Here is a 262,227-nt window from a genome sequence, read left to right on the forward strand (position 1 = left end):
TGTCTTAATTTCCAAACAGGAACGTGTGTGTGTGTGTGTGTGTGTGTTGGATTGCAGTTTCCCCCTATGTACTTTGAGGCCTATTCTGAGATTAGAGCACCTGTTAGTGCCAAAAGTTTTTCACACACATAGGGGGTATGTTGGCTTCTCAACCAAGCTTTGGCTCACTGCAACCTCATGGGAGGAGGGAAGGGAATGCTAGGAGTAGAGAAGATAGCAAGCCATGGGGCTTCCACACTTTCAGGATGGAGAGAGAGGCTACCCTTGGCTCACCTTTAGTGACACTGCTCCAGTTGGGCAGTGGTTTGGGACTTTGGGGAAAGCGAATGTGTTGTAGGTGCTCAGGAGCAAAAAGAAAGGCTTATGCAGCTGAATGTGAAGTGGGGGGGAAGGGGAGAAGCATCTTCATGTCGCCTTCTTTGCTCTGGTGCTGCAGCCACAAGGTTGTGAGTTCGATCCCAAGGGGCTCCAAGGTTGACTCAGCCTTCCATAGGCTGGTAAAATGAGTACCCAACTTGTTGGAGGCAATTGGTTTACAGATTGTAAACCGCTTGGAGAGTGCTGAGTTCACTATTAAGCAGTACAGAAATCTGTACTGTAAATGTATTACAGTACAGAAATGTAAATGCACTTAGAAGGGGCTGGATTTCCCCTGATCGTTACCATTTGCTCACCTAGTCCATGCACACTAGCCTTCCAAAATCATCACAAAAACAGTATTGAACTTTCGCACTGGTAATCATACATGGTAGAAGCAGTAAATGAGGTCATCAATTGTTGTTGTTTTTTTAAAATAAAAAGAGTTACTTTTAACACAGTCTTGTATGTGACAAAAGAAGAGTGACAACGTCATGTGGGAAACTTGAACTGAAGCTGCTATTATCCAGTGCTAGCATGCTTTACTGGCCCCATGCAATACGTTTCTCTGATAACAAAAGAAAAATGGAGGTTCCCCCACTCATAAGAGTGGAAGAGATGGTCACTTGGTTCAGGTTTTCTCGTCGTTCTCTGAATAGACATATCTGCCACAATTCTTCCTTTGGTATAAATATGAAAGGTGTTCTCATCTGGATATCCTGAGGAAGCACCATTGGGTCACTGCATGATTTAGCTGACATTAAACTTAATGTCAGGAACAGATCCATGTTCTGACCTTGCTGGAGAATTGGGGCATCATTCCAAAGACTGAAGTTGCCAGATGGATGGAATTTTTTTTGTGATTTCTGCCTGTGGGAATGTGGCACTCCATCATTCTGGAACGGAGTCATTTCATGGCCGCTCCTGTGAGTCAGGCCAATCCTGCTGACATTTCTCTTCCAAAACCATTTTTTAAAAATAATAATAATAATAATAATCAAAAGTATAACTCTGGGATGCAAAAAGCTCTTTCGATAGTCAGCAAGAAAAAAGGAAGTAACCTTTGCTACAATCACTCATGATTAGAGAAAGTTCATCTGTGTTCAAAGCTGTTTTGTTTATGCGACAGGCTATGCAAACATCTGGCTAAACATCTGACTGACATAGTTCCAATTCTGGCAGAACTGAATCAAAGCATCTGTTAAGAAGACAGGAGGGAATGTTCCAATTCTTCACTAATCATTAAATATTAATAGTTTTATAATCAGTTTTGTAATCCTCATAATTTATTTATTATTTTATTAGAAGTAATTTCAAATCACTTTCCTGCCCTCTAGAGCCTCCAAAGTGATGTACAATAAAATTGTAAGAGTCTAAATCAAATTGCTATCCCAACTAGAGGAGACCCATCAGATCAGTGGTATTTCCATAAGTATTGACTTGCCACTCAGCAACTCAGCACTTAATTCAATGGGATTTAGTCGGGAATGTAAAACGTTTTTTATATTTGTTATGCATCACATTAAACAATGACAACAAATGGATACAACCAAGAGAGAAAAAGAAAGGAAAGACAAACACACACACACACAGAACAACACAGTCACCCAGGCAACACAAACACATACTCACCAGTTGTCCCAATTTGGTAGGGAGTCAAGGACAAATGGGATTGACCCCAACATTAAAGGAATAAATACTCTAGTTAGAGTTAGCAATCAAATCTATTCCAATATAGAAGACAGCAGAAACAAACAAATTACTTTAAACACAGTAAGATATTTTTTTTAAAAAAAAAAAGATGTGTGAGTATCATTTTAGCATCATCTAGCAACAGCAATAGCATTTACATCTCTATACCGCTTATCAGTGAACTCAGCACTCTCTAAGGCAGTGATGGCAAACCTATGGCACGTGTGCCAGAGGTGGCACTCATAGCCCTCTCTGTGGGCACATGTGCCATCGCCCCAGCACAGAGTTTGCCATAGTTTGTTACTAGAAAGCCAGAGGGACATGGCACTTTGCAATAAATAAGTGGGTTTGGGGTTGCAGTTTGGGCACTCGGCACCTAAAAGCTTCACCATCACTGCTCTATGGGGTTTACAGTGTGTAAGCCAATTGCCCCCAACAAGCAGGATACTCATTTTATTGACTTACAAAAGGATGGAAGGCTGAGTCAACCTTGGAGCCCTGGGATTGAACTCACAACCTTGTGGCTGAAGTACTAACATTTAACCACTGCACCACCACCAGGGCTCCTTAACATTTCCCCACAGAGGCCAAAACAATGGCAGTTGTTTCTTGATTTGTCTGCTGCCTTTGACACTGTTGATCACTGTCTTCTAGTTGATATACTTTCTGACCTTGGGTTTTCAGACTCTGTTCTTGACTGGTTTAGATCTTACTTGTCTGGCAGATCTTTTGCAGTAGTTGCAGGGGGCCAGACTTCATCTCCTGTTCCCTTATCTGTTGGAGTTCCCCAGGGCTCTGTTCTGGGTCCCCTTCTGTTTTCTCTCTACACACTGTCCTTAGGAAAACTCATTAGCGCTCTCGGCTTTTCCTACCATCTATATGCCGATGACACCCAGCTGTATCTTTCCACCCCCTGCCCTTTCTCCAAGGCTTGAACAGCAAGTTTCGTCTTGCCTCACAGCTGTCTCGCAGTGGATGTGCCATCGGCGTTTGAAGCTCAACATGTCCAAGACAGAGCTTCTTGTCTTTCCTCCTAAGCCCACCCTTCAACGCTCCTTTTCTGTCTCTGTGGACAACATTTCTATTCAACCAGTCCAGCAAGCCCGCAGTCTTGGTTTTATCTTTGACTCTTCTCTGTTGTGTATCCCTCAGATCCAGACTACAGCCAAGGCTTGTAGATTCTTTTTGTACAATATTGCCAAAATCCGACCATATCTCTCCGCCTCTACTGCCAAGATCCTGGTCCATGCCCTAGTGATCTCACGACTTGATTACTGTAACGTCCTCCTGGCTGGGCTTCCCCTTTCTCACCTCCATCCTTTAATCTCTGTTCAGCGTTCAGCTGCACACATTATCACTTCCACCCACTGCTCTGACCACATCTCTCCTGTGTTGACATCCCTTCACTGGCTCCCCCTCCCTTTCCGCATTCAGTATAAGCTCCTGCTGTCGACATTTAAAGCCCTCCATGGACTGGCTCCTCCTTACTTATCAGACCTTCTTTCTCCTCACCTTCCCACTTGGGCCCTCCGTTCTGGTAGTCAAGGTCTGCTGTCTCAGCCCAGGATTTCCTCTGCCCCATCCCGGATTTGCCCCTTTTCACTTGCTGCCCCCCCTCCTGGAACCTTCTTCCCCCACAAGCAAGAGCCATCACTTCTTTAACAAGCTTCAAAACGGAGTTGAAAACCATCCAGAGAAGCCTTCCCAGGCATTGCATAATTGTCGCTTACTATTTGATGTTCTTTTGGTGCCTGTTTATCCAACGATTTCCTGTATTGCTATGTATTGTATATGTATTATCCTACTTGAGAGTATGTATTTTCCCTGGAAAATGATTAACCATCCATTATGAAGCCAAGCCCTCCCTCCAGTCCATCTGCCTTGGTCCAGGCCTTGGAGGTAGAAAGGAACTGCTGGACCTCTTACCCTTTCCCTCCACCACTCCCTTCTCCTTCTGTCTCATGTCTTTTTAGATTGTAAGCCCGAGGGCAGGGAACCATCTAACTAAAAAGATTGCATGTACAGCGCTGTGTAATTTTACAGCACTTCATAAATAAAGGTTAATAATAATAATAATAATAATAATAATAATAATAATAATAACAGTTGGAACATGGAAAGAGGGCCTCTCACCAGCCACTAGGCCAGGATACAACTATCCAAACTACAGATGTTTCTGCATCTGTGCAAGCCCAGGAATTTAAAAAACATCTAAATAAGAAGGTCTTAGAGCAACAGGAATCTGCTAAGCAATCAGTTGGATTTTGGCAAGACGTAACAGCATCATTTACCCAATTAAGTAGACAATGGAGACATCGAAGTAGTTAAATACTCTCTATGGTGTGGTACAGACTGCCCCAAAGGGGCGGCCTGCAGCCATTCCTGTTCACAGCAGATTGGGGCCAGGGCAACCTCACTGGCAGCACCTGCGGCCCCAATCCGGCATTTTTCCAGGCCAAAGAGAATCGACAAAATTGTCAACATAAAGGCTAAATATATTTATTTGGAATAGTCAACTTATACAAAATGAACATATAACTGTAATATAGAAAAAGGGCACGCCCCCACCTCATTGTCCCAGGGCATAGGATTGTAATATAGAAAGATGTATATATGTCAATTAATATACTGTATTTTTCTTTTTAAACTAATAACATTTAATTTTTAAAAAAATCAGCGCCAGCACAGCGCAAAAGGGCAGTTTATACTGTGCCTTAATCTGTAGCTGAGTCATAAATCAAAATGAAGACAATGGCATGTCAGCCCAGACAGTTGCATCCCTGAGGAGGTGCGGGGATATGGACCACACCAAGTGACACCCTAAAGGGGTGACACCATTCCTTCTCAAACACCTACATTTTGGCAGAAACAGGCTGTGGTATTCATCTGCTTTCTTTCAAAATGCTTTAAGAAATGGTGAGAGCTCAGTAGGAGGAGAAAGGAGTGGCCCAAGAATTTTTTAAACTTAAAATATTACATTTCAAATTTTTATTTTTTAAAAAAAAAACCTGAAACTTTTTGAAATTTTTGAAATTTTTATTCTTTTTAAATGTTCTTTAACAACATCATATTTTAACCAAATCTTCACTGTGTATATGTAAATACATTTGGATTGTGAATATTATATTGTAATTTGAAGGTATAATTTTAATTTTGCTAGTTGTTAATGTCAGAACTATTAGTATTACATTCAGTGGTATATGGGAATTATAATTTACGAGTAACATTAGTACAAAAAAGCATTATTAAGGATTCTATATGGTGTGAAATGGGAGGAGGTCAGTAGGGAGTGACACCATGAGTTACCACACTGGGTGACACCAACTCTAGTGATGCCACTGCACCCGGGGTGTCACCTGGTGCAGGGAGGCAGTTCTGGAGGTGGGGCCAAAAGGGCACTCCCCCACCTCATTGCTGCAATGCATAGGATTATGCCATGTCAGTGAGGTGGGGAGTGCACTCAGCCCTTGAAGCAGCCCTCCTGGCCTTCTGGTTCGTGTGGAAGGCAGCTGCCCACCCCCTGGCCTTCCAAGTCCTGTGTGGCCATGGCGATGTGGGACCCAATAGGTAGCCACCCACTCCCCCAGGGGTGTACTACCCCACCAGTCCACACCACCATATACCCCCTAGAGATGCTACTGTAAGTCAAGAAATAAGAAAATGGTTAAGCCATGGAAAGACAGCTGTGACAGAACTAGAGAACATCCTCAAGTGCAAAGTTATATCACTGAATATCAAATCAGGATCATCCATGCCATAATATTTCTGATTTCTCTGTTTTCAAGGACTTTTGGAGGCTTCTCATTCAGTGGGTATCCATAAGTCAAGGTCAGTGGTAGCAAAGCACTGGAAGGGATCTCAGATAATCTAATTCCACCCCCTGTAAATGAAAGAAATCTGCTACTGTAGAATCCCCTGATACACAACCCCAGCCAGCTTCTGGCTAAAAAAACCTAATGAATCTACCAGCTTCTGAAGTAGTTGGTTCCACTCTTGAACAACTCATATCAAGTTCTTCCTAACATTTAGTAAAAATCCCCTTTCGTAAAAATTCATCCCTTTGGTTTGGCCCTGTACTCTGTAGTTACAAGCAAGCTAATTTTCACTTTCATCTACATGACCTCCTTTCAAATATTTTCAGATGGTTATCACATCACCTCTTCATTATTCCTTCTCCAGAGAAAACATAAGCGACTCCACCACTTTCGTCACCTACCTCTGGAAATCTCCCATTTTGTTGATGTCCTTCTTAAACTGCAGTGTCTAGATCTGAAAATGGTACTCCAAGTGAGGTTTGATTGGAGCTGAATAGAACACAACCATAACTTCTCTGGAATTCTAAGCTCAGTTACCAGCCCCACTGGAGAGTTGTTCCTTCTTGAATACACCGCAAAATCTGATGCATTTTTATTCCACTCCTGTTGGAGGAAGAGGGAGAGTTCCTTCCAAATGAAGGTTTCCTAAGAAATGCTATTTGGAAGCATTCTTTCACTAGGCTAAATGCTCTCCTTCCTATCATTGGCATCCACTGTCCAAATCTGTGCTAAATAATCTCCCAACAATCCAGAGCAATTTTGAAGATGCCAAACAAACTGGAGGGTAAATAAAGAGTATAACCACACTGCACAACAATAGCATTTTGTTACTTCTTCAGCTCTCATGGCAACATTCTGGGGATGTCTGGGGTTTGTAGTTTAATGCTGCCCAAGAGCTCGCTGGCTGAGAATTGCTACTACATAAATTCAACCTAAATAATGCGGGAAATCAAAATAGTTAAAGAGTTCCCATACCTAGGAGCAAACATTCATCAGAATGGTAACTGCAGTCAAGAAATAAGAAGATTAGGAATGGGAAGGGCAGCTGTGAAAGAACTAAACAAAATCTTAAAGAATAAAGATATACTACTAAAATCAGAATCATCCAATCCATTGTATTCCCCATTACTATGTACGGATATGGGAGCTAAACAGTGAAGAAAATGGATAAGAGGAAAATCAATTTGTCTGAGATGAGGTGCTGGGGAAGAGTGCTGAGAATACTGTGGATATCCAAATGGATCCTTGAACAAATCAAACCTGAAATCTCCTTGGAAGCCAAGATGATAAAATTGAGATTATCATATTTTGGTTGCATCATGAGAAGGCATGAATCACTGGAAAAGTCAATAATGCTCGAAAAGGTAGAGGGTGGTAGAAAGAGAGGAATACTGCATTGTAGATGGATGGACTCAACCAGGGAGGTCATGGGACTGAATTTGCAGGACCTAAACAGAGCAGTGGAGGACAGAGGATCTTTGAAATGTCTCATCTATGGAGTCGCCATGAGTCAGGGGTCTATTCAAGAGCAGTTAACAACAACAACAGCAAAAACCTTGCAAATCCCAGATTCTTGGCATGACAGCTAAAGTGAAATATACCACTATAACAGTGTAGTGTGATAGGGAGAGTGGTTTTCCCCCCTCTAATTTAATTAGTTCCCAAAAGGTAATTTCTCCCCATGACTTTTAGTAGCTCTTTGGACTGGTTTGCTTCATTTCGCTATTACCAGGCAGGTAGGGTCTTTCAGGGACTTTACAGCTTTATGAGATTTGACTCTCTCAGCACTTGGAAGAACAGGAACAGAATGCTGATCAGTTTTTAAATACAAACATGTGGGGGGAAGGTGGGAGGGAATTATAAGAATCTTATAATTCAGGAGGACAAACACAGTGTTACTCAGCGTAATGAATCAGTGACTGATGGAAGAGATGCATTTGGACTTTTCTGTAAGAAATCCAGGATAGATGTTGGAGTACAAATTGGGGGTTGTTCATTTCCCCCTTCTTTACATTAAAATTAGTGTTCTGTCACTATTAGAGGCCCATTGTGACAGGCCCATTTGCACAATTGCTGGCTCTCCTGAAGACAAATTTATAATGTTTTAGCCAAAGCAGTGACTCAGCAATGATCCAGGATCTTTGTCCTAACTGCGCACACATCCCCTCCCCTGGCCTGGCTCTGCAGTTTGATGATAGCAGCTGGATTCCCAGAATTGCGCATTTATTATTTTCAAGGGGAATGGATGGGTTGTGCGGTCTGTATGTAGGGGAGAGTGATGGAGTGGAAGATGAGTCAGGGGGGAATTAGAACAACCTTGTATTACTTTGCTAGTGCTTGGGTTTTGATCAAAGGCAGCAGCACAGCGTTCGTTCTTGGCGGAGAGGAAAAAATCCTGCAAGACTGTCGCAGTCTGCTCTTGGCTACAGGCCGCTGCGGCAGGGATCCATGCTATACACTGGGCAGTTTGAAAGCTACTTTTACAAAGCAGTTTGTTGTTGTTATTATAGTTGGAAGGTTCCCTCAAAGGAGTTGCCATTGTAAGGTTCCCTGGCTCAAAAGCTAACTACAGCGAGTCTTTGGTATCCGCTGGGGTTTGATTCCAGGACCCCCTGTGGATAACAAAATCCATAGATGCTCAAGTTCCATTATATATAATGGGGTAGCAAAATGATGTCCCTTATGTAAAATGGCAAAACCAAGGTTTGCTATTTGGAATTTATACATTTTAAAAAATATTTTCAAACCGTGTGTGCTCGAATCCATGGGAAAAAAGTGCGTAGATATGGAGGGCTGATTTCCCAGTTATCAAAAGAATCAGAAATAAAACAGAACCTTCAGCAGTTGACAGGTGAAACTGGGGGTGCATCTACAATGTAGAAATAATGCTGTTTGACACCACTGTAAGTGCTGTCACCCCATCCTAGGGAATCCCAGAATCTGTAGTTTTACAAGGTCTTTAGCCTCTCTGCCAAAGAGTGCTGGTGCCTCTCGCAAAATGACAAAACCTAGGATTCTGTTGGATAGAGCCATGGCAGTTAAAGTGCTGTCAAACTGCATTATTTCTACAAGGTAGATGCACACTGGGTAACATTTAGAAAAGTGATTTGTTCCAGGTAAAAACAAATGGGAAAGGTGACACAGTAAGACATATTGGGCAGGACTCAGTTCCTCCCAGTCAGAAGTTAGAAAAGTTACTTTTTCCACCACAGTGTCCAGAATACACCATTCAGCATGGCCAAAAAATGTAAATTTTCAACCTTTGGCCCATCACATTTTTTGGTGTCTGGGATTGTTCCTAGGATTATCTCAGTGGTCTGAAAAGGTATTTGTGGGAGCTATAATTAAAACCCAAGCTCTGGGGTGTCTACATGCAAAACCACTGACATACTGTATATACTCAACTACAAGTCGACCTCATGTATAAATCGAGGGCAGTTTTTGGGGCCAAAATTATGTATTTTGCCATGACCTGTGGCTAGGTCAAGGGTAAAACTTTGAGGCTCCTTCAGTTTATGTATGTGTGCATGCAGCAAGAGAGACTCTCATTGAAGCTTTTTGCTTCAGTGTTCTGCTTTCGTTTTAGCCTTTGCTCAAGCAGGAAAGGGACCCTTAAACAAACAGCAGTATCAATCAATCACCCTTGGATCAAGAGAGAAATAAATTGCATGGGGAAATCTGAAAGAGCTGCTATTATATTATATAGTGACCCATAAATACATTGACCTAGGATTTTGGGGTCAATTTTTGGGCATAAATTTTTAGACTTATAGACGAGTATATATGGTATATTCCATCTGTTCTATGTGTAGTCCACTGGTCTTCCACACTGCAGAAATAAAGCACTTTGACACCAATTTAATTGCCATGGCTCCATTCTGGGGAAATCGTGGAATTTGTAGTTTGGTGAGGTATTCAGTGTGGTTTGCCAGAGAACTCTGGTGCCTCACCAAACTACAAATCCCAGGATTCTGTAAAATAGAGTCACTCCAGTTAAAGTGGTGACAAACTGCTTTATTTCTACAGTGTGGATTTGCCACAGTTTATAGACAAGTGGTGGGGTGAAAATGGGAGCTATTATAATAAAATAATTGATCTTTTGGCTGAGAACTTCTTTTATTTTTGCTAGTGTGGGCGGGGCTGGTTGCATGATGGGCAGGTCACATGGAACAAACACTAACCCGGTCCACGTGGGCAACAAACTTACACCACCAGTTGCAATCGAAACAGAAACTTTAATGGGAACTTCCCTTAAACAAACAGCAACAGTCCAACGCTAACACAAATTCAGCTTCCTAGCCTTTAGCTTGATATTCCTTCAAGCTTCTTCAGGGTTCACGTTTTTAACCCGCAACTCTTCCTGGTCCCCTTGGCTGCTCCATTGGCCACCCGAATGCTTCTCCAAGGGCTCTATCTCAGCTTTTTCCCTTCTTCCTGGAACAGGGCCGGCTTCCCACCTGTCTCCCTTAAAGTCCCACCACTGTCCTTCCAAGTTTTCTTTGTCTGACTGTTTCCACAGCTCCGCGTCAGGATAATCCAAACTCCCCTCCACTTGGGGGTCTCTTAATCGTACCTCTTCGTGGGGCCCTCGTCCTCGTCCCCCTGACCTCATTTGGAGAGCTGCCGGACCCCCGTCTCTCTGTGGGCTCCTTGTCACTGCCGCTATCCCTGTCCCGACCGCTGCTTCTCGACCCCCTCTTCCGCGTCTCCTCACTCTCCCTGCGCAATTCTGCCCCTCCCTTCTTAAACTTCCTGAGGCTCCTCCTGGTTCCTCCCTTGGCTCCACCCCTTGCTCCAGCTCCACCCTCTCCTCCACCTGGTCCCCATTAGCCCCTCTAGCTCTCTCTCTCTCTGCCTCACTACAGCTAGTTAATAAACAAACTCCAGCCCCTACATAAAGGAATATTATGCAGCAAGCAACTCCTTTTGGTTTCTTTCACCAGACAATGGTGCCTACTTTCAAGCATATCTTTGCCACCTTAAAGCCTGGAAGTTTGATTTTAAAAAAAAGAGATACTCTCTTTTTATTTATTTGAAATATTTATACCCAGCATTTCCACCTTACCAGGTCTTTAAAGTGGCAACCCTTCTGCATGCAAAACACATCCTCTACCACTGAACTACAGTCTTTCACATGAGGAAAGGGGGAAATTTCAGGACGTATACAGAGCATCATACAGAGGTGAGAAAAAACTGCAGTATCTGAGCTTTTCTTTTCCATGATATGAGGCTGCCCTCCTCCTCGGTACCTGCTTGCCTGATAGGCCAGTATTTCTTTATATAACAAGAAACAACTGGCGCTACGGGATTACTAATGTTTCATAAAGTGAAATATATGGAATTGGAAGAGGGAAGTAAGGAAATCTAGGGGCTTCCCTGAACATTCAGGTTGATCGGTTTTAACATCTCTGCCAAGTATTATATTACAGGATTTTTTGGTTTTTTAAATTCTCTAGTGATTTAAGAGAGCCAGTGTGGCGTAGAGGTTTGAGTGTTGGACTGCTTAATGTATCCTGCTTAAAACATCAGCAGAGGGTGACTCTTATAACATCACCCTCCCTGAGATTATTATATCCTGCCTCCTGTGACCATGGGTTATTAGTCAATAAGGCCATTGGCTTTGGCCCTAAAATATCAGGACCTGGGATAGTGCCAATCTGGCAATCCTATCAGGTATGCCAGCAATTAAAAAAAACAACAACATTGCTTGTTAGTCTGTTTTACTTAAAATTGTACATCTCCTCCACATCAGTATCCATTGTGCATCAGGCCAGTGGCATCTCCACTCTGTGCTGGTGGAGGTCTTGTTCTGAGGAGGAGAGGTGCATTCAAGCCTTTCCTTTGCCACCACTGCAGGGAAACCAGGAGGGGCACAGTGGAAGGAGGCCCTGACCAGGTGTCATTCCTCTTCTGGGGTGTCACCTGGTGCTGTCTGCACTCCCTGCACTCACCTAGTGATGCCGCTGCATCGGGCCATGGTGCTTTCCCACTGTGCAACAGATGCCTGAGTTTTATAATCTCACAGCCAAATCTCACAATTTGGCACACATGTAAGGCCATTTACACAGAATACCCGCCTTTGCCCTTTTTTTGTTGGACTACATCTCCCATCTGCAGGATGGAGGATTCTGGGAACTGTAGTCCAAAAAGACACACACACACACACACACACACACAATATCTACCTTTCCTATATAGGACATGCTTGATTTTCTTCACTGTCAGACCCAACGGTTGCTGTATGTCGCTTTCAGGATCAAAGCCAGGATTCCTGGCAATACCATTTTCTGGGTACAGTATATGGCTGGTCCTATAGAAAATAGGATACTGGGCTAGATAAGCCTTTTGTCCCAATTTGGACCTTGATTTGGTGATTCGGAAAACTGTTCAATTCAGAGGGTGCCCAATTCAATTCAGGAATCTAACTGAAATTTTGATTTGGAAATCTCTAAGCTTTCTGCCTGTCTTTGGAAATGGACAAACAACTGTTATTGTCCTGCAGTTTGACAGAGCTGGATTAAGTTTGTAGACAGGGTGTGCCCTTGTATGAACCTTGCCATATAATTTCAGGAGGGAGGTTGATTAGATGCCTTTTGATTTTGTATGTTTTTTAAAAATTACCTTTTAAAAAAAACTTGCCAGAAGTGGATGAAATTTTCAGAGACATTTGCCTTTTCTGCAGAAATCAAGTGTGTCAAGCTTCAGTTGAATAGGTGCAGGTGCTTTGTGTAGGGCTTGCATTAACAGTGTTGGAGTTTCCAGAAAAAAATGCACTTACTCCTCTGCATTATTTGAGAACAACTCTTCTGAAAATAACATATAGAATAGAAATGACCCCAAGACCCCTAACCTGCAAAATTTCAGAAGGATGAACACTGCAGTTTTTGTGACAAGACAGTTGTCATTTTGGAGGGGAAGATGTGATTTGTCTCCCTTTCCACATTTTTGGGGTGTGTGTGTGTATGATTTGTATGAAAATGACAGATGCCATAGGAGGGTTTGTAAGCAGGCATCCTGAAAAACATCAGAATGATACACACAGAGGTTAAAGGAGCTAAAAACGTAAAACAGTTGAAATCTTTTTTTGTTTTCTGCTCAGTGGACACCACAGAAAGGAGAAGAGGGCAGGGCAAATAATAAGTGGATGTGGAACAAAAGGAGAACTTAGAAAGTTATTTTTTCAAAATAATTTGTTCTATTACAGTACTTGTCATAGTGCTTGAAAAGTAAGCCATTTCAGTGCTAGAAAGGAACTAACCATGTTGCTCATTGTGCTGCTTGTTGTGTAAAAAGTAACTTTTTATGGTACATACAAAGTGCAAGCAATGGTGGCAGGGGATTCCCATGCCATTAGCGTGGTGAGACTGCTCTGGGGTTTAGTCCTTAAAGAAGCTATCCAATGTTCCACTGACATGGAAGCTTGTAGGGTCAAAATTAGTTATAGGTAATAGCAAATTGTTAATTTCTTGCTCTGACGTACAGTGACAGAGGCAGAACATTGAGCATTTTTCAAGCAAGTACCCAGTGCAACACTTTCCCAGGTCCAACTTAGGCCAGCAAAGTAGTTTCAATATTCCTGCTTTGGGAAGAAATAACTTTTTAAAAAGTACTGAATATGGAGTGAGTTCCATAATATATTACTTCAGCATCCCTCTCCGAAATTGCAAGGAGTAGAGCGCCCTGGTGAAACATGCTTTGTGATTACAAGCTAGGTTTCTCAGCCACAGAACTACATTCCTTCTCCCCTCCCCTAGTATTTTCCTTTTATTTTGGAAACACATTTGCCAGAATCCTATTGATGTCTTACAAATAGATTGTTCCCCTATGCAGGCCAGCATGGTATAGTAGCTTGAGTGAAAGGAATCTAGTAGTCTTAGTGGACCACAGGTTGAAAATGATACAGCAATGTGTCGTGGCAGCTAAGAAAGACAATGCAATTTTAAGCTGCAACCATTGGAGTATAGTGTCTAGAGATCAAGGGAAGTAATAGTATCACTCTATTCTGCTTTGGTTAGACCTCACCTGGAATATTGTGTCCAGTTCTGGGCACCATAATTCAAGATGGATGATGACAAGCTATGCTGGCTATTTGCTGTAATAAATGATTGATTGATTGATTGATTGATTGATTGATGACAAGCTGGAGTATGTCCAGAGAAGGGCAACCAAAATGGTGAAAGGTCTGGAAACCATGCCCTATGAGGAGAAACGTAGGGAACTGAGTATGTTTAGCCTGGAGAGGAGATGCTGAGGATGTGATATAATAGCCTTGTTTAAATATTTGGAGGAATGTCATATTGAGGATGAAGGAAGCTTGTTTTCTGCTGCTCCAGAGCCTAGAACACGGAGCAATAGATTCATGCTACAGGAAAATGGACTCCACCTAAATATTAGGAAGAGTTTCCTGGTGGTAAGAACTGTTCAACAGTGGGACACACTCCTTCGCAGAGTGGTGGAGGCTCCATCTTTGAAGGTTTTTAAATAGAGACTGGATGGCCATCTGTCAGGAATGCGTTGATTGTGTTTTCCTGCATGACAGAAAGGGGTTGGACTGGATGGCTCTTGATGTCTCTTCCAACTCTGTGATTTTATGCGTGTTGGATTACGACTCTGGGAGACCAAGGTTCAAATCCCTGCTTGGCTATGGAACTCTGCTTGATGACTTTGATAAAGTCATACTCTCTCAGCCTCAGAAGAAATCTTGCCAAGAAAACCCTAGGGTAGTCACTATAAGGCAGACCTGACTTGGAAGTACATAAGGATAATAACAAAATCCCCCTACGGAATTGGACATTTTTTGTCCAATGTAGAATGCCTACATTCAATTCAAGGTTATGGAAGTGGGATTGTGGATGTGATGCCACTGTACATGAATGTGAATGTGCACTTGGTTGTGCATTCGGTTGCACATTTCTTGTCTTGCTTCAGTTGCATAACACTGTTGTCCACAGATGCTGGCAAAATGTCAGAAAGAAACTCTGCTAGAACATGGCCACATAGCCCGAAAAACCCACAAAAAACTATGGATGCCGGCCATGAAAGCCTTCGACTTTACATTATAGTGTAACTTCTCATGCATGCACAGCATTGATGAAGATTCTCAGTGTCTGGATCCCTCCATATCTAGATTGCTAATGGGACATTCGTGGTGGTTCAGATTTAGATCTGGTTTGACCTTGAGTAGCTCTGCTTAGACCAAGGTGAAATGCTGTGGCCCTCCAGCTGTTGTTGAACTGTAGCTTCCAATAGCCCTAGTCAGCATAGCCAATGATGAGGAATGATGGGTATTGCAGTTCAGCAAAATCTGAAGGACAAAATTATTTTCATCCCTTACTTAGATGGTGATACCTCCCCAATCAGTCTGAATTACTCTGTGATTTGAACAGGTCTGTATGACACTCCTGTCCCGTTTTTGACCCCATGAAAGATTATGACTATCATTCATCTTTATGAGGAAAATAAAATAATCTACTGCATTTCAGAAAAGTGTATGATTTGCAAAGGGTGACCTATCCACTGTAACAGAAGATTATTTAAATGCGACAAATGCAGAAGAAAGTAGCAAGGCCATCACTTAGCCCTTGTTTGTTGTGTGCCTTCATGTCATTTCCAGCTTATAGCTGGAGTGAAGCTATCAAGGACAAGATTTCTTCAGCGCAGTCAACTGAAAAACAAAAAACAAAAGCTGATTTTTTTGGGGGGGAAATCACCTGAAAAATCACCTTACTTGGGAGGGAGGTGCTAAGGGCTGCAAATTGGGATCGTTTTATTCGGACAGATATTTGAAATCTAAATTATATAGCAGGCGTATGTCTGAAATGTGTTGTATATATTTATATATTTTACCTTTTATTAATAATTATGTTTTAAACGTGTTTTTAAATTTTTTAACCATCGTTTTAAAAATAATCCTGCTATTTAATTGTATGTTTTTTCATTCTTGTAGAATAAGATTTTCAACTTAATCTTGTTTTAATTACTGTAAAGCACCTTGGATCCCATCATGGGAGAAAAGCAGGGTGTAAACTCACTCAATCAATTAATCATGCTTCAGTCTCCAGTCCCTTGTTTTGCTTCCTCTGTTGAACTGAAAGGGTAAGCCTTTTTTTAGCAAGGAAATACCCTGCACCAGGGATTGGACTCATGTGGGCTTCTAGGTGATGTTGGACTGCAAGGAAATTATAGCACAAGGCACTAGAGATGGAATTGAAATGGAATTACAATCGATGATTCTCATGATGTTGTCACTCATTTGTTGCTGATCCGCTGCTGATCTGTCATACCATTATTACTGCACAATTTCAAATTAACAAGAGATTCTTGTCAATGTGAAATTGCTCAATAATAACAGTATACTAACGGATCAGCAATGGATGAGTGACGACGTTGAGCGAAAAGGAGAGGAATCATAAATTGTAATTCTGCTTTAATTCCATCATTAGTGCCTCATGCGGTACTCTCCTATGCCCCAGTAGCCCTAGCCAGCACAGTCAATGGCAAGGAATGTTTGGAGGTACAGTCCCACAAAATCTGGAAGACGAATGATTCTCAGCCCTGTCCTACATCTCAAAAGACAGTAATATTTCCTTCTTTGTTGCTTACATTTTTAGCTGGCAGGATGAGTTAAACTGTGAAGCAGGAACACCATGCTGCAAGGCTGACTCTGGTTCTCCTGTGGTCCTGATATGGCCTTTTGGGGATCGCCAGAGGCCTAGCCTCCATCTTTTCACAGAAGAAAAATGGGATGCATGTGGCGAAGCAACATCAGAGTGTGGTCAAGAGAGCAAAAGCTATTAAGGACTAAGAAGACACAAGCTGGGAGGAGCTGCAGTGGTTTGCTTTTGCCTGAATCTGCTGGGAAGTGAATGATTCTTCCTCTTCCTCTCTTCTCTTCTCCTTCTTGCCGTGTTGAGCGCAAACTACTTTGGTATTTTGAACTCATTTTGCAGCAACTGAAGTAAGCTGGTAACACAGGAGGAAAATAGGAAGAAAAGAAAGAAACTGGGGGCATTTTACAAGCAACTGAAAAATAAGTGGGAGGCAGAATATTAATTGGGACTGTCTATTCCAAATCAACACAGTTGGCAGGTATACAGATTACTATGCCTGCTTCTCCAGGGAGCCTTAATGGAAAGAAGCAGGGAAAAAATGGTCAGCCATGATTATTAACTGATTTATAGCTTTATAGCGGATTTCCATGTACAGCCCAACAAAAAATGATAGGATTTTGAATTTTGAAATTCAGATTCTAGAACAGATGAAGATCCTCTACAAGGAATCTGGATCAGAATGTGGGCAGACTATCTGCATTAAAACAAAGCCGCACCTTTCTCAGGCGTGGTACATAACACCCCGAAAGGGCGGACTGGAGGTGTCCGTTTTAACTCCAGAGGGATGCCGCAGCAGCCAAAAGGCGTGGTGTCCCTCCGCAGTAAAAAGAACCTGGAAAAACCAGATTCTTTTTTAGGGGCCCAAGCACGTCACATTGGCGCACCGGTGACATAAGTGATGCACAGCAACTTCTGTATGCTGCACTTCACTTACATCATCATGCCGGCGCCCGTGTGGACAGGCTGTGGCCATGATGCCACTGCCGTTACATGCTAAGGTTCGGGAGCGTGCAGTTACTGCACGCTCCTGAACCCTAGTATTGGCGGTGACATGCCGCTTTTAATAATAATAATAATAATAATAATAATAATAATAATATTTATTTGTATTCCGCTTTTCCATAAGAGAATCAAAGCGGATTCCAACAGTATAATTAAAACATCAAGCAACTAAAAATTACAATTTAAAAACCCCAAAACCCCAACCCTCCCTCCAATCATAAAAACAGTGATCAATCCCATAAAAAGCGATTAAACATCCAAATTTAAAACTGTCCAGTAGGAATACACTAAATTTTTGGGCAGATTAGTGCAAGAAATGAGGGGTGGATGGGGGGATGGTATCAATCAATTTTGATATCAGAACAATAGAGGTATTGTTCCGATATCAAAATAGAGGGGGGGGGGAAGCAAGTCTAATCGATCTAAACTTTTGGTCCCTCTGTACTGGGCCTAAGTTGCCTTTTTACTGCATATTGGTTTGAAATCTTTTAACCTTAAAACTCTTTGTAGGTAGGTAACAACTGGGTAGCTACTAAATCCTGGAATAAAGTTAATGTCAACATTCCAATTTATATCAGTAACTTTATTTTAAAAATAAAATTGGAAAATTTTCAACTTAACTGATAACGTAACTAATTTTTACAAGTTATTTCCTATCTCTTCTAGCACTATTGGCTCGATGATGCCTGTAATGGAAATTTTTAAAGTGAGCTTTGAAAATAAACTCTTTCATAGGTTTTTAAAAACAACCTTGGAAGCACAGGGTTATGAAGTCTTGACTCTTGAACATGACTTGATGCTTATTTCTTTTATATTTCAGTGAACGTACAGGTCACTGTTTCCGCTCTTGGAAAAAATATTCACCAAGACTTACAAACTGTACCAAACTAGACAACTGAGCCCAGAAAGCTCAGCTCATCAATCTTTTCTATTGAGAAGTGGTGTTGAGAGGATGCAGTTTGAAGTAAAGAATCAGCGTGCTGGAAGAGTATGCTTAACCTTTCCACTTATCACTTATTTTCAATTGTAGACCCTTACTATTCAAGGCTCTTTTATCCCTTCCAGGTATCTCAGGTTCCAAAGCAAGATGTTTTGCAACCTGCCTGGTGATAGAAATCTCAATGTGGCAGTGAATGAAGATTTCTTTTCTTTTGTTCATCATATTGCAGTTCTAGAGTAGGAAAAAAAAACTTGAACTCTTCTGTCATTCAATGTTAACATTAACACCATGGAAACACCTTCTCTGTGTTGAGCAGTCAGAAGGAAAGCAAAGAGTATTAAATAGGGCTCTTCCCTATTGTTTAAGTACATCAGTAGTTTTTACCAACATTTGACAGAAAGCTGTGATATGCCTGAGCAAAATGTGGAATTTTTTTTAAAAAAAAGGTAAAATGTGTTCCTTTTAACTTGTTGCATCTCTGACAGTTTTAATCAGATCTCTTTGACATTTGGCACACTTGCAGAACTATTAAATTGGATAATGGAAGCCACGTTTCAACTTATTAGAACAATAGGTATCGTTTTTATAAGCAATAAAATAACGTATAATGGCGAAATCTTTTGTTTGCAACCCACCTTAATTAAAGGGGCACCACTCTTTTTTATTTATGTAATTCTTAGAGAAAAAACAGCTAAAGATTTTAAACCTAGGGGGGTACTTTAGATTTTAGAAAGAGATTGGGAGATAAGAACAGACAGAAGTATTCAACAAGATCACATTATGTGTCTTGTTTTTCTGTAGCAAAAGCATTAACCTTCAATTTCCATGCACATAAACCTATTTACATTCTCATCCTAGGAACAGAGAGAAGACCTGGTGGGGTCAGACCAAAAAATTGTCTAGTCCAGACTGTCTTAAGCTATCTGATATAATGGACCAGGCTTTTTTCCCCTCCAATGTGCCAGGGACCAATATCATATTTGTGTCCTATTATCATCATATTTTATAATTTCCTGGAAACTCACTATAGAATGGCAGCCAGTAGACTATGGACTGTCTAAGGTCCACAGACTAAACCAGTGTCATCAGTAATGGATTGGAAGAGGGCAAACAAATTGAAACTTAATCCAGACAAGACAGGGGTGCTCCTGTCAGTCAGAAGGCAGATCAAGGAATAGGGATCCAGCCCCTGTTAGATGGGGTTACATTCCCTGAAGACACAGATTTGCGATGTCACAAACTCAGCTTTGAACCTGGACGCCCAGGTCTCTGCAGTGACCAGGAGTGCTTTTGCACATTTAAAACTTGTGTGCCAGCTGTGCCCGTTCCTTGAAATGCCAGATCTAGCTTCAGTGGTCACATCCCGTTTGGACTATTGTAACATGCTCTACTTGAGGCTGCCTTTGAAAAGTGTTCAGAAACTTCAGCTGGTCCAAAGAGCTGTTAACTGGAGCAGGTTACAGAGAGCATACAACTCACCTGTTGCAGTAGCATCACTGCATAGGTGTGAAGGGTGCAGACCTTATGGGATGACACCCCAGAAAGGGGGGGTGACACTAGGCTGGTTCTCCGACACTGCCCAAGGCCTTTTCAAACCACCCAGACCCCACGCAGGACCTTTTCGGGCTGCCCAGACCCCATGCGGAACATTTTGGGCCACCCAAACCACGCGTGGGGCCTTTATGGGCCACCCACACCCCTCACGGGGCCCTTTCAGGCCACCTAGACCCTGCACAGAGGCACCCCAGGTGCTGTGACTGCACCTTGGGAGCGTGCAGCATTTTTCTGGCTGTGTGCGCATGTTCCCACGCGTCCTAGACATTGCACAGTGGAGGTCCAACCCCTATAGGTCCTGCCCCCCATGAATGACCGCACCAGGTGACACCAACCCTAAGGATGCCTCTGTCCTGTTGAAATAGCTTCACTGGTTGCCAGTTTGTTTCCGGGCACAATTCAAAGTGCTGGTTATGTCCTATAGAGCCCCATATGGCTCAGGTCCAGTCTATCTGGCAGACCATATCTTCCTGCATCCTCTCACCCTATCTGTTCAATTTGTAAGCAGAACATATTATATGAAAAAGAGCATTAGACACAGAAGACGGAGGAGTGAAAATAAGAGGAAGGAATATCAACAATCTAAGATACGCAGACAACACCATACAATCTGCCTGCGTGCCACCATAGTAATCCATAGGATTCCAGCATAGGCAGTTTTTCCTATATGTGTGTGTGGGGGGGCGCATAATGGATGCCCCACATATAGGAAGGGCCCACTGTACTACTAGCTACAGACTTGGAACAACTACTAAGGAAGATCAAGGAGGAAAGTGTAAAGGCAGGCTTATTGCTGAACATAAAGAAAACAAAAATAATGACTACAGAGAATTTACATAAATTCAACCTAGACAATGAGGAAATAAAAATAGTAAAATAATTCTCATATCTGGGAACAAACATTGATCAGCGCGGGGACTTCAGTCAAGAAATCATAAGAAGACTAAGAAAGGGGAGAGCAGCTATGAAAGAGCTAGAAAAGATCCTAAAATGTAAAGATATACAACTGAGCATGAAAGTTAGAATCATACAAGCTGGTGGAGTATATCACATGGAGGTTTATGCAGCTCAGATCCGGGGTGACTCCAGCTATGCGAATTCATGTTGTAACGTGAATGTTTTATCACACCTGGTTGCCCTTCCGTTGCCCTTCCGAATTGAGGGGGATTCAAATCCAAGGCAAGTCACGTGATGCGGATTCATGCAAAGTGGAGTGAGTGCAAACTGTATTACCACACCGGTGCATACCATGCAGATTCAATGATTCGAAATGGGACTCTTGCACATGCTCAGTGGGGCTGTGGACGCTATCCTCCTTCCCTGCCCCCTCCTTAGCTGTCATCCTTCATTGGGCTGAAGGAGCAGTCAGGGGATGATGGGATAGGTCACAGGGGGTCACTGGCTGTCTTCCTTCATTGGGTTGAAGGAGCAGTCAGGGGATGATGGGATAGGTCACAGGGGGTCACTGGAGCCAGGAATGGGCTGAAGGAGCAATTAGGGGGTGATGGGATAGGTCGCAGGGGATCACTGGAGCCAGGATTGGGCTCAAGGAGCAGTCAGGGGATGATGGGAGAGGTCGCAGGGGGTCACTGGAGCCAGGATCAGACTGAAGGAGCAGGCAGGGGATGATGGGATAGGTGGCAGGGTGGCAGAGAGGACAAGATGGCATGAAGGAGGAGGAGGGGGATGAAGAAACAGGACACAGGGGGCCAAGGGGGGCGACATCAGAGTGATCTTCCACACCAGACCAATTCGGAGTGAAATCGAAGTGAGCTTGAATGCAAATTCTGTGAATTCACTTTTTTTCCGATTTCACCAAAATGAGGGGTCACTTTGGAATCACTGCGGAAGCACCATGGAAGGAGCGCCCATAGAAAGGAATCGCATCTGATAACACATTCACGTTATGACGTGAATCCACATCGTTGGACCTGCAGTCACCCCAGATCTGAGCTGCAAAATCTCCCAAAAACCTCCGTGTGATATACTCCATTGTATTCTCTGTCACCATGTATGGATGTGAGAGTTGGACAGTTAAAAAACCGGATAGAAAGAAAATTAATCCATTTGAGATGTGGTGCTGGAGAAGAGTACTGAGGATACCATGGACAGCCAAGAAGTCAAACAAATGGGTCCTACAACAAATCAAACCAGAAATCTCTCTGGAAGCCAAGATGACTAGACTGAGGCTTTCATACTTTGGCCACATCATGAGAAGGCACGACTCACTGGGAAAAAAAATAATGCTAGGAAATGTGGAGGGAAGCAGAAGGAGAGGAAGGCCGCATGCTAGATGGATGGACTCTATAAAAGAGATCATGGATATAAATTTGCAGGAGCTAAGCTGAGCAGACCAGAGCAGTGGAGGATAGGGAGTCTTGGAGATATCTCATCTATAGGGTTGCCATGGGTCAAGATCGACTCGAGGGTGGATAACAGCAACAAATTATCCCTGTATGAACCAGCCCAGGCTCTCCAATCCTCTAGAGAGGCCTTTCTTTCCATCCCACCACCATCACAAGCACGGTTGGTAGGGACACAAGGGGGGGGGGGGGCTTTGTCGTGGCTGCCCCTAGACTGTGGAACTCCCTTCCCAGGGAGGCCAGAACAACCCTTTTTCTGTCGGCCTTTTGCCAGCAGGATAAAACCTACCTGTTTAGACATGCATTTAAAACAGAAAGGTTTTAAAGCATGGGATAGGGTGGTGTTGTATTATTTTTAAGTATTTTTAACATTTTAATGCTTTTAATTGTATTTTATTCTTTTAACATTGTTTTAATACTGTAATAATTTAATTCTGTTTTGATATACAGTCACCCCACCTTTTTGCGGGGGATCCATTCCAGACCCCCTAACGAAAATGGCGTGGGGGCACACACCCCATTCATTCCTCCTCCGTTCATCCCTCACGCATAAGCAAGGGACGTGAGTCTGAAGACCACGAGAATGGAGGGAGGACTGTACTATTTTTGTATTCTTTTAATTGTAATGTTTTTTTTAATGTTGTGAGCCGCACTGAGTCCCAGTTTTGGGGAAAGGTTGAGAAATAAATAAATAAATAAAGGCCATGTGTTTGTCGAATTCCTGAGCTAATATCCATCACAATGTTGTGATAGTGAATTAATTCCATTAAAAAATTAATTGTGCACTGAATGATCAGAAATCAAAGGTGTCACTATCTCAGCCACCCATGTGGAAAGTTTTGGATTTGGGAGTATTTCAGATTTTGGAATCCCAGATAAGGGAGATTCTACTTGTAATATAAAAAGAAACATGCTGGAAAATGGAGAACAAGGTGAAAAATTTCTTTTGGGAACTCTTGGAAAGCCCGGTGTCTTCCCAAACCAACCACCAAAAGTAATCTGGGCTTTCCTTGCTGAGATCTCCAGGGAATCCCCAAGGGAGGAGAAATAAAACCACATCCATTCTGTGCTTACTATTCTTGCAATATCACAATGAAGCATAATGAAACATTTGCACCCAAAATTTTTGCTATACCATAGTGAAATGTTGAACCATTCACAGATTATTTCAAGTGATAAAATAATTTTTCCATATGACCCAATAACAGTACCAGAGCAGGAGAGCCAGGATTTGACATGATAACCTCCAGGCAAAGATGGGACTGATGCACTGCAATTGCAGTATAACAATGTTGCGTGATAGGTTCCTGGGTATATCATGGCATTATAAGGACTCGCTCCGTGAGATCATCAAATGATGTGGTGAGCTTTCATGTTATAGCTCTGAGATCTCAGAGCTTCGAATACATCTAACCTGGCAACCCTCAGACAACTTACTATTGCTGCCTACAAACCATACTTGCTAACTGGGATGTGCTTATCAGGAAGAGGAAGGGATTGAGGATATTGTCCCCATAAGAATTTGGTGATACTAATAGCTGCAACATACACACATTGAAAGAGGCAGGCTGGTGTAGGGTTAGGGTTTGAGCGTTGGACTATGACCTTCAAGATCAGGGTTCAGTTCCCGCCTGGGCCATGGAAACCCAATGAGTGCACTTGGATGAGTCACACACTCTCAGCCTCAGAAAAACTTGTGACATGGTTTCCATAAATTGGAAACAACTTGAAGGCACACAAGACACATATATGCACACACATTGCAAGGAAGTTTAATACTACTACTACTACTACTAATAACAATAATACACTTCTGAAGGTGTGACTAGCAGGGAGCGGCTGTTGTCTGTTAATAATAATAATAACAATAACAATAATAATGTGGGAATGAATGAATGATTGGAAACGTATGGATGATATTTCCAATTACGATATACCCACATTGCTAGAAAGTTTATTATTATTATCACCGTATATACTCAACTATAAATTGACCTCATATATAAGTCGAGGGCAGGTTTTGGGACCAAAATTGTGTATTTTGATATGACCCATGGATAAGTCGAGGGTAAAACTTAGGGGCATGTAACAAAGGATGTAAAGGATGATGCAAAGGAAAATGATGCCAAAGAACTTAAAAAATTCTGGCAGGTATGTTTGTGCCCATCCTAAAGGCTGGATGGATGAGAAAGTAGAGGGGATCCATGCTTCTTTTTGGTGCTCCCAGGATGGACTAAGCTTTACCACTCCATAAAAAAGGGTGACTCCATATATATATATATATATATATATGAGTTAAAGAACAGTACTTACATTGACCCATGGATAAGTCGACCCAGTTTTTTTGAGTCAATGTTTTTACTACAATTTCTAGACTTATACATGGGTATACAGTAATAATAATGATGCTGATGCAATAATATAATAGTAACAACAGCCGGTGTGGTTTAGTGGTTTGAGCAGAGGACTAGGACTCTGGAGACCAGGGTTCAATTCCCCTCTCAGCCAAGGAAGCCCATTGGATGATCTTGGGCAAGGCACACACTCTCAGGCCCCAAATCCCCCATTATAGGTTTGCCTTAGGGTTGTCCTAAGTCAAAAAAACAACTTGAGGTCACACAACAGCTCTATACAGCTTGGGTCCAGGTTATTTGAAGGACTGTATGCGAATAGCCAGTGTGGTGTAGTGGTTTGAATGCTGGACTACAACTCTGTAGACTGCAGTTCGATGTACATGAGTGTTTTAAAGCTTTTATTGGGTCGGGGCCACAACAACAGCAACAGCAAACATACACACATACATAACATTGCTGTCAATAAACACCATGAAGGAAAATTTACATGTGCAAGAGAGTTTTTAAAGCTTTTATTGGGTCAAGGCCTCCATTTCTTCTCTGGAATGTCCTCCATTTTGTGGTGAGGACATCTGGTCGCCCTATTGAAGGCACACAACAACAGCAACAACAACAACATACATACATATATAACACAGCTGTCAATAAAAACATGAAAGGAAATCTATACTTGAGTGTTTTAAAGCCTTTGTTGGGTCAGGGCCTTCATTTCTTCTTGAATATCCTCCTTATTGTGGTGCCTGGTCCTCTTTTGTGGTGAGGACATGTGTGAAGGCACACAGCAACAACAACACCACAAGAGAGAGGGAAATGATACTAATAATAAAAGATGAATGGGAAGGCATGGGAAGGGAGCCGTCCAGGCAGTAGGACCCTGCGGGAGGGGAAAGAGGGAAACACACACCCACAACACCACACACACACCACACACTCACACCAGCCAGGGAGGAGGAGGAGGACTAGGGCCAGTTGTGAGTCAAACGGAGGGAAGCGGGAGGAACCGGGGCTCGCCTCCAGTGGAGCAGCAGCGGCGGCGGCAAAACCCGCAGCGCCCTCCCGGCCTGGGCGCCTCCTTCCCGGCCGCTGGAGGAAGGCGAGGCCCCGGGTGCCAGGAGGGAGGCATTATTGGCGGGGCCCTCCCTCCTTCTCTGCCCCATTCATCGCTTCCAGGCTCCTTCCAGGCTCCATGGGCTGAGCCTTTGCAGCAGCAGCACCACAGTTGGAGACGGCGCTGTTGTTGTCGTGGCTGTTGTTGTTGTTGTTGTTGTTGCAACCTCCTAGGCCTCCTTCCCTGCCAGGCATGTAAGTGGAGGACCCTTCCTTCTCCCTTCCCAGGCCCCAGGTGGGGTGGGCCCATTTTCCTCCTCCTCCTCCTCCTCCTTTTTCTTCTCCTTCTCCCTCTCCTTATTATTATCATTATTGTTTGTTTTTATGTTGTGTTGCGTTGTCTTTTGGTGCATTGCCCCTTTCTTTCCCTGGGTCTCCCTTTTTGGGGAGTGGGTTTGTGAGGGGGGTATTTGGGGGCTTGGAGGAAAGGGACCCTCTCTATTTACTTGTTTGTTTATTTTTTGCAGGGCCTGACACACACAGAAAAACACACAGACACAAACGCATACACAGGGAAACACACACACATTCAAAAACACACACACAGAGATAAACTCATAGAAACACACACACACACACACACAAACAGAGAGAGATACAGAAACACAAACACAGAAAGAGAAAAATACAGAAACACACAGAGAAATACACACAAACACACAAACAGAGAGAGAAACACAGAAAAACACGCACACACACATATAAACATACACACAGAGACACATACACACACAGAGACGTACAGAAACACAAACAGAAAAACACCCAAAGAGAGAAATACATACAGAAATACACAAACACACAGGGAAACACACACAGAGAGAAATACACACACACACACAGGGAGAAACAGAAAGAGAAATACATACAGAAACAAAGAGAGAAAGAAACATAGAAACACAGAGAACACACACACACAGAGAGAAATACAGAAACACAAACACAGAAAGAGAGTGAAATACATACAGAAACACACACACAGAAACACACAAAATGAGAAATACATACAAAAACACAGAGAAACACAAACAGAAATACATTAGAAACACATACAGAAGCACACACAAACACACATACAGAGAGAAACATACAGAAACACACACAGAGAAATACAGAAACAAATGCATACAGGAACACACACAGAAAAACACAGACAGACACAGACAGACATACAGACAAACAGAGAAATACACACAGAAACACACACACAGACACAGACAGACATACAGACAAACAGAGAAATACACACAGAAACACACACAGTAGGACTTTCCAGGAAAATGGAGGGCCTGACCAAAGCTAAAAGCTCAAAAAACAAAACAAAACACACTCCTAGAAATGAAAATCGACAATTAGTCCTGGTCAGAATGGAGGACATTTTTGTGAAATTCCTCCTGGACTTGAAATGTAGGACATGTCCTGGAAAAGGAGGATATCTGGTCACTGTCCACACAGACACACACACACTTGTATTTGTGTGTTTATGTGCCTTCAAGTCACCTCTCAACTTATGGCTACCCTGTGAATCTATTTCGGTTTTTAGGCAGAGATGTTGTTTGACCAGTTCTTTCCTCTGAAATACAACCTACAGCACCTGGGATTGGTGGTCTTCCATCCAGGTACTAACCAGGGTTGAACCTGCATAGCTTCCAAGATCAGACAGGATCTGGGGCCTTTATGGTATTTAGGCCTCTCTCTCTATATATCTATATATCACTCCTCATGCTTTTCTTTTTTCTTCTTATTTTTAGTGCATTGCAGTGCTTGCTCCTTCCACTCCTTGCAGATGCAGATAGAGTGCCAGGTTGAATGGGAGGCAGAATGAGGGAAAAAAAGGTGTTGGTAGTGCCCTTTTTGCTACTATTTGTAGGTGCTTAGAGATGAAAGTAACTCTCCACACCCTCCTGGATGTTGTTGTTGGGTTTTATTTTTTTTGGGGGGGGGGGAGACCAGCTCTCTTGGGCAGAGAGAAGGTGCAAAACCTTGCAAAAACTACCAATCCACCAAAACCTGCCTCCCACTTTTTCTGTTTCTCCAGTGCACCAGTAATGTAGTTTAATGTCACTTTTCAATGCCGCAGCTCTATCCTACTTGGATTGGTAATTTTTTGCAAGGTCTTCTGCCTTCTCTTTGTCCGAGAGGGCTGGTTCCTCACTGAACTACAAATCCCAGGCTTCTGTAGGATGGAGCCAGGACAGTTAAAGTGATGTCAAACTGCATGGTTTCAGTGGTCCCCAAACTGTGCCCGAGATTTTGGACTTCAGCTCCCAGAAGCCTCAGCTATGTTGCTCAATAGTCTGGGATTCTGGGAGCTGAAGTCCAGACTCCCTTAAAAAGCACAGTTTGGGGACCACTGGTGTAGATGCATCCTATACTGTAGAAACCATGCAGTTTAACACCGTTTTAACTGTCCTAGCTCCATCCTACAGAAGCCTGGGAATTGTAGTGTGGTGTGTTGCCCTTTCTCTTTGCCACTGTGGCACCAGCAGCGTTGCAGTGTGGGTTGAACAACAGAGGGTTCCAGTTTAAAAAAAAACACACATACACACACACACAAAGCTTGCCTGGTGAAGCTTTGTAGGGGCCCAGCTTTGAAACCTTTGGGGGACGAAGCATTGTAGGGCTGCTTCCTGCCTTCTTCTTCCTCCTCTCTCTTTCCTCTCAGCCGCCACTGTGTTTTGTTTACTTCAGGCTTCCCCATTTGCGTGGCCACAGCTGTTGGAGAAGGAAGAAGGAGAAGGCTGGAGCCCAGTATGCCTGCCTTGTTCACTTCCTAGGTAGCTAGATTCCTTGCCCAATAAATTAGGGAGGGGTGTTTTAAAGCAACATCCATCCTTCCCTTCCCTGCCCAAATCTGTTTGTTACCCACTCATGGTGACCCCATAGATGAGACATTTCCAAGACCCCGTGTCCTCCAATGGTTTTGCAAACTCAGGCCCATGACCTCTCTAATTGAGTCCATCCATCTAGTGTGCAGTGTTCCTCTCTTTCTACCATCCTCTACCTTTCCAAGCATTATTGTCTTTTCTAATGAGTTTTGCTTTCTCCTGATGAGGCCAAAGTATGACAGCCTCACTTTGATCATCTTGGCTTCCAAGGAAATTTCAGGCTTGATCAGTTCAAGGTCCCATTTGTTTGTCTTTTTAGTTGTTCATGGTCGTCTCAAAATTCCAGTCTAGCACCACATTTCAAATTAGTTGATTTTCTTCTTATCTGTTTTTTTCACTGTCCAGCTTTCACATCCGTACATGGTGCTGGGCAATACAATGGCTTGGACGATTCTAACTTTAGTGTTCAGTTGTATATCTTTACTTTTTAGGATCTTGTCTAATTCTTTCATAACTACCTTTCCTATTCCGTTATTGTTGTTGTTGTTGAATGCCTTCAAGTAGTTTCTGACTTATGGCAACCCTAAGGTCATAGGGTTTTAGTAATAATAATAATAATAAGTTTTATTTATAGACCGCTATTCCACAATGATCATAGCGGTGTACAGTAAAAATTGCAATACAAAATTTTTCATGGCAAGACTTGTTCTCAGTCTGAGGCCAAGAGTGTGTGACTTCCTCAAATTACCCAGTGGGTTCCATCACCTAAATGAGATTCGAACCCAGGTCTTCAGAGTCATAGTCCAGCACTCAAACCACTATGCTAGGCTGGCTGTTATTGCCTTTCCTAGTTATCTTCTGATTTCTTGACTGCAGTCTTCATTCTGATCATTATGGAGAGGTGTTTTAAAGCAACATCCCAACATCCTTCCCTTTACTTCCTCTACTCCCAGTCTCCCAAAATGCACCACAATAAACCCCAGAACTCTCCATCTTCATCCAGTGTCCTCTTTCCCTTTCTGTTTGTTGGAAGGTAGAGAATTGGTTTTATTTTTTTTCCTGGTAACAGTTTTCAGACTATTGTACTTGTGTGCCTTCAAGTGTTTTCAACTTAAGGCAATCCTAAGGCAGATGCAGGTATGAGGGAACACTAAGCTAATGCAGTCGTACCACTAACTGAACAGTAAAAGTGGTGCAGTGAGAGAGATCTTAACTCATTTTGTGTATGTGTGTGTGTTGTGTGCTTTCAGGTCATTTGGACTTATGGTGATCCTAAGGTGAATCTATCATGGGGTTTTCTTGGTGAGATTTGTTCAGAGGGGGTTTGCCATTGCCTTCCCCTGAGGCTGAGAGAGTATGACTCACCCAAGGTCACCCAGAGGGTTTCATGATTGAGCGGGGATTCGAATCTCCAGAGTCTAGTCCAACACTCAAACCATGCTGGCTGTCTATACACCCCATCCTACAATGGGTGAATGAGGCAGAGCTGTGTGTCATGGGTCATGTCAGAACTGTTGTTGTTGTTGTATGCCTTCAAGTAATTTTGGATTTATGGTGATCCTAAGAGATATTCTGGGACTGAGAGCGTGTCACTCGGCCAAGGTCGCCCAGTGCATTTCTATGGCTGAGCGGGAAATCAAACTCCAGTCCAGTGCTCCAACCACTACACCACACTGGCTGTCAGAACTGAGTACAGCACCTGATAAGATGTGCTCTCAATTGCAAACCCAGACTTGTGGTTGTGTGCGTTGGTGCATTGTTTCTTTAAATTAGTCTCTGGAGAGAATAACATTGTTCCAAAACACACTGCAGAAATAATCCTGTTTGAGACCGCTTTAACTGCCTTGGCTCAATGCTAAAGAGTTCTGGAAACTAGTTTTGTGAGACATTTAGCCTTTATGTCAGAGAGCTCTGGTGCCGCAATAAACTACAATTCCCAGAATTCTGTAGCACTAAACCAGAGCAGTTAAAGCGGTCCCAAAGTGGATGACTTCTGCAGTGTATTTTGGACCATGATTTTTCACCACTTATTTTAAAAGTTCTGTAGGACATTAGAGTGTTAGGTTATATTTCCATGCTTTTAAGCAGCAATGATTACAGTTATAATTTCATGTTTTTAACAAGTTGTTGTGTGCCTTCGAGTATGTTTTTGAACCTGGGGACTTTATGGGAACTTCTTGGGCTGAGAGTCTGTGACTTGTCCAAGGTCACCGAGTGGGTTTCATGGCTGAGCGGGAATTCAAACCTTGGTCTCCTGAGTCATAGTCCCAACGCTGAAACCACTATGCTCCACTATCTTTCTTTAAAGAAGTAGAGGGTTGTTGTTTATTTACCCACACAGCATAGTGATATTCTTGAGAAATGCAGCATGTGCTTCATGAAAGATCTCAGTGCCAAGTCTCTAGAGCAGTGATTCCCAAACTTTGGTCCTCCAGGTGTTTTGGACTTCAACTCCCGGATGTCCCTGCCATCTTGGCCAACAGTCAGGAATTCCGGGAGCTGAAGTCTAAAACATCTGGAGGACCAATGTTTGGGAATCACTGCTCTAGGGAATATGCACGTGAAATACATGTTATGGTAGTAAAAAAAAAAACCTCCATTGATTTTTGTGTCAGTTACTTAGGTATAAACCTCTATGATGTTGGCTTCAGAGCTTGTTATATAGTCAGCCCTCCATATCCACACAGGGATTCAATCATCCACAGCTTGAAAGTGTGTGTGTGTGTGTGTGTGTGTGTGTGTGTGTGTGTGTACTTAAATGCAACCTCTGGAACTCCCTTCCACAGGAGGCTAGGCTAGCCCTTTTCTCACTAGCCTTTCGTCAGTAAGCAAAAACATTTTTATTTAAGAAGGCTTTTTAACATAATAACCATGACAAGGTGGTTTTATATGGGGTGTGTGTTTTTAGTTATGTTTTAATTTTTTGTACGCTTTTAATGTTAATTTTATATTGCTTTAATTAAATGATTCAACTGTTTTTAAATTTTTACCCTAAAGTGTTTTTATCTTGTGAACCGCCTTGAGTCCCTTTCAGGGAGAAAAGTGGTATTAAAACGAAATGAAAAAATAAATAAATAGATTTTAACACTTTGTACAAGGGACACCATTTTAATAAGTGTTTAATTGGGACTTAAGCATCCACAGATTTTGTTATCTGTGGTGTGTGTGTGTGTGTGTGTGTTCTACAACCAAACTCCAGCAGACACCAAGGGCCCACTGTATATTTTTTCTCTACCCAGGTAACTCTGAATTCATCTAGAGGTGCATTTCTGGGAACCAGCGTCATATTTGACGTTACTGCTTTCAACAGGGTAGGCAAAAGTTTTGGTAGCCACTGGCAAAAGAGCCACAATGGGGAAGGATATGACTGCCCATTGCTATGTGCTAGTGATGGGATAGAGAGGTACATCTGGATGAGGAAGTCTCAAAACTTTTCTCCGATGTGGGTGCATCTACACTTTAGACATACACTCGTCCCTCCATGTTCCCTGGGGTTAGGGGCACATGACTCCTGTGAATGTGGAAAAGCAACAAATAACAAAACCACTATGTTTTTACCTGAGAGAACACCTCTCTAGGAAGCTCTAGGTTGTCCAGGGCAACTCTGGTCAACATCTGCCAGACATTGACCATAGAATTGCACTGGAGGGGTTAGAAATGCCAAGTCGAGTGTTCTCTTTAGGAATCTCTAGGTCCTTCAGTGCGACTTTTGGTTACAGTTCACCATAGAGTTGCGCTAGAAGACCTAGATCAGGGGTAGGCAACCTTTTTGAGCCGGGGGCCGGGTTGCTGTCCCTCAGACAACTGGGGGGCCGAAGTCAAAAAATAAATAATTAAATAATTTTTAAAAATTAAATATATAAATAAACCAGGACAAATGTAGGATAAAATTTTCAAATGGAAGACACTTTTTTTAAAAAAATGGAGGACACGCGAAAAAATTTGCTAATTTTTTTAAAAAATGTTAATATAAATGCATGTTTCTGAGGCTTCTATAGACAATTGCCCCCCAAAGGCCCCAGCGGCAATCGGCGGCAGGACCAGGCTGGGGCCGGTCCCAAGGCCTCGCCGGGCCGCATCCGGCCCGCGGGCCGCAGGTTGCCTACCCCTGACCTAGATGTTCCTGGAGAGAACATATTAATAAAATCTGTGAAAAATCAAATACGCAAAAGTCAAAGCTGCAAAAGTGGAGGGGCGAATGTAATGCAGTTTGACACCACTTTAGCTGCCATGGTTGCATCGTACAGAATCCTGGGATTTGTCGTTTGGGGAAGCACCAGCACTCTTTGGCAGAGAAGGCTCAGGACATTGTAAAACTACAGATCCCATGATTTCATTGGATGGAGCTAAGTTGCAAAACACACTGCAGAAAAAAATCCAGTTTCAGACTGCTTTAACTGCCCTGGCTCAATCTAGGGAATTCTGGGAACTAGTTTTGTGAGACATCTAGCCTGCTCTCTGTCAGACAGCTCTGGTGCCACAATAAACTACGATTCTCAGGATTCCCAAGCACTGAGCCAGGGTAGCTAAAGCAGTTTAAAACTGGATTATTTCTGCAGTGTGGATTGGACCTTAGTCTACCTGCTTCACAAGGTTGTTATAAGGATAAATGGAGGGATGGAGAAGAGAAGAAGCTATATATGTGTTGTCCTTTGTGCCATGTGGAGGCAAAACAGCTAAATATGTACACAATAAAGTTGGATTTCTCTGTATGAATGCAGAGGTCTGATCTCCTTATGTGGAGAAAAACCTCACTCTGCAAACTGGATACATTTGCTGTTAAGATTCTTCTTAACATTCTTGTTTAAGTAAGGTTTATTTGTTATTTGGCTTGAGAATTTAAAAGATAAACTTCTATTACAGACATGGGTCCTTTCACACTACAGCCTAAAATTGCGGTGGTGCCATCCTTTATAATTGTGGGATTTGCAGTTTAGAGCCAGAAAGTTCTAGTGCCTCATCAAACTACAAACTCTCCAATACTATAGGATGCAGCCATGACAGTTTTAGTGAAATCATAGTGCTATAACTGTGTACTGTAAAAGGGTCCATGGTGTATCTGTATATCTCTTAATGCTGTACTATTTAATATCCGCTATCTTTTTCTTTCTGTTTTCTTATAAAATATTGAGCAGGTTAATTATTACTGTTGTTTTTGTTTCTAGGTAAATGTGTTTGACTGCTAACTTCTTATTCTGAGAACACAGTTGCTAAATTTGGTTACCCTGAGTGGAGTGTATTTTGAATGTGCCAATTTTTGTAGCACATTAATTGTGGTTGGTTGTTGTGTACCTTCAAGTCATTTCCGAATTATGGCTAATCATGTCATATATCATGAGGTTTTCTTGGTATGCTTTGTTCAGAGGAGGTTTTACATTGCCATCCCCTGAGGCTGAGAGCTTGCCCAAGGACACACAGAGGTGGGAATCTAACCCTGATCTCCAGAGTCATAGTCAAATCACTATGCCGTGCTGGCTTCGGAAATAATATAAGCAGGTAGGATGAGGTGAGGGTAAGCATTTACGTTAAGGGCAAGCAGCTCATGACCCTCCAGATCAGGGGTAGGCAACCTTTTTGAGCCGGGGGCCGGGTTTCTGTCCCTCAGACAACTGGGGGGCCGAAGCCGGGGGGTGGAGCTTCCACCCTCCGGGGGCGGTGCCACACACTGGGGGTGGAGCTTCCACCCTCCAGGGGCGGGGCCAGTGCTGGAGGCCTCGTCCTCTTTCCGGCCCCCTAACGGGCCCCAGGCCCTGTCAGGGGCCCGCAAAAAAGCCAAACGGCGGGCACCAGCACTAGAGGCCTGGCCCTCTTTGCCAGACCTGCCACCCCCCATCTCACATTCATTCTCTTTTCTTCCTCCCTTTTCCTTCTTCCATCCCTTCTTCCTTCCCATCTCCCCTTCTCTTTCTCCTTCCTTCCTGCCCTATGTCTCCCTTCACATCCCCCATTCCCTCATGTCTGTCTTCCTCCCTCCCTTCCCCATCTCTCCCTCCACACATATTTCAATCCGTCTTGCCTTCATTTCCCTCTTCCTTTCTTCTTTCTTCCTGGCTCTCTTCTCTTCATCTCTGCCTCCACACAGCTCTTTCTTTCTTTCCATCCCTTCCACTCTCTCTCCTTCCTTTCATCTCTTTCCTTCTTTCCACCCATCTTTCTCTTCCTTTTCCTTCCCCCTCCCTTTCTCATTCTCCCCTTTCCCTTTCTCTCCCTCCACCTCTGTTCCTTCCTTTCTTTCCTTCCATCTGTCTCTCTCTTCCTCCCTTTTCCTTATTCTTCCCTTTCTATTTCCCTTTCACCTTCTTACTACCCTTCCATGCCTTTCTTTCTCCATTTCCTTTATTCCCCCTCTCTCACTCTCCCTTTTACTCTTTCTTTCTTTCCTTCCATTCATCTCTTTCTTCCTCCCTTTCCTTTATTTCCCCTTTCTTCCTTCCCTCCATTCCACCTCTTCCTTTATTTCCCTCTCCCTTTCTCTTCCCCTTTCCTTCTTCCTTCCCTCCCTCCTGTCTTCCTAGCTCCCTTCCCTTCTTCCCCTCTCTCCCTCCACACCTCTTTCCTTCCTTCCTTCCTTCTTTCCCTTCCTGCTGGAGGCAGAGGTCCATCCCTTCTTCCTTCCCATCTCCCCTTCTCTTTCTCCTTCCTTCCTGCCCTATGTCTCCCTTCACATCCCCCTTTCCCTCATGTCTGTCTTCCTCCCTCCCTTCCCCATCTCTCCCTCCACACATCTTTCAATCCTTCTCGCCTTCATTTCCCCCTTCCTTTCTTCTTTCTTCCTGACTCTCTTCTCTTCATCTCTACCTCCACACAGCTCTTTCTTTCTTTCTTTCTTTCTTTCTTTCTTTCTTTCCATCCCTTCCACTCTGTCTCCTTCTTTTCATCTCTTTCCTTCTTTCCACCCATCTCTCTCTTCCTTTTCCTTCCCCCTCCCTTTCTCATTCTCCCCTTTCCCTTTCTCTCCCTCCCTCCACCTCTCTTCTTTCCTTTCTTTCCTTCCATCCGTTTCTCTCTTCCTTTTCCTCCCACCTTTCCTTTCTCATTCTCATTCTCCCTTCTCCCCATCTCTCCCTCCACACCTCTTTCTTTCCTTCCCTCCTTTCCACTCTCCTTCCTTCCATCTCTTCTTCTTTCCCTATCTTTCTCCCTTTCTTTCTCTCCCTTCCACTCTCTCTCCTTCCTTCCTTCCTTCCTATCCTCACTTCCCTCACCTGCTGGAGGCAGAGGTCCAGGAAGGAGGAGGCCAGCGGCTCCCCAAAGGCCCCGCCCGCTCGTGTGAGAGACCTTTGGCCTCTCGCGCGAACGGCCGCTTGCGCGACAGGGAGGACGCCGGCGCCCCCCCCAAAGGTCCTGCCCACTCGCGAGACCTTTGGCCTCTCGCGCGAGCGAGCGGCGCCTTTGGCCTCTCGCGCGAGCAGGAAGAGGCCAGCGCCCCCCCCCAAAGGCCCCACCCGCTCGCACGAGAGACCTTTGGCCTCTCGCGCGAGAGCGCGGCGCCTTTGGCTTCTCGCACGAGCAGCGGCTCGCGCGAGAGGGAGGAGGCTGGCGCCCCCCCAAGGGCCTGGTGCTGCTGCCGATTGCCGCCGCGGCAGCAGCAGCGGCCACGGGCTGGTCCCCTGGCCTTGGCGGGCCGCATGTGGCCTGCGGGCCGGGGGTTGCCGACCCCTGCTCTAGATATTGTTGGATTGGGATTCTCATGGTATTTCATCATTGGTTATCTGGCTAGGGCTGATGGGAATTGCAGTGTGCCAGCTCTTGGCAAGCTACACGTTTCTTGCCTTGGTTTAAATCAAAGGGGGGAAGGAAGGCAGTCCGACTAGTACTGAATGTTTTATCTTGCCAGCTTTCGAAGGCACTAGTTATGGTATACCTAGAATTCATCTCCATTTTATCTTCACAGCAACTCTTTAAGTTGAGCCAGCCAGAGAAGGGAAAAAAATATTTGATCCAGGGTTACAAATGCACTTTATACTCAAGTAGGCATTATTTCTGCAGTGAATAGCCTCAGTCAAACAAATCTGGAAACCACAGCTTGCTTATACCTGCTCTGCTCCCTGGGAGAGGCAGGAAAATATCAATAAAATTATTATTATTATTATTATTATTAAAACATTAAAAAGCATACTATATGACATTGTTGCAAACAAGCTTGTAAAATGTGGACTAGACAAGGTAACTGTTACATGGATTTGCAACTGGTTGACCAGCCGAAGTCAAAGGGTGCTCAACATTGGCACTTTTTCATCCTGGAGAGAAGTGACCAGTGGGGTCCCACAGGGCTCTGTCCTGGGCCTAGTACTGTTCAACATCTTTATCAGTGACTTGGAGGACAAAATTGGGAGCATACTTACCAAATTTGCAGATGACACCAAATTAGGAGGAATAGGTAATACTCCAGAGGACAGGATCAAAATTCAAAATGACCTGAATAGACTTGAAAGCTGGGCCAAAGCTAACAAAATGAAATTCAATACAGAGAAATGTACGGTACTGCACTTAGGGAAGAGAAATGAAATGCACAGATATAGGATGGGGGACACCTGGCTGAATGAAACTATGTGTGAAAGGGATCTTGGAGTCCAAATAGACCACAAGTTGAACATGAGTCAACAATGTGATGCGGCAGCTAAAAAGGCCAATGCAATTTTAGGCTGAATCAATAAAAGTATAGTGTCTAGATCAAGAGAAGTAATAGTGCCACTGTATTCTGCTCTGGTCAGGCCCCACCTGGAATATTGTGTCCAGTTCTGGGCACCACAATTCAAAAAGGACATTGAGAAACTGGAGCGTGTCCAAAGGAGGGCGACTAAAATGGTGAAGGGTCAAGGAAACAATGTCCTATGAGGAATGACTTAGGGAGCTGGGGATGTTTAGCCTGGAGAAAAGATTAAGAGGTGATATGATAGCCCTGTTTAAATATTTGAAGGGGTGTCACATCGAGGAGGGAACAGGCTTGTTTTCTGCTGCTCCAGAGAACAGGACCAGGAACAATGGATGCAAGCTGCAGGAAAAAGAGATTCCACCTCAACATTAGGAGGAACTTCCTGACAGTAAGGGCTGTTCAACAGTGGAATGCACTCCCTCGGAGGGTGATAGAGTCTCCTTCCTTGGAGGTCTTTAAACAGAGGCTGGATGGCCATCTGTCAGGGATGCTTTGATATGGATTTCCTGCATGGCAGGGGGTTGGACTGGATGGCCCTTGTGGTCTCTTCCAACTCTGATTCTATGATTCTATATATGTAAGATGGTTACATTTTTACTTGGAGTAATTGTATTTATAGTTACCGTAAGTAACTTCATGTTGTCCAACAAAAAATAAAGGGTATTATCTTAACTAACTAGTTCTTGGTTTTGTCAGGATAATTTAAAACCTCATGCATATGGGAGTGGGTGGGTATCTCTTCTGTAGAAGGATTAATCAGTTAACACACATTGACTTCATATTACTGTATATACTCATGTATAGGTCTAGAAATTTTAGTCAAAAAATTGACCCAAAAAACCTGGGTTGACTTATTTATGGGTCAGTGTAAGTACTGTACTGTACTTTTATCAAAAAGGGAACCATGCCCTGATGAAAAGTTATAATATCTTCTCGGAGCACCTAAAAGAAGCATTAACTCCTACTATCTCATCCATCCAGCCTTTAGGGTGAGCACAAACAGTTATGCCTGTCAACATTTTTAAAGATCTTTAGTATCATTTTCCTTTGCTTCATCCTTTACATCCTTTGTTACATGCTGCTAAGTTTTACCCTCGACTTATCCAAGGGTTATATCAAAATCCATAATTCTGGCCCCCAAACCTGTCCTCGACTTATACATGAGGTCGACTTATAGTCAAGTATATACCACATGTAAATACTGAAATGTTGTCATGGAAGAGAATAGTGAAAGTCCATTATTTCAGGATACTTCCTGGCATCTGAAATGCTCAGTCGCATATTGCATGCTTCCTGGGCACCAGGCTATAGCTTTGTGGTAGAATACATGCTTTAGATGGAGCTGGACCCAGGTTGATTTGTTCATTATTTATTACTTACATTAATATTCCATCTTTCTTCTAGTGAGCTCAAGGTAGTGTTTGCAGTTTCCTCCCTGGCTTGGCTTGTATCCTCACAATGACCCTGTAATATGCCAGTAGTTTAGGCTGAGAGAGTGAGTGACTGGCCCATGACCACATCATGACTTTCATGATTTTCTCAAATCTTGGTCTAAAAGTATAACCATTGCTCTGTGTTGTTTCCCAGGTTCAGTCTCTGGCATTTCCAGGTAAAGTACTGTCTGGTAGCCCAGTGTGAGACCTGAACTGATATTTTTAGTAGTAGACATGATTAAGGCTGTTTCATATGTTTCTTATCATTGTGAGGAAAAACCCTGTATGAGAAGTTTGCAAAGATTGGAAAGTTCTTCAAAATCGCTGTGTTCTGCCCACAATGTTCAGTAAGGGAATGAATCAGAACTACCAGTTTGCTATTTATGCTTCACCTTGGTTTTCTGCAGCTTGGAAGCCTAGAATAGAATAATAGAATCCTGAGTTGGAAGAGACCTCAAGGGCCACCCAGTACAACCCCCTGCCATGCAGGAATACACAAAGATCTAGCCTGTTTAAAATCCTCCAAAGGAGACTCCACCACACTCCTGAGGGACAGCTCTTACTGTCAGGAAGTTCTTCCCAATGTTGTGGTGGAAATTCTTTTCCTGTAGTTTGAATCCTTTGCTCTGGATCATAATCTCTGGAGCTGCAGAAAGCAAGCTTGCTCCATCCTCAATATGACATCTCTTCAGATATTTTTAAAAAAGCTATCATTGGCCCCATATAGACAGGCCAAAATAAAGCTGCTTCGGGTCACTTTGGAGGTATGTTGTTTAAATGTTGCATGCGTCCTAAGAGTCTGGAAGCTGCACCAAAGTCATGATCTAGTCCTAAGAACTGGAACATAGCTTTGGTGCAGCTTCCAAACTGTAAGGACACATGCATCATTTAAACAGCATACCTCCAAAGTGACCTGAAGCAGCTTTATTTGGCAATCTGTGGCAGGTTATAGACCACCATTTCAGACATCCTCAGGATGTCCCATTTTTAAAAAGGGGCGTCTCTTCTAGACGCCCCTTTCTCTATCACAGACTCAGTCCGTGACAAATGGCGGCGGCCGTTCCACACGGCCACCACCATTTTTACATCTTGGATGCATAGCGTCCAGACGGGTCGCGGCGGTTATGATGTTGCGAGTGCGCCATGGGCGCCTCGCGATGTCATAACGGCGCCGCAGGAAGAAGCTCCATTTTGGAGCTTTTTTTTTTGCTCCGCGAGGGAGTCGCACGGTTTTTATGCTGCGACTCCCTCGCGGAGCAAAGAGCAGCGCCGGCAGACCGCCGCAAAGCGGAGGTCTGTAAATCGCCTGTATGGGGCCCTTATCGCCTCTTAATCTTCTCTTCTCCAGGCTAAACATACCCAGCTCCTTAAGTCTCTTCTCATAAGGCATGGTTTTCAGATCTTTCACTATTTTGGTCATCCTCCTCTGGATACACTCCATCTTGTCAATGTCCTTTTCGAACTGTGATGCCCAAAATTGAACACAGTACTCCAGGTGAGGGCTGACCAAAGCAGAACAGAATTATACTATAACCTCCTTTGATCTAGACACTGTACTTCTGTTGATGAAGTCTAGAATCATATTGGCCTTTTTAGCTGCTGCATCACACTTTTCACTCATGTTCAACTTGTGGTCTACTAGGATTCCTAGATCCTTTTCACATGTACTTTTGTCAAGCCAAGTGTCCCTCAGCCTATATCCTGTGCATTTCATTCCCACCAACCCTAAGTGTAGTACCTGATATTTCTCTCTGTTGAAATTATTTTATGAGTTTTGGCCCAGATTTCTAATCTATTAAGATCATTTTGAATTTTGATCCTGTCCTCTGAGGTATTATCTCTCTTCCTAATTTGGTGTCATCTTAGGCTCATAACATGAACTCATAAGGGTCATAATATTTGATATTCATGTATTATGAGAGGTAATGGTTATCTGTTGAACTGGAAGACATTTGAAATGATAATGTAAATTTTTGGATTGACCATAGTGAGTTGGTTGAGCACTTGCTTTCCAGGTTCAGTTCTCAGTATCTCCAGTTTAGGACAGGGAAAGAATCCTTATCTGAAACCCCGAAGATGGATCAATGTTCCAGGTCTGTATACAGGACCTTCATAGGAGGCTGCTGTTTTTCCAGCTGGTTTTGAAGCTTTGAGATTGCAGACTGGCACAATGTGATTTCTGAAAATCTGCCCTGGCGTATCTGCAACACCTCCAGAGGGCCACTGCAGTGCTGGCATAGTGCCGTGATCTGTGATGTGCTAGAGCAACATTCGCTATGCTCCATCCTTTGCGTGCATAGACTGGGGATGCAAGTTAATCGTGATTGTACTTAATTGCATGGTGGTATGTATAGCGAAATGGACAGAATATTCTCACACATAGATGTATTTTGAATAGTTGCAGTCTCTTTAGCTTTTAATTTCTTTTTTCGTGCTGCTTCTTACTATCAAGCCAGTTTGCATTCTTTAAGTCCTCCCACCCTCAGTCTTCACTCATGTCTCCGTCCTTAACTACTCATTGTTTATCTTTGTTCTTTTCTTCTTGTCACTGAATAAAGCGATGTTCCAGAAGACCTTACCTGCCCCCACACAACAAAATAAGGTGGGAATAAAGTGACAGACCATCATGTCAAATTATGTGTGTGTTTGTGAGTACCATACCCGAAAATGCATCTTCATATAAAAAAGCACCATGCATGTAACAAAACAACATAAAGGTGAGAGGTAAAGTAAAACTTTTTCCCTTGTCTACTGTTTTTCTGCATGCAAGGAGGCCTTTTCTGATAGGCTACCTTTCTGTATGTAGGGAGATTTTTATTCCTCTGAGGCAGACCACCACCACCCCAAACAATCATGCCCAGAAAAACCCCTGTTAGGTTTGCCTTAGAGTTGCCATTTGTTGGAACCAACTTAAGGCCCACAACAACAAATGGGGAAAGAGGGTTGCTTCTATCAAACTTGTATTTTAGTTTGCATTGGGGATGTCAGGGACATTTTTGTGACTTTACATTACATTAATGCAATGTTCAATTAATGAGATTTTGATAGTTAAAAGAAGCAGAGCAGAAGGCAAGTCTAGTCATTCCCATTACATTTAGTTTCCTTGAAAGCAGGCTCCATGAAGCTCATATTATAATAGGCTCCTGTTGGTTAATACTCTGGTGGCTAATATTCAGCTATGGAAGTTTGTAAAAATTATAGTGTCAAGAGGTAAGTGTACAATGCTTCTTTTCTTCCAGAATATTTTCCTCTGGAAGACAGGGGACCCCTTATTTTTATGAGTAGCAAGTCAAGCTTCTTTCATATGACACCCCCCCCCCCCACCAAGTTATTTGAAAGTCCCTGTCAGATCTAATAGGATGCAAGGGGAAGAGTTGGGAAGAGTTACCATATTTAGAGCAGCTATAGACCAGCATGAAAAGCCAGCTTCCATCCAGCTTGGGGGCATGGTGTACGCACAATGCATGCCCACAAGGCACCCAGAAGCCGGCTTCACGCCACCTGGCTACCTGCACGGCAGCTGGCTTCAGGTGGCGCAGCATTTACCTCTTAACCTTCTCTTCTCCAGGATAAACATACCCAACTTCCTGAGTAGTTCCTCATAGCACATGGTTTCCAGACCCTTCACCCTTTTAGTCGCCCTCTTTTGCAGGGCGTAGGAGTAGGAGTAAAGGAGTAAGAGGTTTTTACAGGAGTTGGAGTAGGAATAAGGAGTAACAAAATATATTTGTTACTCTTTATTCCTGTTATTGTACAGTGGACCCTTGTTATACGCTGGGGTTTGGTTCCAAGATCCCCTGTGTATAACAAAATCGGTGTATGCTCAAGTCCCATTAAATATAATGACATAGCAAAATGGTGTCCCTTATAAAAAATGGAAAATCAAGGTTTGATATTTGAAATTTATACTTCTTTTTTAACATTTTCAAACCATGGATGCTTGAATCCATGTATAAAATATCCGTGTATAAGAAGGGCCAACTGTAAATGCAAACAACATTTTTATTTGTTTATTTTTATTTTTATTCAGGAGTATAATAGGAATAGGAGTACTATTAAGAAAAAAAATCTTACTCTAGAGTAGGACAGGGAGTAACCCCAAAATCCCCACTACTCCCCAGTCCTGCTCCTTTGGACACGCTCGAGCTTGTCAACATCCTTTTTGAATTGTGGTGCCCAGAACTGGACACAGTGTTCCAGGTGAGTCCTGACCAAGGCAGAATAGAATGGCACTATTACTTCCCTTGATCTAGACACTATATTTCTGTTGATGCAGCCTAGAATCGCATTGGCCCTTTTAGCTGCCGCAACACGTTGCTGATTCATGTTCAACTTGTGATCTAGTAGGATTCCTAGATCCCTTTCACATGTAGTCTCGTTCAGTCAGGTGTCCCCCATCCTATATCTGTGCATTTCATTTCTCCGCCCTAAGTGCATTTCTTACATTTCTCCGTATTAACATTCATTTTGTTAGCTTTGGCCTAACTTTCTAATATATTAAGGTCAGTTTGAATTGTGATCCCATCCTTTTGGGGTATTAGCTATTCTTCCTAATTTGGTGTCATCTGCAAATTTGATAAGTAAGCCACTTACACTTTCATCCAAGTCATTGATAAAGATGTTGAATTGCACTGGGCCCAGGACAGAACCCTGTGGGACCCCACTGGTCACTTCTCTCCACGATGAAAAGGAACCATTGTTGAGCACCCTTTGGGTTTGCCTGGTCAACCAATTACAAATCCATTTAACAGTTGCATTGTCTAAGCCACATTTAACTAGCTTGTTTCCAAGAATGTCACTGGGGACCTTGATAAAAGCCTTACTGAAATCAAGATATGCTATGTCTACAGCAGTTGTCCCCAAACTATGCCCTTTAAGAGATTTTGCACTTCAGCTCCCAGAAGCCTCAGCCATATTGGCCAAATAGTCTGGGATTCTGGGAGGTGAGTTTGGGGACCACTGGTCTACAGCATTCCCTTCATCTGCCAAGCTGGTAATTTTATCAAATAAAGACATCAGATTAGTCTGTCATGACTTGGTTCTCAGAAACCCATGTTGACCTTTTGTGATAATGGCATTGCTTTCTAAACGTTCACAGACTCTCTCTTTAATGATCTGCTCTAGAATCTTTCCTAGTATTGATGTCAGACTAACTGGGCGATAATTGTTGGGATCCTCTCCCACCCACCCCTTTTTGAAGATAGGGACAATGTTTTCCCTCCTCCAGTCTGCTGGGACTTTTCCTGTTCTTCCAGAGTTCTCAAAGGTTATTGCCAGTGGCTTTGAGATTACATTTGCCAGTTCTTTTATGAGAGTAGAGGGGCTCAGTGTTTCCAGAACAGGTTACACCTTGCCTTTAACTAGAGAATGGTTTCCTCTTTTTCTTTTTCTTTTCTTTCATAGTTCATGTACAGTACTTACATTGACCCATTGATAAGTTGACTCAGGTTTTTTTAATTATTAATTTTGAGTAAAATTTCTAGACTTATACATAGATATATACTGTACTTTTTGGACTACCAGTATTCCTCCAGCCAGCATGGCCAGTTATAGTCCAATAAATTGAGCCTCCTAAGTTTTGGACCGTTGGAGAGCATGTCTTGCAAAGCTGTGGAGTCAGAATCAGAAGAAACGTTGAGTGGTGTTGGAATCTGAGTTGGTAGAAATGTAGCAATTCTGTCTTCAAAATAAAAACTTACAATAATATAACAAAAGAAAAGAAATTTAGCATAAGCTTTTGTAGATTTGTTCTGCTTCCTCAGCTGCAAGTCTATGGAAGCTTATGATACAACTTCTTTCTCTTGGTTACTGTAGTCTCTGTCCAAATATAGCGCTATGATTTCACTTTTAATCATCATGGTTCTAGTCTATGGAATCCTGGGATTTATATTTTTGTGAGGTGTTTGACAGTTCTCAGTCAGAGAGATCTAGTGCCTCATCAAACTACAAATCCTGAATTCCATAGGATGCTCTCATAGGCAGTAAAATGGAATTACAGCATTATTATAGTGCATTGTGCATCAGCCCCTAATTCTTTGGGCAAACATGACAGAATAATCCCAAATCTCTTCCCTATATGTGGCAGTAAAATAGCTATTAACCCATCAAATAACTACCCATAATTTGCTGCTTGAGGCTTCATCTCCACAGCCTTCCTAATGGTAACATTGGTTCTTGGGAAGACTTCACTGGGCCAGGTGGATGAATATTTTGACCTGATGTAAAACAGACACCACCCAAATACTCTGATCTTGGAAGCTGAGCCTGGTTAGTACTTGGATGGGAGATTTCCAGTGAATACCAGGTGCTGTAGATTGTATTTCAGAGGAAGGAACTGGCACAACCACTTCTGAGTATTCCTTGTCTAAGAAAGCCCTATGAATTTCATGGGGCCAAAAGTCCACAGGTGACTTGAAGTGTCATACACACAAAACAGCTCCTATGTAAACTTGCTGGCACATGGGGAGAGCAGGTCTCAGTGGCTGCCCTTTCCCCACATTTTGGGGTTCCTTTCTTATATAACATCCAGTACTACTCAGACAATATTGGATAGTGGAACATAAGACCTAGGGGAGGGCTGGACTTTTCCTCTGGGAAGGTATTCAAGCAGATACTGAATAGTTCTTTGTTGGCTGTTTTATAAGTTCTGGACTTCCTGTTGGATTGGATGGCTGACAAGGCCCCTCTTAATTTGGTGCGTCTGTAAAGATAACTTGTCTGAGCTACGTTGAGCTCCAAGAAAAAGATCAAGCCAGAGTACTGGGTGGGAAGGTGCTTTGCCCTGGATCTTGTTGGGAATCCATGCAATGCTCATATAGCCCCCATTTGTGCAAGGAGTTGAACATTGTCCATGCTCACACAAACAGGAATTCCCTTCTTGTGTGAATGAGAAGTGGCTCCTAACAAGTGGTTCCCAGCCACTCTGAAGAGGCCGGAGGCACAGTGAGGCCAGTTGAGTGCCCAAGCACAGATCTGAACCACCACTACTTTGGCCGCCATCACTATTTCCTGTATCTTTCTATCGGTTCCACCACTTTCTTGAGTATGTTTAGTGGAAATAAGCCCTTCCTTCTTGGGGGCTGGTTCCAGGCTTTGGAAGTCTCTCCCCAGTGAGGCTAGGATGGTGACCTTCTTGCTGGCCTTCTCCCCCAGACAGTGAAAACTTTTCTGTTCCATCAGTCTGTCAAGAATTGACTCCAATGGGCATCTAATTGTGCATTGTCTTCATTTTTTCTTATGTTTTTCCCAAATTTGCATACGGTTTTAATTTCATAAATTGTTTAAGTACCTTTTGCAATAATGCTTATCCATTTTAATTACTTTAATTATTCTTGAATCCCATCTTGGGGTGAAAGATGGGGTATACATTCAATCAGTTAATTGATCAATCAATCAAGGACTTTGATCTGCTTTGGTTAATGTTTAGTTAGCTGTCTTGAGTCCCCATCATCATCATCATCATCATCATCATCATCATCATCATCATCATCATCTTAACATTATTATTATTATTATTATTATTCATCTTTTATTTATATCTTGCCTTTCTCTCGATATAGGAAATCTTAGAGCAAAAGGTAGAATACAAATGAAATAACAATAATAATATTTTATTGGTTTTATATCCTGCCTTTCTCCCAAAATGGGATGATGATGTCATCATAAGTTATATAGCTCCTAAGAAGGCTTGAGCTCCAGAACCTTTGTTTTGATAAAATCTAGGAAGCACATTAAAATACAAAGAAGAGGGGACAGAGAGAGACCTACACTGGCTTGGCTCATTCTGCACACTGGCCTGCCTTCCCCACTCGGTACTGTCTGCCTTCAGCACTGCACCACTGTGGTCTTCTGGCCTCCTTTCCTTCAGATGTTAGGGTTTGCTAATCCCTCTTTTAGCATGTTGCTGGCTAGACATCTTTCTCTCTCTCTGATCCATCTCATGCAACTGTGCCAGCCACTTATGGTCACTCCTCTGATACTGAATAGGATTTTGGCCTGTATGTGTAAATTGGGGTGTGCAATTTTAAAAAGTCAGGGGAGCAGTTTTCTGCCCTAGAATCTTTTTTTTTTTGGGGGGGGGAGTTGCACAGACTGCCAAAATACTCCCCCCTCAAAAACAAAATGGAAAAGAAAGAACAACATATAGATAGAAATGGCCAGAAATCCCCTATTGAAAAGGTGAATTGCTATTCCAAGAGAGAGAGGGAATTCATCCTTTGAGGTCCTGTCATTTCCAAGAAAGGCAATTCTTTTTGTAGAGGGGGCATGGAAACACTCTTAGAGGATTAGATGTAGACCTTGTGTGCTCATTTCTGATGTGATAGGTTCTAACCAAGTGCCTCTCTGAAGGCATCACAGGTTGCAAGGGTAGTTTGACTCTTTCCATGAAATCTTGGAGAGCTGCTGCCTCTCAGGATAGAAATGACAGGGCAGGATAGATCTGTAGTCTGCCTTGATATACAGCTGCTCTTTTTTTGCACAGTTATTCATTCTGCCTGGAAGGAGCAGGAGGTTTTTTAAATATATAAAATCAGAAATCCAGCCATGAAAGACCTTTAAAATACCTTTATAGCCTTTTAAAAGCAGCCTTGCATAAATGTTATATAGCATTGTGGGCACAGTACAAGGAATGTCTTCTTACCTTTTGGGATTAGAATGAGAAGGCATGGGTTTGTACTACACAAAGGCTAAATTAGGGTTAAAAAAAAACTCATCATGCTGTAATGACATGGAAAAGAATAATTTAATTAATTGACATTAGGTCCCTGGATGTTGGAGAATGGATTCTGGAGCCTTTAGCTGTTGGAAATTATGGAAGTTGTAGTCCAACAGTAGCTGGAGGACCTAAGACTGGCCTCTCATTGGTCTAAGTACTGTAGTAGAAAGCCCCTACAGTAATTCCAAGCAATGCCAATTAACACAGAAAAACTCATGTCAAGGTGCCACTTAATAAGATCCGACTGGTTGCAGGTAATATAATTGCTTACCTTCCTTTGTAACCTCCTCCCTTTTTCCAGTGCCTCTCTGGATCATGTTGTTTTAAAGCCAGCATGAATTGTGGCTTTTAATTTGATGATGCTACACTTTATAGACAGTCCAATAAAAACCTTAGAAATTACTGGATTTTAATAGGTTTCCTATGGGAAACCTTTTGACTGTTAATATAGTTTAGAATTGAACCTGGTGATTCTGGTGGAATAGAAATTTCCCCTGAAATATTGTTGAAATATTTCTCCTTAGATAGGAGTGAGAGTGGGAGGAATCATTGCTGTTTCACCTGGTACCTATTGTTTTTGTCCTACATTCTCTTCCAAGTTGCTGTTACATCCTAAATCTTACACACATCCTTGTGCTTCTTTGCCGAGAATTAAGCCATGCTGATTACAATTGAACTTCTTCTTGTGTGTGTATATAAGATGGCAGCTTTATGGAGCAACTCTATTGGGGCTGGGCAGGCAGAATCTAATGCTATAGAATCACCAAATCCAAAACCCTGCTGGTCTCCTTGATGAACTTTTGTTTCCCCATTTCTTAAAATATTCGATGTGAGGGAAATTTGTTAGGTAGGTTCTACAGCTCTTGTACTTTCTCCAATTCTAAAGGCATGCTCAGGGAAGCAAGGGACTTGGGATCTATTTATTTAATTAATTTATATCCTGCCTTTCTCATGATACGGGAATCCATGTGGCTTACAAAATAAGACTAGAACAAAACACAATTACACTCATCCCTCCACATTTGCTGGAGTTAGGGGCACAGGACCCCTGTGACTATGGAAAAACCACAAATAACAAAAACACTATGTTTTTACTTGAGAGAACACCTCTCTAGGACTCTCTAGGTCCTCCAGGGCAACTCTGTTGTTAACATTTGCCAGACATTGACCATAGAATTGTCCTGTAGGAGCTAAAATGCCTAGTGGAGTGTTCTCTCTAGGAATCTCTAGGTTTTTCAGTGCAACTTTTGGTTAAAGTTGACCATACAGTTGTGCTGGAGGACGTAGATATTTCTAGAGAGAACATATCATTACAATCTGTGAATAATCAAATCCACAAAAATCAAAGTCACAAATGTGCAGGGACGAGTGTAAAACTTTATAGGGTACAAAAGTTCTAAAAAATTAAATAGGCAAGCGTGCTAAAATACTTGAAACAAAATGTGTATAAACATAAGATCAAGGCACATCAGACCCCTTCATGGGTGATAAAATGCTGGGTGATTTGGTGGCAAATGAAGAATATGTATGTATTAATCAAAATGGAGTTTCCTGAAAGAGGATATGACTGGCTGGAATGTTTGTACATGATGAATCTCTATTATCCAGAATTCTGAAACACCAAAAACCAGAACTTCTTTATGGGTGGCTGAGATAATGACCCCTTTTCTTTCTGATGGTTCAGTGTACACAAACTTTGTGTCATGCACAAAATTATTTAAAATAGTTTAATTTGTTGTCTACTTATTTTTATCTAATTCTATCTTGTATTATTATCTATTGTTCTATATGTATTTTGTAGAATGTATGCCATTGGGAGGTTTCATTTTATTGTTTGTATGTACAGCACATAAATCTACAGCGCTATATAAATAAAGTATTAATAATAATAATAATAATAATAATAATAATGGATAGAACTACCTTCCAAGCTATGTGAATATAGTAGAATCATAGAATCATAGAGTTGGAAGAGACCGCAAGGGCCATCCAGTCCAACCCCCTTGCCATGCAGGAATTCCCAATCAAAGCATTCTCGACAGATGACCATCCAGCCTCTGTTTAAAGACCTCAAGGAAGGAGACTCCACTACACTCCAAGGGAGTGTGTTCCAGTGTTGGACAGCCCTTACTGTCAGGAAGTTCCTCCATGTATAAAATATCAGCGTATAATAAAGGCCGATTGTACAAGATTTACCAACTGCTCTGCCTGGTATTTCTCTTGTAGTGGAGTCTCCTTCCTTGGAGGTCTTACAAACGGAGGCTGGATGGCCATCTGTCGGGGATGCTTTGATTTGAATTTCCTGCATGGCAGGGGGGTTGGACTGGATGGCCCTTGAGGTCTCTTCCAACTCTATGGTTCTTGTTGCTCCCTGTAACTTCCAATGCTTTTCCATGTCTGAAAACCACATTGTTGAACATACGTGTATCTTGGGGGAGGGAAGGAGTGCAAAGAAACTTAAAAACTGAATGTGCTACTGCTTTTTTCTTGTAACATTTGCACCTCTCTTCCTCATGACGATTCAGTAGCTTTGCAGAGATTCTGCTTTACTGGGTTGTCTCTTCAAAACAGCTCTTTGATATATCTGCAGTTTGAAGACTTTGGTCAACTCATGAATATATTAACACAGTGTAAACCAGAATGAGGCAGAAGCAGCACCTTGTTGACAATTCCACTTTATGGAGTTACAAGGCTGGTGAGTGAGAGAGAGAGAGAGAGAGGGAGTGCTTTCCTTTTTTTTTTTTTTTTGGTACTGCGCAACCTCTAATAGAAGTTTCTTTTACATCTTTGCACTTTGATTTACTTTTATATCTTTAGCACAGCTGCGTCACGTGATTGCTGGCTAGACAAACAGGCCACGATTACCCCGGGTGCCCCCTATTCACTGTAACTCTAGGAATGGTTCCCAGATGAGGTCATTTGCCCATCCAGTTTTATTTATTCATTTATTTTTATAATTTGCACTGCCCCGCTCCCCCCTCCCCTGGTGAAAGTATTTTCTTTTATGCTAGATAAATGACTTGCAGAGATGAGAATGTTTTGTAGCGGTGGGTCTTGCGTGGGAAACACATCGTGCACTTCTAAGGCCCAAGGGTTTTAATTTTGCACGGTTGCATATTAACTAACATACTCTTTTATAGCCTATTCGGGATAAAAGATTGCTGTTGGCCAGTGTGTTGCATTGATTCTGCAGCATTGTTGCTCTGAAGCTGTTCCTTCTCCAGTGTGAACTCCATTGACCCTTGTAAACTATTTAATTTAGAGAAAGGGATCTCAAAATTTGTTCCTCTCCATTCTAGAGCAAAGGTTGCTAATGCAAATAGAAGGTTAGCAATGCAGTTGTGTGCCTTGTCTTCTCAGAGGTAAGCTTCACTTCGCTCCCGTGTACTTTTCTTTTGCAGCCTTAAACTGGGAAGCTTCACACCTTTTTCTTTGGCAGGGGTCATACAGCTTTTCAGATGGTGATGGACTTCAAGTCCTAGTATAACCAATAATGTGAGAGGCTGGGACTTGTAGTGTAACAGCATCTGGAGGACCACATGATTACCATCCCTGGTTTAGAGTTAGGCTTTTAAAAGTGAATAGCACAGAACCTAAAGATGCATTAAACCCTCCATGCCCACGCCCCCACCCCTGCATACTCCGGCCTGTGAGGGAGTGAACAGGCAGGCCCAGCTGCATCAGGGCTAGCCTGAAGGAAGAGACTCCTCCCTCCATAACTGTCATCTTCCGGCCTGAGAGGGAGAGAATTAAGGTGGCCCAGCTCCATCAGGGCTAGGCTGAAGAAAGAGGCTCCTCCCTCCATAACTGTCATCTTTCGGCCTGTGAGGGAGAGAATTAGGCTGGCCCAGTTCCATCAGGGCTAGGCTGAAGAAAGAGGCTCCTCCCTCCATAACTGTCATCTTTCAGCCTGTGAGGGAGAGAATTAGGCTGGCCCAGCTCCATCAGGGCTAGCCTGAAGAAGAAGAGCCCTCCCTCCAGTCCATCTGCCTTGGTCCAGGCCTGAGAGGGAGAGAAGAATGCTGGACCTGATCCCCTCCCCACTCCCCATTCCCTTCTCCTTTTGTGTCGTGTCTTTTAGATTGTAAGCCTGAGGGCAGGGAACCGTCTGTTATCCCCTCTGTTGTAAGCCGCCCGAATTCCTATGGGCGGCATATAAATAAATCCTATCATTATTATTATTATTATTATTATTATTATTATTATACTATAGATGAGCAGGATGCAGTGATACCAGGAACTAAAGAGTTGGCATTACTCCTGTTTCTCAGTTTTTAGACATGGAGTGGGATGGGAATCAAGCAATCCTGCAAAGAAAATTGTAGAGAAGACTTGAAGACAGAAATGTTAACGTAAAATATATTGTGACAGGGAAAAGGCAAAGCAACCAGAAGAATATATATATATATATTTGTGTGTGTCTACACACACACACACATTTCTTCTACTGCTTTGCCTTATATATGCCTTGTATATATACATTTACATACAGACATACATTTTATTCCTCTTTCACAAAGTTGCTAAAGCCCACCTGTGGATTCCCTTAGGTGTTCATAGACACCTGGTAGAGGACCGAAACAGATGGATCAAATAAAGTGGCTTCCAGCCACTATGGGGCATAGCGTTCAAATGATGCATGCCTCTAAAGCGGCCGGAAGCCGATTCGAGGCTGCGCCAAGCAGGCAAGAGCCATCCGTTTTAGGATTGGATTTAATCCAATCTATAGACAGTCCAATTTCTAGTCCTAACTAGAGTGGATTGATTGAATTAATTGTTTAATGCTTAAGTCAGAACCTATATAAGTTGCAAGAATTTAGTGGTTTTATTCTAGTTGGGTTTAGCAGTTAATGTCAGGCCACAGTTTCTGATGAAACAAACAGCATGATTCTTTTTTAATGGTAAATTGATGTAGCAATGACAATGGGACCTTGCTATTTGTTGGGATTTAATTCCAGAACCCCCTCCCCCCATGGATAACAAAATCTGTGGATGCCCAAGTCTCTTAAATACAATGACATATTAAAATGGTATCCCTTATTTAAAATGGCAAAATCAAGGTTTGCTTTTAAGAATACACACACACACACTATACATACATACACACATACATACAGTATATATTTCAAGCTGTGGATGGTTGAATCTGTAGGTAATGAATCTGTGGATACAGAAGGCCAACTGTATATATAATATACAGCCTGAAAAACCCATAAAAACTGGTGTGTGTGTGTGTATAGTATTTTTTCAAGAAAAAGAATTGATCACCATGAGATGAATTAGTTACTTTAGTATTTGCATTATGTCAGAATATCTACCATTTGTGTAAGGTATGACTGAATATAACTAAATTTATCAAGTTGTATTTATGTTTTGTGATATCTAAAGAAAAGGAAAGAAGAAGAAAAAGTGTTTTAAAAGGAGGATGAAGGAAACATTTCACATTACTAATGTTTGGAAAATCCCTCTATTTGAGTGTTTGTGCTTTGTTTGGGGTGTGTACATTTCTTGATAACAGACTTCTTGGTTCTGTTCCTTAGTGCATCTGCATTCATTTATGTTCACTTGTGCTAACAAGCACTGATTGGGAAGTTTCCTTTTATGGAAAGAAGTTATGGCCAAGAATTATAGTTGCTAAGGTGTTGATATGTTTTCTGTTTTGTGTTGTATGGGGGGTTTTCCCCCTAGAGTAGTAACTATGCAGAGGATCCGCTGTCTATCAAATATTGTTTATTAAATTAATCCGTCTTATTACAAAATGATTAAGCCTTTGGCGCTGGCTGCACTCAGTTTTTTATTGTCTCTTTCAGAAGAGAGAAGCCCTTTCCCCTCTTCGATTTTTCAACTCAGGCAAAACAAAAATTGTGAGGAGGTCTTGTTCAAATAGGGGTGTGTTTTTCATGTTTTTAAAAGTTGTTTTAATTAATTGGTTTTGTGATTTCAGCTTGTATATTGGCTTTAGTTGATTTTTATTATTAGCTGATTTGAGTCCATTTTTGAGGAGAAAGTCAGATTACAAATCTGATGATGGTTGTGGACCAAGATCAAGTGTGGGCATGGTCTTATAGCCCATTTTTGGCTCCTGTGGAGGACTGCACAGACTTTTCAGAGCCACCATTTTGCATGTAACAATGTCACTTGCTGTCATCTATTAGGCTCTCTGGGGTGGGTTGCTGCTTTTGGAATGGGGAGCCCTGCAAAGTGTTTTTAATAAAACATTTAAAGGGGTTTTCTTTGTCTGACGGTGGATGATGATTCAAAAGGCACACTGAAATCCACCTTCTGGACCTTATGTGGTCTGCAATCCACATGATTTTCAAACCCATCCTCTTAGCACACATGTGCTTTTTTTTTTTTTTTTTTTTGCACAAGCAGTAACATAAGAGAGAGTGTACATTTTCACATTATTAGTTGCACAGCAGAAGATGCTGCTGTGTCCTGCCCTTGCATTAACTGTAAGCATGCCTCTGCTAGTACAATGGTATTCTCTTGTTTTGGAAAATCCCTGTCTTTTCCCTTTGTTCTCACTTCATCTGCAAGCCCAGAGCCACCATTTAGTAGATTTAGCAACTTTTGGCAAAGCTGAAGACGGTTCAACCTATGATTGCTGTCACCAACAAGATCTCACTAGTAGCTCTCCTGGGTCCTATCTGCACTGGCCAGGTTACTTTGGGGGAGACCTGGAATATCCTGGCCCAGGAGATGCACTGTTCTCCCCCGTCCCCATTACCGTAGCCCTATATTTGTATTGTATTTAATGGAACTTGAATGTCCAGGGAATTTGGTATCCACAGAGGGTACTGAAACTTAACCCCAGCAAATACCAGGGGCACACTGTAACACTATTGAAAAACCCACCGGTTGCTTCAGATCTTCATGGAAGATCCAAAACCCTCTGTTCTGACAAAGGGTGGCTCTTTGCACTGTGCCGCCTGCTCACTTTAAGATCAGATTTAGGTGCCCAGGTAGGTGGCACATTGGGACGCCTGTGCAAAGAGCTACCTGATGTCAGAGCAGAGGGCTCTGGATCTGATGGGAAGAGCTGAAGCAACTGGTGAGTTTTCAATTCCAAGTTCATGTAGTTACAGTGGGCCCTTGGTATCTGCTGGGGTTTGGTTCCAGGACCTCCCATGGATACCAAAATCTATGGATTTTGCATCAATGGATGCAAATTCATCTGAGAAAGTAGACTTAAGTCTACGAAAGCTTACGCTGCCAACTTCTTTCTTTCAGTTAGTCTCAAAGGTGCTACAAGATCTCTCTACATACAAAATCCATGGATACTCCAGTCCCATTAAATACAGTGGATAGTAAAATGATGTCCTTTATATAAAATAGCAAAATCAAGATTTGCTTTTTGAAACTGATATATTTTTAAAAATATTTTAAAGCCACAGTTGCTTGAATCTGTGGATAACAAATCTGTGGATATGGAGGGCTGACTGTACAACCCTGGGTTTGGCACTGAACAGTCTGGATGTCGCCTGCTCTGTTCATGCCAGATTTGGGGATCCAGCCCTGTATCATCCGGTCTCCCTGCCAAGGGGACAAAGGGAGGCCAGTTTATTTGGGCCCTGGTAGTAAATGAGCCCAAACCTTTCACAGCTTCAGTTTAAAGGTCCTCAGGCCACCTCAATTTATATGGATAACTTTTCGATCAAAGACTGTGGTGAAAATATGGATACCAACAAAGTCTAAGGGTTTTTTTTAAAAAAAGAAATGTTTTTTTTCCAACAGTATCTTCAGGATATGACTTTTTTTACCCTCAGAAGGGCTTTCACTGCTCTTTGTTTTCATACCATGCCCTCATCATATTTGGAAGGCGATCCACTTTATACAGCAGATGTTTCCTTGTTGCAGTTGGGTGGCAGGAGTACATTATATTTCAGAAGGCTCTCTGTGAAAGAGAACTTAGAACTCTCTTTCTGGGTGATCATTTCAACACAACAGTTGGCTGGCTGCTGGTTGATATTATTTGTGACTAGTTGGCAGCTTATAGCAAACATATCACAAATTAGGTCACTACTTTTGAATTGGCTGCCCAGAAAATTGGTCATAATTGCTTGAAAATGTCTGCAGTAGATTGTGAAGGGGAACATTCATTATAGAGCTCTTTTTTGGAAAACATATTATTGACTGAATTGTTAAAATTGAGATGTTTTACAGTTATATCTTTTGTAGCCTTATACTTTGTGATAGCCTTTGGGCTGTAGAGAGGTCATTCCTTCATTTGGTCAAAGGACGTCTGTCAGTCAGGAGTCTATGGAAGAGGAAAAGGAAAGCTATAATTCTAGAGAACAGTTGAGTCTTGCAAAACAAAGAATTGTAAAGTAGCTCATCCTGGCTTAACACTTCACAATTAGGGTAATTCCTACTAGAAATTTGGAGGCTGAAAAAGCTAGGAAATAGAAGAATTATTTACATACTCATATCCATGTATAGCCATGTTGGTTAGGTTATTATTTTTATTAATATTCTATTTTCTTATATCCCGCTTTTCTCCAATATAGGGTCTATATAGCAAAGCACAGTATCTTCCAAAATCTACAAAACAATGATACTTTTATTGGGCCAACCAAAATGTACATTACACACATTGTAAGCTTTCGATGATGCTGTACTTTGTTATGTACTTACTTATGTCTAGAAATTTTAGTTAAAAAAGCAACCCCAAAAAACCTGGGTCGACTTATCCATGGGTCAGCATACATACTCTACCTTAACTGTTACCAAAAAAGAAAGAAAGAAAAAGGCAAAAAAGTAACCATCCCTTCTCTGAGTAGAGTGGGAAAAGTCGAGAGCTTAGTTTGTCCCTGGAAAATCTAAAAGAAGCACTGACCCCTCTGTACTCTCTACATCATGGCACTGCTTCTGGCGTTTTTGGATTCCTGGGTATCTCTTTGGTGCTTCCCTCAAAGGAATATCAAGATGTAAAGGGGGTTGATACTTCTTTAAGGTCAGCCTGGGATGAATTAAGTTCTCACCTTTTGCCTCTATACTCAAAGAAGGGGATGGTTCTTTTTTTAAAATATAAGAGTTAATACTGTACTTTAACTCTTGCCTTTACATTCTTTTTGACATGTATACATTTTCTTAGTTCCACCTGAGCTTAGTCATTTTCCCCACACATCACATAGCCACCATTTACCATAGTTCCCTCATCTAGCCTTTAGGGTGACTTTTTATGTCTGGTAGAATTTTGTAAGTTCTTTGGCATGTTTTCTTTTGCTTCATCCTTTACATCTGTTGTTACAAGCCCCTCACTTTTACCCTTGATTTATCCACGGGTCATATCAAAATCCATAATTTTGGCTCCCAAACCTGCCCTCAGCTTATACATTCAGTCAACTTATACCTGAGTATATATACAGTATGCAAAGTAAGTAAGTAAGCAAAGGTGTAAAAATTTGTACAGTATACAGATTTCAGAATATAATTCATGACACAGAATACAAATTACAATGTCCTAGAATTTTCAGGTCTGCCCCTTCCCCCCCCCAAAAAAATCAGTAATACAAATCTGAATATTCTCCAGACCTGCTTTTGTCTTCTAGTTCTACTTTTAGTGATTGCCCCTCTTTTCCTTCTCATGAATTCTATCCTTCAAACCTGTGCCTGAAAAATGACAAATTTTTGAATATGTGGCTCTTGGAAACTGGGGTGGGTGGAATGTGCTGAAAGTAAACATAAGGCTTTCTAATCCCCATAATGCTGGACTGCTTTGGAGCTGAGTCCAGGCAGCTCTGTGCTTAAGTACTTTTGTGCTTGTTTACCAAGTGACTCACAACTTGGTATTTATCTAGCTTGAAATGGCAGGTGAGTTAGCCCAAAACTCATTTTGCATGTGAAGTCAACTACAGTAGCTTTATAATATCTAGTCTTCTTGTGGACAAGATCCCAAACTGGCAACAGCCAGAGAAATTCCTGCAGAATTGTTCATCAGACACGTCCGGACTAGTCATTTGAATGTTAAAACAGTGGGCCCTTTCACACTATGCACTTACATCGCTATGATCCCACTTTAACTGCCATGGCTACATCCTGTTGAATCCTGGTATTTGTACTTTGATGAAATACTAGAGATCTCTGGCAAGAAATAATATCTTTCCCTAAACATCAGATCTTAAGATTCCATAGAATGTTGCCACGATAGTTAAAATGGAATCAGAGCAGTATTATTGTACAGTGTGAAGTGACCCTTGTCTGCATGTACAGCAGTGGTGGACAACTGTAATTGACAATTTTTTGTCTTTGAGTGGCCCCACCTACAGTTATAACGTGCCCCCCAAAACAAATAGGGGAAGTGGCCAGAAGCCCACTTCCGATTTTGGTATCATTTGGTATTTGAACATTGCAGGAAGGGTTGCAACCTCTTTAAAAGAAGAATTACTTCTTCTCTATTTGCATCTCTGAGGATTTCCAGGAAAGGAAATTTGTTCCTTTTTTGGGAGCACAAAAAACCGATACTTTGGAGAGTCACAAAAAGGGCCTTTATAGGCTGCACGCAGTCTTTAGAGCTGAACTTTGCCCACCCCAGAAAGAGAGGAAATAAGGCATGTTCTCTGAAATATTCAGTCACCATTTCTTCAGGCTCATGTAGTTGCCATCATGTAGAATTCTTGCTGTGTGAAATAGCCCTCAAATGGTTTGTCAGTGTTCAAATGCTCATCTTGATTTAAAATCTTCTACTGGAAAACCTTACCTAGGGCCGGATCTCACTGAAGAGGTCCCTCTGAGCAACACAGCTTGTGCCATTAATGTCATTTCAACATTTTAGAATTCCTAAATAATTATAGTTACGTTTTAGAATCTTCTTCTCTGTGTTTGTGTGTGGTTGTGGTGGTCTTTTAAAAGAACAAAAGAGCTCCTGTTATAACTCCATTGCTACCAGTTAATGTGTTAATTTGTAGTGCTTCTCTCTCCATTTCTTTTTTATTAGGAGGAGCTGAAAAAGGAAGGGGAGAAGAACTATTTTCCGTGAGGGCCAGCGGGTGGTCTTTGGACATTGAACACTAGCAGAAGAGACATTCTGCCATTATGAATGAAGTAGCAATAGTGAAGGAAGGCTGGCTCCACAAAAGAGGTAAGTGTCGTCTTCTTCCATACCTGGAGAAATATCAAATATCTAAAAGCAGGGGTGGACAACTGTGGGAAACTAGAGGGCTGAATTAGTCTCCCTGGAGACATGGGGAGCACATCTCCTCCTGAAAAAAAAATCAAATGCTCTCTAAGGGGCATGGGGAGCATTCTCATGTTTTAAGCCCTTTCCCTGGGCCATTTTAGTCTTGGAAAAGGACTTATTTAACAACAGGAAGAGAGCAGATGTCATTTCCTGATTTGTACAGAAAGGCCTCTCCTGGGCTAAAATCACAGTGGAGGCTCCTAAATGTAGAGAAAATATCCCCATGTCTCGTAGAGGGCATTTAGTTATAAAAATGTTTTTTAAAAGAAAAAATTATTTGCATAAAACCCTCAATATTATATATTTGACCAGGGCGGGAGGTTGGGACGGGGGTGTGGAGCCACAAAAACAGACCTGAAGCATGGGTAGCACTTTACCCTCCTGGTCTGAAAGATTAGCAAATTTATTATGATATAAACTTTCATGGACATGGTCAGTTCCACGAAAGCTTATGCCATAATAAATGTGCTAGACCTTAGGGTGCCATAAGGCTTTTGATTGTTTTTGTTGTAGGCAAATGCATCTGCTCCTCTGAATGCATCTGCTCCTCTGAAAAGCTGCGGAACATTAATTGAAAAAGGTCATCCAAGTTGAAAACTTTCATGCACTTGTATGAATTCAGATATAGCTGGATTTGGATCTTATACGTTTTGTGTTTGTAGCTGATGGCATGATACATTTTTTGTTGACTCATTCACAGTTAACAGCTTCCTTATTCTGATGCAGATACATTTTAAAATATGTAAGGATTGGAGGTGGGGGGAGTTAAATTCTATAGAATAAAGAATGTTGGTGGGCACTAAACCAAATTTAAGAAAAATTAGTTGAAATTTATTCTTTCTAGTTCCAAATGCATCAGCTGATTCACTTCATTTCACATTCAGAAATCAAATTCATAATATCCAGACCTCTAAGCAGATTTGAAGAAATTGTGAAACAAGCTTCTGGTGAAATTGTAAGTCTTACCTTCAGAATCTATACATTGATGGTGGAAGCATTCTTTACAAAGCCAGATGGGGTAAGACAATTGTGGGTGAAAGATCTGAGTTTGGAAATAGTGGAATCCATCTGGAATTCCATACGGAAATACCTCCCAGTTAAGTTTGTTTCCACAGGGATAAGATAATATTTCTTTAAAGTTGTTTACTATTGGTATTTAACACCTCAACGTTTGAGATATATTAATAAGCAAACGGATGGAAATATTGGAGGAATTATGATAGTTTGGGTACTTACCTGTATGTGGGGGGACTGTCCATGTGGCTCAAGAGTTCTGAATAACATTATGGATGAAATAAGTAAAATTGCTAATGGAAATGTAACTGCCTCTCCAATTACACGTTTACTTACTTTATTTATGAACAGTGATAAACAACTAGAACAGAAAGCCTTGATTGATTCATTCCAATGGAAACTCTTTCATACAAGGGGTGCATCTATACTGTAGAAATAATGCAGTTTCACACCACTTTAAGTGCTGTAACACCATCCTATGAAATCTGGGATTTGTAGTTTTACTAAGTGTTGGTACTTCACAAAACTATAAATTCCAGGATTCTGTAGGATAGAGCCATGGAAGTTAAAGTGGTGTCAAACTGCATTATTCCTATAGAATAGATGCATCCGAGATCAATGAGCGAAGAAATACACAAGCAGAAGCAAGATTCTGATTCTACAGTATTTGGTTCCCATTCATAGATTGTACTAATGTCAGCACAATACTAATTTGTGAAGCAAATTTCACTTTAGGGAGGGATGTTATTATTGACTAATATGTGTTGTTCCCCCTTTTTATCATACCATTTTTACATTGTAAAGGATATACTGAATGAGTCCGTCCTTAGATCTATATTACGTTCCATTTAAAAATTGTCAACAAATTCGGGTCCATTGGATGCTTTATATTCTTTCTTTAATTACCTTTATTTTAGTGTGGCCCTTCCATGCCTGTGCATGAAAGGAAAACAAGTCCTACTATAGGAATAGGCAAAAGAGGCACAGCTGAAGAGGATTGTGTAGTTACCGAGGAGCTAAATAGACCACCCCTTTGGAACTGCCTCCTGCTGCCCTTTTCCTCACTGGATTGGGGCCACGGCAACTACACTACACTTTTTCAGGCCCTAAAAATGCCGTTCCTTTTGAACCTGGACAAAGAGTGCCTTTGCTGTCACGGTGGCACTTTCTGGCACTCCTTTTGGTGTGCGTCATCTGAACACCACACCAAAGGAGCGCCGTAATGCCATCCGCTGTGTGGTCGGTTGGTCAGCATGACAATGGCTTAGAGGTGGAGTCAGGGCGTACGTCATGCATCCATCATACCCCCACTTTGCCCTGAGGCTGGCAAATGTCTGTTCAGCCTCTTAGTCTACCCACTCTTAGCCTGTTACTTATTTCTAAATTGATTGTTTTAGTTCTTTTTGCTGCTCTGTTTGCATTTCGGAATGCACATTGGGCATCATGCAGTGGAGAGGCAGGTTCAGAATTACAAAGAATAAAATAATCATTGACAGAATTATTATGTCAATCCCACAGAAATGAAAAACTATTGAACCTCACTCCAGTAACCCAGTGAAACAGCAGAGTACTAATATTCAATAGTGTTAATGGTTTATTGGTAAAGTGGTTCCTATAAACCAGGGCTGGGATTCACCTGGCCCACCAGATGTTATTGGATTGCAATTCCCAACATTCCTCATTGTAGCCCGTCTTGCCTAGGTCCACTGGGAATTGCCGTACCATTGCATCTGGACAGTTGCATGATGGATGCTCTTGCTGCAAATTCACTTCTGCGTAATAAAAGAGACAGTTACCTCTTTTTTCTTTACACTAGTGGGGAACTCTGATCTTACTGCTACTTCAATAAGTTGGTTACATTTCTAAGAATTGGCAACCACAAATAAACAACAGAGGTTTCCTAGCTCATAGCAAGATTCCTCTGAAAAGCAAAACAAAAAACCCCCTGAAAGTGTAATGTGTAAAGTCTGGCCTTATTTGGGAGAACAAACTCTAGACTTAAAAGTGCTGTTATTTCATGTTAATTAATCTGCAGTAAAATCAGTTATGAGTCAGAAAGTTCAGAAGGGAGTAGTGTTTATTATGTTATTGGTCCTGGGTAAGCTGTGGTCAGGGACTTAAAAGAATGAGTAGTGGAGGATGGGCTACCTGTAGAAGCAATCAAGAAATAAGTTAATTAGGGTCTAAAAACACACTGCAGAAACAATCAAGTTTGAGACTACTTTAATTGCCCTGACTTAGTGCTAGGGAATCCTGGGAACTGTAGTTTATTGTGGCACCAAAGCTCTCTGGCAGAGAAGGCTAAATGTCTCAGAAAACTAGAGTTCCCAGAATTCTCTAGCATTTAAAGTGATCTCAAATGGGATTATTTCTGCAGTGTGTTTTGGACCTTTGGAAACCTTTTTCAGCCTGATAGCTGAATTCAGTTCTAAATAAGCTTTTGAGGGGAGCTGCAATTTCGATGGGGCTAAAGGCAAAAAAGGGCAGGACCAAAAGTTCTCACACAGAGGTCCCCAAAACCATAGGATTTTGCAAGAGTTCCTTGGGGGTTTTGCAAGACATTGTGATCAAAACCCCTCATTTTTATTTTGAAGTGTAGATATAAGAATTTTATGGAGAGATTAACTGAAAACTTAAAATTACAGTCGGCCCTTCTTATACATGGATTTTTTATACATGGATTCAAGCATCCACGGTTTGAAAATGTTGTGAAACTTACATTATTATTACTGTATTATTACTACTACTACTATTATTTAGACTGCAACGCCTAGAATCCTCCAGCCACCATGGAAAATATACTCCAAGGCTTAAATTCACATGCTAGTTTCTGTTGTAGTAGACCCATTGTATCACTGGGATTTATGTTAAGTGTATACTTACCATTCAGCCATTGAGTCTACTCTTTTTGGAGCTAGGAACTGGAATTATGACCCAAAAGGTCTCTTTTGTGAGCTCTGGGCTTCAGCATATGAGGACAACACAGGGGAGATGTTGCCATTATGGTGCCTCTTTCTTAGTGCTTCTCTGACATGAGATGCTAAAGCCTACTTGTATTGTCTTTCTCTTTTCGGGCGAAAATATTTGGATTCTGTTTTGTATGGATGCTTTCATTCACATGGTGGAGAACAGCAGAGCCGTTGACTTATGTGTTGCAAGGACTCCCAATAGAGGAAGAAGGGTTGTGTTTTCAGATTTCCCCTCTTCACATTACACTGTGCATTTGGGAGGATATGTACATGTGTGGGTAACAAAACTCAGAGATGCAAAGGGATCTGAGTAGACTCAGTCTGCAAAAGCATATGCTGTAGTGTCCATTCTCTGAGTCTCTGCTACAAGATCTGTTTTCATACAGATCCAGGCTAATACTGCTATCTCTTTGAATATTGCAGTCCAGGACTAGTCTATGTTTAAGTGTATTATGTGAACTGGTGTGCATTTTTGTACATTCACATTGGTGGTTAGCTTTCCTATGCAAATTCACATCTATTCACCCTCTCTCTGCATCAATTCATGCGAAGCAAATGAACAGATAGATTAATGCAATACGTAATGCACATTTCTGTGGATTTCACCTGATAGCCCACTAAAAACTGCTGACTTTTTCTGTGGAGTTTAATGAGGGTTTTTTTTTTTTTTTTTTTGGCAGGGTGGCTGCAAAAATCCTGAACTTCTGTGAATTGCATGTGGCCAGATTACATTCTACTTGACTGGAATTTTTTTATTTATTATTATTTACTTTATTTATATGCCACCCTTCTCCCAGTATTTTCAATGTGTGGACCAGCTCCCAGTCAGAGGAAGGAATTGGCAAAACCACATCTGAGTATTCTTTGGCTAAGAGAACCCCTGTATTCAAAGGGTCACTGTTAAGTCGACAGGCAACTTGAGGGCATACACACACATACACTGCAACCCAGATATGTTATTTCTAGAACAAGACTCCATTGCATTACATTCTCCAACTCCTGCCCAGATGTCACCTCTTTAGAAATTCCTCAGCCTTTGTTTCCCTAATATTATGTAAAATGTTCCTCTTCTGGGATGTGTTTCTCTAAAGCAGTGGTTCTCAACTTTTGGTTTTCCAGATGTTTTGGGTCTCAACTCTCAGAAGACCCAGCCTAGCATGGCAGATATTCATGAATTCTGGAAGTTGAACTCCAAAATGAGTGAGAAATCTGTGATGCTCCAGATGATGTTCATCTACAATTTATGGTTGGATGGATATGACACATCTGGAAAGCCAGACCCTACCAATTTATGCTGTATGTAGAGGTGGGATGGCATACATGGGTCTGTCCCATTTTGCCTTTTACAGCTAAATTCCCATGAGGCAAGTTAGGTTGAGTTTTATGAACTTCATAATTGAGTAGGTATTTGAACTCAGGCTTTCCTGGTCCCAATCTAAAGGACTTTGTATTATACAATATTAGTTCTTCTGAGCTTTCTGCCTGGGAGACCATACCAGTGTTTTTGATCTCAGCAATGACTTGCCCTGTAATGTGATTTTAATTTTTGTGCTAACAGTGTCCTGGGTTGTGGCCTGTTTTTTTTTTCTCTCTCTCCTTTATTTTTGTGTGAGTGTGCCTTTTTTTAAAGTGTCTTTCCGTTCATAACAATGGCTGTTTAAAAATATACTCAGAAAGAATGAAAGAAAAGGGGGGAAAAGAGTAGCTTTGAAAAAGCATCGAGGTTTTAAGTACATCAACCACAGGATGTTTCTAAAACCAGTGTCTGATATTCTGAGCTTGTGAACATGTTTAGGCTATAATTACAACCAGGGAGTCTTACAGAAAGAAAAGACAGATTAAATTTTTTTTAAAAGAATCTCTTGTGCTTTTAAAAAAGTGGGTGGGGGGAAACAGTAGTTTTTAGGATATTCATTCTGGCTTTGAGTTTTTTTAAAAAATGTACAGGAACATAAGGAAAAATAGGCTGGATTCAAATGTGTGACTAAGTGCTGTACCTGAACTTTAGGCCTTCCCCATCCATTTTACATTTCAGTATATGAAGGTTGCACCCACACTACAGAAATAATGCAGTTCAACACTGCTTAAGCTGCCATGGCTCAATGCTATGGAATAATGGGATTTGTAGTTTTGTGAGACATTTAGCCTCCTCTATCAGAGTGCTCTTGTGCCACCACTAGGGTTGCCATAAATCAGGGCCTCCAAACCGGGACAAATGTAGGACAACATTTTCAAATGTAGGACACATAATTTTTTTTTTTTAAATGGAGGACACGCGAAAAAAATTGATGATTTTTAAAAAAATGTAAATATAAATGCCTGTTTATTAGGCATGAACAAAATGGAGGACATTTTGGCATTATTCCTAGACAGATGGCAGAAATGTACTTCCCTTTCTGCCCGAACCACCCCCCTCCATTCCGTCATCATCACTATCATTTTTAAAACAAGGCAGACCTGTTAGCATTAAAAGCACCAAAAATACACAAAAAAGACACTTTGGGGGAAATAAACATTTGGAAATGGGCACCCACCTCCTCCTCTTCTTCCTCTTACTTCTTCCTCCTCCTCCTCCTCCTCATCATCATCATCACTTGAATTTTGCGCCAGGAAATGGCGCTTTTCCCTCCCCCTGGCCAGAGGCCTTGGTCCTCCTCCTCCTTTGCCTCCTCCTCCTCCTTCTCCTCCAAAGCTCACTGGCCAATGGCAGACTGGGGTTGGAAACAGCCAGCGCCCTGCTCTTCTGCCATTGGCCAGATAGCTTCGGGGACGCGTGCTCCTGTTTAAGCCCCGTGCACAGGTGCGCAAGACGGGTGAGCGTGCGCTGCTGCCGGCCGCTGCCCGGGCAAGTGCCACAGGCGGCGCAGCAGCTGCGCAGAAGAAGGAGGAGGAGGAGCAGAGGAGGAGGAGGAGGGCGGTGCGGCCGAGGAGGAGGAGGAGGTGGGTGGCCGGCCAGCGCCAGCCGCATTAGCAGCCGCGGCAATGGCCACATGAACGGGCCCGGCCCAAACCTGAGATTTAGGGGGAACCAGGCCAGGGCGGACCCGGTTCCTCCAAAAGCGGGATCGTCATGGGGGCCGCCGGGTTATGGCATCCCTAGCCACCATACACTACAAATCCCAGGACTCCATAGCATTAGTCATAGCAGTTAAAGTGGTGTCAAACTGGATTATTATTATTATTATTATTATTATTATTATTATTAAGCTTTATTTATATAGCGCTGTAAATTTACACACAGCTGTACATACAATCTTTTTAAATAGACAGATTATTTCTGCAATGCAGATGCAGCCTAAGAGATCCTTCAATACCTCTTCTCAGCATAGTACCCCAGTGGGAGTTTAGTGCCAGTCCTGCATCCTGGTATATTAAGATAGCTGCTGAGGATTGTGTGCAGTTCTGTTTATAAAACGCTTTGGAACCTTTGAGAGTTGCAAAGTATTGGCTTAAGTATTTTTGTGTTATGTGTTGGTCCTAACAGAAACAAATTTGCAGTTCAGCATAGTTGTGCTGTTTTCTCTTTTACTTTGGACTTTTGTGGTGCCATCAGTTGGTAAATCTTGCTGCATAAAAGCTAAAGTAAGGGCTGGTACAGCCCAACCACATGCCATGGCCCCAATCCGGTGTTTTTCCAGCCCAAAAAGAAGTAGCAAAATGCTACTCCTTTTGGGGGCAGAAAAAGGGCTGATTTTCCACCGTGGTGCCGGCTTTTCTGCACTCCATTGGCATGTGGCATATAAACACTGTGTCGCCGGAGTGCCGAAATGTTGTTTGCTGTCTCGGTGGGCAGGCAGTGTGATGCTGGCTTGGGGATGGCATCAGAGCATAGGTCATCTAAACATCATGCCCCTGCGCCGCCCCCAAGCCACCGTATTATGCTGGTCTCTTTTACCCCTAAGTTAGATTTGCCTTCAGGTCTCCATATGTAGGAAACAAATTGAAAGCACACAACTGTACATGTGAAGATGATAGCACTGAGAGAAGGGCCTTTCCTGTGGATTTCAGGGTCCAGGGAAGATAATATGTCAGTTCACTTGGTCTTAAGCTGTATAGGGCTTTATAAGTCATATCCAGTATTTCAAATTGGAAGTAGGCCAGTGGAACTGTAGGAGCAAGGGAGTTGTGTGATTCCTGTAACTAGCCTCAGCCAACACTCTAGCTGCTGCTATTTATCTAAACACCTGAATATTTTGCAGGACTTTATTTTCAAGTGTGGCAGCCTAAGAAGTTTCCATTGTGGCCTTCTGTGTGCTTTCCCCCTGCACTAAATGGAGAAATGAAATGAGACTCCTTCCTCTGTGTTTGTCTTGGTAGTTCCTGGCAAGGCTGTGAGTCAGTCGCTTAAAGGAAGTGCTACTTCCAGGACAGCAGATGTTTTGTTTGTGGAAAGACCAGTCATCTCCCTGACCTCAAGCCTGCAGCTTGCGGATCTTGTGAATGAATGCTTCAGCTCTCAATGGGCTCTGAGTAGCCTTGTGACCCTGCTTGCAGTGGCCTAGGGTTTCGTCATTGAAAGATACAGCAGCACTAGTTACAAATCACTTCCTCCTCCTCTGTTTCCAAATCCATAGCACATGAAAGCATGCATACAGTAGAAACTGGATCAGACTGAAGGAAAAGGAGAGTGAGCAGGACATTACATAATTGTCGCTCACTATTTGATGTTCTTGTGGTGCCTGTTTATTGAACCCTTTCCTGTATTGCTATGTACTGTATATGTATTATCCTACTTGTGAGTATGTATTTTCCCTGGAAAATGATTAACCATCCATTATGAAGCCTCCCCCTCCCTCCAGTCCATCTGCCTTGGTCCAGGCCTTGGAGGTAGAGAGGAACTGCTGGACCTCTTACCCTTTCCCTCCACCACTCCCTCCTCCTTCTGTATCATGTCTTTTTAGATTGTAAGCCCGAGGGCAGGGAATCGTCTAACTAAAAGATTGTATGTACAGCGCTGTGTAAATTTACAGCGCTTCATAAATAAAGGTTAATAATAATAAATAATAATACAGGGACTGTTAAGTGTGGGAAATGTTGGAGCATGAAGAAAGTTTTCGACCTCCTGTCCCTCTATCCTTATCAACAAATAATCTCATGGCTGAATGTATGATTAAGGGTAGTGCATTTGATTTTGTGTTGCAGGAAACCAGCCTGGGTCATCATACTGTCTTTGCCCTTGTATTAATACCAAACTCATTCTATGACAGTAGGCCCTTAGGTGGCCAAAATGACACCATCTGTAGACATGAGGAAGGTAACAGAATTCTAGGAATTCCAATGCTTGTAGAATTTAAATAAAAGAAGTAAAACTAAAGGCAGTGGATTACTGGCTGACATGGGGAGTGTCTGGAACTGTTAGCTTGGTGCACACTGCAACTTTTTGTAATTATAATTGCAGTACACATGGATTGTTTTCCTGATGCTTGACATTCTTTAGAGATGTCTTGCTGTTTTGTGGTGTGACTGTGATATTACAGCCTCTAACCTTTAACATATGAGGTGATGCCATTTGTGAGACTAGCTACGTTCCTTGTTTTCCCTGACGAGTGAACAGAGTTACTTAATAGGGAAGCTCTTTTAAGTCAAAAAGTGTTAGATCAGTTAGTAGTAGTTGATCGCCACACATATTTGATCTTATACTTAGCATTTTGTGTGACACTTGTGGTTATTCAGATGCTTTACAAGAGTTATCTTTTAAGTGCTGCAGTTTGTTGTTGTTGTCAGCTGCCTTTGAGTTGATCTCGACTTGTGATGACTGTGAATAAGATGTCTCCAAGCCCCCCTATTCTCTGCTCAGGTCCTATAGGCTCAGTCCTGTGGGCTCCCTGATTGAGTTTATCTGGCATGCGGTCTTCTTCTCTTTCTACTGCCCTCTACTTTCCCCAGTATCTCTGTATTTTCTAACGAGTCCCTCCTTCTCCTGATGTGGCCAAAGTACAACACTCTCAGTTTCGTCATCTTGGCTTCCAGGGAGAGTTCAAGTTTGATTTGTTCTAGGACCCAATCATTTGCCTTTTTGGCTCTCCACGGTATCCTCAGCACTCTTCCCCAGCACATCTTAAATAAGTTACACCCAACTCTCACACCTGTACATGGTAATGGGGAATCCAGTGGATTGGACAATTCTAATTTTAGTGTTCAGTGGTATATCTTTGCACTTTAGAATTTTGTCTAGTTCTTTCATAGCTGTCCTTCCCATTCTTAATCTTCTGAATTCTTGACTGCAGTCTCAGTTCTAAGCGTTGCAGTAGTCTCATAAAAATAAGTTATTATTATTATGCCTATGTTATAGATGAGTGGGAAGGGAGAGCTGAGGCTGGAAGTGTCTTACCTAATATCATTTAGCAAGTTCTTAAAGGTAGGGGAACCAGTAAAAATTATATGGACTACAGCAGAAACCCCTGTAGACCTTTTTTGGCAAGATTTTTGTAATTATTATTTATTCACATCATCATCACACATGGGATTGATAATAAACTTTGGTTAGGCTAAGAAGCTTTGGCATGAGCCCTGAGAGGTAGTTCAGGATAAAAGATTGTGGTTTGCCCGTGGGTGCCCAGCAAGCATCATAACTGAGTAAGGATTTGAAACTGTGGCTGCTTCGTCTTCAATCCTAAGTACAGTCCGCCCTTGGCTTATGCGGGGGATCCATTCCGGACCCCCCGCGTAAGCCAAATACCATGCATGCTCAAGCCCCATTCAAGTGAATGGGGCTCGTGCATGTGGGGGTGCGGTGGTGCATGTGCGCCAAGGGTGTGCGCCCCATTCATCTGAATGAAACATGCTGCCCCTTGTGCCCTGCGTGCTCCCACACGGCTTTCAGCATATGGCGTGGGCGCACTGTATATTGCTTGTGAATTTGCTTGATTTGGAAATAGACATTCAGCTTGTATTGGACAAGGTTTCTCTCCTTTTAAAGATCGTAAATGGCCTGGGACCCAGGTATCTGAAGGACTGATTTTCCCCCATATGAACCTACATGGCAGTTTTCCTCAGATGCCCTTCTCCATTTGATCTCCGCATTTAGAGGCCAAAATGGAGCTACCAGTAATAGGGTCCTAAACTTTGGATTATCTTCCCTATAGATATTTGGTTTCTTCTGTACCCATTAGGAACCAGGCAAAATCAATCTATAGTCTCTGGGGGTGCTTTATGATATTTAAATAAATAAATAAATAATACAAACTTTAATTTATATCCTGCTTTTTGTTACCACAATCAAAGCAGCATGCAACCTTTAAAAAATACAATAATATATACAATTCCGCCCCCCCTTAAAAAAGGATTGCACAATTCTATCCATTAAAATTACAGACAATAAAATCTAAAAACAATAATACAATAATGGAATAATGGTGGGCAGAGTCTTCACTTATATATGTCTGTGGGGGGATGTTTACGTGGCCGGGTTCTATTCCGGGAAGGCCTGCCGGACAGCTTTCTTGAAGCTCTCTAGGTTGGTAATTTGACGGATCTCGTCCGGCAGGCCATTCCATAAAGTGGGAGCGATCGCGGAAAAGGTTCTCTGGGAGGTCGCCGTCAACCTGGTCTTTGTGGACTGCAACAAATTCCTCCCAGAGGATCTGAGTGCACAGGGCGAATTATACGGAAAGAGGCGATCCCTTTAATAGGTTGAGCCCAAGCCATGGAGGGATTTAAAGGTAATGACCAACACCTTGTACTGTGCCCAGAAACTAAAAGGCAGCCAGTGGAGTGATTTCAATATTGGTGTAATATGGTCACTCGTAGTTGTTCCTGTTATCAATCTGGCTGCCATATTCTGTACCAGTTGAAGTTTCCGGACTAGGCACAATCATAGAATCATAGAGTTGGAAGAGACCACAAGGGCCATCCAGTCCAACCCCCTGCCATGCAGGAAATTTCAATCAAAACATCCCTGACAGATGGCCATCCAGCCTCTGTTTAAAGACCTCTAAGGAAGGAGACTCCACTCCATTCTGAGGGAGAATGTTCCACTGTCAAACAGCCCTGTGTAGAGCGCATTACAAAAATCAAGTCTTGAGGTTACCAGTGTGTGTATTACAATTTTGAGGTCACCCGGCTCCAGGAAAGGGCACAGCTGACGTATCAGCTGGAGCTTATAACAGGCACTTTTGACTGTTGCATTCACCTGATTTCTCATCTGAAGCGACAAGTCAAGAAGCACCCTTAAGCTGCGAACACAGTCCTTTGATGGGAGCGTGAACCCCTCTAGGACTGGAGGTTGCGACCCGATACCTGGTTTGGGGGCCCCTACCGTAAGTACTTCCGTTTTGTCTGGATTCAGCTTGAGCTTGTTTTCCCTCATCCAGTCCATTACTGCTGCAAGACATTGATTGAGGGGAGCAATGCCATCTGTCATTGTTGCTGATGACAGAGACATGGAGAAGTATATTTGGATATCATCAGCATACTGATAACACCCTGCTCCATGTCTACGGATGATTTCTCCCAGCGGCTTCATATAGATGTTGAATAACATCGGGAACAGGATGGTTCCCTGAGGGATGCCACAATTAAGCTCTGTTTTTGAAGAGCAACTGTCCCCGAGCATCACCCTCTGGAATCTACCTGAGAGGAAAGAACGGAACCACTGCAAAGCAGTGCCTCCAATTTAACCCTTGCCCCAACTTATAGATATGTTGTTCCATTTGAATTCTTCAAAGCCATTAAAAAAAAATCTGCTGCCAGATTGTCTTTGGTGTGCTTTGTATTTTGATGCTTCATCTTGTGAGTCACAGTGTAGATACTCCAAAGGGCTATGCAGAGATAACACTGGGTGGGGTACCTGGCATTGATGCAGCATTTTGGATGGCCAGATGGTATGGCAGGAGCCAGGTGTGAATTCTAGTTCAGGCTGATTTCACTACCTGCTATCTTTCCTGGAAGAGAATGACTTAGCTACCGTCATATATACAGTTGGCCCTCTGTATCCTTGGATTCTTTTTCCATGGATTCAACTAACAATAGCTTGAAAATATTCAAAAATATATAAATTCCCAAAAGCAAACCTTGATGTTGCCATTTTACATAAGGGATGCTATTGTACTGTGCCATTGTATTTAATGGAACTTGAGCATCCATGGATTTTGTTACCCACGGGGGGTCCTGGAACCAAATCCTGGCGGATACCATGGACCCATATATATATATATATATATATATATATATATATATATATATGGACAAGCGTACCTTTCCACAAGCTCTCTGCAAGCAAAATAGTTGGGTCAGAGTACAGTCTGAGATCAGGGAAGCAGCTAAGCTGAAAAGCATGTCTGGAAAGTGCCTGAGAAAAACTAACATGGTGGGCAACAGGGATGGAGGTCAAATTAACTGCAAAAGAATGTGCCCTTTTTATAACAAAAGGATCTAATTTAAGGAAATTGAGCATTTACTCAGGCTGTGGCAACTGCAATAGAACCTCAGATAAACTGACTAACCACCCAAAGGTCTCCTTGTAGCCTCAGTGACTCAGCCAAGAAATGCTGGAGTGGCTCTCTGATGCTTGGTAGGCTGTTCTTCCACTTGTCTGTGAGGCAGGATATTTTGTGTGCAAGTTGGTGATAGAGGAGAGAGTGAGAATGTGGTTTACAGCAGTTTCAGTGGAAGAGTAACAAGCTTGTGGTTTCCCTGGTCATGGTATTTAAAGGAGTAAAACAGGCCTGTGGTGATTGGGGCAGGGTTCTGGAAATATTAAGTGAGGATGAGGTCACAAAAACTCCTACACAGATGACCTGATAATGGCTGGACTTGAGAAATAATTGACGCTCCTGTTGTAAAGGTCAAATCTTGTCTTAGATTTTTAGTTTAACGGACTCATTTGTTCAGAAGCATAGTTAGGCTGGATTGAGTGGGTGCCCCTGGTCACCATCCAGTGTGGGTTCCTTGGAGCTGGCACTGTTGTCTCTCTTGTGCACTTCTGGCATTTCCACACCTGTTCCTCAACTTCACTTTCTCTCCTCTTTGCCCCTCAGTGGCATCCCTCCTCTGTCTCCAATTCCTTGGGGGTCTCCAAGAGGCCACCTGCCTCTTTCCTTCAGTCCCTAGGGAGTATCCATGGGGCAAAGAGAGATTGCCATTGCCAGTTGCTACTGGAGCCCTTGGTAAGTGGTCCCCAAGGCCCCAGGCCTACTTATACTTTATACTTCTGCCCTAGGTGAAAACCTGGACCAAGTATGTGAACTCCTTCCATTTCTAGGACACAGGTGGGGAATTTGAGGCCTTGAGGCCAAATCTAGCCCCAGGGGCTTCACTGGATGGCCACATCCCCATCCTAATGGCACCAGTGGTCATTTAGTACAGTGGTTCTCAGTGGATCCCAGAAACCCCAGCCAACTTGGCCAACAGTCAGGAATTATGGAAGCTGAAGTCTAAAACCTTTGGAAGACCAAAGGTTGGGAACTACTGATTTAGTGGATTTCCAGTTCTAGTAAGGCTTCCTCTCCACCAATTCAGAAAGGTAGGAATGCCCATCTTAAAGCACAGCTACTGCCAGTAGAAGCTTTAAGCTAAAATATATTGGCATTTTTTGTCTCCTATCTCACTCCATGTGTCTTCGACTATTCCCACAACTGGAATGTGGCCTCTGATCAATTTTGAATTCCAGTTTTGAGAGAAAGCAGGATATAAATAAATATAACAATAATAGTAATATGGGAACTTCTTAGAATTTGTCATTTGAGTTGAAAGAGATTCCTAATTCTTGTTGTTTTAACTTAACATGTTAATGTGGTTTTATGTGTTAAGCTATGTTGTGTACTTCCTCAAGCCTTGGGGGGAGGCAGGTAAGAAATAAATAATAATAATAATAATTATTATTATTATTATTATTATTATTATGTCACAAGGTGGAGAATAAATTCTGATGTGAAGAGATTATTCTGCTTCTTCAGAGTCCTTGCATGATACAGAATCCTGATTTTCCAGAGTTCTGCATTGTACAGGAACCCATTATTTCTGTTCAATGAAATTATATCAGTTTCACTTTAGTTCTTAGGTTACCATTCTAGGGATTCCTGGGATTTCTTATTTGGTACAGTACAATTACTTAGACTTCATTGAGTAGGAGGTATAATCTGCTCCCCTGAACTACAGTTCCTGTTCTCTGGCATTTATTATTTCTTTCTGAAGTACCAGGGACTGATGCCATATTTATACCCACTGGCTACATCTGTTTCTCTCTTTCCTGGAACCCTGCCACAGACTTGGGAGCTTGTGGATTGGTACTGATCCGTAGACTTCCACTTGCATTATATTTGCTTTTTTTAAAGCCATACTGTATGTATGTCTTTAATTCTACTTTTCAGTAATAATTTTATTTAATTACAAAGGAAGACTAAGATGACAAATTAAGGCTGATGAACAAGCTGACTCACAAAAGGCTCTTGAAGGATATGTTTATTAATGTACTTTACTGTCACCTAAGTTGCATGATAGTGTGGGTTTGCACAGTTACTGGTTTCCTTCAGATTTTTCTAAGAAGTATGGGATAGACAGGAAAATGTAGTAGTATGCAATCCTAGGTTCCAGCCACCCATGCCTGCTTTTTATCACTGTGTACTATCCTATTCCCCACTCCCTCTGTAACAAATATCCATCATTTTGCAGCCACTGAGCATGCCCAGTCTTGTTTAAAATATTTGGCTGGCATCATACTCCTAGCCAAATGACCTCTGAATATTCCTTGCCTAAGAAAACCCTATGAAAAATTCATTGGGTCAGCATAAATCAACAGGCATCTTGAAGGTACACAGACAAACACACACCACACACACACACATTCATCTTGCCTAAGGCTTTTTTCCCCTTAAATATTTTCGTATTCCTGCAAATTTGGTATTCCCTTTTTATATGAGGGTTCCATTTACATGCATTAGAATTCACATTCAGAGAATGACTTTGTTGGTACAGTTGGCCCTCCATATCTATGGATTCTTTATCCACAGATTCATCCACAGCTTGGAAATATTTTTTAAAAATATAAATTCCAAAAAAACCCCAACAATCTTGATTTTTCCATTTAGATTCTTGAAAACGAAGTTCAGAGGTGATGATATAATTGCCCTGTATTGTTTCTATATGATGTAAGGCTAAAATAAAAAAAAATACTTTCAATCTGCAAAGGATGCTAATCTCTCTCTTTTGGTTAATGTTTTTCCCCCTATGATTTCAAAATCTCCCCAAATTATACAACTCTAGATATACATGAATGAAGGAATGAATCTTTGTAGAGTGATTTCCATATCTATAAATGCCTATTTCCTCTTTGATATAATAGCTGTGAGGTGTGTGTGTATGAGAGAGATTTAATAACAGATATTTGTTTGCTAACAGTTGCTGAGGGATTGAAAACTGGTGTCTTGTTGTGGAAACAAAATACAAGTTTAGCTGTACACATTTGGCTTGTGTTAGAGCACCATCATCAACAACAACACTCCTGGAGTTTAAAACCCTGGTCAAGGGTCACTTGTCATTCCCAAGTCAGAGGGGTGGTGAATCTACTCTGGGTTTAGTCCAAACTTTAAATGAACTAAATCCAGTGTGTTGAACCTTTTGGGACAGTAATTTTAGCACTTTGGATAGCTCATTTAAGTAACATTAAAACCCAGAGTGCATTCACCGCTCCATTGATAGAAGCCACCAGCTGCCAGTGTCAAAAGGACTTGGAAATGATATTAAGGCCCTGAATCTTGCAGAAGTTAAAAAGTGGCTGGGATCTCATTACTTTGGGCTCCATTATTGAGTAATCGGGTGTAAATACTGGGGTGGGGGCCCCCTCATTTGTATGCTGCATTCTTAGGTAGATGCACAATATGTAAGTGGGTAACAAAGTGTAAGTTATGTTGGAAAAATATTTTAATTTCTCAGGTTTTATTTTTATTACCATAGTTTGAATGTAACGTAATGCATACATAGCCCTACCTCTTAAGACAAAATTGATCAGTAACAGTGCATCTGCTGAACTATATTCCAGTCCATGAAAAAGATTATACCAGAATAATTATTTTGTGGTTTTTGTGCCTTCAAGTTTTTTTCTGACCCTAAGGTGAACCTATTATGGAGTTTTCTTGGCATGATTTGTTCAGAGATGTTTGCCATTGCCTCCCTCTAAGACTGAGAGAGTGTGACTTGCCCAAGGTCACCCAGTGGGTTTCCATGGTGGAGTTGAACCCTGGTCTCCCTAAATCCTATCCCAACAAATTATTATTATTATTATCTGATGTCACTTATAGGAGTAGCAGTGTGTGAGTGAGTGGTGGTCTGTGCCCCTTCCATAGTTGCCTTGCCTTGTTCAATTAAGATGGCATCAAGATATTCCTTGCTGGTTTCTCATTAAAACAGTTCTATATGCAATAGGGCTCATGTTCAAAGAATTGCCATCTTCCTTATCAACATCTCACCTGTTGCCTCACTCAATGTCACAGAGTAAAATGGTTTTCGGTTGAGTTCTGACTCAAAGAAATTTCTGAGACTGAAGTATCCAAACTGTGGACTCTTGTTGCACTTGAAGAAATTGAACAGTGTTTGAATGATACAGGCTAAGATAGTCCTGGTTTTTTCTCTGTCCATGGTGCAATGGTCTTATAAGCTTAAGAGGGGGAAATTAGAATTATTACTTAAATTCAGTTGCTAGACACATTGAATTAAATTAAATAATCAAATAAAACTCACTGATTTGGTGAGTCTATTCTAGTTTTGACCAGCAGTTGGATTTAGGCCCATGTGTAGTTGCTGAAGCAGGTGAATCAGGGTGGCATGTAATAAAACCAATCTGACAAATTTAAAACATTGCAGCAGCAATAACAACAACAGCAACAACTATTACTATTATTTCTGCTATTACTACTACCACCACCACTACTGTTTTATTATATTATTCCTCTTTAGATGTATAGCGATCAGCCCACCCATTGAGCCTCTTAGCTATAAAGCAGAGAGTGGGTTGCACATGTGTAATAAACTTTTATTTAATATTAAAAAAAAAACCTAAACTTTGGAATGACGGGGGAAGTAGGGTATTGAAAGAAAAATGTTCATTTTATAAGGGGAAAACATTAGTTACGCTTACAGCATAATGGGCTTTTGTGACACTAGAAAAGTGTACTGTGCCAAAGTTATGGTAAGAATTTTGTAGGTTTTCTGGCTGCTGGGAACAGTTCCTTCCTCTGTTACAAGTTTTTCCAGTGTTAAAACACACCAGAGTAGAATAGCTTATTTTTCTTTTGAGTAAGAAAGAAAACAGCCAACAATGCAAACATTCATTTCTAAAATGAAACTGGCCATTCACATGACAAGGTTGGCTTGAACATAATCATGCCTCTTGCAGGATGATTCTTTAGATTCCCAGCACCATTCAGAAAGGAATCCTGTTACTGTTCTTAGAAGAGTAGAATGAATGAAGGTTGGGTGAAAACATAGCCTTTTAAAGCAAAACTCCTCGAGTATCTTTTCTGGCTAATGGTGTGGTAAGCGGAGAACTGTCTTTCTATGATGCACATTTGTGGCAAAGAGCAGAATGTTCTCAAACTGCTCACCATGGTTCTAGCTGTTGTTTTAACATAAGCAAAATATTGGCATTTCTGTTTCTTTGGCTGCCATTTTTCTGGTCCAGTAGTGGGGATATTGTTTCTCCTTGAAGCTTCCATGAGCAGTAGTTCACTTCTAAAATAGGTTGGAGGACCTGTCCTACATTGTTAACATTTTGATTTCTTGACAGTTTTGGTAGTTCATAGAGCCCACTGAGGATCCTGGGGTAAAAATTCAGCCCACGGATCTTTTGCAGTCCCCACACTTTGTGATGACATCAGTAAGCCAAATTGGCTTGATCTGTATTAAAGCCAAATCTTAGGAAATAAAAAAGACAGCTAGAAGGTTGTCAGTAGAAAACATTGGGTTAAATGAAGCCAGTCCAAGTTTTGACTAAATGAATGCTTCCAGCTGGATAAGTAAATTAGATGCCTGATTTATGTACATGGTGGAAGGGGAAGGTTGGTATGGAGCTACCACACAGAAGGCCCTGTCTCAAGTTGTTGTTCATACAGAGCATAGCGCAAGGATTCCCAAACTTTGGCCGCCCAAGTGTTTTGGACTTTAGCTCCCAGAAGCCCTACATAGCTTGGTCAACAGTCAGGAATTCTGAGAACTGAAGGCCAAAACTTCTGGAGGACCAAAGGTTGAGAATCACTGACACAGAGCAAATGTTGCTGCCTTGTTCACTCTGGCCTCACTGTACATGCTTTGTCTGTGTGATAGTTGTGCAAACAATGTTTTTAATGTATTTACATTTGTCACTATTGTTATTATTATATGCTGTCAATTTGGTTTACAGTGACCATATGAATGAGACACCTCCACGATGGTGGGTGACATCTGGCTTGACAACAGTAGATATGAAAAGGATCTGGGGTCTTAGTAGACCCCAAGTTTAACACGAGTCAGCAGTGTGATACAGCTGTCAAAAAGGCCAATACAGTACTTGGCTACATCAACAGGACATCAACAGGAGTATAGTGTCCTGATCAAGGGATATAATAGTACCACTCTACTCAGCTTAGGTCAGACCTCACCAAGCAATTCAGAAAGAATATTGACAAACTGGAACATGTTCAGGGGAGGGCAATCAAGATGGCAAAGCATCTGGAAAGCAAGTCCTATGAGGAACTACTTTGGGAACTGGAGTGCACCTCCCACACTTTTGGAATTAGTGAAGTTTAAATGTATATATTAGTGTGGTGTAGTTATTTGAGCATTGGACTATGACTCTGAAATCAGGGTTCAAATCCCCTCTCAGCCATGGAAGCCTACTGGACAAATCCTTGGACAAGTCATATTCTCTTAGCCTCAGAGGAGATCAAAGACAAACCTCTTCTGAACAAATCTGGCCAGAAAAACTCTGTGATAGATTCGCCTTAAGATCGCCATAAGTTGGAAATTACTTGAAGGCACACAATAATAACAAATGCATATGAATAGAAAGCTGTTGGATGGTCACTTTCTCAATGAGAACTTGATGGTGGCATGCAGTTTGTTGCATCTAAGTTACTGTAAAGACACCAGGCAGCTTTTCTGCACCAGTGCCAAACTAGACCTGCATGCTGACAACGTCCCACTCAGTTGCCCACATGTACATCAGAAATTTGATTCACAGCTTAGCTAGAATGGGTGTGAGCATGGAAGGATTTTTTTGTGGTCCTCCACTTTTTTTCCATGCTCCATTGTAGAAGTGAAAAGGCCTATTACAGGAGGTAGTGGTTTGGAAATACACATTTGCACTTGGACGGCTGTGTGTGTCTTTCATAGCGCCTTACTCTCTGCTCCTATTTCCTGTCTGATTTCTATGGTTGGAATAAAAATGGGAGCATTCGGTGGTCTTCATAGCAACAGCGGCTTGCAGCACACCATTCACAGCTGCTTCATATTAATATCTAGGCAGGTCTTTTTCAAGCATTCATTCCTACAATGGGTTTCTATATCCCCAAACAGAGATCAATGTTAGGAGTCAAATCTGACTGTAGCTAATCAGTCTTAGGCTAAACCACATTCAGATTCAGTTCAAGGGCTTTGCAGAACTGGAAAATAATTGGCTGGGTGAGTTGGTTCCCCACCCTTCTCTGGTTATGGGAAAGTGACTTTTAGGCAAAAGTTTAGATGTTTAATGGGAACAGACTGGGATTTCTGCCTAAGTATTTTTAAACTCCTTTTGTAAGCCAAGTAATGTTTTGGGGAGCCAGCAGATTTCTGCCAGGTATGGTAGACAACAAGTACATTTTAGTACTGAGCTGAACTGAGCTTTCTTGCTTCAGATTTAGGTTCAAATCTCCATGGCAAAAGTCTCTTAGTGATCTCATTCTCCCAGCCTGACCCGGTTCACAAATTTGTTGTAAAGATAACATAGGGAGGAGGAGATCCTTGTATGTCACCTTGAGCTTGTTGGAGGAAAGGCAAAATTATACACCAAACTAACCAATAAATAAATCTCATTTTGTACCTGCTGCCAGACAAGGGTAGAAATATTTATATTTCAGTTAATGATATAGATGTGTTTCTAGTACACTTGGTAAGATAGCAGGAAGCAGGAATGGAAGGAGAAGCAAGATTTGGAGAAAGATATGTCTGGGAGAATTTAGATTCACATGCAGGGCCAAACCATGGTGTTCCTGCTTTTGTGACAAACTATAAGTTGCTGTTTCATTAGATGTGGCAAACTTCATCTTGGGTCTGTCTTGAAGACTGGGATTGGAATTGGGATAATAGCATGGTTTGTAGTGTGAACTACAGTTTGGTCGTTCACATGTAGTTTTCTGAAGAACAAGAAATACAGTATTGAACTGTAACATTTTAGATGTGTAAAAGTGATGAGGAAATCTGGGGAGAGACAAAGAAATAGATTCTAGTTATGGAAAAAGAATGTAGACTGTCAGAGGAAACCTCTAACTTTTTCATGCTTGATTTGATGGGAAGAGACTTGACCTTGTCCTGGCCTCAGAAGAGAATTTTAAAAGGAAAGGAAGTTTCATAGCCCCCTCCCCCCATTTCATAATTGGACTTTATTTGGTGGACATTCTCAGTGGTTTAACTTGTTGACAGAGATGAGAAGCCAGTATAATACAAATTATTCCTTATCCAAAACGCTTATGACCAGTGTCACAAGTGTTTTGGATTTGAGATTTTTTAAAATGTTGGAATATTTGCATATACATAATGAGATATCTTGGAGATGGGACACAGGTCTAAACATGAAATTCATTTATGTTTTGTATACATTATACCTTATACATATCACCTAAAAATAATTTTATACATAATATTTTAAATAATTTTGAGCATGAAATGTGTACACAGCCACAGTCATCTCTGTCAGCTGTCTTCCAACTCCACAGGCTCTGTGGTCAACTTCTGGTGGATGTTGACCATAGAGTTTAACTGGAGGACCTAGAGATTCCTAGAGAGGTGTTCTCTCAGGTAAAAAAAATAGTGGTTTCTCATTTGCGTTTTTTCCACTTTCATGGGGGCTGGAAGACAGCTGACAGAGGGGGTCCTGCATCCCTAACCCCAACAAATGTGAAGGGCCACAGTAGTTGCATTAAAGTCAAGGATGCTCAGGAGTTGGTACTTATACACAAAGCTTTAAGATGCCCAGAGTACATGCAGAACGTCGTAGTTCTCTCTTTCCTTTTATGTATGTAGTGGTCTTTAAACAAAGAAGCCCTTGAAGGACATTAATTCCTTTTTGTGCAAATGAAAATGAGGGCTTTGAATTGTTTGGAAGAAGGAGCGGGCATTAAAATGATATTTTCTATTTTCCCTCCCTCCACACCCTCCATTGCTGTCTAAATGCTCCAAGGCATCATGTAATCTTTTTCATACTTTGGAACTGCAGAGAGAATGCAGCAGCAGCAGCAACCCAGGATGCCTCATCAACATCTGCTTTTTCTGCCGATTGCATCAACCCTGCTCTCTTCCAAACTGTAATGTTCACTGTAATGATGGATTATGTTTGTCATCTTTTACAGAAATCTGGCCTGCATGTTCAGTTTCCCTCTTTCCCTTGCTCCAGCCCTAACTACCTCACTCCCAACTAGGCCACAATTCCCTGGTGCTTTTTCTTTCTTTCTTTCTTTCTTTCTTTCTTTCTTTCTTTCTTTTTAAAGTAACACAGTGGGATTCTCTTACTTACGACTTCAGAAAGTCAAATAAATCTGAAACTAAAGCTCAACTTGTGCAAGAAAAACTGCTCTTTAATTTTGTGATTGTCTGATGGGTCCCTGCGTCTTAGCGATTTATTTGTTGTTCCTTCCCTTTTAACGATGCTGCAGTCAAGAGGCGCGCTGTTTTGCTAAATGTTGTGTAAAAAGTAAATCGTGGCATAGCAGATGTTGGTATTTGGATGGATGTCTGTACAACAGGGGGACAGCCACAGTCATCTCTGTCAGCTGTCTTCCAACTCCACAGGCCTGCTGCGTGGTTACTTTGGTGTGTAAAAACAGCTCATTTTCGCAACTGGGGAAGTTTGGCATTACGTTTGGCACCGAGCCATCCTGCCTTGGTTTAACACGAGCTTTTATCCAGCAATTTTCTTAACACTGGTAGCTCCATGATAATGTGTATTAAACTTCAATAAGGAAGAGAAGAGAATTAGAGTAAAAGGCTGTTCAGTTTTGTTTGTTTGTTTCTTGCTTGCTTGCTTGCTTGCTTATTTGCGTATCTCTCTCCTTCTTCAAATGAGGCCATCAAGAGCACTTGTCGCAATACAACATGCTTTCTCTCTTTGGTTGTTCTTTTATGGCCAAACTTCCATACGGATAAATGACATCCCTCTCTCCCTTTGTCTTCGCTGCTTCCTCCCCCATTTAAAAAAAATGTAAATATTTCTCTTTGGAAAAGACTATAATGTTTAGTAAAGTGAAAGGCGATAAGAAAAGCAGAAGACTGCATTTCAGATGGATTGATTCAATAAAGGAAACCGCAGCATGAAACTTGCAAGAGTTAAGCTCTCTTTCATAGGGTCTCCATAAATCAAAACCAACATGATGGCAGCTGACAATAACATGTAAATATTTTGGGATAGGGGATGCTGTTGAACATTGGATCACGTTTACCAAGTTTTGTGGACAAACTGCAATGCAGGGTTTCCAGCTTGCAATTTGAGATCTGCAGTGGAAGTCTTGTTCTGTGTCCCACCTCCCCAAGAGGCTAGGGGTGCATCTATACTGTAGAAATAATGCAGTTTGACACCACTTTAACTGCCATAGCTCCGTGGTACAGAATACTGGGATATGTAGTTTTGTGAGGTACCTGCTCTCCTTGGCAGAGAAGGCTGAAGGCCTTGTAAAACTACAAATCACAGGATTCCATAGGATGGAGCTACAGCGCTTAAAGTGGTGTTAATCATTTCTACAGTGTAGGGGCACCTTGGGTTGGAGAGTATAGTAGACAGGGCTTACCTTGTAGTACTGTAACACCTTGATTATGGCACACTCTCATGAGGCAATTCAGGTGGACTCCATCCCTGTTAAATTTCTGGGAGGCAACCAGAACTATATTCTATCATATGAAACTTACTTTTCAAACTGTTTTAAATATATTATTTATGCCTTTATTTAATTAAATATTTATCTGTTAGTGGTGTTTAGATTCTGTGTTCCTGCATGGCAGGGGGTTCAACTGTATGGCCCTTGAGGTCTCTTCCAACTCCATAGTTCTGTGAGTCTATTTATCTTCAGATCTCAAGGCAATATACAAGAAAATTAACTTGGCCAATTTAAAACCATGTGAAACAACTTGTGTGCCAGAATGACAGCAGTGTTGGCACCGGACAGGTCTCTTAGGGGATGTATTCCGCAATTGTGGGTGCCACAATAGAGAAGGCCCTCTTCTATGTCCTTCCATATAGTATTGCGATGTCTGATGAGACACAGAAGAAGGCCCCTCAAGGGGCCATGAACCCTCAGGCTGAGTATTTGTTGCTGCTGTTAACTGCCCTTGAGTAGACCCCAACTCATGGCAGCCCTGTACATGAGACATCTCCAAGATCCTCTGTCCTCCACTGTTCTGCTTAGGTCCTACAAATTCACGCCCATGACCTCCCTAATCGAGTCTCTCCATCTGGCATGCAGCCTTCCTATCTTTCTACTACCCTTTACCTTTCCTATCATTCCTGTCTTTTTCAGTGGTTCATGCCTTATCGTGATGTGGCCAAAGTATGACGGCCTCAATTTGATCATCTTGGCTTCTGAGAAGATTTCTTACACAGGAAGAGGATCCTCCCTATTCAGGAACTGAGGTCCTGAGCCATTTAGTGTTTTGAATGCCATGGCCATCACCTTGAACCCAAACCAGAATCATATTGTTTTTAAAGAATTATTGGTTTTTAAAATGGGGCTTTAAGTTTTTGGGTTTTTTTTAAAATCTATTTTAAACAATACTTTTATCATTGTTGTTTTATATCATTTTAAATTCCTGATAGACAGAATAGTGATAGAAGAATAGTTTTAAGAAAGAAATAATAAAATAAATGCATCCTGAAGATGTCTATATTGTTCAGAGGGGTTTTGTTTTGGGTTTTTTTTGGGGGGGGAGGGGGTTGCATTTGCCTCCCTTTGAGGCCGAGAGAGTGCCTGAGGTCACCCAGTGAGTTTTCTTGATGGAGTGGGTATTCAAATGCTGGTTTACAGAGTTGTAGTCCAGTGCTCAAACCACGCTGGCTGTCTGCCATAGTATACAAAGACCTAAATTGCTCAGGATCCTTACAGAAGACTGACAAGGTCAGTCCTTGTCAGGACTGACCTACCCTGAATGTAAGGATGGCTGAGGAAGCTCTTCATGTGGTACCCTAGAGTAGCATCACTTATGATGGGGTCTTCTCAGTTGTGGCCCTCTGGCCCTTGAACTCCCTTCTGACATGAATATTCTTGTTGTTCAGGCATCACCTAAAAGTATATTCATTTTTAGATGTTTTCAAGGTTTATAAACAGACATTCTGGTTTTGTTTTCACTAGTATTGATTTTTTTAAACTTTATTTTATTAGATACAGGCATTTTTAATTTTGCATAGCAGGAATACTGTTGCATAGCAGGAGTAACCAAAGCACAGTCTTCAATTAACCATAGTTTACTGTTTTAAAAGCGAGAGTAGAAGCCAATATAATGGTTAGTATGCTGGACTGGGAGTGAAAATATCCCAATTCATGTCCCTACTGAGCTGTGAAGCTCGCCTTGGCTAAACTACTTAAAACAGATTGTTGTGTAGATAAAAGTATGGAGAGGAAATATGCTACCAGAAGGTCATTGAGGGGAGATTGAACATAAATAGAATTTGAGAAATCAATAAAATAAGGCTTTTTTTTTGGGGGGGGGGGTCTAGTAGCTTGTATGGTAATCACTCAAAAATGGAAAGGCCTACAGTTTATCTTTGGACTGTGCTGTGAAAAGCTGCAGTCTCTTGCTGTCATGGAAGAACTAACATATCAGGTTCACAACTCAAGAAATGAACTCTGTAATGCCTTTTTAAATTATGGATTAGTTTTCATTTATTTCTTTTATTAAATGGAAGGTTTTTTTTTAAAGAAATGGAAGTATTTAATCTGGTTCTGTTGTCATTCTTTCGAATGACATAATTTGGAGGCTAATAAAATAAGTGTTAAAGGAAAGCTGTCAAGTTGTAAATTATGTTTTTTTCTCTTAGAATTTTGTCAAGTTACATTACTTGCAATAAAAAAATTTAAAAAAAAGACAAAAGAAAGGTGAAGAAGAAAATAAAATAAAGGGAAAAGGTAAGCATGTCACTAAAAACAATCCAGATTTATACAGTCCATTTTTTTTTTACTAAATTGTATTTGGTACATTGTGAGTTATGAGAGCCAGTGTGGCATAGTGGTTTGAGTGTTGAATGATGACTCTGGAAACCAAGACTCGATTACCCACTTCACTTTCAGCCTCCTGGAAATACAATGACAAACCTCCTTTGGACAGATCTTGCCAAGAAAACCCTGTGATAGAGTCACCTTAGGGTCGCTATAAATCAGAAATGACTTGAAGGCACCCAACAGCAATAGCAAGAACAAACATTGTGAGTTATAGTTGGCTTTGTTCTCTAATCTATGACCAAAATCCAGTTCCTTTTGAAAATTTTCATTAATTTGAATTTTCTAATGAATGAACTTATTCAGCCACAATATTGTCCTACCTTTTACACAACAAAGTTTCTAAAGATACTGGTTTTGCTGCTGCCTTCAGTGCTTCTGCTAGCAAAATCCATGCGGTGGTCAGCAAGCAAGTTGGTGTTAACCTTCTGGTTTTACCGCACTTTTCTCTTAAAGCATCACAGAAGTACAGTTGACAGATTCAAAGAGCTAGCATTCTGAGGACAGTAGATTAAATATATGTTGCTTCTGTCTCCACAAGGACAGCAGCTGCAGTCAAAAGGACATCTTTTGTGGAGGGAGGGCAGGAATAGCACTTTATCAGAGAAGTTGGCAGTCTTTCTGTCTCTCTCTTTACACTTGTTCCTTGTTATCTTTTGCTTGGTTGCAAAATCAATAGCTGTGGTGCAGCCAATCCCAGCTGAAGAAGCCACAGCAGTAGTTGGAATATCTTGGTCTTTGTGTGGCTTATTGTCCCCACCTTCTGCCTTCTTGAAATTGCTAGCACTGGGAAGATCCTTCAGGGTGGCCTCTATCAGCTTGACCCTTGCAGCAGTGGCAACAGCAAAATCTGTGAGCAGCTGCAGATGGGGAATGCCGCAAACAGATGGGGGGAGGATGTTGATAAGAAGAGAAGATTAAGTGTCCAAAAATTCAGGCTACATGGCAACTATTCATTCCTCTTTTCTTCTTGCTTTCCCCATCACTACTTCCTTACCAGTGCAGAATTCCTAGCATCAGGTGTATAGCTCCACATTTCCCTTGTTCGTTTCATTTGTAGCCTGCATATTTAGTATATGGTATACATTTTTAGTATATTTTTGGAAAAACTTAACAACTCGGCTATAAACAATGGTACCAGAGAGCAGGATGATCCTGATGATTTGGGTAACAGCTGGAGTCAAAGAAAGCAATACATTAGCATTAATTCAAGGTGTATATTTATTTATGATTTATTAGATTTAAGCCATTTCTTATTTCCACTGTATCACTCAAGGTGGTGTATCTGGGCAGGAGGAGAGGGCGATGGATATGCTTTATCTAAATTGTGGGTAAGCAAATTGTGGCCACAAGACTGTTTTTGGTAGCCAGACAAAAGATAACAAGAACACTCCTTAGACTACACTCTTTTTCCAGCAAAAAAAGGTGTGAATCACCTTGGTTGGAATCCTATTGGAGGTCTGGTTTGGCTTTTAAGTAGGTTGTTGGGCCTCCTTGAACTGTTTAACATCAAAACATACCAATTTTGCACAACAAGAAGCAGAATTCTGGTTTTCAGTTTTCATTTTTTTTAGTGTTTTTGGCAGTCTGTATGGGCACTGGAAGGTTCCAGCAGCAGAATTGGCTGCCAAACTTACTGGAGTTGTCCACCCTTGATTGATCAATCTGTTGATGAGTCCATATTTATTCAGGGCTTTCTCTGGCTTTTTAATTTCACTCACCACTGTGCTGGCTTACTACATCATTAAGACCAGGTGAAAAGAAGAAAAGTAATTTCAATTTTTTATTCCCATAGCTCTGTGACATTCTCATCTTGAGGTATTTTTTAACCATAAGACACTTTAATAGTTTAATATTTTTGCCTTTACTTTTCTGTAAAAAGAAAGTGTGGTGGTGCAGCACCTGAGAAATCTTTCATTGTAATTGTAGGCATGTTCTTGAATAATTCAAGCAAGTTTTTTCTCTCCTCAGCTCTAGCCCGTGGTGTGAATGTGCATGCGTTCTTCTAACATCGCCTGCAAGAGTGCACTGGAGCCCACTGGAGAGGAATATTTAGTTGTTTGTTTCTTTGTTTTACATAGAGGAGTGAGTTTGCAAGAGAATAATAGAATCATAGAGTTGGAAGATATCACAAGGGCCATCCAGTCCAAACCCCTGGCATGCAGGAACTCTCAGTCAAAGCATCCCCGACAGATGGCCATCCAGCCTCTGTTTAAAGACCTCTAAGGAAGGAGACTCCACCACTCTCCGAGGAAGTGTGTTCCACTGTCGAACATCCCTTACTGTCAGGAATGTTGAGGTGGAATCTCTTTTCCTGTAGCTTGCATCCATTGCTCCGGGTCCTAATCTCTTGAGCAGCAGAAAACAAGCTTCCTCCCTCCTCAATGTGACATCCCTTCAAATATTTAAACAGGGCTATCATATCACCTCTGAAACTTCTCCAGGCTAAAGATACCCAGCTCCCTAAGGCATTCCTCATATGGCATGGTTTCAAGACCCTTCACCATTTTAGTCGCCCTCCTTTGGACACGCTCCAATTTCTCAATGTCCTTTTTGAATTGTGGTGCCCAGAATTGGACACAGTATTCCAGGTGAGGCCTGACCAAAGCAGAATATAATGGCACTGTTACTTCCCTTGATCTAGACACTATATTTCTATTGATGCAGCCTAAAATCGTATTGGCCTTTTTAGTTTCCGCATCGCACTGTTGACTCATGTTCAACTTGCAGTCTACTTGGACTCCTAGTTCCCTTTCACATGTAGTCTTGTTCAGCCAGGTGTCCCCCATCCTATATCTATGCATTTTGTTTTTCCGCCCTAAGTGCATTACCTTACATTTCTCCGTATTGAATTTCATTTTGTTAGCTTTGGCTCAGCTTTCTAGTCTATTCAGTGTAATGGCAGATAGAACTGCTGGAATTTGCAGGAAGAGGGAGCTTTGGCAGTGCACAGGAGGTAGATAAGAGTGACAGATACCCCTACAGAGAACACAAAACCCTTCATAAGTGTTGTCTGTCTTTTCTGAAGTTGGATAAGGTGACTTCAAGCTTCCAGGTTCTGCTTTGTTTTTTATTCAGACCTTCAAAGTCCACCAACAAATGCAGTGCAGTGGTTCAGAGGACTGGGCAATGCAGCTTGTAAAATGAAGGGAAAAGCTCAGACCAAGAATTTATTTCAGTGTCAGAACTGAGCTCATAATCTTTTCACACAAAAACTTATATCCAATTTCTCCCCAAGTTTTCCTTGTTTCAGCAGCCTAATTTAGGGGTGGGGAGAAGCTTTCATTGTTGTTGTAGTTGCTTTTACAGTTGACCTTCCACATTTGTGTCTTTGATTTTTTGCAACTTTGATTATTTGCGGATTTGATAAATATGTTCTCTCTAGGAATTTCTAGGTCCTCCAGCACAACTCTGTGGCCATCTTTCACAAGAGGTTGTACTGGAGAGCCTAGCGATTCCTAGAGAGAATACTTCTGTAGGCATTTATAGGTCCTCCAGCACAATTCTGTGGTAAGCCTCCAGCAGATGTTGACCATAGAGTTACACTGGAAGACCTAGAGATTCCTAGAGTGATATTCTCTCAGGTAAAAAATAAAACATTTAATTGCATTTTTTCCACTTTCATGAGGGTCCTGTGTCCCTAACCCCAGCGAGTGTGGCGGGCCCACTGTAATACCGTTTGGAAAGACAGCTCTTTACTTCTCTGTAGCAAGACACTCAATATCTCCCAGTGAATCCCAGTTTAACTTCTACTCCCCTGTGCTCTAAAACAGTACTTTTCAAAGTAGTACTCCATGGACTGCTCCCAGTCCCTGGAACGAAGTAAATAACTGTAGTGAATATGCTCAAATATGGTACCATTTGTGGCAGATTGAAGAAAAAGATGCTCAATCCTCCATATGAGATGGCTTAGAATCATAGAGTTGGAAGGGGTTCAGTAGTCTACCAAGTCCAACTTTCTGCCCAATGCAGGAACTCCAGCTAGAGCATCCCAGCAGGTAACTGTCCAGCCTCTTTCTGAATGCATCCAGAGAAGGAGACCCAATCACTTCTCTAGCTAGTTGGTTTTATTGCTGGACCAGCCTTGCTGTCAAGAAGTTCCTTCTAATAATAATAATAATAATAATAATAATAATAATAATAATAATAATAATAATGAATTTTATTTGTATTTTCCCACTTCTCCCAATGGATTGAAGCGGGATTACAGTTCAATCGAAATGTACTCGCTTGTAACTTTAAAACCATTAGTCCTGGTTCTACTATCTGGGGCAGCAGAGAACAAATTTTCATCCTCCTCTCTGCAGTAGCCCTTTACATATTTAAATAATGTAATTTCTCATCCCTTAGACTTCTCTTCATCAGGCTGAACATGCCCAGCTCCCTCAGTTTAAGAAGCACTGCTCTAAAACACAGGTCCAAAATTTTGCAAGACACTGTCTCCTCCACCTCTTAAAAATAGTGGGGGACCTGTTTCTTTATAGCAGCTACATTTATTAGATGTTACTCCAGAAAATGTTGAAAGCAATTTGACATACCTAGCATTAGTTCAAAAACCTGTCCCAAATAATTCTTTAAACAGGTATTGTCATGCAAAAACAGCAGTAAAAGAAGAGCAAAAACAAATTAGCAGACACCCATATTTTAGAAATTTAAACGTGGGAATGATGAGGGTTTCTTAGGAAATCATGCTGTGGGTATAAAACTATAGGCTTTACTCACTGGGTTACATGGTATTGTTCCTGTGTTCTCCTTTCATTGCGGCTTTGTAATCTTTTATTATCTCTCACCTCAGCATACCAGAGGCAAATCTAACACCCACGTGCATGTCTTAAAAGAACAAAACACAGCTCCAGATATCCTTCAGAAGGAAAGGGCAGAAAAAAATCTCCTCACTTTAGTGGCTAACAAGACTTCATTTGCATCTTTTCCCTGTTGGAGGCAGCTGTGGGTTAAGGACTAATCTGAGTAAGCTGTGTTGAAGGTAAGCGTCAGGAGTTTTGTATGCTGATTCATTCTCTTTTGCTCCTTTGGGGATATCCCATGTTGGTGAAAATTGATTGCTGTAAGCAATATGGCACAAGTTGGTGGCTTTTTTTGTTTTGTTTTGTTTTTGTTCTGGACCTTCTAAACCAAAACACTGCAGAAAAACAACACACACTCAGACCTAAATGTAGCTCATATCCATTGGCTGGAAAACAGAATGATTTACCTTGAAGACCAGATGACTCCTGACTGCTTGTTACAGTTGACATAATATTGGATTGTCATTTATTCCCTCCATTCCCCAGATATATAAACTCAAAGGGAAGGAATGCATCTATAACTGAGTTCTTTTTTATTCCAGTAACGTTTGCTTAGCAGTGCAGAGGTGGCTCTGGAGTCTAGATGTGCCACCAACATCTATTTTTCATAGTCCCTGAACATTCCTGCTGCAGTTTTGCTGTAATGAATGTCCATGTGTTTATCTGTTTTTGTTTTTTAAACTCTTCCCTTTTCGTGGTTCTCCTATCCCTGATGAAAAGTGAACTTACAGTCATTTTGGATGTTTAAGAGGGGAAATGGAGGTGCAATCCATAGAGTAGGGATTCCCAGCCTGGGCTGCCCACACTCCCAGGGCGTGGGAGATGTCATTTCAGAGGTGCATCAAAGAGTGGCTTGTGTCCTTGAGTGACCCGTCATCACTCATTTTTTTTCTTGAATAAATTAATAATAATAATAATAATATGTTTTATTTATAGACCGCTATTCCGCAATAATCATAGCGGTGTACAATAAAAATTGCAGTACAAAATTAGCCCCTACCCACCCCCTCACTCCCTCCTGGCTGGACGATGACAGTTGGCCGTGGAGGGAGGGCTCTGTCCCTTCAGGGCGGTCCTGATGGTGTTGGACCCGCCCTCTCACTCCCTCCTGGCTGGACGATGACAGTTGGCCGTGGAGGGAGGGCTCTGTCCCTTCAGGGCGGTCCCGATGGTGTTGGACCCGCCCTCTCACTCCCTCCTGGCTGGACGATGACAGTTGGCCGTGGAGGGAGGGCTCTGTCCCTTCAGGGTGGTCCCGATGGTGTTGGACCCGCCCTCTCACTCCCTCCTGGCTGGATGATGACAGTTGGCCGTGGAGGGAGGGCTCTGTCCCTTCAGGGCGGTCCCGATGGTGTTGGACCCGCCCTCTCACTCCCTCCTGGCTGGACGATGACAGTTGGCTGCCATTATAATCTAATTGCTTAATTTAGATTTGTATTTTATGCCCTGAGTTAAATGCTTATTTTTTAAAGTTCAGTTTGTTTAACCACAGTATTATACGTGGTTCAGTTTGTGATTCAGAAATTAGAAATTAGCCTTCTTCATCTTCAAATGTGATATTACTTTGTAGGGGTGTGGACATTAATCAAATATTTCCTAGGGGTGTAGGCCATAGAAAAGGTTGGGAATCATTGCCATAGAGGTCTCTGTGTTTGTATGTGTACAGTATGTGTGCACACAGGCATTGACCCAAAGGCCCATTGAAGTTGCCCACCCTTTAGACTAAGAGAATAGTCCTGCTTGTCATCTTCCAAAGAGGTCTCATAAAGGATGGATGTTTATATCTTCCTTTCTCCTTGCCACTTTCAATTTATGGATATTATTCTTATGTATATTTATATATAATTTCACACAATCAGTATCTCATAGGTGTTATTGTTAGAGGATTTCATATGTGTAGGGTGGGGATGAATTCATTGGTGGGGGGGGGGAATGGAACTGAATTTTCATAGAGTCATAGAGTTGAAAGGGGCACAAGGGCCATTCAGTCCAACCCCCTCCCATGCAGGAAGACACAGTCAAAACATTCGTGACACATGGTCATCCAGCCTCTGTTGAAATACCTCCCAAGTTGGAAACTCCACCACACTCCCAGGCACCATATTTCACTGTTGAAGAGTTCTTACCATCCTTCTTAAGTTCTTCTTAATGTTTAGGTGGAATTTCTTTTCATGGATTTTGTTGTTTGCAGAGAAAGGTGATCTACCAAAGATTACAGTGTATTAACTAAGTGGAAAGGATGGGTCCATCTGGACCTCATGTTATGCAGGAGAGTTCTGCAAGCGTGGGTGTGGTGGCGATGAGGAGGGTTCAGTTGGGGCACAGATTTCTGGTCAGTAATGAGCCAAATTTCAGATGCTTTCTTTACATACAGTATATCGTTTTCCCTTTTTGTGCATAAACACATAGACTACATCATGTCAGATATTAGCACAGTGCAATTTCATAATCAACACTTTGACTAAAAACATGCAACAGACAGCAGGGGAAGACTTCTAAGGACATATGAAGCCAGGATAATTCCTGCAGCTCTTTTCACAACAGTTTGCAGACGGCTGGTGATTCTTGGTGAAGTTGCAGACGAATTGAGAATTTTTTTCTTGTACTTGATTGTATTGTATTAGGATGAGCGAGAAATTAATTGCATTCACATTTCTATCTGGAAACACTCTCTTTTGCACTTCTTGTGACTGCCAGTGGAACTTTATGTATCTTCTCTTGGAAATCAATAACATTTGCAAGATTTGTTGTGAGTTTTGGAGAAAATAAAGGGTGACCTTAGGCAAGTCGCACTCTCTCAGCCTCAGATGGCAATGGCAAAACCCCTTTGAAGAAACTTAGAATTAGAATTCGATATGAAGAAGATGGAAACTAAAGTGGAGACATTGTACAAAGACCAACAAGAGGGACAAGAATCGATCCTAAAACTACAATTGAAGCAGAGAGAAAATTGCTTGAAGCTGAGAGGCTTGCCGGAGAATGTAAATGAAAATCTATACACACTTCTCTCACCAATCCTAGCTAAATATATTGGAGAATCTGAAACTCTCTTCCCCTGGGAAATCGACCGAATCTACAGGATCAACTCTCGTATTGCAAAGACCAGGAGGCTCCCGAGGGATATCGTGATCTACTTTGTCCGCAAACAAACTAAAGAAATAATCCTGAGACAAAGCTTTAATACTAAACTATTAGTTGAGGGCAAGGAGATCACAATCCTAAGAGACATTCCTGGAAAAATTCTGAAGAGAAGAAAAGAGTACAATTTTCTGATTGAACAACTGAAGGCTAGAAAGATTTTGTATAAGTGGGATGATCTAGATGGGGTTATAGTAACATGGAAGCAAAGAAGAGTGAGACTGAACTCTGTGGAACAGGCTAGATCTTTTTTGGACGAGCTAGGCAAGGAACCAGAAGAAGGAAACAAGAAAGACAAAGGGAAAGGTGGTGAAGAAGAGAGGGAAGAGGAAGGGGAGGAGATAACTGGAGAGTGAGTTAAGAGGCAAGAGAATATAATAAGAAAAGAAATAAGCAAAGAACGACTCTGAATAATTAAACCTTTACGTAGACTCTCTTTTTTTTCTTTCTTCTTAGACTTAAACTTAAACTTAAATAACTCATTCACATACAAATAGATTTTATTGTCCTTTTTATTCTCTCTTCCTTCTTCCCCCCTCTCTTTCTTTTTAACTTATTCTCGATTTAAATTTAATCTAGACACAGTTTAATCAACGTGCTGTTATTATTAATAAAGTCGCAACTTTTAGAAAAAAGAAAGAGAGTGTGTGCTTATTTCCAGTGTGAGGTTCAACTAAAATCATGAAGCTTTTATCTTGGAATGTAAAAGGTCTAAACTCCCCCCAGAAGCGGAAGAGAGTATTCCAATACCTAAAAAGAATTAATGCTGAGGTCATCTGTCTGCAGGAAACCCGTATTAGAACGAAAGACATAAGATTAATCAGAAATAATATCTTAGGTAAAGACTACACTAGTACAACAGACAAATCTAAAAGAGGGGTAATTATTTATGTTAAGAATCATCTAGAATCTAAAGAAGTATTCTCTGATAAACATGGACAGTTTGTTGGAATAGAAATTCATTGGAATGGGAAAAAAATCCTAATAGTTGGAATATATGGCCCTCAAGAAAGTAAAAATAGTTTTTATGGTAAATTAAACAAGATGATAACAGAACTGGATTATGAACAAGTAATTCTATTAGGAGATTTTAACGGGGTAATAGACCCCAAACTAGATCGATCGTCGGGGAAAAAGATCAGTGATAATCAAGGCAAATTACCCAAAAATTTTTTCCAAATGGTTAAAAATTTCTCTCTTATTGAAACTTGGAGACACTTATATAACGAAGAAAAAAGCTTTACGTTCTATTCAGAGAGACATGAATCTCTTTCAAGAATTGACCTCTTTCTGGTTTCCAAATTATTGATTAATGAAGTTGAAAAAATGACAGTATTAAACAGAGAGATATCGGATCATAATCCAATTCTATTACAGTTAAAAGCGTCACCTAAGAAATATTTTTGGAAATTAAATGAAGAATTATTAAAGAATGAGGATGTAATTAGAAAAGGGAAAGATATGATAAAGACTTTTTTTGAAGTAAATTTGGATAATGAAGTAGATATAGCAACTGTGTGGGATGCGGCGAAAGCTACTATTAGGGGTTTTTTTACCCAACAAAATATAATCTGTCAGGGGAAAAAGAAACAAAACTTAAATTTATTAAATAGGCTATTGAAAGATAAAGAGGAGGACTTGAAGAGTGAACCAAATAATAAAACGGTCCAAAAGGAAATAAAAGTTCTGAGGAGACAATTAGAAATTGAAGTAAATAAAGATTTAGAGAATAAGTTGAGGATTGCAAAGCAAAACAACTTCGAACATGCCAATAAAACAGGAAAATGGCTCGCTCATAAATTAAGAAAAGAGAGAGAGAAAAACCTGATTAACAAAATCAGAAAGGGGGATCAAATTTTAACACAACAAAAAGATATTGAGGAGGTTTTCTTGGATTACTATGGGAAATTATATTCGAGACAAAAAGAAGAGAGTGGGGACATTAAGCAATTTTTGAAGGATAGCACAATCCAAAAACTCTCAAAAGAACAACAGGAAAGACTTAATCAACCAATTGCTAAAGAGGAAATTTGGGAAGCAATCAAACAAAGCAAATTAGGCAAGGCCCCAGGTAACGACGGACTCACAGCTACTTTCTATAAAACCTTTATTGAGGAAATTTGGCAACCTTTACAGAGAGTAATGAATGAGGCACTCGAGGGTAAGTTACCTGACTCATGGAAGCAAGCAGAGATTATATTTATCAAAAAAGAAGGGAAAGATCTATTAAACCCAGCTAACTATAGACCCATTTCACTTCTAAATAATGATTATAAAATTTTTGTATCAATTCTGTCGTGTCGATTAAAAGGTTACTTAAGGAATACAATAGATGAAGATCAAAGAGGTTTTTTACCTAATAGATATATAAGAGAAAACTTAAGGACTGTAATAGATATATTGGAATTTTATGAAAAACATAATGAGAAAAAATTAGGATTGTTTTTTCTTGATTTCGAAAAAGCTTTTGATTCGGTTAATTGGGATTCAATGATAGCAATATTAAAAAGGATTGAAATAGGGGAGAATTTCACTAATTGGATAGGGAAAATATACGAGGGACAAAAAGCACAATTAAGAATCAATGGAGAGAGGACTAGAACTATAAATATTTCAAGAGGAACACGGCAAGGTTGTCCTCTCTCTCCTTTATTATTCTTGTTGGTCATAGAATTTCTAATTAAGGAGATAAAATGCAAGACCAATTTGAGGGGAGCCAAAATTAAAAACCATGAGTACAAAATCCGAGCATTTGCGGACGATGTAGTCATAATATTAGAAGACCCCATGGAAAATGTAGAGGAACTTTTAATTATACTAAACTTATTTGGCGAAATTATGGGATGTAAAATTAATAAAGATAAATCAACTATTTTAACCAAAAATATAAAAGCCCTGGAAGAGAAAGAATTAGAGAGAAGAGCAGGTATAAAGGTAGGGAAAAGAATTAAATATCTGGGTATTCAACTTTCGCAAAGATCCACTGAACTATTTGAAAACAACTATAAAAAATTATGGTCAAAAATAAGGGAAGATTTGATCAATTGGAATAAACTCAGCTTATCTATATTAGGAAGAATCTCAGTTATAAAGATGAACGTATTGCCAAGAATGTTATATTTATTCCAAACTATTCCAATCATAACTTCTGATAAAGTATTTAAGAATTGGCATAAAGATATAACTCAGTTTATTTGGAGAGGAAGGAAGCCAAGAATTAAACTTAAATGTATGCAAGATTCTAGAGACAGAGGCGGCTTAGATCTCCCCAACTTAAAAATTTACTTTGAGGCATGTGCTCTATTATGGGTTAAAGAATGGATTATCTTGGAAGATGAGAAATTATTAGATTTGGAAGGAGATGGACTAAATTTCGGCTGGCATGCATATTTGGCATATGGCAAAAAACAAAACAAAGACTTTACTAATCATTGTATCAGAAAACCCCTTATAAAAGTATGGAATCGCTATAAAGACAGAATACTACCAAAGATGAGTCGGTGGGTTTCACCCCATGAAGCTTTTTTCAGGAAGGAGATGCTAAAGGATGGGAAATGGTATAAATATGAAGATTATATAGAATTCCGAAATGGAAGTTGGGAAATCAAGACGAAAGAGAAATTGGTGGAAGAGGGTTGGGTTGGAACCTGGTTCACACACAGACAGATCTCAGAAAGATTTAAGATTGATCAAAAATTATTTGGATTTGATAGAAAGGGAGAAGAAACTCAATTAGGGAAAATATTGGTTTGTGAAAAAAATAAATTAATTGGTAAGATTTATAGAATACTACTCCAATTTGATACAGAAGAAGAAATAGTAAAGAACCAAATGATTAAGTGGGCTAGATGTATTGGACATCCCATACTATTATCCCAATGGGAGAAAGTATGGAAAAATATATATAAGTACACAGCCTCCCAAAACCTAAGGGAAAATTTCTACAAAATGTTTTACCAATGGTACTTCACACCAGACAAATTAGCAAAACTATATAAAATTGGGAATACTTGTTGGAAATGTAAGAAAGAAATCGGTACTTTTTACCACTGCTGGTGGACCTGTAAAAAAGCTAAGCAATTCTGGACTATGGTTAATAACTGTATCAATCAAATGTTAAATATTAACTTGAAATTGAAACCAGAACTTTACCTTTTGGGTATATTTGGTGAGGAAATTACTACCAAACAAGAGAAAATTTTGTTTTATATGATAACCCTTGCTAGAGTATGTTTTGCGCAAAAATGGAAGGACAAAGATATCCCTTTAAAGGAAGACTGGTTATTCAAATTATATGATGGAATGGAAATGGATGACTTAACGCAGGCACTTAGAAATGGGAAAAAAGGAAGTAGGACCGACGACTGGAAAGAAGTTATTAACTTCTTGAAAGATAATTTAGGGAAATTGGCATTTATTGCTTTAAATTGAATAAGAGCGTCAAATTTGACTAATTTGTGTAAGTTTAAGAAAGTCAACCTTACAAAATTATCCTATATGGCAAGAAGGAAGTCACTGTATGAATGTAGAAATAACGAAGAATGATTGGAAGTTAAATGAAGAGAAGAAGAAGAGAAGGTAGGGACCTTTTTAGTTAGCCTAAGGGTAGTCTAGAAGAAGAGTAGCAAATAGGGAGATTAGAACCTTAAGCAGAAGGATAGTTAGATATAAGATAGTTATAAGACTGGATGGAGTTAGATTAAGTATGAATGTTTATTAATAACGTTTTGATTGTATCCCTGCAAGGTATAAAGGTCTATATTTGTATGTTGTATTTTTATATGGTGCAAGGAAATTGTGTGTATTTTACTTGTTTTTGTGTTTTTTTTTAATTAATAAATAAAATTTAATTTAAGAAGAAACTTAGCAAGAAAACCCCATGATTGCTTCACCTTAGTGTCTCCATGAGTCAGAAATGACTTGAAGGCACACAACAACAACAACAACAACAACAAGAAGAAAATTGAGAAGGCTGAGGGCACTTTGTGCTGCAGTTTGCCCACCTCTGGTTTAAATGTTAATTCTTTTGAAGGCCTGATTAAGGGGTAGGCAACTTGAAACCCTCCAGATGTGTGAGACTCTTCTCACCCTCATGCAGCATACCCATAATTGTAGTCAGGAATTGGGGAACTGCAGTGCAAAATATGCCTGCCCCGATCTAATCCAACAGGCACTTAGTACGGTTTTTAAATGTAGATGTCGGCTAATGCCAGATGGGTTGTGTCCTCTGTTTTTTAATGAGCTTCTTTCTGAATATGGTGCAAAGTTGCCCCCCATCTGCCCTTTTTTTATAAATGCAGCTCTGAACTTGAGACCATTTAATCATCCCCTCGTCCTAACACCACTACCCCTCCTCTTCTCCTCACCCCCTGCCCTCAGATTCCCGGATGGTATGATAATGAAGCAGGTGCCAAGTATATTGTTAGCTTTCCACAGTCTGGGCCGTGAGAAATAGCAGTCAGCCGCCCGTGAGGTTGTGGTTGTCCTTCTTAACCTGTTGCCATTCCCGTCAATCACTGCCATGCAGGGCTGGAATTCCAGCTGTATTACTACTACCACTGCTCTATTTTTTATTGTGAAAAAAATCATAATGAAAAGAAAGAAAATGAGGGGCAGGAGCAATACTGAATAAAAAAAAACACCTTGAAATAAATATATTTTGCAATATAAAAGTTTCCACATCAGCTTCAGTAAAAGGCAACCAGATGAAAGGATATTCATACGACACTGGTATCTGTATGCCGCATGTTCAAAATGTTGAAAGGGCTGTAGAGGCTTCAGGTTTTTTGGATAAGAGGATGTGGGCATCTCTCTTTCCAGTGTGGCAATTTAAGCTTTATCCAGTAGTACAATTTTTTTATCCACGAATTCAACCATCAATTGTTTGAAAATATTTTTTTAAAATATAAATTCCAAAAAGTAAATCTTGATTTTGCCATTTTATGTAAGGGACATCATTTTACTATGCCAGTGTACTTAAAGGACATGATCATCCATGAATTTCAGTATCCATGGGCGGGTCTTGGAACCAAATTCCAACCGATACCAAGGGCCCACTGTATGTAGAAAGAGTGAATAAAATTGTGTGTGTGTGTGTGTGTGTGTGTGTGTATTTGGCCTTGCTTTGAGTTAGCTTGTGGGAACAAGTCTCCCATGCGTGGTCACTGAAAGGCAAAGAGACTTACTAAGCTTGCTGGGGTAGGAGGTGGGGAGAGGAGGGCCAGATTTGGGTGCAGACAGTCTGCTGACTTGGGCTTGACCTCCCCTGTTGGGGATCACCCTCAAGGGCCGTCTGGATGGGCTCATTGAAATGCAGAGCACAGCAGCTCAGGCGTTTGCAGCTGTCTGCTGGAAGCTTATTCTGAACCTTTATCCAAAAGGATGCCAGGCCACAACAGCAACAACAACTATGATAATAATAGGAATTAGAAACAAAAATGGAGTAATAAGATTGCCATCATCTTCCTGCTGTCACTGTTGTTTGTCTTTTTTTTTTAAAAAAAGATAACCCACTTTGTCTCTTCAAAACATATGTGGATCAACATTAGCATATTTTGGTCTTTTCCCTGCTCCCCCCTTCCTCTCCCCAATTCCAGCTGCCTAAACAAAACAAGTCTGAATGGTTGCTCCAACTGGGATCCCCTCCCCATGATGTCAGTAAGGATGGGGTGGGATGGGGGAATAAGTGAACACCCCTATTTTGAAAGCAAAACACGGTAGTAAACACAAAGCCAAATAAGACATTTTGAAAGGGAAATGGTTTTGCAACACTGAGTGAAGATAATCTGATCTGGGAACCAGAGAATCCCCAGTTTAAGACTTGGTTCTGTGTGGGCAAAGGGAAAATCTGTAGGTGGTAGTGGCAGCCATGTTGATTCATGGGTTAAATTTTGGTGAGAAATCAAATTCTTACAGTTTTACAAGAATGAGATGCCTGATAGAAGGTGAGCCTTCCCTTTTACGCTTCTCGTACTTCCCCACAATCTATTGCTGAGAATACTTTTCTTCCAGTCTACCCTCATCACCAGAACTAGGGCACTTGTTAAAATGAACTCCATGCTTCCCATCATATGTGGAAAGGAGATTCTGATTAAATACAAGGAGGAACTTCCTGATCATAAAAGCTGTTCAACAATAGAATAGATTATGGTAGACTCTACTTCATTGGACATGTTTAAATAGAGGTTGGATGGACACTTGTCAGGGATGCTTTAAGCTGTTGATTCCTGCATTGACGGGGTTAGACTTCATGACCTCTGGAGTCCCTGCCAGCTCTGTGATGCTATGACCAGGCAGCTGGAGCAACTTTCTGGAGTGAGCTCCTGTCAATAGTCACAGCTTCTGCCAGCCTAGCAGTTCGAAAGCATGCAAATGCAAATAGATGGAGGAAGGAGACATACAAATTGGAGAAAAGAACATCAAAAGGTAAGCAGATGATACCATACTGTTAGCAGTAAACAGCAAAGACCTGGAACAATTATTGAAGTCAAGGAGGGGAAAGTGCAAAGGCAGAGATACAGCTGAACATTAACAAAGCAAAAATAATGATCACAGATTATTTACATAAATTTAAAGTAGGTGATGGAGACATTGAAATAGCCTTCATCATCAGAGTTAAAGATTTCCATACCTTGGCTCAGTCAAAAATCAGAAGACTGGGAAGGGTAGCTGTGAAGGAACTAGATACAGTCCTCTAGTGCAAGATAGATCATTGCTATATCAAGATTGTCCATGCCATCATATTTCTGATTTTTGTATATGGTTGTGAAAGCTGGACAGTGAAGAAACCTGATAGGAAAAGAATCAACTTATCTGAAACATGGTACTGGGGAGATTTCTGTGTAAACTATGGACTCCTAAAAGACAAATAAATAGTCCAAAAGTTTTTCTTCATCCTTCAGAATGTTAGAAGCAGTGAAGCTGAAGAATGAGAGCTTTGGGAGTGATAAAAGGAAGTGTTTTTTCTCACTGTCTGTAGTTAAAATTATGGAATCCATTACCATAAGATGTGAGAATGGCCATCAACTTGCAAACCTTTGAAAAAAAGAAAAGACATTCATATAGGATAATACTATCAATAGATGTCTGTAGGGGCAGGGGCCTTGGGCATACTTCTGTGCCTTCAAGTCACCTGTCAACTTATGGTAACCCCATTTATTCAATACGTTTTTCTTAGGCATAGAATCATAGAATCATAGAATCGTAGAGTTGGAAGAGACCACTAGGGCCATCCAGTCCAACCCCCTGCCATGCAGGAAATCCTAATCAAAGCATCCCTGACAGATGGCCATCCAGCCTGTTTAAAGACCTCCAAGGAAGGAGACTCTATCACCTTCCGAGGAAGTGCATTCCACTGTCGAACAGCCCTTACTGTCAGGAAGTTCCTCCTAATGTTCAGGTGGAATCTCTTTTCCTGTAGCTTGCATCCATTGTTCCGGGTCCTGTTCTCTGGAGCAGCAGAAAACAAGCTTGCTCCCTCCTCAATATGACATCCTTTCAAATGTTTAAACAGGGCTATCATATCACCTCTTAACCTTCTTTTCTCCAGGCTAAACATCCCCAGCTCCCTAAGTCGTTCCTCATAGGGCATGGTTTCCAGACCCTTCACCATTTTTGTCGCCCTCCTTTGGACACGCTCCAGTTTCTCAATGTCCTTTCTGAATTGTGGCGCCCAGAACTGGACACAATATTCTAGGTGGGGCCTGACCAAAGCAGAATATAGTGGCACTATTACTTCGCTTGATCTAGACACTATACTTCTATTGGTGCAGCCTAAAATAGCATTGGCCTTTTTAGCTGCCGCATCACACTGTTCACTCATGTTCAACTTGTGGTCTACTTGGACTCCTAGATCCCTTTCACACGTAGTTTCATTCAGCCAGGTGTCACCCATCCTATATCTGTGCATTTTATTTTTCCGCCCTAAGTGCAATACCTTACATTTCTTCTTCGTGGTCTCTGCGAATCATACAAATGGGTTTTACTGCGCCTGCGCAGTGCTGTTCGGAAACTTCTAGAATCACTGGGCAAAGTACACTTTGCAACACTTAGAAACTTTTTGGCGGTAACCCCGCCCCCCTCCTATAAAGCCCCGGTTCCCGCTCTTTTCCCCAGTTCCATTTTTCCGCCGCGCTTGGCTGTTGTTTGGAACTTCGCTCTCGTAGTTTTTTCGGAATCACTGCTTGGCTTTTGACTCGGACTGTCTTGGACTCCGTCTTTTCGCTTCCCCCCCCCCCTTCTTGACCACTTGGACTGTTGACTACGCCTTTGGACTCTGTTTTTCGGACTCGTCGTCTTCCGATATGTCGCCACCCTTCAAGAAGTGTGACGTCTGTGGGGGTAAAGTCCCTGTCCAAGACCCTCATTCGTCCTGTCTTCTTTGCTTAGGGAGAGATCATGATGCCAAGGCTTGCCAGTTATGTAAGTCCATGTCCTCCCAGGCCAGGAAAAATTGAGAGTCTCGCCTGACCTCCGCTATTGCCCAAGGGAAGATCCGGGAGGGGGACCCCCGTCCTTCGTCCGCTCCCTCTGCATCCACCGCGGCTCCTCCACCTCCTGCCCAGGCCAGTCCGGCTAGCGCTCCATCAGCCCTGCCCGCCCAGGAGAACGGGAGGTCCGATCATGCCCCCTCGAGGGCCCGGAGCGCCTCTAAGTCTAGGGCTCCCTCCAAGTCTGCCCATCACCCGGAGAGGTCTGCACAAGAGGAGGCGACGTCTTCTAAGCGGGCGACCACTGGTCATAAGCCCCGCGGGGCGGCCGCTGCTATGGATGCGAGCCCCGACAAGTTCAAAGGCGGTGACAAACCCGCCAAGGAGGGCAAATTGCCTAAGGAGCGCTCTTCGACCACCAAGGCGAGCGGCTCGGGCCCGTCCACTGCGACTCCCGATACCAGCCTCCAGGCCAAGACGGGTGCGAGGGTCACCGATAGCCCGATCCCGTTTTTCCCTCCTGACGCGCCACGGGGCTCGGTTTCCTCCAAGAAGAGGCCTTCGTCCACGATCAGTTCTACTCCGGAGGTCTCAGCTCCGAAGAAGACTAAGTCTCGGGACCATCCCAAATCCCGCCCCGAGGTCGGGACCGGCAAGGAAGATTCCAGGAGCCACCCTAAGCCCCGCTCCGAGGCCGGGACCGACAAAGAGGACGCCCGGGGCTGCCCACGCTCTCGATCCCGATCTCCACGATCTAAGGACCGCCGGCCGGCGTCCTCTGACCGACGAAGCAACAGGGGACGCTCCCCACACAAGAAGTCCGTCGCTGGGGATATCTCCACTGCTGTGGTGCGCCATCCCCCAGTCGCTGAACCATCGACGTCAGCCACCGCTTTCGATGTTCATTTTGATGAGGAGGAGGCCCGTCCCCGCGGAAGAAGATCCCCGACTCCCTCGCCAGGGAGGGACCTCGATCCCGACGAATACTTCTACGACTCGGAGTCTGACAGATTTTACATGGCTGTCCCCAGAGACGTGGCTATGCTGAAGTTCCCGTCTAGAGACCTTCGGGGTCGTGAAGGCAAGACATCTTGCGCCTCAGTGCGCCCTCGCTCTCCTCCCCGCCATGCTTCTACTCATCCCAGATCAGAGTCGGTGGTGCACACCATCCCTTCCGATTCGGAGCCGGATTTCCTTCCTGAACCCGAAGTTCCTTCGGATGAGGACGACGGGGCTGATGACATCTCCCTGAGCCTCCATCAACCTGATCCCGCTTCACCGACCGATGACGTGCGCTCCTTTGCCGAACACGTTATTAAGATGTCTCGCGCCCTAGACATCGAGCTGGCCTATCCCGAGGAAGCGGCCAGGGATCCAATCGAGCGTCGGGTGAAAGGCCGTGTACAAACCCCGCCGTCGATACCGTTTTTGCCCTCCTTGGAGTCTCTTGTTAAACGCTCTTGGGATGCTCCTGCTTCTCTCCTGGGACCGCCTCGCAAGATAGAGTCCCTCTATAGGGTGTCATCCCCCAATGCCCCCTGGCTGGCTTCCCACCCTCGCCTCAACTCCGCTATTGTTGAAGGAGCCCAACGTGCCTCTTCCCAGCGTCAGTCTTCACTCCCGTTGGACAAGGAGGCCAAGAAGGTGGATGCCCTCGCGAGGAAGGCATACGCGGCTTCGGCGTTGACTGTTAAGGCGGTGAATTATACCGCCTGTATGGGGGCTTATGTACAGACCCTCATGGAGGGAATATCCCCTGTCATCCCAGATGTCCCTGATGAGGCTCAACGCACCTTGGCGGAGATCAGAGACGAGGCACACTCGATTGGAAGCTGGCTAATTACAGCTTCCAGGAACATGGCAGAGTGCACCGGCAGAGCCATGGCAGCCTCCATCGCCCTGCGACGTCATGCCTGGCTCCGCGGATCGGACCTGAATCAGGGCGTTCGGTCCGCGATCGAAGACATGCCCATCGACGACTCGGGGCTCTTTCATACCGACACGGACGACAAGCTAAACAGGAAGTTTAGAATGAAGGCGGCAGCTAGGAAGCACGGCATGTCGGCTCCAGACTCTGCTCCGTTCCGTAAGCGGCTCCGCCCCTGGCACCACCAGCAAGGTCAGTCCCAGAGACCATTCTATCAAGACCGCCAGTTCAATCAGCAGGGCTCCCAGCGGCAGAGGTACCCGTCCCAGTCCTCTTCCTCCTCTGGTCGTCAGCCTTACCCTCCCAAATATCGCAAGGCCCGAAGGCAGGATGCTGACCAGCCTAAAAAGAGGGCGTGAAGTCCCCTTGCGCACTTCGTCTTGCCTTGCCCTTATTTTTTGAACATACTCAGGCCCTATGTCACCGTGTGGGCCTCCATCACTTCCGACTCTTGGGTCCTAACCATCGTCCGAAGGGGCTATACCCTTGAGTTCGAAGACCTCCCTCCCACCGGAGCGTTTCTTACCACTTCCCCCTCGGACACCCTTCTCGACGAAGTGCGCTCTCTCCTTCAAAAAGGGGCCGTATCTCCTTTGCCACCAGAACTGCTGTCTAAGGCCTTTTTTTCCAGGTACTTCACGGTACCTAAATCAGATGGTGGAACTAGACCCATTCTGGACTTAAGGGGACTCAATTCCTTTTTACGGTACCGACGCTTCCGTATGGTCACTCTAGCTTCTATTATGCCCTTGCTTCACCAGGACCTTTGGTTCGCAACGGTGGACTTGAAAGACGCTTACTTCCATGTGGGAATCCGGGAGTCCCACCGAAGATTTCTCGCCTTCGCCATCGGCTCCGCCGCGTACCAATACAACGTCCTTCCGTTCGGACTGGCCACGGCTCCGAGGGTCTTCACGAAGTGCATGGCCCCGGTAGTCGCCTACCTTCACCAAAGAGGCTACAGAGTCTTTCCGTACCTGGACGACTGGCTGTTGGCAGCCCCCTCGCAGGAAGAGCTTCAGGACGCCATCGGCTTCACACTGGATCTCCTGGCGCACTTGGAACTGGTCGTCAACCTGGAAAAGTCCCACCTGGTCCCAACCAAGCAGGTCCGGTTTATAGGCTCCATCCTCGACTCCGTCACTTGCACCGCATATCTTCCTCGGGACCGCTTTCAAGCTTTGACGGTCGCGGTGCAAGCCGTTCGGGCCCACAGGAGAGTGCGGGCCAGGGACGTCCAGGTAGCCCTAGGACACATGGCTTCTACTACGTTTGTCACTCCATGGGCAAGGTTGCGTCTGAGGCCCCTACAGTCGTGGTTCCTGTCGGTCTTCGACCCCATGTCGGACCCTCCCCACACATGGCTCACCGTACCGAGGCCCGTAGCCGCTTCCCTACTGTGGTGGTTGGACTCCCACAACGTCTGCGGCGGCGTACCCTTCGCCCAACCTCAGCCACAGTTGACTTTAACGACGGATGCGTCGATGGAGGGCTGGGGCGCTCACCTCTTGGACCTTTGTGTAAGAGAGAGGTGGTCCCCTCTGGAGTCTACCTTCCACATCAATGCATTGGAAATGCTGGCCGTGGAAAAAGCACTCAGAGCCTTCGAATCCAGCATCGCAGGCAAGGTGGTCCTTATCAGGACAGACAACACAACTGTGATGTACTATCTCAACAAGCAGGGGGGCACCAAGTCAACGACCCTCCTGGACATCACGCTGAGAATCTGGAATTGGTGTATCCCAAGGGGCGTCCTTCTCCAAGCGATTCACCTGCCGGGAGACGAAAACACCTTGGCGGACCGCCTCAGCAGGACCGTCTCGACCTGCCATGAGTGGAGACTCCATCCGGAGACTGTCTGCGATCTGTTTCGTCGGTGGGGCAACCCCCTGATCGACCTCTTTGCAACGGCCTCCAACAGTCATTGTCCCCAGTTCTGTTCCCGAATGCGGCACGAGAGATCCCTCGGAGACGCGTTCGCTTTCGATTGGTCCGGGGAAATGATCTACGCCTTTCCCCCGTTCCCACTGATCACCAGAGTGGTTTCCAAGATGTTGCGGGACCACGTCGACGCGATCCTGATCTCGCCGTGGTGGCCGAGGCAGCCGTGGTTCCCGTTGTTGCTCCATCTCTCCAACGACGAGTTTCTCCGACTAGAACCGCGACCGGACCTTCTCACTGTTCAGGGCGGGAGAGTCCGGCACCCGGACATCGATTTGCTCCCGATGGTGGCATGGAGACTCCATTGACTTCGCTCCCGCAGTCGGTACGGACGGTGATCCAGGCTGCACAGAAACCTGCGACGCAGAAATCCTACGCCTCCAAGTGGAGACGGTTCCTGCGTTTCCTTGATGACAAGCACCTTTCCCCGAACCAGGTTACGGTACCGGTGGTGCTGGAGTTCCTGATGACGTTGGTGGACGCGGGCTTGTGTCTCACGTCTGTGAAATGTTATTTGTCTGCCATTTGTTCCTTTTTTCAATATGATGGCTTACCTTCTTTTTTCAGGGAACCCCTTGTTAAGAACTTTCTGAAAGGGTGTAACAACCTCCTCCCACAGGTTTCTCCCCCGACACCTGCATGGAGCCTGGACGTTGTACTGCCCGCTCTCCAGTCTGGACCCTTTGAACCCTTGGCCACAACAGACTTAAGGCTACTCACTTGGAAAACAGCCTTCCTTGTGGCCATAACTTCTGCCCGCCGGGCAGGTGAACTGTGTGCTTTGCGGAGGGATGAACCCTTCCTTCGGTTCCATAAGGACAAGGTGGTTCTTCGGACCGACATTACCTTCCTCCCTAAGGTGGTGTCATTTTTTCATATGTGTCAGGACATTGTTTTGCCTTCCCTAGCCCCGAACCCATCCACCCCTGAGGAACGTAGCTTACATATGTTAGACGTCCGCAGGGCGTTGGCGTTCTATCTTGACAGAACTTCGGTTTCAAGCCGTTCCGAAAGACTCTTTCAATGTTACTCAGGACCGAAGAAGGGGCTACCGGTGTCATCCCAGAGACTGTCCAAATGGGTGGCAAACACCATCCATCTCTGTTATGAACTATCAGGCAGACCGGCACCTACCAGAATACGCTCGCATGCGACTAGGGCGGTTGCGGCGTCTTCTGCCTTCCTTGCGGGCATCCCCTTGGGGGAAATTTGCAAGGCTGCTGTCTGGTCCCAACCATTGACGTTTATAAAGCATTATAGGTTGGACACCAGGGCCAAAAGGGATGCAGCCTTTGGGAGGGCTGTGCTGGTCTCAGGGTTGCATTGATCGTTTTTTCTGAGGTGGTTTGTATAGTGTGATATAACTAATACATTTTTTCCATCCTGTGGGATGGGTTGGGTTTGGTCTCGCATTACCTTGCGCTTTCTGTCAGGATCTGTACTATCTTACCTGTGTGTACGTGATGATGTGATTAGGTCATACATGACCTTATGTCTTCTCCTCAGGTCTTGCAATATTATTGCCTATTGAGGTTTTTACACTGATAAAGACTGACTCCTGTTATTGGTTTAAAGTGCTTTATTGTTGTAATAAAAGTACCTTTGGTTTACCTTATGCTCTGGTCTCAGGACACTCCCTCCTCCTTGTACCTAAGCTTGTCAGTCTAAACCCATTTGTATGATTCGCAGAGACCACGAAGAAGAAGGACAGGTTACTCACCTGTAACGGTATTTCTTCGAGTGGTCATCTGCGAATTCATACAAATCCCGCCCATCCTCCCCTCGGTGTCCTGCTCACATTGGCTCTGTATTACATCGCCGACTTGGCGGAAAAATTTGGAACTGGGGAAAAGAGCGGGAACCGGGGCTTTATAGGAGGGGGGCGGGGTTACCGCCAAAAAGTTTCTAAGTGTTGCAAAGTGTACTTTGCCCAGTGATTCTAGAAGTTTCCGAACAGCACTGCGCAGGCGCAGTAAAACCCATTTGTATGAATTCGCAGATGACCACTCGAAGAAATACCGTTACAGGTGAGTAACCTGTCCTTCTCTGTGTTGAATTTCATTTTGTTAGCTTTGGCCCAGCTTTCTAGTCTATTCAGGTCATTTTGAATCTTGATCCTGTCCTCTGGGGTATTAGCTATTCCCCCTAATTTGGTGTCATCTGCAAATTTGATAAGTATGCTCCCAATTCTGTCATCCAGGTCATTGATAAAGATGTTGAATAGCACTGGGCCCAGGACAGAGCCCTGTGGGACCCCACTGGTCACTTCTCTCCAGGATGAAAAGGAGCCATTGTTGAGCACCCTTTGGGTTCGGCCGGTCAACCAATTACAGATCCATTTAACAGTTCCTTTGTCTAGCCCACATTTTACAAGCTTGTTTGCAAGAATGTCATGGGAAACCTTGTCAAAGGCCTTACTGAAATCAAGATATACTATATCCACAGCATTCCCTTCATCTACCAAGCTGGTAATTTTATCAAAGAAAGAGATTAGATTTGTCTGGCATGACTTGTTTCTCTGAAACCCATGTTGACTTTTTCTGATTATGGCATTGCCTTCTAGATGTTCACAGACTCTCTGTTTAATGATCTGCTCCAGAATCTTTCCTAGAACTGATGTCAGACTAACTGGTCAGACTAACTGGACTTCTCTTAATAAGGTTATACCCCTCTATTTCCACATTCCAATCATGAGACTCATCCCACCAGGTTTCAGTGATGCCTATTATATCATATTTGCTTTGTTGTACTAGGAGTTCGAGTTCATCTTGCTTATTTCCCATGCTCTGTGCATTAGTGTAGAGACATCGCAGACCATGGTTCCCTTTTACTTGCTGCCTGTGCAAGTTTTTTTTGCCTCCCACTGTTGGGTCCTTGCACTGTTTGCCTTGTTTCCTCTATGTCAGTTTGACTATTTTTGCCATCCCTTTCACCTTCCTTAATATTGTCTCCCTTCCCCTCGGAACTCAGTTTAAAGCTCTCCTGATCAAGTTCTTGAGACTGTTGGCAAAAACATTTCTTCCAACTGGCGTGAGATGCAACCCGTCTGTTGCAAGAAGTCCCTCCTCATGGAACCGCAGCCCATGATCGAAGAATCCAAATCCTTCTCGGCGGCACCATCTGCGAAGCCAGTTGTTCACATCTGCTATTTTCCTCTCCCTTCCTGGACCATGCCCTTCAACTGGCAGAAGAGACGAGATGACAACCTGTACATCCATTCCTTTCAGCTTCCTACCAATCAGCATGGGATTCTCGGGTGTGGTTTTACAAATTTCTTCCTCTGAAATATAGCCTGTAGCACCTAGTATTCATTGGCAAAGGCTGACTATGTTTATCTTCCAAGATCAGACATGATCTGGTGCCTATAGGGTATTAGGCCACTATCAATGCATACTAGTGATATATCACCCAGAGTTTGGAAGTGATTTGCCAACAAGTGATGTATTTACCAATAACTCCTCTCTTTTTTGGTGATAAGGACATAATCAAGTTCACATTTCAAAAATAATGTGACAAGTAGGAAGAAGGTTATTGTATTGGCATGGACTCTTTTCTAGTTACTTCAGAAGTTACTTTTAAAAGGCATTTTAAAACCCTTTTAGAAGAATTCTGATAGGAATTTTTCAAGGTTTTATATGCCATTCTCTTATGTGCCCTGAGCTTTTGTGTTATTGTCGTTTTAAGTAAGGAAAATGTAATAAGAAAGTAACAGCAAAAACATTTAGTATATTTGTTATCTTAAACCTTTGTAACAGGTAGTAACAACAGCTTGCAGATAAACAAGTCTTGCAGCCTCAATGGGATTTGTGCATGGGTATGTGTAAAGTTGTAGATGGGTATACCAGCAAAAAAGACTCAAATTCAAAATAATATATTAGCTTGATGCCAGCCTGCAAAGATGCTTGAAATCTCAGCTGTGAGATCTGTAAATTAATTTCTTTGAAATGAACTAACCTTAAGTATAGAAAGTTTACAAACATTCCAATTGCTCTGAAATTTAAATAACTGCCTGCACATGTAGCCTAGGGAGACTGGATTAGGAAGGGAATTCAGCTCTTAAACTAAATAGCATAAATGGATTTCTGTTTGTGAGAAGGAGTTGTGAGTGGAGATCAGACAGCAAAAAATATTGGAAGCAGCAAACACATTTTTAAATTTCATCATGTCTTTTCTTGTGATTAGTATTTATATAGCAGTTTGCATAAGTCTTAATGTGCTTTTAAGATGTTTTGCAAATAATCCTTAACATCAGCTCTGTAAGGTAGCTAAATCATTGGTGTTATACACATGTTAGACCAGAGGGGAGTCTTGCCTAAAGTCAATCACAGTGGAACTGAGATTTGAATCAGGGACTTTTTGGATAACAACTTATTTGCTGAACTGTTAACATTTCATCATTTGTAGTGCTGCATAGTAAGTTAAGCCAGTACATTTGCAAATAACAGAATAAGTGGTGGTTTTGATGCCATACACTGTACTTTTCTGTCGAGTTTCCTAGTTTAAGATAATGGTGGTAGTATTATGGTTATGTGGCTATTTTTAAATGCTCTCTGCTTTGAATTGGAGGGTGCGGTTTTTTGGTTTTGAAGTAGGCTTGATGCTACAACAAGCTTGCAGCAGTTGGTAAATAAAGATGGATTTCCTTTTGTTCGGCTGGTGCTTTGCTGTTCATTATTCTCTACTTACTTCCCAGGGAGTGGCAGCTGTTTCTGATGTTCAGCACTCGATCAGTTGTAGACAGCTCCCAATTTGGTTAATATACTTGTGGTGGAAAGTTGGGTGCGAGAGACCGTAATACAGCCCTTCATTATTATTCAATTCTCTCTAGAATTAACTTTTCAGGAGAAAAAAAGAATTTCTTATTCTGAAATATTTAAATAGTGTGTACTTTTTGTGTGCATATGTAGCACATCTTATTAGGATTTTTTTCTCCCTTTTAGCCTATTAAGACTGGCAGAAAACATACATTTAAAAATTTAATGTGCTGTGCATAAAGGATAGATGCAAGAGTGGAAACAAAATTGTTGTTGAGTATGTATGTGTATTCATGGAAATGCCTATTTTCAAAATGTTTAGTAGCTCAAAAATGGCCTCAGGCGAACTGCTGCAGTGGATGAGAAATTTTAAGTCTTCTCTTTAAAAGCATGCAAGTTGGGAGAGTACATTTCAAACAAGCCTTTTATAATCTAAAAATTATAATCCATCCTCTCTGTTGGTTTCTTTGCATGGTTAGCATTTTGCTTGTGAAAACAAGCCAAGACATTACAAAACCATGAATCATAGAGGGGAAATACATTTTTACTTAGTAAACTGTTTAGCTATATGTGGTAGCTTGTTAATAGTATGGTTGTCTTTGCTTTACATCTGCTTTCTAGAAGTGCTACTTGATTACTTTTTCCTTTCTTCAGATTCATCCTCAAAAAGCCAAACACTCTGTTAGCCTACATTCGTTGTGTCCTACATTTGTCACTATCTGTCTTTTCTTCAGCCTCTCTTAAACGGCATCTAGTTTTGGGAAACAGCAAAACCCATGAGGATCCAAATACACTGGGCACTGTTTACATTTTCATATGCCCATCTCTGTTTGCTGTAATGTATAAATTACCTTTTCAGTATTGTTTTTCACTATACAGACTGAAGATGATGTGAGTTGTAGCCTCTAAACACCTGGAGGGGATCAGGGTCAGGAAAGACTGGCATAACTAATCTGCTAACCACATGCAAAGAATATCTTCCTTTCTTTATAATGTAGATGCCTTAGATCAAAGTAAGAGCTCTGGTGCATCAGAGATGCTGTTTCTAAATGTGGAGGGGATCATTCTGCCAGTGTTAAGCATTTTTTAAAATTGCAGAGTCCCATTGTGTTTAACTGAGATAAGTGCATGATTAAATTCTGTTGAAATCAAGGGGTCATGAAATTGCTTAACATTGGTTGGTTTGTGACTATAGAATGTATTGTTGCACAGTTTCATGGGGGGGGGGGCAGCTTGATGCAATGGATCGAACATTGGACTAGGACACTGGGAGATAAGGGTTCGAATCCCAGCTCAGCTATGGAAACCCACCAGATGGCTTTGGACAAGTCAATTTTCTCAGCCTTGGGGTGGCAGTGGCAAGCCCTCTCTGAAAAAACTTGCCAAGAAAAACCCAGGTCTTACGATCTCCATCAGTTGGAAACTGCCTGAATGCAGCAAATTCAGAATCTCAGTGCATCAAAGAGTCCAATGTGTTGAAACAGCAAACAACTTTATTGAGAACAGATAATCAGAAATTTACCATTCAGTGTTTAAGACAGAATTGGCCACATAAACCAAACCAAACAATACAGTTGTCCCTCCATATTCGCTAGGGTTAGGGGAACAAGACCCCCGTGAATATGGAAAAACCGCAAATAACAAAAACACTGTTTTTACCTGAGAGGACACCTCTCTAGAAATCTCTAGGTCCTCCAGTGCAACTCTGTGGTCAATGTCCAACATACACTGACCATAGAATGGCACTGGAGTAGCTACAAATGGTCTTTCAGTGCAACTTTTCGTTAAAGTTGACCACAGAGTTGCACTGGAGGACCTAGACAGTCCTAGAGAGAACATATTAATGAAATCCGTGAATAATCAAATCTGCAAATATCAAAGCTGCAAATATGGAGGGATGACTGTACATTAAAACCCCCAAACCTTAAACTTCACCCTCCACTGCTTGGTACCAAAACTAGTACCCACCTCCAATTCCCACAGTCTGTCCCCCAATGTTCACCAACCCCCCTTCCCATCTTTCTCACCAGCAATATCTCTCCCTGTCTCTAACTTTCTCACCCCCCCCCCTTTCTGTTACTACCAGACACCAACTCTACCAAACCTACATCCCACACATTCCAACAAGACCTATCATTCCCATAACTATTTCAGCCAGCTGCAACTGATCCGCCCTTACTAACTAACCTACCCATAAGTCCCAGCAAAAAAAAAACAACCAACCCAAAGCAGTTACCCACATTTACAAGCAAACAAAACATAAACTTAGCAAAATTCATTATTATTACAGAAAGGAAAACCTACACCACCTTCTTAACACAGAAACATGCCTAGCTTCTAAGATCAGATGGGATCTGGTGCCTTTAGGGTATTTAGGTGGCTCTGCTTTTATTACACTTACCGATTCCTAGAATTTTTCAGTCACATTTAGATCCAAATGAGCACAAGAGGAAATGTTAAGAGAGCCATTATCGAGAGGGCTTGTAGCTCAGTAGCAGTGCTTTGTAAGCTTTGCAAGGCTATCGGAAACCCTGAGGAGCTGAAGTTACTCAGAACTAGATTAGACATGGGGAACCGTGAACCCATAGATCAGATTTAGCCACTGTATTTTGAGGTTCCAAAACAGCTTCTTTTTTAACAAAAAGATGGCTGAACTTGACAAAACTTCCCTTCTAGTCTGCCAAAGTGGCTCTTGCGAAGGAACACTGTGGCCCACCAGAGCTTCAAAAATTGTGGCATGTGGACCTTCAGGCTCTGATTCATACACACCCTGATATGCATGAAAGGCTATTCCTAGATATGCCAACTTTTATTCATTTTAATAGTGTCATTTAGCGGTGAAAACTGAGGGGTTTTTGTTGCTCCTGCTGTTATGCTCTGGTTATGTTTTTTAAAAAACAACAACAACCAAAACATGCGTTGATCTGCTCCATTGCCCAGGGCTGTGGAGTCGATATCCCAAATCTTCAACTGCAGCTCCTTCATTTTTCCACTGTGCAACTCCAACTCCTTCATAAATGGCAAAAGTATATTAAATGATACTAAGAAATTTAGTGTAGTGAAATGATAGCACAAAAAATTTCATCGCCATAACATGAATCATCAGGCGTCTTAAATTGATAGAACATAAAATTTATGTGATTAAATTTTCTGAACAAGAAAACTTCTCTAAATTTCCGTGAAAGTAAATATGCAACAAATTAGGCAGTTAATATTATAAGCTTTTGTTTTAAAGCATGAGTCAGAGTCCGTTCATTTCTACCGACTCCACCCAAAATTACTTCCGACTGCGAACAACCCTGCTGATGATATTTCTTAACCTGGGATAAATATATAAGCTACCCAGAAATGACTACTGTATTAGATTTTTGTTTGTTTGTCTGTAAACAGGCCTTGAAAGTGGAAGTTCCTCGCTGCTTTGCTGGAAGAAACTGCATGAATGAATTGAACTGCAATGCACTGCAACATGCTTTAATACGGATGTGTAAATTTATCTTTCTAATAAAGAAAAACAAGTTCTGGAGTGAGGCAGTGCAGAGACTCCTGTACTGACTGTTCTGATTGGGCAGGTTTTGTTGACTCCTACTGGGGTTGTGTGTGTGTGTGTGTGATAGAGAGACTGTGTGTCAGTGATACAACCAGTATACTCCATTGCCTCAAAGTTAATTATCCTGCAGTGCAGATGTGGCCAAAACGTAACACAGTTCTGGTTTCTGAGTGTCTCATCTGGTAGTATGTCTCGATGCTCTATTCCCCACTGTTAAGGCTGATGCCTAGTTTTTCAAAAAAGACAGATGTGTTGGTACTTCCATTAAAAATTCAAAAAGGAGGAAAATTTAAAAAGTGAAAATTAGCTGGAGTGGGAAGGAAGGGAGGAGCACTAAGGAAAAGCTGCAGCGCTGAGTCTGCAGAAATGAATTCTGCTGGGTTGTCTGTCTCAGATCTGTGAACTAAAATTATATGAAGCAAAAATATTCTGTAGCTAGATAGCAAAGAGAAGGTGCATATTTTGTAAGTTTTCAGATAAGTAGTTGAGTTAGTCTCCTGCAGCTGTCAGTATACCCTTAATGTGTGCTAAATTGCCTTTTCTTCTGAGACCAGGAGAAATGTGAACTTGTAATATAAAATGCACCTGACTTTATGTTCCCGGCTGCTATTAGATACACACACACACCTCTTATTCTTAAATCAGTTTCAAAAGCCACCTTGAGTCCCTTCCTGAGAGAAAGGCAGCATAGAAGTGAAATGAAATGAAATAATTAAATAAATGAATAAAATGTGTATGAAGGGGAAACTACTATGGGCTGTCATACATGTATCAGTGATTTATTCTGTGCTAGAGGGCTAGCTGGCAATGAACAAATACGTTGTGTTCAATTTCTGATCTTTACATTTGTTTCATACTTTTTCTGCTTCACTTTATGGATTGTTTTCAAAAATCTGCACAGATTCATACATTTTATGTGCATTTTCCTTATATTTTAGTGTGTGTGCACACAGGCATATGCACATTCTATGGTTCTTTGATTCTATGATTTTTTTCAAGCACTTTTCTCTGATGTATTTTTTATATTCTTTTTACTATTTCTACACCTATTTCATTGGGAGAACTGCATTGCAAATATTGGAGATATGTGAATATTGAAGTGTAGTTGCATTTTGATACGTACAGACATACCTCGCTTAACGTCTCTGATAAAGAAGCTTCATTTTACAAGGTCTTGTTAAATGCTGCTTCTTTTCTCTCCTAATCCTTTTTCTAGCTACAGCTCTTTTAGCAGCATCTGCATTGGAAGGAAGGTAAAGGAATGTTGGAAAAACACAGGCTGCATCCACTTCAAAATTAATACAATTTGACTGTCAGGCTCCTGCTTGCAGGCCCCCTCTTCCAACAAAAGACTGTGCTTTAAAAGTAACCGCTTTATTGAAAAAAGTGATACATACAACAGAAGTGACTTTTTTGTCAGGAATGAAGATGTATAGTAACATATGGTTTATATATACTTTATATAGTCCCCCAAAGCAAACCCACCCCATCAAGCACAAAAGCAAATTAATTGGATGACTCTTTCCCGCGCAGTGAGGAACCTCCTCCTCAATGATGTAATGTCCTCCAGTCCGGGATCTTTGACAAGTTCTCAAAACAATTAAGTTCCCACAGGGCATTATCTCCTCATAGCACCTGTGACCTTGAAGCATAAACATTCCCCACAACTAGACTAAGTAATAATGAACCTTAACAGCCTATGAGTATAATCAAGCATAGTTATATATCCCATCATCCCACAACCCAACATATATAGCAGCATCTAAAATATAATAGCAGCAGCATATTAAAGTATACTGAACACATTAACATAACATCCTGTAAGCAATAGGCACTTTATAGTTCAGTTCCCCCTCCCATCACAGGGTAACTAACAAGCAAGCACAGCGTCTAACAATTAGTCTACCACATTCTAGTATATTCCATTAACCCATTATAACACTGAACCCACTACTGTCTTAACCTAATAATATTTAAACAAAACCCTAAACTTATAACCCTCATGACAGAAACCCCAAATGAATAAATGAATGCAGGTGATTTCTGAAAGGGACACCACTCTAACTGCCATGGCTCAATGCTGTGGAATTCTTAGATTTGTAGTTTTGTGAGATATTTAACCTTATCTGTCAGAGAGCTCTGGTACCACAGAAACTACAAATACCAGGATTACATAGGAAGAAGCCATGCCAGTTGAAGCCATGTCAAACTGCATTAATTCTGTAGTGTGGCAGCTGCCACAGATCTTCTTTGTCAGGTTAAGCAGCATATCTGCAGTAAACAATGAAATAAAAGCTTAAGATGGAAAGCATGAGATTATGTACTAAGCAGTTCCACTGTGCCTCTGTGTACCTTCCTAGAACAGGTAAGGTGAACAGCAGCTGTCTCCAGAATCCCTTATTGAGCGTGTGTGGATAGCAATACACAGAAAAGGGAAAGGAGTTAAGTCTTCCTCACCAGCTAATCTCCTTCACCACAGCATATTAAAAATGCATTGATCTATAACTTTGGCCACCAAAATGGAAATCATAAGAAAAGTGGATGCTGGTGAAAGGAAAAAGTCATCCATGAATGTTTTTTTGAGAGAGGCTTTCCGGTGGTTGTTGGAAGGTTCCAAATGTTTGTCTTTGCCTATGCAAAGAACAGATTGTTTCATTTCACATGTGCTGGGTTTTTGTTGTTGTTGTTGTTGAGTGCCTTCGTTTCCAGCTCTGTATGAGGTTTTCTTGGCAAGTTGCATTGAAGGGGATTTGCCACTGCCATCCTCTGAGGATGAGAGAGTGTGACTTGACCAAGGTCACCCAGTGGGTTTACATGGCCAAGCCAGAGTTCAGATTCAGATCTCCAGAGTCCAGTGCTCAAACCACTACACAACGCTGGCTCTCTTCAGCCAATTCATTCGATTCAGTTCAGTTAAGCAAACTGTTAGCTTACTGAAAATTGTTGGAAGTGCTCTTTCTTTTGTAAAGAAACCTATCCCTCTATTTTTCTGTATTATTTCTGCCTCTGATACCAAATTTTTGTTAAGGAAGTAACACATCTACTTTGTTAACTGATATATACCTGTAAATTGGTTTCAGAGCTGCAAAACTTATTTAAATGAAAATAAAACTATTCCCCATCCCTGATGCCATAGCCACTTTTATGTTTTACACTTTATATTGTAGGATTGGCCTCAGGTTTTATAGTAATCTTTTGCATTGTTGTCAGGGGTACAGTCACTTTCTACTACTTTGTGTGTGCTCATCTGTACCATAGAATCCTAGAATCATAGAGTTGGAAGAGACCGCAAGGGCCATCCAGTTCAACCCCCTGCCATGCAGGAAATCTCAATCAAAGCATCCCTGACAGATGGCCATCCAGCCTCTAAAGAAGGAGACTCCACTACACTCCAAGGGAGTTTGTTCCACTGTCAAACAGCCCTTACTGTCAGGAAGTTCTTCCTAATGTTGAGGTGGAATCTCTTTTCATGTAGCTTGCATCCATTGCTCTGGATCCTAGCCTCTGGAGTAGCAGAAAACAAGCTAGCTCCCTCCTGCAATGGCAGGGGGTTGGACTGGATGGCCCTTGTGGTCTCTTCCAACTCTATGATTCTATGATTCCTCAATGTGACATCCCTTCAAGTATTTAAACAGGGCTTATCATATCACCTCTAAACCTTCTCTTCAGGCTAAACATCCCCAGCTCCCTAAGTCATTCCTCATAGGACATGGTTTCCAGATCCTTCACCATTTTGGTCGCCGTCCTTTGGATACGCTCCCATTTGTACACTTCCTTAATTTCTTCAATTACAAATGATCTTCATAGTCTTCGTCTATGATAGCATATGTAAAAGAAGGGGAAACCACTGCTGAAATAGTGTTTTGCTTTCATTATTTATTTTCCATTTCTGTTGGTTGCTTCTTTTTCAGGTTGCAACATAATACACAAGGGGACTGCTTTCATATTTAAAATTAAAACGTTGGTTTTCTTGTTAAAGTGATGGCTGTTAGGAAGGCTTCCCACTTCCCTTTTCCCCTGAGAATACTTCTCTATAGAAGAGGAACTTTTGGATGTGCTTTTATTTTATCTTTGCTCAGTGGTACAAACCTATCCAGCCCTTGTGTTTCCCACATTGCTAAAAACTGAGAATGCTTTTTCTCCACACTGCTGGAACTTGAGAACAAACAGTGAAAAGACGGCACACTTTTCTCTATAAAAATGCTTCCTCTTCTTGTATACTGGATGATCAACTAAAAAATATTTCCCGTAGTCCATGCACAGTCTTCACTGTGGTTTATGTATTCCTGGAATTCTTCCTTTTTGTTGCATGCATTCAAGTCGTTTCCAGCTTTAACCTCATATCATGGTTCTTTCACATGTTTTACCGTAACAACACCTAAAACTTTTCCTGAAGCAAAGCATAGAGGCTTCCTGAGAGGTTCAGTGTTCCCTTTCTAAGAAAGGGTTTGTGACCTTTCTAAGCATTTGAGACAAACTGCATCTCAAAGGTAGTAGCTTTTTGTCTTGCAAATGGAATTTAAAGTTTATTTGCTGGACCGAATCTCCCAGTATCCTCATCGCCAGAAGGAGGAGAGGCACACCTGCATGAATACTCTTCCATACTATCTACAACTACATCATCTTGAACAAATGCAGGGCTATGACTTACATTGTCAATTTTTCTTTCTTTCTGTTGTATCATTTTTAACAGCTTAGTCTGATGAAGAAGTCAGTGGAGCTTCAAAAGCTTGCAACATGTGTAATGTGCATTTTGTTTGGCCCAATAAAGGTGTCACTGTTTTGTAGATTTTGGATGATACTGTACTTTTCCATATCATGGGGTTTCTTGGCAAAATTTCTTCAGCAGAGGTAAACCATTGCTTTCCTCTGAGGCTGAAAAAGTAACTTACCCAAGGTCACCCAGTCAGTTTCTATGTCCGAGCAAGGATTTGATCCTTGGTCAACTGTAGTAACTGCAGTACTGAATGCCAACATTTATTATTTTTATTAGAATACTAAAAATGTTTACAACATGTACTTCCTCTACATTGTGTAAATTTAAGCATGGAAGGCACTAAAAACTGTTGATGCATTTAATTTAGAAACAAAGTGTTCGTGATGTGCTGTGGTCATCCACTCATCTATCTCCAACAGAGTTTAATCTTTTCCCACTGAGGTCATGGCGGGTACTACTTAATTTAATTTCAGACTGAAATAAATCTGATTCAAAACTGCTTCATATTCTCTTTCATGAAAAAGTTCTGTTTCTGTGGATCCAGGAAATTTCAGTTCCTTCACTAATTGTTGTTGTTATCTGCTGTCAAGTTGACTTTGCTTATGGCGACCCTATAAATGTGAGTCCTGCAAGTCACCTTGTTATCAGCAACCTTGCTCAGGTCTTGCAAATTCAGGACTTTGGCTTCCGTGATTGAGTCTATCCATCTATACAGTGGTCTTCTTCTTTTCTCGCTGCCACCACGTTGCCAAACATTGTTGTCTTTTCTAGTGAGTTTTTTCTCTTCATGATATGTCCAAAGTACAACAGTCTCAGTTTAGTCATCCTGGCTTCTAGGGAGAGTTCAGGCTTGATTTGATCTAGGGACCCATTTATTTGTCTTTTTAGCAGTCCAAAGTATCTGTAGAACTCTTTTCTAGCACCACATTTTAAATTAATTGATTTACTTCATTGTCTAGGGTTCACAATCATGCATAGAAATAGGAAGTATGATGGCACGAATAATCCTAAGTTTAGTATTTAATACCTTGGCACTTCAGGATCTTGGCTAGTTACTTCACAGCTGCCTAGTTGTATTGGATCAGATTTTTCTCAACTTGAAATGGAATTGATAAGAAGTGCAATGTGTGAGTGAACCTAAAGGTACTACAGCTTCAGGAAATTAAAGTTAAACTGTTGATATAAAACATATCATGTACAGCTCTCTTTAGGCCTTCAAATCACCTGTCAACTTATGGCAACGCTATGAATGACATAGGGTTATCTTAGACAAGGAAGGTACAATTGACCTTCTGTTGTCTCGGGGGAGCCATTCCGGACTCCCCCATGAAAATGGTGATTCGCCTATATTCAAGCCCATAGGCTTAAATGGGACGCATGCCCGCGAATGCGCACAGGGTGCACACCACGGGGGCGCTCCCCAGTGATAATAACGGAGGTGGCCCCTCCGTAAATATTCAAGATCGCAGACTTCAAGTCTGCGAGAAAGGAGGGGTGACTGTATATGTGTTCTTTTAGATGTAGCCATTTGCTTCCTTAAATTTTTTTTTAAAAATACACATAAATGCTTAGAATGCTTTTGAATATAACATTGAAACCAAATATGCTAACTCTGATAACATTATTGAAAAGGGGGGATTGGAAAATTTTCCAGTTCTGTTTTTTGGGGAAAACCCACATCATAGTTTTGAGCCTACAGGAGATAAGAAGCTCTCTTTGTACTACATTAGACTATTTCTCCAGCTCTTATTGCCAGGCAGTGACCTTCTGGATTCTTGGCAAAGCAAGCTCTTGCCCATCACACAACCCTCTTAACAAAATGTATTCCTTGATGATACAGGAGAGAGCATGTCTTTTTCTTTGTAACTGTTCTTGTTGTTGTTGTTAACTGCCTTCAGGTTGATCCCAACTCATGGTGACCCTTTGGATGAAACATCTCCACAGCCTCTGACTTCCACTATTTTGCTCAGGTCTGGCAGGCTCAGCCCATGACCTCCCAGATCATGTATTTTCATCTGACTTGTGATCTTTCTCTATTTCTATTTCTACTACTAATACTTTTGCTAGCATTATTGTTGTTTTCATTGAGGCATGCCTTCTCATGACATGAACAAAGTACAACAGCCTCACTTTAATCATCTTGGCTTCCAGGAAGATTTCAGGCTTGATCTGTTCTAGGACCCTTGTCTTTCTGGCTATCCACATCATCCTCAGCACTCTTCTCCTGTACCACAACTCAAATGAATTGATTCTCCTCCTATCAGCCCTGTTAACTGTCCAGCTCTTGCATCCATACATGATGATGGGGAATGCAGTGGCTTGTACGATACTACCTTAGCTGTTCTGTTGTATAGCTTTGCTCTTTAGGGTCTTTTCTAGTTCCTTCATAGCTGCCCTCCCCATGCTTAGTCTTCTTCTGATTTTTAACTGTAGCTTGAGACAAAGCATATAACCAAAAACTGATGTCCTACCTGAGTGAACACAACAAAGCCAGCTGGATCTGTGTGTTGAAGGGAGCAAAGAGGGTCAGCACTGAGGATGAGGTAATGAACTTGCAGCAGGTGGAAATATGGGTGGCAGACTGAACCACAGAGGGAGAGGAGGTCTTTGGAAAGGGGGAGAGGAAGGAAACCCATCTGTATGGGTGTGTCTAGGGCAGAGTTCATGTTCCCCAGGGAGACATTTCTTGGAAGATGATAGAACAGCTGGAGTGGGGAGTGGGAGGAGGAGAGATAGGTGTGGAAATGTGATACAAGTTCTAGCTATTAAGTTGGGAGGTTATTTTTCATGCATATTCTATTCACATGATATTTATTAGGGGTGAAGGGTGCGTAAGTAAACTTTTTGTTTCTCCTTTTGGAAAGCAAAATAGACATTTACACTTGGAATGCAGGCATGGCTGGGAAAATATTGCACAGCGTATGTGTTCCAGTAGTTAATTTCCACTCCAGAAACTGAATGGGATTGGTATGTTTTCTGCTAAAACTGCGTGCTGCTTTTTATATTGTATATTTATATTTTGGTGTTGTTGTGTGCCTTCAAGTCATTTCTGATTTATGGTGGCTCTTAAGCTAGCCTATCATGGGTTTTTCTTGCCAAGTATCTTCGAGGGGGAGTGTGTGCCATTGCCATCTTCTGAGATCAAAAAAGTGTGACTTGCCCATGGTCACCCAGTGGGTTTCCATGGTTGAGCTGGGATTTGAACCCTGGTCTCCCAGTGTCCTAGTTCTCGTGGTGCAGTGATTAAATATCGATACTGCAGCCACAACATTGTGAGTTCACAGATTGTGCTGAGTTCACTATTAAGCGGTATAGAAATGTAAATGCTATTACTATTGCTATTGCTAGTCCAATAGTTAAACCACTACACCAGGCTAGTGTGTGTGTGTGTGTGTGTGTGTGTGTTTGTTTGTTTGTTTGTTTGTTTATTATTTCAAGGGTTTATATCCTGTCTTCTTCCCACAATGGGATTCAAGGCAGCTATATATATATTTATATATGCTTATTCCTCTTTGTTCTTCCTTTCTGGCATGTAAGGAATGGACTCTATCTCTTCAGTTCAAAAAGTACCTAAACTATCTTATTTTGCTAGTGAATATAAAAAGATAGAAATTGTTTCTTGCTCAGTTTCTCAGAGAGGGATTGAAAGGTTTGGGGCAGGAAGTAACTTTGGGTACTTTCCAGTGGCTCACAAGAGTCTCTGATAAACATTGCCCCAGGGAAATGTGAAGTTAGTGACAATTGTTTTATTCCATGTGTGAATTATTTGCCCCCTGGTGAATTCACAGCTGCTGCTCCATTGTTCTTGTGCAGACATACATGGAATGAGATACCCACAGAAATACATGGAATGGGATACAAATGATGGCTGAGTTGGCAGCACTTTTCTCTAATGGAGCTCACAGGTTGTTAGTAAATCTCCAGATTGAGCAAGAAGAAAGCTATATATTGACTGTATGAAAGCTATCTCAAGTAACACCTGCTCTTCATCTGTATGTTCAAAAAGCTCCAGATTTTATACATGGGAAAAGAGTCCCAATTTCTGTTTTCAAAGGAGTAATCCAGAAGGATCCCCCACCCTAATTTTTTTGCACCTTTATTCATAATATTAATATTAGTATTCAGGAGTTACAGTCAAAGTGCTAACATACTTTATCCATAGTACACTATATAATTACTAGGATTGTTTTGTTTTGGTGCAGTCATTCATCTTTCCCTCACTTGATCTCTGTTGAGATAGATTTCATTTTGGGAAATACTATGGGAGGCTAGTGGACTGCATTAGCTTCTCCCAGGAGCCCTGGGGGCATATCTGTTCCTGCAAAAAATAAGCTTTTGTCCCCAAATGCCCCTAAATACCCTCTAGGTGACATGAGAACATTCTCACCATGTTTTGAGGCCTTCCTGGGTTTCTAGAAGGCATTTTGGGTCATTTTAGGAGCTTTGGTGGCACAGCAGTTAAAAGCTGATACTGCACCCACAACTGTTGTAAGTTCGTAGAGTTCCTAGAGGATGGCTCCAAGGTCCACTCAGCCTTCCATCCTTTCAATAAAATGAGTACCCAGCTTGTTGGGAGCAATTGGCTTACACATTGTAAACCACTTAGGAAGTACTAATTCACTGATAAGCAGTATAGAAATATACATACTATTGCTATTACTATTGCTATTTTGAGGCAAAATAATTGTTTTTGAAACATTTTGTAAAAATTTGGTTTGACCCTTGGAGAGTCCAGAAGGGTCCAGATATGGTGGAAATGCTGTCCACGCCTCATAGAGATCGTTTTGGGGCATTTTGAAGCAAAAACAGTTTTGACTCCTTAAGGAATCTGGGAACCACAAAACCAGCACTGGGCCACATGCAGCCCACACAGTGCCCACCCCAATTTCAACTGACCTGGGATGAATGAAAAATCCTTGGAAATGCTGGGATTTCCCAAGAATTACTTTGAGATGAAGATAATGTTATGTGGATCTTCAAAATAGAATCAGTTTGTAGAGGAACAAAACCTGGGACTTTTCAGAGTACATGGGACTTCTCATCTGAAGGGGCTCATGGTAATTCTTCAAATTAACAGATTGTCTTTGATTTCACTTACTACTGGTGAAGTTTTACCATTTTAAATTCTTTATTCTTTTGCTGGTATTTTGAATCTTGTAGAATTTTGACTTTTCTCAATTCTCTTGTTTTTTATTTTGTTTTGGCAGTGAGATGACCATTGAGTGCCCAGTGGAGAAATAAGAATAGGTCAGGGGAAATGGTAAAGGAACTGTGACAAGCCAGGCAATCTTTACATTCTAGGACATGTTCTACACTTACATGCTTCCAAAGCCATCTCCATATTAAAGTGGACTGGAAGGGACATAGGGCTGAATCCAGCATTTCAGGATTGAAATTGCTTACTGTTAATATGGATTGAAGGCTGAACCTAGCCTTATGTGAGAATACATGTGTTCATGCTCATTCCCTTCACCACTGCCACCACCGCCCCACCACCCACACCTGCCAGATCTATTATGGAGGGGCTCCCAATCCCCTGGAGCAGATTATTATGGGGTGAAAGGAGGGGAGAAGCAGCCTTGTCTTTTCCCACTTGTGGAAGGACACATTTGGATTTAAAACTGAAGCTACATATTAGAAAAATTCTGTCTGCACAGGCCAAATAAAACATCTTCCCCTGTCCTGTCTGCAGAAATTTTGGACAATGCATGGCCCAAGCCCCGGTTCTGATACGAACAATCTAGACAACTGTTCAGCACCAAACCTGGGTATACCCCCCTTAAGTCAGTTAAATAAACTCACAGTCTGCCTCAGATCTTCTGGAGCCCTCTGTTGTGACACATGGTGGCTGTTTAAAATGCATTCCACTGTACTGATGCCACCACCATCATTAGTAAGAGTTGCTCACTGTGAGGTCAGAACAAGGCAGCCAGCCATGTGATTGACACTGGATGCCTCGATCTGATGTGACCCTTGCCAGTGGAAGCAGGGGCAGGTGGTACAATGGGACATGCACGCAGACAGCTGCCCAGTGTCACAGCGGAGAGCCTCAGATAACGGGAAGCAACTCTGGAGCCAGAATAATCCTGGCTGCAAAACCCCCACCCCAGTGTTGTAGCCTGTACAGACAGGGAAGAAGAATATTCACATGTGCTTGGAATCTTAGAGGACTTTTGTTATCCAGCGGGTCAACTATAAATATGCTGCTTCTCCAATAGGTACACTTACAGCTGTTCTGAACATGGTATTGTTAGATAAAAAGAAGAACCCAGCTACACACATTTTTTGGGCTCCATTAATTTCTGAGAGTAGTGAAAGCCCTGGGGATCCATGCAAAGGTCCTCTGCCTTCAGGTACTTTTGTTGTTGTTAGCTGTCCTTGAGTTGACTCCGACACATGGAGACCCTGTGGATGAGACACCTCCAAGATTCCCTATCCTCCACTGCTCTGCTCAGGCCTTGCAAACCCATGCCAGTGGCCAACCTGAATGAGTTCATCCATCTGGCATATGGTCTTCCCCTCTTTCTTCTACCTTTTCCTAGCATCTTTATTTTCTCTAGTAATCCATGCCTTCTCATTAAGTGGCCAAAGTACGACAGTCTTAGGTATATCATCGTGACTTCCTCATTCACAAATAGAAGAAGCAGGTCTTTGTGAGCCTTTGTGCCAAGGATGTGTGCTGCTTCCATTTCATTTTGGTTTGGGGTATAGTCTGCAACCAGTACTTGAATTTCATTGCCTTCAGATCTTGTGGATTGCTTCTGTTACATAGGAGAAATCAATGGCAGGATGCACTGTTCAGACCAGGAGCATAGGACATAGAGAGAAGGAATTTTATCCTTTTCCCTCAGACAATTTGAGTGGCAAACTTCTAGGGGATAGAAGGATTGTGGTATGAGGACAAAGTTCCTCCCCTCTGGATCTGAACCATGGTGTAACTGCTGTTGCTGGGGGGAAAATAAATAAACGAAGCAGCATTAAGCATACTTTTTAAAAAGTATGCTTAAGATAGCGAACAGTGTTGCTCTGCAGAGGTCAGGTTTGCATGTCTCTTACTTGCTTAAATTTAACTGTTAGCAGGCTAATTAATGAAACGAACCATTGTTTTAAAACACTTGCACTGCAAAATGTTAATGTTAAAAAAAACCTCTACTTGTCAGTATGAAAAATGACAATAGCAGAAAAATAATATGTAGGACATCTGCTGTGACTTCTTTTTGTTTTCTTTTTCTTTTTGTTGTTTATTGTGGGAGAGATTATACAGGATTTTAAAATATATTCTGGGCAAATAATGCCGGATTCAAAACCTAAATCACAAGCAGAATAAGAAATAAAAACAGAGTTACGTTAACATTTTATAAGAGCTGTTTGTTAATTAACACGGTTATGAATGGCTAAGCCTTAAGTGACAAAAAATCATTTTTTAGAAATGTTTTCTTGCTACAATATGAAAATTATGCATAAAATCACAGGTTAAAGGAAATGCTAAAGTAATCTCTCCTTTTGGAATTTTTGATCAATATCAGGTTGGTGTTAATCATAGCGTTGGAAGAGACTCCAAGGACCATCCAGTCCAATCCCCTGCCATGCAGGAAGACACAGTCAGAGCACTCCCAACAAATGACAATCCAGACTCTGCTTAGAGATCGCCAAAGAAAGAGACTCCACCAATTCTGAGGCAGTGCATTCCAATGTCAAACAACTCTCACTGTCAAGATGTTTTTCCTGATGTTTAGATGGAATCTCTTTTCCTATAATCCAGTGGGTTTTTTTTTAATCTTTTGTTGTTGTCAACTGCCACTGAGTCATCCCCAACTCATGGCAACACTGTGGATGAGACATTTCCAAGACTCCCTGTCCTCCACTTTTTGCTTAGGTCCTATAAAATTCATACCCATGACCTCCCTAATAGAATCTATCTAGTGCGGTCTTCCTTTCTTTCTCCTTCCCTCCACCTTTCCTAACATTATTGTTTTCTAATCCAATCTGATGATTAATAGAAAGGTTTTAGTTACAGGAAGGTAGGTTTCAGTTGAACATCAGAAGGAACTTCTTGACAGTAAGAGAGGTTCAGCAATAGAACCAATTACTTAGAGAGGTGGAATGAACATTTTCAAAAAGAGGCTGAACAGGTACCTGCCAAGGATACTCTAGCTGGATTTCCATCACTAAGTGTGGTTTTGGACTTAATGACCTATAGGGTCCCTTCCAACTCTTGGCTTCTATGAGTTTACAAGGGCTGTAACTCCATGACTGAGAACATTTGTGTCCATAAGGTCCCAGGTTCAGTCCCTTTCATCCCTGAGTAGTACTAGGAGATGCATCTTCTTTTCCAAATGCTGCAGAAACGGTGAATCCAGTCAGTGTAAAAAAGACTGAGTTAGGTGGACTAAGGCTCTGACTCGGCTTCCTGTGTACATTGTGCTAACCTGATTATATGCACATGCCAGACAAGCCCAGATGACTTATTTGGGTGGAGAGGAAGGGAGTGAGGAGAAGTTGATTTCACTCATGGCAGCTACCGCCACCCAGAAAACAGACTGGTACAGTTATTAGGCTAAACCTAACATTAATCCTACCTAGGCGACACCCATTAGGAGCAGCAGAAGCTGCCTTATGGTGAATCAACTGTTTGCCTGTTTAAACTCATTGTTATCAACTCTTACTGGCTGCAGCTCTCCTGGATTATTTTCTACCCTTACCTGGAAATCCCTGCTGTCCCCCAGTGGTCTCCCATCCAAGTGCTAACCAAGCCTGAGCCTGCTTAGCTTCTGAAATCAGATGTGCTCCGAGTGGTTCATTGAAATCACTGGGACTTAAGTTAGTTGTGTCTAACAAGTTGCATTCATATTGTTGGGTCTTTTGTAAATGAACGGTTTTACAGAATGTTTTCCAGGGCTCAAGGGGAGCCCTGGTGGCGCAGTGGTTAAGTGCCTGTTCTGTTGCGAGTTCAACCCCAGTTAAGGGGGCTCAAGCTTGACTCAGGCCTGCATCCTTCCAAGGTCGCTAAAATGAGTACCCAGCATGTTGGGGGCAATTAGCTTACAGTTGTAAACCACTTAGACACTGAAGCAGTTTTTGTTTGTTTGTTCCCTCCCCCCCCCCTGAAAATTTTTCTTTTCTTAAACAGGAAGTTTCATAAAGTTTAGTAAGTACTGTTAGTGAAGGGGTTTACAGTTAAACAGTAAGAAAACAGATGATTTATATAACTTTAAAGCTGTGGCAGTTAAAGTCATGTCAAACTGGTTTATTTCTGCTGTGTGGATGCAGCCCAAATGCTGTTCTTTACTTTCCCCCCACAGAAGAGAATGGTATTAACAAGGAATCCTTATTTAAATGCCACACTCACAATTAACCATTCAGATTGAAGAATAAACCTGTTTGCTACATCTTTTGATTCAGTTCCTGAGTTTTCAACCTTAATCAGTTTATCATAACACCATTCTGAAGAGAGATCGCTGGTCACAATAGAGCAAAGCTTGGAAGATGTGGCCCTCCGCATTGTTTCTTCCCCCATTTTTTGGCCTATAATTACCATATCCAACATAGCAGATGGTGAGAGATTATGGGAGTTATAGTTTAAAAACATCTACTAGGCTATAGTTGTCAGTCTGTGTGCTACTGTGTAATGGAGGCCTGGATACTGTCTTTTGTATAAATAGTTTGCTGTTAGATTCCCGGTAACTAATAAATGGAGGCTTGGAGTTGCTGGATGTTAAAGCCAACTTCATGGCACATAACAACAACAAATACTCTTCCTTTGTCCCCAAAATTATGTGATGTGTATTTCCTGAATCCAAGTAGCTTGCTGTCCCATTGTTCCAAATTTACCCTGTCACCCCTTTGAGGTAGATTAGTTGAGGGAGAACAACTGTTCCAAAGATCACTCAGCTTCATAAATCGACAGGTATTTGAACCTTAGCTGAACATGTTATACTGTCTTCACTTGAGGTTTTTGTGATGGATAGTCACTCTAGTATAGGAGCTAATGCTTTTTATTTGCAGAGAGTATTTCTTTAGAACATTCCACATTTAGTCATAGTTTAAAGAAATGTTTCTTTTCCTACCTTCAGGAGAATATATTAAAACATGGAGGCCAAGGTATTTTCTGTTGAAGAATGATGGAACATTCATTGGTTACAAGGAGCGACCGCAAGATGTGGACCAGCGAGAATCCCCCTTAAATAACTTCTCAGTGGCACGTAAGTATTGTCTGCCAGTAATCTTTCAGGTCTCCCATTTACTAAAATGTGTTCCAGTCTCAATAATTAGATACTTGAATGGGAATCTTGGGATTTTCTTGGAAAGATTTGCTCAGAGGGAGGTTGCCATTGCCTTACTCTAGGACTGAAAATATGTGACTTGCCCAAGGCCACTCAGTTGATTTCCATGGCTGAGGGGATTCGAACCCTGGTCTCCAGAATGATTGTCGAACGTTCAAACCACTACACCATGCTGGCTCTTACAATATATACCTACAGTCATATCTTATTGTATATTGGGCACAGAATGTTTTACACCATTGAGCTTTTTTATTTACTTAATAGCATTTTTCTCCCACTTCATGGGCACATACTGTCTACCAAATCAGCTCACATAAATAAGGAATATTGGGTATGGATAGAGGAGAGTGTCCAGTTTGACAGTGCTACAACAAAGTAGTGATTTGTAAACAGACATTTATATCCACTTAGATTTCATTCTCTTTCTTTTGGTGATGACCTTACTTACATACATGTGCTGTAAATAAATTCACCAGATAGCTTGGTGTGTCCCTTAATGTTTATTTATTCACTTGTCCTCTTCCTAGTATATTCTTATTAAAAAATACAACAAGAACCCTCTTAGGGGCAGAAATATAAAAGTGCTGGTTTCTGTGATGATACTGTTCCTTGACAAATGAGTTGTTGTAACAGCTTGTCTATTCTTAAATCTCACTTGGGACTTCAATGCATTAAGTGTAGAGCAAGGCCTGAATCATATTGTTAGTCCCAAGTAGAATAGACTCACTGAATCAGTGGAGGTTACATAAATATTGACTTACTGATTTATCGTTGATTCAGTGGGTCTGGCATAGACAAAATCATTTAGGCTAAAATGCTGGCTGACTATGATCTGTATACATGCAAATACAAAGAAAACAAGGGGTAGATGGAAACAGAACTGAGGATCCTGTAAAAGAGAATGGTTGGCTGTCTGGGACTCTGAACAAGACCACTCCACACTTAAACTTTTTATTATTATTATTATGCATTTATTTATTTTATTTATATCCTACCAGGTAACTTTTTTGTTACAGGTCCTTCTTGTCTAACTATATTACAGTTGGCACACCATATCAATGAATTCTGTATCCACCTATTCAACAGTTCATGTCTTGAAAATATTTAAAAAACAAAAACAAAACAAATTTCCTCCAAAAAGCAAACCTTGATGTGACGAAGTTTCTTCCTATTGTGGCAGGCGCCTGGGACTTTTATTATCCCACCACTGCCACCAATTTATATAACGAACAACACTCCTTCTCCTTAGGGCAGTCCTATGGGGTTTTCTTGTCTCACCCCGCTGCCACCAAATTTATGTAACGAACCCCCTTTCTTATGTGTCAGGTTTCCAGTATGATATAATATAGTAGCGTGGATAAAATATATATGGCAGACCAGCCTTTGGATAAAACAAAATAGGAGTTTTATTTAACAAAAGGTTTGAACAGATATTTCTTGAACTAAATGATACTAAACAACTGTTAGTTCAGGCACATGTTACTTCTTACTGGTTACTATATTACCACAGTTCAACTTGCTACAGAGTATTTCTATGACCAGCTGTTAAGGACACTGACACTGTCCTTATTGCCTACTTTCCTAAGTTTAAACACCACAGTATTGCCTCTCAGGCTTACTATAATCCTTCTTTCAATTAGAGTCTCTAACTGGTTAAAAGTCCTTCTCTCTAGACTATAACCAAGTTCCCCTCTGGAACAGACTCTTCCCCTAACTCTCTCCTCAACTCAACTACCCCTTTAACCCTCAGGATTTTAAAAATCCAACCTCATCTCTCAACATCCTAACCCCAACTGACTCAGCCCAACTGCCAAATGGAATCTTTATTATTATTATTATTATTATTATTATTATTATTAACCTTTATTTATAAAGCACTGTAAATTTACATATCTTTATTCCTAAGCCAGCACCTGATTGGCTTTGGGACTCTGGCTTCTGATTGGCTGGTTTGTAGTCAGCTTGCTACACTTGATTTTTGCCATTTTGTGTATGGGACGATTATACTGTCTCATTGTATTTAATGAGACATGAGCATTGACGAATTCTGGTATGCATGGGGAGTCCTGGAACCAAACCCCAGTAGATAACAAGGTATTTACACCAGGAATGGACAAAAATTGAGGAACTGTGGGTCCCACCTTTGCCTCATTTGATTTATACACTCCATGTGGGGGGTGGAACAGTTTTTAAAAGTTCGCAAGGATGGGTAGAACCAGGAATCATGCGATTAGCAATCTAATTTCTGTGGTCGCATCACTTGAAAAGAAAAATGCTTCTAGTGGCAAACCACTAATTTGTGTATGCATTTGACATTTCTTTTTAGGGGTTCCTTCCTATCTTTTATCAAACATGTTGGTACTGTTTTGAGGTTTAGCCACCTTCATCATCTTTGCAGATCCTTGCTCTGTAATTGTCTTCCATCTTACATCAACATGTTCTGGACTACTGTTTTCCATATGGTTGCATGCATGTTGCTTTTAAAAGCAGTCCCCTACTGTGACAAATAGATTCCACCATTTGTTTGCCATTTTCTAAGTAGCCCATAGCGGCATTCTGTAGCTGCCTTCCCTAACCTCCATCAATCTCCTTAAAAATCCTCTAGTGACAAATGAAGACTGACTTTCCTTTCTTAGCATTATTGATTCATGTTGTGGTGTCATCAAAGGGGCGAGCAGTGTTTGACACCTCCATCACATGAAATCTGACTCTCTTGCTTTAAGTGCTTGGAGGGGAGAGTAAATATTTTGACATTCTGCTAGGATAATACTGGATGTCTCTCAACTACACAACAGTAATTTGCATCTGAATACTTTCACATCAGAAACACTTGTACTGTCCTGCTTAGTTTTGGAAGACCCAAGCCACCAAGGGCTAGAGAGCTCAAAAGGCGTTTTTAGAGTAGTTTAAAATTTCATGTCTTTGAAATGTATACTTCCATGATGAGATAAATATGAAGCATAGTAGTGATAAATAGGAATTGTAATAGTTTATAACAGGCACATTAAGTGTGGTGCTGCTTGCTCTTTTAAGAACCTCAATATAAGGGGTTAGAAGAAACAGTATCTTTTTTTTTTTTTTGTAGTGACTATACAAGTAAGTTAACTTTTAGAACCAGTGCAATGAGTATGAACCAACTTACTCCACTGGTGTAACAGGTTAATTTTTCCAGTTACTTTCAAAAGGTGGTTTTGGGCATTGTTACATGCATTTTGACAGGAATCCTTGTTCTGTGTCAGTCTGTTTATCAGTCCTAAGGTATTTTCTTTTAAAAACCAAAAGGAAGGAAGAAGAAATGAGTGGGCAGTAAGTAACAACAACAGATTCCTTTGGGAAAATGTAAATAATGGGAATGATCTGCTTTTTAAAAGTTAATTTTGCTAGCTCTTATTAGCTGCAAATGCTCCCCCACTCAGAAATGAAATTACTGTATAGACTCATGTATAGGTCTAGAAGTTTTAGTCAAAAAATTGACCCAAAAAACCTGAGTCAGCTTATCCATGGGTCAGTGTATGCACTGTACTTTAACGCTTACAAAAAAAAAAGGAACCATCCCTGGTGACAGACAAGAGCGTAATCTGCCCTAAAAGCACTGGTCGTGCTCTCTTCTCTCATCCAGCCTTGATTCTCTCATCGAACCTTTATTATAAGTGCATACAGTTATGCCTGATGGAATTCTGTAAGTTCTTAGGCATTGTGTTCCTTTGCTTCATCCTTTAGATCTTTTGTTACATGCCCCCAAGCTTTATTTTATAAATAAAATCATCATCATCATCATCATCATCATCATCATCATCATCATCATCATCATCGATTTATCCATGAGCCATATCAAAATCCATAATTTTGTTTCTAAAACCTGCCTTTGATTTATGCATGAGGTTGACGTATAGTTGAGTATATACAGTACTTGTAATGTTTGCATTCTGCAAACTCATAAGCTTTTATTTCTGTCCAAGCCTGGAGTCAGTATCTGATATTCCCAGACCACCAGTGAACCATCAGGTTTTACTGATGGCACTGCTTGGTTCACTGCTCCACAGTGATGCTGATAAGATTTATTTAGGCCACAGACTAAAGAGTATTTATAGAGAGGCAGGGAAAGCTGCAGAGAGGAAAAAACAAACAAGGAACTATGTAGACGTATGTAGTCATAATATAACCATATCTAGTCATAACAGAAATAAGGATCAAATTTATGGAATTACTGATATATTTGCATAACTACCTTTAAATGCATTGCAGCCCTGTGGGCAATGTTAATATTTCATCCTTCCTTACACATTGAAAACAATGACTCATACGAATAGCCTAGAAGAGATATAAATATAAGGTGGATCACCTTCTTTATCAGCTAGCCAGTTGATAAAATTTCCAATAAAGCAGCATAGGCATCAGTGTTTGCAATTCCCAGAAACATGGGGTAGGCTCTTAGAACAACAGGATTCCCTTTGTATCATCCATCCAGAAACCTAGGCCACTTGTTTCTCTTCAGATTGAATAAATCACCAATAGCATTTTTTTTTTTAAATGCCATTAGCACTGTGTCAAGTCGACTTGGGTACATATGAATGTCCCCACCAAATGATTAAAGATGATCAGATAACTGTTTGTTAGGTGAACCATTGGCCTTTCCCCATTGACCGCATCCTTCATGTTCAGATACTCCTTGGTGGAAGCTATCGGTGGAAGCTATTCCTTTGTTTCTCTTAAGAATATCTTGTTCCTCCCCCAGTTCTTCAGTTAACAGCCATCAATTTGGGTGGGATCTGATTCAGGAAGTGGCTTCAGTAAAGCATGGCAAGAGTTTTCCCGCTCTTTGAAGTACTGTACAAGTTTTTTTTCCTCCCTCTCTCAAATGAAGCTTTCTTTCCTTCTTGATGTGTTCTGCAATGATTGAGCAGGGTAATTAGACAGCATATTGTTCACTAAACAAAACATTTCTATGTGACATACTTGAATTATAGTGGTTATTAACTGACAAATCTCTTATTATTCATCTTGCTGTGTGCTTTTAAAGACTGCTGGATCAGCAAGCTTAGCAAATATCAACGGGGCAGTGCTGATTTAGAGGAAACATGTCGATTTTAATTGGCCTCGTTCCTTTCTCTGTATCGGAAAACAATAATAGAATGTCACACTTGAGGTCAGAGTAATTTCAGCTGTTTGCTCAGTCTCCTCTTGTGTCATTCCCTCTTTTTCTCTCTTCAGACTAGGATTGGGGATATTCTGGATGTTTTGAACTACAGCCCTCCCAGTCCCTTACTGTTGGCTAGGCTGAGTAAGGATGACGATAGTGATAGTCCAGAATATTCCAAGGACCAGTGGTTCTCCACTTATGCTTTAGGCTATATGGGTATGGAAAAGAGGACAGCATGTGGCATGGCGTAGGAAAAATGGGAGAACATGTGTGAAAGGGATTTAGAAGTTCTAGTACACCACACGTTGAACATGAATCAACAGTGTGATGTGGGAGCTAAAAAAGCCACTGCCATCCTAGGCTGCATCAATAGAAGTATTGTGTAAAGATAGTGTGACTTGCCCAAGGTCACCTAGTTGGGTTTCCATGGCTGAGATAGGATTCGAATGCTGGTCTCCAGAGTCTTAGTCCAACACCCAAACCACTACACCACTCTGGCTGTCATGCTGATGGCACCTGACTTTATCTCTCCTTTCCATCTGACTCTAGGGAAGCTGTTTGTGTACTAAATAGTGTCTGTAATGGACTAAAAGAGGACAAACAAATTGAAACTTAATCCAGACATGACAGAGGTTCCCCCGGTCAGTTCGAAAGGCCGATCAGGGAATAGGGTTGAATGGGGTTACACTCCCCCTGAAATCTCAGATTCACAGCTTGGGGGTGCTCCTGGATTGAGATCTGAGCCTGGATACTCAGCTTTTGGCAGTGGCCAGGAGTGCATTTGTACAGTTAAAACTAGCGTTACAGCTGCACCCATTCCTTGAGAAGTCGGATCTGGCTACAGTGATAAACATCTTGATTACAACCTGTTTGAACTATTATAATGCGCTCGCTGTGGGGCTGACTTTGAAACTGTCCGGAAATTTCAGTGGGTCCAAAATGCTATGGCCAGACTGTTGACTTGGAATCATATGGTTCTCCTGCTGAAACAGCTGCACTGGTGACTGGTCCATTTCTGGGAAGAATTCAGGGTGCTGGTTTTGACCTTTGAAGCCCTAAATGGCTTGGGTCCAGACTATGAAGGCCCATATCTCCCTATGGAAGCCAGCCCAAGTGTTAAGATCTACATGGGAGGACCTTCTCTCAGCCCCACCACTTTTGCAGGCATGGTTGGTGAGAACTCTGTGGCTGCTCCCAGACTGTGGTACCACCTTCCATGGGAAGTCAGGTCAGCCCCCTCTCGCCTCTCTTTTTGCCAGCAGCTGAAGACATTTTTATTTAGGCAGTCTTTTAGTGGGTGAATTTTACTTATGTAGTGTGATGTGGTGTTTTAATGTTTTAATAGTTCTTTTTTACTTTTGAATATTTTGAACTATGCTTTTTTAAAACTTTTTTTTATTATAAAAGCAGTTCTGTACAAAAAGAAGGCTAAATGAAAAACAAAATTCCTTTTTCATTTTACATTTATTACTACATTTACATGAATTATGCTGTTTTTAACTTACATTTTAATATTAGTATCATTGTTTTTTAACTTTTATAATTACAGTAATGTTTTAATTTTATCTCTTTAAGTTATTGTAAACCACCTTGAATCCCATTTTGGGAGAGAGGGGAATATAAATCCATTAAGTAAGAAAGAAGGAAGGAAGGAAGGAAGGAAGGACTGTGTTAAGCACACACTGACAAGAATTATAACAAGAAGTGGTGAAGGGAGAAATGCTTATGAACATTTACTACTGTTGTTGTTGTTTGCCTTCAAGTCATTTCTGATGTATGGTGACTTTAAAGCAAATCTTTTATTTATATTTTAATGCTTTTGAATTGTTTTTAATTTGTCTTGTTTTAAACATGCTGTTAGCCGCCTCAAGTCCCTTTATCAGGAGAAACACTGAATAGAAATGAATAAAATCATCATCATCATCATGCTGTGATATCAACACTTTCTTTACTATGTTTTTTTCCTGCATTCTGTGTGGTTTGAACTAAGCAAGGGAAATGAGTTGCTTATCTCACTGCAACTTCTCCTTTTCATTACTTCTTTAATTTGCTCTTTAAATCTAATTGTATTCTTTTAGTAGGATGTGGTGTAACCTTGGTGTGTCATGAATGAAAAACTGGATCTTCCGATGATGAAAAAAATTTAAGAAAAGTAGTAATTGAGAACTTCATAATTTCAACAGCAAATGAGGCATAAAATAGATGGCCTGAAAAGCAGTAACTAAGAGGAGATGTGGGGTAGGAAAGGGATATAGAGAAGAAATTCAGCCAATGGCAATAAATATTTAATCTTGTTGTAAGTATGCAGATTAAAAGCTTTTAGTTTTAAAAGCAGGCATGCTCTTTAAGTTGCCACACTAATAACGTTACCCTTGACAATGCCAGAGTATACGGTGGCAAGCATCCAAAAAAAGTGTGTGGCTGCAAGTCCAAGTGAATTAGATTCTCTTGATAGTGGATCATGTTTATGTCTTCATTAATACTCTGAAATCTCAAACATATTGTGTAAGCAGGACTGCTTCCCTGAAGGCCAGGTTAATTTAACACTTGGTGGTAGGTTTTTTTAAAAAAAGAATTGTATTGGCTGATAGTGATGTAGGGCTATGTGGCATGCACAACAGTTCTGTTGCTACTCACTGTAGGAGAGGGGATGGGGAACATGGCATGGAATAGCACAATTGTTATGTCTGCTTTTCAGCATTTGATCACCACTGTGCTAATATTGGATCATAATTGAGATGCTGGGATTTGTGTACTTGTTCTTTGCTCTTCTCCAGTAGCTGGCTGAACGTTTTCTGACCTGGGCATCTCACCTTCTGGCACTATTGCTGGAAGATTTTTGCATTCTCTTTCCCCCTCCTTAGATAGATAGGGATTTCCTGCCTGTAAACTCCCCCCCCCCCTTCAAACCAACCATGTGATTTAGGTCACTCCTCCTTTAGGAAAGTACTAACTCACACTCTCACTAAGATTTTCTCTTGAACTATTGGGTTTTCCATCTTCTTCCTCTCTCAACTTTCTTTGGAAAGATGGTGAGATAAAGATTTCTTTTTACCTGAACTATTCACTAGCTAGATTAGAATATAGCCTTTATGTATACACGCATCTCTCCACATTTGCAGTTTTGACTTTTGCCGATTTGATTATTCATAGATTTTATTAATATGTTCTCTCTAGGAATATCTAGGTCCTTCACTGCAATTCTGTGGTCAACTTTAATCAAAAGTCACACTAAAGGACCTAGAGATTCCTGGAGAGAACTCTCCACTAGGTATTTGTAGCTCCTCGAATGCAATTCTGTGATCAATATCTGGCATATGTTGACCACAGAGTTGCATTGGAGGACCTAGAGATTCCTAGAGAGGTGTTGTCTCAGGTAAAAACATAGTGTTTTTGTTATTTGCGGTTTTCCCACATTCATGGGGGTCCTGTGCCCCTAACCCTAGCGAATGTGGAGTAAAGAGTGTATGTAGATTAATCCCATTAGAAAACTCTGTTTCAACTACAAGCTACTTGTCTTCTTTTGGAGTCAGTCTCCGTTCTTAGGGAAGCCTAGTTAGACAAAGATAAATTTCTGCTAGACCCTAACAGGCTTGGCCTTGACATTTTTGACATTTAAATCTTTTTGGTTTTCTTAGAAAAGGCTGAAACCTTAGAAAATTTAAATTACTCTACAACTATCCCTTGCTTTGTTTTGGATTGTGTCATCATAGGATTTTCAAGATATGTAGAGCATTCAGAATCAGTTTACCAGTGCCTCCTTCTGAGCATTGCTAGCAAGAGTTAGCTAAATTGCCATTACCATTGTCTCTGAGAGATCCTCTGCCAGTATCAATTTTAATATTGCTACTGCATAGTAGCTTCCTTTCTGGAATTTCTCCTCCACTGTTGTCATTCAAACTCAGTTCTTTTTGCTGAGAAATCCACCCTTCCCCTCCTCTTCTCCTTCTTTTTCTTCTTTGTCCTTACCCACCTTTCCAACCCACTGCTCCCTGTGGATTGAGGTGGAGATGCATAAACGCAGTTAAAAGAGCATATAGAGCCAAAACAGGTTGAGTCTCCCATATCCAAAATGCATGGGACCAGAAGTGTTTTGGATTTCGGATATTTCCCTAAAATGTTTTACTTCTTCTCTGCCTTCTGATTAGCCGCCCCGATTGTTCTCAGAGGGGCAGGATACAAATAAATATTATTATTATTATTATTAAGATGAATTATGTAAAACAATAAAAAGCTGCAGAATGAATTTCAGTGGGCCCTTGTTATCTGCTGGGATTTGGATCCAGGACATCCCATGGGTACCAAAATCCACGAATGCTTACATCCCATTAAATACAGTGGCATAGTAAATTGGTGTATAGGCCAGCATGGTATAATGGTTTGAGCGTTGGACTAGTTTCCATCCTGACTCTGCATGAAAACCTACTGGGTGACCTCAGCCTCAGTGGGCTTTGTTGACCTCAGAGGATGGCAATGGCAAACCATCTCTGAAGAAACCTGCCAAGAAAACTCTATGATAGTTCACCATAGGGTCGCTGTAAATCAGAAATAAGCTGAAGACACACAGTAACAACAAACAAATATAAAATGGCAAAATCAAGGTTTGCTTTTTGGAGTTTATACAGTGCGCCATTCCCTTATGTGAGGGATCCATTCCGGACCCCCCGCGTGTAAGGGAAATACCGCATATGGTGGAGCCCCATTGAAAACAATGGGGTTCGGGCCTGTGGTGCAGTGTAGTGCATGTGACATGGCCATGCGCACCATGGCCGCTTCCGGTGCACTGTATTTTAAAAGTATATATTTTTAAGCCATGAATGCTTGACTCCATGAATACAGGGGGCTGGCTGTACTTTGGTATACATAAATTTCTGGAATACATTGGCAGCTTGTCAAGGCTGCAGGATCCAGGTTTTTGTTGTTGTTGTTGTTGTTGTTTTGGTACATAGTTTACAGTCTAGCACGCAAGATTTGCCTTTACTGGGGCAGAAGAACAGGTTAACTAGGGGTACCTTTAGATCTCTCTCTCTCTTTTATTTCACATAAGACATCTTGTAGACACCAGATCAACACAGGAATTTGGTGCAATTTCTTGTACTGTTTATCTTCCTTACACTTCTGTCCTAGTGAACTGTATGGAATACACATGGTGCCTTTTGCTGATCCTGTGTTGTTCTGATCTCTGGAGGGACTGATGGTCTTCCATAACATCAAAGCATAGTATTTTAATACAAGAGATTCTAGCCACTAAGCTGTTCTGTTCATCTGCAGCCCGGTATACCATATCTCTCCTGAAGAGCTACTTATGGAGATTTCCATGCCTGATTAATCGCAACAGTTTGCTCGATAAGAATAAAGACAAATGATTATTTAAATCTGCTTACTTACCATGACTTTCCTCTCTCGATCTGTGCTAGAATGCCAGTTGATGAAGACAGAGAGACCTAAACCAAACACATTCATCATCAGATGCCTCCAGTGGACCACAGTAATTGAAAGGACGTTTCATGTGGAGACTCCAGAGGAGCGGTATGTTTCATTCAGACTTGAATACAAGAGCAACTTGCAAAAGCAGATGTACACGTTCAGCATTGTTATCATGCAGCTCTTCTCAAAGCTTTTTTTTTTTAATTGCTTTGGGACTGTGGATTGTAGAGTCTCATTTTCTTTGAAATTCACTTTTGTCTCCCAATGAGTGGAGGGAGGAATAGGGGTCTTGCACAAGGAATTGATTGTTCTGTGTGTGTGAGTACATTTGCACATCTATCTGGATCTACATGTATATCAGCCTTCCCCCTACATAAGTGCCCCATAGATATGTCTCACTAATTGTGGGACTTAGATCCATTTATCTAGTGGGCATCATGTGTACCAAAGTTGAGAGATAACATTATTTAATTTCCAGATGTGTTGAACTAAAGCTTCCATCATTTTCAGTTATCATATATTACTTATGCAAGTTTGTCATATATAATACCCATAGCAATACAGAGCAACAATAGCATATATTTCAGTGAGTCCTGATGAAATGCTGGCTACTACCTTTTAAAGTTTTTAAAATATTATCTCATACCACCTTAGGGAGAATTCTTCCCATATATACCTCCTCCTTTTTCTTCTTTGTCACCAATTCAAAGTGAAATGTCTTGTCTATGGTTTTCATTTCTCTGAGATTGGTCAATGCACAGAACAGGATGGTTGTTTTGTTTTGTTTTCTAGTGGCTCATAGTCTCTCAAATTCCTCATTTAGGGAGATTCTCTTGATTTCTCTTTCCCATCAGATAAAAAGCTTATCTAAAGAGTTTCCTTATTCCAGGTCAGACTGTTACTGTCAGTCTATCCCAGTATTGTCTACTGTGACTGACACACATTCTCAAGGGCCTCTGGCAGAGAAGTGTGTCACATCACTTCCTAATTGTGCAATTCTTTTTTTAAACTGGTGGTGATGTTTGTTTTTCTCAGGGAAGAATGGACAAAAGCCATCCAAACAGTAGCAGACAGCCTTAAAAAGCAAGAGGAAGAAATAATGGACTTTCGATCTGGTTCCCCCAGTGATAATTCGGGTGCTGAAGAAATGGAAATTTCTATGACAAAACCAAAACACAAAGTAGTAAGTATTGGCTTACAATGGATCCCACCCACCCACTCACTCCCCCAAAAACCTATTGATTCCTCAGGGCAGCCTTGCCCAACTTCAGAAAGTCTTGAGATTCTTTGGAAGTTTAACCGGTGTGATACACCTCAGTGATACCAGCCTCCCTCTCATATTCCCTGGAAACTGGTATACAGAGGCCTCTGATGCTGAAAGTTATATATAGCCCCCCTTATGATTAGTAAATATTGAGGAGAAATTTAGCCTCTGTATGGGAGTCTCCCCAAACCTTGGAGCTGGCACAGACAGTGTTCTTGTTTTCATCTTCATTTTTTCTTACAGATGTATTTCACCCCCTGTTTTTTCATCTGTTGCCAGCATTGTGTTACTGTCAGCTTCCATAACTCATCTAGATGGCCTCTATGAGGAAAAGGAGCGTGGACTAACTAGATCTTTGGTCTCATCCAGCAGGGCTCTATTTCACATCTCATAAACATTTAGACAAGTTTGATTAATATCTCTAGATTTTGTGATAAGGTCTGTTATGGTGATACTGCTCTTCAGTGAAAGGACAGATCATGGTATTGGCTTGTTCTGGAAAACAGTTGTCAATAGCTGATTTCCCTGTAGCATAAGATCTTCTGGGATATTAGTCTTTTTGTTTAGTTCATATGTTTTTGGAAAGTTTCAGTGATAACCTTTTAAATTGTGTTTCCAACAGACTATGAATGAATTTGAATATCTTAAGTTACTGGGGAAAGGTACTTTTGGAAAAGTCATCCTGGTGAAAGAAAAAGCTACTGGACGGTATTACGCAATGAAAATTCTGAAGAAGGAAGTAATTGTTGCAAAGGTAGGAGCTGTAGTACCATCTGTGCCAGCCCTGGTTTCTGTTCAGTTGAGAAGGGATTTGCAGAGGTGAAGGCAAAGCCTGGGAAGAACAAGATGGAAGATACCTGTAACAAGTACAGAGCTGTGAGATCAGTGTCTCCTTGGGTCAGATGGGTCAATCAGCCATTGGTGTTATTTGAATGAGTTTTGCACAAATAAGCTGCTTCCTTTTTCTTTCTGGATTCCTGTCATGGCAGCAGACATACTATAGTTTGATCAATAAGCACAGGACAAACTATAATTTATTTGGCTAACACCACATAAAACATAGTTTGTTCAACTGTGGCTGGCAGCAAGAGGAAGATGAGGGTTTGGAGAGGGAAATCTGTTTTCTAGGAATAAATTGGAAAATAGATCAGGAGAGAATACTCTTCCAGCCTGCAGAGGGGTTAAAACTAGCTTGTGGAATTAGTTTGCGGAGAGGAAATCCTCATTACTTTCAACCTCTGATCCTGTCTCCTATTCTCAGTGCTTTTGCAAGCCACCTGAATACTAGTCTAACGGATACAGACGGTTCTAAGATGTCCCAGTTCAGAGCAGTGCTTCCCACTTTCCCTTTGGAGAGAAGCTACTCTATACTCGTGTATGTCTGAGAGAGCCCAGCAACACTCATCATACACTTTTCTTATATTGAATATGCTAACAAGGGGAAATGAGGATCAGTAGGCTGGAACTCCAGCCCCACAGCCCAAAACAGTTCTTCCCCCCAAGTTGAAAATCAGCACAACTTGATTTACTGTTTGAAGCTTCTTGTTTGTTCACATAGTTGCTTTCCCTGTAGTTTTAGCTACATCAGGCTAGGGATGCTTGGCCCATATCCATCACCACCCCAACCTTCCTTATTTTGGCAGTTCAAGACCATTGCAGGCTCACATCCTGACATACTCTCTATCTTGTTCTTTAAACTTGTTGTCCTTGAAAGGGAGTTTTACTATGAGCTTTACTTTGACTTTAAATAATTTAATTTGGTCTTCCAGGAGTGCTGCTAATAATGTGATCTGTGAATTTTATTTGTGCTTCTGTCAAAATCACATTACTCCAGTTGCTACTAACCCATCACTTCTTGGATTGTATTGCAGGATGAAGTGGCACATACCTTGACAGAAAACCGGGTTTTGCAGAATTCTAGGCATCCTTTCTTAACGGTAATTACATTTATTTCTCACCCTTCCTCCAAGTCCTCACAACTCAGTGAAGTAGGTCAGACTTAAAAGTCTGGCTCAAGATAACCCAGTCAGTTTCATGCTTCAGCTGGGACAGAAACCTGGATCTCCCAATTCCCAGCTCAGCACTTTAACCACTATACCACACCAGTTTTCAAACACCACTGCATTCACAGCAACCACTATTCCTCCCCGAAGTGGCTCTAAATACCACTAGAACAATGGGGGAGATCAGCACACCATCAAATACTTCAATCCACCATGCTCCTATCTGGAAAAAACAGAAGCCTCTGCGCCCCCCTCTGTTAATGAAAGCAACCAAGGTGAACCACCTTCTTAGAATTAAATGTAAGAATGATTGTTAAAAAAATACTAGGATGTTCTTCTTCCAACAGCATTGATCACTACAGAATCTAGTGATGGCCACCAATTTGTGTGGCATTCAAAGGGATTAGATAGATGGATAGAGGACGGGGCTATATGTTCCATTGATTAGTATAGGAAACAGTATATCTGGGATTGCCAGTTGCTGGGGAACACAAACAAGGGAGTTTTATTTATTTATTGAATATATCCCATTTTCCTCTCAAGATAGGATTTAGAGTGGCTTGTTATTATGCTATTGCTTTCATATCCTACTTGTGGGTTACCTGGAGGCTTCATCATCATCATCATCATTATTATTATTATTCTGGATGGCCACCACAATAACATAATGCTTTGGTATAATCTAGTATGGCTCATCTTAGAACAATGGTGAGTGAAGTGCACAGTTGGACCCTGTATTATCTGAAGTGTTTGTTCCACAGCCCTGTGCATAACATGAAAATCTGTGTATAATCTAGAAAAATAATCTTATTTTTCTTACTTGAAATGAATGATGAAGTGTTCTATCTAGGCATTTTCTAGTTCCTTCAGCATGATTTTATGGTCTGCTTCCACTGGAAGTTGACCATAGAGTCATGCTGGCAGACCTAGAGGTTCTTAGTCAGAACACTTCCCTAGGCATTTCTAGGTCCGTCTGCATGACTGTATGTTCGTCTTCTGGTGGAAGCATACCATAGAATCACACTGGAGGACTTAGAAAATGCCTAAAGATACCCCCCACACGGGCTCATTTATAACTGAAACCATGTAATATGAGCTTGTGTAATATGGGGTCTGAATAAGGTATATGATAGTGCCATATAGAAGTAAACATGATGCGGATAAAATAAAATCGTGTATCTTGTGTTAACTCAGACTTTGCACCACCTTGGGTCCCTTTTTGGAAGAAAGGTGGGATATTAAATAAATAAATAAATAGGAAGCAGTTTTTCTCCCCCTCATAATATTAGAACCCAGGGTCATCCAGTGAAGTTGAATGGTGAGAGTTTCAGGATAGTACTATGTCACACAATGCCCAGTTAAAACTGGCATTTAGTGCTGTGAGATTTAGTGATGGATGCCCGTGGACAGCTTTAGAAGAATGTTGGTCAAATTCCTGATGAATAGAGCTATCAATGTCTATTAATCAGAACTGATCTTTATCATGGTCTGTATTGGAAGCAGTACGGTCAGGCTCTGTAAGTTGCTGAAGATGACAAGACAATGAGTACAGATGCACTCATGTCCTGCATCTGGGAATCCATAGCATGGGGATCAGATAAGGCTGTATATTATCATCCTACTTCTTCAACTTGCAGAAAATACCATATGAAGAGCAGGTTTATACTCAGAAGAAGGGAAAAATAGGAGGAAGGAATATCAACAATCTAAGACATGTGGATGACACTACACTATCAGCAAAAAATATCATGCACTTGGAACAATTACCAAAGAAGGTGAAGTAAGCAAGAGTAAAGGCAAACTTATTGCAGAACATTAAAAAAACATCAAAAATAGTGAACACAGAAGATGTACACAGATTCAACACCGACAGTGAGGAAATAGAAATAGTTAAAGATTTCCTGTTCCTTAAGTCAAGAAATAAGATGACTAGGAATGGGAAGGGGAGCAGTTAAAGAACTAGACAAGATCTTAAAGTGTAAGTATATAAAACTGAATGCTAAGAACAGAATCAACCAATCCATTGTATTCCCCATCACCATGTATGGATGCAAGAGCTGGACAGTGGAGAAAGTGGATAAGAAAATCAACTCATTTGAGATGTGGTGCTGGAAAAAAGTGCTGAGGATACTGTGGGCAGCCTAAAAGACAAACAGATAAGTCCTTGAACAAATCAAGCCTGAAATCTCCCTGGAAGCTAAGATGATTAAATTGAGGCTGTCTTGCTTCGGCCACATCAGGAAAAAGGACGACTCATCAGCAAAGAGAATAATGCACATCTCTAGGTAGTTACTTTCATTTCCAAACCGTTCTTACTGTCAAGAAGTTCCTTTTAATGTTCAATTGAAATCTACTTTCCTGTAACTAAAACCCTTATGTTAATAATTAGATTGAATTATACTATTCATTAAAAAAGACAATAATGCTACGAAAAGTGGAAGGAAGTAGAGAGGAAGACCACATGCCAGATGAATAGACTCAATTAGGGAGATCACGGGCCTGAATCTGCAAAACCCAACCAGAACAGTAGAGGACAGAAAGACTTGGAGATGTCTCATCCACAAGGTTGCCACTGTATGAACAGATCACGGACTAGCACGCTTTGTGTTAATCCAGCACAGATCTTATTTTTGCTATAGTAAATATCCTGAGTATAACAGAAAAAATCTCATTCTACATACAGTGGTTCCAGACAGCCATAGCCAAATGCAGTATACTCATAGTGTTTATTTTGAGTGTAGCCTTATAAAGAGTTGTTAGCTACCAACCAACCACCACCTCTCAAAAATGATAAACTCCTAGAGCAGAATTCTATCCCTCTTCTGCCAGTGCCATTGATTTCTGTCCTGGAGGAATTGAACATGCTCTCTTCCCACCATCCTGCCTTAGTTTGCTTCAATCAGTTCCTCAGCATGTACAGGCTGGATCTCCCTTATCCAATATGCTTGGGACCAGAGGTTTTTGGATTGTGAATTTCTTCTGATTTTGGAATGTTTTCATATACATAATGAAATATCTTGGAGATGGACCCAAAGTCTAAGCAGGAAATTGGTTTATGTTTTGTATACACATAACCTGAAGGTACTTTTATACAGATTGTTTTTAATAATTTTGTGCACAAAACAAAGTTTGTGTACATTGACCCATCAGAAAACAAAAGGGCCACTATCTCAGCCACCCGTGTGAACAATTTGGGACTTTGGAGTATTGGATTTTTGAATTCTACAGGGAGACTATTGCTGTCAGGCCAGTGTTTAAATGCAGGACTGTTTTAAGAGATGTGTCCACCTGTTGCACTTTACATGTGTGCTGTAGAAGTACCACTGTGCCTGCAGCAAATAAAATTGCTATGTGAACAGGTTTTCATGAATCCTTCCAACCCCTTTTATGACAGTATACTCCAAAAATCACTACCATCTGTCCATTATATTATTATTTTCAGTGTCATACCTGAATTTCAGTCAATTGGCCTTGGTTTTTTAAGTGTCTCCTTCTGCCTATTGTTCACTTTTGGAACCCCCTGATTTGTGAAACATGATTCCATATTCTTCCTGACCTAATCTGGAATTGCCTGTAGCCTTGTTCACTCAGCAGGCAGACAGCAAACAGCTAACAACTTTACTGTTTCCTTCTGAGTTTGGAGTCCTCTGTTTTGAAGCTTGGCTCCAGCTTTAAAGCCTATGGTTTGAAAATGCCAATTCTAATTATCCTCAGCATGCACTATATACATTACTGGTATCATTGGGCCAATATAGACACTATGCATATTAGAAAGTTTCACTCAATCTAGAGGAATGAGTGGTGGCATTACACTTGCTGCAAAAGAGGCAGAGCTTGGAAAAATTATTTATGGACTTCAACTGTAGTCCAAAGTAGTAACTGTTTCAAGCTTTGGGGAAGGTTTCATCTTCCTGGAGGCAATCTTTTGGCCAGGCACTTCGGCTGAGCAGGCTTTGTCATGCCTTTGGGGCAGCAGAGCATAACCTTTTCAGAGAGAACAATAGAGATTCACAGGACATTCCATTAGAAGGAGTCAAACCATTAATCTGTATAATTCAGTATAGTTTATAGTAGCTTTTTCCAACCTGTCCCCCTCCCAGGGTTTTGGACCACAGCTACCATCGCTCCTGACCATGTGCTATGCTGGCTGGGACTTAAGGGAGCTCTACTCCAGAACACTGGAGGATGTCAGGTTGAGGATAGCAGGTCAACACATCCACATGGACGTAGTTTTCCTGGGATCCATGGACTGAACATGGAATCTTCTCTCTGTGCCATGAGTTATGATATTCTCACTGCCTCTGAATATGCTGAGTGACCAAAACTGTCAGATATATTGACTCCTAGGCTGCATGGATAGGAGTGTAGTGCTTAGATTGAGGGAAATAATCATACTACTTTATTCTGCTTTGGTCAGACCTCACCTGGAATATTGTGTCCAATTCGGGTCACCACAATTCAAGAAGGATATTGACAAGCTGGAACATGTCCAGAGGAGAGTGAACAAAATGTTGACAGATCTGGAAACCATGCCCTGTTAGGAACGTCTTAGGGAGCTAGGTATGCTTAGCCTGGAGAAGAGAAGGTTAAGAGGTGACATGATAGCCATGTTTAAATATTTGAAGGGCTGTCATATTGAAGATGGGACAAGCTTATTTTCTTCTGCTCCAGAGTCTAGGACACAGAGCAATGGATTCAAGTTAGAGGGGGAAAAGATACCCCTAAACATTTGGAAGCACTTCCTGACTGTAGGAACTGTTCAGCAGTGGAATACGCTGCCTCGGAGAGTGATGAAGTGTCCTTTTGAGGTTTTTAAACACAGGCTGGATGACCATCTGTTGGGGGTGCTTTGATTGTGTATTTCTGCATGGCAGAATGGAGTTGGACTGTTTGGGCCTTGAGATCTCTTCCGGTTTTATGATTCTATGATTCTCTGTCATAGGTCTTATTTGCTTACTGACTTCCTGGTCACAGTCAAACAAGTATGCTAAAAGGGGCTTTGTGGGGTGTCCCCTACATTAAGGCGGCAAGTAATGGGCTGTTGTCTGGATTTGTGCCCTTTAGTAGCATGGCTTGGGTCTTTCTTATCCATTGGAATAGAGACAGAATAGTTCTCCTCTGTGCTAGAGCATTAAATGTGGGCCTATGAACCCTTGGATCAAAACCCAGTTCACTGATCTTGAGTAAGCCTCCACTTTTCAATCTCACTTTTCAATCTTTCTGTCTGCAAAATGAGAATCACAGAGGCTTATGAAAATAGTATTGCAGAAGCAGAAGGCATCAGAATTGTGGATACTTTTTAACTTATAAAAAATAATAAAGATCTAATTAAAAGAATCCAGAAGATTCATGATCAGTAGTGGATTCGCAATAAGATTTAACGAGGGTTGGAAAGGTAAAATAAATCCTTGTGTTGAATCCTGAAAATGACGTCTTCTAAAATCGCTTATTATCTGATGTTCTTTTGTTGCCTGTTTATCGAACCATTTCCTGTATTGCTATGTATTGTATATGTATTATCCTACTTGAGAGTATGTATTTTCCCTGGATGAAGATTAACCGTCCATTTTGAAGCCAAGCCCTCCCTCCAGTCCATCTGCCTTGGTCCAGGCCTCGGAGGTAGAGAGGAACTGCTGGACCTCTTACCCTTTCCCGCTACCACTCCCTTCTCCTTCTGTGTCATGTCTTTTTAGATTGTAAGCCCGAGGGCAGGGAACCGTCTAACTAAAAAGATTGCATGTACAGCGCTGTGTAAATTTACAGTGCTTCATAAATAAAGGTTAATAATAATAAAATCCATTAATACTTTGGGGAATGTGTTTTTTGCTTTATTTTTTCATCTGAATCCAAAGCTACGATTCCTTCCCTTAGTCTGAATCCCCAGCGATTCTCGTGATGTCAGAATATGTGTGACGTTGGAAACCACCACTTTCCGGGGCTGCAAGGGAGGGATGAAAAAGCAAGGGAGAGCGAAACATCCCCTCCCCAAGTTTCTTTGCACGTTCTGTGCTTGCAATACGAGTGCAGATTTGTTTTGATGAAGTGCTTTGGCAGGCTGCCATCCACAGAACTGCAGCAAAGAGCTGGAGAGAAGGGGGGGATCGTGATGACTGGGTTTTGCTCGGTGTCACTGCATCACGTAGGACTGGAAATATCCATTCTAGGCCTTGCTGGCTGTGATTGGGATTTGTCCAGAAAAAGTTATTTTTCCAAGCTCTGCAGTTTTCTCAGACTGGCTGAGGCACTGAACCTATCCTCTGGATCTCACAGATGTTGCTTTCTGTCCTCGTCTTTTGGTACATCTTCATGCATTCTGTTCACTTCATCCTGCTCCCAACCTCTCTTCCTCCTTGGCACCTATGTAACAAATCCTCATCTCTGTCCATTTTCCATCACTAATAACTGGGTGTGTCTGTACCCATGTGTAAACTGGTAGGAGTGAAATACAAAACTAAATCGATACCAGAATCAGAATAATCTGTGCCACAGTATTTCTGATTTCTGTATATGGTTTGAAAGCTAACAAGGAGAGTATCAATCCATTTGAAATGTGACACCGGAGGAGGGTTCTGCAAGCACCCATGGACTGTCAGACCAGTCAAATGAGTAATTTGCTGGAGACCAGGGTTTGAATCCCTGCTCAGCCTTACAAGTCCACTGGGTGACCTTGGATGAGTCACACTCTCTCAACCTCAGATGAAGGCAAAGGCATCTTAAGGCACCCTCCTCTGGACAAATCTTTCCAAGAAAATCCTGTGATAGGTTCACTTTGGGGTCGCCATAAATTGAAAATGACTTAAAAGCACCCAACAACAACTACAACAACACATAGCAAATCAAGCTGAAATCTTTACTAGAAGCTAAAATGACTAAACTGAGGCCATCATACTTTAGACACATGAAAGGACATCACCATTGGAAAAGAAAATAATGCTTGGTAGAATGGATGGCAGTAGGAAAAGAGAAAGGACTTAGTCACATTCAGTTTTTAAACTGCCATAAAAATTGGACAATAGTGTCTCTGCTGATACCTATCACAGGACACCATCTCCATCTCATCACTACCTTGTCCGCAAAGTGTGGTTACTTCTGCAGTTTTTCAGTATACTAAAAACTACTGAAGAATATATGTCATGAAGATTTATTGAAACTTGACACTTGAGAAGGTGAAGTAGTGTTTACTTCATGGAAATATATTGACAAATAATAGATATAAGTGTACTTAGGAGATACAACATCTTTTAAATCTTAGACAGCTTATTCATGTGAGTGTACTTTAGTGGTTTTATAGTTCTGTATTTTAACTGTTGGTTTTATGTGCCTTCTTTTTAATTGTGTTTTGTTTTTTAATATGCTTAAAACCTTGAAGAGAGGTGGGAAAGAAATAAAATTATCATCATCATTATCATTATTCTCTTGGGCCCCACACAACATAGCTTGTGTCTTGCCTCTTGAGCCCATAGAAGCTTTCAAAATCTGAAAGGCACATGGATAAATTTCTCCTGTCCCTGTGTTAAAGAAGCCTCCTTGAGAGGGCAGACCACATGTGGGATGTCACCAGTGAAAAGCCTCTCCTTGGTTCTGTTGTCTTCGGTTTTCCTGGAAATGTTTGCCTGACTATTTTTGAAAATAAGCTGGTAGACTAGATAGGCCATTCATCTCATACAGCAGGACTGTTCATCTGTCTTTATGACTTTTCTTGGTGTACAAGTTTATATAATCTTGGGTGGTGGTGGTTTTTCCTGGTTAAATACCACAATGTCTTTGTCACATGCTTGTGTCTTATCTCCCTCCTCCAGTTTGTGAATATACTTAGCTAATCCAGAGTTTTCTCTCAACAGAAATGCCCAAGATAGAATTAGGTCCACTTCACTCTGCTTTTTCCTTTATTATAAATGTTGTTGTTGTTACTACTGTTGTTACTATTGCTTTTCCAGAAAGTAATACTCATATAGTAGGAGTATCTGAGGCAAAAGTTACACGTTCGGTAGAAAACTGCATGTGGTTGAATATTATTACAAAATGTGTCAATCAGATATAAGGAAAATATTGACTACCTTTCAAATTGTTGTGTTGTGTTACTATGCTGGAGTGGAAATTGTCTGCATGCAGCCCTTGGGGAGGTCCAGTGCAGCCCTTGGAATCCTCACAGACACACTGGTACAGTGACATCTTCTGATGCTTCAGAGGCCCCCAAAATCAGTGTCAACATCCCAGTCTCCAGATCATTCTCACTATGAGATTGACATCTAAATGTCATAATTGTGGTTGTCTCCCAGATGTGATTGCAAATGCAAGTCACCCCCAGTATGGGATGCTGGCTTGGGATGGATTATAATCCTGCATATCTGAAGGGATGCACTGTAACATGCAGAGGTTCTGTGACAGGTACCAAGGGGTTCCTTCATGCACTGATGTGAAAAGGATCCTCCAAAATCTTTGAAAATGAGTGGGCCAGAATATAATTTTATTTTAGGCTGTATCTGCTCTGGAGAAATAATCCAGGTTGACAACACTTTAACTGGCATGGCTCAATCCTATGGAATTCTGAGAAATGTAGTTTGTTGAGGCACAAGAGCTCTCTGACAGAGAAGGCTAAATAGCTCACAAAACTACAAATCCCAGAATTTCATAGCATTGAGCCATGGCAGTTAAAGTGCTGTCAGCCTGGATTATTTCTCCAGAATAGATGCAGCCTTAGTTTTCCAGCTCTGACATGGAAATGATGGCACAAAATTGAAAACCAGAAGGTAGAAATGGGTTGTTGTTGTTGTTTTGGATTCATGGCTCCCAGTGGCCTGGGGCAGGGGGGATTCTCGGAGTTGTAATCCAAAAATGTAATTTTTCTGAACTGTGCTAATAATGTGCTTTGAACAATTTATAAACACATGTTGTTTTTTAATTCTTCTGTTTTTTTGTAGGCTTTGAAATATTCTTTTCAGACACATGACCGTTTGTGTTTTGTTATGGAGTATGCTAATGGAGGCGAGGTAAGGATTGCATTCATTCTAGTTAGAATGTGGTCTGTATTTTTTACCGTCGTATGTTGTTTTAGTGGGTTGTGAGGAGCTTTCAAAATTTATCATAGCAAGCCTCTTTAAGGGGCCCCTAACACTGCTCAGTACATGCATAATGGCCCATGTTCGATCTGTGGCATTTCCAATGTTGTTATTTTTAATAGGATCAATAGGACTGGAAAATACCTGGGACTGGAGAGAGCTACTGTCAAAATAGACAGTAGGAGTAGATGGACCAGTGGTTCCATAACAAGTCAGATGGGTACAGTCTACGTACCCATCTTCAACTGAAGCTGAAGTTCCCACCTTCCTACAATATTAGCCATGTTAGCTAGGGCTGTTGGGAATTACAATCCAAACTTTACAGCGGAGGGTATCAGGTTGGGAATGGCTGCTTTAAAGCTTTAAAAAAAGTTTTAACAAGTGTCAACGCCAGAATGAACCATGCAAGCTTTACCAAATAATGAGCCAATTGACACCAGTTATCTTCACATGCAAAAATTGACTTTTTGCAAGTGTGTAATTTGAACTGAGAGCCACTGTGGTGTAGTGGTTTGAGTGTTGGACTACAACTCTGGAGACCAGGGTTCAATTCCCAGCTCGGCCATGAAATCCACCAGGTGAGCTTGGGCAAGTCACATGCTCTCAGCATTAAGGGAAGGCAATGGCAAACTTCCTCTGAACAAATTGTGCCAAGAAAACCCCATGATGAGTTTTCCTTAGGATTGCCATAAGTCAGAAACGACTTGAACGCACACAACAATCACAACAATTTGAATTACCTTAGTGTATTTCTTTAGTGGAAAAAGGATGCAGTCCTGCTTATATGTACTTCCATACATACAAGCCTATGTATGTTGAAGTAAGCCTATCCAAAATTGATGTGAAGGGATAAGAACCAGATTGGTGAGTTCCGTGTGTTTGGCAAACTATAGTTCAGGATCTCTGACTGAGGCACACATTTTTTATTGTTTGTTTGTGTGAATTGAAGGTGTTTGAAAGAGTTTACAAGAAGATGTTTTGTGCATCAAATTATTTGTCTCTCTACCCCAGTGATGTCTGTCCTGATTGGCAGCACCAGGGTTCCAGGAGAGAAGAGGCCTTTCCTGTTGCTTGCTACCTGGTCAAACAGGAATGAAATTGGGGTCTTCCTGCATGCAAATCCTGCATTCTACCCTTCTTGTAGTACAGGTTTATGAAAAAAAGCCGTTGTGTGCAAACTGAATTCTAACAAGTGTTTGCCCTTTCAGCTGTTCTTCCATCTGTCACGAGAACGTGTCTTTTCCGAAGACCGTGCCCGGTTTTATGGAGCTGAGATTGTATCAGCATTGGACTACCTACATTCAGAAAAGAATGTGGTTTATAGAGATTTAAAGGTATGTAGAGAGAAGGTGAAGTTGAGTTCTGAAGGATAATTAACAAATAATGGTGGCGAATTTACAAATAATTCCACAATTATTTCAAAAGTGACTTTTTTGGAATATTTTTTCATGTATTGCTTGCCCAAGGGAACTGCTACAAGTGGGAGTCTGCCAGGGATTAGATTCATAGAATCATAGAGGTGGAAGAGACTGCAAGGGCCATCCAGTCCAACCCCCCTGCCATGCAGGAAATCTAAATCAAAGCATCCCCGACAGATGGCCATCCAGCCTCTGTTTAAAAACCTCTAAGGAAGGAGACTCCACTGCACTCCAAGGGAGTTTGTTCCACTGTCGAACAGCCCTTGCTGTCAGGAAGTTCCTCCTAATGTTAAAGTGGAATCTCTTTTCCTGTCGCTTGCATCCATTGTTCTGAGTCCAATCTCTGGAGCAGCAGAAAACAAGCTTGCTCCCTCCTCAATATGACATCCCTTCAAGTATTTAAACAGGGCTATCATATCACCTCTTAACCTTCTCTTCTCCAGGCTAAACAGCTCCCTAAGTCGTTCCTCATAGGGCATTTTTTCCAGACCCTTCATCATTTTGGTTGCCCTCCTTTGAACATGCTTCAGTTTCTCAACATCCTTTTTAAATTGTGGTGTCCAGAACTGGATGCAATATTCCAGGTGGGGCCTGACCAGAGCAGAATAGAATGTGACTGTTACTTCCCTTGATCTTGACACTATACTTCTATTGATGCAGCCTAAAACCGCATTGGCCTTGTTAGGTTCCACATCTCACTGTTGACTCATGTTCAATTTGTGGTCTACTTGGACTCCCAGATCCCTTTCATATGTAGTCTCATTCATCCTATGTATGTGCATTTCATTTTTCTGCCCTAAGTGCAGTAACTTACATTTCTCTATGTTGAAATTCATTTTGTTAGCTTTGGTCCAGCTTTCTAATCTATTAAGGTCATTCTGAAGTTTGATTATCTCGCAGATTCCTCAGCTTCGTCTGTCCAATGTGTCAGGCTACAGTCCCCTACCTTGGTGTGGGGAAATCGTTGTTCAGGATGAAGCTTAGCTGGTTTTGATACCAATTAAGCGGAGACAGTTTATTTGTATAATCAAAATTCTTAGGTTGTCAGCAAGTTTATTTGCATAATCATTTGTCTTTTAACAAAAAAAAAAAAACCCCAATAACAATATTTTAAATTTGTTAAGGTATATATAGGCACCTCTTTGAAAAAAGACTATTTCATAAATGAATGATACAGAATTATATAGGGGAATGGCTCCAAACATTTTCTTCTTCATTTCATTTTGCAGTCTGATGTGGTTTAATTTTAAGGCCTATAGATTTAAAAATATTATCTTTCAATTATTCACAGCATACTGAGCAAGCAATTTTTCCAGTTAAAACATACCAACCACAGTGAAGTTGAAGGCTTCCATGGCCGGCATCCATGGTTTTTTGTGGGTTTTTCAGGCTATGTGGCCATGTTCTAGATAATTTTCTTCCTGACGTTTCGCCAGCATCTGTGGCTGGCATCTTCAGAGAATGCTTGCCTGGAAAAAGTTGGGTGTATATATACTGTGTGAGCCTGGGAATGCAGGAGTGATTTGCCAGCCATCAGCACAGAACAATAGACATGCAAATCACTCCTGCATTCCCAGGCTCACATTTTCTAGAACATGGCACATAACCCGAAAAACCCACAAAAAACCATACCAGCCACATTTTTTACAAAGAGCTATGCGATGTCTTAAAATTAGCCCACAACATAGATATAGGATCCATAGTTCACACAGTGTATTCTTAAGAACAAATGTAACAGAGTCTGTTCTTAAGAACAAATGAAGAGCCCTGCTGGGTCGGAGCAGAAATCTATCTTGTCCACATTTTGTTAATGGAGTGACCTCATGCCTATGGGAAGCCTGACAGCAGAACAGGAATGCAACCAGGGCTGTGGACTCAGTACATTGAACCTTCCATTCTGATTGCATCTGCACTGCAGAAATAATAGTTTGACACTGCTTTAACTGCCATGGCTCAGTGCTGTGGATTTCTGGGATTTGTAGTTTTGGGAGGTATTTGGCCTTCTCTGCCAGAGCATTCTAGTGCCACCACAAACTTCAAATAGTAGAATTCCATAGCATTGAGCCATGGTAGTTAATGCAGTATCAAACTGCATTATTTCTGCAGTGCAGCTGTAGCCATTAACATCTTTATTTTTCCACTTTCTAACTCTTGACTCCGTTATACATGGCAAATATAGATTAATTAGTACAGTAAATGCTCAGTATCTGCTGAGGATTGGTTCCGGGACCCCCATGGATACCACAATCTGGATGTTCAAGTCCCATTTTTTACAGCGGCATAGTAAAATGGTGTCCCTTACATAAAACAGCAAAATCAAGGTTTTCCTTTTGGATTATTTGTGTGTGTGTGTGTGTGTGTGTGTGTGTGTGTGTGTGTGTGTGTGATTATTTCCAAACAGTGGTTGGACAAATCCATAGAAGCAGGATATAGAGGGCCAACTGTAGTGCCAAATTTACTGTACTAAAATTAGGTGTTTCATCACCACCATGTGACTCATCAGGCTGCTTAGATTGATAGAACACACACACACACACACACACACAAAACACACACATATATATATAGTCCTAAATTCCTTTGAAAGTACATATGCAGGAAACTAGGTGTTCAATGTTAAGTTTTTTATTTTGGAGCCAGTTCATTTGTGTTGACTCCCACTCCACTCAAAATTGCTTCCGACTCCAACTCCACAGTCCTGAACACAACTCCATCTTGCATTCCTCAGTGACTCACATACTGAGGCATTGGTACTGGAGGTAATGTATAGCCATCCTGACTAGTAGCCCCATTCTTCATGAATTAATCCATTTTTTAAAGCTATCCAAGTAGGCAGATGTAACTACATCTTGTAACCATGAATTCCACAGTTTAACCACCCTGTTGAAAATTTATTCACATGCAGAAGGTCTCAGCTTCAGTCTCTTGCATTTCAACTATGGAGAGCATGGAAGGGATCTCTCCTGGAACTCAAGGGAGTTGCTTCCAGCCTGAGTGGACAGTATTAGCTTAGATGGACAGATCATCTCTCCTGATAGAAAATAACTCCATAATCCTTATTAAGATTGGCTAATCATACATCAGCTCTGTCAGTCATTCTACCTACATTTTTCAGTGCCTGGCAAAATGAGCTGAAGGGCAAGAGAACAAATTTTACAATGTCCCATCAGATGAATTAGAGATCAAGTCATTACATCCCACTTTGAGAGTCATGCTAAATCACCCCACTGCAAGCTTTACTTAAGGAGACTGTGAGCCATATGGAACCACCAGTACGAACTGCAAATTGGTGTACCAGATGTTGCTGAACTCCAGCTTCCAGTATTCCTCACTATTAGATTGAGCTTTTAGGAGTTGGAGTCCAGTAGCATACTGCCCAAGGTGTTAAAGTTTCCAAGGAGGGATAGCTTGTGTCAGTCTGGTGAAGTGATAAAGATGTCTGGCGGCATCTTGCTTGGTTTTATTTGGTATACATTTTCAAGGTTGCTAACCCATTTTATCAAATGTGTGTTCTTCACCCCCCCACCCCACTTCTTTGCCCTTTTATTACTTTGTATTTTGCTCCATACCTGACAAAACCAAGCTGTGCATTTTGCTCAGGGAAGACAGACAGCTGCATTCAACACCTGCGTATGTTGGCATTGTCATTGGTGGCTGCCATGGATACACCTCCTCAGCCTTGGAAATAAGTAGTGAAGAGGCGGTTCACCCCACTTACACAAACACATGCAAACTCACACATGAACTCCTTGTTCTCTTTGCCCACACAATTGTTTTCCCTGTTTCCTCTTTCTCCTTCAACTGAGGCTGCTGTTGTCACTGCCAATTAATCACTTACCCATGTCAAGTCCCTGACTAGGGAACTGACAGTGAAAACCAAGGCAATTGCATGTCTGTCATAGTGCCTTTCTACTTCGTAAGACACAATATTATCTTTTTCTTAACTATGAAGGAGAGCCCCACTATGGCATGTCAGTAGTGGTAGGATTGCTGAGTCATAAATCAAAATGGAGACTATAATCAAGAAATCAGAAGATGAGGACTTGGAAAAGTGGTTGTCAATGAACTAGATAAGATCCTTCAGTTCAGTGGTTCCCAAACTTTGGTCTTCCATTTGTTTTTGACATCAGATCCTAAAAGAAGCCCCGGCCAACTTAGAAAACAGTCAGGAATTATGGGAGCTGAAGTCCAAAGCATCTGAAGGACCAAAGGTTGGAGACCACTGCTCTAGTTTAAAGATACATCTCTGAGTACCAAAATCACAATAGTCCACACCATAGTATTTCCAGTTTCTATATATGGTTGTGAAAGCTGGAGAGTGAAGAAAGCTGAAAGGAAGAACATAGCTCTTGGGATATTATGCTGGAATAGAGTTCTACAGATACCACGGACCACTAAAATGACAAATGGGTGGATCTTACTGCAAATCAAGCCTAAACTATCCTTAGATGCCAAAATAACTAAACTGAGTCTATTGTACTTTGGAGATATTTTGAGATGAGTTGACTCATTGGAAAATGCAATAATGCTCAGCAAAAAGAAAGCAGTAGGAAAAGAGAAAAAACTCCTCAGTGAGTTTATCACACAGGAGGAATTTCCCTTAATTTTGAATGAAAAGAAAGTGGGGCCAGAACGTATTCGCGTGAATTTGCTAGTTCAGCGAATTTACGTGAATTCAAATTGCGTTCGAACTGACATCTCATTGTCCGAAAATAGCTTGCCATTGCCCGAAATTGCGTGTGATCACCTCTCACGCAATAACGTGAAACCCCATGATTGCGTTCGGATTGACTTCCCATTGCCCGAAATTGCGTGTGGTAGTCTATCACCCAATAACGTTAAACTCCATGATTGCGTTCGGATTGCCATTGGATTATACTTCCAATTTCCCTTGTCTGATAACGTCCTCTGTCTTAAGCCAAAAGTGACTTGAAGGCACACAACAACAATAGCAACAAGGAAAAAGTTCCCTTTAGGGCTTCCAGCTCCCAGATTCCCCTACCCAGCCAGCCTAGCTATGCTGGCTGTCTGTGGGGTTTGCAAGATTATATTGGTAAGAATTTTGACAGGATTTTAACCGTTATGGGGGTGTAGGGCAGACTAAGATGTTCTTGAATAAGTTCTAAAGTGTTCTTTTATACATCTCTGATTCTCCTTGTAAGTGCTGAGCAAGCAGGCTTAAGTCTACAAAAGCTCATGCTGCCAACTTCTTTCTTTCAGTTAGTCTCAAAGGTGCTACAAGATCTCTCTACATACTGATTTTATAGACTAACATGGCTGTATCTTAGAATTCTTCTGTAAAATTAGTTCAGATTTAACCAACAGTTAAGATAAGCTGTTGATATATTGAGGCTGCAGTGTGTAACTGACATGTTCTTCTTAGCCGGTAAGATGCTCTCTTTAATTAAGCTCTCCCCCAGTTAATTGAAAAACTTTTTAAAGTCTTTAGTTATCTTTTATTGTAAGTTCGTGAAAAATCTCCAAGTAGCAGGTGTAGTCTTCTAAGAGGCATTCCTGTGTTTGAGAAAGCTGTGTGCCTCTTCTCATTAGATTGTGAGGGTTTTAACTCCTATGTGCCATCTGTAAAATAGCTTTCTTTCTTCAAGAGAAATGTTTTATTGATACAGTTTATTCATGTTAAGGCTGCAATGCTGTGCGTACTTGTATAGACGTTTGTATAGAAATTTTAATATATTTTAAATTTTAATGTGTAATGTTTTTAAATGTTTAAAATTGTTTGTTTTTAATTAAATTTACATTTATAATGCTTTGTATTGCTTTTAATTTGTACTCTTTTATATTTTGTTAGCCGCCGTGAATATTGGGAGAAAGGCAGGAAATAAATAAACAAACAAACAAACCTTTCTTTTAAGTAAGACCTACTGAACTCAGTAGGGTTAAGTAAATGAGTGCAGGATTGCACTACATATTAAATATATCTAGCTTTCACTGATGTGAGTGGAGATCTTTATGATTTTTTTTAAAGTTGAAATCTCTAAACAAGGTGGCAATTGTGGAATCCAGTGCTGAAGACCTTGCAAATGAAATAGTGGGTGATTTTTTACTTGATGCACTGTTTTTTCATGTAAAAAGCGGAGGCAGAGGGGCATGATTTGATTCATGACCTGTGCGCAGAGGCATTAACCCTGTTATGCCATTTTCCTAATTATAAGTCTTAAGTCCCCCCCCCCCCCAAAAAAAAACCCCGTGTATTTGCTCTGGCGGGGAAAATGTATAAAGACCTATATATTTTCCTCTATAGTGGGGCAAATAGCAGCTTCAGGAGTTGATTTATAATGGGAGAAATGATGCAGGGGCAAAGGGTTAGCCCCCACCGTCATCCATGATCTTGAATGAAATCAGGAAACTGAAATGTTGCAGGAACATAGAAAAGGAGATCTACTAATGGGTTTTCTTTGCTTGTCTCTTTTGGCTCTGAAAGAGTGAGCTATTGAATCCAGCCTGATTTATAAATCTGATTTACAGATTTATTGAGTGGCCTCAGCCATGCCCTTTGGGGCTGTTCACTCAGCCTCAGAATGTCCTCTGGCTAGAATACTGGAAAATACTTCTGGACTTGCTGACAAGACTGTTGCAAGGCTTCCCATGAATGCAGCAGTTTGTCATTCTTTTATTATTATTATTTGTTTGTTTTTTTAAGCTACCTATTAGTGATATTTTGTCTGTGAAAAAGTAACATAAAGGGGAAGAAGGTCAGAGGAAAAGGGTTTTATAGGAATATATTTTGCAGACAGCTTGAAGATTATGTGTGGTAACCTAACCATCTTTTTCTTTTTCTTTAAGTTGGAAAACTTAATGCTGGATAAAGATGGGCACATAAAAATAACAGACTTTGGGTTGTGCAAAGAAGGGATCAAGGATGGAGCGACGATGAAGACTTTCTGTGGCACACCAGAGTACCTTGCACCAGAGGTACTGTTGCATTCTCTTTATTGTGTAGTCCCTAAATCTTATATACTTTATAATACATTGTTTGGGGTCTTTATTGTGTACAGGTTGAGTCTCCCTTACTTGAAGTGCTTGGAACCAGAGGTGTTGAGGATTTTGGTTTTTTGTTTGTTTGCTTGTTTGTTTTTTATGGTTTAGATTTCAAAATACCTATATTTGCATATATGTACATAATGAGATATCTTAGAGATGGGACCCAAGTCTAAACACAAAATTCATTTGTGTTTATATGCACCTGATACACATAGCTTGAAGGTCATTTTATACAATATTTTAAATAATTTTGTGCATGAAACAACATTTGTGTACACTGAACCATCAGAAAGCAAAGATGTCATTATCTCAGCCCATGAAAAGAAGTTTTTTAAAAATATTCTGCATTTCAATATTCCGAGTAAGGGAGACTTTACTTGAACTAGCAAAATGTTTATGTGCGTGCATGAAGGTCTGCGTATATTGCCAGCAACCCAAAATCCCTGCTGACAAAGCCTAGTTTGCACAGTGGCAAAAAGAACAGGTTTTAGTTTGACTACAAGCAAGTTACTGTGTGTTATGCTTTATTTTTCCCTTTAGTACTTCATGGCAGTCACTCACTTACAGGAGAGAAAATAAAGGGTGAAGGAGAGCAAGGAGCCTGCATCCTTTCTCTGACCTAGGTTTGGGCTAATGACCAGATTTCTCAACTCTGTTCTGGACTTTCAACGTTCCTAATTTGGCCCATAGAACTTAATGGGTGCCACTGAGAATCAAGCGTGTTTTTGTTAATAGTCTGAAACCCCTATTTGCATAGCTTGGACTCAGGAATTAGCAGATTGATAAAGGAACAACTCTTTGACAGCAAAAACTTTCCAAATGTGGACTTTTGCTACTAAAAAATAAGCCAGAGGATTGGAAGATAACTCAGTGGACATCAGTGCATATTGTGGCAGTTTATATTTTTGTCCCATTTATATTTTTATTCTTCTAAAGAGCTAAAGATTCTTCTCTATGCTCGTTTTAGCATCACAACACCCCTGGAAGTTAGGCCGAGAGAGGTTAGATTGTGGCCATCAAATGAGCTCCATGGCTGAGTTGTAATCTGAACCTTTCTGAATCTGCAAAAGTGGGGTAATACCACAAACCTATGCTTCTACTGTGCAGTCACGTAGCTCTTTCAAATAATTTGACAGGCCTAAAGGTAGGGGGAGACATCTTCCATTAGTCCATTTTTCCCCACCTATCCTTCCAAATTATTTTATTGCCACGGAAAAGACATTAAGGAAGGAAAAACAAAATAGCTACATAACACATTTTGATTAGGAGCTACAGTCAGGTTGTTAATTGGTGCTAGCTATAGGGAGCACACAACTCCCTAGTTTCAGGAGCTCCATTGGCTGCCAGTCTGTTTCTGGCCACAGTTCAAAGTGCTGGTTTTGACCTATAAAGCCCTATACAGCTAGGATCCAGGTTATTTGAGGGACTGTATCTCCCTGTATGAGCCTTTCTATGTCTTGAGATCTTCTGGGGAGGCCCTTCCCTCTGTCCCACCACTGTTTCAGGTTCATTTAGTGGGAGCAAGGGAGAAGGTCTTCTCAGTAGCTGTTCCCATGCTCTGGAACCCCCTCCCTAGAGAGGCCAGGATGGCCCCATCCCTGTTGTCCTTTCAGTGGCAGGTAAAAACATTTTTATACTGTCACACTTTTTCAAACTGACAAGGGTTGGGCTTTTAAATGCTGTGCAATTCAGATGTCAAAGTTTATATAGCGTTTTTAATACGTTTTAATATTTTTAATGTGTAATATTTTCAACTTTTTACATTGTTTTAAATTTTATATCTACATTTTAATGCTTTTGTAGTGTTTTTAACTTGTAGTGTTTTAAATTTGATGTTAGCTGAGTTGAGTCCCTATAGCGAGAGAAAGGAGAGATATACATTAATGTATAATATAGAATCATAGAATTGGAAGAGACTGCAAGGTCCATCCAGTCCAACCCCTTGCCATGCAGGAAATCTAAATCAAAGCATACCCATGGTCATCCAGCCTCTGCTAAAGACCTCTAAGGAAGAAGACTCCACTACATTCTGAGGGAGTTTGTTCCACTGTCGAACAGCCCTTGCTGTCAGGAAGTTCCTCCTAATCTTGAAGTGGAATCTCTTTTCCTGGAGCTTGCATCCATTGTTCCGGGTCCTAGTCTCTGGAGCAGCAGAAAACAAGCTAGCTCCTTCCTCAATATGACATCCCTTCAAGTATTTAAACAGGGCTATCATATCACCTCTTAACCTTCTCTTCTCCAGGCTAAACATCCCCAGCTCCCTAAGTCGTTCCTCATAGGGCATGGTTTCCAGACACTTCCCCATTTTGATTGCCCTCCTTTGGACACGCTCCAGTTTCTCAACATCCTTTTTAAATTATGGTGCCCAGAACTGGACACAATATTCCAGGTAGGGCCTGACCAGAGCAGAATAGAATGGGACTATTAGTTCCCTTGATCTAGACACTATACTTCTGTTGATGCAGCCTAAAATCGTATTGGCCTTGTTAGATGCCGCATTGCACTGTTGACTCATGTTCAATTTGTGGTCTACTTGGACTCCCAGATCCCTTTCACACGTAGTTTCATTCAGCCAGGTGTCACCCACCCTATATCTGTTCATTTCATTTTTCCACCCTAAGTGCAGTACCTTACATTTCTCTGTGTTGAAATTCATTTTGTTAGCTTTGGCCCAGCTTTCTAGTCTATTCAGGTTATTCTGAAGTTTGATCCTGTCCTCAGGGATATTAGCTATTCCTCCTAATTTGGTGTCATCTGCAAATTTGATAAGTATACCCCCAATTCTGTCATCCAAATCATTGATAAAGATGTTGAACAGCACTGCCCCAAAACAGACCCCTGTGGGACCCCACTGGTCACTTCTCTCCAGGATGAAAAGGAGCCATTGTTGAGCACCCTTTGGGTTCGTCCGGTCAACCAATTACAAATCCATGTAACAGTTACATTGTCTAGCCCACATTTCACTAGCTTGTTTGCAAGAATGTGGGCTAGACAACGTAACTGTTACATTAATATAATATACAGTTGTCCCTCCATATTCGCTAGGGTTAGGGGAACAAAACCCCCATGAATATGGAAAAACTGCAAATAACAAAAACGCTGTTTTTACCTGAGAGGACACCTCTCTAGGAATCTCCAGTCCAACTCTGTGGTCAATGTCCAACAAACACTGACCATAGAATGGCACTGGAGTAGCTACAAATGGTCTTTCAGTGCAACTTTTCGTTAAAGTTGACCACAGAGTTGCACTGGAGGACCTAGACAGTCCTAGAGAGAACATATTAATGAAATCCGTGAATAATCAAATCTGCAAATATCAAAGCCACAAATATGGAGGGATGACTGTAATATAATATAATATAATATAATATAATATAATATGTGTGTTTGGAGCCCTCTGAATGCACCCAGTGAATGTATGGGAATACATTTTCACTGCCCAAAAGCTGTTGTGTGGTTCCTTTCTTGCACAGACACCATCTTGTTTTGGGCATTCAGTGATACGTGTAAAGTTCTAATGGCCTTTGTCACCTGGTTAGTGGGTTAGTGTTCATTCTATCCAGAGATCATGCACGAGCAAACATCCTCTGTCCCATGAAGTCACTCAGCCTTTTTAAAAAAGAGAAACAGGGAGGAAAGGCCAGGGTTGAGTTCCTGGCATCTGTTTGTAATCGGAACCCAGCTTCTGAGCCTGTTTGTACAGTTGCTGCATAGTTGTTTTAGGGTCATGTTGGAATTTGGTACAGGGGTGGCAGGGACTGCACCATGTCAGCTTTGATGTGTCAGATGTATCAGTCACCGTGGTGTTTACAGCTGTTGTGCCCTTCTCTTCTAAATTCTTCTCACACAGCTGTTGGCGTTGTTGGCTCCCAACCTGACAAGCCACTTATTTTAAGCAAAATGACCTTCTCTCCCCGCCCCACTTAACTCTGCTCACTGCGGTAAATCACGCCTGGAGAACAGTCCATAATACCGATAATAACTACTATGTTTTTCTCATTCCTTGCTGCTCTGTTCTAAACTTAGAACAGTTCTCCTGATATGGAATGTTCTCTTGATATAGTTCCATGACTGTGATCAGTATCATTCCTTATTCTGGATATATCATATGTTCTTTCCCCACATTGGTAGGGTATGTAGGCCAGTAACTCTCTTCCATATAGGGTGCTCTTTGGATGCACGTAGTCATGACATCATCAGTAAAATGTGGACCCAAGTAACAATGATGACATCAGAGAAACAATAGAAGCTAAAAAGTGAAACTAGTGTCTGCTTCCCGACTAGCTCATGCTCTTCAGAGTCATATGACTGATGTGCACTGTTGGAAACATTACGCTGGGTAGGAGGGCACACATGATCTAAATCAGCTGGGCTGTTCTTACCATTGTATGAAGCCATTTGAGGGTATGAAGCCAGGAAGAGTTCAACAATGTCTGTTGGAGTGTGGAGGTGCTGCTCTGTTGCCCCCAGTTACCTGGCAGTTGCTATTGCTCATGGAAGTTCTTACCTTTTGTACCACCATAGCTAGAAGTAAAATGGGTGGTTACTGTATTGATGAGCCAATTCTGGATGTTGCCCCATTTGGTTTCTGCCCACTTAGTGGGGTTGTCAGCGATCTTGAATCACATAATTCATAACTCTTGCCTGTCATGTACCGGCTAACCTCAGTTCAAAAACCACATAGTTCAGCAGGTTCAGAAAACTTTATTCAGAAAACTAAATTTGTTCACATTATAACAATGTTGTCAGGACTGAAGCGGTTTTTGATTGCACAGTATATTAGAAGGACAAGTGTTTCCCATGCTCAGCCCTCATTCATCTTCAAAGCAAAGGATTCTTCTTTCCAGGACTACTTCCTCTCTTTTTCCTCTCTGTACCAAGTGTCCCCATTGAACTGATCTTGATAGCTCACAGCGCATATTTTCTCCCCTCACATTGGTTCATTAGCCTAGCTCAAAGAAGATAATCTTTCCACCCACCAATTGTGTAGCATATCCCATTATCCAGTATTAAAAAAGCATATACAGTATATATGGCTAGCAAGCAAGGCAGATTCTATGATCCTGACAATGCTACATTGTCTTGCAGCTGTAGTCGTGAACAGTGTGACCCTAATTCACAGCTGTGTTGTGAAGATGAAGCTGGGAGGAAGGGGGCCACATCCATGGACAGAGAAGGGTAAACCACAGCCATGTGTGCCACTTCGAGCTTATCAAAGGAAAGGTGGACTGTAATTGTAACCAGTCAGTGACCACAGAACATCTACAAAAAATCATCCTGTGGCCCTCTTCCTTAGTCAAAGATTTCCCATACCCTGGTTCAATTATTGATCAGAATGGAGACTGCAATCAAGAAATCAGAAGAAGACTAGGGTTGGGAAGGGCTGCTATGAAATAGTCAGCATAGCTGACTTTGAGTGTTGGACTACAGGTTTGGAGACAGAGTTCAATCCTCAGGTCGTCTATGAAACCCATTGGGTGACCTTGGGCAAGTCACACTCTCTCAGCTTTGGGAAGGCAATGGCAAACCTTCTCTGAACAGATCTTGTCAAGAAACCCCATGATAAGGTTGCCCTAGGGTCGCCATAAGTCGGAAATGCCTTGAAAGCATACAACAACAAGAAGCTATGAAAGAATTGGACAAGATCATTAAACTTAAAGACATAACTCTGAACACTAAAGTGAGGATCATCCAAGCCATTGTATTCTCTATCACCATCTATGGATGCAAGAGCTGGACAGTAAAAATAGGAAGTAGATCAACTCATTTAAGATATGGTGCTGGAGAAGAGTACTGAAAATACCATGGATAGCCAAGAAGATAAACAAATGGGTTCTAGAACAGATCAAGCCTGAACTCTCTCTGGAGACCAAGATGACTAAATTGAGGCTGTCATACTTTGGCCACATCATGAGAAAAGACAATGATGCCAGGAAAGGTAGAAGGCAGCAGAAAGAGAGGAATACTGCATGCTAGATGACTAGACTCAATCGGGGAGGTCATGGACCTGAACCTTCAGGACTTGAGCAGAGAGATTGAGGAGAGGTTTTGGAGATGTCTCATCCACAGGGTTGCCATGAGTCGAGGTCAACTCAAGGTCTGCAAACAACAACAAGTAACTGTTTATAACATCAACAAATGCCATGTGCTGTATGCAATATTTCAGAGGAAGGAAGTGTCAAAACCACCTCTTAGTATTTCTTGCCTAGGAAAGCCCTATGAAATTCATGACAGGCAACTTGAAGGCACATATACATACACACATAGTAACTACTGCTTGTTAGTTGAATTGCACAGCTGTTAGTATGATGCTTAGGGTAATCTTCCATGATGTCTGCCCTGCCCCTTTTAGCTTGCTGCCAAATACTTTCACAAATAAAATTGAGAAAACCATCTCTTGGCTGCAAATCTTTCTCCCGTCCCAGGCGAGTCTGTGTGGGTCATCCCAAGAGCACTGTACAAATTTGGGAGTAATACAGCCTTGTAAAAAAAAGCTTGTAATACTGCCTTGTAAAAAGTTTTTGGATCCTGTTGAAAGGATCCTGTTTAAAGGAAGTTTTCCTGTTGTTCATTTAGCACTACATCTGTTATGATGGGGGCAGCGGGGAGGCCAGCTATTATGGAGCCAGCTGAAAGGGACCTGGGCCTGGGCAACAAGCGCTTTCCGGGAAAGGGCACGACTGGTTGATAGCAGCAGGCAAATCTTGGGCATATGAAGTACCAACCCTCCCCTGCCTTCTTCCCCGATTGCTCATAAAGGATGATGAGGCTGGCTCCTGGAATCCTGGCAGACCCAGCAGCTGTGTTGGTCTTCTACATATATGGGGCAGCTGTAGAGCCAGCTGTCGCTCGGTGTTCGAATCATACGGCAGAAGATGCTGTAAATAGACCTGCGTGGGGTAATCCAATACCTGGCAGCCTCTGCCTTTTCACTGCAGGCTGTCTTCCAGGTTTCAGCAGAATTTTTTTCTTCTTTTTCTTGCCTCTCTCCCTTTACAAAGCAGAGTACTGAGCAGTTAGCGACACAGTGGAATGGATTGACAACAGAGAAGAGCAAAATCATAACAGTTTGATGTCTTGACTTTTAGTGTGTTCAGTGCCCTGCACTTGTGATGTGATCATGCTGCCTGTGGAGGGTATACCAGTCTCCCCTTGGGCTTGTAGCGCTTGCATTTCCAAGCTAAAAGGGACTTGCAGTGGAGCTTCATAGACTGCTTGATATGCTGGGCTGCCTTGACCCATAGAAGCACCCTATTCATTAACCACCATGAGATTTCTCATCTGGACAGGGCATGGTGATTGGAGTCATTGGAGATGAGTCAAGAAATCAGAAGAATGATTGGAAAGGACTGCTGTGAGAGAGCCAGCGTGGTGTTGTGGTTTGAGTGTGTTGGACTACGACTCTGGAGTCCAGGGTTCAATTCCTAGCTCAGCCCTTGGGTGACCTTGAGCAAGTCGCATGCTCTCAGCCTCAGGAAGGCAATGAGAAACCTCCTCTGAACAAATCTTGCCAAGAAAACCCCACAATAGGGTCCCAGTAATTCAAATTGAAGTCACATAAGGGTCTCCAGAACTTGGAAATGACTTGACGGCACATAACAACAAAGTACAAAAATAGGTTGAATGTTTTGGGGGGTTTGCATAAAAATATCTGCACATCACTAGTGTCTTTTCCCTTTGTGAAGCAAAGCATGTGCACAGCTAGCAAAGAATAACTGGCTGATAAATCGGAAAGACACAAATGCCTTGTCCGAAGCTTCATATTATCATATTTATCATATTTCAGCTACGATTTCTGCAATTTGTACAAAAACCTTTCTTGCATATGTGGAAAATCATGAGACCACAAAAAATTATCTTGCAGGTGGAGGCGAAAAAACAAGGAAGAATTTGTTTTGAAGAATAAGGATGTAAGGAAGTGGGGAGAACAATGTGACACAGCCATGGTTGCAACAATAAGCTGTTTAGCAGGATTGTAGTTTTACTGCAGCCATTTGCAGGACTGTTGCACCCATCACCCTCAGCCATTTGGCCATTGATTGTGCAGAGCTGTAGCCCAACACACCTAAAAGGCTGTGGGGGAAGAAGAGGAGACAACAGAGGAGACCTCACTACCCCTAAGGTAGAGGGGCAGGGCTGATGGAGACAGTTTTAAGAGGAGCTAACATTAGCATGATGTTGAAAGTGTTTTCAGATCTTTGGCCAGTTTGGTTAAGAAACTTTCAGTGTGGGGCAGCCAAACTGAATTTCTGATCAGGTTTGGAGAGCAATTGTAGTACAAGAGGAGAGCCAGTGTGGCATAAGGTCTTGATTGTTGGACTAAGATTCTGGAGACCAGGGTTTGATTCCCAGCTTGTCTGTGAAACCCACTGGGTGACCTTGGGCAAGTTGCATACTCTCAGCCTCATGGGAAGGCAATAACAAACCTCCTCTGAACAGATCTTGCCAAGATAACCCCACAATAGAGTTGCCGTATGTTGGAAACAACTCGAAGGCACACAACAACAACAGTAGCACAAGAACAGGCATGGTTAGGAGAGTTGGATGCATGTTGTGAGTTTAGTCCCTGCCCCTAGCTAAAGGGCCCCCATTTTTTAAGCCATTCTTCGTAACATCGGATATTCCTCTTAGCCAAGGGAAGCTAAGTTGGCTTCCCCCTTTGCTAACTTTTTGTAGCAAAGTGTCCTCTTTATTTCAGTAGGCATTTGGAAAGTGATTATTTTATATAATAGGTTTTCAGTTTTAGCGCTACACTGCTTTTAATCTAGCTTTCTTTTTTTTTATATATATAATCTTTATTGCAATATATAATTTAAAAACAGAGTATACAGATTTATGTTCTAACAGACCAATTATTATATACTTGTACTCTGTGCTCCCCCTCCCCCCCATTTCGCCTCTTAATCTGTCATTACTTGCTCAGCTAAGTTACATTATTCCTCAACAGTGTTAATCACATTTCTCCTATGTCTCTCGAATACCCCCACCTCTCTAGCTTATCTATTGAGATTATACCTTTATCTTTCTTCTTCGTGCACCAACTACAAGACAGTATAATTTATCATCCATTTCTATTTGTTTTCCTTGTGTCTATTATCCCTTTATGTATATCTCATTCAGTTTTAGCCATGCTGGATCTTCCTCTGTCCCCTCCTCACTTTTAAGCTTCATTGTTAATAAATCCATTTCAATCACCTCTAAACATTTCTCTAACCAAAGATCTATTCCCGGTGGTTCTTCCCTTCTCCAAAATTTTGCAATTGTCATTCTCGCTGATATGACTAAATATAATAATGGCTTGATTTTTTTCCTCAGTTCCTTATCTTCTACTATATTTAATAAGTACACTTCTGGTAACATAGAAAATTCTATTTGTATTATTTTAGTTATTTTTTTATGTACTTCTGTCCAAAATTTATGAATTTTTGAACACATCCACCACATATGGTACAAGCTTCCTATACTTTTTCCACACCTCCAACACATATTTTTCCCGTTTTTATACATTCTTAATAGTCTGTTAATCTAGCTTTCAAATGAATTATTTATATGATTTTCTTTCTATAGGCAAATATTATTTTAGTCTTAACTTTTAGTAGATTTTAACCATATGTGGTTTTACTTACATTTCTTTTTATTCCTTAAGGTACCTTGAATCCCACTCTTGGGAGAAAAGGCAGAGTGTGAAGGATTAATTGATTGAATCCAATGACTACACATGTCTGTAACATGAATGGGACTCAGACTCATTTAAAAATCAGTGGGAGACCTTTGACCTGAAGCTCTGACATTCTGGCTTTTGCAGGTGCTGGAAGATAATGATTACGGCCGTGCAGTGGACTGGTGGGGCTTAGGAGTTGTCATGTATGAAATGATGTGCGGGCGGCTCCCTTTCTACAATTCAGACCATGAGAAGCTTTTTGAACTCATTCTCATGGAAGAGATTAGGTTTCCACGGACATTGTCGCCTGAAGCGAAATCTCTTCTATCGGGTTTGCTGAAGAAGGATCCTAAGCAAAGGTGAGACTATAGCATTCCAGCTTTTTGACACAAGAGCATGCTAGGCTTTTTAATTGTTTTTCTGGAGGAACAGAGCTTGTTCCAGTGACACTCTGTTGTCCATAAGCACAGATAAAAACACAACATGGTTTTCTTGTGCTGGGAATCTTTTCATCTGAGAGGGTTGTCTTCTTTGGTACCACACAAGAGCTTGGAAATATTACCATGCTAAACTGTAACTCCCAGAACTGGGAGGTTATGGGAGCCGTAGTACAAAAGAAACCAAACTGTCCCAAACTCTGGAATAAGTATTGATATGAACAGGTGGTACAGAAAGTACCACCAGGATAGCCACCAGAGTTGAAGCAGACAGTTGGGATGTTGAGAGCCAGTTTGGCATGGCTGGAGAATTGGATATTGAGAAACTTGGACCAATGTTCATGGTGATTGGTAAAATTACTTTTTTATATTACAGCTCTCAAATACCTTCATGTGCCCATGCTGGCTAGGAGATTATGGGTATTGTAATCTAAAAAGTGGCTATTCAGAGATCTGTCCTTTCAGCTGATTATAATTTGTAGATAGCAATACCATAACATTGTTACCCCAGTGCTTCAGGAGAGTGAACAGTACACTGGGTGTTATTAACAGCCTGAAGAAGGCATTAGTCCAGTCCCTATTACTTGAATGCTGAATCTATACACTACAACTTAGTGGAATATCATTTTTAAAGGAGCAGAATGTAATCAGCGCAAACCATAAGAACATAAAATACCATAACCATCCTGTACTAACTGTTGTTGACATTTCTTCTAACAGGTTAGGTGGTGGACCTGATGATGCCAAGGAGATCATGCAACACAAATTTTTTGCTGGCATTGTGTGGCAAGATGTATATGAAAAAAAGGTATTTATTATCTTCAGATGTGGCATTTAGATGGTTTGTTTATTAAAATAGTCTGCCCTCTGACATGCACATGCCATATATATTCTGTATGTCTATACACAAACACACCACAGATTTAAGCTGGTTTCATAGTTGTTGCATAGTAGTTCTCAGTGGGGGCATGGCTTTGGAGCTGGCAAAATTCTCAAGCTGTAACCAGACTTTAGACCACAGGATTCATTTGAAGGAGCTACAACAGCTGAACTGATAGATATTTCACTAGAGCTTCAACAGAACAGTTTTCCAGTAGCTTTCATCCAATTCGTATTACAGTTCCATATGCCCTTTAACAGTATATTTAAAACTCACATTGGAAATCCATAGTACTTATCATGTAGACTTTGTATTGGTTGCATAATGATATCCAGTGGAGTTACTGATATGCAGTGGTCCAGTGCATAATGGGAATAAATGTGCATTGGGGCAGTCCCCAATGTGTATCCAGAAACTGGCTATGAAGAGCCAGAGCACAACAGGAGTACCCAGTGCACATTGGAGTACTTTTTGAATTGCCCAGATATACATCTTTGCAACCCAGTAACAGGGTTTTGTTTTGTTGTGTTTCTGCAACATAGCTACAGATTTGTAATGTTACAAAATATAGACTGTAATGTACAAATATCTCAACCCCTGTTATTAACAGCTCTAATCAAGTCTTGCAGTCTTGGGGACATGGCTTCCTTGCTTTGAATCCATCCGCCTGTAATGCAGTCATCCTCTGCTGAGCTTTATTCTATTTTCCAGCAAACCATGTCATTTCATTCAGAGAGTCTGGAATATCAACATGCAAAGCGATCTTGTAGCACTTCATGTTCCTTGCAGCTGATATTGTGTGGTAAATTGCATTGCTTATTATTTATTTCTGTCTGGGCATGACAATGGAAGCCTTCTATGTAAAAGTCTATTCCATCCACCAACCATCAGGAGGTGTCCATGTGGAGTTCTTTTACAACTCTAAGAGATATTGTGATTTATGTTAATGTGACATCCATTAAAGTGTTGTGCAGAAAGGGATATCTTTGTGGGTTGTTGTCGTCCTTGTATTCCTTGAAATATAGGCAGTGGAAGAAGGCCTTTAGATCACCACAAAAACATACAGTGGATCCTCCCTCTACGCGGGTTTGCCATACGCGTATTTGAGCATACGCGCATGGCAAACCCGGAAGTTGTTCCTAATGGCGGCGCGCGTGCACGCACGCCGCCATTAGGAACAAAGTCCCTCTCCTCCCCTGCTCTTTCCCCTCCGTCCCTCCCTCCCTCCCTACCTACCTAAACTAACCTACCTTCCCTCCCTCCCTCCCTCCCTCCCTCCTTACCTGTGTCGCTGCTGTTGCCGCCGCCGCTGAAAGTGGCCCAGATGCAGCCTGGAGGTCTCTTGGCCTCCAGAAGCAGCACCCAGCCGTTTTGTGGCGGCGGAGGCCGAGGCCGCGAGGGAGAAGAGGCTTGGCCTTGTCCTCCTCGCGGCCTCGGTCTCCGCCGCCGCAAAATGGCCGGCTGCTGCTTCTGGAGGCCAAGGGGCCTACAAGCTGCAGGCGGCTCTTTAAGAGAGGCGGCGACCAGGGAGGAGGAGGCCAGGCCCCGTTCTCCCTGGTCGCCACCGCTGAGGAAGAGCCGGCTGCAGCCTGGAGGACAAGGGGCCCTTGTCCTCCAAGCTGCAGCCGGCTCTTCCTCAGCGGTGGCGACCAGGAGGACAAGGCCAGGCCCCTTTCTCCTGGTCTCCGCCGCCGAAGGAGAGCCGGCTGCGGCCTGGAGGCCCCTTGTCCTCGAGGCTGCAGCCGGCTCTTCCTCAGCGGCGGCGACCAGGGAGAACGGGGCCTGGCCTCCTCCTCCCTGGTCGCCGCCTCTCTTAAAGAGCCGGCTGCAGTTTGGAGGACAAGGGCCACTTGTCCTCCAGGCTGCAGCCGGCTCTTCCTCAGCAGTGGCGACCAGGAGGACAAGGCCAGGCCCCTTTCTCCTGGTCGCCGCCGCCGAAGGAGAGCCGGCTGCGGCCTGGAGGCCCCTTGTCTTCCAGGCTGCAGCCGGCTCTTCCTCAGCAGCGGCGACCAGGGAGAACGGGGCCTGGCCTCCTCCTCCTTGGTCGCCGCCTCTCTTAAAGAGCCGGCTGCAGCTTGTAGGCCCCTTGGCCTCCAGAAGCAGCAGCCGGCCATTTTGCGGTGGCGGAGACCGAGGCCGCGAGGAGGACGAGGCCAAGCCTCTTCTCCCTCGCGGCCTCAGCCTCCGCCGCCACAAAACGGCTGGGTGCTGCTTCTGGAGGCCAAGAGACCTCCAGGCTGCATACGGGCCACTTTCAGCGGCGGCGGCGACAGCAGCGGCGCGGCGACACAGGTAAGGAGGGAGGGAGGGAGGGAGGGAAGGTAGGTTAGTTTAGGTAGGTAGGTAGGTAGGTGGGAGGGAGGGAGGGAGGTTAGGAAGGAGGGGAAAGAGGAAGGAGACTTTTCTGTCCAATGGCGGCGCACGTGCACGCGCGCCGCCATTGGACAGAATACTGCTTTGAGCATACGCGGATTTTGGTATACGCGGGGGGGGTCCGTAACGGATCCCCCACGTATACCGAGGATCCACTGTATGTGTGGATTTAGAGGGGCAGAAGGATAACCCCTGTGACACAACACACTTGTCTGCCTGACTCAGGGTGTGGTTTGATAGATTTACAATATTGTCCATATTCACAGTGCTCCTGTTGTGTGCTACAAGACTATGTTGTGTGCTACAAGATCCCTTTGCATACATGTCATTTCATGATAAGTTGAAAGTATGATAGCCAGCATGGTATAGTGGTTTGAGTATTGGGCTGTGACTCTGGAGGCGAAGGCTTGATTCTCCACTTGGCCATGAAACCCAGTGGGTGACCTTGGGCAAGTCATGCTCTCTCAGCCTCAGGGGAAGGCAATGGCAAACCTGTGAACAAATCTTACAAAGAAAACCCCATGATAGGTTCACCTTAGGGTCATCATAAGTCAGAAATGACTTGAAGGCACAAAACAACTTCAGGTAAGTTATCCGGGCTTCTAGTGAAAGTTCTGATTTCATTTGCTCTCAGGTCTATTGATTTGCCTTTTTGGCAGCCCACGGTATCCATAAATTCTTCTATAGCACCCCATTTCAACTAATTGTAGTTCCTCATCCCCCACTATCCTACTTTCCCATCAGTCCAATCATTAATACCATGCCATGAATTATCCTAACGTTGGTTTTCACTTCTGTGTCTTTATACTTGAGGATCTTAACTAATTCCTTCATTATTTATGTTTGCTTAATATTCACCTTTAGAATTTAAATTTAATTCAAGCAGATTTAATCCTGCTTTTGTACTTCTTCCATAAATTTCATCAGGAGTTGTTCCAAATCTTTGCTGTTTTCTGCTAGCAGCTTAAAGGGATTTGTGCCCCAAAATTTTCAAATGCCACTTCCTCCATCACATTTTTGCCACTCTTCTTCTAGGATTCTTCTAGCTTTTGAGACTTTTCTTTTCTTTTTTCTTTTCTTTTCTTGCACTGCCTTTTAATACTTTAACATCAGTCCATTGACAGTAATTATTTTGGTAAAGTTAATAATACGGAGTCATCATTTTACTCAGTAATGATGAGTTAGTAACATTTTTTTAAAAAGGTAAATATGACAGATTAAATTATTAGACACAGGAGGAAGGCCAAACCTCACCACTTGAAAAGTATTGAATTGAGCTCATGTGGTATAATGATAATTACTCAAGCCATTAACATCATTGCCATTTAATAATTTTAAAAATGACTCTTGAAATCTTTTTTTAAAAGTACGAATTAAGAGTAACAGATTGTTTTTTTACAAATTACAGTTGACCCTCCATATCCACAGATTCTTTATCCACAGATCCAACCATCCACAGCTTGAAAATATTATAAATATATAATAAATATATAAATATTTTTGATATAAATTCCAAAAAGCAAACCTTGTTTTTGATATTTTATATAATGAACTTCATTTTACTATACCATTGTATTTAATGGGACTTGAGCATCCACAGATTTTGGTATCCACAGGAACCAAACCCCTGCGAATATCAAAGACCCACTCAATTTCCAGTTTTTCTCATAGTTATAAAAACTTTAAGCAGCTAAAATGTCCCAGGAATAGGATGAAAACTTACTGGTGCTGCTACATCAATTTTGCCTTGAATATATGGGTTGTATTGCAGGTGTTCACTGTCTCAGCCCTTGCTCTTACATTCCCTCAGTCCACACAACCATGTCTTTCCTAGTGTGATTTTCTATTGCCCTCTAGTGTCCAGAAATGTTTACAACTGGTGTAGTGCATGTGTAGTATGCAGTTGTACTCAAACCTCTTACCCTTGGGACTCCCCTTTACATCTACATGAGGATCTCTCTCTCTCTCTCTCTCTCTCTCTCACACACACACACACTTGATATAGTATATGAATAAAAATATTTAGTATGTAGGGTGCATATTTTCATTCAGACATTCACTTCCTTGAGTCCCTGTATTAGGAGAAAGGTGGGATATAAGTAAATTGTTGTTGTTGTTGTATATTCATATTTTAACATTTTATAAGGAAATATCATAGTTCAAATTAGAATAGTTTTTTAAAGAAGTAAATTCAATATTTAACTCAACATATTTACCAATTTTACACATAAAAAAGTTTGGGGAGAGGAGGAGGGATCAGGACTTCCAAGACACCCCCCTCTTACCCTGAGCCATTCTCACATGCTCCCTGAGGGTCTCAACCCACTGTTTCAGAACCACTTCCCTAAAGGCACCAGAACCTGTCTGATCTTGGAAGTTACCTGGATCAACCATGGATAGTACTTGAATGGGAGACCACTAAGAAATAGGTGCTGTAGGCTATATTTCAAAGGATGTAGCTGTTAGAACTACTGTACTTGCTTGCATAAGAAAACTCTGTGAAATTCATGGGGTCTCTAAAAGTCAACAGGTGACTTCAAGGTACATATACAGATAGTGTCTGTGCATTGATGGAAAATAAAATGTTTTGACTCTGGTAGCAAAGATTGTTTCATCTAGAAGGCCTGAGGATAGCTTCTTCATTAACATTTCATTGAGTTTTGAGGTCAGCATAGACCCTTCCAAGTGTACCTGCAATTCAGGTAAATTAAAAAACCATGTTATCAGATGAGAAAGATTCACCATTAGCTCACCATTTTACCATGTCACCATGTTTCTCTTCTTCCTCCTTTAAATCCATAAACCTCTCCTTCCTGTCTTCTTTTCTTCTTGCATCTGAGTTAAAGGGGCAAGGAGAAAGAGGTGGGAGTTGTCGTCTAAAATTTAAGCACTGCCCAATGCCTATGTTCTTTCTAATTTGGATGTATTTTCCCCCTATGTCTGCTTAGTTAAGCAAATCTGGTATTCCTCCCAACCATATATTGAGGGGAGGCAGGCATTGGATATCATTTGCCTTCACCACCATTGCAGAAGTACAATGTGGTTCTGTGTAGATTTATATGGCAGAAAGCCCCACTGAATTCCATGGAATTTATTCGGTGGTGGTGGTGGTGATGTAAGCATTTCTAGGATGGCATCATTGATCTCATGGTTTTATCCTAAATTCGATTATGAATTCCAACTAAAGCAGGCCTGTTGGAACTCCGGAATGGTAAGACAACATCTATTAAAATATAATTGATTCAACAGAATTTACTCTAGTTAAGACTGACCATTGGGTTTTAGGCTTAGGGTTCCTCTAACAGGCCACTCTCCACCCATAGAGTGGTAAAACTCTTGGCGCAATGTAGTAACATCATCTAAGAAGGAAGTTGTATTCATTGCTTGTCTTCTGGAGGGACCCTTGTTCATCTTAAGTTCCCTTCAGTTGAAATAGATGATTTCCCTCTGGGCAACTCATGCCACATATTGGAGTTGAGATTTTTGCTCCCTTATCTTCATCATGCCATTGCCTTGTCATGAATACAGATTTAGCACCTCTGGCTCTCAGACTGGATTGGGAAGTTGCCAATTGTACTTTTATGAGTACAGAAAGCATGCTTAGTCCATACAGATATGTTCAACCATAATGGCAGGTTAAGGTATTTGTGTCCCCTCTTCTTCCCCCCTCCCTTTAAAAATACTGATGGTTGTTCATTTTGGACCTTCATCTTCATCTTCTACTATTTCTTTTTGTAATTTCATTGCACAGATTGTCTGTCATAGAGCAAGAATGTCAAACAGTTTGGCCTGCTAGATGTTTTCTGACTGTAACTTCCAGTTGACCCTGGCATCACCACCAGTGGTAAAGGATTGTGGGAGTTGTAGTCCATAACCGATGGATAGCAAAAGGTTTTCCACTGCTGCTCTAGCATGACAAAGGACTCAATGTTGTTCTGTTGATCAATCTCAGTTGTGTGTAATTTTCATGATCTTCAATTTATTTCATCCCATTTCTGCATCAGTTTGCAATTTTTTAAAAGTCCATACAGAAAATTGTATGCATTAGCATGTGTACTTCTCATAACATGTTCATTTCTGTAGCATTTTCCCCTAATATACTCTAGTACATTGGTGTTGTTCTCACTAATGCACAACATTTTTGAGTGCACTTCTCCTAAGGTATGAAACCTTTTTTAAAAAAAATAGGAAGCTGAATAGAAAAATTCAAAGATGTGTGAATGGTGAAGGATCAAAGTGTTTCAGGGCATATTTAAAGAGCAAAATATCCAGTTTCCCCATGCGCTTGCATCTCCCTATCGGCATAAACGCAGGACCAAAGGCCCGATTTGACTGCAGATTATCTTCATGTGGGAAGGGCAATTCCACAACCGATCAGGGCCACCCTTACTTTAAATTGAATTTTAAAATCTCATCACTCGCTCCAGATCTTCCCCAGAAAATCTGGAGCACTTTGGAGTGACACCAGGTAGCTGTCTACATAGTGTCCTGCTGTACTGTCTACTGCTTCTGGCACAGGCCACTCCTGGTAAGATCACAACAGAGTGCCCAGCCATATGATTGACACTGGGCACTTTTTTTCTGACTTCAGAGGGAGTGACCAAAGCTGGCAGCAGTGGGCGGCACAATGAGATGCACAGTGGCATCACTCCAGAATGCGCAGGTAATGGGGGGATTTGTGGGGAGCTTCAGGGATTGAATACTCCAGGAACAGATTGGAGAATTCTGACTGGTGTAGACCCACCCTCAGTTGTGATACAGGTTTGGAATGTGTAGAGTAGATAGGCATTGAAATGAAAGCTGGACAAATTTCTCCCCCACTCCACAGCATGCATTTCCAGTTTGAAAGGAAGCTAGATAGCATTGTTTGCCAAGACCTTGGACAGCTGCTATTGAAGTGGGTAGACCAGAGGTTTCACCCAATGAAAAGTGGCTTCAGATGCATCTGCTGCAAATCTATTTAACCGGATGTGTCCTCCACCCTGCCAACCTCATTTTCAGCAGGAGGCAGAGTCAGGAATAGCAGTAATGAAGGAGAAGGCAAGTGAACAGGAAAGGCAATAACCCAGTTGAATGCCTCAGAAGAAGAAGGATTCCTCCCATCTCCAGTGACCAGCTGTGGAGGTGATTCATTCTACAGCAGGAGGAATCAGAAACAACAGTTGAATGGCCAGCAAGATGATACCTTAGTATTCCCTTTGCTGCTGTACTGCAGTCATGTGTACATACTTTTTTTAAAAAAAAATGCTCAGAGATGCTGCAGTAAAGTGATGAAAACCAAAATCAAGTAGACTCACAGTTTTGGTTCTCGGCTGTGATTATTGCAAATCATTGCATAACACAACATCTGAATTTAGCCCATTAACTTGGCCCATTTGGGATATAGTGCTGAAATGTAGTTTAGTGCGACATAAATGAAACTCAAATTCATGCAGTCCCTCTCCCATGTGGTGTGAACACAAGGAGGAACTAGAACCACCTACTGTATGAGTCTAGAAATTTTAGTCAAAAAATTGTCCCCAAAATCCTGAGTCGATTTATCTACGGATCAATATATGTACTATACTTTAACTCTTATTTAAAAAGGAGTCATCCCGTGATGAAAGTCAAGCATGTAGTCCGTCCTGGAAGCACTGATCCTTCTCTGTTTTCTCATCCATCCAGCCTTTAGGGTGCACGCAAGCAGTTATACCTGCTGGATTTTTGTAAGCTCTTTAGGATTGTTTTCCTCTGCTTCATCCTTAAGATTTTTTGTTACATGCCCCTAAGTTTTACCTTTGACCTATCCATGAGTCATATAAAAATCTATAATTTTGGCCCCAAAATCTGCCCTGATTTATAGTCGACTATATATGGTACTTGATTTTATTCATTAAGTAAAAACTAGACTGCTTGTCATCCAAAGAGACATCTCCATTCAAGTTAATATGAACTCCGCATTATGCTGAATTGGAAAAACCTAAATGGTTTAAAACCAGCCTCAGCCCATCCAGCCCCCCCCCCCCCGAACCCACATTTGTTTTTGTTTTTTAAATGCTGACTTTGGGGTGATTTTTCACCCAAAACCTGGCATAAGCCCACCCACCTCCTCCCCGAATTGCCCACAAATGTGGTGGGTTAGTACTCCCAACCTTTCAGAGCTCCCCTGCCCAAAAATACAGGGAAAAACGCCCCCCAAAACAGCCAAAATGGTGGCTGTAAGTGACATTGTATCACTTCCAGTGATGCATTGTGTGAGCAACCAGCCATGCTCCCACCTCCTCCATAGTTGCCAACCCTTGGTTTAAACAGTGTTTAGTGCACAAATGAGGTGCATTAAACATAGTTTGTTAATGGCTTGTCTGTACTAATTGTAGCGTAAATTAACTGGAGTTCCCCAGAGTTCAGGTGTAAGGAAGAACTCTCTTTAGTTTAAAAGATGAAAGGAATGCATCCAGTCTCCTATTTGAAACCAGCAGCACTATAGAAATAGGTACACACACCAGTGTGGTGTAGTGGTTTGAGTGTTGGACTTCTGCAGACCAGGGTTCAATTCCCAGCTTTGCCATTAAACCTACTGGGTAACCTTGGGCAAGTCACAGTCTCTCAGTTTCAGGGGAAGACAAGGACAAACCTCTGAACAAATCTTTCCAAGAAAACCACCACGATAGGGTCGCCATAAGTCAGAAACAACTTAAAGGCACAGAACAACAACAGAATACGTGCAAATCCATTGCTCATTCATGTAACACTAAATCATAGGGGTAGTATTATGTCCCAAAAGGGACAGTGCATTGTGCTGCAAATGCCAGCTACTGTAGACTTAATGGTAGAGCAGTTGGGTAGGGAAGACAACTTTTTTGTGAAGCTAATGGTGTCATTATTTTACCTGTCCTCATTTTTTCCATCTGTGCTACTTCCCCTAAATCCCTTCTTGTTTCTCATTGTCTGTGATCTCACTTAAAAAGAGCATTTTTAAAAAAGTAAGCAAGATATTCTTGTATTTGTCAGCAGACTGCTGCCAAACAGTATCAAGCATAAGGTTAATGTGTCTGCTCTTTGGGCCTTGAATCACCCATCATTCTCTTGACTTCATTCCATCAGGCAGTCATTTACAAAGTCAACAGAGATCAGACCAAATGCCAAAACTACCATTACGTTAAGTGGAAGCCACAGAACAAGCTAGAAATATTTTTTAAAGGAGAAAACCCAAGCTCCATGTTGTAGGATGGTGAGTTTTAATTGGAATGGAAGGCAAATTGCTTACTGCAGCTTTTAAGAACCTTGGTAGTCATATAATTAAAATAAGCACCATTAACTATTGAGTTAATCATAGTTGAGATGCACAATCATCATCTGAAGTTTATATAATAAAGCAATATTTTATTAAGTTATAGCAAACTGTATTTTAGTAAATATATTAGCATAGTTTTCATATTTCTAAGGGGACAGAAAATCAGATTTTTTTCTTTAAAGGGCAGAAGAATATTCCATGTGTCTTTTACAATCTTGATAATACAGTGGTCTCTTCACATTCACTGGGGTTAGGGGTGAAGGACCTCCGTGAATGTGGAAAACTTGCAAATAATAAAAACACTATTCTTTTTACCTAAAAGAGCATCTCTCTAGGAATATCCAAGTCTTCCAGTACAACTCCATGGTCAACATCTGCCATATGCTGATTATAGAATCGTGCTGGAGGACCTACAAATGCCTGGAGAAGTCTTTTAATTAGGAACTTCTAGGTTCACCAACATACCTTTATGGTCAACTTCCAGTAGAATTGCACTGGAGGACTTAAGTGATTCCTAGAGAGAACATATGAATCAAAACCGCAAATAATAAAATAATAAAATCCACAAAAATCAAAGCCGCAACCATGGAGGGCCAACTGTATTAGGTTGGAGGTGTTTTGGCTACTGGTAAGTTTAAAGATTATTTAGAAACTGGTCTTTTTACAAAGATTTTTTATCTCACTTCTCATTTAAAAATAGTATGTGTGTGTGTATAGATTTTTATAAAATGGCAACTGAGATAACAACAAGATGCAGTTTGGCAAAAAAGGTTTTCTCATTTTTCTTCCATCAAGTTTAAAGATATATAAATAAATACAAAAGTCATAGTCATCCATTTCATAATATTTCCAGTTTCTATGTATGGTTGTGAAAGCGGGACAGTGAAGAAAGATGACAGGAAGAAGATCAGTTCATTTGAAATATAGTGTTGGAGGAGGGTTTTATGAATACTGTGACCTGCTAAAAAGACAAATAAATGGGTCCAAGAGCAAACCAAGCCTGAAACCTCCCTAGAACCCAGATGACTAAACTGAGACTGTTGTACTTTGGCCATATCATGAGAAGCAAGAAATCACTAAAAAAGACAATAATGCTTGGCAAGGTAAAGACAGCAAGAAGAGAGGATAGATCAGTGATGGCGAACCTATGGCACATGTGCCAGAGGTGGCACTCAGAGCCCTCTCTGTGGGCACCAGTGCCATTGCCCCAGCACAGAGTTTGCCAGAGTTTGTTACTAGAAAGCCAGAGGGACATGGCACTTCACAATAAATAAGTGGGTCTTGGGTTGCAGTTTGGGCACTCGACCTCTAAAAGGTTCACCATCACTGGGATAGATCACATTACAGACAGACAGACTCAATCAAGGAAGCCATGGCCTTGAGTCCACAAGACCTGAGCAGGGTTGTTAATAACAGGAACTCTTAGAAGGCTCTCACTAATAGAGTGACCATAAGTTGAAACTAGTTTGGCAGCAGTTAACAACAACTTTTTCCTACCAACAAAATTCATGCTTGGAGACTATCTCTCCTAGTACTCTACCACCAATTGTCAACATCGATCCCTGATAATGTGAGATTTCCTTGTGCAACAAATTGAGATAGCATGTAACCAAGATTTTTCCAGACAGGATTCTTCTGTTTTCTTTTCTGTTGGCTACTTGAAAATGTCCTAGGTCCACATTCCTGCTGAGCCATGAGGCTCTTTCAACCTAGCATACCTCATGAGGATCTTAGGGTGTAAAATTGAGAGGGGGAGGCCCATACCGAGGAATATGTGTAGGCATTTTATTTATTTTTTATTGTCTATGATGTTGTATGTAATGTTCTTATAGCAATCCTCTTTAATCTTGTCAGAAGCAGCCTGCAAACTCACTCCAGGGGTTTCTTCCTTTTCTTTTCTCAGCTGGTACCTCCATTTAAACCACAAGTGACATCTGAAACAGATACACGCTATTTTGATGAAGAATTCACAGCACAGATGATCACAATCACCCCACCAGACCAAGGTATAACTGTTGTGGCTTTTCTTTCATAATTTGCCTTGAATGTTGTAAAAAAAATGTTTATTACATACACAGTATACTGCTTGAAATGCCTGAGCCTAAATCGCTTGGGAAACTAAAACTGTTCCTGTGGAATTGTTACCAAAAGCAAATTGGAACCCTTCACCATTCTGTGCTCATGCCAGGTGTTTTTAATTAGGCCTAAAAATGGCCAGTCCCCTCACTCCGAAGCCTATCAGGAGTACATTTGTCCATAGTCTTTTTGAGGAAGAGGGGAAGAATTTGCCAGCGTAGTACAGTGGTTTGGGTGTTGGACTACAACTATCAGGGTTCAGTTCCCCATTTAAGTATGAAATCCCACTCAAATCACATGCTCTCAGCCTCAAGAGGATGGCAGTGGTAAAGCTCCTATGAAGAAATGTGCCAAGAAAACCCTATGATAGACTCACCTTAGGATTGCTGTAAGTTAAAAAAAATGCACACAGCAACAACTCTCAGCCTTCCCAAACTGGAAGTGATATCAGCATCTCCCTACCTCTACTGTAGATGAATGAGTTTTCACCTTACTTCTATCCGATGCCATCAACATCACCACTCTTGTTTAGAACCAACAGATTTTGCCTCGTTAGAGCCCAAGGGCCTGTTTACTGTGACAGTAATTTGACTTGTACGGCAGCCATTCCCTTACCTCAGTGAGCCATGGGAATTGTTGTTCCGCATTGGGGAAAATAGAGTCAGTATCTTTTAACAGGTAATTCTCAGCATCCTACCAAAACGATAACTCCCAGAGGACCCGTGTTAGTTATAGTAGTACTGTAGAGATGATCACAGTGATTTGCATGCTGCCAATCTAACATCTTCTGTATCTGAGAGGGAACATGCTTTCAGGAAGGAACCAGTGTGGTGCAAATGGTTTGAATGTTGGACTAAGACTCTGACAGACCAGGGTTCAAATCCCTGCATGGCCATGAAACCCATTAGGTGATCTTAGATAGTCCACACTCTCTCAGTCTCTGTGGGCAGTGGCAAACTCTCTCTCTACAAAGCATGCCAAGGGAACCCTGAGATAGGCATGCAACCACATACAGGCCCTTGGGTGGCAATTCAGTGAGACAAGTTTCCCAAGTGAATGTTCAAAGACAGAGTCTGCAGTTTTTCCTACTCTGAATCCATAGACATTTTGGCTTAACCCCTTCGTCTTTACCTGCATTAAAAATGGAGAGTGAAGCCTAACTCCTACATCAGAGTTGCATCGTGTAACTCTCCACATGTGGAGTTACATGTGGCTCGTGCTTATGTGATTCATGTTGAATGGAAATGTGCAACCAGATTTGCAGCTGAATGGACAACTGAAGGTATACTACCACCAGTTTTTAAAGAAATGACTGTGTTAGCCTGTCACAGCATTAAATGGCAAATAGGTAAGGAGGGAAAGAGGAATGCACCAGCAACTTTAAGACTGATTTATTTTAGCATGAGCTTTCATGCATATCACTCCACTTCTTCAAATGGGGATATTAAAGTTGACCCTGAAGTGAGTGCAAATATTGTGCTTCAGACAGAAATGCCCAACTTCTTGTGTAAGTGAACTTGCACATGTATAAGACACTGGTAGGATTCCTCACATCCAGCTTTTCACCCTACCCTCCTCTCCATGTGTTGACTTGACAGACATATAAGCTACTTGGGGCAAGGAACTTTTGTGTTATTGTTTGGGTGTGTTAATCTCTAAAGTACATGCACTGACAACACAGTAAATATTCCTTAATTCTCTTTTTCTGCTTCCAGATGACAGTATGGATTGTGTTGATAATGAACGACGACCGCACTTCCCTCAGTTCTCTTATTCCGCCAGTGGAACGGCTTAATGTTTCGCTTGTCCATTCACAGCAACCAATCAGACTGCATATTTGGGGACCTTTAATTTCGACGGACACTAGAGAACTCTCTACGATACATGAATTACAAACTATGTTTGTACTACGGTTTAGATGAATTTGTAGGAAGCCTCACAGGCTGTGTATTTAAAACGATCCTGATGCATTTTTTGAGTCAGAATCTCTGATAAAAATTTTGACAAGGAAGAAAAGAATTCATTCTTAAAACATTAAAAATAAAAAAAAGCTTTTTTCTTCTGGAAAAAAAATGGCATTTTAGGTTTTTAAGAATATGCACCAAAACTGTTTTCTTTCTAGATGTTTTAAGGTTTGCGACATAGCGGCAACATTGACCATTAAAAAAAAAGAAATTCATCATTTTTTATTTATTCCATACAGTTCCTTATGTAAGTAGAATACTTGCACTATGAACAATTAGATTTACTTAGGATGAGAAGCAGATTTATAGGTAGTGCAATAACATGAGCGACAGCAACAAAAAATGAACAAACTCTGCAGATGTAACGGTTCAGTTCCATTTGGGCAGCAGTTACAATGTTGGCATCTCTAGGAATCACATGATAGGAATGGCATTAATGGCCTCAGTGAGGTAAAATCAAATGCAAGAACTAATATTAGTACACTTGCTGCAAGAAAGTGACATATCAGACAGAGGTGAATGGTATCTGGGCCGTTTCTAAATTACACAAGTGTTGCATGGAAGACAGTCCATTTTAGTATTTCATTTGAGCATATTTGACTAGGTTTCACTTTGCCAAATTTGGGCAGGCGCCCACTGGTAATTTCTCTTGCATTGGCACATGTGAAACTAGAAGGAATTATGCAGGAGTGCATCTCAGCTCTGCATTCCCCACATATTCCAGTCCCAGAATGTCTCCTGATAGTTGTGCCTTGGAGAATATAAACCAGTTTTATCCATTTCAACTGAAAAAAGCTTTGCAATTGCAAAAATTGACCAAGGGTGGCTGGCATAAATAAGCGCACAACACTCTCATTAGATGGCATATCTTACCAAACAAGTTGTTTGACGGTCAGATTTTTGGCACTGAAGTGATTGGCCTTGTTCATATATTTATAGAGACAACATGTCGTGCACGTTGAGAATGCATCTGTGTGTGTTTTTCACTTTTCAGTGTACATTTTCACCATTATTGGAGCAAGGAGAAGCTCTATGGTGCTGCCTTAAGATTAGAGGAAACTCCCATCTGTGGTTGCAGCAGCTGTATGTAAAAAAAATATTGAAGAAGAAAATTAGGATGAAACTTCATGTGATCACAAAAAGATGGTGTTAAGTAGTTGATTCCCCCCTCCCCCCACATCACACCTCCCCATCACTTTGTTTTGTATTTTCATAGCCACCTCATTCTGGATCCACCAAACCTTGTGACAAAAATGGTCTCTTCGCCTTTTGAAGCAGGCTACAATTTTAAGCTCTCTCTTGTGCTGCAAATGAGTTTATTCAGTTGTGGCTTTATGTTCTTTTAGATATGCTTTTGTTTCTGTTCTCTTATCTGTATAAAATTGAACTGTACCACAGTTCCTTAACATTTTTTTTTTAATTTGAAAGGGAATGTATTTAAAATATTCGCCACTTTCCCTCTACTCTACATGAAATTCCATTGTTGTGTGTGTTGTGTTGTTGGCTTTTTTTTTTTTTTACAACATTCAACTCTAGTATTTTTACTTATGATATGAAAGCTTCCCTCAAAAATTACTTCAATAAAATGTGCTTTAACAAGTAGTTTGGTCTTTGTTTTGGTAAACTCTACAGTTTAATGATAGCTAGTACCGCCATCTTCTCACCCCCTCGGCCTTCTTTCTCTAATAGTGGATCAGAACTGACTATGTTTGAGCTGATGGACATGAGCCACTGACATGGAAAAAGGAATGGCAAGAGGCAGACAGAGAAGGTTTCAAGTGAAAAGTAGGAAGGCAGAGCAGCATTATTCATCTCCAGGCTGAGAAAAGAAGAGTTTACCTGAAGTGGTGGAATGACAGATGCTTCAACTTAGATTCATACCTTGCACTGTATTTTATTAGTAATTTATTTAAAATTGTTGAGCAGAAACTAGATCGGTGAATTTAATTTGACTAGGTAGAATCCTGTATCACGGTTACAGATGTGTAACCTGGAGTTACTTGTGAGTGTTAAGTATTCACAGTCCCTACATAGCCCCAAGTTTTAGGACTGTGAAAGTCTCTCCATCTCTACTGAACAGAAAGCAACCATTGTGAGGTCTGTTCTCTTGTCACTTAGAAAGCAGCTGACTGCCATTCCTACCCACCTCTCTTGTGAGTGATCTCCATCACCAGGGATTGTGACAAGGGGAAACTGTTTCTGCCTGTCCCAGTGGGGATCACAGTGGTGTTGTAGTAGAAATGGCATCCAACTATTTCCCATGTGATTGGAGCAAACCTTTGTTGACTGGTAAGTGAGGATGGGGGTTGAATTGGGATTCATTGTGTAGCACCATAACTACAATACTTATAAAACATATCCGGGGTAGCTGTGTTTGACCATACAGCAAAGTACAATAACATCCAAAATGCACAGCAATATCTTCATTGGGAAAACTAACATGCCCCAAATACATGATGCAAGCCTTCAAAGTTCCACTGTTCTTCAAGTGGTGGTGTTAAAAATCAAACAGGAAAAACCAAAGGGGGGGGGGGGGGAATGACATTAGAGACATAGTCTTATAGTTTGTCAAGATTTGTTATTGTTCTCAGTTAAGCTGGTACAGATAGATATCCATGTAGGCAGAGGCCATTCCTCTATTGTCCACAGGGGTTCTGGGAGAAAAAGAGTTGTAAAGTCTAGGAAATGAAACTTAAAAACCCCATCAACAAGACAAAAAAACCACATCTTTGAGATCCAGGTTGCCTCTGTCTTGTGAGGCTACCCACCGCTCTCTTTAACAGAGAGCATACAGGATTCTGGCCACTTTCAACAATAGGGAGTAAAACTGCTGGTTTTAAAAACAACAGTACAAGCTTGAGCCAAGCTGAAATTTAGCAGAGGTCTAGGAGGGAGAAAGCTACCAGCCAAGCAATCATGTGAGAGCTATCTTGGTGCACCCCTTGACTACCAATTTGGCTGTTTGGGTAAGGGACAGACTTGCACACAGCAACATCCAACAACTTGAGAAAATCTGTTCCAAGAGGTACCTGATACACCAAAAAAGTAGAATTCAAAGATATAGCCATATTAGTCTGTAGAATCAGTAAGTAGAGAGATCTTGTAGCACCTTTGAGACTCAGTGAAACAAAGAAGTTGACAGCATGATCTTTCATAGATTTCATTCTACTTCCTCAGATGCTTTTCTACTAAGTCTACGAAAGCTCATGCTGCCAACGTTTATCTTTCAGTTACTCTCAAAGCTGCTACAAGATCTCCAGAAAATGTAGCTGGACTAACATAACCTCACAGTTACCCTAGCATAGGTTGCGCAGAGGATTGTTCTTTAATTTTACACCAGAATTGGATGTTTTACCTTCAGTTCAGAAGGCTGCAGCAGTGGGACTCTTCACTTTGTGTGAAGGAGAAGACAGACACAAGAAAAAAAAGTGTTTAAGAAAATAGAGAATGTTTTTTGTGCCATGAGTGTCTTTATGATCTCTGAGATTAGATGTGTGTGCTACATCTGTAAAACATGCACTGATCACTTCTGAATGGTCTTTGAGACTCATGCAGCTGGGTTGCCTGTGCCTGGGATAGAGCCACTGCACGCAGTGATAATTGTATGCAAACCAAATGCACAGATCTAGAGAGAAACACCCTAAACAGCAGATCAAAAGCCTGTGGATAACAAGAGGCCTGCCTGTAAGATTTCCATGCAAAGCTCTCGATGCAGACAACGTAAAACAGTGATCACTCGCAACAGCAAAGGTTGGTGATCTTTTAACAGTTCTTTCCTTGCTCCGGTTTGCTAATTAAACCTGGGGTCTTAATTCAGTCCTAAATCAATATACTCAAACTTGCCAGTAACTTCAAGTAACTTCACAGTTTAGTTTCTTTTCTTTTGTTAATGCTGATTTCCAGATCAGCATCAGACTGTGGCAAGCATCCTGTGAGTGACATACACAAGTGTACATCCACCCTACACATGTGAGCACCTTTTTTTAAAATCAGTGCAGATGTCCTGCTCTCACATTGCAACAGAAAGCATAGTGCCAACAACGAAGTAGCTCAAGGAACAAGTGTGTCTGACAACAAACAGTCTGGGTTCAGGAGCTATAAATCAAAGCAGAGTCCATGGGGTAACAAAACACCCAAGTCAAGAAGCAGTCCAGAGTTGTAGCTCCTCGTAGTAGACACAGGCTGAGTGAGAAACCAAGTTTGTTTCCAGCAAACCAAATGGAGAGAGGCCCCTGACTTACACAGCCAGCTGACGCAACCCCACCCAACTTGTAGACCATATTTCAAGAGGGTGTTTCCCAATTGTGTATGGACAGACAGCCTTTCACTTTGCTTCTGCAGGAAGGACTGGGTTTGTGTCAAACGTCAAAGCCTTCCTCTTTCCCAAGGATTTGGAACTTTCACTCCTACCTTCTCCTCCTCTGAAAAACTACACTACACTCGGCAAACTAGGATCTCAGTCTGCATTTTAGGCATCCCCCAATATCTCTGATGAGCAAAATATTGAAAATCTCACAGATGCCAGAGTGAAGCTGTTTTTAAAAACCTGGGATTGCGTACAAATAGATTGTAATTTCAAGTAATTTTGTAGAAAACTCAAAGGAGCACTTTGAAAGTAAAATAACTGCAGCTCAGTAGCAGTTGAGAGTATCTTTTTCGCAGGTACAAGATAATGGATTCAACGTCTCCAGGTAATTCAGGACTTTTTGCTGAATGCGTAAAGGTGAGAAATCACACAGACGCACAAAAACAAGTTGAGTCCATACAAGGTCTCCATACGTGGCGCTTGTATCCATTTAAGTCATTCTGTGTTTTGCAGAGCAGGCAGCTATGAATCCACACAGGGAAGATTTCGTTCTCACGTTTTTTGGTTCTCACTGAGTTTCTTACTTTGTTTTCATAAAAAGTTCATAAGGTGTAACAATAGCTATGATTCCTGTAAGTAAATTTTGGTAATGGAATTAGTACAGTTGTGAGACTTCAACTCCTACTATAGATTAAGAGAGGGAGGAACTACAAGTTTTTCTACAGACCTCAGCTGGAATCCTGTTGAAGGCTTTCATCTTCATAAGTGGACTTACATCTGTGAGGATTAGACTTGGGCAGTTAACATTTATATCCAGTAAGAGGCTGCTGTTACGTTGCGATGTAGGAAACCTGGCAAAGTGACCAATGCACAATGGTCCTGTTGTGCATCAGTCCCATTGCATTGGAACATTGGCTAGGTTATGGTGCTGCTCACTGGCAGAGCCCAATGTACATTGGTACACTCAGTAACAAGGTTTCTTAGAGTCTTTACTACTTAGCTAAGTATACTTAAAGTTCAAAGACCTAGCTGTGTTAGTCTGGAAAACCAGTATGCAAAGAGATTTTTCAGGACCTTTGAGACTAAGGAGTTTATCACACAAAGGAGATTGGGAGTTTATCCCATGAATATCACGAAAAAATCGCGTAATTATGTGTAACGATTTCACATGACATCCCACAAAACCCACCATTAAAGTGGCCACAAAGAAGCATTAATGTGCATTTTTTTACTTTCAGAATTTCTGCAACAATGCATTTCCGATATCACTTTATTTGCGCAATTGTGTGTGATAATCATTCACATAATTATTGGCCATTTCCACTTCATTTGCAGGATGCTTTAAATTCACTTTAGTCTCTCTTTAATGCTGAACTCAGCCCCAGTGTGATAAACTCCTTTGTGAAAGAGAGAAGTTGGTAGCATGAGCTTTTGTAGACTTGAGTCTACTTCCTCAGAAGTGTATCTGTGGAAGTAGACTCAAGCGTAGGAAAGTTCATGGTACCAACTTCTTTCTTTCAGCTAGTCTCAAAGGTGCTACAAGAGCCCTTTGTAAACTTAAATTTACATAACAGAGGCCATGATTGAGGATTTCTAGCCCAACTAGAGAGAAGAGATGGGAGAGCAGAGTTAGTGGGATGAGGAGGATTGTACTGTATTTATGCTTGTAAAGGTCCTAAGTTATCTGCTTGAATGGATGCACCAAGAGGAAACTACACTGGGTACAAGTTGGCATTGAGTTCTATCTGCACTTCCTTTAAATCCTTTTCAAAAACTCCAAACATTTTGCCCAAAATATGAGTTTTGACAATATTGTAAAAAGATAATTTCAATGCTTTGTGCAGAGTAACAAATATATGCCTATGCTTTCTTAAAGTGTAAACCAGAGTGCAGGCAAGAAAAGTGCACCTTCAGCAAGAATTACTGTACTTGCCAAGCAGATATTAGGGGGTCGGGAAAGATGCATTCAGGGCGCCTCGGTTGTGACAAAGATCTCTTGATGGGAGGCTTGTCAGACTTGGTACAAAAGCCCAAGCAGGTCAGGCTGCGGAGGTTAAGCGAGCGAAAGTAAAAGAGAAAAAGCTGTTGAAGGGAAACAGCACTGGAGCATGAGAAAAAGTGTCTCTCAAAAGAGAGAGCTGGCACAAAAGGTTCACTTATGCAATAAAATCTGGTTTAGAGGAGCGCATCAAAAGAGAGAGAAATTTCATCCACAAGGCCGGATATCAAATCCAGAACTTGCTTTTTCAACACTGAATTGTTTCCACTGGCACATAAATGTAGTTGCTGATGTTCTGAAAGGACTGTTTTAATATTTGCATCTCAATGTAAACATCCAATTGTTTCCCCCAATATTTTCTGCTCTGACTTTTCTGAGGTCCTCTGAAGCAACACTGATTTTTATACATTAATGTTATGTATTATTCTTGCTGCTATTATCATATAGAATAACAGCTTTCCATGCTTTGTTTCCATCTCTTCAACCCTTATGCTTTGGATAATTTTTCTTTATACTGTTATAAGCATTGGATGCTCTCTGAATAAAATCCTTCTTCTAACTTTAATAAGATGGGTCATTTATCCTAGCTTACAGAAGAGAGTCCTTTGTTCAAATAAGTCTTCTATTCAGAGAGATGTCCAATACTTACAATAGTATTTAAAAAATCCTAAAAGGGAAGAGTAAGGGTTGAAGAGAGAGAACGAAAGCATGGAATGATAATAGCAGCAGGAATAATATAGGCACACACACACAAAAAGGAAAACAGCAAAAGTATCAGACATAACAGAATTGTTATTTAAATTATATGACTTTATTGAAGTAGATAAACTGACATGTCTGATTAGAAATGAACCAATGAATAAGTATAAGAAAGCTTGGTCAAAGTTACATGTATACCTTAAACAAATATGGTGAGAGAAAAGTATATATGGAATAGATGATTAAGAAACCAATAGTTTTATAGAAAAGAAGTACATAATATATACTTATATAGATATATATGTGTGTGTGTGTGTGTGTGTGTGTATATATATATATATATAGAGAGAGAGAGAGAGAGAGAGAGGAGGAGGATATTAATCAATTGAAATACTGGTAATAGAGGGAAATAATAATAATAATAATAATAATAATAATAATAATAATATAAGAACAGAATAAGAAAAGTATGACAAAGAATTTAAGAAAAGTATGATAAAGCGTCAAAGATATTAATGAGTTAGAGAGCAGGAAGTCATTTTCGTTTGCGTGTTTGGTGTTTGTAATGTTAGTATGAGTGTAACTTAAGTATTTTGTTTTTGTTGTGGCATTTTATTCATTTTAAAGAACTATAAAAAAGAAAAGAAAGGAAGAATAAGGCCAAATGCGGCCATTGCTGCGGCTGTCAAACTTTGGACATATCACAAGACAATGTGATTCACTGGAAAATATATAATGCTTGGTAAAGTGGGCTGTTATTTGTTGCTGTGTGTCTTCAAGTCATTTCTGACTTATGCTGACCCTAAGGCAAACTTCAGTTCACCAAATAGATGCGCTCCTGGGCAATACTTCTTTAACAGAAAGTCTGGTACCCGTGGCAGAAATAATATGGAGGAATGGGGATAGGTTCATACACCACAAAAATAGAAGAGTAGTTCAACATATTTTGACAAACCTTTATCCAAAACTAACAACACAAACAGGTGAAATGAAGCAACCAGGTTTGGTGAGCCTTACAAGTAACCAAAACCATTTTGGACCGTCCCAGGACCATTTGAAGGCTTCTTCCAAAATACATCTATGGCATTTTGTTTTCCTATCCTTCTATTTTCCTATGATTTCCATTCAGGTGGCCAAATTTTCAGGTCTATACACTGGGTCTTTGCTATCCACTGGTGTTTGATTCCAGGCCCCCCATCCATGCATACTAAAATCAGTGGATGCTCAAGTCCCATTAAATACAATGGCATAGTAAAATGGCATCCCTTATATAAAATGACAAAATCAAGGTCTGATTTTTGGAAGATATCCGTGGCTGGTGGAATCCATGCTTAAAGAATCTGCTGGCTGTAAACATAGATTTATCTATTTAGACATAGATTTCTCTGCTCTTCACTTTGTTTTGCTCAGCAATGGATTCTGGAAGCAATTGCTGTTTGTGTTGCCTGTTGTAGGCAAACTCAGTAGGGTCAGCTAGAGTGGAATCTAACTCTTTCCCAACTCAAGTTTTATTGCACTGTTTATTGCAGACACACTGTTGCAACACAATACCTGCCTTCCTGCACCTTCTTCCCAGTGCTGATGCTGCTAAAAAAAATTCAGTTACACACAGGATGAGGAAGAAAAGAGGCTGGGCAGGCATAAAAAGACTTTGTAAAAGGGATCCTTTTTCTCAGAGGCTTTGTTAACCAAAGCATATGTGTATATACATATAAGGTGTTACCGACATTGAGATATTCTGAAATTTTGGTGTGTATAATTTTCCACATGACCCCGATGGACCCTGCAATGCAGTCCACCATAATCCCCAAAGCAAGGGGACATTTAATTATTAGTATTATAATTATTATAAGAATTCTGCCTCTATACAATTCCTTGGATACTTCTTTCTCTTGGTATACAAATAGGGAAAGGATCTCGTGGGTCCTTGTAGTCGGCCCCAGTAAATATTTGAGCTAAATAACATTCCCCTAGAAAGACTTTTGGCTACGAAGCATATACAGTCAGTCCTCATCCATGGATTCAGGCATCCATGGATACACACACGCACACACACACACACACACACACACACACACACTCCAAATATCAAAGCTTGATTTTACCATTTTATATAAGGGACATAATTTTACCATGTCATTGTATTTACTGGGACTTGAACGGCTATAGATTTTGCTATCTCTGGGGTCCTGGAACCAAACCTCAATGGATACCAAGGACCCACTGTGTACATTTTACACAAGCCTCAGTTTGGGTGTAAGTAGCCATTCTGAACAGTTTCCTTACAAGTCGTAATCCTAACTGTGCTGTTTAATTTCCCTACAGGGCAGTATTTCCCCCCAAAATTGGCTTCCTCATTGCATTTTGTATGATGAATGGATCTCATTAGGAAATATATTTCTGACAGCGGTTTAACAAAGCATTCTTTCCTTTGTATGAAGAGATGCCAGCATTTCTTACCTTCTCTAAAGCAAGTATCAGCGTGAATGGAAGGGGCCATTGAAGCAATGTACTTAATACCACAATAATAAAGGCAAAACCTATCACTCACCTTTAACCAGACCCTAACTATTGGGCATCTCAGGCCGAGTACAACCTTCAGTTCTCCCTCTTCTGCAGACCATTCCTGGTTTGTTAGGCATTTCTCTATCTATCTATCAATCAGTCATTCTCATGAAGGTCCCTGTTGCACCATCCTCACGGCAAAGACTTCAGGACTGAAGTGAAGTTTCTGTTTTCGGCTTTGTTTTCTTAATAGTCTGAAATACAAAGAATTATTCATCTTTGTCCTTAATTGCTTGATAGGATGCTGTTAATTCCCAATTAGCCACCACTTCCTCACCCACCGCCAAGGAATCCTTAATGATCTTCCATGTGTGCCGTTTCTTACCTCTCCTGCCTGTCGCAGCTGTTTCTCTGATAAATCTCTCTCTTTTTCCCCCCTTGTTTGGTCTGAAGGCAAGACTCATGCCAGGTTTTTCTCTCTGGAACACACACTCACACACACAGATGCTCAGCAGTCACAGACCCTGAGCATCTGGCTTTGGTGGGCCAGCTTGTGTGCATCTGTCACTAGGTTGCACCTGCCTGCAGGCAAAGCTAATAGAATGCTAATACAGAAACTTTAACAGGCATATTAGTATCCAGGGTAGGAGGAAAAGGGAAGCAAACACATCCTTCAATTTCCTTTCTAGGGTCAGGCCGTTTTCAGGAGACTGCCTTCAGTTGAACGGAGAGCCAGTGTGGAGTAATGGTTTAGGTGTTAAACTACGACGCTGGAGACCAGAGGGTTCGATTCCCAGCTCAGCCTTGAAACCCACTGGGTGAGCTTGGGCAAGTTGTATGCTCTCAGCCTCAGAGGAAAGCAATGGCAAACCTCCTCTGGACAAATCGTGTCAAGACCCCCATGATAGGGTCACCTTAAGATCGCCATAAGTTGGAAACAACTTAAAAGCACATGATCAATAACAAACCTTCCTTTGAGAGATGTTGGGATCGAAGTATTTTTCCATAGAATAGCTTGATGAGTAGATGGTCTGATAGCAAATGAGTTGGTATTGATGTAATTAATAAAAACTGACCAATCATCAAAAACAGTGTATGGTTTCTTTTGTCCATTACAGTCGAAAAGTATAAGAAAGCTTTTCCGATAACCAAACATCCCAAACTCTTTTCCACCAGTTGCTTATTAGTAAGTTCCATTTTCCAGCTTTCGCAATTATATTCCTGGCCGCTGAGACAAGAAATACAGTCAGTCCTCCTTATCCATGGATTTTTCTATCCGTGGATTCAAGCATCCAAGGCTTGAAAACATTCAAAAAGAAGTATACACTCCAAACAGCACAGCCTGATTTTTTATTTTATATAAGGGACACCAATTTGCTATTCTATTATATTGAATGGGACTTGAGCATCCATGGGGGATCCTGGAATCAAACCCCAGCTGTATGATAAGCTTACAATGTTTCAGATGATAAGAAAGATTTCCGTCAGTATCGCATTCCAAAAATCTTTAACCTTGAAACAGTCCAACCACATGTGGTCAAAGGAGCCCACGGTGTCACAGTCTCTCCAACATTTTGGAGAGATGATTTTCGTCATTTAGGATAGTTTCACAGGTGTCAGATATCATTTGTATATTAATTTTAGGGTCCTCTCTTTTGACAATGCCAAACTTGATTTATATGAGGGGAGGTCAAACTTGCATTTTTCTGGCATAGCAATTCCTAAGTAATTTTTTTTCCAGGTTTGGATATAAATAAATAAACATACCTAGAACACTCCATTAAGAAACTGCAACCCCTACTACCGTACCATCCATGGACAGAATGAAGATCTGTATAACTCTAGGCAGAGAATTATTTGCAGATATGTTATTTTAGGAGGATGTGGGCATTCATCCTCAAGGAACCAGTTTCAGGGTGACTCTGCAATGCCATCTGCTGGAAGAGACACTGTGCAATGGGACTGGCAGGGACTTTTCTCTTTGAGTCTGAGTATCTTAACCGGAATTACAAAATCCAAAATACTCCAAAGTCCAAACTCTGACCTACACAGGAGGCTCAGATAATGCCTGTGATTTCTGATGGTTTGGGTTTATACAGAAAATTATTTAAAAATAACGTGGCTATGTGTATAGTTATCATTAATATATTTGTATCCCACTTTCCCCACAGAAATGGAATTCAGAGCGGTTCAATGATATTAAAAGAATAAAGTGTATACGATACATACCATATATACTCGACTATAAGTCAACCTCATGTATAAATTGGTGGCAGGTTTAGGGGCCAAAATTATGGATTTTGATATGACCCATGGATAAGTCGAGACTAAAATTTAAGGCCATGTAATAAAGGAACTAAAGGATGGAACAAACGAAAACAATGCCAAAGAAATTGCAAAATTCCAGCAGGTATGTGTTTGCGCTCACACTAAAGGCTGGATGGATTATACAGCAGAAGGGAGTCAGTGGTACAATGACAGATTACACTCTTTGCCTTTCAGAAGGGGATGGTTCCTTTTTTATAAGAGTCAAAGTACAGTACTTACATTGACCTGTGGATATGTCGACTTACAGGTTTTTTGGTTAATTATTTGACAAAAATTCCTAGACTTATACATGAGTATATACAGTAAATGAATTCAACATTTAGATCTGGGTCCCATCTCCAGGAAGTCTCATTATGTATATGCAAGTATTCCAGACTCTAAAAATGTCCAAAATCCAACATTTCTAGTCCCAAGCATTTCAGATAAGGGAGACTCAACCTCTGTTTGCTTTTTGCTCACTTGGATGTACCTTTAGTTCCTGAAACATGGGGCTTATATATGTTAATTAAGGATTACCCTCATTATAAGGATCTTTTTTAAATGGTGATTCTTTCATAACTGGGGGAAAATATAATACTTTCACCAGAGACCACATCTTTTGCTTTGTGTAAAAACGGGCAAGATTCTATTGACTTCTGTAGGAGGTTGCAGCAGAGGGACAGCACAGGCGCCACAAGAGAATCAATGTTCGTAGTGAAACTAATCCATATCAGGAGATACAGTGCATTTTTGAAAGGAAAAAGTAAATGACTATAAACAGAGACAAGTCAGCCCAGATAACTGAAAGACTGAGGTAAAGATTATTATTCAAAAACCACGTTTTTAAAAAAATCTTTTTGTAAGAACTACTAGATGCTGCAAACACAATACAAAATAAAAATGAGCCTTAGCCACTTTTAAATACAAGCAATAAATAGAAGCTTGCAGCTAGCTTTTAAATCAGATTCTGGCATCAAGATTACACTTTCCGGAGACTTTACTAGTAAAATGCCCCTCAGAAGGGATATAAGATTTATTTTAGAGACGTCACACAAATAGCAAGTCTTAAAATATATATATAATTTATTTTATTAAACGACAGATATAGAAATATATAATATAGCAAAGAAAAACAATCCAGTATTTAACACGTGAGGGGGGATATGTCCATATATTTAAGAATAAAAATTATTTGCAGTCCCTGAAGACACTGTCCATAAAGTTTCAAGCATTTTATTCCTTGAACATGGAACAGTCGTTACAAAGGATTCGTTCTCCAACATCATCAGATCTAGGAGGAAAAAGACAGATGTTAATTTAGCTTCTTGCTTGGTACATTTCAAGAGGAGAACATCAGCGCTTTCATGACTACTATACACACAACAAAACCATGTTGGGTAAACAAATGCATCTGTGATAATATAGAAAAGAACTGCTCTTGTGGATTAAGTAGAGGCCTAGCTAGACTTGCCTGGACATGGAGAACTCATTTAGTTTTGGTGGTTAACAGATCTGAGAAACCATAAGAATTCCTGATGGATAGTGTAAGTGGTAGTGAGTTATAGCATGGATGATATGTAGGAGACAGAGCATAGTTTTATGTTAATGGAGTTAGACAGACATTGCACAATGGCAACTCATTAGGTGGTGCCATTTTATTCTTAAATATATGGACATACTCCCCCCACATAAGTTGTGACACTGGACAAGGACAGGTTGCTTACCTGTAACAGTATTTCTTCGAGTGGTCATCTGCGAATACATACAAATGGGTTTCACTGCGCCTGCGCAGTGCTGCTCGGAACCTACTGGAATCACTGGGCAGAGTTCACTCTGCAACATATTGAAACTTTTTGGCGGTAACTCCGCCCACCCGTTATAAGGCCCCTGCCTTCCCGCTCTTTTCCCCAGTTCCGCAATTTTTCCGCCAAGCAGGCGAAGGAAGAGAGCCAATGAGAGCAGGACACTGAGGGGATGGACGGGTGGGATTTGTATGTATTCGCAGATGACCACTCGAAGAAATACTGTTACAGGTAAGCAACCTGTCCTTCTTCTTCGTGGTCTCTGCGAATCATACAAATGGGTTTAGACTGACAAGCTAAGGTAGCGGCGGAGGGAGTGTCCTGAGACCAAAGCTATGGTAAACCAAAGGTATATTTATTGCAACAATAAACACCTTAAATCCCAAAAGGAGTCAGCCTTTTTTGTCCATGTCCAAATCTATGCATAGCAGCAACATTGCTAAACCTGAGAAGAGGACACACGGTCGTGCAAGACCAGTCCCAATGAATTGTGTAAACAACATTCAACAGACTGTAAAAAGTGGCATTGTATACATAAATGCTGAAGCATAAGCATCAGTAGTGCAATCAGTGTAACCCTGAAACCAACACAGCTCTCCCGAAAGCTGCGTCTCGAATGGCCCTGGTGTCCAACCTATAGTGCTTAATAAAAGTCAGTGGTTGGGACCAGACAGCAGCCTTACAGACATCCTCCAAAGGAATCCCGGAGAGGAATGCGGAGGACGCTGACATTGCCCTTGTGGAGTGAGACCGAACCCTGCCAGGGAGAGGCTTGCCTATCACTTCATAGCAGAGGCGGATGGTACCAGCCACCCATTTGGACAACCTCTGAGCAGACACAGGCAATCCCCTCTTCGGTACCGAGTAGCACTGAAAGAGTCTCTCGGACCGACTGAAGGCAGCAGTTCTGTCCAGGTAGAAGGCTAGTGCCCTCCTGACATCAAGAGAGTGCAGGCGTCGCTCCTCATCCGAAGTAGGATTGGATGCGAGAGTGGGCAACACAATGTCCTGGCACATGTGAAAGGCGGACACTACCTTAGGCAGGAAGGTAATGTCCGTCCGGAGGACCACCTTGTCCTTGTGGAACCTCAGGAATGGCTGGTCCCTACGTAAAGCACAGAGTTCGCCCGCACGGCGGGCAGAGGTGATGGCCACAAGAAAGGCGGTTTTCCAAGTCAATAGTCTCAAGTCCGCTGTGGCCATCGGTTCAAAGGGCTTGGATTGGAGGGCGGACAATACCGACTCCAAACTCCAAGCCGGCGTTGGTACCGACACAGGAGGGTAAAGGTTTGCACAACCCTTCAGGAACCCTTTCACCAAGGGGTCTTTGAAGAAAGAAACCCTCCCCCCGAACTGGTATTTGGCACAGATGGCAGACAGGTAGCATTTGATGGATGTGAGAGACAGCCCTCCATCCAAAAGTGCCATCAGGAACTCCAACACCACTGGAGTGGACACCTGTGCAGGAGACAAGCCCTTCTGGTTAAGGAAGAGGCAAAATCTCCTCCATTTCAGGGCATAGGAGCGCTGGGTGGAAGGTTTCCTCGCAGCCAGGATCACCGCCCTCACCGATTCCGGCAAGGTAGTCAGCGCCGAATCCTCCAGGCCACCAGCGGCAGGCTCTCGATGTCGGGGTGGAGAATCCGGCCGTCCTGGATCGAAAGCAGGTCCGGGCGAGGGTCGAGACGGAGGAAGCATCTCCTGGAGAGGTGGAGAAGGGATGCGAACCACGGTTGTCTCGGCCACCACGGGGTGATGAGGATCGCGTGTGAGCGGTCCGTAGCCATCTTGGACACCACTCTGATGATGAGAGGGAACGGAGGGAAAGCGTAGAGGAGCTCTCCCGTCCAAAGGAAAGCGAATGCGTCTCCGAGGGATCCGTCCATTCGTTTCCTGGAGCAGAACTGGGGACAGTGGCTGTTCCAGCTGGTCGCGAAGAGGTCGATCCGGGGGGTTCCCCACCGATCGAAGAGGTCGCTGACCGTCTCGGGATGGAGCCTCCACTCGTGGCACACCGAAGAAGATCTGCTGAGGCGGTCTGCCAGCTCGTTGTCCTCTCCGGGAAGGTGAATCGCTTGGAGGAGGACGCGTCTCTGGATGCACCAATCCCAGATGCGGAGTGTGAGATCGAGTAAGGTCCTGGATCTGGTACCACCTTGCTTGTTGATGTAGTACATCACGGTGGTGTTGTCCGTCCTGAGGAGGACCACCCTTCCCGAGACTGCAAACTCGAACGCTCTCAGAGCCTTTTCCACAGCAAGCATTTCCAAGGCGTTGATGTGGAGGCGCTTGTCTTGTGTGGACCACCTGTCCTTGACGACCAGGTCGAGCAGGTGGGCGCCCCATCCCTCCAGGGATGCATCGGTTGTCAGGGTCAGCTGAGCCTGAGGCTGATGGAAGGGCATCCCGGTGCAGACGTTGGAACTGTCTAGCCACCATCTGAGGGAAGCAACCACCGGTCTCGGTACCGTGAGCCACTTCGAAGGCGGATCCTCCAACGGGGAGAAGACGGAGAGGAACCAGGCTTGGAGGGGTCGAAGACGAAGTCTTGCCCAGGGGGTGACGAATGTCGTCGACGCCATGTGGCCCAGAGCGACCTGGACATCTCTGGCTCTCACCCTTCTGTGGGAGATGCACGGCCTGAGGGATGTTGTCAGGGCCTGAAACCGATCCGGAGGAAGGAGAGCTAGGCAGTTTTCGGAGTCGAGGACGGCACCGATGAACTTGACCTGCCTGGTCGGCGTAAAGTGGGACTTTTCCTTGTTGACGACCAGCCCGAGGGAGTCCAGGAGGCACAAGGCGAATGAGACTGCCTCCCGCAGCTCGTCTTGGGATTCGGCTGCAAACAGCCAGTCGTCCAGGTAGGGAAAAACCATGAAGCCCTTCTGATGAAGGTATGCCACCACCGGTGCCATGCACTTCGTGAAGACCCGTGGAGCCGTGGCCAGGCCGAAAGGGAGCACGTTGTAGTGGTACGAGTCGGGGCCGACAGCGAAGGCGAGGAATCTCCGGTGGGACTGTCGGATGCCGATGTGGAAGTAGGCGTCCTTCAAGTCGACGGTCGCGAACCACAGGCCCTGGTGGAGCAGAGGCAGAATGGAAGCCAAGGTTACCATTCGAAAGCGACGGTAGTCAAGGGACAAGTTCAATTGCCTCAAGTCCAGGATGGGCCTGATACCCCCATCCACTTTCGGTACCGTGAAGTACCTGGAAAAAAAGGCCCGAGAACACTGGTCGGGCGGCAAGGAGGAGATTGCTCCCTTTGCAAGCAAGGTGCGCACTTCGTCGAGAAGGGTGTCCGAGGGGGGGGTGGACATGAAGGCTCCAGTTGGAGGGAGCTCTTGGAACTCGAGGGCATAACCCCTGCGGACGATGTCAAGAACCCACGAGTCCGATGTTATAGAGGCCCAGGTGTTAACATAGGGCCTCAAAATGTCCAAGAAGAAGAGGGGTGAAGGGGAGACGAAGCGCGCTGCGTCCCTTCAGGCTCTCTTCTTCCCCTGGTCGGTGTCCTGCCGGCGGGACTTGCGGTACCGAGGCGGGAAGTTACGACGGCCAGAGGAGGAGGAAGACTGCGAGGGGAAACGCTGCCTCTGAGAGCCCTGCTGTTGGGGCTGTCGGTCCCGGGAGAAGGTCCCCTGTGACTGACCTTGTGGTTGCCACGGACGTTGGCGCTTCCGAAAGGGAGAAGCCGATGCGGAGGACATGCCGTGCTTCTTTGCCGCCGCCTTCATCCTAAACTTGCGGTTTAGGCGGTCGTCGGTCTCGGCGTGGAAGAGGCCGGTCCCGTCGATCGGCATGTCCTCGATGGCAGCCCTAACGGTCGGGTTGAGGTCGGAGGCCCTCAGCCAAGCGTGGCGCCGAAGAGCCATGGAAGCTGACATGGCCCTCCCGGAGCAGTCCACCAGATTCCTGGAAGTGGTGATTAGCCAACTTCCAATGGAATGCGCCTCGTCCCTGATCTCCACCAGCTGCCTCTGGACGTCGTCTGGGACATCTGGAACGAGGGGGGAGATCCGCTCCATGAGGGTCTGGATGTAGGCCCCCATGCACGCGGTGTAGTTGGCGGCCTTGACCCCAAGCGCCGAAGCCGAATAAGCCTTCTTGGCCAGTCCGTCCACCTTTTTGGCCTCGCGGTCGACAGGGGAAGTGGCCTGCTTCGGGACGAAGCTGTGTTGGGCTCCTTCGACGATGGCAGAGTTGGGCCGGGGGTGCTCGGCCAACCAAGGACAACTCGCCGGGGCGACCCTATAAAGTGACTCAACCTTGCGGGAGGGTGCCGAAAGGGCGGCCGGAGAGTCCCAGGACCTCTTCACGATGGTCTGCAGGGAGGGAAGGAGAGGCAGGCACGGCGGAGTGGGGACTCGACCATGCACCCGACGCTCAACCGGGTCCTCGGCGTCGTCCACTGCAGACGCGAGCTCGATGTCGAGGGCCCTCGCCATCCTGATCACGTGCTCCGTGAAGGACCTGACATCGTCTGACGGCGAAGATGGCTCCGGGTTGTGCATCCTCTGGGGGGACGCCGAGCCTGAGAGGACATCCTCGTCCGAGGGTGCCTCAGAGGGTAGCAGCGGCTCGTCTTCGGAGTCCAGGTCGGAAGAGAGGGGATCCGTCACCTTGACCTGGGATCTCGGGCGGGTTGGAGCGAAATCAACCGAAGAACGGGAGCGCCGACGGGGTGGAGACAGCGACCTCTCACGTCTACGGGGTGGAGTCGACGACCTCTCGTAGACAGACACGGTCGGAACCGACGTGGAAGGATGAGGCCGGTCAGCGGGAGGGGGGTTCAGTTTGGTGAACTCCCTCAAGGCTCTGTCCTCCGGGACCGACATGTAGTAGCGGCGCGACTGCATGTCATAGAAGAGGTCCGGAACGTCTTGTCCGCGGAGCAAGTCGTCCTCATCTTCAGCTGCCGAACGAGAGGGCGACCGGTGCTCCGGGGAGCGAGGAGGTGCGGTATCAACCGTACCGTGGATGAAATCCATGGTAGGAGGAGGCAGAGGCGTGAGCGGTACCGAAGCCCCTTGGTCCAGCGTCGGTTCTTGGTCACGGGGAGCTGATGGAGTGGAGGCGCGAGCCTGTTTGGAGGGGGAGCGCTTCTTCTCCTTCGGTCCCGGTAGGTCGGTAGCGGTCCAATCCTTGGAGGGCTTTGCCTTCTTGGGGGCAGGGTCACGTCCAGCCTCTTCGTGGCGCCTCTTCTTCCCATGCTTGGGAGGCTCCTCGGATGGGAAGAACGGGTTGTCCGGGAGGTCCAGGATGACAGCAGCCGCTGTCGACGACGAAGGCCTCGGTGACCTCGTCCCTTGCACCGGCTCGGTCCCGTCCTTCGGTGCCGCATGGCGCGATGTCTTGGACGCCTTAGAGGAGGAAGGCGAGGCCAGGTGGACCTTAGACTCGGTAGCCTCCTTCGAACGGGAGCCCCCCGATACCTTCTTCGGCTTGGAGGCCCGTTCGGTACCCTCAGCACCCGATGACTTCTGGGGGCGTTTGGAGGGCTTGTCGGTGGCGCTGGGCGGTTTGGAGCCACGGGCCACATCGGAGGTGGTGGAAGGGGTCCCGGCCGGGACGCACACCACACTGGGGACGGCTACTCTCCCCGATCCCGCGCTGGAGACACTTGCCCGGGACGATGAAGCGGGGGGCGCCAGAGGCGGGACAGAAGAGGACCGTGAACCTCCCTCCTGCACCTTTCCCAGGGCAATCGCCGACGTGAGCCGGGACTCACGGTTCTTACGGGCCTGAGTGGAGAGGGATCCGCAGAGCGTGCAAGCCTTGGGATCATGGCTGGGTCCAAGGCACAACAGGCAGGAGGAGTGCGGGTCTTGAACGGGCACCTTGCCCTTGCAGATGTCGCACTTTTTGAAAGGCGCAGGCATCTTCAAAAACGTCAAGCCGAAGGGAGATCCGAAACGAGGTCAGCAGTCCGAAGGTCCGAAGTTACCAGGGGCGGGAGACAAAGAATGGTCAAGATACAGTCCGAGGTCAAAAACGAAAGTGATTCCAAGCAAGCAAGCGAAAGTTCCCTGAAGCAGCTAGCGCGGCGGAAAAAAGGAACTGGGGAAAAGAGCGGGAAGGCAGGGGCCTTATAACGGGTGGGCGGAGTTACCGCCAAAAAGTTTCAATATGTTGCAGAGTGAACTCTGCCCAGTGATTCCAGTAGGTTCCGAGCAGCACTGCACAGGCGCAGTGAAACCCATTTGTATGATTCGCAGAGACCACGAAGAAGAACTAAATGTGCAGGCACATCTGCATGCACAATGCATATAAATGCACTACTTCACACCATGTGCCTGCACATTAATGTGCACTGGCACATATGGAACTCTGCTTCCATGCCTTGCATTGAATACAGCCATTCAATACTGGACAAAAATCTTAACCACCCCCATGGAGAAACTCACACATGCACATGTGTAGAATTCGCCCGCCCCACCTCTCTGAAATTTATCAGTGCAGTTAATCTGTGGACACCAAAGGCCAGTATCCAATGGTGCACGTTCACTGGTGGAAACCCCTTTTGCCAATTGAAACTGGAGATGCTGTAGGGTACTGAAAAGCATTTGCAGTAGGTTTTGTGCACTGTGGAAGGCTGTAGGTGGAGCAGAAAGGACTGACAATCACAGTGCTACGACTAGCATCACCCTAGATGTAGGCCCAAATTCTAACAGTGAAAGGAGAAAACCATTTGCAGCCTCAACTCCCTCCACCTCCATAGCCTCCTCCTACCGTTTAAGATACCAAGGACCTTCCTCATACAGAAGAGCTGTAAGAGCCTATAAACTGACCCAAAGTTTAATATAACAAAGCTCATTGCCATTCCCATCAGCGAGCACAAAGATATTCTGCTAACCTAGATATGCAACTCCCTCCCAAAATTGTTCAGTATTAATTAACTGGGCTCAAACTGCAAATTCAGAGTTATTATCTCTGAACTTTGAGTTATTTTGATATTCAGGAGACCTCCAACGTTTCTATTTTGTTCAAGTAATAGTAGCAATTGCTATCTTGCGCCTGGTCAGATTGTATTTACAGTTGGTCCTCTATATCCATGGATGCAAGCATCCATGGCTTGAAAATTTTTAAAATATATATAAATTCCAAAAAGCAAGTCTTGATTTTGCCATTTTATACAAGGGTCAGCATTTTCCTGTGCCATTGTATTTAATGGGGCTTGAGCATCCACAGATTTTGGTATCCATTGGGGGTCCTGGAATCAAAACCCAGCAAATACCAAGAACCCACTGTATTTACAGTTTCAATAGTTTCATTTAGTGCTTTGTTTCGTGGTGGTACTGTGTAAGTCGTTGTTTTACTGACTGTACTTTTAGATAATATTGTATTTTGTATTGTATTGTGGTTTTTATTCTTTGCTGTAATCCTGCCTCGATCTGCAGGGAGAGGTGGGAAATACAAATAAATTTATTATTATTATTATTATTATTATTATTATTAAATGTCTTTCTGATTCTTTATGAAGAGCAGCAGATAAAATAAATAAATAAATGTCAGAAAACTGTATGTGCTGCATTGAACCAGAAGTTCTTTACATCTCTTATCATGTCTCCCTAACCCAAAATGTAATTGTGATGACCAAACATTTGCTGACATCTGTACAGTGGCCCTACAGAACTGAAGAAGGTTTAGCTCAAGCTCCATGGACACTTACTCTACAACTGAACATAAGCAACAAGTGACGATGTTACAACGGCTGCAAAGTTTGCTGCAGTTCTGGCATATGTACCGATCACACTGGGTGCAAGCTTTGTTGATATCAACTGTTCTCACGCATGAGGAGCAGGCCTTGGAACCTCCTATTGGCAGGGCTGTGCAGAAAAACAAAGATTCAAAGTCAGAAAAATTTTAGTATCAAGTGTTGTTTACAAAGAAGTATGTAGAGACATCTTGTAGCATCTTTGAGACTAACTGAAAGAAAGTAGTTGGTAGCATGAGCTTTTGTAAATTTAGTTTACATCCTCAGATGCATTTGGTGGAGCAGAAAGCCAGGGACAGACCTATATAACCCATAGTGTGTGAGAATGTCAATACTTCCTTTAGAAAGCAAACCACAGTACTCAACACATCTATGTAAGAAGCTGTCTCCTACCAAATTAGATATGGAGAAAATGCTTTGAAGAAATGATAAATACTAGTCAGAACTCTGGCAGGGACATTCTCATGTACAAGTGTCCCTTAGGCTAGCAGTACTTTCTTTGTGCAATGCTCAAAGCCCTCTTCCTGAGTGTAAAGCCCCAAAGCCACCTTGCAACAGCAATAGCAAGTACATGTCTATGCCGCTTATCAGTAAACTAGCACTGTCTAAGCGATTTACAATGTGTAAGCCAATTGCCTCCAACAACTGGGTACTCATTTTACCGACCTATGAAAGGATGGAAGGCTGAGTAGACCTTGGAGCCTGTCTGGTATTGAACTCACAACCTTGTGGCTGCTGTAGTGGCATTTAACCACTGTGCCACTAGGGCATGGCCATTCATTGTTCCATCATGAGCAGAAAGGCTCAGAGAAACATCTGGCAACTCCATCCTCCCCATACCAGGAGAGCAATGATGACAGCTTTGGCTGATAAGCTAGCAGCACCCCTTCCTGGAGCCTGGGGACCTAAAAACTCAGGTACACGCGGTGGTAACCTCACAACTTGATTTCTGCAATGCACTCTACATAGGATTACCTTTGTGCCTAACTCGGAAACTTTAATTAGTTCAAAATATGGCAGCCAGATTGGTCACCGGGAGATCTAGGGGTGACCATATAACAACGATTTTAAAGTCCCTTCATGGGCTACATGTTAGTTTCTGAACACAGTACAAGGTGTTGGTTATGACCTTTAAAACCTTTCATGGCTTGGGCCCAGTTTATCTACAGGATCACCTTCTTCCACACAATCCCCCTCCCCACACTTAGGTCCTTTTGGAAATATCTACTGCAGCCAGCAAAAAGTAAGCTGGCTGCAGTTACCCAGAGGATATTCTCCTCTACTGCACCCAAGTTATGGAATGGCCTGCCAGAGGAGAACTGCTATTTTATTAATCTTGACAATTTTAAAAAGGCGGTCAAAACAGATCTCTTCCAACAGGCTGGATTAGCATCTCAGTCACCTCCCACTGACTCCCCTGTCTTGTACGTTTTAATAATCTTAACTGTATTGTTTTATTGTTATTGTTTATTGTTGTGATTTATTGGTTATGGTGGGTGGGTGGGTTTATGGGGAATTATATTTTATTGTATTTTAATGCTTTTAAATATTGTTGTAAGACGCCTCAATCACATTGGAGAAGTGGGTATAAATTATTATTATTATTATTATTAGCACGGGGACTCCTGTGGGTCTCATCATTGGTGTTATCACCGTGTGTCTGGCCATGGGGGGGTGGGTGGGTAGCCTGACATTCTCCAACCCTGCCTGCTTATTGTGAAGTATTGTGCAAGGTGGCTTCATGCCTTTACATTAAGTCCACAGGGTAGTGATACAGGCCTTAGCATAGTGTACGTCGGCATAATCATAGAATCATAGAATCACACAGTTGGAAGATACCGCAAGGGCCATCCAGTCCAACCCCCTGCCGTGCAGGAAATCCAGATCAAAGCATCGCCGACAGATGGCCATCCAGCCTCCGTTTGAAGACCTCCAAGGAGGGAGCCTCCACTACACTTCGAGGGAGTTTGTTCCACTGTCGAACAGCCCTTACTGTCAGGAAATTCCTCCTAATGTTGAGGTGGAATCTCTTTTCCTGCAGCTTGCATCCATTGCTCCAGGTCCTAGTCTCTGGAGCAGCAGAAAACAAGCTTGCTCCCTCCTCAATATGACATCCCTTCAAGTATTTAAATAGGGCTATCATATCACCTCTTAACCTTCTCTTCTCCAGGCTAAACATCCCCAGCTCCCTGAGTCGTTCCTCATAGGGCAAGGTTTCCAGACCTTTCACCATTTTAGTCGCTCTCCTTTGGACACGCTCCAGTTTCTCAATGTCCTTTTTGAATTGTGGCGCCCAGAACTGGACACAATATTCCAGGTGGGGCCTGACCAGAGCAGAATATAGTGGCACTATTACTTCCCTGGATCTAGATACGATACTTCTATTGATGCAGCCTAAAATCGCATTGATAAGGATATTTACGCTATGCTGAAGGGATGCTGAACTGAGCTCAGGACAAGTAATAGCAGAACTGTGCTTGAGATAAAGTAACAACTGAAAAGTAACCATAAGGAAGGAACTCCTGGAGAACAGGAGAAGTGCCAGCAGACTGGAGGATGGCAAATGTTGTCCCCATCTTAAAAAAGGGAAAAAAGAGGATCCCAACAATTATCGTCCAGTTAGTCTGACATCAATACTAGGAAAGATTCTAGATCAGATCATTAAACAGAGAGTCTGTGAACATCTAGAAAGCAATGCCATAATCACAAAGAGTCAACATGGGTTTCAGAGAAACAAGTCATGCCAGACAAATTTAATCTCTTTCTTTGATAAAATTACCAGCTTGGTTGATGAAGGGAAGGCTGTGGATATAGTATATCTTGATTTCAGTAAGGCCTTTGACAATGTTTCCCGTGATATTCTTGCAAACAAGCTTGTAAAAGGTGAGCAAGACAAGGTAACTGTTAAATGGATTTGTAACTGGTTGACTGGCCGAACACAAAGGGTGCTCAACAATGGCACCTTTTCATCCTGGAGGGAAGTGACCAGTGGAGTCCCACAGGGCTCTGTCCTGGGCCCAGTGTTATTCAACATCTTTATCAATGACCTGGATGACAGAATTGGGAGCAAACTTATCAAATTTGCAGATGACACCAAATTAGGAGGAATAGCTAATACTCCAGAGGACAGGATCAAAATTCAAAATGAGCTTAATGGATTAGAAAGCTGGGCCAAAGCTAACAAAATGAATTTCAACACAGAGAAATGTGAGGTACTGCACTTAGGGCAGAAAGGGATCTAGGAGTCCAAGTAGATCACAAGTTGAACATGAGTCAACAGTACGATGCGGCAGCTAAAAAGGCCAATGTGTAATAGTCCCACTGTATTCTGCTCTGGTCAGGCCCCACCTGGAATACTGTGTCCAGTTCTGGGCACCATAATTTAAAAAGGATGTTGAGAAACTGGAGCATGTCCAAAGGAGGGCGACCCAAATGGTGAAGGTCTGGAAACCATGTCCTATGAGGAATGACTTAAGGAACTAGGGATGTTTAGCCTGGAGAAGAGAAGGTTAAGGGGTGATATGATAGCCCTGTTTAAATACTTGAAGGGATGTCATATTGAGGAGGGAGCAAGCTTGTTTTCTGCTGCTCCAGAGACTAGGACCCAGAGCAATGGATGCAAGCAGAGATTCCACCTCAACATTAGGAGGAACTTCCTGACAGTCAGGGTTGTTCGACAGTGGAACAAACTCCCTTGGAGTGTAGTGGAGTCTCCTTCCTTGGAGGTCTTTAAGCAGAGGCTGGATGGCCATCTGTTGTGGATGCTTTGATTTAGATTCCCTGCATGGCAGGGGGTTGGACTGGATGGTCCTTGCGGTCTCTTCCAACTCCACGATTCTATGATTCTAAAAGGGATGGCAGAGCATGGCAAGATAGAAATAAGTAAAGAGGGTTGACTATGCACCTAACAAAAATACAGTAGCACCAGATTTCCTACATGAACAGAAATCTTGGAAGTTACTTCCAAATCTTTGATTATTTATCACAAAAACTAACTGAAGAAGCTTCTTTTAAGTAAGATATAGCCACTCAGGGGCGGCAGCAGCATACAGAATAACTAATAAAAACTGAAGAAACAGTTGTAACCACACACAAATATTCAGGACCAGCTTCTCTTCTACCAAACAGCCCAGTTGTAACAAGTTATGCCTTAATTTAAGTCTTGCTGGTTCACAGATGAACACACAAGCAGTACTGGTGCTTCCCCTGAGTTTCACATTAATCCGAAATAAAACAGCTTGAAACAGCAAATAGGAAAGTGCTGAACAGCTGGCAAAAGTCAGTCACCTGCTTCTCTTGCATTAGGCTGTCGAAGTTTTCCATCCTGTCCAATTAACATTTGTCCATTACATCTATGCTGAGAGCAAGCTTCCGGCCTGTCCGCAGGTGGTTCTGGTAACTGTGCTTTTAGACATTCCCCTGCTGTGCTTCCGATGCATGAATTCTCCATATAGGTCTGGGCACCTCGGAAAAGGAGCTGTTTCGTTTTTTCTGAAAAACAAACAAGGAGAGAGAATTAGAGATGGGAATGTTATGGATGATGATCTGAGCTGACATCTGGTCTCCAGAGTATCAGCAATGAACATAGCCTTTCCTCAGGAAGGAGAAAGCTTGTATGAGATTATAACACTCTCCAACCATAGTAAGGAACTTCCACTTCAGAAGCAAGATAGGGAAATGTGAAGCATGCTTCCACAAAGTCAGATCAGTCTACCAAGCTCTGTTATCATCTATGTCTGCCTCCTCTCCAACTTGGTACTCTCAACACATGATGATGATGATGATGATGATGATGATGATGATAATAATAATAATAATAATTAGTCTACACCTCCCATAAGCCTTCTTTATGTGCTGTAGCTTCAGCCTATGCAATCCTATGGGGACCTTGAGCAAATCACACTCTCTCAGTTTCAGAGAAAGGCAATGGCAAACCCACTCTGAAGACATTTGCCAGGAAAACCCTGTGATAGGCTCATTGCCATAAGTGGAAACAAACACACACACACACACACACAATAAGTGTACTAAAAATTAAGAGTGATGGGAGGTATGTGGCCTTAGTGTTGAACTGCAACTCTCAGCAACTTTAGCCAGCATAGCCTAAGGTAAGGGATGCTGGGAGTTGTAGTTAAACAACTTCTGAAGGGCCATACAGTTCCCATCCCTTCTGTATTATTTGCAGACACTAAAAAGTGAGGGAGGGCACAAAGTTAGAGAAGATTTGCAGTGAATCTACGCTATGAAAACAATGGAGCCTGACACTACTTTAAGTGCTGTAATTCCATCCTATGGAATCCTGGAATCTGTAGTTTGACAAAGCCTTCCGCCTTCTCTGCAAAAAAGTGCTGGCGCCTTGCTAAACTACAAAACCCAGGATTCGACAGAACGGAGCTACAGCACTTAAAAGTGGTGCCAAACTGCATTGTTTCTACAGTGGAGATGCACCCTAGGATTGGATGCATGCAGAGCACTTTTCCTGGATAAGCAAACCAAATCAAAACACCCAACACAGACGAACCAAAAACTTTATGTGCCTAGGAAACAAACAGTGTGGTTGGATAGCTGTCCCTCCAGTCGATCTTTCTCTCTTCCAACCACTATCCCTCCCCTTCAAGAGAGGAAAAATTGGGCTCTTTCAGGCTGCATTTTTACAGTGCTATGAATCCACTTTAATTGCTGTGGCTGAATCATAGACTTGGAAGAGACCTCAAGGGCCATCCAGTCCAACCCCATTCCGTCATGCGGCAAATCTCAATCAAAGCACTCCTGACAGATGGCCATCCAACCTGTATTTAAAGACCTCTAAGGAAGGAGACTCCACTACACTCCAAGGAAATTTGTTCCACTGTCGAACAGCCCTCGCTGTCAGGAAGTTCCTCCTAATCTTGAAGTGGAATCTCTTTTCCTGGAGCTTGCATCCATTGCTCCATTGGGTCCTAGTCTCTGGAGCAGCAGAAAACAAGCTTGCTCCCTCCTCAATATGACATCCCTTCAAATATTTAAACATGGCTATCATATCACCTCTTAATCCTATGGACTCCTAGTGTGAGGTTTACTAGATCTCTCCGACTGAGAACTCTAAATGCTCTTCCCTAAACTAAAATCCTAGGAGGGAACCATAGCAGTTTAAAGGGTAATCATAGCACTAGAACTGTGTGGTGTGAAAGAGCACCACAATCCATCCTGCTTCACAAAGCAGGGCTTGAGAAAGAGCGCAGTCCCAGGAGACTTGGGGAAATACGTACATACAGCTGGTCCTCCACATTTGCAACTCTAACTTTTGCAGATTAGATCATTTGCAGCTTTGATTAATATCTTCTTGCCAGGAATCTCTAGGTCCCCCAGAGCAACTCTGCTGGAAACTGACCATAGAGTTGCACCGGAGGACCCAGAGATTCCTAGAGAGAACGCTTCCCTAGGCATTTGTAGCTCCTCCAATGTGACTCTATGGTCAAATGGCAGAGGGCGACCATAGAGTTGCGCTTGACCAAACTTCCGCTGTTCTCGCGAGAACTGGGTCCGAGAGTTCGTCCCTTGCTGCCCTGGGTGGAAACCCTATGCCTCACCGAAGATCTCCCGGCGGTACTGCTCTCCCAGGACGCCTTGGCTCAGCTCCCTCAGCCTGACGCGGGTCTTCAGCTGCAGCGGAGCCGACTCCCCGAACGGACAGGACCGCTTCGGCATCCCTCTTTCCCTCACTCAGCACTGACTGGCCAGGAAAACAAAAAAAGCGCCCGACCGACCCACTGCAAACCGTTGTGGATTTTGTCTCTCTTTCTGCGCCCGCCCGCGCGGGAAAAAGAATGCAGCGACGAAGAAGGAAACAGCGACCAAGCCCCCAACGCTCTTCCCTCACACACCTCTCGTGACGTCAGGGAGGGCGCCTGCCAATCGCCGGGCTGTTATTAGGCGGGATTGCTGGAAAGAGCGGGTGGGCGGGGCTTGAGGGCGTGTTCGTGGGCGGGGCAATGCCAAGAGGCGAAGCTGATTGGACTGCCCTTTAAAGTGACAGCTGGGGAGCGGGGAATGAGTGTGTGTCTATATCAGTGGCCCTTTAAGGGATTTTGGACTCCATTTCCCAGAAGCCTCAGCCGTGTTCTCCAATGGTCTTGGATTCTGGGCGATGAAGTCCAAAACACTTAAAGGACACACTTTGCGGACCACTGCTCCATATTGTGTCTCTTCAAGTTGTTGTTGTTGTTGTTGTTGTGTGCGCCTTCAGGTTGTTTTCAACTTATGGCAACCCTGAGGCGACCATGTCATGGGGTTTTCTTGGCAAGGTTTCTTCAGAGGAGGCTTGCCACTGCCTTCCCCTGAGGCTGAGAGATAACAATAAGCCTTATACATTCCACTAAGGCTGCATCCACACGGCAGAGATAACCCGCTTTGGCACCGCTTTAACTGCCCTGGCTCAAGGCTATGGGATTCTTACTGTCCCGAGTGGACAGAGACTGACTGGCCTCCTGTTGGTTCGCCTCAAAGAGAGCAGATGCATTCAATCTTTGTCGGATAGCATAGCAGACCAACCAGGAGAGAAATCCCACTGGATCTTTTTTGACGTTCCCCTTTTGAGAGTTGGGTTGTTATTGGGAGCGGGGCTTCTTGGATCCTTTGGTACAATTTCTTCTTGTCCTCTGAGATTCCTCACCTTTTAAAAACTACTTGGCTGCATAGTTTTCTTCTTTTTGTTACTATTTTGAAGTCAAGGCTTCCATGGCTGGCAGCCATGGCTTTTTGTGGGTTTGGGGGGCTCTGTGGCCATGTTCCAGAAGGGTTTCTTCCTGACGTTTCGCCAGCAGCATCTGTGGCATCTTCAGGGAATGCGAATGGGGCAATTCGAGTTTCCTAAGGCCTTTGTTAAGGAAACAAAAATATTTAAATACCAAAAAGATCAAAGCCAAGCCTGTTGAGGTCTAGCTTTAAATCAGCAGAGTAGCAGAAACGTGTCCTTATTTAATTATGCTTCTCTAAGAACCGAGACTGACTATTAATGGCATTTCTTCTTACATTTCCATTTCCTGAGTCAAACACTGCGTTGTAAATAGATGATTCAAAATGCCTCCTCATCTGTGTCCATTTTAGCTCATTCAGCCCAGGAGATGCAATGTTTGTGTTCCATTTATTACATCTAGCTTCCCTCAAGTCATTTTCACGATCCATGTTCCTATATGTTGAATCCAGTATTGACCCTTAAAAGGGATGTCAGAAATTCTGATACAGAAAGCCCCAGCGTATATGATCAGGCACTGCTTTCCTGTATACATATACACACAAAGACAAGACCAAAGAGTCCAAATTCTACACTCCATCTTTATTAAGCAAACCACTGTGCAATAAAAGGGTCGTTTCATTTACAGTATACAAAAATAATCAAGAACACACACTTTTGGTGCATTTATTTGCTGCCCCGTGTACATCCGGCTCTATCAGGGTGAGAACATCGTGTTAGACAATACTTTTTAACTGAAATCCTTGCTGTGATTAAGACTTTTTCAGCGTCTGACCATGATGTCCCCCCCATTAATTCCAATTGTATAATTTGATTTCAGATTATCAATACTGATACAACCTGTGTGCAGGGCAATGATACTAAATGATTGTAACTAAATTCCAAGCGACGGTATATAAAATTTAACTGGAAACATTCCAGAGAATAACATTATTCACATCAAACACGTTACTGAGTGGACTGCAATATAAATTCTCTAATAAATAAGTACGTGAATATTATTCAGTGCTTTTACTTTGTGAGAATAGAGATTTCCATTAGAATAAAGCCAACAATTCAATAAAAATTCTACATAAATATAAGGTTACAGAAACGTTCATCTGTGATTTAGTGCCTGCTAAAAGTCCTGATGTCTTTGGGTGTGATCCACTGAAAAGCCCCCTTTTGTTTGCTGTAATGAAATGAATGGGAGGTATTCTTGCTCAGCACCCTGTTCATTTCACTGGGGCTATATGGGACATTTCCCAGTGGGCTGCAATGCTGCTAGTTTAGCTGCTCAACAACCGTTGCCCTGAGCAGAACGTATGCAGCTCATATTGACTACTCGTTGTTGTAGTAAACAGGCTTTGTATAACTTTATGGATGCATTCTTAGCACATCCAGGGTAAAGGTCACATTGGTGAATTTTGCTCAAGCGTTTATAAGCTGAAATACTAAAGGTCAAAAAAAGGGGTTCCCAATACATTTCTGGCAGGACTGGAACCCACCAGAAATGAAAGTGCTTTGGTAGGGGCCCTCTGACACCTACAATATAACTGTATTTCTTAAACATGATTTACAAAATATTAAACATCTCTATGTAATGACATAATCTTTACAATAGACCGTCTTTTCCAAAGGCTGATCTCAACATGATTGTCCTAAAAACTTCTGTGCAAGTCTTCCTGAGAACTCTGTTAGAGAATCTTGTGGCATTTATTATGCCAGTGTGGAATAGAGCCTACTGTCTACACAAGTTAGCTATGCAAGTATTATGATCCATGCTACTGTTAGCTGCCCTGAGGCAGAGACATTGGCCAAGGCAAAAGATACATGCAATTGCTTTTGTTTAGGTAAAGGGATTTTTAACTCTTCAACCCACAGCAGCCCACAATGAGACATATGGGATAGAAACATACCTTTGTACAAAAAGACTTTCTCTGGATTCCAGTACTTACATGACAGACAACAAATACAATCCATCAAATCAAGCTCACTGGATTTCAGTGCCTTACATGTACTTCAGTGCTGAATTGTAATCATTAAGCAAAGGTCAGCTAGTCAGCACACCTCTCTGTGCCAGAGTTTCTACTAGTTTTGAGAAATTAACTATAACTCCTATGTTCTCAAAATATATAAGGCAATTGTACTGCAACTGGATAAATGCATACAACTCAAAATCAGGAGAAACGAAATGCTGAGACACACCTTCGCTGCTCTTCCTGTATTCTCATTCAGCTAATGTTATTCATCGAGTCCGTTATGGATCATAATGCTTTGCATGTCCATAGTGCTTCCTGGTGTTCACAGTGCCTCACATGCATGGTGCAATTCTAAGAACAATCCGTAAGGTAAGTGGCTTGCTGAAGCCACATAAGTGAATTCATGACAAGCATGATTCAAACCAGACATCACGATTTATAGCTCATTCTTAGTCACTGAAATATTACACTTTAAATATTACACTTTAAAACCAACTGTGTATTCATCAGCATTTGAAAGCAAATGTCTTCTTTGTTGTCTTCACAAAAAACACTGCCTTGCTCAAAAATTAACACCCATGCCTCCATCCATATGCATGCACACATGGAGCTTTCAGGTCTACAAAACTCTTCTTCACTGCATCTTAGGCAGCAAAGATGTTCAAGCTGCCATGTTATTATGAACAGAGTAGTTCATTCTTCACAAGAGGTATGTGTCCGTTATTATTGCTGTGCTACAAAAAATAAACCTGCAGTGTCCAAGACTGCCATAGTTCACATACAACGTGAACATGTTTGCAATGTGCAGTTTATCAGCATCATGCTGGCCACTTTTACTCTACATGGAAAATGGGGGAGGAGGGGTAAAAACCTTTGCTATATATATAGAACATCTTTCAAGCAAGAAAAAAACCCACTCCATCTGTGCCATTCAGATAAAACTAACTTACAGCATCAGTGTGCTGACAACTACTAGGTTCTAGAAACCCTTCCTGATAATCAACATTTTTTTCAAAACCAGCACATAAGAGAAAGACAAGGAGGACTTTCCATAATTTTCTTCTTGAGCCAAGAAAGAGAAACTGGCTCATAAGGAGTTTTACATAGTAATTATTTTGGATGCTGCAGTACATTTTCCAGTAGGTATGAGGACTACAAAGGGCAATGTCAAATTGCCTGGACTGCTTATCTTATGTACCAATCTAGTTCACTTCCAGACTGGTTCACAACCAGAGATTGCTCATGACTGGTCCTTCTACCAACTAGCGGAGCAATCGTAGGCGACAGGCAAGTACCACAGTAGTGGTATTCAACTCCTGTTTGACTCCCATTATCTGGAGAGGTTTGCCTACTTCCACATTGATACTGTCTTTGGTATTGGAAGCAGTGACCTTAAAGTGCCAATAATTACCTTTATTCCCATTTCAACTGGGCACTTCAGTGCTCTAGAACAACCTCATGTTCCCTGTGGATACCTGGTTGCAATGGCACAGCCCACCATTGGCATTTAAAAAAAAATGAAGGCAAGCAACAGCAGGTACGTGTGTTGTGCCCTTTTCCTCGCAAGGATTAACACATTTCTTGATTGTTTTTGTTGCGATTGTGGACATTCCTTGTATCTGTAAAGCAGAACTACTCAAAATGGTGGTCTGTGGACTGCTAACAGCCTGCAAGTCACTGGCTGCCAGTCTGCAGTTTCCAAGTTAGAAACAGCTGTTGTCACAGGCATAAATGCCGTAGTACTACTTCTTATACTCTGTAGGTTAAGTGAAGCAGTGATAAAAGTATTGCAGAAGAAACAAAATATGTTACCATAAGATCCAAAACTAGAGATCTAGAAAGACTGTAACAAGGATGTAATGATACTCCATAAAGTTCTATTCTAAGCTATGGAAAGATGCTGCACCATCTTAATCTTTTTAAGTACATTTTCTGCATTTGATGTTTTTTTCTACCTTTAATCAGTTGCCTATGGAGTAAAAGCTCCACAGGGATTTTCGCACTTGAAAACAACTGAAGGGAAACTTTTATCCCCAACTCAGGCAGTTGTCCCCAATTTGAAATGAAATACACTATTTTATTATCTTTCCTCTTTCTATCTGAAAAGATTTTATTTAAAATGTACAGGCTTCAAGGCAAACTGCCAAACATAAAAAGGATCATTAACTGCTACTAGCTTTGAACCAAGCTAATTGCGTTGGACAAGGACTCTCTGCTCAGCCATGGAGACTCAGTGAGTGACCTTGGGCACGTTACACTCTCTTAGCCTCAGAGGAAGACAGTGGCCAACTTTCTCTGAACAAATCTTGTCAAGAAAACCCGGTGATAGGGTGCCTTAGGGTTGTCATAAGTGGGGAAAGACTTGAAGGCACACAAACATATGTCACCACTATTTTTGCTTCCTCACACAGGGATAGAACATCCTCTTTATGACCTTCTGCAATGTGGCATAAATTTCATTATTGGTAGCAGTTCAGAGAAAAAATTCTAGATGAACTTTTCAAATATGAATTTAAGTTTTTCCTCCGATCCTATTCTTGTTGTTCTTATTCTGTGTTCTTGATTTTTTTGATACTTGAAAACAACAATAGAACAAGATATGCACAATCACATTCTAGGAAGAACATTTTGATTTCTACAGCATCTTCATGTGAGCTCGGGAAAAGAAAGGAGCCGATTGGCAGTGAACTGTGTTTCTTGGCACTGAAGTTCTTTGTGTGGTTAAAAGAGCTGGATCATCGATTCCCTGGATTTTCCAACTCCAACCCATTTAACTAAAGAGGAGAGAAATAAATAATATTAGAGCAGGAACTGGAGAATAAGCAACATACTAAAATCTATTTTAAGCTGCTATCCTAATACACAGACTCCAAAACTACTGTTTTCAAAAGTAAGTAAATTTAAGATTGCAGTAATCCCAGATCTGCACCCTCAAATATCCACATGCACAGGGGCAGGGGCACCCCATTCAAGCCTATGAGGCTTGAATATGTGCAAATTTGTGCAGGGGGATCCAGAACGGGATCCCCCGCGAAAACAGGGGGCCAACTGTATTTAAACTCAGGCAATGGGCAAAATTTTTTAATGTAGTTCATACACTTGTAAAACCATGTGACTTTTTTTCTGTATTTCACCTCCCACACAAAGCTTAAAAACATTTAAAGGCCTAAAATTATGCCACAATGACAGACATATAGAAAGCTATAGATGAGGTGTGTCCTACATCATTCTTAACTATAGAAAACCAAACAATATAATTATGTAATCCAGTTAGGCCCCATAATAATTTACCCTAATCTTAACAATAGTGTTATGTAGCCTAGCAAGCCTGAGAACACTGAGGACATGGTAAGAAAGATAAATGTAAGTAATCTCAAGCCAAATCCTTCATCCACATACTCCCACTTGTAAACCTAGCATGACTTGCCCTTCTCCATTTCTACTGCCAACATGTCAAACATATGTGGCTCCAAACCTTCTTTCCTCATTCCTGAACACCTGCAAAACTTGTAATTCATATTAAAAAAAAACCACCTGCTCTGCAGCTCAAACACCTTGTGGCTGGTCCTCATTCACTAAAGCTACTTCTCTGTATATTACATTCTTTTAGCTAGAGTTAAGCCAGCTAGCCCACAAGAGTGTCAAATGGCTACTGTCCCCCCTCCCCACTGCTACATAACTGAAGGGAGATTTGAATTTTTGAAAGCTAGAATCCTCCTCTCCAATGTGTATGCAAAACCAGCCCAAAGAGGTCCCCATCCCTGCACCGCAGACACAATCTCCATGCGTCTTGGGGTGGTAGCGCACACTTTTGCCTTGAAGCCTGTACTTTTAAAATAAATCTTATGAAGAGAAAAAAGAAGTAAAATAGTCTAGTGGAAGGTTCTTAATGCTGCATACAGAGGAGTAGATAGGAAGGGCATCTATCATTTCAAGAATTTTCGGTACTTATACTACTGCCCAGGAAACCTTGATATGCATAAATTACTAGAAAGCTGAAAAATTATTTCTGCACAATTGATGTTACAATTTCCTGGCGCACAACTTATTATGTACATGATATGCCCTGCAGCAACAGTGCTGAGAAAGTACATACCTGGCACTCCAACATGGTTTTCAACAAACCGAATGTAATTTTGAGCCTTGGGTGGAAGGTCCTCCCATTTTCTTGCATTAGTCGTGTCTGTCTTCCATCCTGGCATCGTTTCATACTCAACCTCTACTTTCTGCAGTATCTCCTGGTTAGCTTCAAAAGTGAGTGAAAGTACAACACAATCATTATCTCATGGGCAACATACAATTCTTATTCAAAATATAATCAACTAACTTGATAATAATTAAACTAGTTGACATTAAACACTGAACAAGCTTACATTAAACAAGTCATTAGTTGTTCCTGTGGACAAAGCGGACAAAGAAAGCAGTTCTGTTTACGAATTCTGGCACCTGTTTTACAAAACCAAATCTTCACACAGAACAGGTGACACAACTGAACAAGCACAAGGTCTGTGCTTGTTCAGTTGTGTCACCTGTTGTGTGGGGAAAAAAAAAGAGAAAGGGAGGGGAGACCAAATATTAATAACCTATTAGAAAGTTAAGAGCTCAAGACAGTCATCACCATACCTGGAAAATAAGGAATTCTTTTTCCACCCAGCCTGTATGCAACACCGATTTTGATTTCATCAAGGACATCCAGAATATCCAGTTTTGTTAATGCCAGACTGCCCAAAAAATTAGATAAAGTTACTCATAAAAATGATCACTGTGTGGGAGCAAGAGACCAATTCCACCCCTTTGATCCCATCCCTCTCCCCGGACAGCCCCCTTCCACAGTAAGCCTTAATGCCCTTGTTTCCGCTGCAGTCCTTCTCAAAATGGCAAGAGGAAGTGATGTTGCCATTATTGGCCTGTTACAGACAGCCAAAATAAAGCTGCTTCGAGTCACAGTGGAGGTATGGTGTTTCAATGATGCATGCGTCCTAAGAGTCCAGAAGCCACACCAAAGCCACGCTCGTCCTTAGGGCTGGAGCATGGCTTTGGCGCGACTTCTGGACTCTTAAGACGCATGCATCATTGAAACACCATACCTCCACTGTGACTCGAAGCAGCTTTATTTTGGCTGTCTGTAACAGGCCCTTGTCACCATTTTGAAAGGGACTGAAGAGGAAAATAGGTATTGGGGGAAGTCTGGTATTTTCACTTGTTTTCATGCATTTCAGGAGTTTCCTGCATGGTTTGAGGAAAAAATTGAAAGAATTATGAAATCTGAGGTGGGTGGATGGCATAGAGCAACTGGTGCCAGAGGCTTCAAAGACCACAAAAGAGGGGGGGTGTCCAGGGGCCACATGCAGCCTACAATTGCACAAAGGGATGGTTAACCTGATTCTGTAATTAAGTTGTACTTGAAAGAGAGCCACATGTTGTAACATGTTACTCAGTATAAAGCAATCTTTGAAGTTATTTCCCCATAACTCCTCATTTAACCCTCAGTGGTGCCATTGCTCTTTGGACAAATGGGTGGTACTTCCCACCTAAAGGTGAGATCTGTGGAGCATGTTGATTCACTTCACTTGGATTGATTATTCTGTTTCTCATGGTAATGTGAGGGCAAGCCCAGGTGGGCACTCTGTCCTATCTACCCAGATGGGATGCTCCAAAATAATTGGGGGTAGGCTACTTGAAGAAACACATATGCATTGTTGGAATTGGGATTCTCAACTGTTAAGACCTTCCTCTTTAACCCAAGGGGTCAAAATGTGGGATAACCCTTAGCAAAGCAGAAAACAGAACTCTTTGCTTATCTAGTCTTCATGTTATCTACATATTGGTATTCCACAAGATAAAAAGTTATGACTTCCAAGTGTAGATCAAAATATAATGCTTACGCAGTGAATCCGTTGATCATATGAGCGTATCTCAAAATGACAAGGTCTAGCCAGCCACAGCGCCTTTTTCTACCTGTTGTCACTCCCCATTCATGGCCTCGAGACTGTAAGAGTTCCCCAATTTCCTGCCGGGGACAAAGATATTCATCATAACTCTTCAGCAATATTAGTCCACGGTATCAGGTGCTGGAAAAGATCTATAGAACAATCTTATAGTAAGTGAGGGGGAGGGGATCTGGCTAAAGAATAATCACTTCTCAAATTTGCATCAGTTAGTGCACGGAAAATCTCCAAGTTCTGGTTTTGGTTGTTTTGCTGAAATCATAGAGGTGGAAGGGACCACAAAGTTAATCTAGTTGAACCCTTTGCATGCATACACAACTAAAGCACTCCTGAAAGATGCCCATCTAATCTCTGTTTAATGACCTCCAAATATGGAGAGCCCACTGCCCTATTAGGCAATATATTCCACCAATGAACAGCTCCTACAGTAAATACATTCTTCCTAATGTTTAAGTAGAATATCTTTTCTTGTAATTTGAATCAATTGCTTCAATAAATTTGCTCCATCTTCTACATGACATCTCTTCAGATATCTAAAGATAGCTATCATGTCACCTCCCAATCATTTCTTCTTCAAGCTAAACATACCCAGTTCTCTCAGTCAGTCTAAGAGGGCTTGGTTTCCATACCTTTGACTATCTTGGTCATACTTCTCTGGACACAATCCAGCTTGTTAACATCCTTCTTGAACTGTGGAGCCCAGACACAACATTCTGGACACCACTCCCAAGATGCTGTAGGTGTTCTCTATTGTTGGGAAAAGGCCTCTCCTGGGTTTAAAATGCCCCTAGAGGAGTGCTATAACACTGCAAAATCATTGCCATCCCTCTTAAAGGGCATGGGGCATTTATGGTTTTTTTTTAATAAATTGCAAAATTTAATCTATTATAGTGGGGCTTCCTTATCCATGGACTTGCCATCCGTGGACAGCAAGCCCCCATTTTTCCCAATGGCAGTACGTGCACATGGCAATGCCACCATTTGGAACAACGGGACTTGAGGTCCTGCCTTTGTCAGTAGCAAATACCAAGGTCCCACTGTACTTTATTCATATCCAGCCCATCCAAAAAGCTGAGGTTCAAGGAAATTTTTATTTGCAAAAACTGTTTCGTGGTCTAGAGGAGTCTCGGGAATTTCAGGTAAAAGCCTTGGAAGCTGTATGCAACCCAGGAGTTACACCCTCCCCTCCTCTGTCCTAAAGCCAGAGTATGGTAGCCTAGTTTTATGACATAAGTTTTTCAGAAATTAAGTGTCATACCAATTTTTCAGCTGCTTTTAAAATGTCCCAGTTTCTCTTGCTTCTTCCCATTTTCTCCCTTTGTCCTCAGCTTACTCCACTGCCAAAACCTGAGTTCAAAATGCAAAAGTAGTTTGCACTCAATTAACTCAGCAGGGCAGAGAGGGCAAAATTTTGCCCTTTCCAGTAGGCTCAGGCAAAAGCAAACTGCTACAGCCTATTCTATCTTGTCTGTTCTTCTTAATTACCCTTCTCATTTTGACCACACTATGATGTTGCCTGGCCACACATGTCCTGGTTTTAATTTGGGAAATGTTAGAGGAATGCAGTGTGTGATATCCCAGAAATCTCACAGATCTGCTCTGTTTTAAATGTTTGTACTAAAAAGGATTTTCATTTTCACTATAACTAAACCTTTTTTTACAAATAATTTCCATGGCTCAATAAAAAAAAAATACAATTTAGGGGAAAGTATGTTCAGATCTGGCTAAAATTAGGCATGCAAATGAAAAATCTGATTGATATTACTGCATGTTTGTATGTTTTCATGTTAATCATAAGCTTTTGATTAAGTTCTCTAGGTTGCCCATGCTTCCTTTCCTTGTATATTTTGCTTGAACTATTTTCCAGTTATTCTACAGTACTAGCTCATCCATGACTCAAATGGTCTCCATCCACTCTCAGCTACATCTATGGACAAATCCTGCAGTGTAAAAACTCAAGATTGAGAGGACTGGAGATTTTATGTTTTATATATTGAGGGGGGAATTAAAACTAAGTTCAAGCAAGGGATGTCTCTAGAAAAAATAATTCTTAAATTATACTAAATAACAGAATGGTGAATATATATTAATTTATGTAATGTAAGAAAATTGAAACAAGCAGTTAAAAAGCTGTCATATGGCTGCATTTGGCAACTGTTCAATCTACTCCTGATCACAAAACAGAATATGCCTCTTTTGCATAGTCTGGCATAAACAGAGAAGCAGGAGATCACCATCTTATCACAGCATTTTACCATATAGACCTTATTTGTTTTCCGACTGCCAAACATACATTTATCTGTTCAGTGGGAAAGGCTCCAATTCCCACTCTTGTTGTGTAGGCCTTCACTACACCATATACCTCTCCAACATGTTGAGGAGGAATACCGAGTCCAGTGCATACACCTCCCGCAGTACAGTTTGATGATGTCACAAAAGGGTATGTGCCTACCAAATTAAACAAACAAGCAGTCAGATAAATTATAGCTTGGAGGAAAACACATGATCACCTTTCAAAATGGTTTTCCCACATGTGTTGTCAGTTAATTGATAGTCTAGTTAACTAAAACAGAAAGCAGTGCCACTGAAGTCATAACATATCTATCTTTCTGCAATCTTTCACCATTTTGGCTTCAGTAGTAAAAGATGGTATGTTCCTCTCAAGGCAGCACAAGAATGAGGCAGATTTTTCAGGTCATACCTGATGGTGAGTTGGATCTAGGCTTAGTTATACTTTCAGTAGATCCACCAAAACCAACAGGACAAAGTAGTCATGAACAATTTTAATTTCAGTGGGACTACTCTAAATATAACAAAGTCTGAATTCATTTCATTGATTTTAAGATGTGTAAGTGTCACAAATAGGCTTGTTTAAGAACATAACAAAATCTCTGCTGAATCAGACTAAGCAGGAAAATTTCAGTGAAGTTCTTGCATTCTTCTCATGCAAGGTCTTTGGATTAGTCTGAGATGCTCCTAACCAGGTACAGACCTTTTTTGTGAAACAGGTGGGTAAGTGTTCTTACTTCTACAGTGTCAAGATATTTTTTATTCCCAACTTTCATACAACTATATATTGTACATACCAAAATCAATGTCAAGGAGTGCTGCATTGGCACCCTCCACAAGAATTTTCTTTGGTGAACCATGAAGTGCTTCATACATAAAATAAACGCCATCTCGGACCATTGGTCTTATTTTTTCAGCATAGCTCTGTAAGAATGAGTACATACTCAAGGTTAATCAAAGGTTTTGAACTCACTGGCTACAGACCAAGGATAAAAGTATATCAAAAGCCAAAGCAGAGACAAACAATTTCTACATGGTTAGGAAAGAACAAATTAATCCAGCTGAACATCATGGTACATTACTGCAGGCCATTTACAATTTGCAAAGATGAACTGCTGCACTGCATTTTGAAACTTCCTTTACATGCATCCTTTTATACATTCAGCTATCTCAAAAGTAAAACATCATTACAATGTGATCCCAAATGACAGTCTAAATTTGCAAATCATTCCAATATGGTTTAAAATTCCAACATTGTATTGTAACTCAGAAGAGTATGCCTACGCTTTCAAAAAGGTAAACATCAGAGAGAGTCCTGGAATAATCTAGTTTTGCATTAAATAAATGCATATTCTTGTCTACTGTGCCTGAGAGCCCTAGCAGATACTAGCTTTTGGGCCACTTTCACACTCTCCTAACAGTCCTAATAATACTAAGAGGCATTTACACAGATTCAGTCACTGTTATCTAGAGTCCATTGACAAACCTATACAAAACTACTCAGGCCACACACTTAGCAATATAGGTAAACAGACCAAAACCAAACTGTCTGTCAAACTTTAATGTCTAGCAAATGAGAGAACAGATCAGCACCTAAGTTATCAAACAGTGGGGTGCCCCCAGGGGGCATGACAATTTCCAAGGGGGTGTGTGCCAACCTCAGACACTATTAGCTGACCCTCCAGAAAGAGGAGCTTGGAATGCTTCTTCAGTGTCTCCTTCAGCTCAAATTGTCTGGCAGGGAGTGGGAGGAGGAGAAAAAAGTGAGTGTCAGGGTGGGATGGGGATTGCGTGGGGGCAGTTTGGGGGGGGTGTAGAACAAAATTCACTGCCCTCCTCTTTCATTCCCCTTTCTCTCGTTTCTGTCTTTGGAAGGACAGAAACAAGTTAAAACACTTTTTCCTTTTACTCTTAAGTAAGAAAGTATCTTTCCTATAAATGCAAAGCAATATGCTATTCTTGCACTTGCTCTGTATTTCAATGCTATATTATTTCTAGAAAATGAAAAACAATTATAAATTGTATTACAGTAGATCATCTTGATTTATTTTCTCCTCTAAATACTAATCCCCTCTTATTCCAACTGAAGCCTTAACACAGAAGCACCAGAGAGTTACCTTCAGTTTTTTCAGCTGCCCTTCTACATCAGTTTCCAAAGAAGGAAACATCGACTTGTACTGATGAGCCAGGTTCTTAAATCTGCAAAATATCAACCACTTAGAAACACACATGCAGAGTTTTTACAAGTGATTTCTTCTGTTTAATAATCCTTGGCTACAAGTCACAGAATGTCATAAAACAAAGGATTCCCTAACAAAGATATACAAAGTTCACGCAGCTGAAGAAAATGGTCCAGATTATATTCTACAACACTACTAGAAGAGCAGATATACTCAGTTCCCAAAACGTAGTTTATATGAAATAACAGTATTTATATAATTATCTTTGATGTGTCTCTATACCTCCCCCTCTGTGTTTAAAGAGTTTGCAAGTAGTTTCCATTTCAAGCAGACATTCCCACTCGAAAAGTATCACTTCTAGTTAATGAATTTCAGAATAGAATCATAGAGTTGGAAGAGACCACAAGGGTCATCCAGTCCAACCCCCCTGCCATGCAGGAACTCACAATCAAAGCATCAATTTTGTGATTATGGCGTTGCTTTTTAAATGTTCACAGATTCTCTGTTTATGATCTGCTCTAGAATCTTTACTGGTATTGATGTCAGACTAATTGGGCAATAGTACCTTGAAGAAAATTCATCAAAGTCTGAAAGAAGATCACATATCCGAAGACCTGTTCGTGCAGCTTTGGAGGAATAGGTTGGTCCAATTCCTTTCTTTGTTGTGCCAATGCTAGTGAAAGAAAACAAATGACTGGTATCATCCATTGTGCTAACAAACCCTATAGTGATATAGCAATTTTAATATGCTTTGTGATAAGAATAGTTTGGTAGAAATATTTGTCAGTTAATAATTAAATTTCTAAAACAGTTTTTAACCTGCTCTCTCTTGGGGGCCTCATTCCAAATTTCAGGAGGAGGGCACTGAATCATTTGGCATACAGCAATGGTCTTCAACTTCAGAGCCACAAAACCCTTTGTATTTTAAACTCTGTGTGCCCCTTTTATTTTGTGCCTTTCAGGTGGCCAGATGAAAGAGAAGCAGGATTCTTGTACCTTCAACAGTTCTACACAGGGAGGAATTTGTGCTGGTATACATCATGCAGGTATGACTCAACAAAACATGTTGTTTTCTACAACTACAAACGATAAAGGGAAAACTCTCCCTCTTACTCCAGTTTCTTTTGGAGGAAAAATCAAATGATAGAGTGGCAGTACCCAATTATGTACATGCTTGCCTTAGGTTAGGGCCCAACTCATTAGTTGAAGACCTATTGAGTATAAAATGGGGAAGAGACTTGAAACACTGGCAGCAGGGTACCCAATGAGTTAATTTATATTTTATTTGCTTCTTTAAGTGCTTTATATACCACTTCCCATATCTAAACAATATGCTGAAGTGGCATCTTCATCCCTGCCATATATATGTGTGTGTGTGTGTGTGTGTTATTCTATTTTACTGGGCAGTTTTATTCTGACACCCTTCGGCTAACAAGCAGCACAGAAGCTATAAAAATAAAGGGTGGGATATAATTAAGTCCCCTAACCTCCATTCCTGTGTTTCTATTGCCTTAACCACCTCCCAATCAGATCTACAGAGTTGTTGAGGAAAGCCAGATTGCAGATTTCAGCCTCTCTCTTTGTAACACTTGCCTCCTCTAGAACTTGCATCCACCAGGGGTCAGTCACACATCTTCAGTTTTAAGAAACTCTTTTCTTCAGCCACAACTTGTTTCAGTAAATGCACCACTGTTAACTATCTTTACAATATGCCACACAGAAAAACTTGTACAGGGCCAGAAAGAAGTGTACATAAAGGTGACTTTTCACGCCATTCTATGCATGCCAATGTCTGAGCCTGCTGCATGTTTGCTTGTTTTCATTACCTCACTGCCAGATCTTTCAGGACTGTTCTAAATAGGTCAACTGGGTATCACTTTCCAGCTCACTGACCTATCTAATGTAACATGCAGTACAGACAGAGGTGGACCAGGAGGACAAGAAGCATGACAGTCAGTACGTCCACAGTCATCTCCTAAGACACTGGGAGCTCTTGCCAATCATCAGTGTTCCTACACTGGAGAAATTTCTTATGAGCTGAGTTTTCCTTAGCTTCTGCACATCTTCATGCACATACATAAAAAGGCACAAGAATCTGCAGAGACCCTGCAACAAAATATTATGCACAAGATGTGGCAAGGAAATACACTTGCAGTGGAGTAGAATGGATGAAATGTATTATATGTAGGCATTCTTCTTAGCAACTACCAATTGAATGTTATTTCCATTGCAGAAGGACCAATTCCACCTGATCACTTTGGCGTCACACTAATTCTAATTTAGCACTAGTAGCTCCATAGCTGTACAAACACAGTGATAAGGACACAACCTGACCTGGAAAAGCCCAGATTATAAACAGGGTCTGGTCTAAGAATTTTGCCATTTAAACAATGGTGCGTGGCACAAATGAGGGGTATTGCATCATTTCCCCCCCAAAAAATTGCCTCCAAATCTATAAAAAGCTCTTGAAATTTCTATTGCATGCCACATTTAAAGTCAACATGTGATCGTGCCACCTGTGCTCTCTACCGATCTAGAGCTTGTTCATGCAATGGCAGTGGCCCCTAACAAGTCAAAAAGCAGTTGAAGTGACTACAGAATTATTACATGGTGAGCATTAATATATTTGGCGTTTACTCTTATCATTTATGCCACATCTAGTAGCAAAATTCATGTATACCAAGATATATAATTACTTTTTCCCCTCTTGTGCTTGCCGCTGCACTTCTTGAAGTCCATCAACTGCCTGGTGAAAATCAAACACTGTATGGTAGAGGAAAAGCCACAGGAAGAAAAATCAATGGAAAGGGGAAAAGTTTGGTTTTCAAGTATCACATGCACACTTACAATTTTACTGGAGCAAAGCAACTAAGTTAAATAAGCCTATGCAATTATTAGTAACATCATTTGTTAAAATAAAGACATTACATATGACATGGGAAAATTTAATTTTTATTTATCACACTGAATATATTCAAATATGAATTACTTAACTATGGCCTGTTCTGGACGGGCGTATAGTACGTCCCCAGGACGTACTAGGGTTAGGAAGGGGTGTCACTTCCTGACACCCCTAACCCTAGTATGGACTGGCTCCGTACAAAATGGCAGCGCCCGTCCACACGAGGGCCGCCATTTTGACGTCATGGACGCAAAGCGTATGGACGTCGCGCAGCGCTGATGTCACGAGTGCGCCATTGGCGCCTTGCGGCATCATTAGTACGCCGTGAAAAAGCACCATTTTGGGGCTTCTTTTTGCTCCGTGAGGGAGCCGCACGGTTTGGCTCCTGCAGCTCCCTCACGGAGCAACCGGCAACGCCGGCAGACTGTCGCTTTTAGGTGGTCTGTAATGCACCTATCTTTCATGAGCATTCATAAGCACAAATTCTATTCTGTTCAATCATAGAATTGGAAGAGACCGCAAGGGCCATCCAAGTCCAACCCCTGCCATGCAGGAAATCTAAATCAAATCATCCCCGACAGATGGCCATCCAGCCTCTGTTTAAAGACCTCTAAGGAAGGAGACTCCACTACACTCCCGAGGAAGTTTGTTCCACTGTCAAACAGCCCTTACTGTCAGGAAGTTCTTCCTAATGTTGAGGTGGAATCTCTTTTCCTGTAGCTTGCATCCATTGCTCCAGGCCCTGGTCTCTGGAGCAGCAGAAAACAAGCTTGCTCCCTCCTCAATATGACATCCCTTCAAATATTTAAACAGGGCTATCATATCACCCCTTAACCTTTTCTTCTCCAGGCTACACATCCCCAGCTCCCTAAGTCGTTCCTCATAGGGCATGGTTTCCAGACCCTTCACCATTTTGTTCGCCCTCCTTTGGACACGCTCCAGTTTCTCGACATCCTTTTTAAATTGTTGTGTCCAGAACTGGACACAATGTTCCAGGTGGGGCCTGACCAGAGCAGAATATAGTGGCACTATTACTTCTCTTGATCTAGACATTATACTTCTATTGATGCAGCCTAAAATTGCATTGGCCTTGTTAGCTGCCACATTGCACTGTTGACTCATGTTCAATTTGTGGTCTACTTGGACTCCCATATCCCTTTCACATGCAGTCTCGTTCAGCCAGGTGTCACCCATCCTATATCTGTGCATTTCATTTTTTCGCCCTAAGTGCAGTACCTTACATTTCTCTGAGTTGAAATTCATTTTCTTAGCTTTGGCCCAGCTTTCTAATCCATAGGTCATTCTGAATTTTGATCCTGTCCTCTGGGGTATTAGCTACTTCTCCTAATTTGGTGTCATCTGCAAATCTGATAAATATACCCCCAATTCTGTCATGCAAGTCATTGATAACCACGTAACTATAGCAGCGCAAAATGGTGCACTCGTAGCGTAACTAGCATTGGCCAATAAAATTCCCAGAACATTAAACAGTCCAACTGTACAAAGGCTCTCTCTTCCTGATCCACACTTACCAATGTGTGCTCTGTCTGAAATAATGAGTCTTTTCTCCCAATCTCTTAAACCTGTCAGAAGAAATACAGTGCCAGTTACAACGTTTCTGCCCCCAAAAGACCCAGAGCAGAGTTCATGCAATTTATCATTTTAAATGTTTCTTTAAAAAAAGAAAGAAAGAAAACAAACACTTAACCTATCATCTAGTTTAGCCCTCCTAGATAAAATCAGCTGTGGATTTCAGAATTTAGGTGGTTTTGTAAAGAGGGTAAAGTTCACATACTTAGGAGCATGAAAGGTTTTCCCCACAACCTTGACCAGCTAAAATGTACAAATGCAGGCACAGACTAACTCCGTAAAGGGCTTCCTTCAGAGCTGGAGCTGTAATGTACACTCCCCCCCGCCCCCCGACACACATATCTGTTTAAAACAATATTTGTTGCAATCAAGGACCCAGACTTTGAGGAAGCATTTCTGTACAATGATTTGAAGTCAGCCTCACACATCATTAAGAATCACTATGGCGCAGTACAGACCTCCAAGAAACGTTATTACTCCAGAGGGACGGCGCAGCCCCCAAACCGCACGCTGTCACTCCAGAGTAAAAAGAACCTGGAAAAACTGGGTTCTTTTTGTGCCGCCATACTTACGTGGCGCATGTAACTATGGTGGCGCTAAATGGTGCACTCGTGACGTAACTAGCACGGTGTGATGTGCGGGCATTATGCATCCTTTACCTCAAAATGGCGGTGCCCATGTACATGGAACACTGCCATTATTGCGCCACCGGCATGTATTAGGATTAGGGACCACATGGTTGCCGCACAGTCCCTAACCCTAAAATCAGCACCAGCATGGCGCTTTTACATGGTCTGTACCACGCCTATATCTGGATATAGTGGTAGAAGGCAATCATGTAACAGACAGCCCTGATGACATCTTCCATACACTGCCTTCTGTCAGGGCTCTCTACTACATAAATTTTCGACAAAAATTCCACAGAATTTTGCTCTTCTTCTGTCCATAATTAGTGTGTATGTGCAACTGTTAGTCAATCTCATGTATAAGATGGGGACCAGCTGCAAAATCCACCTAAGCTACGTCCCACTCTCAGTACAGGAGCCCCTTTCTCCATGCAAAAAGAGATTATCTCTACATGGAAACAGAGACTAACATGTGCAGTGAGATTTTCAGAGGAGAAGTCCATACACCAGTAGCAGTATCAGACCCAGGAGGTCTCCTGCCAGGCAACGCAGCTTTCAAGCTACATAGTTGCCCACCTCTGATCTAGTTTTTCCTTTTCCACACAGCTTTCTTTTTGAGTGGGATCCAGGAACCCAAGTAAACTAGTTCTACCCATCAAAGGAAGCACCAGTTTTATATTTCTTTAACAAGAGTTGTTCATGCCATGCGGTAAACATATGCTTTTTAAAAAACTTAAGTTATTTTGGGAGATGGCATTGAGATAGACTGCTACATGATTTTTTTTTTAAAAATCCTACTGGGCATAGCCAGCTGAAAGAACACTTTGTTCTTTGTTACTGTTTCTTGAACTGAAAAGAATAAAACAAGGTGTGGGCATGGAAACAATTACTGGGTAGTGTGCCACACTGTTTGGTTTTTGTTTTGCATCTGACTACAAGTCTTCATATTTACTGGTTACAATTCTTCTTTATCTTTAAAAAAGTAATGGTACAAAAAATGACTGGAAGATCATTGTACAAGTAAGCTGAAACAGTACATGGCCAGCTAGTCTGTAAGCAACACCAAGCTGTCTCTTGTTTGGAAAGGACAGAAATTGTACAAGGAAGCTGAAATAGTACAGTGGGGAAAGAACTTGTGCTAGCAATTTTGAAGAGCCATTTAGGAATGAGCAGAGTTTATGTGAAGATCAAGCATCAACACTGTATCTATTGCAAGATTTCACTTGACCCCTGAGGATGGTCAAGTGGAACTCTAAATGGGGTGAATGCTCTCCACACCCACTAGAGATCATTTGGGAGCATTTCAGAGCAAATGTTTTGACCCCAGAAAGGCCCTAAAAATGGTCCTCAGGGCTGTATGTGACCCATAGGCCACGCTTTGCTCACCTCTATATTAAAGCCAGCCCCTCGGCCAGTCATCCCTCTATATCCACTGATTTTTTTATCCTCGGATTCAAGCATACACAGCTTGAATTTTATACACACACACACACACAGTGGATCCTTGTTATACGCTGGGGATTGGGTCCAAGATCCCCGTGTATAACAAAATCCATGTATGCTCAACTCCCATTAAATATAATGACATAGCAAAATGGTGACCCTTATAAAAAATGGAAAATCAAGGTAAATTTATACTTTTTTGGAACATTTTCAAACCGTGTATGCTTGAATCCGTGTATAAAAAATCGGTGTATAAGAAGGGCCGACTGTATATATATATTCACAAAAAGCAAACCTTGATTTTGCTATGTTATACAAGGGACATAATCTTACTGTGCCATTGTATTTAATGGGAGTTGGATATGCACGGATTTTGGTACTGATGGAGAGTCAATAGTAGCTTTTATAAATGGACCAGCTTCTTTACTACAGAACTTTAAGTTTCCATGGAAAAGGTGAAGTTAACTGAAAACATATAACCCACACTTTAAAGAAAAAACTATCAAAGTATTATATACACACCTTTCTTCTCATTTTTTTCAGCTTCTTCAAATAAGCCCGGCAAATGTATAACTACCCCATTTCCTGAAAGTTACATACATAAGGTTTGGTTGTTGTTTTTTTAAATGATGTAACAGTAATATCACACGCAAAACATTACAAAACACATTTGGGTCAAAAATGTTTTCTCAGCTCCTCCAAATTGAAATCTTAACTTAGGCTGTTATAGATTGGCCCTCTAAGAAACATCCTCTCCCAAACCATCTCCCATAATAATATATATTCCTGCAACATTTGCCTCCCAAGCTACTTTGCCAGAAATGCTGCAAGATACAAAAGAACATCGAAGCCAAAACTGAGTCACATAAGGGATATTTTACTGATTTAAGTGAGGGAGCATCTATGCCCCTGTGACACTAATAACCATTATTCCAATCCTTAAATTCCTCTTAAGACTTGTTTGCAGTTTTACCAACACAAAGATGAACAAACTGCACTGAAGCAAAAAAGGTGCTGTTGCTCCCATCACATATGAATCTGGCACAAAACTGTCTACCTTAAAGCAGATTTAATAGCTCTCATTTCAAATGGATAACTGATCCAATTTCAAATTAGTTGGAAAGGGTATCAAACATTTCAAAAATCACAGGACAACATATGTTGCATCTTCTTCATGTCTGAAAGTACAGGGATCAGACGCCTGAATTCGGAAAGGAAGAATTATGTGTGTCAGTATCTCAAATTACAAGAGAGCCAGCTTGGTGTTGTGGTTTGATTGTGAAACAATGACTTTGGAGACTGAGGGTTGAATCCCCCGCCTAGCCATGAAACCCACTGGGTGACCTTGTGCAAGCTACATGCTCTCAGCCTCAGGGGAAGGCAATGGCAAACCTCCTCTGAATAATTCTTGCAAGAAAACTCCATGATAGGTTCGCCTTAAGTAAAAAAATGACCTGGAGGCACACACAACAATCAGTTTACACATGTGATACTCAATAGCAAGAATAGGCAAAGTGAGGTACTCCAGATGATGCTAGATTGCAGCTGCCATCAGTCCTAGCTAAATGACACACTGGCCCAAGATACCTGTCACACTAATTGCAGGTACAGCTGCTTGTGCTTAAGCAAGCAAGGGAAAAGCCCAGCTGTTAATGGACTCTGTTTTCAGCAGCTACTCTGATACATGGATTCATTTTCCTTTTTATAAAACTGCTAATTAAAATTACTGAAGCAAGTGCAAATCATCCTGAAGATGCAGGAAGATGAATAACTGATGAGTAATAAAGTGGAATTATAACAGCCATTCCTTTCTTTTCTATCTATGATCACATGGTCATAGAGTGATCCGCATGCAATCACTTTTAATTGAAACATCCATGGGAAACCATATATGGCCAACGGAGAAATAACATTTACTTTCACAAAGGGTGGGGAGGGGAGAATTGAATCTTATCTTTCTATTTGGTATCAATCTGCATCAAATCTCAGCATTCAAAAAGCACAGTTACAAACATCATCACTAATTATTGTCCAACTAGTGTCCAAATCTGCACACTGGACAGTGATACTTACCAATAAATGAAATTGCCTTCGGATTAATGATACCACTAGGAAAGAGGTGAAAATCATATTCTTTCCCATCAACAACCACAGTATGGCCTGCATTATTTCCACCCTGTCAAATAAAGAAAAAAAGTAAGAAAGAGGGGGAAAAGAAAAAAAAATCATTTTAAGTAAATCATTTTAACTTCTACTTCTAACAGTAAAGAACTCACCCATTTGGATTCCAATACTGTGCCCAACATTTCATTATTTTAAATATTTATATCTTGAAGTGGACTAATATATGGGTAGAGTGGCTAGATCCAGAGTAAGTTAGCACACTTTAATCGCACTGAAACAAATGAGGCAAATTTATTGTGACAAATATTACTGAGTTTAACGTGATATATTCCCACATATGGGAGTACAGGATGTCAGTCTGAGTCTGGATCCAGACCACAGAGTTACACCAAATCCAGCCTTGCTGACAGTATTTATTCTTAATTGATCTCTTTTTTGTGTGTGACTTTATAACTTGCTTCAGTATCCTTACGGTTTTTAAGTTATTCTTTCCAAAATCCATAAGCCACTTCTCAAGGTGCTCACATGAACATATGAAACACAGAATAAATCAGGACAGTTCTCATTGTAATCCAATGGTTCTATAACTTTTGGACTTCATGCCCAAGAAGTCTCAACCAGCTTGGCTAACAGTCAAGGACTTGGGAGGCTGAAGTTCAAAATGCCAGGAGGACCAAAATTGGAGAATCACTAATTTTGTCCAACCTCCCTGCTAGTGCAACTTGCTAGATAGCAATTTAAAATTTTTTGCACAAAAACATTTCTTCAGAAGATATGATTATTTCAGTTATTGGTGAGAAACTTCTTCCACCTTGGCATAGCTGGTGATAACAACATAAGCACTTTTTCAACACAAAGCTTTCCACTTTGCTCAATCCTTTTCCTCGTTATGTAGATACAACCACCAAGGAAAAGTGATACATGGTTTGACTTTAAGAGAAAAGAACTATTGAAAAGAAAATAGTTATGTTGATCCAAAAGAACAAAACAAAATCCAAAGACAAGTGAGACCTTTGTTACGGTCAAGTTCTTTCAGGAGTGCTTTAGCTGTATCTTCCTTGGCTGGACTAAATAGCAATAGCATTTACATTTCTATTCTGCTTATCAGTGAACTCGACGAAGTTTAGAATCTGTAAGTCAGTTGCCCCCAACGAGTTGGGTACTCATTTTATTGGCCTACGAAAGGATGGAAGGCTGAGTCAACCTTGGAGCCCTGGGATCAAACTCACAACCTTAGTGGCTTCAGTACTGGCATTTAACCACTGCACTACCAGGGTTCCCTAAATGATCCCTGTGGTCCCTTTTAGCTCTAGGGTTGTATTATTCTAAGTATAATTCAACCTAACAGTGCTAACTTTTGACTTCTTCATCAGAGTACATAGTTTAAAAAAGGGGGGCAGGTGGCAGGTAAGATGCATATTGTATCTACTAATAAATTAATTTTAGTCAAAAAATTGACCCCAAAAACCTGAGTTGACTTATCCATGGGTCAAAGTAAGTATTGTACTTTAACTCTTTTTAAAAAAAGAAACCATGCCCTGCTGAAAAGCAAGAGCATAATCTGTCCTGGAAGCACTGACCACCCCACCACCCCAATCCAGGCTTTAGGATGGGAACAAACAGTTGTGCCTGCTGAATTTTTGTAAGTTGTCTGGCATTGTTTTAATTGCTTCATCCTTTTAGATCCTTTGTCACATGCCCCTAAGTTTTACCCTCAAATTATCCATGGGTCATATCAAAATTCATAATTTTGCCCCCAAAACCTACCCTTGACTTATACATGAGGTCGATTTATAGCTGAGTATATACAGTAAGTCCAAAATCTTTTTGCTAGATGACACTCTTCAATTAAATTTGCTTCCAAAATTGGAAATTGCAGGCTTAGGTTGTCACTGATAAGGATGCAGATGTCACATGACTTCCAGTAAAGCCCACTCAGACGAAGACAATGTGGTAGGGCCCAGGCATATTTCCTGAATTCCTTAACCATTGTTTTTGTTCTTGTCTTCAAGTTGCCTCCAATTTATGGTAACCTTATCATAGGATTTTCTTGTCAAGATTTATTCAGATTTGCCATTGCCTTACTCTTGGGCTGAGAGTTTGAATTGCCCATTCACCCAGTGGGCTTCTGTGGCTGAGAGGAAATTTGAACCCTGGTCTCCTGGAGTCTTAGGTCCAACACTCATCCCACTACACACTGGAGGGTTTTATACCAACTCCCTCTTCCCCAAGACCCTTTTTGCAGAGAGTCACATACAATAATGGCAAATCTAAATGGTAAAATCTGGGAAAGCATATCACTATACAGTACTCTTAACTGATACAACAGAAAGACAAACAGCTACTGTTATGTGGATAGATTGTATAAACAATTCATTTTGTACTGTATTTCTATGTCTGCAAAACATAAAATGAAAAATCAACAGATTAGAATAGTGTATACATTTGATTATAACAATCTCTTATCTACTCTCTCTCTCTCGCATACATTACCAAGAGCTGCAGAACAGTCTGCACATCCAGAAATGCCTGTTACTTTTCACCCTTGTACTATTAACACACACACACACACACACACTGGAAATCTACAAATATCAGAAAGAAAGAAAATTAAGTGAAGCAAACGAAGTGAGCAGAAAAAATTGAACTTCATTTTTAGTTACTGACTCTTCAATTGTTACCCAGAATAATACACTTATTTCCAAGAAGGGTACTGAAAGCCAGCCTTGTTTTCTTACAGAACTTTTGTAACTTTAAACTTGACCTTCTCATATAATACTGGTGATCCTGGAGCCACTTTATCAGTACCCAAAGGAGAAGCCCAAGTTTAAAATAGCAATGTCACCATGTAGTTCTAAATCCTCCACAGATGCAAGAACTCTCCACTGGTGAGTCTTGTTATTCAGATGCAAGTGAGTGCTTAACAGGTGCTGTATTTCTATCTATTTTAACAACACTCTTTCTGGTTTTAAGATTACCTGAAAGTATGTGTAAGTTGTTGTATGTATAAATAAAATGAGAAAACCCTGCATGACTCAGTCTCTTGGAGGAAGGAGAGATACAACAAATAAGCCCAATTAAATATATTAATACTATGAAAGACTTTTAGCTTCTCCAGTTTTTTTTTAACATGAAGGGAACCGCAGCCAAACACTAAGAACGGGACTGAAACAATTCTTTGGGATTCTGCCTATGTATATCTGCATGAAATCCTTACCCAGTTTATTTATATCTCACTTTCCAGAAAGTGAACTGCAAGTTCCTTGCAGCTGAGATGTGTGGGATTTCTTGATGATGATGGTGATGATGATTTCTATCCCAACTTTTTCCCCATTTGGGACTCAAGGCAGCTTATAATAGTTAAGAGGCATAGCTAATATATACACCAAATACGAAAGTTAAAAATATAACTATGAACTTGAAACCAGTTGAAAACATAACTCTTAAAAACAACAAATAAACAAAATACATATAGGAGAGCACAATTCTTCAAGACCCAGTCCCCTTGAGCAGTCGGTCCTCAAAGGCCTGCTGAAATAATAATTAAAAAGTCTTAACCTGCAGAAGGCTAACAGGTAACATACCAGTCTAATCTCTCTTGATAGGGAGTTCCAGAGCCATCTATCTGGCCTTCCCGCATTCCTACTAGATATACCTGTAAGGGTGGCAGGACAGAAAGAAGGACCTCTACAGCAGATCTCAATAAACAGGCATGTTTGTAGCATGTACATTAAGCAATAGTATTCACATTTGTATACCGCTTATCAGTGAACTCAGCACTCTCTAGGTGGTTTACAATCTGTAAGCTAATTGCCCCCAACAAGCTGGGTACTCATTTTACCAACCTATGAAAGGATAGAAAGGCTGAGTCAACCTTGGAGCCCTACCTGGGATTGAACTCATAACCTTGGGGCTGCAGTACCGCATCCAATCCCTGTGCCACTCAGAGTTTGTAAATATGAATATGCAGGTGTTAACTCTTCCCTACCCTCTGACAGGGCCAGTTAAAAGATAAAGGGGCTTTTAATAAAGGATGAGGTATCTATAGCATGGAGCCAGCATGGTGTTTAAGTGTTAGAATATGACTCTGGGAGATCAGGGTTCAAATTCCCGCTCAGCCACAAAAACCCACAGGGTGACCTTGGGCAAGTCACAGTCTCACAGCCTGAGAGGATGGCAATGGCAAATGCCTCTGAAGAAACCTGTCAAGAAAACTCTGTGACAGTTGGAAATGACTTGAGGGCAAACAACAACACATTTATAGCAAAATCCAATGCATGCTCACTCCAAAGGAAACCCATACATGCTACATTCCCACACCACTGTGCACCTAAGAAAGTGGTTCAACAAACAGAACTGTAGACCCAGAAGGAGACAATGCCTTCCACAGTCTTTTAGGGCACCCCAAAACCTGTTATGAAGGGCTACAGTGGGGAAGAAAAGCAAAAGTTCCACCATGCTAGCACTTAGGCCAGTGGTTCTCAACCTTCCTAATGCTGCGACCCTTTAAGACAGTTCTTCATATTGTGGTGACCCCCAACCATAAAATTATTTTCATTGCCACATGTAAACATGTGTTTTCTGATGGTCTTAGGCGACCCCCGTGAAAGGGTCATTCGACCCCCAAAGGGGTCCTGACTTATAGGTTGGGAAACACTGACTTAGGCACTGGGGCCACATTACATTTAGGCCAAAGCATGTTCCGCCAAGTAAGCGCATGTCAGACTTCTGCCTTAGCATATGTTTTCTTTTTTATCTCCAAAGTTCTGCCACCTGGATTTTCTCCCTCTGAGAGACAAGGATTTCTTGGGTCATTCCTATAAAACACCAACAATGGGTTGTATTAAGTATCATATCTACAAGAATTTGGAACTTCAATTTTTGTTTAATTATTGAAGTACTTGTCAACATTCGCCTCTGAAAGCTTTTCCCAGAGTTATGTGGAACTTGTATATTACACAAGAGGGAATACAGTTGGTGCTTCATATCCACGGAATTAACCCCGCGTGGCTTGGAAGTATTTTTTAAAAAATCAAAAAGGGAACCTTGATTTTGCCATTTTTTATAAGGGACACCAATTTACTACCCCATTGCATGTAATGGGACTTGAGCATCCACAGATTTTGGTATCTATGGAGGGTCTTGGAACCAAACCCAAATGGATACCAAGGGCCCAATGTATCATAGTATAAATGATGATATGATAAGATTTATCTGCAAGATGCTCCAAAGTCAGACGCTATAAAGCCTTTTTCTTAATGGCATTTTAGTGAGTGTCTTCCAAGCCTCTGCCAAATACATTTATTTTAGGATCAAACTGCAGATTTTTTTGTTTGTTTGTCAACATTTCACATTTGAATTCTATGAACTGTAACTATAAGGCTACAATTGTTCCTTTCTTTCTTGGAAACTTGGCACAGACTGGCAGCCAACCAAGAGACCACCATTCTGGGTAGCGCTAATCTACATAGTGTGTATGTTGTGTGCCTTCAAGTCATTTCCGATTTATGGTGACCCTAAGACAAACCTATCATGGGTTTTCTCAGTAAGATTTGTTCAGAGGAGGTTTGCCATTGCCTTCCCCTGAAGCTGAGAGTGTGTGATTGACCCAAGGCCACCCAGTGGGTTTCATGGCAGAGCAGAAATTGAACCCTGGTCTTCATTCGTAGTCCAATGCTCAAGCCACTATGCCATACACCACACTAGTTCTCTTAGCACTGATCTAACCACATTTTAAAAAAATAACTTAAAAAGAGCTTTAGAGAACATTATCTGCATTCATGACTGGTTCCTTGTGTTTGTTTTAGCCACAATTTGTGCTGCTTTTTGTTCTCACCCTTTGGAGAAAATGACTTCTTTTTAAAATAAAGCCTTCCTCCTTTTTCTAGCTTTCTTGAATTTAATCATTAACCAAGCGGCTTCCCCTTGGAGTCGGTTGTACCTTTTGTATTCTGTGCAATAGATTCTACCTGAAACTCCATTATGATTTTAAATACACTTCAGCATCTTAAAACCTGGCTTTTTTTTTTTTTTACATTAAACCCTCATATTTGCTTCTCCTGGACTTAAATGCTGCTTTGAATGTAACTTAACTTCCTGGGAACTGGCAGTGCAATTCTATGTAAGTCAACCTGTATTCCTAAACCATGGCTTTCTAAGCCATTAAATTACCCACTCATTATCTTTTGGGAAAATGCAGTTTTCTATGCTGGCTATTTGCATAATAAATGTAATGTAAATGTTGGTTTTTTTAAAAACCACCATAGGTCTTTAAAGGGGTATGGTTAAAAGGTGACTAGCTCCCATCCCTAAAAGAAAAGGAAGAAAACAAAATAAATTGATGAACTGCTAATATCTAGTTGCCTAAGGAATATGCCCAGAGTATCATGGCTTGCTTTCAGATGGGAGCTTTGTTCTGGTAGAAACCATCATTTCCTTTGAACTTACTGCAATTACAGTACTTAGGATTTTTATTTGTAAAAACAACCACAAAACAGTTCCTGGTAGTTAAAAGTCAACCAACACCAAAAAACCAATGCATAAAAGAATGCCAAATAACCTATAGAATATTGTAATAAAAGCTCATGGGGCAACTGGCAAGTTCAGCCATCAGGAAAACTTCTGAAGAAATAAATTAATCCTGCTAAAACCATTCTCTGCATGCATTACTAGTTAATCGTGTTTGTTTTAGCCAGAATTTGTGCTTCTTTTTGTTCTCACTGATTGGAGAAAATGACTTTTTAAAAATAAAGTTAGCAATGGAAAGACTGGCATTGGGAGCCTGTCGGATCTGATAAGGCTACTAGGCACAGCAATGCCACTAATAACTCTCCCCTGCTTTCCTCATCACCTTCAGCAACATTTCTTTTTGCAGAAGGCCATCCACTGACACCTGCTACAAGTGTCCATTCCCAGTAGTCCAGCCACACCGCACTCAGGGTGAGCCACACACATCATGCTTGTCTGGACCTCGGGGATCTTATGTCATTTATCACCAAGGCTCAGCTGTTTCTATTCATAGCCAGGGGGCTGGTTTTTTCCTCCTTCTCCAAGTGGCATTCAGTCTGCAGATGGGATCAGAGAGTTCCTTTCTATAGTACCAGGCTATTCAAGACTGCTGAGAAAGAAAGCAAGGGGGGGGGGGGGGGGAGAGGAAACAACAACAAGAAAAATAGAATAAAGGGGAGGGGGCAGACAGGAAAATGTGGGGGAGAAAAAAAAGGCAGGCACCCAGGAAAGAAAGCAAGAAAAAGCGATCTGGGTTCAAATCTCTGCAGAAGTTGAACCAAGAAGCTCACTCTCTCTGTTGTGTTATCTTCAAGTCCTTTCAGACTTATGATGATGTATCATGGGGTTTTCTTGGCAAGGTTTGTTCAGAGGAAGCCTTCCTCTGAGGCTGAGAGTATGTGACTTGCCCCAGTGGGTTTCATGGCCAAGCAGGGAATTGAACCCTGGTCTCCAGAGTTGTAGTCCAACACTCAAATCACTGCGCCATATGAGCTAGATAATCCTTAAAAACTCTGACAGGCTCTGAGTCTCACCCTCCTCACAGGGCTGCAGGGAGGATGACACAGGACAGGAACCACGTAGAGCAGTAGTTCCCAACCTTTTCTATGACCCACAACCCTAGAAAATGTTTGATTAATGTTTGCACTCCCTGCAAAAGTAACGTCACATTTGAAGATGAAGTCCAATTTTTCATTTTTGAACCACAAATTGAAACCACATACAATGCTGTGGGTGAACAAACTGAACTTTAAAAAAAAGGTTTTAGCTCAGTGCATAAAAGGCCAATCTACAGAGACCAATTAGTTTCTAAGTTATTCAGGAAAAAATGCAAACAGTAAAATCAATCCCAATTGTGGGTATAAAATTCGATTCAAAAGCATAGCCATGCCAGTCTGGCAAATCAGTGCACCATTGAGATTAACAGAGAGCCAAATCACACTGCAGAAATAATCCAGTTTGAGACCACTTTAACTGCCCTGGCTCTAAGACAGGGAATTCTGGGAACTGTAGCTTTGTGAGGCATTTAGCCTTCTCTGTCAGAAAGCTCTGGTGCTACAACAGACTACATGGATGAGGCAGTTAAAGCAGTCTCAAACTGGATTATTTTTGCAGTGTGTTTTGGCCCTGAGAGAAGGAAGCTGGTAGCATGACCTTCTGAATGCATGAATCCAAAGAAGTAGGCTCAAGTCTACAAAAGCTCATGCTAGCCTTTCAATTAGTCTCAAAGGTGCTCCAGGATCCCTCTGCATAAAATTCAATGACTTCTTGGCTCCTGCTTCTCAGTCACGATTTTGTCAAAACGTGGAACTTCCTTGCTAACTGGGTTCTGCAGGTCTGCCTGTGGGTTGCTGAGTAAATGGTTTGTGACTCAAGGACACAAGTCATTCTTTGTCAGAAGCAGAGTAAAAGAATAAGCTTGTAAACTTAAAAGAAAAACTACTACAGCTTGAGTCTCCCTTACCTGGAATTCCAAAATATCCCAAAATCACAAACTGCTTGGCTGAGACAGTGGCACCTTTGCTTTGTGATGGCTTTGTGTACAAGGGCTATATGAAACATTTAAACATAAATTCCCTACATCAACTAACTTGTTTAATAAATGGTATTTTATACTATGATATAAGATAGCAAGTGCTTTAACTACAAATGCCTTTGACTGTATTGTGTTAATATGTATTTAATACGCTGCCTTAATGGTCTGTTGGGTGTAATAAAGGCTTTTGGCTTTTTTTGCAATAAATTAATTTTATGCAGAGACTTGGATCCCATTTCCAAGATTATATTTCGTCTTGTTAACCGCCTTCAAAGTGATCCTGACTCATGGCGACCCCATGGATGAGACATTTACAAGACCCCTTCCCTGCTCTGCAAATGCATACCTGTGACCTCCTCCTTAGAGTCCATCCATCTGGCATGAGGTCTTCCTCTCTTTCTATGCCCTCAACCTTTTTACTAGCATTATTGTCTTTTCCAATGAGTTGTGCTTTTTCACGAAGTGGCCAAAATACAACAGCCTCAACCTAATTAGATTTATGTATCTACATAAGAGCCAGCATGGCATTGTGCTTTAAGAGTTGGACTACGACTGGAGGTTAAATTCCCACCTTGGCCATTAAACCGATTGAGGTTAAAGAAGATTTGGGGTGTACCTCTATACTGTAGAAACAATGCAGTTTGACACCACTTTCAATACTCTTGGTGACAGTAGGATCACCTTAGTCGCCACAAGTTGGAAATGACTTGAAAGCACACAAGAACAAAAACAACAAAACATTCATGCAAAAGCAGTTACAGTACTGTATTCCAAAGCCAACTTTCAAACACAGCCCTGTTCCTCTTGGGAGCCAGCATGGTGTAATGGTCTGAGTGTTGGACTATGACTCTGGAGACCAGAGTTCGATTCCCGGCTTGGTCATGGAAACCCACTGGGTGAGCTTGCGCAAGTCATGCTCCCTCAGCCTCAGAGGGATGGCAAAAACCCCTCAGAAGAAACTTACCAAGAAAAAACCATGACAGGGTGCCATACATAAATTGGAGAAAAATTAAGACATACAGCAGCAACAACAAATAATCTGCGTTCCCCAGTCACACTCTCTCAGCCCCAAAGAACGGCAATGGCAAAACCTCCTCTGGACAAATCTTGCCATGAAAACCCCATGGCCTTAGGCTCAGAGTAAGTCAGAAACGGCTTGAAGGCACACAACAAACAACCAACAGCATTAACATTCATCATATCCTACCAAAATCGCTTCTACCCTTTCTATGGGCGCTGGATCCAAGTGTTATTATCTGACCCAATGGGTGAACTTGGGCAAGTCTCAGGGGAAGAAGGCAAAGGCAAAAGCCCCAAAGGAGAAACGTGCCAAGAAAACCCCCACAATAGCATGCCAAAAGTTGGAGAAAACTGAAGGCACACAGCAACAACAACAACAACAACAAATATTTGTTTATTTAGTCTGTTTATTTATTGGCTTATTTATTATATATTATTTATTTAGTCTATTTATTTATTATTATATTACATATTATATATATATATATTACATATTATGTATTATAAAATATTATATGCTAAATTATTTATTTATCATTTTAGTCTTTTATATATATGTACATACTATTATTTTATATTATATATATATAAATAAATATATACTATATAAATGTTTTATATATAAAGTATTTTATATTATATATATAAAACATTATTATATATTATAAAATATTAAATATCATTATATATACTATATATATTATCCATTTAGTCTACTTAGACTATGTGAACAGCCTGCCTTCCCCAGTCACACTCTCTCAGCCTCAGAGGATGGCAAACCCTCCTCTGGACAAACCTTGCCAAGAAAACCCAGGATACGCTCGCCTTAGAGTCACAATAAACCGGAAAGGGCTTGAAGGCACACGACGACAGCAGCCACCCCACAAAGCTGTGCCTCTCAAAGAGCTCCGGAGCAGAGGCCGGTGGGGAAGCTGGCCACCCGTCCGCCGGCTGCCTCCTCTACGCACCTGGCACCTGCAGATGATGTCGGCCTCGGTGGCCAGGAGGTCCACCACCTTCCCTTTGCCTTCGTCCCCCCACTGCGCCCCTAGGACCACAGTCACCCGGTTGCCGCCAGGCTCGCTCCGCAGCCGCTTCAAAGCACCGCCAGCAGCAGCAGCAGCCCCGGCCCCCGGGTGAGGGGCGCGGTCGTTGGAAGCCGCCGTGGCCGCTCGGGTGCCAGACATAAGGACAGAGTTGAGACGCTCCCTTAACACCCGACTCGAGCCCGCTCCAAGGGCCGAATGAGCCCGCGCGCGCCCGGCCCTTGCCTTTTAAGGGAGCGCGGAGCCAATCAGCGACGGCGGCGCAGTGACGTAGCAGCGAACGTTGGAGGCGCGAGCGCCGAGGAAGGAGGGGGGCAAATGGGGGGAGAGAGAGGCTTATTTTTACCTTGAGGGAAAAGTCACACAGTGTTGAATTAAGGCCCTTTGACGCCGTTGTAACTGCCCTGGCTCCACCCACGGCGTCGTGGTTTCAGGTTTGGACATTGGTCCAATCCGCACTGCAGAATTAATCCAGTTTGACCCCCACTTTAACAGCTATGGCTTACTGCTGTGGAATTCTGGGAAGTTAATCTGCCCTAGCTCTATGCATGGCGTAATAGTTTACTATGGATGCATGTAAACTGCAGAAATAATCCACTTCGACACCACTTGTAACTGCCATGGCTCACTGCTGTGGAATTCTGGGAAGTCTAATTTGTCCACACTGTAGAAATAATCCACTTTGGCACCACTTCTAGCTGCCATGGTCCATCTAGGGGTTGGACAGACACACCATCGAAGTACACTACAGAACGCAGCAGCTAATATTCTGTATCAGCCACTTAGGTCCAAAACACCCTGCAGAAATAATCCAGTTTGAGACCGCTTTAACTGTCCTTGGTCAGTGCTGGGGAATACTGGGGGATGGGGATTGTAGTTTATTGTGGCCCTAGAGCTCTCTGACAGAGAAGGCTCAATGTCTCACAAAACTACAGTCCCCAGAACTGCGTACAGTCCCAGTGTAATTCCTAGCATTCCTGGCTAGGGCTGACTATGCTTGCTAGGGCTGATGGGAGTTGCAATCCAGCAACTCCTGGGACGACCGGATTTGCCCGCCCTGTTTCTAAATAGGGCTATGGGAAAGATAGTGTTTGAATGACAGCTATGGCTTAATCTGGTGGATTTCATATAGCCCAAAAGAATGAAAGACTAAATACAGAAGGCGACCAAGGTGTTTTCCACGCTCCTGGAATTGCCTCCTTGAACATTTGAGGACTGCTCCTTCCCTTACTGCTTTCAAATAACCAATGAAAGACTTTTGTTTTCCAAAGCTGTTGGGATGCTAGCTTAATACCATTTTTTAATCTTGTATATTTTGATCATGTATATGTGCCAGTTTGCTCTTTATTATATGGCGTTAGTTTTGGTAGTTCCAGCTTGATACCTTGCTTTATCATTGTATTGCATTAGTTTTCTATTTGTATTACTTTTTCTTTCCCCTCTGAGTGCATGCATACATATGCATGGTATGTGTGTGTTTTAAACTGTACACTTTTTGGCAGAGATGGCTGTTTTTATTGTTGTTTGCTACTTTGTAAAGCGCCATGTACACTGATCGTTCCCGACTCAGACATGGAAGCCCACTTTGGGCAAGTCACACTCTCTCAGCCTCAGAGGACGGCAATGACATATCCTCTCTGGAAAAAACTTGTCAAGAAAACCTCACGATAACTTCGCCTTAGGGACACCATAAGTCAGGAACAACTTGATGGCACACAACAACAACAACAGCAAACACCGATGGTGCATGATGATGATAATAATATTAACAGCAACCCCTTTGTTTCATTTTGTTTTGTTTTTAAATAGAAAAGAGGTAACCTCGTACTTCTATTCTACTCTAGACTGTTATATAAGATTGCGGAGGCTCCCCACACAAATATCATTACGCTGGGAGATAGGAATGGGGTGTTAGACCCATCCCTAGACAGAAAAGCACTAGATGGTCGGAAGACATCCCAAGGGAAACTTCCTAAGACCTTTTTTTAATTTGATGGAAACCTTAGAATTAAAGGATTCATGGAGAGCTAAATATGGTAAAACCAAAGATTTCACTTTTTACTCTAATCTCCACCATTCATGCTCTAGAATTGATATGTTTTTGGTTTCTTTGTCCATATGTTTAAAAATAGAGAAAATGGAAACACTCCCCCCAAAATTTTGTGACCATAATCCAGTAGAGACGATTATCAAAAAAAGGGAAAAAAGACTACAAGTGGAGACTCGACGGATCTTTGTTAAGAGATAATAAAATCTTGGAAAAAGCAAAGATCAATTTGAAACAGTACTTCGACGAAAATATTATGGCAGATATGAATATCAACATGATATGGGAAGCCAGCAAGGCTGTTATGAGAGGCTTTTTTATTAAATGTGTGGTAGAACATAGAAGACAAAAAATGCAAAATCTGACAATATTACAAGATGATCAGTTAGAGAATTTAGTCAAAAGAAAACTTGGAGATAAAAACCTGATCGTGCAGCTGAAGATTATTCAAAAACAAGTCTCTTTAATTCTAGTGGAAGATATGGAAAAGAAGATGAAATTCGTGAGACAAAAATATTTTGTTCATTCAAACAAACCTAATAAATGGTTAGTGAATAAGCTGAGAAAAGAACAAAAGAAAAGGATAATATCAGAGGTTGTAAGAAATGGAAATACATATACAGATATATATATATATATATATATGACTTTCTACAGATTTTTTAAGATACTATAAAAAGAAGATCATTTGGACAAGAAGGCATTAGTAGAGTTTGTGACCAAAAAGAAGATATCTGCATTTTCAAAGGAACAAAAAGAGGATTTAAATAGGCCGCTATCTAGATTGGAAATAAAAGAGGCAATCAAAGAGCCCAAGACATTGAAATCCCCAGGCCCTGATGGCCTGGGAACAGAGTATTATAAAGCCCTAGAGGAAATTATTATTCCGCTTTTACATGAGATTATGGACAAGATTGCAATCGACAATTTACCGGAGTCATGGAGACATGCTAATACAGTGCTGATAGCCAAAACAAAAAAGACCAATGTGAAATGAACAAATATAGGCTGATTTATTTATTAACCCAGGACTAAAAACCCTATGATCATATTCTGGCTAAAAGAATCAAGAACATTCTGTCTACTTGGATTCATTGCGATCAGTGTGGTTTCTTGCCAAACAGACATATAAAAAACAATGTACGAATTCCATTGGATACTATAGTATACTATTACAGAAAACCAGATAGAAGCTTGGTGCTAATATTTCTTGATGTGCAAAAGGCATTCGATAACATCAGCTGGGATTTTCTGAAGCAAATTGTCGTGAAGACAATTGAAGAAGGTAACTTTCAGAAGTGGGTTGGCGCGATATATGACAAACAGTGCGCACAGATTATCGTAAATGGGGAGAGAACCATATCCTGTGAAATCTGTAGAGGAACTAGGCAAGGCTGCCATCTCTCGCCACTGCTTTTTGTCTTTGCTTTGGAATGGTTATGTTGCTCTATTAGAGAAGATATCAACATCAAAGGCATTAGAGTGAAAGGCTATGATTTAAAACTTAAAGCCTCTGCGGATGATCTTCTTCTATATCTTGCACAACCAGTTGACAGGATTACTCTGCTTCTAGGCCAATAGAAGAGGTTTGGGAAAGTTTTAAAATTAATAAAGATAAAACCAAAGTTCTGACTATGAATATGACTAAGAAAGGTTCGTAAGGACAAGTATAAGTAGAACAATAAGTAGAACAATACTATCTATTAATAGATAATCTAAAAATGAATGAGATATAAATAAAAGCTAGTCTGGTAGATTGGAAGTAGCGGATGGTGAATGTGAGTAATATGCTTGTCTTTGTATTCATTGTTTGTTATTATTTTTATTTAGTGTTGTATTTAATATATGTCCTTTATTATATGTGATAGTATGACTGTGTGATTAATTATTCTCTTTTATATGTTTTTTAAAATCTAATAAAAATTAATATATTAAAAATATGACTAAGAAAGGAAAGGAGACCTTTACAGCCAAATCCAGTCTTAGCATGGGAGAAAAAGTTAAATATCTGGGTATCATTATAACAAACAAAAACACAGATCTATTGAAAAATAACTGTCTGGTCACATGGCAAGGGATAAAGGGAGATCTAACAAAATGGAGGTCTATGAATCTTTCCCTGCTGGGAAAAATGTCATTAATCAAGATGTATGTCTTTCCAAAGTTAGTTTTGTTTGTTTGTTTCAAACCATTCTGGTGGTGTCTAATGATAAACCCTTCGAGGACTGGCAGAGGATTGTCACCAATTTTATCTGGTCAGGGGGGAAAGTGAGAATAAAAACTCTTCTACTACAAGATGATGTCCGTAGGGGTGGTCTAGGCCCATTTCCATGCTTGTTTCTTGGAGTGGTTAAGGGAGTGGTTCATTTAGGAGACCGAGAACTACTTTCCCTGGAGGGGGTCCACAATATCTACGGGTGACATGCTTATTTGTTAAAAAATAACCATGAATTTAATGAACATTTTGTTAGAAAATCGCTTTTTTAAAAATAAATTTATTAGTTTAGAAAAGCATACAAAACATACAAAACAATACAAATATCACACAAAAGAAGAAAAGAAAAAAAAGGAAGTGTTGCTCACCCACCAAGAGTATTTATATACAGTAAGTGCCATTCGAGAATCATCTTTACCAACATCGTTTTCCCCTCCTTTCTATCTACAATCTTCCCTCAACCATTCTTTACTTTCCTTTATTACCTCTTTTTTCTCTTCTTTCCCTTTCTTGTTTTCATTCTCTGTTCCTAAATGCTTTCTACTTACCTTACTCCCTCTCTACTCTCTTCTCCCCTAACTTTCCATTTCACTTCTCTTCATTTCTTACATACTGTTTGTCATGCCTCCAGAGCATCTTTGATGCTCTTGAGACATATATTTAGTTGAGATTATATTAGCTTTTTTATGTATTAGTTTAGGGGGGGAAATAGAGTTCTACAGGTTTAAGAAAGACAAGGATTGTGGGAAATCCCAGGGTCTTATGCTGTCTCCCTCTAGTTAGTTTCAGTGTGTAGTAAGATTTCAGCCAAGTCAGACCTGGAGAGAGTATTTTCCTTTGACAAAAAGATAAGTCCATAAAAGAAGAAAGATAGTCCTCAGAAGAAGAAAGATAGAATTCCCCAAGAAGAGAGAGCAAGGTATTTAGGAAGGACTATTGAGAAAAAGGAGATTAGTTTCGTGTTTGTTGTGTTTATAACCAGTAAAGCTTTTAAAAACTTAAGAAATTTGTGGACAAGTCTTTTGTTCTGGCTGTGATCCCGAGAGCCAGAGGCCTTACTACACCCAAAGTCCATAGCATCGCTCTTGGGACAAAACACTCTTCACCTTCTCCTCACTTACTCTAACCTTCAATCACATTCTCTGACCTTCATACATCACTCACACTGACTTCCTTCTTATCAACTTCTGATTATGACAGTTCTACCTCTCCTGACTTTCATCTTCTTGCTTCTTGTGACTCTAATTTTTTCTTGTTTCTGTTACTATTTTTCCCTTGTACACTTGCCTACATCATCCTCATCTCCTTAATAGCTACCCTATTTCTCCTAAATCCCTCTTTCTCTGATAGTTTCTCAATTGAGCTTCCCAATGGTATCAGGTAGGTAGGTTATTAAATCACTTAATAATTAAAGTGACCAGATATAGAGATAAAGCCATTGCTTTATGATCATTGCGGAATAGCGGTCTATAAATAAAATGTATTATTAATATTATTATTATTGCCTCAGTATATCCCCCATATTTTGTTAGAAAAATACTTTTAAGGGTGTGGACAAAGTACAAAAAGGTGAGAAATAGAAAATTAGCAGTAAAAACCTCTCCTAGAGAGGCTTTTCATAGAAATTATGAAATGGCAAAAGATAAATGGCTCACTTATCAGGATCTTCTTAAATTTGAAGAAGATAATTTGGTTTTTAAACCTTTAGCTGATTTAAAATTAGATGGATTTAAATGCAACTGGTTTCTACATACACAGTTGAAGGAGAGATTTAAATCAGATATGAGGGCACAAGGAATCACAAAAGATGAGGCAGAAATGGAAAAAATCCTATGGACTGAGAAAGATTACTTGATTTCAAAAATGTACAAGGAATTGCTGAAATGGGAAACTGAGAAAGAACAAATAAAAGACGTGATTATTAGATGGGCTCAAGATCTAGACCAGGGGTCAGCAACCTCCGGCCTATGGGCCGGATCCGGCCCGCGGGCACCATTCCGCCGGCCCCCGGTCCCTCCTGCTGCCGAAATCACCACCGATTTCGGCGGCTTCGGCTGCCATTTTGTCCTTCAAAATGGCGGCGAAGTCTCGCGCGACCAAAAAGGTCGTGCGAGACTTCGCCGCCATTTTGAAGGGCAAAATGGAGACACCCTTTAAGAGGCCCGCTGCGGCCTCCGCAGCCCTGAAACGGGGCTCCAGGAGCTGCACCGGAGCTCTGGGAGGCCCATTGCCGTCGCTGGGGCCCTCCAGGAGGGCTCCGACGGCAGCAGCGGGCCCTTGGGAGGCCCGTTGCCGTCGCTGGGGCCCTCCAGGAGGGCTCCGACGGTGGCAGCAGGCCCCTGGGAGGCCTGTTGCCGTCGCTGGGCCCTCCAGCAGGGCTCAGACGGCGGCAGCGGGCCCCTGGGAGGCCAGTTGCTTTCGCTGGGGTCCTCTAGGAGGGCTCCGGCGGCATCAGCGGACCTCCCAGAGGCCCGTTGCCTTTGCTGGGGCCCTCCAGGAGGGCTCTGGCGGCGGCAGCGGGCCCCTGGCGTCAGGAGCCAGCAAAGACGGGGAGGCCTCCAGCGCTGGCAGTCCCCGCCGGCTCTTTCCCGGCCTCTGACAGGGCCTGGGGCCCCGTCAGGGGCCGGCAAAGAGGAGGTGGCCTGGCCCCTGGGGGTGGAAGCTCCGCCCCCAGAGGGTGGAGGCTCCACCCCCAGCACGTGGCCCCGCCCCCAGGGGTGGAAGCTCCACCCCCGGCTTCGGCCCCCCAGTTGTCTGAGGGACAGCAACCCGGCCCCTGGCTCAAAAAGGTTGCCTACCCCTGATCTAGGCAATGCCATCCAGTATAAAGACTGGGAAAAATGTGGAATAATGGCATTAAATACTCCCTCAGTTACGACACGAGGGAAAACTTTATAAGCTTCAATACTGTTGGCATTTAACACCCTTGAGAATTTCCAAAATAAATAACAGTTCTAGCGGTAGGTGCTGGAAATGTAAAGGCGAGGTAGGTTAATTTTTTATATGTGGTGGGCATGCAAAAAGATCAAAAGTTATTGGTCCCAATACATGACGAAATTAGACAGCTGTTAAAAATCAATTTCAGAAAAGACCCTAATCTATCCCTTTTAAGTATATCAGACGCAGACTAGGAAAACAAATATTGAAAAAGACTATATTACATGACAACCGCAGGCAGGTTCGTCCTTGCAAAAAAAAATATGGAGATCTGAAATGTCACCTATGAAAAATGACTGGCTATGGAAGATGTCAGATTTAGTAGAGAGAGACAAAATAACTTACTTTCTCAGAGACAAATCCTGTGATCGGTTTAATGAAGAGTGGTCAGATATATTCAATGATATCAACTGTTCTTTAAAAGAAAGCTAAATAAGTTTTAAAAGTGTTTTTTAGATTGTATGGATATGGATACTTCTGCTGGTATATTGAGCTTCTGTTTTCTTCTTAATGTTAAAGGTAATATGATTTGTTAATTTGATTTAGTCGGTTAATGATCAGAAGTTTTATCACTTTATTAAAGAAGAGTACAGTTTTAAAGAGGCTTCATACTAAAGTAAAATAAAACATATTAAGGGAAGCTACGGAAATGTTGGTTGTAGCAGAAAGTCAGAATATAGAAACTAGTGATATACACCAGTGTAGGGATGCCATATCCCGCCTGGGGGCGGGACTTTCCCGGTTTGGGGTGGGTCCGCACGGTCCTGCCCTGGTTTGGCCCCACCCCCGGGACCCCCCCCCCCCTGCGACGGACACCAGGCAGGGAAAGGAGCCTCGCATGAGCGAGGCCCGTTCCCTGCTTGGCCTCCTCCACGGAGGGAGGCGGCCTGGCTCTGCTCCCTCTTTCACAGCCTCTGTGAAGGCCAAGCCTCCACAGAGGCCGGGAAAGGGAGGAGGCCGCCCGCGATCGCCACGATCGCCGCTATCGCGGGCGCTCTCCTCCCTCTTTCCAGGCCTCTGTGAAGGGCAAGCCTCCACAGAGGCCGGGAAAGGGAGGAGGCCGCCCGCGATCGCCACGATCGCCGCTATCGCGGGCGCTCTCCTCCCTCTTTCCAGGCCTCTGTGAAGGGCAAGCCTCCACAGAGGCCGGGAAAGGGAGGGGGCCGCACGCGATCGCCACGATCGTGGGCGCTCTCCTCCCTCTTTCCAGGCCTCTGTGAAGGCCAAGCCTCCACAGAGGCCGGGAAAGGGAGGAGGCCGCCCGCGATCGCCACGATCGCCGCTATCGCGGGCGCTCTCCTCCCTCTTTCCAGGCCTCTGTGAAGGGCAAGCCTCCACAGAGGCCGGGAAAGGGAGGGGGCCGCACGCGATCGCCACGATCGTGGGCGCTCTCCTCCCTCTTTCCAGGCCTCTGTGAAGGCCAAGCCTCCACAGAGGCCGAGAAAGGGAGGGGGCGCCTGCGATCGCCGCGATCGCGGGCGCTCTCCTCCCTCTTTCCAGGCCTCTGTGAAAGCCAAGCCTCCACGGAGGCCGGGAAAGAGAGGGGGCCGCCCGCGATCGCCTCTCCTCCCTCTTTCCAGGCCTCTGTGAAGGGCAAGCCTCTACAGAAGCCGGGAAAGGGAGGGGGGCCGCCTGCGATCGCCACGATCGCCGCGATCGCGGGTGCTCTCCACCTTCTTTCCAGGCCTCTGTGAAGGCCAAGCCTCCACAGAGGCCGGGAAAGGGAGCGGATTCCTTCTCCACTTGGGCTCCGTGAACGGAGCCCAAGAGCAGAAGGAATCCTCCCCTCAGCGAGGCTCTTTTTCAAATGTAGGACTCCCCCAAAAAAGGTCCTACATTTGAAAATTTTGTCCTACATTTGTCCCGGTTTGGAGGTCCTGACTAATGGCAGCCCTACACCAGTGTAGGAACTTCGAAGTCATGTTTTCATGCGTGTTTGTTTGTTGGTTGTTGTTTTTTTCTTTTTATGTTCATTTATGTATGTTTTTTCTTTATGTGTCTTGTATGTTATGTGTTGTGATTTTTTTACATATATCAATAATGTACTATTTTAAAAAAAGAAATAAAACAAAACAATAACAACCCCAGTATGGCTGCTCTTCCCTCTGCCAGGCCTGGTTTCTCTGGTCCCATTTTATGTAAGGGCAAATGTGTGGTTGCCATTTTGTTCTCCCTATTTTGTGGAGTCTGTGGTTCTCTGGTAGCTGCCAACCTATTTTTGCCATTCCAAGTATTATTCTCTTTTATTTGTAAACTTTGAGTCATATTCAGAAGGCACAGTTCCTTGGTGAGAGAAATGGATTTGAATCAAACATTTAAGATTTAATAAAAGTTAGAAACACATGAACAGAATAGAAATCGTGTAAGACTAATCTTGCCATTTCCCGCCTGGGGGCGGGACTTTCCCGGTTTGGGGCGGGTCTGCACGGTCCCGCCCCGGTTTGGCCCCGCCCCCGGGATTGCCCCCGCCCGCGGGCGAGATATGGCAAGCTAAGGGAGGCTTTCCCTCGCAGCTTGGGCTAAGGCCTGCAGGGAAAGCCTCCCTGAAGGGGAGGAGTCCCTCCCTGCTTAGGCTCCGCCCCCACCGAGGGCGGGGCCCAGGCTGAGAGGGAAAGCCTCCTTGAAGGGGAGGAGTCTGTCCCCACGTGGGCTCTGCCCCTGCCGAGGGCAGGGCCCAGGCTGAGAGGGAAAGCCTCGGAGGCTCCTATTCAAATGTAGGGCACAAAAAAATGTGTCCTACATTTGAAAATTTTGTCCTACATTTGTCCCGGTTTGGAGGTCCTGATGAATGGCAACCCTATGTAAGACTATATAAACGTATGCTATAATTAGATTACATATATAGATTATATGGAACCACACATATACATGTATACTATTATTATCAATATATCTATTCTAATAGGATTGAGTAAAGGTCAGCTGAGGCCCTTTAACTGAAAGGGAATTTTATAAAAATATATAAGTTAATAAAAGAAAGAGTTTTTAGATAAGCTTTTTATAACACTGTTATTTATTAAATATTAAATATATTGTTTTATAAAAATAAAGGGGGGTTATATGTTTGATAATAAATAAGATACACTTATAAAATATGCTGGACTTAGTTATTTTAAATAGTATTTTTTGTCTCTGTTAAGATTATCAAAATGGCTAAGTGTTCTGTTTAAATAAATAAATAAATAAATAAATAAATAAGACTGCACCTGGAAGTCAAGGACAACTTTGCAAAGGAGGAGGCAAAACAGTTTTTGGAGCCAACTGATAAGAAAGCTCCATCCTCATTAAATGTCAAGAACACTATTTTTTTGGTTGGGTTACTAAAAGTCAAGAGATATCCCCTTTTGAGCCATTGTTATCTATTCTCTGGAGCTGCAGCAAACAAACATGCTCCATACTCATTATGGAATCCTTTCAAATATTTAAACTTATAGATTATGCCACCTCATGACCTTAGCTTCTTCAGGCTAAACATACCAATCTCATCAATTTTTCCCTCCTAGGGCATTGTTTCCAAACCCTTCACCATTTGGGTCACTCTCCTCTGGACACAATTCAGCTTCTCAACATCCTTTTTCTTTTTTCCCATTTAATCGTTATTGAATTATTAAAGATAAAATAAAAACATATAACAACTAACAAACAGTGCGGTGCAATGGCAGAAATTCTGCCATGGATAAAACCTAGCATTCAAAGGGATTCCCAGGGGTCATCCAACCCCCCCCCCCCTTCTACCATGAAGGAATACCTAGGAGTTGGAGTTGAAGCTGAGAGCATGTGAATTGCCCAAGGTCAGCCAGTGAATTTCTATGGTGAAGTGGGAGGCTAAAATGTAATCCCAGCTCAGCCATCTAACTCCACAGGATGACATTGGGTAAGTCACACTCTCTCGCTCATGGCTGTTCTGCACTCTCCTTGCCTATTATTTTTATTATTATCATTATTGCATGATAGGTTTGTGCCTAACCATCACCATGGGAAAGGTGCAGAGAGAGAGTTGGCCATTCCCTGCCTCTGAGGCTGAGAGAGTGTGACCCTCACAAAAGAGAAGAAGGGGCAGGGTGGTGTGCAATAGCAGGAATTCTGCCATGGATAAAACCTAGCATTTAAAGGGATTCCCAGGGGTCATCCAACCCCCCTTCTATCATGAAGGAATACTTATGAGTTGGAGTTGAAGCTGAGAGCATGTGAATTGCCCAAGGTCTGTTGGGGCATAGAAAGACGCGCTGTGTCCACCACGACCACCTGCAGAGTTGAACCACGTCGACAGGATGCCAGGGAGAAGGAATCTGAAGAGATGTCTGCAAAGGTATTCAGGCCAAGAAGGAAAATATTCCTTCACCACTGCAAACAGCCTTGAGCTCCCAGCTTGAGAAATAACGACAAGAGCACTTCAAGCCTTTACTCTACACGAGGGCTTTAATAAATAAGTTACTTTGCGAACCAAACAACCATAACAGCAAAAACAGAGAGGCAGTTACTCTAACACCAACTGTCATAACTGACACTCTCTCAGAAGGACTGACAGCATCAACATTCTATAATGCAAGTGTCAACTGTTAACTGCCACTGGAACTTGACTGCTTACAATACTTAACTTACAGCTCTGTCTTGTGGTCACATACATGTCATTTCCTAACATTCCCCTCCAAATGACATGTGGTGTGTCCCATGTGTCATTTACACTTATCCTTTACTGTGAGCTTAATCACTGAAACCTAACTTGTTGGCCAATTTTGTGTGCCGTTCTACAGATAAAGGTTTTGTGAGAATGTCCTATCATAATTCTCAAACCACCTCTGTGAGTAACCTTTTGCTACTGTTCTAGCCTTATATTTCACAGTCCCATCAGGCATTTCCTTCTTCCTATAGACCCATCTACAGCCAACTACTTTCTGATCTTTATGTCTATCAACCACTTCAAACACTTTTCTATCTACTAACGCATTAATCTCCTAGTCCATAGCCATATTCGACTTCTCCTGCTCGGTTACTGGATACCTGAGCATGTCCTTATAATCATCGGGCTCCTCTACCACAACCGTGCAAGCTCGTGCTTCTTGTACCACAAACCTCTCTGGGAGTGACTTGTTGAGTCCTTCGTGGAATAAGGACTTTGGTTCTGCCATGCTCATCCTCAGTGTCACTACTACTACTCTGGATAGCCTGTCTTTGCTCTGGCTCTTGCTCTGGTGTTTGTGTGTCTTCGGAAGTGCTTGTTTGTTTATCACTCACATCTCTGGATGTATGTACCCCTCCATTTCCATTGTTCTTATTTGTCACAATGTTTTTAAGTTTTACAAAAACATCTTAATTTAAATGACTTTTTCCCACCCAGCATGAATTTCAAAACTAGCACTCCTGGAATACAAAATCCTGTTCCCATCCATTAGGAACCTGTACTTATTCCCTCCATAGCCCACAAAACGCAATCTTTGGCTTTTGGGCTCATTCTTTTTCCTAAATTGAGGTGGAATGTACACTGAGGCAAATTTTCCAAGAACCCTTAAGTACTTTAGGTTCGGTGCTTGACCATACAACAAAAAATAAGGAGTTTGGTTTATCACACTGCACCATGACCTGTTCATAATGTGACAAGCAGTTCTTGTGGCTTCTCCCTACAAATTTGCTAGTGCTCCAGAATCTTCCAACATACAATCCCTTATTTGATTTAACATACCAATCCTGCGTTCAGCCAAACCATCTTCCGCAGGACATCCGGGATTTGTAGTTTTGTGTTGGGTTCCTTTCTGCCCAAACCACTGCTGCAAGTCATTACAAAGAAATTCCCCACCTCTGTCTGTCACAATAGTGCCAACCTTGTAGGGAAACTCCCTTTCAACAGAATTAACCCATCTTTTGATCGTGTCAGCAGCCTCACTTTTGGTTTTGAGCATCGTCACAAATGTAAATCAGGTATGCCTGTCTACAATTAGCAGGGTAAACTTGCATCCCCCTAAACTCTTTTCTTGATGTGGCCCTGATAAGTCTGCATGTACCACCTGAAAAGGCCTCTGAGTAATGCATTTTCTCACTTTCGCCACAGGGTAAGCCTTGACTTTGACCCTTTTGCACACAGCACAGTCAAGGTAACTATTACAGCCCTCTGCTCTGAACTCTGGGCAAATCTTTTCTAGATTTTTCAAACCCTTAAAGCTTATGTGGCCCATAACTCTATGGAAGTAATGAGCACACCCATCATGCAGTGGTTTGTTTGTTACTTTCCCACACTGCACCTGTTCCACCATGTGGTAAGTGTGATTTTTCTTTAAGGCTTTACCACACATTGCTCCTTCCTTGGATATAATCCCCTCATCACTCTGGAACTGTTGCTCTGCTGCTCCTAAAGCAACAGCAGTTCACGACCTTTTTCTTTCCAAATCCTTTAATCTCCTCGCTCTCACTGAAACCTGGCTCCCAGCCCATGATACTGCAACCCCCGCTGCCCTTTCTTTCGATGGTCTCTCCTTCACCCACACAAGCCGCCCTGAAGGTCGAGGAGGTGGGGTTGGTATCTTGCTATCTAACCCCTGCCAGTTTCAAGTTCTACCTTTCCCCCCCAGCTATCATTTCTCTTATTTTGAGTTTCATCCTATTAGACTCTTTTTTCCTCTACAGCTACAGGTTGCAGTTATCTATCGCCCTCCTGGTTCTGCTACCCAGTTCCTCTCTGACTTTGAATTATGGCTGACATTTTTTCTTTCAGATTCAGTCCCTACTTTGATCCTAGGTGACTTTAATATCCATGTTGATGTTTCCAATAACCCTACAACGCCTCGCTTCAACTCTCTCCTAGCTTCCTTTGGCCTCCAACCACATTCCAACTCTTCAACTCATTCTCTCGGTCACTGTCTTGACCTAGTTCTTGCTGTAAACTGCGTCATTTCTGACTACCTGACACTTGACTTTCCACTATCTGATCATCATTTAATCTCCTTTTCTCTTACTTATACTCCACCTCCTTGTCATACTGTTCAACGCTATTTTCGTGATCTCCAATCTGTTAACTCTAACCATCTTGTTCAGATTCATCTCTCTCTTCCCTAAATCTTGGGGATTCTGCTGATTCAGCAATGTCTTTATTTAACTCCACTCTCTCCTCGACTCTTGGCTGATTTGCCCCTGTCTCTGTACGCACCTCTTCCTCTACGACTAGGCCCCAGCCCTGGCTTACCCCCATCATTAAGTTTCTCCGGTCCTGCTCTAGAGCAGCCGAACGTCTTTGGAGAAAGTCCAAACAGTGGGCTGATTTTATTCATTACAAATTTGTTCTTTCTTTCTTCTCACGTGCCCTGTCTATGGCAAAACAAAATTATTACAAATCATTGATCTCCGCCAATGAGAGGCGCCCACAGCATTTGTTCTCCACCTTCAACACTTTGCTTAAACCTCCCTCTCCTCCTGTCTCTTCATCATTCTCTCATAATGACGTTGCTAATTATTTCATCTCAAAGATTACCACTATTCGTTCTGAGATAGTTCCCCCTGATTCTTCTGCTTATAATCTTCTTTTGCCCTTGCCTAAAAAAATTTCTGTGTTTCCTCCTGCTTCTTTGGATGAACTCTCTACACTTCTGACCTCTTGCAAACCTGCAACCTGTTCTCTTGACCCAATTCCTACTCGTCTTCTAATTTCTATAGCTCCATCTTTTCTGCCCTCGCTTCTCCATATCTTCAATCTCTCTCTCTCTACAGGCTCCTTCCCTTCATACTTTAAACATGCTCTCATTTCCCCAATTCTAAAAAAACCTTCTCTTGACCCCTCCTCTTTGTCTAGCTATTGTCCGATTTCTCTTCTTCCTTTTCTTTCTAAGGTTTTGGAACGGGTTGTTTATTCTTGCTGTCTTGAGTTTCTTGAAGCCAACTCCATTCTCGATCCCTTTCAGTCTGGTTTCTGCCTTCTACAGAGACAGCTCTCACTAAGATCTCAAATGGCCTCTTACAGGCCAAGGCTAATGGCCTTTACTCTGTTCTCATTCTTCTTGATTTGTCTGCAGCCTTTGACACCATTGATCACAGTCTTCTAGTTGACATACTTTCTGACCTTGGGTTCTCAGACTCTGTTCTCGACTGGTTTAGATCTTATTTGTCAGACAGATTTTTTGCAGTGGTCACAGGTGGTCAGACTTCATCTCCTGTTCCCTTATCTGTTGGAGTTCCCCAGGGCTCTGTTCTGGGTCCCCTTCTGTTTTCTCTCTACACACTGTCCTTAGGTAAACACATCAGCTCTTTTGGTTTTTCCTACCATCTGTATGCCGATGACACCCACTTGTATCCTTCCACCCCTGACCTTTCTCCAAGGCTTGAACAGCAAGTCTCATCTTGCCTCACAGCTGTCTCACTGTGGATGCGCCATCGGCGTTTGAAGCTCAACATGTCCAAGACGGAGCTTCTTGTCTTTCCTCCTAAGTCCACCCTTCAACACTCCTTTTCTGTCTCTGTGGACAACATTTCTATTCAACCAGTCCAGCAAGCCCACAGTCTTGGTTTTATCTTTGATTCTTCTCTGTCGTGTATCCCTCAGATCCAGACCACAGCCAAAGCTTGTAGATTCTTTTTATACAATATTGCCAAAATACGGAGGCTGGATGGCTATCTGTCGGGGATGCTTTGATCTGGATTTCCTGCATGGCAGGGGGTTGGACTGGATGGCCCTTGCAATGTCTTCCAGCTCTATGACTCTATGATTCTATGAAAATCCAACCATATCTCTCCGCCCCTACTGCCAAGATTCTGGTCCATGCCCTAGGGATATCATGACTTGATTACTGTGACATCCTCCTGGCTGGGCTTCCTCTTTCTCACCTCCGTCCTTTAATT

At 41.9% G+C, this 262,227-nt stretch overlaps 3 protein-coding genes across 14 annotated transcripts; 1 reads left to right on the forward strand and 2 right to left on the reverse strand.

Annotated features, from left to right (window-relative positions):
• The first annotated feature begins 25,637 nt into the window (after positions 1 to 25,637).
• On the forward strand, positions 25,638 to 187,075 carry AKT1 (AKT serine/threonine kinase 1). Of its 10 annotated transcripts, none has more exons than XM_089522671.1 (15): positions 25,638 to 25,989; positions 41,270 to 41,435; positions 58,367 to 58,510; positions 129,287 to 129,415; positions 140,054 to 140,165; positions 141,099 to 141,246; positions 141,950 to 142,081; positions 143,199 to 143,264; positions 152,252 to 152,320; positions 153,598 to 153,723; positions 160,612 to 160,740; positions 170,615 to 170,829; positions 171,628 to 171,715; positions 183,337 to 183,439; positions 185,225 to 187,075. In XM_089522671.1, the coding sequence occupies exons 3-15, from the start codon at positions 58,465 to 58,467 to the stop codon at positions 185,302 to 185,304; spliced, it is 1,443 nt and encodes a 480-aa protein (XP_089378797.1). In that variant the 5' UTR covers positions 25,638 to 25,989; positions 41,270 to 41,435; positions 58,367 to 58,464; the 3' UTR covers positions 185,305 to 187,075. The 10 variants fall into 10 exon arrangements, with proteins under 10 accessions (XP_089378797.1, XP_089378794.1, XP_089378800.1 ...); XM_089522668.1 differs by having other exon boundaries at positions 41,270 to 41,428; XM_089522674.1 differs by having other exon boundaries at positions 41,270 to 41,313.
• Positions 187,076 to 198,391: 11,316 nt separating this feature from the next.
• Positions 198,392 to 213,695, reverse strand: SIVA1 (SIVA1 apoptosis inducing factor). The gene is made up of 4 exons (XM_089522682.1): positions 213,375 to 213,695; positions 211,093 to 211,296; positions 206,761 to 206,917; positions 198,392 to 198,580 (listed from the first exon to the last, which is right to left on the reverse strand). Exons 1-4 carry the CDS (start codon positions 213,490 to 213,492, stop codon positions 198,523 to 198,525), a joined length of 537 nt encoding a protein of 178 aa, XP_089378808.1. The 5' UTR covers positions 213,493 to 213,695; the 3' UTR covers positions 198,392 to 198,522.
• A 1,403-nt stretch (positions 213,696 to 215,098) lies between these two features.
• On the reverse strand, positions 215,099 to 246,394 carry ADSS1 (adenylosuccinate synthase 1). Of its 3 annotated transcripts, XM_089522681.1 has the most exons (14): positions 246,131 to 246,158; positions 235,753 to 235,871; positions 235,550 to 235,652; positions 233,999 to 234,061; positions 231,350 to 231,400; positions 229,612 to 229,678; positions 227,481 to 227,588; positions 226,853 to 226,934; positions 225,533 to 225,659; positions 224,740 to 224,894; positions 222,384 to 222,508; positions 221,122 to 221,219; positions 220,595 to 220,744; positions 215,099 to 219,272 (listed from the first exon to the last, which is right to left on the reverse strand). In XM_089522681.1, exons 2-14 carry the CDS (start codon positions 235,780 to 235,782, stop codon positions 219,220 to 219,222), a joined length of 1,212 nt encoding a protein of 403 aa, XP_089378807.1. In that variant the 5' UTR covers positions 235,783 to 235,871; positions 246,131 to 246,158; the 3' UTR covers positions 215,099 to 219,219. The 3 variants fall into 3 exon arrangements, with proteins under 3 accessions (XP_089378807.1, XP_089378804.1, XP_089378805.1); XM_089522678.1 differs by lacking the exon at positions 235,753 to 235,871 and having other exon boundaries at positions 246,131 to 246,394; XM_089522679.1 differs by lacking the exons at positions 235,753 to 235,871; positions 246,131 to 246,158 and adding an exon at positions 240,284 to 240,364.
• Positions 246,395 to 262,227: the final 15,833 nt, after the last annotated feature.

Source organism: Sceloporus occidentalis, unplaced genomic scaffold, assembly GCF_023333645.1.
Source record: "Sceloporus occidentalis isolate IW3139 unplaced genomic scaffold, rSceOcc1.0.p SCAF_4, whole genome shotgun sequence".
NCBI classification, from domain to species: Eukaryota; Metazoa; Chordata; class Lepidosauria; order Squamata; family Phrynosomatidae; genus Sceloporus; species Sceloporus occidentalis.

What these genes read in the sequence shown, in the direction of transcription:
- ADSS1 (XM_089522678.1), bottom strand. Translation starts at nt 246,349, where the DNA reads ATGTCTGGCACCCGAGCGGCCACGGCGGCTTCCAACGACCGCGCCCCT. An exon ending in ATGATCAACGGATTCACTGC is followed by an intron (nt 221,220 to 222,383) that starts GTAAGCATTATA and finishes TTTTTTGGGCAG; the next exon opens with TCTGGCATTAACAAAACTGG. An exon ending in AAGAATTCCTTATTTTCCAG is followed by an intron (nt 220,745 to 221,121) that starts GTATGGTGATGA and finishes TCACTTTTGAAG; the next exon opens with CTAACCAGGAGATACTGCAG.
- SIVA1 (XM_089522682.1), bottom strand. Translation starts at nt 213,492, where the DNA reads ATGCCGAAGCGGTCCTGTCCGTTCGGGGAGTCGGCTCCGCTGCAGCTG. An exon ending in GTACCGCCGGGAGATCTTCG is followed by an intron (nt 211,297 to 213,374) that starts GTGAGGCATAGG and finishes TTTGTTTTTCAG; the next exon opens with AAAAAACGAAACAGCTCCTT. An exon ending in GCCTAATGCAAGAGAAGCAG is followed by an intron (nt 206,918 to 211,092) that starts GTGACTGACTTT and finishes TTTTCTGCACAG; the next exon opens with CCCTGCCAATAGGAGGTTCC.
- AKT1 (XM_089522671.1), top strand. Translation starts at nt 58,465, where the DNA reads ATGAATGAAGTAGCAATAGTGAAGGAAGGCTGGCTCCACAAAAGAG. An exon ending in AGTATGCTAATGGAGGCGAG is followed by an intron (nt 152,321 to 153,597) that starts GTAAGGATTGCA and finishes TTGCCCTTTCAG; the next exon opens with CTGTTCTTCCATCTGTCACG. An exon ending in TGGTTTATAGAGATTTAAAG is followed by an intron (nt 153,724 to 160,611) that starts GTATGTAGAGAG and finishes TTTTTCTTTAAG; the next exon opens with TTGGAAAACTTAATGCTGGA.